The sequence below is a fragment of the Daucus carota genome, chromosome 7 (assembly GCF_001625215.2).
Source record: "Daucus carota subsp. sativus chromosome 7, DH1 v3.0, whole genome shotgun sequence".
Lineage (NCBI taxonomy): Eukaryota > Viridiplantae > Streptophyta > Magnoliopsida > Apiales > Apiaceae > Daucus > Daucus carota.
Window position 1 is genome coordinate 3,157,004 of NC_030387.2, and position 278,889 is coordinate 3,435,892.

The following is a 278,889-nucleotide window of genomic DNA, read 5'->3' on the forward strand; positions in this document are numbered from 1 at the left end:
GGTAAAAATAAGTTTTAAGAGTATATTTAGGACGGGTTAAATATCAATTAGGTGGCTGACTGTGTTCAAAAAATTTCAAGTATATCACTCATTACAAATTTTACTCAAATCGATCATCAATTAATTTAATTTTATCATTCTGTTAAAGTTAAACATTGAAATTACCCAAAATTGAAATATGATAACATAGAAAGATAGAGCTCGTTTTGGGATTCAATATAGTTACTAAAACTTACTATTTGGCTCACGGAATCATGATATAATATGCCTTTGATTCTCTTATTTTTGAAGTTTCGAAGAATCAAAACCAAATTAACCATGATACCGTGAGCCATATAATAAGTTTTAGTCACCATATTGAAGCCCAAAACGAGCTTTATCCTACTATGTTACTATTTTTCAATTTCGGGTAATTTCAATTTTTGATTTTAACAGAATGATCAAATTAAGTTAATTGATGATCAGTTTGAGTCAAATTTGCAATGAGTGACCTACTTGAGTTTTTTGGACGCAGTCAGTCACCTACTTGATATTTAACTCTATTTAGGACTAATTCTCCCCCATACCCTACTTTTCCCTCCACCGCTCCTCTTTCTTTTCCTTTTGCTTAGAAGTCGTCGGGGCTTCCACCGGATCTCTACCGATGGAAAGCCTCAAAACCTTTTATTTTTCTTTGTGTTTTCTTTCTTCTTTCAATAAATCTTGTTTTAAAGTTTGATTCCCCTGAAAATCTTCATTGTTGGGGTGGGTAAGATTAAAGTTTTTTTCTTAAAATTTGGCATGAGTTTGTTTTTTCGTATCTAAGGATTCAAAACCTTTTTCGATTTGCCCTTCTTTTCTCAAATCCCAATTCCACGGAGTTACAGATTTCTCGTTCTTCCCAGTAATTTGTTCTCGAAAGTGGTCCGAGTTATCTTATTTTTGTGGGTTTGTTCCCCAGATCTAAGGATTACATTGGCTTAAGGTTGCTAGTTTGTCACGTTTGGCTTTGGTCTTTTCTTATCTCACCGTTTGTGTGAGTTTTGTTATTTTTTCACCGTTTGTATGAGTATGATGTTTGATTTAGTAATAAAAATTGTTAGGCAATTGCAATCTCAGTCGATAGCTCAAACTGGTTATCGCAGAAGCGAAAGTGGCGAAGCATGTGTATATATCATCTTCAACAAATCACGTGATTTTATCTCCAAGAAGAACGGATTAATCAATGATTGTTTGTGTGTTTTGTTTGTTTGACGCGACTATTTATGTAGATGTCGTATGGCTTTTTATTATTGAATTAACTCATTTATTAAAAAAAAGAGTATATTTAGGACTGTTTGATTTAATTTTAAAGAAATGACTTAATTCTTAAAATAAAGAAGGTGGTTATAAGTTAGAAGTGAAACTTGATTATTAGAGCATCTTCAATGGCGTTGGCTATAATTGTTGGCTAAATTGGACCTTTAAGACATTATGGAAAATTTGCTGAACCTATAAGACATTGTGCTTTGGTTGACTATAATTTAAAAATAGTATATTATTAATATTTGGATTGTTATAAATAAAATATATCACTTTAATATGGTAATGAATAATATATAATCAGCGGGACGGAGGAAAATAAATTGCGGGATATGACGTGGAATTCACTACAAATCTATAGTGATTCGACAAATATAGTCATCGAGAGGGGATGGTTATAATTATAGACAAGAACTTGCTATGATTGGAATGCTTAATTTTTTTGTGGGCATTGGCTATAATTTTTAATATTGATAAGTCACCTAGACTTTTAGCTAAGGGTTTCTCATGGTTGGAGATTCTCAATTAAAAGTTTTTCGATAACTGTTATTTATAAATCAATTAAGTGTTTGGTAATTTAAATTTATATATTAGAAAAAAACTAAAATTATTAAAATGAAAGAAACTTTATTAATAAATAAAGTTTATTATATATTAAAATTTTAAAAACTTAATGACAAAATGCAATTCACTAAAAAAAGTCCAAAAAAAATACTAGCCATTCTAACATGTAGCTTCTGGCATAAAAATTCAAAAAATCATAAGTGCTTCTTTTGTCAAACATTATGTTAAAAATAGAAATTTAAAGTGTTAAAAGAAGTCTGAAAATATTTATTTTAAATGTTGCCAAAATTTATTAACATAAACCGCGCGATTAGATAACTCGAGTAGTGAATTTATCTTCGGTTATCCACGATAGTCAGGTTCGACTCTAATCACTTCTGCCATTCGTAAGATGCGGAAGCCTAATTCAAGTGCATTTTAAAAGTATTTGTTTGTTGATTTTTATTTCAATTTATGACTTAAAATTAGTTAAAACTTATTTAGAAATTAGTATCGGGTATATTTTAGAATATTTTATTTTGTTTTTATAATTTGTTTAAAATAAAAGTCAATTTCATTACTCAACAAATAATCTATTAAACTTATTTTTATTACTAAACTTTTAATAAATCATAAATTACCAATAATATAAAATTACTCAAATGAACCATTTAAGTTATTCTTATACTCGCTATAAACCATAAGTCTAAGGTGTTAATTTGCATTTTGAATTACAAATAACATATCTGTACAGTACCATTTTAATTCAACATTTACTTAATTATAAAAAAATTGGTTCAATAATTATAAATTTAAATTTTGACTTGATTTAATCTTCAAGATCATGATTTTAAAAATCCTCGATTCAACCGATTAATCTCTTTCAAGGTGCATTCGTGGTTTGATTTTTAGAATCTGATCAATCGCTTTAATTTTCTTAAATGATTCATATATCATTATAATGTTTTAAAAATTTTGATTTTTAATCTGATTAATCATTTTGATTAATCCGATCATCCGATTAATTTCTAATCAGCATCTCCATCATATAGAGATTGTTTGAGTGAGTTTAAAATAAGTGCTTCTAGCTTAAAGCAAATAAGTGAAGTAAAAATTAGAAGCAAGTTAAGACTTATAAGTGATTAAAATATTTGAGAAAGAAATAAAAATCATGAAATAATAACTTGTATTTTCAACTTATTATAAACATTTTTTGACTTTTTACACAAATTATACTATACGAATAAGTGTTTCTAACTTGTAAGCGCGATCAAACCCCATCTTAATATCGAATTCTGACTTTTACAACTATGTTTATTTTCAACCTTTTCGAGTCTTTATTATCTTCCTTTTTGGAAAAAAATGACTCCCTCCGTCTCTTATTACTTTTCTCATTTGCCTTAGACACATTTGCCAACACAAACTTTCTATCATTAATATCTTTTATTTCATATTAATATTAAATATAAAAATTTTATCGTATTAAAATACTCTATAAATATGAATTTCAACAAAATCACTCATGACTATATGTAGTCTTATAGATTTGGCGTAAATTAATTATTTGTATTATGTTATACTCCCTCCGTCCCAATCAATTGTATACAGTTTCCTTTTTGGGACGTCCCATCAATTGTATACATTCCAAAAGTACTAAATTTTTATAGTATTAAACATCATTACACCAACTACTTTCCTCCACTATCTCCATTATATAATAATATAAACACTATTACACCCACTACTTTCCTCCACTATCTCAAATCTATTATTAAATATAAATGGGTCCCACCACTATACCCACTTTTCATCTAACTTTTCATCTAACTTTACTCATTTCTTATATAATTTTTTGGTCTCCGTGTCCCTATACCCACTTTTCATCTAACTTTTCATCTAACTTTACTCATTTCTTATATAATTTTTTGGTCTCCGTGTCCCAGCCATTTGTATACAAATGAATGAGACGGAGGTAGTAAGCGGTCCGACATTTCAAACCAGTTTAAAGAAAGGAGGGAGTAATCAAACTAGTTCTGAGTAATTTGGATTATTCATAATTAAGTTGTGTGTTGTCATATCGTTTGTCAATTCAACTTTTCCCTTAAATAAACTGTTGCAATATTCTCCTTACATTGTTTTTGTTGCAGACTTCTTTTCTATAATATCTCAGTTTTTTGTAGATGATTCCTGATACTACCTAGCTACTCTGCCTTTGGTTGCCTTCCAAATCATCACACAGCTGGCTAGTTTGATCTATATGGTCTGTTGCCAATTGAAACTTTACACTGTGCACGTACTAAACTGATATCAACCTCTGGAGTCTGGAAGCACAATCCCAAAACATTGTTAAAGGCCTTGTTTCAAAATTGATTCAACTATATTAATGAAATAATATGGTAAAAGAAAAAAAAAACTATGGACAGATGATTATGTGCTCTTTAATAGTAGGATTAGAGGAAAGCCATGTATAAAGTGCTAAAAAAATAAAAAAATCTCATATCTTCATATTCTAAGTACAATTATTGGTAAGAAATATTTAGGACCACAAGGTATTGTCATATCACTACTAATATACAAACAAGGACCAGGAGATCACTTTTGTTGCTTCTTCAGTAACAGTAGACATTCTTTTGCTTATTCTTCCTTTTGCGCGAAGTTATCATTAAAACAATGTTTGCACAGATGGACTTGGAATAGGTTTGTAAACTACGAGCGTGTTTGTCTAGACTTAAAATCGAGTTTTAAATCATTTTTGATTTTAAATTTAAAAATGATTTTTTAATAAGTCAGAAGTCGACTTAAAATCAGAAATAAGCTGACCCAAAACCAGAAGTTAGTTTGAGATAAGTTTTTCAGTGACTAATTTTTTTTGATAAAAATTACTCTTAAGTCATAAATTACTCATAAATCACTTTAATTATTATTATTATATTTATAATAACTCATAAATCATTAATAAGTTAAAATTATACAAACAAACATTTTAAACTCTCAACTTATCAAACAAGTCACGTTGAATCATGAGTCATAAACTCAGCGAAACGGGCTTTGGATCCTGAACTCCACCATTTCCGAACATTTCTTTTTTCCTCCTTTCCCGATCATTTTTCTTTTATATGGGATGCTCATCCAATTTTTTTATATTTTAAAATTTATAACATATATTAATATTATTTAATATAAAATCAATTAATTTTATTATTTTTCCCCACTATTCTTATTTTCAATGGATCCTGTTACTATCCACATATTTCTCACCTTTTCATTATTACATTATGACTTTGTTTGGCAATTCACGTGCGAAACATGAAGACTTACCAGAATCATATTATATTCTAGCATTCTCCTCACTCAAAAGCCTATTTTTGGGTTGAGAGTGGATCACGCGACCATCGTTCGCGCATAAACTTCCCTTCATGTCCTTAATAAATTATGAGAATATTAGGAGTCACTAACTTCTGACACCATGTTAAGTGCCTTACTGATCAGGATCCTATCATATTATAACACTATTCGAAGAACGCGTCACACAAATTATAATTTTCACATAATCTGAACTAAAAGAAAATCACACAAAAGGAATTCGTACACCGATAGTGGTGTTGTTTATTTTATGGATTCCCGTGCATTGATTATCCAGAAATCCTGTTGGCAAGTTCGTTGCATTATTGCAAAGGCTTATTGTAACTATATAAGTTGGATATCGTTTTGTGTCGCATTCACAAGTGGCTGCAGATTTACAGGTATCAAGCATAAGATTAACATATTCATCCTAATCTGCTTTTGTAATTCTGCCTAACTAAGTATTTAAAGTGATAATGAAGCTTAACTTAGAGGTACACTTGTTCATAATCATGCTTTAATAATGCCAAAAAAGGTTTAATTACGTGGGTACTAGATCAATCCTCGGCCACCTTTGTAATAAGTAACTAACATCTGTGCAAGTGATAGCTTTGAGTTCCCTTATTATAATTACGATGATGGCACTGCATGCATTATGGCTGGATAATCAGTTTTCATGCGGCTACACAAGTCCAAAATTATTGGACCCTTTCGTCTCATTTTTACCCACTTCAAGTTCCCTTAACTTAAAATATTTCAGCCACTCATGTGTGTACAACAGTCCTCCAATTTCATTGCACTTAGATTTTGGGGGGTGATTTTAAAATAATTATTTATAATTCACTATGTTTTTATATGATAATTAGTAAGCTGTTTCAATTATTTAGATAGTATTATATTATAAATGATTTATGAGTTATTCAAATTATATGATTAAAATAAATTGCTAGTTCATTTATTTAGATGATGAAATTAATTTTATTAAAGAATTATGAGATTAAAATTATTTTTTCAAAATAAACAGACATATTTTCATTTAAAGTCAATAACAAATTTTGAATTTAAAATTCAGGCAAACACTCGACATCACTGGAAAAGTCAATGGATTAAGAAGAAGACTACGAGTCCGTTTGAGGACAATTAAAATTATGGTTGATAAGACTGATAAATATTAAGCTTAAGTTATTCCTTTGATTAATTTTTATATTATAAATCACTTATGATTTATTAAAAATTTAATTTGATAGTTTACTTATTTTAGTGTTAGAAATTGATTTTTATTAAAAAACATACAAATAAATAAAATTATTACAAAAAATTCATTCGATTAACTCATGGCCTTAAATCAATTGTTTACTTATTTCTAATTTTAAACCAACTTTCAGGATAAATATTCTTTTCAACCTCTTAAAATTGCAAATGACTTAAAATCTTGCATAAAAGCCACAAAAACACTCTATATTTGAATTAAATTCTAATTTTAAACTAATTAATCTTTAATTATGAGTAATAACAATATCACATGTTTAATAATAAATGTGGATAAAAATAAGAAGATTCTATGTAAAGTTAATGATGCAAAATATATACTATACGATTTTATTCTGAATTTTGTCCTTGATTTTATCAGAATTTTATAATATCTCATTTTAACTATTAGGATGAGCTTGAACGTTAGATATTTAATTGGTGTTTATCTATATAATTATTATCTTAACAAATATTTTCTATGACAAATAAAATGTTATGGTACTGTTTTATGTTTTGTAAAAATGTCCTGCACAGAGTGTAAATATATATACGTGCCCCCCCCCCCCCCCCCCCCAACCCCAATTTTCGTGTCGTGTTTCACTATGTTTTATGATAAACGTCATATGACGATAATTGGTCGACCAATGATACATACAAAAATATATTGCAAGTTTATTTTAGTATAAACATTTTGGCCAAAATTTCTTGCTCAAAATATCTGCATTTCAAAGGAGGCCAACCATAACATATATTTCCCAAACCATACAGCGTGTACCACCGTGACACTCTCTAATCAACTTAGAACTCCTACAAGTATGATTTCTTCTCTGTCTTCTTTCTCCTGCATAATCAAACCATTCGGGAGCCACCGAGTGAGAAAATATCCCGTTCTAATGATCGTTTCTCAACGCTTTGATGACGAAGGTAGTACTCCTCTAGCTAGCTTTCACATTCTTTTGAAGTTACCAACTTACGAGTTACAAATATATATTTAATCATTCGTTTTAGATACAATTTACGTGTCTTCTAAAATTTATCTCCATATGCATAACCCTAAAACTTCTTCTCCATGAATAACCTAACCAAAAAAAACTAGAAAAATCATAGGGTTAAGTTCATTATAAGATACACTAGTGTGGCCAACAATGTGTTGGTGCGGTGGTTGAGCTCTTGTACCCTCTGGCGGAAGGTCAGGAGTTGGAGTCCGGTGTGCGTGCGTATTAATTAGCAAAAAAAGAAGATACACTAGTGTCATTAACATTATTTTATCTTGCAATCACAGGGAACTCCCACAAGAACTTTGTGGATGCTAACCTAAGAGTCTTGACCAAAAGAATAGAAGCTTTGCGAAGAAAGGAAAAAGCTCACGATGAAGGATGGAGCTATATCAAACGTGGTTATGATCACCAAAAACACAAGCACGGGAAGATCAACGACATGTTATCAGCTTCGACTGAGGTGGTAAAATTATTCGTTTCTGGAATCGTACTTGCGTTGATCACATGCTCTCTTTCCCTCTTTCTTGTTTCGCTTGTTATTCGTGTGTTTACTCTTTGAGAAGAACAAGTGATTAGAATTTGTTATGTTCGGTAAAGTGGTTTAGGTGTACATGTAATGACGAAGCGTGAAACTGATCACTTCTCCACTTGTCATTCATTGGCTTACTATGAAGCCACATGTATCATATATGCTACAATCGTATTAACAGCTGGCAGAGAATTCCGTGTGTTCCCCTGAATATATTGATGCTAGCGAAGACCTTGCCAACTGAAGAAGTTCATAATTTTAACTGATGGAGTTTAAAATAAGTGTCTTGTTTAAAATAAAAAACTGAAGTAGAAGTTAGAAACAAACTGAGACTTATACGTGATTAAAGTGTTTGAGAAAGAAGGTAGAAGTTATGAAACAAAAGTTAGGATTCTTAATTTTTTATAATTCCTTCTTGGAGTTTTACACAGACGGTACAAATACTTGCTTCTAACTTATAATTACTACGCCGGATTTAAAAGCCCAGGCCAAACACCCCCTAATATGAGTTTGTGTAGGGTGTGCCTATCAAACATCCTAATCACTAAATTGTACTACCTCCATCTCAATTTAGACGAGTTTTTTGCTCATTTCGCACATATTTTGAAGTATTAAATGATTGTTACTTCTTTCATCTCTGCCCATATTTATTGTGTTGATTTTTAATAAATGTTCATTAAAATAGAAAGGCTCAACTATTTTAGATAAATTTATTTTAAATCCGATTAATCCTTATATATATTTCTTAATGAAAGTATATATGATAAATTATTAAAATTAAAATACTATATTACTTTAAATATGAATAATTACAGAGTTTATGAATATAGTAAATATATTAGTTACTAAATAGCTAATATAATAATAACTAAATATTAAATAGTATTTTAATATTAAAATAAATCCGATTTTCACTCCGATTAATCCCCGATTTCCGATTAATCCCTGAATCGGTAAAACCGATTAGGTCCGATTCCTGATTTCTATAACACTGATTAAGACATAGGAGACAATCAAAATAAGTTCAATTTATAATTTTTATTCTTTTTTTTGAAATTTTAAATTTATAATTTTTAGTTTTTAACATGTGTTGATGACCCATACTAGAAAAACCATATTGATATTGATATATAAAAGTGCGAAGACATCGGCTTTTATACGAGTCTTCGGAAAGGAGGACCGATAATTTTAAATTTGAGATTCATTCACGAATTCGAGTTAAAAATTTTATCTAATATAAATCTGATCCGAGAGATTGATAGGTTTCAACATTCTAGTTCCAGGCCCAATTCTTATGTTTTTGGAATCCCCAAAATAAAAAGTTAGGGCCCTTTTTAGAAAAACATGATAATAATTCATTTAATAAATATTTCATTTGATCTATCTTATTAAGAAGTGTTAACGGGAGAAACTGGTTAACAACAGATGTGGGTACCTGAGTGATTTCCGGAAGGAACAGCGAAGAACACGGGACGGGAAATGATGGATGATGTAGCTCGTATAGAGGTAGATGAGCCCACCTTGGTGATACATAACCGAATATGGGCATGCCTAGGCCCATATGGCCAGAGGCTGTCATGGAGCGGGTCAGAGAATGGATATTGATCCAATAAGTCCTCGTTATGGGGCGAGGGAGCCCAATCATCCTCTATGGGGCGAGGGAGCCCGTTCATCCTCTATGGGGCGAGGGAGCCCAATCATCCTCTCTGGGGCGAGGGAGCCCGTTCATTCTCTATGGGGCGAGGGAGCCCAATCATCCTCTGTGGGGCGAGGGAGCCCGTTCATCCTCGTATGGGGCGAGGGAGCCCGATCATCCTCGTATGGGGCGAGGGAGCCCGTTCATCCTCTATGGGGTGAGGGAACCCGATGTTGAAGGCGTAGCCTTAATGACGAGAGCCCAAAGGACTTAGTAGAATAAAGCATGTGACCCTTCTGATGAGGCCACCTTGTAGTCGAGAGGATGAGGCCTAGAGGCCTAGCTGGAGAATGAGCCCTAGGGTGATGACCCCCGAGAGGCATGAGGCCATAAAGCAATGAGGCCCTAGGCTCATTGGTATATCTTCATGATGACCCCTAAGGGTGATGGCCCCCTGGGGGCTCTTCTTCAAGTCTTCATCAATATTCCAAGTCATGGGGCCTCATTGATGAGGCACCTTGTAAGAATGATGAGCCCAAAAGACTTGGTCCAAACAGGCTGTTGAGCCCAGTATCTGTGGCCCAGCCTCCTCTCTCTCTGATAAACTGGATAAATCTTCATAAATATAGGTGGAGAAGCCCACCTTGGTGATCCATGCATGATTATGAGCCTGCCGAGGCCCATGCCGATTTTTGGGCATAACAACAAGCATTATTTTATATTGATTTAACTAAAAATATATTTTATTATTTAGGGAATTTACCAAGTATACTAACTTTTAAATATTTATTTGTAAATACACTATCATCTCTAAATTTTTACAAATATATCTTTCATACCTTGTAATCACCTAAATTGCCAAAATACTACCTTCATCTTCTCATTTATTTCTTTATTCTCTCCCCATACTCTATTCACACACTCTCTCTCCTCCTCGTTATCTTCTCGCACAGTCACATGTTATAGTTCTGTCCTCTCACTACAAGAAAAAACAGTAAAAGCCACCAAATAAAAGCGATCAAGTATAAAAGTCACCGGAAATGGTCGATGATTTCAATTGATTTCTTCTACTGATCTTGCTCTCCTCTACTCAAATAAGGTAAAATCCTTTGATTTTCGTTCTTCGCAGTCACAGAGAAAGTAAGCAGTTCACAGAGAAGAGAAAATATATATAGCATATGGAGCGGCGGGTGTGGATGGTGGTGTGGTGTTTTTTAGTTGATTTGTTGGTTTTGTTTTTTGATATTAGTAGTTAGCACGCAGGGACATTCATTTTCGTCATTTGTAACCAGTTGCAACTTATTGAGCAAATAAATATGATTTTCAAAAGATTTTTTCAAAGTTGCATTTCTAGTTGTATATATGGTTGCTAGCAGTTGCATATATGGTTGCATATGCAACCTCCGTATTTTTGCAAGTATTTTTAAGTACATAGTATTTTTGCAATTTGTTTTAAAAAGTAACAGTTTTTTTGTAAAAAAATTTTTTAAACTTGATTATTAATGAAAAACGCCCTAACTTATAACATTAAAGATTAAACCTATAAAAACCCAATTAACTTATTGAATCTATAAAAATCTATAAAAAAAAAAAATTAAAAATCTCCGCGTCTAGTGTTAATTTATTGGTTCATACTTGTTTTTAAGAAAAAGTCGTCTGATTTTGATTAGGTGGGGCCTTAGACGTCCGATCGATTAATTTCAATTTAATATTATAGACATACGCATGTTCTAGATTTTTGTCCATTTAAAGTCCATAGATTTTAACTTTCCAAGAAGACGAGCTGTATTGTTACTAGTATAATCGAATTAATCACAAATAAAGATTCATTTACAATATGATGTGTGTTTGTAACAAATCATCGCGTTATCACGTGGTAGCTATAACTAAATTAAAGTCACGTAACAAAGCGGAACACTTTTCCCATTTAATAATAATATCATACAATATCACAAAAATGATCAATTTAATCAAATTTCCTATCCTACCCCTGATAAACAATAAAATTTCCAAACTACCTTACAAGAGGCTCTTCTGTAATGGTCTCTAACAAGGGCTTTTTCGACCTACAAACTGCTAATCTATATCTAATCTCCACCGTTGAAAACCCTTCTACTTCATCCAAATTTAATCTCGACCCTTCATCATTTTCCGGCGACCGGTCAACGCTTTCCGCCGTCTCCGGCAAGACCCTCCCTTTATTATTATTAACACCGGCGAGCCGCTTAGGCGCCGAGCTCGCCGCCATGAAGACCACCGCCATGTCGCCGCCAGTGACCATAGAATTCACTCTCTTCATAGAAAATAAAATATAAATATTACCGAACTCCAAGTCTTCATCGGCCGAGAGCGGAGAAAATCTTTTTCCGACGTTCAAAGACTTGGAATTCACGACGAAGAAGCTCGGACACTCGAGCATGAGCTCGGCGGCCTTGAGCGGCTCCCGAAACTGTCGGATTTCGCCGCTGGGGAATATAACCCTAGCCGCCTTTGGGCTCTTCATGGTTGAAGAAATAGGCGTGCATGAAGATACATAGTTTCCCATAACGTGTATTATATTTTACGAGCAGAGTTCGAGTAAACGAGAAAGAATATTATGTGAGTTGTGATGATGGGAATGGAATGGAAGTATGGAATGATGAGTTGAAAAAAAAGGTACGAGTTTGGTGATTTATATAGGAGAGGCTTGTGAAAATAGAATACGTGTGACATATCAAGAAACACGCAAAAGAGTGATAACTAAGAATGCGGTTATAAGAGACTTTGGATTATGATGAGTAGTTAATAATAAATATTAGCTTGACTTTGGATTTATGTGTGTTTTTAGAGAGTTTTGACAATTGAAAATTATACGCGAACGCGTGATGGTGAGAGGAGAAAAGTAGGGGAAAAGTGAGGGAAATTAGTAGGTAAGGTCGCGTTTGTTTTTATCTTCTAGTAAATTGCTGTCTATACTCTATATATTAATACTATTGTGTTTTTACATTTTTATTTCACGGGAAAGGGAAGGACTTTTTATAATACGCGTGGGGTATGTATATTTGTAGCATATAATAAAAGACCGGAGAAAAGCCGTGGGAAGAAGAATAGACGAGGTGACTCGCTGTGTGAAGTTAATTGACCTCGTGCATGTTTGACATGGTTAATTATTTCACCGAATCGGAGACTCGGAGGCATGATAATTTGATAATTCTAACTTCATAAAATTGTGAACAGTTTTAAAATCACACTTTAGTTGGAGCTCTTTCAAACAGACGTTAATGAAAATAAATTAAATTGACAAATATTTTTTTTTTCCTATAAAGATTCCTCACAAGGTTTAGTGTATCACGCTTGTACATGTATCTGTTATATCTACCTTCATTATGTACTAATACAGTAGCATACACAGTACTAGACTGCCTTTTCTTCAAAGATTATTCAGATTAAATAATCTTTAATTATTGTTTACACAAGTTTTAAGTGAATAATTAAGCATTATCCCCAAATCATAGCACGCCACTGGGTTTGTGTGATTGGATGCTGGGGCATGGTGTTTTGTTTTTATATACTCCCTCCATCCCATTTTAAGTGTCCTGTTTGACTTTTGAATGGTCAAATTGATCAAATTTTGACTGAGATTTACAAACATAATATAAATTTTAAAAGTAAAAAAAATTATGTCATTATAAAGTACATACAATATACTATTAAATGTAATTTTTAGTTTTTTAAAATAATAACGGATTTGTTCTTTACGCTTGGTCAAAAATTGGTCAATTTGACCGTTGAAAGTCAAAACAGGACACTTAAAATGGGATGGAGGGAGTATTATTTAATAAACTAAATGACAAAAATGAGTGTTAAAAACACATGTGTGTAACAACCAGATATACAAGAAATCCACGGGAACAAGTATACATTTCTCATCAAATATTCCCAACACTATCTTCCAGATTGTATAAACTATATACTCTACGCGTCCGTGTTGTTCATCACGGGTAGTTGCTGTGTAATTTTACGCACCAAATCGTTATCTTTTAAATAAAAATAATTTTCTTAATATATGAATTTAAGTATAGATATTTTGACATCATTTATAACAATTTCTTACATATATATAGGTATAAAGTTTCTAGAAAATAATATATTTTTATAAGTTCTTTGAATTTAGTAACTATAAATACGCTACTTATAATCTTTGTTCTAAAAGTCGGTAATTAATCACCAATTAATACATGTTCCGTAACTCGCTTCATCGATTAATCCGATTAGTCCCCGATCAATTGAATGAATCTCCGATTAATCCTAGTTCCGTAACTTCATCAATTAAAATCTATTCCCATTTTTTACAACACTGCTTATAATATTAAATGAAATGTATAGTAAATCATATTTCTTTTCAATCAAATATTATATAAAGGATCTGTCAAAATATATATATATATATATATATATATATATATATATATATATTATATATATAAGGAAACTGTTCACCAACCACAGTTGGATAAATTAACTTATCCAACCAACTCATCTCTGACCGTCCAAAAACACAACCGATGTCTAAGATGAACTAGACTTACGTTATATAATAGTGCGTATACGCTCACAGAGTCACAGTTGCATCATCAAATCCCTCCATTCGCTTGCACCACGTCTAAATAGTATAAATTTTAGTGTAATGTGTGCATGCATGTACATGTAAATTTATTTTTCTTTGTTTCGAAAATAGAAAGTATAAATATGTTACTGATCATTTAAGTAATGGAAAATCTTATATTAAAAATTTTGAAAGTTGAAGTGAAAATAATATTAATTTAAAAAAGTTGATATATAAATTAAAATAGATGAAATAGTTACAAGAATCTAATATTATTTTGTTTTCTAATATGAAAAGAGCAAAATATTATGAATTATTGTACTTTAAAAAAATAATATGTATATAACATGAAATATAATAAATATAAATAAGATTAACTTTAAAAAAATGAGAATTAAATGAATCAATTGATTTTATAATTTTTAGTGATATATGTATTAAGTACTTACTATATATAATAAAATTTATTATTTAAATATATAATATTTAATTTATTTTTCATTAGCTTACAATATTATATATAAATTATGTGATTTCTATTTTTTGTGTTATAGTACTTTTTTAATGTTTAATTAGTTTAAATGTTAAATTTATATACAAATAAACCTAATAATAAACAAAAAGAACAACATATAAAATGGTATATAAATTTTGTGTAAAATGAAAATATAATTAATTATCATCTTATCATAAATAATTTTTGTGCATAATTTTATAATAATTTAAAATATACACTATTTTAAATGAAAAAATATTTTATATATATAAAAAAGGCCTGGTGAGGATTTAGCAAGCAAGATGTGCTGGACTCTTTGTGTTTATACTGGAACACTTGGGACGACTTTTTTGCTGTTTAAATCGTATTAAGTTACGAGCAATAGAAATGATTTGAAGCTCGCTTTTCAGATTGTCAAGGCTTGTGACGCTGCTTCTCGAAGGATACTTAAGACTGACTCTGCTTCTCCCCACGCTACTCACTCATGTTTTACTGTTCTTACGCTGTATCATATAGCGTAAACGCTATATTATGTAGCTTAGTACTTTTTAATCTTAACCATTGCTTACTTAATAGACGGTTACGGATCCGTTGGACAAAATTAACTAGTTATCCACCTTTGGTTGTGGAACATGGCCCTATATATAAAGGTCAATTATTTGAACATCACCGAACCCAATCCACGCTCCCAATTTCGGAATCCAAAATGTGAACAATTGGGATTCAGTTTCATCTTGAATCCTAAATTTGCACAGATGTTGATCTCGTATTAGTGTTTAGGGCCTTTAGGCGGTAAGGGAAGTCCATCACTTCCCACCGGCGGTCCCAGTGACGGCATGGGAAATCCAGCTGGAAGGTTAAATGCTCCAGGAGGAAGCTGGGTAAGTTTACTACTACCAAAACCACCAGCTGCAGAAGGAACATCGGCGCTGCTCGGGGAAGGTGCACCAGCAGGACTTCCCAGAGGCTCCTCATCACCGTCACCACCCGGGGAAGGTGCACTGGCACTCCCACTAGGGAAATCCTTCCTACCAACGGGTACACTAACTAAGTCACCGCCACCGCCACTAGGAGCATCCGTTGCACCTGCACCAGGATCTGGTGTAGCACATACCGCATGCAGTAGCAAGGTGATATACAAAGCTATTGGGAAAAAGACGTGCAATTTTGCCATGATTGTGCTTCAATTATAAGCAATGTAGGCAAATTTATCCGGTTTCCACCTATCTTATTTATACAATGCGTTTCTTGTTTGCATTGAGAAACCTTTATTTGCGGACACATCTTTATTTTAAATGTAAACAACTGATGGTCTGCATTTTCATCCAAATTTTTTTGGTGCAGCAGACTCAGAGGTCCTTATTATCGGTTTTTTAGATGGATAAGCTAAGCCATTCACTCATTCATGGTTTATATATATATTCAACAATTATAACTATTACAAATTTGAATCATATACATGTACATGAATAACAGGTCGCGCTCAGAAGATAACCGCTTCTCAAAATAATTTTAAACCATAACCCTAAATTTTTACATAGATTTCTAAGATCTAAATTTTAATATATATTTTTTGCATAGTTATGTGTGTTCAAAAATAATTTTAAAAATTTAATACATAAACACGATATTTTTTTGCATTTGCAGTTCTGTTGTAGATGCCTTATTAATACTAAATGGGTTCTAAGGGTTCTTAGGTTAATGGTTCTAATAAAAAATAAAGATCCCTAAGGAATTTGCGAAAATCCTAAATATTTTAGAATTAATAAATATGTATTTGAATATATTATAAAATTAATTAATTAATTATTCGATATGAATCAATATTTAATTATGATTTAAATAAAAATTAAACATAAAATTAATACTAATAAACTGTATTATAATATGATAAAATAAAATCTAAAAACAGAATAATAAAAATAGATTTAAAATTATAATATATTTCATAATTAATGTAATATTTATGTCTATATTCTTTTATAGTATATATGATGATTGGGGAGCCGAATAAAGAATGGAAAGGGGAGCTGGGCGAGTAATTTTAGGGTCATGTATTCTTCCAATTTCTCGTCTTGAATAAAGCAGCATGAGATTAAGATGGTTCGATGGATGCATCTCCTTATATTAGTCACTAATATTTTGTTATAATTATATAATTTAATTAATCTATATACATAAATTCATTTGTATCTACATGATTAGTTTTCGTAACCATATTTTATAGAATTTATACGCACTTAACTTATTTACGAAATAATATAAATTATTGCATTTAATATATGAATTCATAAAATTCACTTATGTAAGTTAAAATATAATGAAACTAAAGAGATAGATATATCTGTCTAAAATCATGAAAAATATGCCTTTGTAGATTATGGATAGACATGGTGAGATTTCTAAAAATCAGTCGTTCTTGATACTGACTGTGTTGATTTTATTTTATTTTTTTATTTTTTTTACGTAGAAATCCGTAGAAATCCACAGCAGCTACTTTTTAGGTGTGTACTGGATACTGTACCAAACCATGTATTTTATTATTTATATTTGATTCAGGGGTGGTTTGTCTTTGAGCTTTCTTAATTTGTATTTTATTTCATATTTTAATGATTTTTATTTCACCAATTACTCCCCTCTGTACATATCCAACTTATCTCAAATCAACTATGAGAAAGGATTGGACACTCCTTATTTCACTGAAATAACATTTATTTTCAGAAAAAAAATACATATCTATATAGTTTTGTATAAATGAGTAACTGTTCCTGGAAAATTACGGACCCAATAACTTCTTCCCTAATAATATAATGATCAAGCATTTAGTCCAAGAGGGACTCAATGCAGTAACTGTAATATTTCTGTTACTTGAAATATAAAATACAGATATATAAATATATTCAAAAAGTTAACAAATGTCACTCAAAATGTAAGGGTGTAAAAAACTTTGCGTAGTTACTTGCAACTTATCACAGCCGTACTTAATCGCAGGACAGCTACCTACACTGTACTGTAGAGATTTACCTGATTATAATAAATTCAACTGAAGAAATGACGGATCAAGATACAAATCTGTAACATTTTTATGAACATGAACTTGGTGATACTATTGTCTATAGTAGCCACCCTGATTCGGAGGAGGGTATGGAGCTGGAACAGTATAAGGAGGCCTTGGCATCGAACCCGGTTGCTGGCCGGGAGCATTATAGTATGGACCCTGCCACCCCGGGTAAGCAGGTTGTCCGTATTCATGAGGTACCCCTGGCTGTTGCTGGTTCTGTGGAGATGTGTATGGGGGACGTGCAGCTGGCAAATGGTAAGGAGGTTGCTGCTGTTGTGAGCCATAAGGGGGTGGAGGCTGACCATACCCAGGTGCGTTAGGTTGCTGAGGTGGTTGCTGCTGAGGGGGTGAATAGTAAGGTTGTGACTGAGGATGAGACTGCTGCGGAATGTTACTGGTGTTAGGCTGCTGAGGTGCTGAATAGTAAGGCTGTGATTGAGGATGAGACTGTTGCGGAATATTGCCGGCTTTTGTTTGTTGTGAGGAAGTTCTTTGAGGTTGATTCGCCTGTCCAACTGCAGGGTAATTGTAATTGCCAGTATTTTTACTGTCCTGAAAACTGAGACCTGCCATCTGTCTTTGAACTTCTTCAATCATTTCACGGCATTGTATGCTTCTTGTCATCACAAAATCACTGCATTGTTGTTTCATATTTGTGATGGCATCCTGTAATAAAGCAATTAGGTTCCAATTTCATGAGGTAAAATTAATCACACAACCCAACAACATGATATCTCAGTATCTCATGCACCACCGATAAAGACCTAAGATTTTTATGTTCTGTTTGGTTTAAACGAATGATATTAGGTGGGTATGTCATAAAGATGCCAACATCTTGTAAACATATATTCACAATTTTTGTTCCTCACTCCATTCCCTTGAACATACCAATTTACTACAATTCTAGAACCCAAAACCACAGATTTGAGGATGAAAGCCTTATTTCTACTTCTACTCTCTTTTTTAAATCTCATAACAGAAAATTTTGCATGTTCAACTTCTTCATTCCTCCCTCTCACATTTCTTAATCTATGGTTTGTTCAAAAGTATTCAAATCCCTTCATTCCATGACTTCCAACCAAACACTGCATTAAGGTTTCCACAAACTAAACACTAGAAAACAAAAAAGCCAATCATAAGAAATAGCAATCATTCTTGGCAATTACGAAGCAAAATCAAGTAGAAACGATAACAATTATAGGAACATTGTAACTGCATCCTTCACACTCCTTGCTCTCCAAATTCTTCCGTTTCAAAAAATAGTTTTCAATTGCTATAATGCTATTAATTCATATTACTCTTCATTACACATGAGCTAAAAACAACATTATCTGATGATATCTTTGGTATCTAATTATGCAATTAAAAATGTCTAAATTACTGCAATGTGCTTGTAATTAAGGTCTTTTAAGGTGTCGTTCATACCTGAAGAGTAACATAAAACTTTAGTCCTTCATTGATATTCTCTTTAATTTCCTGATATTTTGCAATAGCAGCTTCGATCTGCTTAAAGCACTTCTCACGAGATGCTGCAAAATTGTTGATGAAAGAAATGAAAAAATGTTATAAAGGTGAAGCACTTGTGTAGGTTGAAGGCTACATTACGTCAGATGTTATATATTTAAATTCAAAAAAACAAACAGAAATTTATCAGAAAGACAAATAGTACATTATCTAATTAAAACTGAATTAACAACTAGCATGGTAAGTATGTAACTTTTTCAAATAGAAAATAAAAAAAGTGATCATTATAAAATCCAAGATGAGCTGGCACATTGTATAGCTGCATATATCAGCTAATACAACCTGTACACTCAACGCGGCTTATGGTTAGAGTCAGCATATGAATAAGTTGACTATTCACTGTTTATCACTCTTAGGAGTTTTTGTCAATTAGAGAGAATTACGAGAGAGTTTTGTTCCTATGACAAAATGATATATAAAACTGTTCTGACATAGTGTATCAAAAATTGTTTCTAATCTAAATAAACAGTAATATTAACTTCAAATACTATGAGAAGTAATATAAGATAGATCACGGAAAATATTAGCACCAGTTGCCACCATAACACCTAATGAGAGAGAACCAGGTCTGGCCTGCAGAGCTTCATTCAGATTGCATAAACTGTGAGCTGTTTATGAAGTACCATCTTAACTAGAAGAAAGAAACACTAACTGACAGGTTTGTCTTGATGCTTAACTCCATACCCAGTGTCCCAAGCAAGGTGGTTTAAAAGCTTGGCAGTAGCCAATGTCAACGAGAAATTTAATTTAGTAAAATAATTAAGAAGCTCCATAAGTTGCATTTGAATTAAAGATCAAAGATAATTAGGTATTTCAATAGTTTTAGTTTAGGAGTATTCACCTAGGCAATTTTAAACAGAAGGAAGGAAATTTTATAAAGAAGCAAGGAACCATAACCAGAGCATCTAAGTCCAATATTGCCTACCTTTATAATCTTCAATGTTGAAGACGGCAGCAAACTCATTGCTTTGAGCCTGTAATGAGAAGATCAAGAAGGAAAAAGAAGTATAACTTTGTCACGACAAAGAACTTGCAATCAAATCAAAGAGGAACTTATTGCGAGCAGAAAATAGTTGCTTAATACTTTTACATAATTATATGCATTCGCTGATTCCTATTAATCCCATTTCTTATAGTTTTGACTATACTGCAGTTTGTTGCTAAATTTTGAGATTGTCAAAGAAGGCATAACTTTTACTTATTAAGGAAGCTAACATGACAATACATTTAAAGACCTAGAGCTTGATTGCAATATCAACTGAAGCCATTGAGACCTTTCTACCTCCCCTTCTTCGTCTCCAATATATTGCTTAAAAATTTAGAACACAACAAAGACAATAATTTAAGGTGACACCACAACAACACTACAGATTGACAATGAACTAAAATCCTAAACAAATTCATCTCAAGATTTATTAACCTTCTAAAAAACAATGACAGTACAACCTGAAAACTAATGACATTACAGCTAAATTAACATACATTATTTGCAAAGCCACACAATTGAAGAGATACAAATCAGGAACTGATAAATTTAAAATGCGAACCTGAATTTGCAGCAATAAATGTTCCTGTGCCTCAACATTTTTTCCAATTTCCTGACATATTTGATCGTATTTTGATATCTCCTTTCTGAAAAGATCATCATAGGAGCCAGTGGATGTCATTAACTTTGGCAGTATATCATCCTGCAAAAACAACCAACTATAGTTACACCATGTACAAGAAGCACCAAATAAAAGTAAAAAAATAATTGGGATATAAATTATAGCAGTGACAGATGCCCTTTACCAACTTGACCCGTAAGAGAAGTCTAGACTGTAGTGAGCATCTGAAAAGGATTTTGTACCCAAAACAGTTATATTGTCTAAGAGGTTTTGTGTGCAAGTATCTGGACCTTTTATATAGTTATTATCATACAAATTCCAGGTTTATACCTTCAATTATACAAAAGGTTTACGTAGTAGCAAGACATGCGAATCTTCCTAGCTATAACTTAATAGATATGCAGATAGTAAATTGCATGTTCTCATAAAAATACAAATTATATACTCCCTCCGTCCTATTTTATGTGAGCTTGTTTGACATTCACGGAGATTAAAAAATAGGTAGTACAATATAATAAAAGTGGATATAATGGTGGGACCTATCAAAATTTAATAACAGATTTGAGATAGTGGAAGGAAGCAGTAGGTGTAATAGTATTTATTAAAAAAAAGAAAAATATAAAATAGAGAAGTAGTAGGTGTAAAAGTGAAAAGTAGTGTTCAAAACTTAGTAAGTATGATAGGTCCATTTTTTTTGGGACGTCCCAAAAAGGAATAATAGTCATATAAACTAGGACGGAGGGAGTAATTTAGAATGACACCTACATTAAGATGACCAAATGGAGGGAATCGCCACTTTTTTTAAAGGACTTTTTAATACAAATTTAGATGGAACATAAGCATTGTAAGATGTCGCTTAAACAACTTTAATCAGTAGTACAATGATTTTGATCCTTATCTAGTGTGTACTTTATTCAGAAACAACATTAGAACTGGCATCAGAGTTAGTTGTATGACAAAGCTATATAAAATCCAAAACTTGTAAGAACCTTTATAGAGATATCTTATAAATGCTTTTCTTATGTAGTATCAGATCTGCAACTATTACGGTCTTTGCTCCCAGGAATATATGCTATCATCTAGTAGAATTTAGAAACATACTGGGCATGTTTATGATAATAGACATGTCTAGTGAACACATTACTTCTATAGTTCCATACAAGTTAAAGACATTTATGCTTATTGATCATTGCAACCTGCTCAGTCAGAGTTGATGTGATATAGTACTCATCAATTTTCCTTTAAACTGAATAGGTAAACAAAAGTTGGCTCACAAGTATAAATTTATTGGCACTAACAGTGTTATTAAAAGCGCGCACATGCGCTCGCATATGCGAGATGCGATGCGATGCGAGGTAAATGCGCATTGTTCTGATTATGCGATGCGAGGTTAGAGATGCGCGCGCTTTTCTGCGCATGAAGAGCATAAGCGAGATGCGAAAAGCGCTGGAAAAGCGCGCTTTTTTATTTTTTTGACTAGACTGTTGACGGGACCATTGACTGGGCTGTTGACTGGGTCTTTTTAAAAGAAAAGGGTCATAAAACCCTAAAATAGACAGACACGCATCTTTGATACCATACAACACGTACATACACATACATAGGCGATAGATTGAACAAGATCTGTGCAGGATAATCTTCTTTCTGGTAATTATCTTCTTTCTTGTATACACGCACACATATATATACACATATACACACACATATCTACACACATATACACACACATACACACACATATACAGAAATATATATACATATATACTGATTATGATAATGATTATTTACTACAGACATATATTATATATGTGTATATATATGAACATATTATTTATTTTTTACTAATAATATATATATATAAACACACAAATATATGATATATACCGAAGGGAGTAAGCATCTTGAATATGAAGATTTCGAAAATCTTCAAGAAGAGCTTGACGATGATGATGATGATTTTTAGTTTATGTCAAATTATCAACTACTAGGATTTTAGATTATCTATTTGTACCCTAACTTTGAACCTGATTATCATCAACATGTTCTATGACAATCTAATATGCTTATTACTTGTTAAATTTAATTGTTATGCATTTTTTTATAATTTTTTACGCTTTGTTTCAAAAAGCGCGCATCTCGCATTGCGCATTGCGCTTATGCGCCAGGAGGCCCTTTGCGCTTCAGTGCGCATATCGCATTTAATAACACTGGGCACTAATTATTTTGGACTCTTAATCTGAAAGATACATGACATCCCAACTTATGACATCACCAGAAAACAGTAAGAAGCTACAGGGATATTCCAGTACCCACCTTTCGTTTCATTTCTTTAAGCATGTCTTCAAGACCTGCCCTTTGAGCTCCCAGAGTTTCCAATTGCCTCTGAAAGGAAAATCAATTTACAGAATGTCAAAGAAGCATTATGTAACACATACACACGTCAGTCAAAAACTTGGTAGTCACCGGCATCTGGTGACCAGTATTTGGTGGAATTAATTTGTTTTATTTCCATATCTTATATTTTATGCACGAGCTTCTTGGAATTGAAAATTACAATTAACATAAATGGTGGTATTTTAATGATCAATTAAATTAGTGCAAGTAAATAAGAAAGAGAGAAAATAGAGGGTACAGCTTTATCCTCATTTTGACCCATCTGCAAGATTATATAATTACACCATGTTAAAAGTCGAACTACCACAATTCCACAAATGCTGATATATATTTTCACTCATTTGCCTAACAATGATTAAGCTTTGCAAAAGTTTAACCATCAATATTAAATTTTCACTGCCACCGACATCATATACTCCCTCAATTTCTTTTTGCTGATCGTTGTAAACTTCTCCTGCAGTTCCTTTTTCTTAGACGCTTTATGCATCCAAAGTACATTTAATAACCTACTTTCCACCAAATGCCTCTATTTAATATACTTCTCTTTCTTTATACTATTTTAGAGATGAGGGCAGGAAAGTAAAAAAGGAGACAATATAGAATTTATTGTAGTGTGTTTATGACAACTTTGTATGTCGAATTTTTTCTGAAACATCTATCAAATAGGAATGATGTATAAAACTTATTTTATGCAATTATGTTACGCTGAAATTAGTAGCATTCATGTGGAAACTTATACATTTACTTGTAAACTTATCATAGAAAATAAGTTAATTTCCTTTCCGAGAAAAGTAAAATTATTATTCCGACAAGATGAAATTCTACTCTCTAATGTGGCTGATATGAAGAGTTTAATAACTTCAAGTATTCTAAAGCAACAATACATTCATACAAATATACAATAAACATTAAATTACCAAGCTCTGTTTCAAAGCCCCCAATATTGCATCTTCATTGGCGTCTAAAGACATGATTGGCCTCCCTAAGGTTGGAAGGACAGACTCTATCTGGCACAGTTGAAAAATTAAATTTGTTCAGAAATGACATATATAAACATCGCAATAAATTATTGAATCAAGCTATACTTGGACAACAGGCTTCATTGGCAATGGCATAGTTTAAGATCTTATTAGACTATTCAGAGTACTTGGTTAATATTACTTGCAATATGGCTGCACATGTCTAAAACAAAAAATGCAACTCAGTTGGGAATAACAAAACTTATCTCCTGATGATACAACTCTCAAAATCTTCCTCAACTTATTTTCTTCCTTAAAGTCTTTAACTTGATGATGTATTGATATTATAAGACTATACATTTATGAGCAACAGATATATTTTACGTAATGACAATACAGGAACATACTGGATGTCGATCAAGTATTGACATGAGAGATGAATGTTCCCTCACTGATCGCTCAATACGGGTATCACTCTCTGCAGCTTGCTTTAAATTTGCTGCAAACCTGTTCAACCTATCCTGCAAATTTTTTGTCAATGTGCTTGATTGGGGTCTGGTCCATCGAGTACCAAATTGGCTTCTAAATTGTGCATCTTCTGTTGCTTCTTTTTGTAAAAGCTCCTCTGTTTGAACTAGCAATTCTTGGTTTACCCTTCTCAGATCTCTAAGCTGCTGGAGCTCAGCTTCTAAACCAGCAGGGCCACCACAAATTTTGTCAGGAAACTGCACTGCAACTGCAGTAGCATTAGTAGAATATATAGTAGTAGTAATAGAAGTGAGGGTACTATAGTCATTCTGTGCTGTATGAGTATGCAAGTCTGTTATGTTAGTAGCTATAAGTACTGGTGTAATGTTCATTTGCAGATATGATATGAAAATTGGCTTTTGCCTCCAAAACCTCTCTCTCTCTGCTTCTCTCTCTATAACTGCTTTCTCTCTCTAGAATTCTCTTCTCTTCTCATCTAAACTCTGCTTCTCACCTCTATTTCTCTCTATTCTCCTCTCAATTCTCTGCTGTTACTCTATTTCTGCATTTATATACACAGAAAACACCAAACAAAGTCTCAAACTAGGTCAGGAAAGTACCAGATCCTGACAAATTGGTATCAGAGCTGTAAATTTCGATCAACTACTGCTTCCATATCACTGTGCTGTTAAAGGCGAGCTGTGCGGTTGTAGAATCACAGGAATCGCAGGTGTAGTTTGGAAGTTGAGATCAGACAGGTCAGGTACTCTGTTTTCTTAACTGTTCTCATCAGATCTGTGATTGTGAGGTTGTTTCTGTGAATTTGGAGTGAAGTTCAGTTGATTGTGGATAGATTACAGTAATAGATAGTTGCTATAGCTTATTACAACAGAAAAGTACAAAAGAATTGTTGTGAGAGGTTTGACTATTGATTCTGGTGTGTGCTGTAGTTTAGTGCTAGTAATCAGGTGTTTGAGTAATTGTCTGAGTGAACTACAGGTAGTTGTAGTACTGATATTGAAGGAATAAGAAAGTATGACTATTAGCACTAGAAGTAGTAGCAAACAAGTTGAGACTTCTGATCAAGGCACAAGGAGAATGAATCAACAACAATTTCATGGATTTCTGGAAGGATCTGACCAGAAGTTTGAAAAAATGCAAGAACAGATTGGATTGTTGATGCAGCAACTGACTGGAGCTATGAGTATTCAAGGAGATGAGGATGAAAATGTTGTGGTAATTGAAGAAGAAATGGATGAGGAAGCTGATCTAACCTTGCAGTCAAAAGGAATGTTTAGAGATCCTGATCATGCTGCTAAGCTGAGGCAGAAACAGATGAAGGCAAAGCCTTCAAGGAAGAATGATGACTTAAATAATGGAGGAGTAGGAGTCAATCATGAAGGGACAGTTGATTCTCATAGTTTGAAGCATCTAAAGTTAACATTTCCATCTCTCAAAGAGGGAGGAGATGCTGTGGAGTGGTTAAGGGATTGTGAGGAATATTTTACTATTTTTGAAGTCAGTGACTACAGAAGATCAGCCATTGCAGCAATGCACATGAGTGGAACTCCAAGGTACTGGTACAAGTCCTTTATGGTGGGAAGAGACAAAGTCACTTGGCAGCAGTTTACACAGGCCTTCCTTGCCAGATTTGGAGAGCTAGAGACAGAGTTGGTGTTTGACAAATTTAAGAAATTGCAACAGACCACTACTGTGGAGGATTACTTTGATGAGTTTGAGAAAAGCAGAGGACAGTTGCTAAGCAAAATACCTAGCTTAACTCCAGAATATTTCCTGGAAAATTTTATTGGAGGACTTCAGGCTGAGGTGAGAGGGATGATAAGACTGTTGGAGCCCTCAACATTGGAGCAGGCTTTGAGATTAGCCAGGTCTTATGAGCATAATCAGGCCAACCAAGTTAAGAAGGGAAACACTTACAAGGGCAACTTCAGCTCCCAAGTAGTAACTAGACAGGTTCCTGAATCAACTAATGTTAACACCAACAGGTCTACATTAGCTGTCCCAGTTAAAGGAACAGAGGTTGTGAGTGCCAAACCCAGGCCTCTGACTTATAGTCAAAGAGAGGAAAGGAGAAAAAAAGGCTTGTGTTTCTACTGTGATGAGAAATTTGTGAAGGGACATGAATGCAAAAAACCACAAAATTTCTTAATGATTGCAGAAGTTAAAGAGGTAGAAGTTTATGAAGAAGCACCTGTTTTTGATGAAGATCCTAATGAAGACAAATGTGACTGGCAAGAGCAGAAGGTAGTGCTAGCTGCTCTGGGCATTCAAGAGGTGCAAAAAGGAGGACCAATGCAGTTCTCATGTAATTGGTGTGAAAGGAATTATCAGGTTCTAATAGATGGGGGAAGTTCTTTGAATCTGATTTCTTTGGATTTTTGTAAAGAATTGGGCTTACAGGTTCAGGCACATAAGCCTGTAGTCATGATTTTGCCAAATGGGGCAGAATTCACTAGTACAGCTGTGTGTCCTACATTTAAGCTGAAATGGCAGGAGGTTGAGATGGAGATTCAGGCTTTTGTAGCTGAATTGAAGGATTGGCACCTTATTCTGGGAATTGAATGGCTTTACCAGTTGGGGAATATAAGGTGCAATTATCAGGACAGCACTATGCATTTCAGCTGGAAAGGAAAAGAAGTGATGATCTCTCCAAAAGATCACTTTGAGATAGTGGCCTACTGTCACCAGCTATCTGAGGTGGTACCTAAGTGGATGAGTCAGATTGAGAATAGCTATGAAGGGGATAGTGAAATTCAAGAAATTGTGGCTGCAATTACTGTGGATAAAGGAGGTCCCCAAGAATACTATTTCAGACAAGGATTGTTGATGTTCAGGGGCAAATGGGTATTGGGAAGTAAAGGAGACCTAAGACATCAAATTTTTGAAGAATTGCATTGTCACAGTCAAGGGGGACATTCTGGTGTGAGGGCTACTATTAAGAAGGTGATGGAATACTTCTATTGGCCCTCAATCAGACAGAACATAGGGCACTGGGTTAGGGAATGTGCTATCTGCCAGCAGAATAAAGGGGAGAATGTTAAGTATCCTGGCCTGTTGCAACCACTGAGGATTCCACAGGAGCCCTGGAGAGACATTGCCATGGACTTTATCACTGGCTTACCTAAGTCCAAAGGAAATGAAGTAATTTGGGTGGTAGTGGACAGGTTTAGCAGGTACAGTCACTTCATTGCTCTAGCTCATCCTGTTTCTGCTAAAAGCTTAGCTTTGATATTCTTTGAGCAAATCTACAAACTTCATGGGCTGCCTGAAACTATTGTAAGTGATAGAGACAGTTTGTTTCTTAGTGAGTTTTGGCAAAACTTGTTCAAACTATCTGGAACCAGGCTGAACTTCAGTACAGCCTATCATCCTCAATCTGATGGGAGTACAGAAAGGGTGAACCAATGCCTGGAGCAATACTTGAGGAATATGACAAGTGAGGTGCCCAAGAATTGGTCAGCTTGGCTTGCTGCAGCAGAATGGTGGTACAATACCACATTCCATACTACTTTGAACTCAACTCCTTTCCAAGTTGTATATGGAATGAAGCCTAGACACCTAGCTTGGCAAGAAAGGTCACATACCAACATAAGTAGTTTAGAGGAATTGTTGGAGACTAAGCAGCAACAATGGTGTAGATTGAAGGAATTGTTGGAGAGTGCTCAAGCTAAAATGAAAGCTTATTCTGATGCAAAGAGGTCTGCTAGGGAATTTCAAAAGGGGGATCTGGTGTATTTGAAACTACAGCCCTATAGACAAGTAACTGTTGCAATCAGGAAGAATCTGAAATTAGCTGCTAAATTCTATGGTCCATATGAGGTGATTGAGAAAATTGGATCTGTGGCTTATAGGTTGGCTCTTCCAGAAAGATCTAGAGTTCATCCTGTCTTTCATGTTTCTCAACTGAAAAAAGCTATTGGTCAAGCTAAAGTTCAGAAGCAGCTGCCACAAGTCAATGAGCAGGGGTCATTTGATTTGGTACCTCTACGGCAGCTGGAGACTAGGAGCATTTTAAGAGACCATAAGATGGTATACCAAAGGCTGGTGCAGTGGAAAGGCTGTAGTGTGGATGAAGCCACCTGGGAAGATGAAGATTTACTGAAGTGTAACTTTCCTGAATTTTGTGGCCATGAGGACATGGGCTGATTGAAGGAGGGGGGAATGTCAGGAAACTGCACTGCAACTGCAGTAGCATTAGTAGAATATATAGTAGTAGTAATAGAAGTGAGGGTACTATAGTCATTCTGTGCTGTATGAGTATGCAAGTCTGTTATGTTAGTAGCTATAAGTACTGGTGTAATGTTCATTTGCAGATATGATATGAAAATTGGCTTTTGCCTCCAAAACCTCTCTCTCTCTGCTTCTCTCTCTATAACTGCTTTCTCTCTCTAGAATTCTCTTCTCTTCTCATCTAAACTCTGCTTCTCACCTCTATTTCTCTCTATTCTCCTCTCAATTCTCTGCTGTTACTCTATTTCTGCATTTATATACACAGAAAACACCAAACAAAGTCTCAAACTAGGTCAGGAAAGTACCAGATCCTGACAAATTTGCACTGCATCCACATCTTCTTTAAGAGCAGTTGGCAGAGCAGAATGCCCTTCTAATGCCAAAATCGACTCAGGTAAGTCCATTTCCTTAAGTCTAACACGAGTAAGCTCACTGCCCTGCTGTAGAATTTCAGCTTGTGTTCGGATGACATCATCAACCATTTCTGTGTACCTGGAAAGAGCTTTTGCACTGCTGTCAGGAACAAGACTAGCAAACATCTTTTCCTTGCTTGCATCAAACACCTCAGTCATTGGCATGGACTTAACCATTTGAAATGCAGGTAGTGGTTGTAAAGAACTAGCTGGTGGAACCCTCATAAGGTAGACTCTGTCATTCTCCTTCACAGCCCTTTCAAGATTGCGATTTAGATTGCCTTCTAAAATAGTATATGCATCTATTAGCTGCTGAGCAGCCCCCTTTGGAGATGATTTTCTTGCCTCAGACAAAGCATTGAGCCCACTCTTCAACCGGGCAATTTCCTCGCCGATCTCTTCTTTCTCATGAAGCTCCAAACCATACCTATAGCAAGCCTCAGCATAAAACAAAGCTGCCTTTAACTGGACATGTGAATGCCAAGCTTTTTCAAAATGCTGGCTAAGAGGTGCAACTTTTAATGCAGCCAATGCTTCCTCATAGAAGATCCCAACCTACAATCGCATTGATTTTAATGAGTATATATTCTGACATCGACAGCAAATAAAATTTGTATAGGGTTCACAGTAAGGTGGACTGATGGCAACATCATTATCTTGAATTCTTGATATCTTTTGAACTACACCTATATAATTCTATACTTGTACTAGACATTAATCCAAAATGCAGACCCTTCTTCTCAAATAAGTAGCAAATATAATTTCTGGGAATGACTTGGTGTAGTAGCACCGAATAACAAAAAAAGAATATATCTTAATGAGGTTGGTGCATTTCATAGCATGAACATGATCTCAAAAATGTAACATACCTAGCCAATATAAACAAGTTCAAATTAGTAATTTTACTTCCAACTAGACAAACAAGACATTGGACATCAACTAGCCCCCCCCCCCCCCCCAAATAGTTGTCGCCATTACTGTAGTGACACATTGCACTAGACTTACTTCCATCATCACATTTAGCATATGAGGTAACTGTATGACTCTGACTTTTAACTCTTAATTCCATCAATCTATGTGATCATCAAATCCAATACAGCCCACAACGATGACAACACTATAATTTAACCAATACAAGAACTCACCTGTCTCGAAATCTTAGAACAAACACTAGCACTGCTCCCTTTCGCAATCGTATTCTCAAACACACACTCCTGAGCTTGGGCAAGCATAAGCCTCTCCAACATCCCCACACACTCCACCGACACATCAAGCGTAGTCGAATTCCCCATACAAGCCTTCATCGCCACATTATCCCTCAAAAATGCGAAAACCCCAGCCGCCTTCATAAACGAATGCGACGCGTTCTTCCTCCCCTCAACTTCCCCTCTATCAAACCCTAACCCTAACTGACTATGCACAGCTCCCAAATTAAACAACACCGCCGCCTTCTCCAAGTGAATGTTCTGCTGCGACGCCTTCAATTTGTTCTTAAACGCGTCGTGCCACACGAACGTGAGCGTGTTGATGTGATCGGTCTCGGGAGAGATAGGGAAGCGTGATTCGATTGCGGTGAGGGCGCGGAAGTAGTTGATGAGGAGATCTCGGCGAGATGAGAGAGAATCAGAGGGAGATGAGCGCTCGATGTCTGTGCGGTACTGTTTTAGGGTTTGGAGATCGTCTTCGAGGTTTTGAGCTTCGCGTTCGGAGTAATTGTAGACGATGTAGTTGCGGAGTGGACGGTAAAGATCGACTGCAGTTGTTTTCTTCTCGTAAATTGCCAGCATAATTTGTGTCGCCGGCGATGATGACGACGACGGCGTTGCCATGACTGAGAGAGAGAGACTGAAGGAAAGAGAGATCGGAGAGATCGAAGAAGAGAGATGATATTATGATAAACAAGTCAAATTGATCATAAATTTTTTGACTTGTTCTTTTTCTTGTAAAATCCTACAGATTTTTATTTTATTTTCCTTAGCTGGGAAGAAAATTGTTGTTTCGTTTAATGACAACAAAACCCCTCGGCATCGATTTGACATTTTTTTTTTTTTGACAAATCGATTTGACAATTTTAATTTACTGTAAATTTGTAAGAAATTGCCCAAGCAAAACACTATCAACAGGATCACTCACGGGTTCGCTAACGGATCTGGTAAGAACTACATAAAAGGACACGTATCATTCTAAAATTTTATTTAATTTTTTTTCATTATTCTAAATTTACAGAACTATAGAAGTGTTCAAGAGAATTTAAAATATATAAGTGTTTTTCTGAAAATTTAATTCGTGTCTTTTAAAAAATTACTTCCAGATTTGTCTGTCCAGAACTCACTTTTAGGGGAAGGTTTGGCACCTCGACAAGCAGAAACTGAAACGACACACAAAATCAAAAATTGTACGAAACTGCACCAAATGGAAATCGATCGAAATATAAATTGCACTGATATTTTTGATATTTGAATTTGTATCCAAAAATTTTAAAATCGACACACTGAACCGAGCCATAATAACATTTATTTTTATTTATTTATTATTTTATATATTTACATATAATATATAAATTATATATATTATAAAACATATAATTATGTATAATCTAAAATACAAAAATTATTTTACATCTATTTTGAAAAATAAAAATATTATCAAGTCAATTCAAGTTTGTTATTCTATTAGAAGCAAACTAGCATTGTATCTCGTGCGAGGTACGGGCTTATGATGATTGTCGGTGTTCTTGTCACCGCCCGACAATGAAGAGAACATATAGCTTCTTGTTGTGTTATGTTTTGGTCATTGTTGTTGTATGATTTGAACAGGTCTTTTAATGTTTGACTGGTACACCAATCTTGTAATGTGAGTTAGAAAAGTTGTGTTTAAAACAGTGCAAACCATGATCAGGATGTGGTAATTATAGGAAGCAACAACATGAAATATGCATGTAAATCCCCAATATCTGCAACTGTAAGTAGGTGGCAGAAATCTTGCTGTTAATTTCATTCAATCGATGCAGTTGTCTTATAAAAAAAAAAAAAATTCAGTCCCGAATGGAGGTGCAACTTTGTTATTCGAAGGATATCTAAGTTTACATCTTATTGGACAAAATCTTAAGTCCTATGAAGGTGTAGCTGAGAGTAAGGTAGAAGGCATGTTATTAGCATCTAGGTACTGAGATGCCGGTGAATATTATAACGCTGACATGAAGTACAATATTTTTCTAGTTATATCCCTAAACAGGGCGATGCCTTGCACAACACTGTTTATCACAGGTTAGTGATTATAAATGACCATTTTTATATGAACGAACCGGTCCACAAGTCACTACCAAAAAATGCAATTTTAAGAATAGAGGAGTGGGAATACTATATGAACATATGAATTTCGTGAAAATCTTTGATAGTACAGCCCAAAGTTTAGCCGGTATTTTAATGAACGACATAATTATTTAAGTGTTTGCATAAAATATTGTGAATGATAGGCACATCGAAGAATGCATGTGACAAGGATTCAGACTAAATAAAGATCTTAGTCCAGCCACAAGATATTTCACAGATGATTAACTCAATAAACACAAACCAGACAACGCCTATTGTGTTGTGAATTCTCATTCTTATGATACATTTTTAAGTGAAAAGATTTTTTTTTTTTTTGGGGGGGGGGGGGGGTTGCAAGCCTTGAAATAATTAATATATGTTTCAAAACCTTAGAAGATTTCCTAGCTCATAGTTGTCTAAACCTAGAAGGCTTTAAAATCAATAAATCAATTAAGAATGCTTTAAACTTTTCTTCTGGTATATTAACACAGAATCTACACGAAGACCGTTTCTGGTATGCATGCAATCAATCTTAGTCATTGAAAACTTGACCTTTATTGTTATAGTAGGACTTTCTGTGACAAATCTCCTCCACTGTACAAAATCCAATAGTCAGGCTCCCGTAGATAGCATTGGGATGTATTATGTTGACCATCTGATGTTACTAGTTGGAACTTTACATATTTGATATCCCAATCATGTACATGCTCCGCGTTGTAAACTTGTCGACAAAATCTTTTAGTAATATTAATGAATTGTTTTATTTTCTAAAATAATGATAAATTCAGTGTATGAGCGTGTAATATGTGTAATTGCACATATAAATGATAAATCGGTAATGATGATTATTTTTAGATGCGGCCGTTTACCTCTGATATGCAAGTACGCATTTAAGGACTCTTAAATTCAATGCATTTGTATTTCAGTATCCAAATGTCACTAACCCAAAATTATCAGGGATCATCAGTTTACTACTGTCATATTAGAGCACTCCCATTGGGAGCTCTATCTTCAATTATTTGGGGATATATATGACATTCGATCCAAGATACCCTTACATCCGGACCCCCAAAATACAATATAAATTGGGGATTAAAATTAAACCCGCATATATGAGCCTGCACTGTTGACCTCCATCTCAGCAACTACACATACACCCGCCGGACTGCATATATGGGGTTGCACTATTGATCTCCATCTCAGCAACAACACATACAACCGTCAATCATCATATTCACAGCTATATGTATTCAAATTTTGTAAAGACGGATAGAGAAAAAATATTAAAAAATAATATAGAGATGAAGATAAGGATCGGATTGTGGGAACCTTTGAACTGCAAACTAAAATTTTGGGATAATTACGGGGAATTACTATATAGTAAGTTCTTGGGGGTTAAGAAAAAGGTTTTCAATGGGAATGCTCTGGAGAGGAAAAAAAAGCCAATAGCTATTACATCATTGGGAAAAAATGAACAGGCTGCGTGGTCCTTAGATTAGGTCATCTCTACCTAGGAGCATATTTTTCCAGATGGCTAGAGATATTGAGAGATCTTGATAAGGCAGACCCCGATCAGTGGCCATTTGTCTGTCTTGCACCTCAACTGATCAAGCTTTCCATCTCTACATGGCAATCTACATCTTCATGAAAAGTCCATGACAAGTCCGTTTGTCTGTCTTGCACCTCAACTGATCAAATTTTCCATCTCTACATGGCAATCTACATCTTCATGACAAGTTGACAATTTAACAACCTGACAATGTACTACTTCCAGCTGCACATTCTCCAGGAAGCTGCTAGTTTTAATTAATATCAACATTTTTTGGATAATTAAGTACATCTTTATAATGGAGCGGTTCAAATGTAACATGGTAGGCTAAGCAAGTGATGGTAGCTAAACAGAACAGCTACATAGGAGACAGGTTCCAGCATGATAACTAGGTATGAGTATGCCAACACCAAACCTGCTTCTCAACACATGTGATAGAATTGATCAACTTAGTAACATAGAGAATATCATTATGATGACCATTTTATATTCATTTACAGAGTAATTCTTCAAAAGGTCAAAGCAACATCTGCAGACTACGGCCCTGTTTGGAGATTAGCGGTTAGCCGTTAGCGGATTGAATTAAATTAGATGTTTTGACTAGCTGATTAAAAGAAATGTATTTACTATCTGATTAAATTAAAGGTTTCTCGTATAACTGTTTTTTCTGACACAAACCAAAACCTCCAACTCAAAAAACTCCTCAAAATAGCTTTTTGGATCCAAACCTCTATTTCAATCCGCTAACTACCAAACACAAATATTAGCTTATTCTAGTGGTCTAATCTCTAAAACACCTCAAACTTCTAATTTTGTCCAAAACATCTAACTTCCAAACATGGCCTATATGAGTGGTAGTCTGGTACCATCTTTAACTCAACTGCACTAGGCTAATATCAAAGGGAAGATGATATCAAAGCAGTAAATCAAAAGTCTATGACGGTGGGGCTTGATACATATATTTTCCTCCTCTACGAGGAAATTTAGACAAAACTAGAGCAGTTGTGTGGTTGACAAGTACTAAAAAAATGGAAATGGGTAGCATCATCCACAATTTTCGTTGATGCTGTAGCAAACCCAAAATCCACCAAAGGAACGAAAACTATGGAAAGTAAACAGAACTGCAGAAGATCTAGAATCCTGACAAATATTCTATACCAAAATTGATTATATTTTCTAATATTTGATCAGCCTATAGACAGTGAGGTATTCAATGAATGAATCTGTTGCAAATGTCTTAAGATTAATAATACAACACTATAATGCCCATTTGAATGCTATCAGAAGTTCATTAAAATCTTCTCCTTGGATACTCCATCAGATACAAGGGCTGAAGTAATCTCCTGAAAAGGACGCATCCATAGTTAATGTTACCATAACAATCACAAGAACATGTAAAAAATTATAGAGAGAGTTCCATAGCATACCATTACAAATATATATAGTATGTACATATACATATAATACATATATTCATCATATTTTTTATGAAATATATTTACAAATTTTGATTAGTGAATCAAAAAGGAAACTGTACAATTTTTTCTTCCAAAAATGATTGAAAATTATGCAATGTTTCAATACTATTCTACAATAGAATCATAATTATCCAAAATTATTCTACTATACAACCAGTTTCGAAAATCAACTTTTTTGTTCAAATTTAGGTGTTAAATTAATTATAATATATACATATATCGTACTATTAATTAGAGTCACTTTTTATGTGTATTCTATATTAAAATCAATGATTTGTGATAGGATGTTACGTAACTCTATATAAGAGGGTTCTCTCTAGAATGTTGACCTATATGTATTTTAAGTGGAATAGAGAAATCTATGAGTCAGCAGCATTTATCAAACCCAAGTGTTACCGGAGAGATGTCTTAGTCCAAAAGTACACTAAAAAAAAACTAACTAGCAGGTATCATTAGAGTTTGTTTGGTTCTTAGTGGATCCATATGCAAAGAAATAAAATTCCATTGAAGTGAAGACGTTATTTGGCTAGTAAGAAGTGACCACCAACTACCTTGTGTATACATAGAACTGCATAATCGATTTTTATAATGCAATTAAGCAGCATCTTTAACTACTAAAATACACACTAACTGCCATTTAATCTTCTAAAAGAAAAAGAAATTAAGCATATGAAACTCCTTATTGCAGTGATGTGACCCAATGGTCTAAAGGTAAATGAGAAACTCAAGGAGAACGAATCTGGAAACATATGTCATTCCACCAGAAATGATAAAAGAAAAGTCAAAATCCAGGTTATCAAAGAACAAATATGATAACAGCAATTACAAACCTCGGCCATCTGTTTCTGACCACAGAGCACTGCACCAGTGGATTCTGGGTTGTAATTTTTTTCAGCTCTAGAGAAGGCAGCCTACAAGAACTCAATAATATCAAACATCATTTTAAATCAAACTATAAAGTCAGCAATACCAAAGGTTAAAAAGTAGAAATAGTTAAAACCACACACTATAATTACCTGTACGTAGCCACTTTCACCATTCCAATTATCATCCGGTAGAGATAATACAGGTACAATTTTAACGCCAGATGATTCCCAATCTTTGAATCTATCCTATGAGGTTGAATGATTGACATTCAGAATCAGTTCTTTCTTGAAATTAAAATTGGTTGTTTCACTTTTCACACGCATAAACATGTATAGGTTTTCACATTACAGGGAAATCTTAATTACCTGATATGCCATCCTCTTGAGGTTTCTCGCACCGTAGTAGAGCCTCACATCAGATCTCTTATCAGCACCAAACCCTGTCTCGATCAAAGACCGGATTGGGCTGCATGACATTAAGTATATGAGATTTAGTGAAAAAACACACAAAGAATTAAGTAGTTAAGCTAAAAAACTCTAAATAAAGTTTTTAAATTTTACATATATCTTCCATTCCATACAGCTCAGCAATCAGTAAAAACGAAGTATAATACTTGTGACGATAAAATTTCAAAAGATATAAATAATGATCAGTAAAGCTATAGAGGTGGCAACTCCCAAGTATGGCTAGTAACAGTATGTATGATGGTTTTAAAGTTGCAGAAAGATAGAACGTTGATTAAAAGAATACAATGTCCATTCATTTTATAAAAAGATTTGTTATAATTTTCGTGTGTGTGTGTGTGTAAATCGAGTTGCAAAACTGTAAACATAACAAATTTTTGGCATCAATATGCTTTCCATGTAAAAAAAGCAGGCAAACTCGACCATATCAGAGTATCTATAAGAGCATTAAAAGTTAGAAGATACTAGTAACAACACTCCTACATTACATAAACTCTTTATTTCATCTCAAGTATATGGGTCAGATACTCTACACCAGTGCATGGTTGTGGACACTCAATAATTCCCTTTAAGCTAAAATATGCAACACAACCTCATTTCACGCCAAAATTCTCAGTTCCATGTTCTATGCACCGTTATATTTTAGGCCTACAAATGCAAAATTTAATCATATCGTTTGGTTCGACACTTCCTTTTATGCCCAAAAACTACAGGATTTTCATTACATTGCCCTAGTCCCACACTCCAACAAGTATAAATGTTACACGTCTAGCTAGCAAGGTCAACGCAAAACATAACTACAATTCACATATTCAAGCATATGTTTCTGCCATTTTAAAGTTTAGCTACGATCCTAACATTTAGCAGTACTCCACAATTCGACATTTGATATTTCCCTTTCGTAAAACATTTCAAAATTAAATTGAACCGATCAACTGAACAAAGTCAATTAGCAACAAATTCAGCAAGTGTCTCACTAACCTAATTCCAGAGCCCGTGGCGAAAATAAAAACAGACTGATACTCCTCCGGAGGCGATATCGAACCAATCGGAAACCCCTTCCCCATCACCGACGTCAATTCAACAACATCTCCGCCACTAAGTCCACACAAAATCTCCGCCGTGGAACCAGCCACACTCTTGATCAAAAACTCAAACACGCCTCTCTCCGCCGCCAGCGACGGCGGCGACGCAATCGCGAGGAACGCCGGCTTTTCCACCTCCGGCAGCCGGAGCTGGAGGTACTGGCCGGGAGACTTGTAGGACGCGGCAACCTCCGGCGACTCGGACACGTCGACGGTGACGTGGAAGAGTGACTCGGCGGCCGGTTTGATGGAGACGAGTGGTGTCTGGGTCCAGACGGTGGTGTCTTGTTTGACGGAGGCGGTGATTGAGAGGGCGCGGCGGCGAGTGTGGTGGTTTAGGTGGCGGAGGAGTGTGGGGCCCATGGAGAGGGGGAGGGATTTGGTGTGGAGAGGTGCATGGGAACTCAGGTGGGGGTGAATTGCTAGTGACATGTTTGGGTGGAGTTGAGAGGAGTTGTGTTGGTAGAGAGATGGCCGGCGTGGAACTAGAAGGGTCGAATAGTAAGTGAAGATGGCAAAATTTAAAAAAATAAAACAAAAGAAAAGAAAAGAAAAAAAGATGCTGAACGTTAAGTTGAATAGGCGAATCAGGTGTTTACACGTTGGACATATCGGATAAGTAAACTAAAGCAAACAAAATTTTACATTTGGCAGAATTTAAATTTGTGACTATTTATCCAATATGATTTAGATGTGCTAATCTCTGAATTTAAAATATTTTTAAAACCATTTTGATTTATTAATAATTTATAAATTAAAAATATAATTATAAAAATAAAAATGATTTATGAAATTATAAAATTTTAAAAATTAAGTCAAAAAAGGTGATTTAAATTAATTTCTGATTTTAAATCAGTGTATAGCTCATTTCTGATTTTAAGCAGAATTCTAACCTATTAGACATTTTTCGGTTTAAATTTGACAATAATTCAAACCCGTATTTTAACCTATCTTAGGTTCTTGGACATATTTATAAGATTTTCGAAGTTTCTTTGATATAATAATTTTTGTACTAAAATCTATCTATCATGTGTTTAATATTATTTTTTATACAAAATTTATAGATAAATATTATAGATAAAAAAATATGAGATTAGTTACCGAAAATCGAACCGAAATTTTTCCGATTTATAACCGAAACCGAAATTATTATTTTTGTAATTATCGAAAATCGAAACTAATAACCAAAATTTGAATCCGTCTAGTATCTACTGCAACTGATATTTGATATGAATAATACAAATTCAAGGTCCACATTTATAAAATTAATCATTCACTTGTTCAAAACTAAGCAAAACTAAGCAAGTACCAAGTAATATCTTATGTTGTGAACACATAGATTCAAGCTGTCAGCCACAGGACTACTCTTAAGTTTCTCATGCATTGTTTTGTCTACTGGTAGAAATCTGAGCAGAGTGAATTACGAATAAACACTACTAAAGAGTAATTTGCAAATGAAGCTACCGAAACTACTTGATTACCTCTTCATTATATTATACACATATAGGTAACAACTATAAAAGGTAAAACACTACCTATAACTATAGATAATTAACCGTATATATTATTAATACTAATAATATATTATTAAATATTGAAAATTCGGTTAACCGTTCGAGTTTTTGGTTAACTGCGGTTAAAAACCAAAAATTCGAATTTCAAAATTTTTTCTGCCGAAAACCGAACCCAAATATATAATTTGGTTAACAGAACCGAAAAATTTCGGTTATTCGGTTCGGTTCCGAATGCTCACCCCTGCTTCTAGATCATAATGACTCACTCAAAATCATATTAATTGTTGGTCGTTGAATGTATTGTAGAAAGATGGTTGAATGCAATACTGATAAATTCGAATGTTAATTTCAACAACAAATCTAAGATTAAAGTTTATCAGCAGTATGAAATGTAAGCTTGCAAGAACACAAGAGATTACTTCACAAAATAAATATTTTATTTATTTCTCTGTGTTGCTACAACCTCAAGAAAGTGTTTCTTGAGCTTCAGTTCTCTCAAAATTTACAATGTGTTTTCTCTCAACAGATACAATAGAATAAAGGATGTTTTCCTATATGACTAGCATGGTCAAAACATCACTATCATTACGGGTCCTGATACAAATCAAGCTCTACTTTGCAAGCAACCCGAGAACATTCTATTTTGAGCTTGTCAAATCCCAGTAGACGGGTGACCTCACATTTTCTTGAATTAGCGATTCTTGTATTGTTAACTCTTGAGCTTCTGTCGTAGTCTTTGCAGGTGTGCTACAAAACAAACTTTTATAGCATTGACTTTTGAACATCTTTATCTGCCACAAGATTTGACTTGATGAAGATTCAAATTCAAACCGTATCTCTGAAAACAATATCTTTGAGACACTAAGACTTGCTATCAGACAATGGCCTTTAAATGATAGTATGATTCTGTGTCGATGTTGCTGTCAAGAAATCCAAACTTTGCTCTCATATAGAATGAACTTGCTGTCTCCGAAACTTCCGCCAATGTTGCTGTTAGATGTAAACTATCTGTCATGACCTACAACTAATTGTCTTCTATAGTTTTACTATCGAACAGTTGATAGTAACTTCCCTTTATTCTTGCTCTCATTTCCTTGTACAATTTGAGGCTTGAACAATTAAATGAACTTCTTCCAAATGTAAATTTATTACATGACAGTTATTATAAGACTACGTGGACATACTATGGTTATAACAGTATATTCTACATGACAGTTACTATAAGGCTACGTAGACATACTATGGCTATGACAGGCTATGATAGTATATTCTGCTGAGAATGATCTGAGTGAAAAAATTCAAGTTAAGATACCTATCACCTATAAATTTTAACATTAATAAGAATATATTTAAAGGAAAATGCTAAGTACCCAAAATATTGTCCTAGATATTTTTCCTCAATGATGTGTCGAAATTTGATTGGCTGTATTCACTCTAACACTAATGAGATCCCCTTGTATATGCATCAATCATCTAATCACTATGTTCCACTTATTTGTCACATCATTCAGTAAAAAAATTTGAAATTTTTTTTGGGATATGTAGCATTACCCCTTAAAAGTCTAACTTGACTCAGATATATTACCCCGCAATGATTCATGCATATTTAGCTAAAGCACAATCTAATTTATAATGTTTATAATTCTAAGCACTATGATTATTTAATATTTTCAACTGAAATTAAAGTCAATCACATCATATTTTCAACTATGGAAAGCAATTACAATGGAGAATAACACCTTACATATTTAGTAAAAAAATTAGTTGGTTATTATTTTATTATATTTAACTTTCTTTAAAAAAATTTATTTTAATTAACTTTGGTCAAGATGAAATAACATTTATAATTAGTGAACTCATTCACAAACATTTATAATTAGATGGTCTAATATATAATTAGCAAACTCATGGATATGTATTTTTAAGTATAAAACATATTAATTACTTTTAAATTAATTCAATCTTTTTAAATAAATATGATCAAAATTGTGGCAAAATCAAATTTAATATTCTCTCTATTGGGAGACCAGTAGTATATACTAGGAGACGGAACACGAAACAAACTTTAATATTCATGTAAAGTATAATTTTATAATTTATTTTTAAAATTTTATTCAACCGAACAAAATTTTAATCTTTTAATTTTTATTTAATTTTTTTTAAAAAATAAGTTATAAAACTATATGTTATAGGAGTATTTCCAAAACAATGAAAAAAGAACGTATAGAATTGAATGAGAGTCAAAATGTAAACAAGTGATAAAAAGCTAAGTCTTTTAAGTATTTTAAAGTATAAAAGATTTTAATATTTTAAATTAACTAAAAATCTTTCTATTTTCTAAATAAGTACGATCAAAATGGTTGCAAAATTTTGAATTTGTTGAAATATAAAACCGATTACAAGAAGGATAAAAATAAAAATAAAAAGAAAAATCCGAAAGGGGAAGAGCGTTTTGGGGGCAAGGCAATATTAGAAAACAAAACATCCCGCCAAATCCAGTTTTCCAAAATCGCCGTCAGGTCTCCAAATCTCGATCAATAATTTCACTATTTAAGATCTTCAAAGCGTCTCGCTCTCGCCACTCGCTCAGTTCCAATTATTTTAGCTTCCGCGTAATTAGGGTTTCGCAATGAGTGCTGTGAACATCACAAACGTCACCGTTTTGGACAATCCATCCCCCTTTCCAAACCCTTTCCGCTTCGAAATCTCCTACGAGTGTCTCCTCCCCCTCCAAGATGGTAATTAACTCATTTTCAACTCATTTCATCAATTTATTGGTGTATATGTATGTGCTTTTTGGTGTGATTTTTTTGAAGTTAGTGATTGTGTGTTGCGGATTATTATGAATTAGTTTCATTGAAAAGAGCTGTTTATTGTGTGCTTGAGTGTGTTAATTATCGATAAAATGAAATGAAAGAAATAGCTGTTTATTTTATTGGTTTGGATTTAGATGATGGTTAATTCAAAGATCTGTTAGCTTACGAGAATTTGGGACTGTAAGTAAATGGAATTGTTGTTGAATTGCGGTATCTGAGAAAGTTAGATACTGATACTGTTTAATTAGGTGTATGCTTGTTGTTCTGCTGGCTATTAGTTTTGGGGACAACAGATAGTTTGTGATGGAGGGGAACTCGATAACAGTAAGACATGTGCGCTGCAGCGTAGAGGATGGATTTAAGATTCGTTTATTATGTTGTGTTTTGTTTTTGTTTGGATGAACTAGATTATTGTTTTATGTATTATAATTATGGATGTTATAACTTGCTAGGGTTTAGTGGAGAATATATTTGCTCAGTGTAAGTCTAGTAATATGTTGTTATGTCTGCTTGACTAACTTGTCATTTATGAAGGTGTCCTGTATTGTTTTTGCAATATATTCAAGAGTTGCGTGATGCAATCCTATAGTGTCTGCTTGAGTTATCTGTAACAGATGAATGGCATAAACCTTATATTTTTTATGTTTTAATGATCTGTGCGGTATTTGAAATGGTTTGTTGCCTCGTTAATTTCTCTAAAAAATCCCATAGATTTGACTAATACCCTTACAGTTTTCCTACGATCCAGATTTTAAGCATTAATCACGGCTGAAATAAGTTGTCTATGTACAATGAGAAACATAGTGATTCTTTTTGAAAGTGATTGCTTTTTAGTTTCCTTACAGTAGTATCTTATCAAATGAAGTGTATCCCTTCCTTTTGTTGTTTAGTTGATTTGTTTCTGTTTCCATCATTGTAAAATGTACTGTATTTTTTTTTTAGGATGCATTTTAACTAATATTTTATATAAGCATTTGCGCGCTCAATTTTATAAATAATCTTTTATTGGTTACTTGTAAGGACTTGTGCTCTCACTTTTGTTTCCGGGGATTATATTGATCACCACAGTTAGGCGTCTTTTATCATCGATTTTTCACCAACATAATCTTTACGTTCTTATACTTTGTCTTTTGGAATTATTAGATCTAGGATTTGTTTATTATTTTGCGTTTTGTTTTTCTTTTGATGGAACTGAATTATTGTTTTAGATACTATATTGTTGTTATAATTGGTGAGGGTTTACGGAGAATTTATTTGCTTATTCTAAGTCTAATAATATATTGTAGTAATGTCTGCTTGACTAACTTGTGATTTGTAATGGGGAATTGTATTGTCTTTGCAATTTATTGAAAGAGTTGAGTGATGTATTACTGCAGTGTCTGCTTGAGTAAGCTTTAACAGAGGAATGGAATAAACCTGATTATTTTTTATGTTTTAATGATATGTGCACAATTGGAATATGGTGTTGCCTCGTCCACTTTAGTAAAAAATCCCATAGATTTTACTTACAACTTCACATTTATTCACCAGATCTTGAGCATTAAACACTATAAACATATGTTAGGTCTATTGCCAATGAGAAACATAGTAATTCAATTCCTTTTTTTTTTTTTTTTTTTTTTTAATTTTCTTTAGTTTCCTTTATACATTTTTTGGTTGATTTGTTCCTGTTTCCATCTTTGTAAAATTTGTGCCATCTTTTTTTTGAATGAATCGATACTAAAATTTTAAATAAGCATTTGTGGGCTCAATTGTATGAATAATCTTTAACTGTTACTTGAGAATTTGTGCTCTAACTTTAGTTTCTGTGTGATTGATTACCACTATTTGAGGGTTCTTTTATCATCTACTTTTCTGACAACAAAATTCACAAGTTTCACCAACATAGTCTATGTGGTTTTATACTTTGTCGTTCTAAATTATTAGATGAAACAGATGTAATTGCTTTCCCATTGTATTGCAACACGTTCTAGGCTCACAAGTCATGTGATCCCGAGGTTTAAAATGTCAATTCTAGCCTTCTACGTCTCTGGTTTTTTTATGTTAAAATAATTTTGTCTTGGCACTGCATCTAATGAGTAAGCTTTTCAATAAATCCGTGCATACACTGTTTTAACCCTCTATGTGAACATGGTATCTTGGCCAAAAGGAGCTTATAGAGTGGCACTCTTGACTTGCCTCTTAGCTCACAAGAGAGTAATTAGATGCAGACAGTACAAAGTTACCAATCACTGACAATTAATGATCAGTGAAATTGGATATATTTGTTTCTTCATTCGGTTTGTGCTACTTGTTGGAGGAAGTGTTTGCATGGCTGAAGTCGGTCTTGCTGTCAAATAATTTACCAGAGTTTTACTTCTTGCTGTCAAATTCTTTTACTGGAGTTTCTTCTTCTTTACTTTAATGAGTCTAACTGGGATACCTTTGAATTTATACAGATTTGGAGTGGAAATTAATATATGTGGGATCTGCTGAGGATGAGACTTATGATCAAGTCCTGGAAAGTGTCCTTGTTGGACCAGTTAATGTTGGCAGCTACCGCTTTGTGTTTGAGGTAATCATGGAATGCACGGTCACTTTCAAAATTACGTGTCAGTGTAACATTGAATATGAATTGGTAATATCTGTTATCTTGATGTGTACAGGCAGATCCTCCAGATCCAGTAAAAATCCGTGAAGAGGATATCATTGGTGTGACAGTACTCCTCTTGACCTGCTCTTATCTGGGGCAGGAGTTCATCCGAGTGGGTTACTACATTAACAATGACTATGATGATGAACAACTAAAAGAAGAGCCTCCCCAAAAGGTTTTGATAGACAGGGTTCAAAAAAACATTTTGGCCGACAAACCCAGGGTGACAAAGTTCCCAATCAATTTCCAGCCAGAGAACAATGAAAATGAACTGCAGCAACCTCCTCTTTCACCTGGCCATGCCACCGAAATCAATGAAAACGGCGAACAACCATCTACATCAGCCTGTAACAATGCGCTCTCCCTGGAACCAGCTAGCCAGACAGTTAACTAGTATATTGTAATAGCTCTACCTATGTCTGGGGTGAAATTTGCAGACTATTCTTTGTGTTAGCCGCCAAATATAAAAGCTCGTCATTATGCATGCTTTTAAATTTACAAAGTCAAAGTCAAGGGATGTGGTAGTGTTAAATTTGTTATGAAAAGCATTTGTCATGGATGATGCATCATGAAGGACTGGTGATTTACGGCTCTTGTTAAAATTTATATAAAATATTCGACTATTGGGACAGGTGCAGCGTATGGTCGACCTCGTTTTTACTTGTTTGCACTCGAATCAGTGATGAGTTACAGCAATCATTGATGAAAAACAATATACTAGTACTCCCTCCGTCCCTCTGAGTTGTATACAATGGGGGACGGGGACGCGGCACGGACTTTAATGCTCCTTTAAAGTGTAGTTGTGTAATTTATTTTTTAAATTTTCTTTTTCTGAATTAAAGTTTGGATGTTATATTTTTATTCAGAAAAAGAAAATCTCAAAAATAAGTTACGGAACTATATTTTATAAGAGCATTGAAATGCGTGTCGAGCAGTTGAAAAGAAACGTATACAATTAAATGGGACAGAGGGAGTATTACGTAAGAAACAAATTTGGATCTATTGTCGTAATTTCATCAACAAAATGAACAGCATAATTTATTTATTTTTGCAGAGAAAAAGCATGGGGAAGAGCTCCTCCTTAACATTGGCAACTAGGCAAGTTTTAAAATATTGAAGTTCAATCTACCTATTTCTGCTCTGCTAGCCTCCGAGAAATTTCTCAAGTAAACTAAAGGTAAGCAATTTATTGTTTGTCATTTGCATTTAGCTTTAGCATAATGTGCTTTGCTGAAACGGCTGTTCATTATTTATGTTGAAAACTAAAATCAAGTTGAATTGCCTAAGCAAGTTTGAAATATATATACGTTAATGATTTGCGATAGCAAATTAGCCATGTCCAAATTTTAGGGATGTATTTAACCAGATTGTTAGTGGAAAAATAATAATTGTATGAATTTCATAAAATTATAATTATTTTAATTTTACATGAAATTTATTCAATTTGAGGTCAAATATCATAAAATCGTTGTAGAATTTTTGAAATCTAACCATATTTCTTCAAAATTTCATAGATTATTGAGAGATTTCTCAAAATATAAATATAAATTTTTTATGAAACTAAAAAATTTATTGTATTTGAATCTATCAGATTCCATTACCAGATTTCGAATACCACATATTCTTATTAAATATTAACAGAATTTTTTTTAACATAACTTAATATCTTAATTAAGTATCACATGATTTTCTACATTTTTTAGGGTCAAAATTTAATAATTCACAATAACCATAATCATGAGATGCATGAAAATACATAAATCACTCAATTAAAATCAATTACTTAAATTTATATCATTTGAAAACTATATTTAAAAAATAATTTGGGATAAAAAATATTTTGAAACAAATTTGAGATGCGTAGTAGGAAAGAAAATAACTAATTCCTTTTTAACGGATATTACTTGTGCTGTCATACAAAAATTTATGATTCTTTTTTCTTATTTCAAGAAAGATAAAAAGAACAAAGGGAAACTCATGCACACACCACACGGACTTATTATAGACCCCCTAGTCTACACTCCACAGTCCATACATCACACTTTTCATTATTTCCATATATTGCGATATATATAAAGCGGCGGTGTACAACTCTATCTCCTTCATCTCCGCCGTGAAATCGCAACCAGGGGCCGCCGGAGCTAGCAGTACCTTGAGCTACACGGCAAGATGGAAGATGGTCTGTTGATCAAAAGAGCTAACGATGAAGATACCAAAGAAATGAAACAACAAGGTTTAAGAGTGATAACATGGGTTGTGTTTTATGAAGAGTTGAAGAGGTTGAGTTATATAGCGGGACCCATGGTGGCGGTTACTTTATCAGTTTACTTGCTTCAAGTTGTGTCCGTAATGATGGTGGGCCATCTTGATGAACTGGCTCTTTCGAGTACTTCTATTGCCTTTTCTCTGGCGGGTGTCACTGGCTTTAGTGTCATGGTATGTTTTCTTTTTTGTTTTCGAGAATCTGATTTAAGCGGGATATACTGGGTATTTGATTCGGGATATATTGGATAGTTAATTTGGTTGGTGTGATGGCTTTTTATTTCTTTGGATTTTCTTGTTATTTTGTGCTGATTAATTATTGAACTTTGTTTGTATTCGATTTTTGGGTATTATGGCCCTCTTAATTCGTAATGGTTTGTACTTGATATATTGATATTTATCGCTAAAAATATTCTCATTAAGAAGTTTTGATCTTTGTATACTTCATATAGGGGATAATTTGATATCATTATGTCGCTAGGAGCAATTAGGTACTATAAATCGACAGTCATGAACTAAAAGATTGATAGAAATGTAGTCCATGGAAAGCTTGATGTTGAGATATGATTGAAATAGGAGCGAATAAGCTGGTAGTTAGTGGATTTTAATTTTATGGAACAAACATAGGTTTGGTGTGTTCATGTGGCTGCAAAGAAAGAAGTATTAAGTTTTAACGTCATATTATCATCTCAAATTGGTTGTTGAAGTGTTTGGTGCTCGTTAAGAAGTCTGTGCTAGTTTTTTTTTCTTCACTTTTTGCAAAATAAGTCTGTGCTAGTTTTTGGGGTTTAGTTGCAGTTATAATCATTTCCAGTTTGCTATCTATACTTAAGAACACTAACTGTTCATCTTTCTTAGTATACTTATTTGGGAATTTGTAGGAATCGGTTAATTCATTTGAACTTTTGTAGAAGATGAAATAAGTTTTACTGTCCAACACATTATGCCTAGTATAATAGCCATCAGTCAACACGAACTCACAATATTCAAAGAGGCACTAAGTGCTTCTCGGTGTCAGGAGTGGATCTTGTGTGGTAATTAGTTTACATCTTATTCCTTCTGTGGTCTTTAAGCTGACAATTACAAATATAACTACCTGAATTTACAATACCATACATTTCATAATATTTCAGTCAAATGAGATAGACTATTGAAGATAATCTCTCTGTTAGATTTTAGAATCTGCATTTCTAGTAACACTAAATTTTGGATTATACTGGAGTGCCTCCAACTCGCAAGGGGTATGGAAATCTCGCAAGTGGAACACATTATTTAAAAGCATAGATGATAACAGTTATATACTGGGTTGAGTTTAATGTTATGATAATTATTGTTTATATATATATCTTACTGTTGTAGATGACAACAACTTTACTCTTGAAACAGCAAGGAATGTCCAGTGCTTTAGAAACTTTATGTGGGCAGGCTTATGGAGCCGGGCAATACCAAAAGCTTGGAATTCAAACGTACACTGCTATCCTATGCCTCATAATAGTTTGTATCCCTCTCACTGTGTTATGGATAAACATGGGCCATATACTAATTTTTATAGGACAAGACCCTATGATTTCACGCGAAGCTGGAAAATTCATAATATGGCTTATTCCTTCGCTATTTGCTTATGCAACTCTTCAACCACTTGTCCGGTACTTCCAAATGCAAAGCTATATCTTTCCTTTGCTTGTTAGCACAGGTCTCACTTTTTGTGTACACGTACCTCTATGCTGGGTGCTGGTATTCAAGTCTGGACTATATAATGTTGGAGCAGCATTGTCGATAGGTATATCCATGTGGCTAAATGTGATGATCCTTGGTTTATTCATAAGATACTCTAGTATTTGTGCAAAAACGCGTGCTCCTATCTCCATGGAAATATTTAATGGGATTAAAGAATTCTTTCTATTTGCCATCCCTTCTGCTTTCATGCTCTGGTAACCTCTCCCTTGCACTATTTTGTTATGGGTAAAGCTCTTGATATATATCTTATCAATGCCTGAATCACATACAAGTTCTTATGAGTTTCTAATTGTTCGCAATTGTAGCCTTGAGTGGTGGTCCTTTGAGCTACTTGTCTTGCTCTCCGGGCTTTTACCAAATCCACAGCTTGAAACATCTGTACTGGCTATATGGTATGTCTTGTATCAGCACATGATAACGATGTGTATCTCTCCAGTTTGATGACTTTCTTTATTGTGCATTTTATGTAACAGTCTGAACACAATTGCAACACTCTATGCAATACCGTACGGATTTGGTGCTGGTGTGAGGTTGGTTCTAAACCTTGTCTGATGTTTTTTTATTTATTTTTTATTTTTTTGAAGTACTTGTCTGATCTTAGTTTATCGATTTAATGTGGCTAGTTAGTGATCTCAATTAGCCGTCTTTGTTATAGACTGCTGTCACTACTTGGCAACTGAGGGGTTGGATATATGTCTTAGTTATGGAACTCTAATGTGATAGACCTTTCGTGATTGTTAGACTAAACTGCTACTCGCAGTAATATCAAGATAGTTTATATATTCCTTTTTTTCAGCACTAGAGTCTCCAACGAATTAGGGGCTGGAAATCCACAAGGAGCTCGTGTAGCTGTCTTTGTTGTGGTGATTATGGCTCTATCAGAGGCAATTATTATAAGCGGGACTATCTTTGCTTGTCGAAATGTGTTCGGTTACACTTTTAGCAACGAAAAAGAAGTAATTGTTTATGTCACTGACATGGCTCCTCTACTTTGTCTATCTATTATAATGGATAGTATACAAGGAGTGCTTTCAGGTTTGATCTTCCTAATGTAGTGACTGAATAACTATTTGTATTTACATACTGTCTATTCTCTCTCCTTCCCCTTCTTTCCTTCTTTCTTCACTTTTGTGCAAAAGATGATGTTGTCGTGCATATTGAATATGATGGTATACTTCATATTAGGTGTTGCTAGGGGATGTGGATGGCAGCATCTAGGGGCTTATGTCAATCTTGCTGCATTCTACCTTTTTGGAATTCCCATCGCTGCTGCACTGGGATTTTGGGTACATCTGCAAGGAAAAGGACTATGGATCGGCATACAGGCAGGCGCTGCTCTACAATCATTTTTGCTCTTCATCATTACAGTTTGCACAAATTGGGAAAAGCAGGTTGGACCTATATCCTACTTATAGCAAGTATAGCGACATACATAAATGGTAGATTATATGAAGTCGTGAGGAAGTACAGAAATCACTTCGACCCAAAATATTAGTGACAGTCAGGAGGGCGTCTTAGCATTAGTAAGCTGAAGGGTAAGTAAATATTAGCAATGATGTAACAAAAGACATGGCAAAATGACCCAAAATATCTTAACCTTGGATTGATCTTTTGAAGAAAATGGTTTAATATTATTGTCTCTGCCATGTTGATGAAATCTTATAAGTTAAATTTTATGTGTTTTAACTTCTAAATAATGATAACTAGAATCTGTGATTTGTCAGAATTTGAAAATAGTTTGTAATATTAACTTTTAATTTAGTAAAGGTTCTAATCTAAATCTATTTCAAATATAAGTACAAACTGAAAAGACTTGCCATATTATAACTTCCTTTCCGATTTGCTCTTGCTTTGCCAGGAGTACTAATTCTTAACGGAGCACTTGTAATACTCTTGTCGGTCATATTTTTGCCGTTTTCAGTTCTTTTACTTTCATTGTGCAGGCTATTATGGCAAGAGAGAGGTTGCATTAGCAAGAATATTGAACGGATCTTAAACTAATCATTCCATGTTGTCATAGAAGAAATGTAAGACGTGAAATTAAATGAGAATGTTTTTGCTTGAAGATTTTGTTTCAGAATTATATGTTAGTTGTATAGTGACCTTGTACGAGAATACTTAATTCTGATACGGTCCGTTCATTTTAACATCGGCTATCAATTGCTTACAAACAATAAATGTCACCATCTTGCTCGCTAGCAATCCGTTTTCTTCTTAATGATGTACAAGAAGAGGGGGGGTTCTGGCACAGGAGGCATGCAAATCCCCCTCTTAGATTCTGGACTGAGCTTTAAAATATACAAAATGTGGGGGTTCATTGTGCATTCCTGTTCATCATGCCTTTTGTACTGATATGTTATTGTTATTTAATTTTTTTGCTAAGTTGATGTGTTATGTTCTGTTTAGTGGTACAGAGTCTAATACTCTTTCAATTAGTATCTTTCTTCAGTCATCAGCATGAATAATCCTCTGCCTAAATTGTTGAAACAGAGAACATTGTTTTTCTGAGAAACTCTGAAATATGGTTCTCATTCCTATGACCACTTAAACCTTGACATTTTCTTTTGTTTTGCTAAGTTAAACTTTGACATTTAATCTATACTATACTCTAATAATAAGCCAAGCCAACATGAGTATAATTTGTAGTCCAACTTTATAGTAATATTTTTTGGTTTGGTACTCTCCCTCTAAAACTACAAGTCTAAATGTAGGTCTATCACTCTTACATTGTTAAATAGTTTTTAATACTAAAAACACTCATGATAATACATTATCATATAATATCTTATAAAAAAATTATAATGATGTTAAAAGTAAAATTATAACTATTCAATTTTGAATATCTTTTTTTAACAAAACCTTCATATAACCTTTTTCAAATCTAACGTAAATATCTTTTTTCATACATATGAAGATATACAAATATGAAAAATCTGATTTGAAATTAATTGAATAATAGTCATCACATATTAATAACAGAAAAAAATTTATAAATAGATAATGAATTGTAAAAGCTAAATTTTCTTGAGAATGTACAACTCATCAATACTAAAATATTAAGAAAATGATGTTAAAATTTAAATAATAAATTACGAATTATATACTCGCCCGCTTCCAGCATGTTATAGGCCAGTTATAATAAAAGTAAAACTATGTAATGCAATGAAAAGAAGGGTAATTATAATTTAAATTAGTTTTATTTTTATTTTTTATCCTGAAATAATAACATTTATATTTCTATGCAACTCCTTTAAAACATTAGTTATACCTATTAGTCTAAAAAAAATATTAAAATATAACTGGAATTTTGAAGGGAAGCTCTTTTTTTTAAGGGGAGAAAACTATGTCTTTAAAACAAAAAACGATGAAAAGAAATAAATAAATCACATAAATAGAAAATTAGAAGCAGCCTCTAATCTTGATTCTTGACGGAGCTGCTGTCACATAAACCCCAAAGCAAACCCTTATTTACATCATCAATCGAGAGAGAGAGGGAGAGATCGAGAGAGAGATGGGAAAAGCCAGGGAGAGAGAGCAGCTGAACCGGATTCTTGGTGAGCATCTCAACATCATTCACGAAACTCATCAGGTACTTCTACTTATATACACTAGTACATACTCTGTCTATTTATGAATTTTACTTGTCTGAACCTGGGTCTGGCTCCCTTACCAAACTAACCAGTTTGAACACAAAGTTTTCAAAACTAACCGGCCTCCGTTCGACTTTTCAAAACTAACCAGCGTAATTCCTTTAAACTCGGGCGACCCGAGCTTGAGCTTCTCCACAGTTGAGGTCGCCACAACCCCGGGCGACCCTCATTGTTTTCGAGCCGTGTACAGGTCGCCCTATACACGGGCGACCCCTGCATCCCAGCTGTGACGTGGTCGACCCTATCACGGGCGACCACGTGTGTATCCCCTCCCCAATTTTAACTCGCCTCAGCCCTTGAATCACACACAATCACACACACAAATCACACACAAACACAGCAGCAGCAAAGGGAGAAAACGAAGGGAGAAAAGAGGGAGAAGGTCGCGTTAGCCTCAAATTTGAAGGTACTACCTTTATTTTCCCTAAATATTAGTGTATACATATATGTATAAGGCCTTGATTTGTAATTTGTTGTTTGATTAGTTTGAGTTGCATGTTATAATTTCCGGTTATCTTCATGATTATGGCTAGAGATTTGCATTACATTTTGATTTTTGAAATAGTTAAGCATTTGTAAGATTTTTGATTGAACTTAATATTATTTTTTAGGATTTTTTAAGTTGGATATGTAGATTTAGACTATGATTTGAGAATAAATATTGGATTTTTAGATTTCGTGTTTTTTAGATTTCGAAACATGATTAGTAGCAATAATCGAAATTTACCAAAACATAATTTAATTTAAACTTAATTTATATTCGTAGGAAAGAAAGAATTTCGAATTTAAAAAAATTGACGTTGAAAATTTGAGAACAAAAAAATATAAAATTCGGGATAAAATAAAAATATTAATACCATAAAATAAAATATTAATAAAATAATATATAATTACATTATATTAAAAAATATAATATATTATTATATTGTATTAGTAAAAGAAAATAATATTAGTAATAATTGAGAAATTAATTCGAATTCTAAATATATATGAAATTAAGAGAATTAAAATATTTATGAAATTTAGAGAATTAAAATAAATAGGATATTCGAATTATAAATAAATAGCTTATTATTCGAATTATAAATAAATTTGAATTATATTTAATATTGGATATTAAGAAAAATAAAATTAAGAATTAATATATATTTAATATTGGATATTAAATAATTTGAAATGAAAAATTGAGTATTATTCGAATTATATTTACAAATAAAATGAATAAAATCAAAATAATATAAACAACACATCTAAAATGAGAGTGTAAGAAATATTTGACACTAAATAGAGTTGTATTAGAAATGTAAGTTACTAATATTTGTAATTGAAAATGTTAATATTTTTAAATTGAAATTGTAAATGATATTTTGAAATTTGTTGGCGCAGATGGATCCCGCAGCTTATGGTCCCGGCCCGGTCAACGGCAATTTGTTGACATTGCAGGAGTCGCATAGGTCCGAGGTGGTGTGGAACAGTATAGAGGTAATGACCTGACTTACTGCTATTTATTAAAAAAAATCATTTGCTTCACTATAAATTGTTGTCACGTTATGCATTTTAATTGTGGTAGGCACCTCCTGATTTCAGAGTCAGGACCAACTTCGGTGAATATTGGAAGACAGTTGCTGAAATCAGGCTACATCAGTCGATAATGGATGCTATCAAGGACGCGGGTTTTCAATGGGTGTTCACGTTAGGGCAGGTCAGGCATGACAGGGGCTTGATCACAGCCTTTATCGAGAGGTGGCGTCCAGAGACGCACACTTTCCACCTACCTTTTGGGGAGGCCACCATCACATTCGAGGATGTCCATCACATTCTCGGGTTACCGACCACTGGCCGGCCACTTATTGTACATGGCTTCACCACCACTATAGACCAGAGGAAGGAGATGGTACGGGATCTTCTTGGAGTGAATCCCTATGAGCGTGGTGATGTGAGGAGAACTGCTTGAAGATCACAATTGTCAAAGTTACTGATCAACCACGTGATCTTCAAGCAGTTTTTCCTCACATCACCACGTTCAGCGGGAGTCACTCCAAGAAGATCTCGTACCATGTCTTTCCTATGGTCTATAGTGGTGGTGAAGCCATGTAGAATAAGTGGTCGGCCAGTGGTCGGTAACCCGAGAATGTGATGGACATCCTCGAGTGTGATGGTGGCCTCCCCAAAAGGTAAGTGGAAAGTGTGCGTCTCTGGACGCCACCTCTCGATAAAGGCTGTGATCAAGCCCCTGTCATGCCTGACCTGCCCCAACTTGAAAACCCGCATCCTTGATAGCATCCATTATCCACTGATGCGGCCTGGTTTCAGCAATTGTCTTCCAATATTCACCGAAGTTGGTCCTGACTCTGAAATCAGGAGGTGCGTGCCACAATTAAAATGCATAACGTGTCAGCAGTTTATAGTGAAGCAAACGAATTTTTTTAATAAATAGCAGTAAGTCAGGTCATTAACTCTCTACTGTTTCACACCACCTCGGACCTATGCGACTCCTGCAATGTCAACAAATTGCCGTTGACCGGGCCGGGACCATAAGCTGCAGGATCCATCTGCGCCAAAAATTTCAAAATATCATTTACAATTTCAATTTAAAAATATTAACATTTTGAATTACAAATATTAGTAACTTACATTTCTAATACAGCTCTATTTAGTTTCAAATATTTTTCACACTCTCATTTTAGATGTGTTGTTTATATTATTTTGATTTTATTCATTTTATTTGTAAATATAATTCGAATAATACTCAATTTTTCATTTCAAATTATTTAATATCCAATATTAAATATTTATCAATTCCTAATTTTATTTTTCTTAATATCCAATATTAAATAAAATTTGAATATATTTTAATTCAAATAATAAGCTTTTTTTTATAATTCGAATATCCTATTTATTTTAATTCTCTTAATTTCATAAATATTTTAATTCTCTTAATTTCAAATATATTTATAATTCGAATTAATTTCTTAATTATTACTAATATTATTTTCTTTTACTAATACAATATAATAATATATTATTTTTGTTAATATAATGTAATTATATATTATTTTATTAATATTTTATTTTATGTTATTAATATTTTTATTTTATTCCGAATTTTATTTTTTTTGTTCTCAAATTTTTAACGTCAATTTTTTTAAATTCGAAATTCTTTCTTTCCTACGAATATAAATTAAGTTTAAATTAAATTATGTTTTGGTAAATTTCGATTATTGCTACTAATCATATTTCGAAATCTAAAAAACACGAAATCTAAAAATCCAATATTTATTCTCAAATCATAGTCTAAATCTACACAACCAACTTAAAAAATCCTAAAAAATAATATCAATTTCAATCATAAATCTTACAAATGCTTAACTATTTCAAAAATCAAAATGTAATGCCAAATCTCTAGCCATAATCATGAAGATAACTGGAAATTATAACATGCAACTCAAACTAATCAAACAACAAATTACAAATCAAGGCCTTATACATACACACACACACACACACTAATATCTTTAGGGAAAATAAAGGTAGTACCTTCAAATTTAATGCTAACTAGGGCGACCTTCTCCCTCTTTTCTCCCTTCGTTTTCTCCCTTTGCTGCTGCTGTGTTTGTGTGTGTAATTGTGTGTGATTCATGGGCTGAGGCGAGTTAAAATTGGGGAGGGGATACACACGTGGTCGCCCGTGATAGGGTCGACCACGTCACAGCTGGGATGCAGGGGTCGCCCGCGTATAGGGCGACATGTACATGGCTCGAAAACAATGAGGGTCGCCCGGGGTTGTGGCGACCTTAAGTGTGGGGAAGCTCAAGCTCGGGTCACCCGAGTTTAAAAGAATTAGGCTGGTTAGTTTTGAAAAGTCGAACGGAGGTTGGTTAGGTTTGAAAACTTTGTGTTCAAACTAGTTAGTTTGGTATGGGAGCCCCTGGGGTCTGTTTGGTTTGTTGTATTCGGGCTTTGGATCAAACAGCTGATTTATCTCTTAATAAAGTGAGCTGGGATGAAGTCATCAAGATGGGTGAACAAGTTTCGAAACAGGCCACTTTGGGTATTCTATTTTTTACTCTGCTTTACTTTTTCAATGTGAATTGTATCGCCTGCAAGTTTTTTATTATCGTAATTTTGTGTGGTAGTCTTATTAGTTTTTTTCCGTGAATCTGTTTTTTGGGGCTTTGTGTTAGTTGGAGTCTTGCTTTCGTGATTAATTTGGATATATGAGTGGAAACTCTTTCGGGGTTTTCTTGATAACAATGGTTAAGCTGAAAATGATGCCTTTTTATCTGATTATAATTCAAGTGGGTTGTGGTATTAAGAATTTTGATTTTTTTTAGTACCTTTTATAAATTTATAAGATTTGTTAAGCAGCTTTCCCAATACCTTACTGTATTTAAAAGATGTCAATCCAACACATTATCGAATATTAGTTTAAGAGATGCTGTCCGCAGATCATAGTGTAATCAAAGTTGCACGGATCGCGGGTCGATCGGGAACGTGGTACGAGTACGGGTACGTGAGACGTTACCTTGAGTGAATCGGGTACAATGAGGAGTGAATCGGGTTCGTGGATCGGTAGGGGGATCCCTTTTTAATCATAAATATTTTGTAAAAATTATATATATTTCAGCAATCATTTAGATTCATAGTTTAATACAACAATTATGTCTATGCTAGTATTTAGTTTATTAATGCATTACATGAAATGTAAAACTTCTGAGGAATATTAATACTACAAGTTGCAGGTCTAAGTTTCAGCTTCAGCATGTGCTCTTAGTCTTGTTCTCTTGTTACTACTTACTAATGTACTAAAATATACATACTGGCAAAGGCAAACATATGGAAAAGGCAAAGGCAAACAAAATTTTAACACCAGAATGAGCCGATGATATAATAAAGGGTACTGAGTCCAAACTAAAATACTTAAAAATTCAGAGTTGACAACATTATCAATCAATTAAACGATCCAAACAAAAACAAAGATAATAAGAAAGATGTCCCAGAAACATTGAATTTGAAATAAACTTCAATTTACTCCCAGTTTTGATCTTCAAGTCGGATGGCAGACTCTTCCAAGTAGGTGTTCTCTGGATTGACATCCCATTTCCTTGATGGCCCCTTTTTATAGCTTTCGGAACAACGAGATAGAAGACGGACATTGGAATGAATAAATACCAGTTTATTAGCCCTTGTAGCATTGAGCTGATTCCGTTTTGCATTGTGAATATATGAATACGTACTCCATGCTCTTTCCGCTGATGAACTACTGATTTGTTGTGCCAAAACCTTGAGTGCAATATCAGCCAATTCCGGAGTTTCTAAACCATATGTTGACCACCACGAAATTGGACTCATGGACATTGCATCAACTCTCGCAGCCGGTGATCTAAAAATTCCTTCTTTCACTTGGAATCTCGAGAGTTGTCTACGCAAAAGTGTTGTTTCAGTAGCATCTTCACCAATTCTTTCTAAGGCTGCCATTACCCCGTTAACAACTTCTAAATCATGATTTGGAGGACGCCTAGGCATACCACCCGGAGCTTCCATTCTCAAGTAATTTGCATCATTATAATGGGGATTAAGTGAAAAACCCAAGCAATGCATATGAATATTCATTTTCTCCCTACGATTAACTAAAATTCTTGCATTTGAATATGATCATTGGCATGCTCTCCATTTTTCATGGCATCACTTATTGCTCCTAAAATGCAATCCATCCTCTCATAAATCTCTCCATTTTTGGTCCTTCACCATCTAGAAAATTTAACCATTAAATATATTGGCTTTGTTATGGCTAGTATATTATTTACCTCTTCCCAAAAATGTTCATCTCTAATTGTTGCAACAATCTCTTCGGCAAGCATCCTTACTCCTACTTCACTTTTTTTAACCCACTCCTTCCAAACAGTTAACACCACAGTAGTAGCAAGAGCCTCCCTATTCTTGTTTACTCTTCTTAGTAAAGTAATAAATAGTACTTTCTACTTAAGTAAATGATTTTTTTTTTAAATTAAAGAAGGTGAAATAACAAAAAATACGGATATTTTTTAGCATTGACCACAAATCGCGAAATTCTCGTTTCTCAATAATTATCCAAGCCCTAGCTACTTCCGCCCCGAAAATAATACACACACATCTGTCTCTATTTATTCATCTTCTTCTTCACTCATCTCTCTCGCACTTTGGAAGAGCAGGACCTCCCGATATCAAGGACACCTACTCTCTCCTTGTGCTCAATATCACTTTCTGTACGTCTCTCTGTAGGAGCCCTAATTGTTTGCCCAATTGTGTGTTTTCACGCGATTGAATTTGATTGGTTGTGTTTTGGTTTGTTTTTTTAGGTACTAGTGCTGATGATTTGTTCCCTTTGTTTGATAAGTATGGGAAGGTTGTTGATGTTTTCATTCCTCGTGACCGGAGGTCCCCTCCCCCTCCCTCCCTCCCTCCCTCCCTTTATTCTCCTTGTATGGTTATCTATGTAAGATTAATTGCTTGTTGTTGTGTGTAATTGCATATAGATTAAACTTTTTAGGACTGGTTATTTTGTATACATGTGTGTGAATTGCTTGTTATGTGTGTTTTATGTTAATTGAACTTTAGGACTGGGGATTCACGTGGATTTGCATTTTGTACATTATAAGTATGCTGATGAGGCACATAAGGCTGTCGAAAGGCTTGATGGTAAGTTTCACGGGGATTTGCATTTTGTTTCTTTGCTTTGGTGATTACATGTTATTGTTGTCTGGATGTGGTTTCTTATGATGGTCCAGTTTGCTAAGTATGGGCCTAATGCTGAAAGAATGTAGATTGATTTTTTGTAATTGTTAGTATAGATATGTGCAATATATTGTTTATAATGAGAAGTTGTGTCCATTTTTTTGGGAGTTCACACACAGAAAAAGCTGTTCTTTATGTTATAGAAAGGCTGTGTAGAAGGTACTGAAATGTATATGTTATCTAGCTTAGCTCTATATCTTTTGCTATCGCGTTCTCGAAAAACAAAAAATTGTTATATAAGAAGTATGCTTATTAGGTTTGTTTAGCAGTTATCAAGAGAATTGGCCTTTTTGGGACATATTGGAGGTACCCTAAAACAATGGCCTTTTTAGCGCTAATAAATGTTATATATACATATATTAAACGTGTGGTATGAAAACACATTATATTAATGCGTCTTAAGTGCCATAAAGGGCCCTTTTAAAGGCCCATTTTCTGGGCTATTTTTTGGGCAATTTCATCTCAATTTGTGCTAAAAAGAGCTAGCACCCGGTTATTAACCTGTCATGTCGATACTTTCACTTTCATGAACCGTAAAGAAACATGACATGTATGCAAAGGGTAGGGCACTACTTTTTTTATTGTGTCAATATTTTTTAGATGCTACTGTGAGCATTAATCTTTAAGCATCCATTATGTTGTTCATAAATTGAAAATTGCACATTTTGAGGCTAAATTGCAGGGTATGAGTAAGTTATAAATATGTATCAGACTGTCTATGTTCTTTTGTCTTTTCCATTAAGCTATTAAGGGTCTTTGTTAATTTGCATTCTGTGAAAGGATCTACAAGAGTAATTTAAATAAATCATGGATCGAATATAATCGATAAGTTAATAAAATATTTTTTAAAAATTAATTGAAAATTAACAAAATCAAAGATATTTAGAGTAGAGCCTAAATTAATTAAATTTGATCACAAATATTTTAATTATAAAGCTTCATATTTAATCATGTTAGACATGGATACTTTTAATTATAAATAAAACACGTATAAACATTATTATTCAAACTCTAAAAAGGTATTATCATTAAAACAAATTTCTCGTATTCGTTCTTTATAAATATTTCGATTACTTGATTTTTAAAAATTTATTTAACATGTCTGGTAAAAAAAACTATTAACACGAACATATATATTAATCAGTAAATTATGTTTTGATCAATTTTCAAATTAAATTAATATTAAAATACAGCAGGAAAATAAATATCATTAGTAAATATTAGCCCACGTCATCCGGGTTTATCGGACCCGTATTAAGTATTAAAACTGCCCTGCACAAAACCCATCTTTCTTTCTTCTCTAAAACCCTAATTAATAATTACACTTCCAAAGTTCCAAGCTTTACAAAAATGGGAAAAACTAGCACACTGTAAGATCCACATTACAAAGCTTCTATTACATACTCGTATCATTTATATGTGTTAATGTGTATTCTACATGCTCAATTTGCTGTTAATTTTATAAATTTATTAACTTTTTTTTGTGTTGAATTTCAGAGGAAAAGAATCAAGTCGTGCTGACCAGAAGTTTGAAAAGAAGCTCCAATTCTACGCTAGTAAGTTATTTTCTGTGTTTATTATAATGGGTTTATGTTTTTTGTGTATAGCTATGATGGTTTTAATCAAGTTTTGTTTTTGGTGCTTATTGGTAGTGATGGTAGATGTAATGTGCTTAGAGTTTGGTTATAAGTTTGAAAATTTGTTCGTAAATGAATCGAAGTGCTAATGTATTTATATTGTTTGTTCCAATGTATTCTTGCAGAGATTAGGGATAAAGTTTCTTCGTTAGGTGCTCAGAAGGCCATCGTCAAGGTATGATTTTTCATTCGTGTTTCTTTTTTAGGCTGATTAAAGATATTTAGGTTGCTTTTGATAATGTGTTGAGTGTTTGCTGGAAGTGTACTTTGTGAGACTAATTTGTTGTACTAAAAAAATTCAGGATGACACACGTTTTGTTTGTTTTTTGCAACGTTCTAAGTTGTGAGTGGTATTTATTGGGTTTGTTGATGATTTTTATGTTATATTTAAAAATATTTTAAATGGATACCAGGAGGATGATGTGGAAAATATTATTAGTGGACTAAATGCTGCTTGATCAGTGTAACTTGAAGGATGAATCATTTCTTACAACTTATGAGTTATGTCAGTTTGCTGCTGCGTCCTTTTTTGTTTTATAAGATTAAAAATTTGAACTCATATAAGAATTTGAGAACTTTAATTAAGCAGTAGTGCTTTGAAAATCTTGGGCCTTGCTGTGCAGCTTCTTGTTTTCATCTACGACTGCATAATAGGCTTTTACTGCATTCTCTAATACTTCAATATTTGCCCTTAATCATTATTTAAAATAATTATTGAGTGGATATATGTAAGTTTGTTACATTCAGAAATTATTGACCAACTCTCTAGTATAGTTCGTTTGAGAAGAAGATTTCAGCTCTTAAAGATTCTGTGACTACATTTAGCATACAACATAGTAACCGACATGCTCTGCTGAAATTCGATAATTGTTATGCATATGTTTTCTTGCTAGTTAACTGCTCGCTTCTGTATTCAGTGCAGGCTTCTAGATCTTTAAGTCTCTTTTTGAATATGCCAACTTCCATACAACCTCTTTCTATAGACTCCCTTGGCTTTAGTTTTCATTTGTAAGCTGTAAAGCACTAAAGCTAATAAATTTATTTTTTAATTATTTAAAAATCTTGCTTCAAAGGCATATTATTTGTATTCTTGACTTGTGATCCACATAATTTTTCTGGAGTGCTCTGTTAGTTTCTGTTCTTATTTATAAGCAAACCTGCTCATTATTTTTTGGAGCTGTTCCCAGTTCCCGCGTCAGATAAGCAATTTCATGGTGGCTGATATACTTTTGTTTTGTTCACCTCTCCATATCCTTCTCCCGACCTTCCTTCTTTCGTCCACCTAATATATCAGTGATAAAAAAGTATCAGGGTGACAGGGAATCTTAGAAACATATAAAAACAAAAATGACAGTAGTTTATAAAGCGTACAACATCAGGAAAATTGCAATTGTACTTTGTAAATGCACTTTCTAATCCGTTCAAAACCAAACAACTAAAGGAACTTAGAAGAACAATAATAATAGGTTTGTTGCCTTTATGAACTAGAGCTTGTTCATTACAAACTGTAAAAAGACTATAATATTTGGTTGATGGCCTGTCAACAGTTAGAGATATATTGTTTAAGAGTAAGTAAGAGCCCATGTTCTAGTTAAGTTTACCTGTGCCTCGTGGCTGTTACTTCTTACTAGGGATTTAAGAACTCAGGTTCATGACTGGTAATTTTCCTCACAGGCCCTGAGTAGGTTATTTCACTGCTGGCTGAAAATATAATAAAGTATTTAAACCTCTTTAGATAAGAATTATGATTGACAAAAATAATAGCATTACAACTCTTAAGTGCTCTGCTTGAGTGGAGGTACACAGCTGTATCTTTGGATGGCTTTGCTTTATCGGCATGCCACATGCTGAGGGAAAAAACTGATTTTAGAATGTAGTACAGACAGTTTAGAAATTAATATGAAGGAAAACATGATTCAGGTGTCATGATTAGGTTCACAAAAATCATACCCTAGGCGTTTCAGTGTTCTTCCTTTGATGCTTTCATCTAAAATTCCATTCACAGGGTGTAATACTTACTGCGCTGGGGAATTCTGTAAAGGTACTACCAGAACAATCATATTAGAATAAATCTGGAAACCATAAAATATAAATAAATATACAACAGATTTTACATGTTAGGTGAATTGCCAAAAACAAGAAATTTCTTAGTTAACATACATCCAATGTACTTGATTTAATCATTTCTAAAAGATTTCCAGGAAGAAGAAAGTACTCATGTCTGTGTTTAAACACTTCATGAAACTCAGTATGATGTGGTAATGTGGTTGAGGGCACTAAATGATAGGGGAATAGCACGAATGAGAAATACGAAGACTTTCTAAGACTTCCAAGTATTGTTTAAATTACTAATAGAACAAGATATAACAAACCATTAGGTTACAATGGCTTTCTGTGATAAATGATATTTTTCGATATAAATTGTATGATTTCATATACAAATCAACCAGCCTGGTGTTTATAAAAGTCACACAGAAATTGCTGGTAATTTGCTAGCATTACTTCCATGTTCTATATAATGTTATGTTAAAACACAGTATTGTGCGATCACAGTAAGAGAGTTTTTTCATTACTTTGGCTGAATAAATGGTTAAATTTCAAGATAACCACACTTTTATTGGTAGAAACGATGTCACAGACATATATACATGTGTTTGTACATATGGGGGGAGAGAGAGAGATCGCGTGGCATGTTAAATTAAGCTCAGCATGTTAAAATTATGAGTTGTATGCACCTTTCAGTTTCTGTTCTCCCAGTATTTTACATGTGAGAGAGTTTTTGCTTCACCAAAGAGACCGTTGCAATAAAAGGAACGGTACTGCTGAATCTTTCTGCAGTAAGACCATAGGACATACATATAAAAAGGAAAAATATAACTCTTAATAAAATAGTGTTTTAGCAGTCTTACTTTGTGTTTTTGTTGGGGAAGGGACAAAGTGATGTTACTTATGTTTCATCCCACTGTGCTTAAAAAATCATAATATTCCCCACAACAGCAAAAATAATCTAAGATAGAAGTATGATTCATTTCTAGAGTTGGTAGTTATAGTATCGTTTATATTTGCTAGCACTGTTGGATATTAATCAACTACTGATTGCTCTTGGTTCAGGTTTCTGTGAATGTAATGGCGCTTTTTTCTCCTGTCAGTTGACCTTTATGTTGGTCAACTGACTAATGGTCAACTGACAAGAGAAAAAGGAAAAGGAAAAGTACTCGTGAAAAAAATTGGTTCTATCTTTTTATTAAACTATGTTGCAGATACAGTTTAGTAATTTGCAGATACAGTTTAGTAATTTATGCTCAGTGAGTATGTTCAAAGCATTCATGAGAAGGATATTAAAGTGATTTATATTCTAAAGATACACATCTTATTCTTTCAGAAAAAGAAACTTCGAAGTCGACAGAGGAAGCTCAAAGCTTATGATCTCTCTGCTCTCTCTGAGTTCCTTCCTGACGAAAAGAAGGAAACAAAGCTACAAACTGCTGTCGATTTTAAGCTAACGTGTAAATCCAGGCAAACCCTAGTGTAAGCGAGACAATGTCTGAATATTATTCTGGTCAAGTCTTTTTAGATTATTTCCACAGTTCATATCATTCTTTTCCAATTTGAAATGTAATGTCGGGTCAATTTTATCAGACTGAAGGAGGGGAAACAACTGAACAATGTTCTAAATCATCCTGCTGTCAAAGCGGATCCATTAGGTGCTATCCATCAACATTTGCAGAACACACAGCCTCTTACAGATGTGAAACAAATTAAGAAGCCCAAGAAAGTTGGAAAGAAGAAAGCGAAAGGGAAAAAGTCTAAAGCTTCATCTGCACCTCAATCGATGGACATGTAATGTAGGTTTCTATACGTGATATATATAAGCCTCTTTTGTGTCTTGTTTTGCTAAGCTCTATCTCTTACCATTCTATTGTGGTATTCGGCTCATTTTTGTCTAGCAGTTATATTTATGGATGTGAATTATTGTAAATGGCCACCACTTTTGGTGGATTTGCATCTTGCAATGAATCAATGTGTTTGTTTTGCTTCGTCGAGTATCTTGTAGTCTATTTGGTCAGAAAGAAAATCCAATAAATAAATAATACTTTGATTTTCGGTTTTTCGATTTTCGACAGTAGAAAACGACTGTTGTGAAAATACAGGCCACCATTCATCGAACTTCGGAGGACCATGGGGAGTCCCACGAGGATCTGTTTGAAAACTTTCTTACTGTGATCGCACAATACTGTGTTTTAACATAATTGTGATTTTGTTTCAGAATTTAGAATTATATGTTACTAGTTGTATAGTGACCTTGTACGAGAATACTTAACGCTCTTTCCATTTGTATCTTTCTTCAGTAATCAGCATAAATAATGATCTGCCTAAATTGTTGAATCAGATAACATTGTTTTTCTGAAAAACTTTGAAACATGGTTCTCATTCCGATCCCTCTGTTTTTTACTATTATTTAACGTTTTGATTTTTGACACACATTTTTAGGTAAGTTGACCGGATAGTAAAATTATTATTTTTGATTGATTTTTTTTTTTGAATTAAAATTTTGATTACGTATTTTTATTCGAAAAAAAAATTTTAAAAATAATATTTTAAACTACTCGGTCAAAGACCTTAAAAGTACGTGCCTAAAGAGTAAAGGTAAAACGTCAAATATTAAAAAACAGAGGGAGTAATAAAATAATCTAATGTAATGCAATGAAAAGAAGGGTCATTATAATTTAAATTAGTTTCATTTTTTATTTTTTATTCTGAACTAATAATATTTATATTTCTATGCAACTCCCTGAAATTAGTTATACTATTAGTGTCAAGCAAATATCAAAATATAATTGGAATTTTGAAGGGAAGCTCTTTTTTTTTTTTTAAGGGAGAAAACTATGTTCTTAAAACAAAAAAACGATAAAAAGAAATAATAAATCATATAAATAGAAACATTAGAAGCTGCTGTCTCATAAACCCCAAAAGCAAACCCTTATTTACATCATCAATCGAGAGAGAGAGAGAGAGAGATCGAGAGAGAGAGATGGGAAAAGCCAGGGAGAGAGAGCAGCTGAACCGGATTCTTGGTGAGCATCTCAATATCATTCACGAAACTCTTCAGGTGCTTCTATTTATATTACACTAGTACATACTCTGTCTATGTATAATCATACCTTTGTATTTATGAATTTTACCTGTCTGAACCTGGGGTCTGTTTGGTTTGTTGTATTCAGGCTCTGGATCAAACAGCTGATTCATCTCTTAATAAAGTGAGCTGGGATGAAGTCGTTAAGATGGGTGAACAAGTTTCCAAACAGGCCACTTTGGGTATTCTATTTTTTTCTCTGCTTTAGTTTTTCAATGTGAATTTTATTAGTTTCCAAACAGGCCACTTTGGGTATTCTATTTTGTGTGGTAGTCTTATTAGTTTTTTCCCGTGAATCTGTTTTTTGGTGCTTTTGTGTTAGTTGTAGTCTTTTGGTTAAGCTAAAAATGATGCCTTTTTATCTGATTATAATTCAAGTTGGTTGTGGTATTAAGAATTTTGATTTGTTTAGTACCTTTTTTTAATTTGTAAGATTTATTAAGGGGCTTTCCCAATACCTTAATGTATTTAAAAGATGTCAATCCAACACATTATTGAATATCGGTTTAAGAGATGCTGTCCGCAGCATCATAGAATGTAATATGCAGGAGTACAATATGGACCATAGATGCCTTTATTGTTGCTACCTTTGAGTTTGTTGGGACCCTCAGTGGGTTTCTATAGTGATCCACTCTTAACCATGATAGGCTTTTTACTTTTTAGTGCCCGGTTGGGGTGGGGGGTGAGGGGGAGTTAAATGTATGATATCTCTTTAGTGGTTTGGACTTGATTTTACGATACTGGTTAATAGTTTTATTAATGCACAGATTGCACTCTGATCAATATCCTTGTGTGCCACACAGATTGGCACTATTCTCTTCAATAATTTTGCTCCGTACTTTCTCTTTATCTTCTTTGTCATATACAAGTCAGGGAAATTAGGTGTTTCTCTTTGATTTCTATACAGTTGGAATGCTTTGGACTGGAGTAGCTCCTGAAGTTAAAGCTCTTGAAGAGAACATGGCATCTTACTTTAATATCCTACAGGGTTTCCTCTTGCTTTCTCATGGTAGTACAGTGGGTGCAGGTCCTACCCTTTCTTCATACGTGAATACATCCATGAAGCAGGTCATAGACTCCAGTTTTGTGCTGTGGAAGGAATCTGTTTCATCCTATGGTATTCTTTTTTATTTACTCATGCATACCACACACAAAATGTATTTTGTTTCGTATGTGCTTCTCTTGAAGGCTCGCACATTCATATGCCGGGTGAATAGACTTGTAGATATCTACATGACAGGAAAAAAAACTTATTAGAGTGTTCTGGTAAATGTCTCTACTTCACTAGTTTGTTGTATATGATTAATACCACAACATCCACTTCGTTTAGTTATCAGTTACTAATCATGTTCAACTTTCAAGATTGTAGTATCTCCTTCACACTATGTGCACATACACTAATGTATGATTAGCACGCACCCCTGATTTTTAGTAAATTGTTAATATTGGCGTGAACAGGATCACATAGTAAAGAGCAGCAAAAGCGCACAATCCCCCAGTTGGTGGGCGCTGTCTGGGATGCATGTAGTGCTCTTAAAAAGACTCCTGCAACAAATATCATGGCAATTGGGAGAGCAGTTACACAAGTTGCGGTTCCCATGAAAGATGTTCTTCGTGAGATGAAGGAGCTCAAGCCTAGTTCCTCTGATTCTGCGGAAGCTTCTGACGAGGTTTCAGTTAATGAAGAATGTGAACCCCATGTTGGTGATAACTCAGACGATGGTGATATGGGAAATGATCTGACACCAGAAGAGATGAAAGTTGCTCAATGTGCTATAGATGTCGTGTCTGACATGCTTGTAGTTCTGAAGGAGCTTATTCGCACAGTTACATTATTCAAAAAAGAAGATCCAGATGGCAGCAGCAAGTATGTGGATTCTTTAGAGAAACTTTTAAAGCTGTGTCAAGGAATTGGTATTCAAATTGATGAGCTGGGAGCTTGTCTTTACCCCCCACAAGAACATCCTGCCATTGGGACTGCCTCGGAAAAAATTTCTGGCATGATTGATGAAATGCTGGTAGAACTCGACAAACTTGACGTCCCTCGGGGAAGCTTTGTTCAGGCTTGTGCCGATTCAAAAAGATCATTGGGACAACTGGGGTCTGAACTTGGTAACTCCACTGATACTGAAGTGCTTGCTAAAATTGAGAGGCTTGATCTCACCAGTTAAGAGACAGATTATACTCCCTCCATCCCTCTCATTTCCTCACAGTTTTTTTTCACTGCTCAACACGCATTCTAAGGCTCTTAAAAAACATAGTTCCGTAACATATTTTTGAGATTTTCATTTTGTGTATAAAAATTCAAACATCAAATTTTTATTCAAAAGAAAAAAAATAAAAAATAAGTTACGGAACTATGTTTTTTAGGAGCATTAGAATGTGTGCCAAACTCTCGCCCCTCGAGGTAAACTACTAGGGGATACAGGGAGTATGATTCTAGTACAGGTTTTTAGCTCCTGCAAGTGTAAACTAGTTCCATAATCATTACACAGTTTTCTTGATGAGGCCTTGTGCAAACTATTTGTTTTAGTTTCTGTCTAAATTCCTAGTAGTTCTGCCTTAGTTCATTTTCTTTTTGTTCAATATAACTGATTTCTAAATGAATAATTTATTTATTTTTATCTTAAATACTAATGCATACTTAAGCGGAATAGAAGTTTCAAAAATAGTCCAGTGACACCCTACAAGTGATTTTTACTCGCGGGAGAAGGTGAATTCTTACCCCACTCCTTTTATATATCAAAATACTTGGTAATCGACAAAAAAAAAAAATAACAATTGGTGATTTCTATATAAAAATACTAAACAAAAAAAGAGATGCATCATATTAGTTAATGATTAGTTTGGTCCATAAGAATGATACGATATAGCATTATGTAATAAAAAAACAGGTTTTCCAATTAACGGAATTATCAATCATTATCAGTGTTGTAAAAAACGGGAATCGAACTTAGTCGGTGAAGTCACACAACAAAGATTAATTGAATTGATCGGGGATTAATCGGATTGTTCGGTGATTAATCAGAGATTTAATCAGTTCGGCGAGCTATGGAACAAGGTTTAATCGATGACTAATCGTGATTAATCACCGATTTTTAGAACAGAGATCATTATCAACGACAGAATACTTCTAAATCAACATTTGATAATCATCTTTTCATAATTTATAGTCCATCCTTTCGTAAATTATAGTTCGGGAAATCCCTAACTATTCAGTATTCTCTATTGTCAGCTAAGTTTACTGTATTTAGCCTGCAAAACCAGCTTGACAATGGTGGGTTGAATAATCAGGAAGATCCCAGCTCATTCTAAGTTCTAATTATCACTGAGTAACACATGATTCAATGACAATCGGAACTTCGAATTAATATGTAACATTAAAACTTTTTGAATATTAAAGATTAGAAAGGATGGATCAGAATACTTGCACTAGTCAGAACAATTGCAACAGATATCAAAGAATGGATCAGAATATTTGTAATATAACCAAGAGAATGGTTCAAGATACTTGCCTTAAATCTGACTCAAGTCTCACAGCTCAATTTCATCTTTTATATCTCACAATCTATGCATATCATAACCTATAGACAATCTCTGGCTATGCTCTATTCGCAAGACAGCTTCGCTTCCTTGGTTTATTCCATTACTCGCTTTGCAATACCGTCTGATCTTCTGTCGTCTTCGAGCGTAGACGTCTCGTCCAAATCCCGTGAAATCTGCACTGATATGGACGATTATACTAGATTCTACGCGTAGAAATCTTCGATTTGACTATTCATACGTCTCCATCGGATTCCAATAATATCCTCAAATCCTTGTTTGATTGCTTAAAACACGAAGAACACAACTAGGGCTGTAAATGAGTTGATATGCTCGATAACCGCCTTGTGTTCGGTTCGAAAAAAGCTCGGTTCGAGCTTGGTTCGATTTATAAACCAATCAACCTTAAGCACAATTTTAAGGTTCGTTTTATAAACGAGCTGAACTTGAGTACGGTAGAGTTCGACTCGATAGTTCGCGAACAAGTTCGAATTATGAGTTCGTGAACTTGGCTCTTGAGCGTAGTTCGTGAACATGGCCCGTGAACATGGTTCGTGAACTTGTCGAACTTTGTTTTTTTTGTTTATTGTGGATTAAGAATGTGGGAGTTTTATTAATGGATGATTTATTATGAATTTATGATTCTTTAGAGCATAAATTAAAATATTGTTAGAATTTTAATTTATTTTTTAAATTAAATTAAATAACAAACAAGTTCGTAAATAAATTTATGAGCATAAGCTAGCTCATTAGCAAAGTTTATTAAACAAGCTCGTGAACAAAATTAATGAGCGGTTGGTGAGCAAAAATTCGTAAGACATGTTCGTAACTGTAAGTTAATGAGCGGTTCGTGAGCAAAAGCTCGTGAGACATGTTCATGAGCGGTTCGCGAGCCGTTCGTGAATAGAGTTATTCCTTAATTACTTGATCCTCAAATAATATTTTTGGCTCGATCCAAACTCGAGCTCGAGTTCGAGTTCACTAAATTTTTAACAAACGATACACGAGCACTCTAGAGTTCGGCTCGGCTCGGCTCATTTACATCCCTAAACACAACTCGTTTTCTCTCGATAATCGTGAAACTGGTGAAAATGATTTTACGAGCGAAATAAAGCTATAGAAAGGTCTATTTATATTTACGAATAATTGGTACCCTTTGGATCGTATACGATACGAAAATACGATATCTAATAGCTGAATATTAATAAAGCGGGTCCAATTGGTATCGTTTTTGAGAATTATCAAAACGGGGTATTCTAAATCAATGATTGGTCTGCGGGTTCTATTTGCACGTATTTCGATAAAAAGTAATATAATAATCAAAATATCTGGCTTTTACGTATATCGAGACAACCAGATAATTACCGGTAATTAAAATACCCGCAAAACTCCGCCGGACCGACTCCGGATCGAAAATGTCAACAAAATGAAAAATGTCCGGAATATTCAAATTAGGCTAAATGTGAGTTTTCTCGTAACTTCCGGAAAGTTAAATCATTACACCGTTACGAGCGGACGGTTTACGAATAATCAAATAATTAATAATTAAATATCAAAATACGCAATTAAATCCATAAATCAATTATAAAATCATATAGCAATCCATAAATCAATATGAAAGTATCCAAACAAACTATATTTTATCCTGAGCATATAGAAATTGAAATATCTCAAATACAAACACATATAAATAGTCAATTCAATAAACCATATAACACAAAATTCACGCCCGCAAGGGTTGGTTCAGCTGGTTAAAAGAGGGGACTTGTATCCTCTTGGTCACAGGTTTGATTCCCGAAAGGAGGAGAATTTGTGATTATGCCTCTTGGGTCAGAGTCTGTCGCTTAAGTGCGGTTTACCTTGGTTCACGTAGTTTGCAGGCTATTACGTGAGCTCGTGGCTTTACCTAGTGCGCACCCAAAGGGTAGCGGCTGCGGGTTCCTACATTAAAAAAAAATCACAAAAATTCATATATGATCACATAATTTTCATAATTTTTTTTTTTGCCGAAACATAATTTTCATAATTAATCATAACTAATCAACGAACAATTCCAACAATACCACTTAATCACATAATACATATATCCATATTTATAGCCTCCGGGTGATATTGATTATGTATATTGAGTATACGAAAGTAAGAAGTAGAGAAGGGGAGGAGGCCGCGGATGAGGAGAGAAGTGAAAGAGAGAGGGGTCGACTTTCGTTGGGACACACAATTTTAATAACTTTTAATAACTAAAAAAATTAAAATCAATTTATTAAAAGTTGGCAAAAAAAAATCAATTTATTAGAAAAAATATCTTGTCAAATATAAATGAAAAAAATACCCTACCCAAGTTAATCTAATAGAAGCAAAAAATATTGTGCGCAAAATTAGGGTGACGGCCCCGACAGTCACTTTAACTCGAAGAATGGTCCAGAATGGCACGCTAATAAAAATTGGCCCTGAATGGCACATCAAAACGCCGTTTCGGTTGGCGTTTACATGTTTTTCTTATACAAAAGGGCAAGACGCAACTTCGTCTTGCGTTTCAATCATGGCTTTCAACTTTTAATACATAAAACGTGACTTACAGTGACGTTTTAGTCATTTTTTTAATTTTTTTGTATAACTAAAAGTTGGAAACGTAACTTGTGGTTACGTTTTGAGCCATGTTTAGTGTCTGTGTTTCCTCTTAATCCTAGATTAAAGTTACATTTTGAATAATGTTTTTTTTAAAAATTAATTTAATTTCAAGATAAATAAATCATTCGAAAACCCAAATATGAACCCTAAAATATTAAAAATTATTAATCTATGTTTTTAAGATTAATCTTTTTAATTTAGTATACAGTACAAATTAATCATTCTGCAACCCAAACCTAAACCCTAAATGTTAACGATTGTAAATTTATTTATTCCGCCGTATTCTCGGCTTCAGGGCCTTCGACCCTTCAGCCTCGCATTAATTAGGGTTTAGGATTGAGGTTGTAGGTTTAATTTAAAGTATAAATTAATCATTCTAAAATCCAAATATAAACCCTAAATGTTAATTATTAATTAATATTTTTTTTCCGGTTCTTCGGATTTAGGGTCTCACGCCTAAAGTCTCGAGTTAATTAGGGTTTAGGCTCAAGCGTTTTGGGGTGGCCAAAAATGTAATTTAATAATAATACACATGTTTTTTAGACCCAGACAATACAAGTTCCTTTATAAACGTAACTTAGAGTTACGTCTCTAGCTTTTCAAAAATGCAGAACGTCACTGCGTGTGACGTTTTCTGTATTATTACTAAACGTGAGTTGAAGTCGCGTTCTAGAGTGACAGAGAGGGCCTTCTTTTTAGATCGTGACAATTGGGTCATTTAGTGTCAAAATCGTGACACCGAGGGCCATTTCTCGCAAAATTATAGGTTTTGAAATTGACGTGGTTTTGTTTCGGCCGTAGCCGGGTTGGGTTTTTGAGCTCACCAGAACGCCCACGCCTCTCACCAGCAGCCATTTTCACCCCTCTCTTACAACAACATAAACCCAACCCAGCCAAACCAAACATGCTACAACAAAAGATCTATACTTACATCACATGTATCCATCTCTTTTCAGACAATCTAGTACCCAAACCCCATCTCATCTAAATTCACATCTCTTCATGTATTTTGTTTCATTATACATGACCCTTCAATGTCCCTCCTTTATGTGAGAGTATTGAAATCCATAGCCTTCACTGTAATCAAGCACAACAAGAAGTGTGATAAGTCCTTAAAGGTACGATTTTTATTGCCCCTTTTCTATCATTGTCAATGTAGTAAGGAAGCTAGCTCATTTTCAGTGTCACCCAGTTACTTTCAGAAGCTAATTTATCAAGAAATTCAGGAAAAGCCGTGGGCTTTTTCGAATATTTTTTGGGCTGAGTCTAGTCAGTTTGATGATTTGATTATGGACCCTGATTTATTTGTTAGGGTGTTGAAATTGATTAAGATTAGGCCCCGGGTTGCGCTTAGGTTCTTTAGGTGGGCAGAGAGGCAGCCCGGGTTTAAGCATTCTGAGGAAGTTTTTTGTACTATTCTTGAGATTCTTGTTAGGAATGATTTGTTGCCTTCTGCTTATTATGTTATGGAGAGGGCTGTTAGTGTAAATTTGAATGGGATTGGTGATGTCTTGGTTGATGGGTTTTTGAATTCGAAGGTGTCCAGGGAGTTGCTTGATCTTTTGTTATTGATATATATTAGGAAAGCGATGGTTGAAGAGGGTTTGTCGTTGTTCGATAAGATGGTGAAAAATGGGTTTTTGCCGGATAAGAAGAATTGTAATAGGCTTCTTAGGATACTTAGGGATAGCAGATTGATTTCATTAGCATGGCATGTGTATAATTTGATGGAAGAGTATGGGATTGAGCGGACTAGTTATACGTATAATATTATGTTGGATGCCTTTTGTAAAGAAGGTGAAGTGGAGCTAGCTTTGGACCTCTTGTCGGATATGCAGGTGAGAGGTTGTTATCCAGATGATTATACTTATAATGCATTGGTTAATGGATTGTCAAAAGGAGGTGCATTTGACGATGCTAAGAGTATGATTGGGACGATGTTGAGGACGGGTTTGAAGGTGTCAGAGTACACATACAATCCTCTGATATGGGGGTATTGTGAGAAAGGGATGCTGGTTGAGGCACAGGCTCTTGCGGAAGAGATGGTAGTGAATGGAGCTTCTCCTACTGTGGCAACTTATAATATGTTCATGTATGCCCATTGCAAGCAGGGAAGAATCAGAGATGCTAGACAACGGTTTTACAGCATGTTGAATGACAATTTGACGCCTGACATATACTCATATAACATTTTGATCTATGGGTACTGTCAGTTGGGGATCTTAGAGGAAGCTTTTCTCTTGTTAAATGACTTGAGATGTAGGAGACTTGTTCCTACTGTCGTAACTTATAATACTATTATGCAGGGTCTCTGCAAAATAGGCAAATTAGAGGATGCTAGGAAACTCAAAGATGAGATGATCTGCCATGGGATTGCTCCTGATGTTTTCACTTATACTACTCTGGTGAATGCTTCTTGGAAGAGTGGAGATCTGCCAATGGCTAAAGAATATTTTGATGAGATGTTGCATGAAGGGGTGAAGCCAGATCAGTTTGCATATACATCTCGAATAGTAGGTGAACTGAAAATTGATGGTAAATACAGTGTATTTAGTCTGCAAGAAGAATTGCTAGAAAAGGGTTTTCCGCCAGATTTGATCATTTATAATGTTTTTGTTGCTGGTCTCTGTAAATTGGAAAATTTGGAAGAAGCTAGTGAGCTCTTGCAGAAAATGGTTGCCAATGGGTTGACCCCCGATACTGTGACCTACACTAGCATCATTCAGGCTCACTTGAAAATCGGCCATCTGAGCAAGGCTAAGGAATTGTTTCATGAAATGGTGAGCAGAGGATTGAAGCCCACTGTTATCACATACACTATTTTAATCTATGAACTTGTTGGTAAAGGCAGGCTAGATCTGGCATTTATGTATTTTTCAGATATGCTGGAGAAGGGTATTCTTCCAAACGTAGTAACCTACAATGTGCTAATAAATGGACTTTGCAGATTTGGAAGAATTGATCAGGCCTACAGATATTTTGCTGAGATGAATGAAGAAGGTGTACCTCCGAATAAGTACACATACACTATTTTGATAAGTGAGAACTGCAATATGGGTAAATTATATGAGGCTTTACAGCTGTACGAAGAAATGGTAGATAAAGGGATTCAGCCTGATTCTTGTACGTATAGTGCATTGCTAAAGCATCTGGGCAATGAATACAAGTGGCATGCAGTCAGATACCTCGAATACATACTTCTCAGTAACGATGTCGAAGCTAAGGCTAATAAAAATGCTTGAAATGTTGTTAAACCCTCTGCTGTTCTGGGTTTTCGATTTTTTTGGTAGAGCAGTATGTTAGGTAGTTGAGAAATTTGGTCAGCCAGCGGAAAGCCAGACCTGAAGCTGCTCTTTAGATTCCATTCGATAAGTCATGGAGGCAGACTTGCTTCCTTGCTTTACGGTAATATTTCCCATCTTCTCAGCTTCCATTCCCCCAAATATACAATTTTGACTGCTTGTCTTCTATAATCTGAAGTTGTTGATGTGTTTTTTGCAGCTCAATTTTTAAAGGAGGTAAGAACTAATTCCATTCACAACTAACCTCCAAGGAATGAACTTGGAAATTATAGCTGTCAGGGTGGTACGAGTAATTTCTAGTTGTGGGAAGGACACTGCTTAGGCATATGGGCAATAATCCATGGAAGAACTGCTAATGTCCTAGCCATCATCGACTTGACACAATGACAACGATGATGGGGAGAGCTCTTTTGATATTCATTAGATTAGTTATACCTGAGTCAGATACACAATGGAAATAATATAATGACAGGTATACACATGCAATCCACACATGTAAAAATTATTTCAAATAATTATCTGAAAACTATACGGAATTCTTTTATCATTTCTGTCGTCCCACTCCCTCATATGTTTGTGTTTTTAGTGATCTTATACATGTAATCTGGATGAGGATTTGGCTTGTTCTGTGAGGAGGCTATATCTATGGTCCTTTTGCACTTATTAATGGATCATTCATGCACTTCAGTAATTTGATAATGATTAGTCATTTTTCAGGAATTCATTCCCACACAAATTTGGTGTATCAGGACACTATTCAATTACAGTATATATATATATATACCCACACACATGTGCGTTCATTATTGGCTGAAGCCTCATCCTCTTATTACCAAAATGGGAGGAAAGTAACTCTTTTTTTCCCTTTTACTAATTAATGGGTGAATAGTAATATGATAAAGAAGAAAAAGTTGGAGGACTAATAATAATTAATCATTCTTATTTCCGTATCGTTACTTTTTCGAGCAGTGGTCTGTTTTGCAATATGTTTATCCAACTTTTCTCTACAGCTCGACACAATATATTAAAGTTAAGGATGAAGGGTTCTTAGGTTAGGTGAAACAAGTTGATCTGGGTGCAGGTTGTTTCGGGTTGGAAACAACCTGTTGATTTATGAAATTAAACGATAGGGTCCTGTTAGCAGTGGCTTAAACAGGTTAGTTTGGTTGATGATTTTAAGTTTTATAAATTTATAGGTAGGGTCTGACCAGTTGACACAATATTTGTACATTTTCATGCAAGTTGAAGCTAACCTGACACATGACACATGGCTTTTATACACGCTTGACTGATATCTCACTGGATCAACTAGTTAACTCATGATAATTTGGAAAGAATCTTACTGAACTGTGCATTGTTTTTAATAATTTATTAAATATATCAAACTAGTTTGTTGTCATCCAGAATTCTAGATAGTTTTTTTTTTTTTTTAAAAGAAGAGAAGCTTTATATTTGATGAGAAAAGAAAAGAAGAGAAGAATAACTCACCTTGCAGCATTTTTTACCTAATGTGGAACAGATCAGTAGCCAGAATTTGGATATTTCTGGATTTGTGGTATTGAATAACGGTAATGTTCTTGCTCCTTGAAAGGTCTTTGTGCCTCTGCTATGCTGGTTTTTAATGCTTTCTTGGTATCTATTGCCCAGTACACTTATTACTCTGGTTCAAGTTCAGAATATCTAGAGGGGTATCTTGGCTTTTACCCCCCCCCCCCCCCCCCCCAGGTTTGTTTCTCAGTGGTTCACTTTCTATAATTTGGTGAATATATCAAGTCTTCATCGGGTACTTGCCAGAGGGATGTTCTAGTGGGGGTAAGTTGGATCTTCCATATCAATATTCCTTCTAAATGTGTGGTTTACGTCTGAATCTGTTTGATGTTTCTGATTTCATCCTCTACTGCTCTTTCAATGTGCTAAGAGCATCTCCAAACCTCTAAAGTCCTTGGCTAAAATTGGATAAATGATGCCATAATTAATAATCATAGAGAATATGTAAAACATTCTTCACTTCGACCACACATACCCCTTGTCTAAAGATTTAGCCAACCCCATATGATGTTGGCTATATTTGTCGAACCTCTAGAGACTTGTAGAAAGATTCCACATCATCTATTACCATAATAAAATAATATATTCTATTTATAACAACTTGAAATTATAATAACATACTGTTTTAAAAATATATTCAACCATTATAACTTTTAGTTTTAGAAATTAATTTTCTTTTTCCCCACAATACCCTCTCCACTCATCCCCGTCCCCCTCCCCCCTACCCCACCCAAAAGATAATCAAAAAACAATTCATGGGGTCGTTTAAAATATTAAAGAACGTGCAATATAACACACACACATATATGATCTCTTTAACTAATGTGTTTAAAGAAGTGGCATACCTTTTTAGGGCGTTCTGCAACTAATCAAATATGATAACTACATATAAATTGGAAGCTAGTTAACAAGGCCACTTAGTTGTAACTAGTTGAGTGAGTTGCTTGATGCGTCTTGTTTCTTAAGGTGCTTTGTTGATATTCTTAGAGTTGGCTTAGATCCGGAATCGGAAGGAAATCATTTAAACTGTTTGTCTTCACATAATGCTTTATGCTGGCACTATTGACATAATATATCCCAAGTGGTGTAGTACCCCGACAAGAATGTGATGCATACCAGACGTCAAGACCCTAATTCTCAAGTTATGCAGTCATGCATGATGCAAAACATCCAGTGGCTGTTAAGTATAAGATGTCTGGCATGTCATCATTAGCAGAGGAAATTGGTCAGAGATGTATTATCTTCTCAGGCAGCTTCATTTGTTTTTGGAATATAGTATTCTCTATGGATGCCTGAATTGTTTTCATACCTTGGGAAAGAGCTGGAGGGAGTTTGTCCTGTAAGTGTATCCACCCGACCTGTAAAGTTATCAGGGTAAAGTTTTATCTTTTTATATGCTGTACTGCTTTGTTTCAGGAACAAACTATTTTGTTTCTTCATTCTCTCTTTCCCCCCCTTTTCTTCCAGGCACATTCCAAGCTCTGGGGACTCGTTAACTTGATGTATATAATTGACTGTTTTGAAATATAATAGCGAGCTGAAGATTATTGTATGGATTTCTTCTCCGCACTACAGGCAATACCAAGGTATCTCTTATGGTATCAAGTGCATGAAATAAGATCAAAGTAGTGATATTTTTTGTTATTTTCATCGGGGATTCTTTTCACATTCTTATGATACATAGGATAAATAGTTGAATACTATTCCAACAACTCATATATCAGAAGCTCTCTTATTTTCCTGGTTCTTTTGTATTCTTCGTATATGATCCTTTCATTTAGATGCTTCAATTATATAACAATCATTAAACAAATTTACTTTGTTGATTTTCCAGAAAAAGTATACATTAAATAGTCTCCTGTTGAATTCTTTTATATGTAATGTAGCTAATCAAATATGTGCAACTTCTCATGCACTATTCTAAAAGATTCTGTTATTGTTAAATAATACTGGGAGTGTCGTTTTGTTTTGCATAGGTATCTTCATTTTGGAAGTTGAAGATGGCATATGTGTGTATTCAGTGTATTAGATTTCTGTTTACCAATTTTCACACAAAAATCAATAATAATACATTACTAATTAAATAATCTGAACAGGTACTTTTTGTTGATGGAAGTAACTTGTTCATCAAAAAAGTTTATTTCCATTGAACTGAAATTATTATTTAGCAAACAAACTCTATAAGAGCATCTCCAGTAGCCTCTTTAAACAATGTCCTAAGTTCGAAGTTAAAGATGTCTAAATTTCGTGCTCCAGTAGGCTCCTTAAAAATTTAAGAGCCACTTCTCTCTCCTCTTTTTTAAAGAATATCTAGGTGCTCTTAACTCATTATTCATGAATATGAGATTCACTTCCCTCCAATTCTATTCGATTTTCCTCCAATTTTATCTCCAACTTTTCCCTCAAATAAGAACAAAATATAAACAGGAAGCAAGTAAGAAAGAGTGGTGTTGGACTTGTGACGTTATTCAATGTATTAATTTACTAGGAGCCACATTTTATTATTTTGTAAAGAATGATTGTGGAGCCTATTAAAGATGCTCTAAGAAAGTACATGCTACCTGTTACACCAGTATAAGTTACATGCAGTGGCACTCTGAATTACCATCCTGGTGCATGTTTTGAATATTTCTATTAAATGGAATTTTGTCAGATCTATATCATCAGGTACTGTGCTAAAAGGATGTTCCTTCTGGAGTGAATTGGATCTTCGCTTTCAATATTCCTGCTAAATGTGTGAATCCTATATAAGTTTTCTGATTTCTTTCCCTATGGCTCTTTCTCATGTGGTACCTTGAAGAAGATTTTAGAAGCCCCTTCTCAATTTTTTTAAAAAAAATTGTTACCACTTCCGAGTTCATCTAGTTTTTTCGCAACTCTGGAGAAATAGAAAACGCTGTTTCAATAGCTAATTTTTTTCCTCAGTCAATGTGGGTTAATTAAGAGCACTGGAAGTTTATACTTTCCACTTTATTTGTCATATGAAGGATAAGTAGCCATTACTTCTGTGGTGACACTCCCTATTCCTAAATCAGAATAACCTTTAGTTTCAGAATCTCTTTTTCCCCAAAAGCACCCCTCCCTCAATTAAAAAAAATAGAAAAAAAGAAATTTCATAGGGCTGTTTAAATTATACTGTATCAGACACTCAGTTATAGATGTATTCAGAACTTTGTAATGGATGTTTTGATTAACTGGCATACTTTTTTGGGGTGTTATGCAACTAAATAAGGTGACATAATTGCTTAAAAAATAAAAGATTAAATGAAGAGACCCGTAACCGTAACTAATTGAGTTATTTGCTCGATGCATATTTGTTTCCTGAGGTGCTATTTTGACATTTTTAGAACGCCTATGACCAAAATCCAAAGGAAGCATGTTTCTGTATCCACACAGTGCTTCAAACTGGCACCTATAGACAGTATAATACTAAATGGCGTAATCTTTCGAACAAGAATGTGATATCATTGGCAAAGAAAATTGGTCAGATGTATTAGCTTCTCATGCATCAGTTTTGAAAGAAGTGAAGCTTGTTTCAGTTTGCAGCTTCATTTGATTTCAGGAATATAGAGTTCAGTATGAATGTTTTGTATACCTTAAAAAAGATCAGCTGTGAGTTTGTTTCCTAACTTGTATCAATCTGGCCTGTGAAGTTATCTGGAGTTAGCTTCTTGTTCTCAAATATTCTATTGGCTACTTCAGGAACTCATTATTTCGTTTCTTTGTTCTCTTTTTTCCCTTTCTTTTAACAGGCAAGTTTCAAGCTCTGTGTCCGGGGACTCATATAGAATGTCCTGTTTTGACAATATAGTAGCAAGTCGAAGATTCTTTTGGATGTCTTCTCCAAACTACTGGCTATACCAAGGTATATCTTATGGTATCTAGTGCATGTCATAAGATTCAAGGCAGTGATTTGCTTTGTTATGTTCATCGAAGATTCTTTTCCCATTCTTTTAATACATTAGAAAATTACTATTCTCACTCAACTTATTTATCACAAGTTTTCTTATTTTTCTGTTTCTTTCGTGTTCTTCTCATATAATATTTTTTATTTAGATGCTTCAATCATATCGCAGTCATTGAAAACATATTAAACCTTTTTGATCCCTCAGTATATTATACATTTCCCAAGGTTTCTTAGTAAAACTCTGGTATATTCTTGAATATCTAATGGAGCTAATCAAGTATGTGTAACACTTGATTCACAATTATGCAAGATTCTGTTAATATTAGAATAACACTGAAAGTGTCATTTTCTTTTTCCGAGGTACTATTTTGGAAGTTGAGGGCAGCAATATTTGTGTGTGCATACATACAGGTCATCTCCATCACAAAGTATTTTAGAAGTTAGATTTGTACAAGGTAACTATTTTAGCCAACGGACTCTATGATAAAGTGCATATTACCTGTTACAATACAGATTACGTGTTGGTATGCTTATTTAGTTTGTATACATAAAAATAGGCAAATATAATAAATATTATGTATACTTAGTCAGTCATATATTTGTGAATTACGATAATGTTTTTTTTATTTGAATTAGTAAACTGAGTATACTGTACAGTAAGTAAAGTAGTACCGAGGTATAAAAAAATTAACCTTCACATCAGAAGAGCATTCTCTTTTGTCACGCCGAGGGGAAGTACTAGAAGTTTGTACAAAGAATCCTGTTTCAGAATTTTCTTGTTCTATCCTAACATTGGTTGGTAGCATATTTCTTGGATGATCTTGGGCTGTCTTGTACCTTAAAACTATGCTTTTTGTACCTCAAATTTCTTGCCATTACTCCCGAGGCGTTTGAAGATACTTCCGTTTTTGTGACCAGCAAGAAAACTAATGCATTTTCTTAAGAAAAGTCGACACCCAAGTCTTAGTTTAGTGATTTTTTAAGGTCACTCATGTATGGTAAATAGTACATTGCCCATCTGCAATATTATTATATAAAAATTATAGAAATTATGTCAAAATTATGTTGATTTCACATAATCTAAAATAATAAAATAGCATATATTATTTTTAAATATAACCGATTTGAAACCATAATATTCTGCAGGTTTTTTCTAGTTTAATTGGGTTTTAACAATATCATGTAATGAGTGTTTTCTTATCAATTTAGTCAATATCATTAAAGATCGCTCTTATATTCGATATATTTCCATTACGGTAAGATTTATTAGCTTATCGAGATTCTAATCTATAATCACAAAGGAGAAGGAAACGTGCATCGTGTAGATGGGTTAATAAAACAACCACAGGTAAACATGAGCTACCACTCCCTTTCCAGTGGTAGTTAAAAATAGTTTAAAATGTTCTCAAACTAGTTATTTTGTATTAACTTTAATACGGCATAATTGGTCCAATTATGATTAAATCTAAAATGCTCTTGTAGAATATTTAAAACTTGAGAATTATAATTTAAAACGGAATATATAAAATTTATATAGAAGCAATTTTATAAAAAAATTTAATAATATATGTAAATTCTAGTAAAAATTGTGTAGATAAGTAATTTAAAATAAAGGAGATTAAAGTTTAATAGTTATTTTTATAGTTGTGGAAATTGGAAATCGGAAGCAAATTAATCGAATGACCTACTGATCTAGGATTTATCGGATGTTTTTTTTAATAAATCGGAAATTTTTAGTCATTCAAAGTGTAATCGGTAAATCAGTAAAATATTTTTAAAATTAATGTGGAATTTTTAATAATCGATGAACTCTGGAACAATGGTTATATACTCGGCCACTTGACGAAGATAACCGTAACGTTATAATCTGAGTATCACTCAGGACTTGAGATAATAAACCTTTAATCACTGGGTTATTCACTCGTACTCACGAAGTACGAAGTTAACCGTTGCAGTTTAAACAATGCAGCACTTCTCTCAAATTACACACCCACAAGGACTCCTCATCACTTCACCTTCCAATATAAGCTTACAAGCTGATCGGCAAATATTAATGGTTTTGCTAGCAAATTAGACCAAAAGCAATCACAAAATCAATAGTTTCAATAGCTAAAAAGACCAAAATAAGGAATTTATGTCATGCAAGTTCTCAGCTGTGTACCAAAATTACAAACAAGCACCAACCAACTACCATGTCTTTCTTACAATGCCTTTCTTGATCGGACCAACCCAACTGACACATATTCTCAACAAGACATTGTAATGCCTCAATGACTTTCACTTCTACCACAATGATCTCTCCCTTGTCTTCTTCGACAAAATGTCGATTACAACTAAACCAGCATCTGAATTCATCAAACACAAACTTCCAATGTTTTCTCCTTGTGCAGATCATTATTATTTACGTATAAAAACGACGACACCAAGCTCATTTCCTCACTCTTTCCTCAAAAGTGAGACAAATATGGCTGCTTCTTTTGTCTCCTATCACGCTTGCTACAGTATCAGTTACTCTTTAGCTAAGCAGAGTCAGTATCTGAGCAAGTCCAAACTGCCAAAACCCGAGAGCAGCAGAAATGGATGCGGATCAACTGGTGCAAAGATTAATGCTGTGGCTGTCACAGAGACTCTGGACACGAAAGTAATGCAGACACGACAGAATATCCCGACGTTTAAGCAGTTTGCTGATCCTCATCGTCAGGCACTTATCATTGATAATGGTGTTACGTATAGACAGACGGTGGTTATTCGTTCTTATGAAGTTGGGCCAGACAAAACAGCGACTCTGGAGAGCATCCTTAACCTTCTTCAGGTTAAATTGGAACTTGTTTACTATCTACTACTCCCTCCATCCCATTCATTTCTATACAGTTTCCTTTTTGGGACGTCCCATTCAATTATTTATTCACACAGGCTGATTGGTAATTGATTAATATGCAGGAAACAGCATTGAATCACGTATGGATGTCGGGTCTTCTTGGAGATGGATTTGGTGCTACACATGGAATGGCAAGAAACAATCTTATGTGGGTCGTCTCAAGAATGAAGTTACAAGTGGACCATTATCCAATATGGTATGTTTAAGTTCGAATCTTGACCTTTTTATTTTTGCAAAATTTCATTAAAGTTGTTAATGAGTCCTTTTGTGCATCTGTTGTGCAGGGGAGAAGTGTTGACACTTGACACCTGGGTTGGAGCATCAGGGAAACATGGGATGCGAAGAGACTGGGAACTTAGATCACAGGCCACGGGTGTTGTATTTGCTCGCGCAACAAGGTAAATGAGTATGTGAGATCAAGGTCTTCAATTGCTTTACTATTGTCTTGAGAAATATCCTGTCATTTCCAGTTAACTAATGGTTTGGAGATGAAACAGTACATGGGTAATGATGAACCAGAAGACTAGACACCTCTCAAAAATGCCGGATGAAGTGAGGGCGGAGATTTCACCATGGTTTATTGAGAAGCGAACAATTATTGAAGATACTCCCGAGAAGATTAAGAAGTTGGATGACACTGCAAAACATGCCACCTCAAGCTTGAAGGTAAACTATTTTAAAGTGCTTGTACAAGTGCAGCTACAAGAAAATTATGCTGATATTTTTAACTTTTCGATGACTACAGCCCAAGAGGAGTGACTTGGACATGAACCACCATGTAAACAACGTCAAGTATGTAGGATGGTTGCTAGAGGTAAGACGACATAAAATGCTTTCTGTCGTAAAATAATTATTTCATGAAAGAACAGAAGCTGAGAAAGTTACGTTATACCTTCGTTTTCAGGCAATGCCAGACAAGTTTATGGATGAGCACCAGCTGTGTGACATTACATTGGAATACAGGAGAGAATGCGGAAGTTCTGATATCATTCAGTCCCTTTCTGAACCTGATGAAGATAACAGTATCAATGGCACTTTGAAATATACACATATTCTGCAAACAAAAGGAGAACTCAGGAACGAGGAGATTGTTAGAGGAAGAACTACATGGAAAAAAAAACATTCCAATACGCAATTTCCTAAGTATTAAACCGTATATACTTATGCATAAAATTTTAACTTAGTTGATTCATAAACACTTGAACAGCTTCTTTTTTTCTGGCCATCTTGGTTTTTTCTGTTCTTGATATATTGTATAAATTATGCGCTATTTTATGCAAACAAGTTTGTTGAAGTCTGCTATTTAGGGCTCTTGTCTTTTAGCTACAGCATTCAGTCATGATCAACTTACAATGTGTTTATATTTATTTTGAGTTGTATAGATAATAACGATGAGAAGTTGATGCTCACAAACAAAATAGAATACCAGAGAAATAAGAATTTGGAGGTGTTCAATTGTCGATGATAGTAGGAGCTTAAAATATAAAGATTCTTTAGGATGACGAATTCGGTTCGTTGGTATAACCGCAGAAAATGGTAACTTTTGCTGGTTTTTGCTTCATTTTTTCATCCATGTGCTCTCCTTATCTAACATGCACGAGATGGTCACGGCTAAGGGTGTGCATTCTGTTAACCAAGACCGAATTTTTTTTTTAACCAAAACCTTATTTTATCAAAATCCTCTACCAAATACCGATCCGAATTTATTTCGGTTTTATAACCGAACCGAAATTTAAATTTCAGTTATTAACGAAAACCGAAAATTTTAAAATATATTTGAAAATATGAAAGTGTTCTTCACAAATCTGAAATCGGCAATTTTACATTATCACAGATTGAAGTAGATCAAGTATCAACAAAACTATTTACGTCTTTAGACCAGAGCTAGTCAGACCCGAGCTGCCTGCTGCATTCAGAGCTCCGTATTCACAACGATTTTATTACTGCTCTAAAATGTGAAAACAGTAACAGAAGTGTGGGCAGGGTGGTGTCTCCCCGCATTCACATCAAAATTTCCGTTGAAGACTATCAAGTTTCAACGATAAAAAATCTGTCAATAGATGGTTGCATCAATCACTTGCTAACGAACCGGACTCCTGTATTATATGCATCCTGCATTTGTAACTTTTCCGCTTTTTAACAAATGCAGTTGTACCTGGTATGACCATTTGTGTTATACTCCAATTCAACTATACCAAACTACTGGATTCAAACAGTGGCATTGAGTATAATCTTCAAGTTTTCATTTTCCCTGTGCCAATCTAAAGTTTTTGATTTTTCTTCATACATATCATAAGTCATGATTTGTAGGCTGCAAGACTGCAATTAGAGGAAGATCCTGTAAGAATAAAATTCCAAAACATCCCATGTTTCATGTCATTTAAAGAAAGACAGATAGCAATACATATTTTCATTTCACAGGAATATAATCAAATCAGATTTAAGGGAAACTGGCATTATACAAATGTCCGCGCACTTTGCCAAGAGATTAATCTAATGCAAGGTCGTAACCAATCTCCTGCATACTGTATATACAATTTGCGAGTAAGAGGACTAACATTTAAAACTCTTTTAAATCCCATGTAAATAGAACAATTCAGTCTTATTACCTATTGAATTGGCTTCCTTTTTCTCCCAAGAACAGAAGCTTTCTGAAATCTGGGGCCACCCTTTCGCCACTTCTTAAATGCAATGGCAGAGGACTGAGCTGCCTTGTATACTTCAGGGTAAATAGTATTAGATGAATGACATTGCTTCTGGTACATAGGTCATATACAAGAACTACTAAACGAACAAGTTTAAAGGTCTCACATTTAACTTCTTCTTCTGTTAAAAGGCTCAAGAATTTTGCTGTTGCTTCGAATGCTGCAGTATGAGCTTTGATCAGTACTTCCTTGTACCTGGTTCTAAATGCAATCAAAAGAACACGTCCTATAGTTTTATCACCAACCCTATCCATCGCAAGAAGAAAACCTCACTCAGAAACCAAGGCATGGCGGACAAAAAATCAGAGCTAATAATGTGAACAAACCACAGTTATCACCATCTTCATTATTAAGAAGAAAAAAAAGAATTTATGATAAAATGCTTCAAAAAAATTGTGCTCCTTCAATAGTGAATTTTGAAAATAAAGTTGATGGCTTTAATTAGCTCACATCGAAGTAAATTTGCCAAGAAACCCTCTAAATTTCATTAAGTTCGACAGTATCTGATGTTCAAAATTAGCAAATGTCATGCCTTATATACCTGTAGTTCAAACAATCTCTGATACTTTATTAAGGAAAACTTACAGAGGTGCTATCTTGTAGCCTAATTCATAGAAAAATGGACACCGATTCCTAAGATCCACATGTGCAGCATCAGCATCAATTTCCTCACGTGTTCTGGGAAAGAATAAACTTGTAATTCACATCAGTAGACTATAGTTACATCTTCGCATCATCTAGACCAGTAAAAATAACTTCTGAAAATTATAATAGCGCATAATTAAAACGATAAAAGAGTTGAAAACGCCATAGACATACATATTGCAAGGGCAAGTCATAGCAAAAACAGATTCTTACTCTTCCAGGATGGGTCTATTTTGATATGATATTATCAATATACCAAAACAAAAGTCACAGCATCAATGAATTTACCGTTTATTGAAACAAGGAGGGACATTCACTGTTACTGCTTGTCTCAAGTGCAGTTCTTGAGCAAGCCAGAACGGTAGCTCAACTTTAGAACCCGGTTCTACCTGAGATGAAGAAAGTGAGAAACATTACCATCAAACAGCAGTAAATAAAACATCCTTCCACTAAAAGAGCCACAAAAGTAGTACCTTGTTCGTGTCATCGGTAGAATCAAAGAGCCCAACTCCATTAGTAGCTTCTCGGAAAGTAGCTGGTACAAGCTGTATGCAAATACAAACACTTCATAAAACTGAATCCCAAAACCATAATGGAATTGATAACTAAAAGTACAAACAGAATTCTCCAACCTCATCTTCGGCTAAAATATCATCAATGTCAAAATAGTTAGTCATCCTCCAATAACTTGCGTCCTCTTATAGTCTACCCCTGCAGCGTAAAGAGCCAAAATCATTAATTAAACATCAACAGGAAACCACCATCAAATTTACTTGCCATAATCATAAACATCACGCCTCACGTCGCAAGCTATATATTAAATTCATGGTACTATAAAAAACATAAAGATCATAGCACCAACAAAGGGCTCTTACAAATTCAACATCAAATTCTTCCATCATGTTTGTTAGCATCAGTTTCAACTTCCATCATTATCTATTTACATCGAAACTTCAAGATAAACGAGTCATCCACGTATATAAACTGACCCCCAAATTAGCAATAAAACCCCCCAATAATTTTCAGTTCACATTAATGATAATCTGTAACAACAAAATCCTGGAGGCTATAACAAAACAATTGTGGGCTAAAAAATTGAGAAATCACTAATAACAACTGCATTATTACGTACTAAACAATTTAAACGCTAGAGATAATACATTTAAGAAATCAACCGCAGAATCACAAAATGAAAAATAAAAAAAATTCAGTGCAATTACAGAATCAGGGTCTCGTATCAGCTTGTGAAAATTTACGAGAGAGTTACAGATTGTAATGAGAAATTGAGATTACCTGTTGGCAAAGCTGAGAGAGGGGAAGATTTATAAGCCCTAATTGTGTGTGTATAAGCTAGCTCTGTCTTTGGATACAGTCAAAAATTTGAATTGTTTTCTCTCTTTTGGGAGGGGCCAAAATTATATACTCCCGCCTAGCATCATTATAAATGCTTTATACGAATTTCCGAAAATTTTAACGTGAGTAACATTTTTGATAAAAATTCTTCTTAGCTTAATATTATAATATTATTAATTTTTTTAATGAGCGAGAGTCTATAGAGATTTTTAAGAGTTTATATCCTTTTTATTGTAAAAATATGAAATGATTCATTTTTTTTCATACATGAAAATTGTAACCCTCACTATACTAAACTGTTGTTATATATGCTGTTATTGCTGGTAGCCAGTGTCTAAAAGTCGCCGATCACTGTTCGGACGGGTTTCGTCTTGATTAAGCGTTAATCGTTTCAAAAATTGTTTTTTGAAAAAATCGATCAAAAATCGGATTAATTGGTCAAAAAGAGGTATGATCGGTCAATTCGGTAAAAATTATTATTTTTATCTTTTTCAAAATTAAAAATTTTATATATAATTTAACTAAAATTAAAAATAAAAAAGATGTAATAGTTTCTGTAATAGCTTAAAAATTCATATATAATTTTGCTAATGATATTTGCTATACATGTAATAGTATTACTTTTGTGATATATAATTTTATGCTATTTTGACTTTTAAGACAATAAATCTATAATATATGCATGAATACATTGAGTTGTACGAGTCGAAGTCTTCTTGATTCTTTTTTGCCACTTTGCTTGCAAGTGCATTGTCATATTGTTCTACAAACTGTTTTAAAGTTGTTTTGAGTTGATATACCCATCAAAAAATGAGTTCATATTTTCACTTCTCTGTGTAGTAGACACATCAGCCCAAAAACTATCCTTCACATAAATCGGCACCCGACGACTCATCTCACCGTATAATCCATTTAACCACTCGTTATTTTGGAGCTCAAACTTTTCAATGATGAGTCATGAGTCTCACATTAATGGAATTGTCCCGTTTCAATTTTTCACTTCTTTCCCAAACAGTTTAATCACTTGTAAATCTTAACTTGCTTCTGACTTCTATTTCATTTTTTATTTTAAGCAAAAAGTACTTATTTTAAGTTTTAATTCTGTTCTAAAATTGAAAGAAACTGAACTCTACACGATAATCAATTCTTTTCAAATTGTGATGTGACCGCTTTTCAAAATTTAATTACTGTATTATTTATTAGTTTATTATAAATATAACTATAATATAGTATTTATTTAAATTTAATTATTATATAAGAAGTATATTGTGAAAGAATTTAAAATAAAATTAAATAATGAAAATGGTTTTGTCTTTTGAAAGAGAATGATCATTTTTTTTAAAGACCACTTTGGCGCTTAGTTATGAGAAAAATAACTCCACACATAAGTGGGTATAAAGATGTTTACTTCCCTGTCACGTTCTTTACGCTATTTTGTGGCGCATATTTTGGAACTCTTATAAAGTATAGTTTTATAATATTTTTTTATAAAAAATTTGACGTTTAAACTTTTATTTAGAAAAAAATAAATTAAAAAAAACGTTATTAAACTATACTCCCTCCGTTCCCCTCATTTGTTTACATTGGGGACGAGGGCTCAGCACGCATTCTAATGCTCTCGTAAAAGGTAGTTTGATAAATTATTTTGAATTTTTTTTTCTTCTGAACAAAAATTTGGTGTTTAAATTTTTATAAAAAAAGAAAAAATTTAAAAATAAATGATAGAATTATGTTTTATATGTGCTTTAAAATACGTGTCGGGCATATGAAAAAACTGTAAAAAAATGAAAGTAACAGAAGAAGTATTTTATAGAAGATTCAAAATGTATACAAATAGTGAACGTAAACATCATGATGATGGAATGGAGTAGTAGTATATACTCAGCCATTTTAATCTCTACCAAGGAGTATTAACCAACAACGATTATGGCGTTAGTGAATAGTTACAGTCTTCCAGATGGTAAAATAAAGTGATGGGAGGCCGTAAAGAGCCGTGGCAGCATGAATACAGTACCTGGAGGTGTAAAATCAAATCACATCACATCAGTTAACCAATACACACACTAGTATCACATGGGCAGATGGGCTCAACAAGCCTGAACTGGATTCTGGTTTTGAGATGTGGCGCAGGAGATTTGCGCGCAGCCACCTAGCTACATTAGCTACCTACTGATTTAACTAGTGCAGTACTTCCCTTGTTTGTTCAGGGCAGACAAAACCAGTGATTTATCCAAATTTATAAACTCCCCAGTCTCAAACATGTAAAAGAAGCACTGCCACCACTGTCTTTATGGGATTTGGTACGTATCTTCTGTCATCCGTACTCTATTTTTATGTGACAGTGCTCTGCAAAACAAGCCCTTGGCTAGTTGCAGTGAAAAGATTTTAGTCGGGCCACTTGGTCACTCTTGACTGTTTCACATCACTCAACTTTAATTTTTACGCTACATCTAAGCTCCCGGCGACTAGTTGATGACTTCTAATTTGTGCGTAGATAAAATTTAGTGGGTGTTTGCCTTAGTTTTAAATAATTAATTCCGGACAATTGTTTCTACTTTTTACGTAATGTTATGTTTAGTAAAAAAACAGAAGTATTTATTTTGATTTTTTAAGTAAGAAGCTGGAAGGCAAAAATGCTATCTTTGTTTTTTTGGCTTTTTTTTATTATGAAATTTTTTGTATGTAATAATGTTTCTTTTACTTTAATAATTTCACTTTTTTCGTTTATAAATTTAAATTACCAAACGTTAATTTGGCTTATAAATAAAAATTATCCAAACACTTTTAAGGGTGAGTTTAAAATAAATGTTTCTTGCTTAAAGTAAAAAAAAATGAAATAGAAGTTAGTTAAGACTTATAAGTGATTAAAGTGTTTGAGAAAAAGGCAGAAAACATGAAACAAAAGTCAGGAATCCTAACTTTTTATAAGTGCTTGTCGACTTTTTACACAAACGGTACAAATAAGTGTTTTTAACTTAAAATTTCAGAAGCGGGACTTAAAAACCCCACCCAAACACCCACAATAACTTATAAGTCAAGTTCACTTATTACTTATAATCCATTTATTTATTTCAAACAACGAGTCATTTCTTTTAACGGTTAATTATCAAATAGGACACTGACTTCACCCCGATTAATCATATGTAACACCCGCGAATTTTAGGTATTAAAACATTGATTTCACTATTCTACCCATCCGTTGATGCCTCTTAAGATAAATCATATGACATTTACTAGGGGTGAGCAAAAAAAACCGAAAAACCGAAACCGAGCCGAAAAACCGAAAAACCAAACCGACAAAAACCGTAACCGACAAAAACCGAAAAAAACCGTAACCGAACCGAACCGACATAACGGTTTGGTTACGGTTACGGTTTTACCCCTAAAACCGAACCGAAAAACCGAACCGTTTATATAATATATAAAAATATATAATATTTATTATATATTATTATATATAACATATTATATATATGTGTGTGATACAATATATTATTTATATAGTTTAATAAGAGAAATTGATATTATAAGTATATAAATATTTTTCTAAAATTAAATGTAGTATTAAATTTGTATATACTAGTTTCCAATCAAATAAAAACCGGAAAAAACCGTAACCGACCGACGGTTAACCGAACCGAAAAAAACCGTTTCAAACGGTTCGGTTACGGTTTCTACCTAAAAACCGAACCGAACCGAAATACACGGTTCGGTAACGGTTTTAGATAGAAACCGAACCGACCCGTGCACACCCCTAACATTTACAACTGACAAAATGATAAAGATTCCAATTGAACATGTTACAAAGTGTTATATTATCAAAACTTATTGATTTCTAACCGTGTTTGAAAAAAAAAAGTAGAAGTCATGAAACAAAAGTTAGCATTCTCAACTTCTTATAAGTATTTCTTGACTTTTTATTTAAACGGTACGAATAAGCGCTTCGACTTATAAACCCAGAAGCCGTACTTTTAAGCCATCGCCAAAAAATTACTCATATGTTAATACAAATTTATATATTTATATATTTACATATGTTGTGCACTCGTGTCGTTTTGTGTACTCGAGTGAAAAATGTAAATTCGACATGAAATCGAAATACTCCCTCCGCCGCATTGAGATGTATACGTTCATTGTTTGCACGAATTTCGAGACTCTTATAAATTATTGTTCCACGATGGTTTTTTAAAAATTTATTTTTTTGAATAAAAGTTTAAATATCAAATTTTTTTTGAGAAAAAATAGAAATTAAAACAATATTATGAAACTATATTTTAAAAACGTCTTGAAAAATGTGGTAAAAAATAATGTATACAATTGAATGGGATGGAGGGAACAGTAATCTTGTGTTGTCGAATTTTTGATATCGCATACTTAAAATTTAAAACTCAAATTTTTGGGTCGTGTTCTTTCGAAAATTAATGAACAGATATGATCACAGATAATATGAGAAGTATATTCTGAAACTTACCAACTGCATGACATTTTTCTTGTATTAATTGCATGACGAACTAGCATAAAATTATGCTATTTTATACCGGCAACAACAGTTTCTAAATTTTGATACACAAGAAAATATGGTAATTATATAAGAATGAGACTCAACATTCTCAGCTATGCACTTCTGTTAGACAAAACGTTAGCCAATCTGTTAGTGGCCTCCTCTAAAGCCACGCCAACTGAATTTTGACGCTCTTTCCAGCAATTTTAACTGTACTAACACAAGTTCCTTCAAAAACAAAGTACAAACCAAATAATTGTTCAAATAATATTCAACATAGCTTAAACCAAGACTAAAATAGTTTACGAAATCACCAACATAGCTTGTTTTTTTATTTAAAACTTAAAATCTTTATTTTATAGTTAATTTTTTGAAAAACCGATCCACTAACATTTTTCTAACGTTTCGACTAACGGGAGAGTGCACTACTACGACATTTATTACCATGATGGTATTACTCGTAGAAGTTAAGGAGAAAAATCAAATCTACGAGTGTACCATAAAAAATTTCCCAAAATCTAACTATTGGAGATATCGAATATCTTAAACCATAATCTAAAAACTTTAGTTTACTCTTAGGTCTCGTTTTTATATAATTACCATATTTTCTTGATAGGAATCTGAGTTAACGTTTGTACAAATTTATCAAATTGATGAAAAAAATATTTTCTCATTCATTTCACCACACTCATATATCATTATGAAATTTGTGATTTCAATCACTATAATCTAATTGGTGACTATATCATTTTTTTTATTTTTGTTTCCTATTGGTGACTATACTATTTTTTTTTATTTTTGTCTCCTAAATCTGGTGACTATACTACTCCCTCTGTCCCTCTCATTTCTTTACAATTACTATTTTGGGATGTCCCTCTCATTTTTTTACGTTACTATAAATAGTAAGTTTTTCCAATCATTACACCCACTATCTTCTTCTCCTATCTCATATTTAACAATAAAAACTACTATTATTACTATCTCATATTTAACAATAAAAATTACTATTACACCCACTACTTTCCTCCACTATCTCAAATCTATTATTAAATATTGGTACGTCCCACCACTTTACTCTTACTCATTTTTCATACATTGTCTTGGTCTCCGTGTCCTCTTCCAATGTAAACAATTGAGGGGGACGGACGGAGTACTACATATACCAAACCGTCCCTAAAATTAATCAAAATATTAAATATATTACTTCCCAAAATAAATGTAAATTTGACGTTTTGTCAGTAATTGAAGGTGTAAAAAAAACGTATTTTTAGATATTATTTTCCAATTTTTTTAAAACAAAAATATAGATGTTAAAATTTTATTCAGAAAAAAATTAAAAAATAATATGTAAAAATATATTTTTTTCCAACTCAAATTATCTGAAAAAGATCAACTAACATTTATTTTAAGACGAAGAGAATATTGTTTAATTTAATAACCAGTACAAGCCTGCTGGTTTTACTACGGCAGACGGAAGCAGAAATGTAGGCCTGAAGGGTGATGGTGCGTATCTTGGCATATATTAATGATCGGTACTTTATTTTTATGATCCTACTACTAGTCTATTATACCACCGGAAATGTCAAATCTTGCAAACTAGGCTGATGTAAAAATTTATGCTATCTGGGCCAATTGGTAACCGCTGACTGCTTCACACCACACAGCCTTTCACTATACATCTACTCACTGCCACTGGCCCTGCATCCATACTCGATCTCTTGTGTGTGAACATCTTTACATCAAGTTAAAGATTTCATTGCATTACAGTCCGATGCTCTCTGTCCCTGAATTGTATGCACAGGAGAAGTGGAACGTAATTTAATATTTATTTAAAATATAATTTTATAGGCCCTGTTTCAGGATTAGTCGTTAGCGGATTGAATTGGATGTTTTAACTACCGGATTGAAATAGATGTTTTGACTAGTGGATTGAATTAGCCGTTTCTCGTAAAACTGTTTGGTTAATAGCTGATTGATTAGCTTTTTCAGACACAAACCAAAACGTCCAACCCAAAAAGCTCCCAAAAGTAGCTTTTTCAAAATTAGTTTTTTGGGTCCAAACTTCTATTTCAATCCGCTAACTACCAAACACTTATATTAGCGGATTCTAATGGTCAAACCTCTAAACCACCTCAAACCTCTAATTTTGCCCCAAAACTCTAATTTCCAAACATAGCCATAATTTTTTTTTAATTTTTTGAAAACTCAATTATTAAATTTTTATTCTAGAGAAAAAATCCTAAACATAAATAATAGAATCATACTTTATAAAAAAAATTAAAATACATGTAAAATAGTGAAACTATAGAATTGATCAATGACACGAGAGAATACCTCATATCCGATATGTTTCCTATATCGCAGACTCGAAACTCGAAAGGTATCACAAAGCATGAACGGAAAAAATCTCCGTTGCGAAGCAAGGAGAAGTTGATAAATTCAGAAAAAGCAAAACATATATAATTAAACATGATATATTGATATGTGTAAGCGATGCATGCCCAGCAGCTCCACCAACAAAACCAAGCTACCTGGTATGCAACTCTTACATATATCCCTCATAAATCCAAATTTCTATATCTTCATTTCGCTACATTTCTCGTAAACAACACGAACATAATAACACAACATTAAAACTTAAAAAAACTAAAGGTGAAGTCGGACCGCTACCCTCAATTCCCCACAATGCAACATTATCCATCTCCCGGACTTGTCTCAACATTGATGTTGAGACACTTGGGAGAGTGAAATGTGTATTGCACTGCTTTGTCATTGTTTGCTTTTGTGATGCAGTTTACGTGGGCCGCCGTTTCTTGGACCGCCGGCCGCTGTGTCGACGCGAGTCCGGTGAGATTTGGGGGTTACCGCCGGCCATGGATTAGTGAAAAATGGGTGCTGTGTGAAATGAGAAAGAGTGTTTTATTTGGGGGGCTGGCAGGGTAGAGTGAGGAGAAGAGAGAGAGAGGGAGAAAGTGAGAGTAGGCGTGGGAGTAAGGAGGGGACATGATGGGTCGTATATAAAGGCGAGAATAGCTACTTTTCTGGATCATTTGATTTTGTAATAAATTTTAGAGGGATATATTTCATGCAAAATTGGGAAACATATTACTCCCTCCGTCGCCTTTGTTTACGTTGAAGACGAGTCTCGGCACGCATTCTAATACTCTTATAAAATATTTGTTGATAAATTATTTTGAATTTTTTTTTCTTCTGAATAAAAGTTTAGTGTTTATATTTTTATACAAATAAATAATTTTTTAAAAATAAGTTATATAATTATGTTTTATATGCGTTTTAAAATGCGTGTCAAGCAGTGTAAAAAAACTGTAAAGAACTCAGACGGATAGAGGGAGTACATGGATTGGATGTGTCAATATAATCAGTAGAACATCTTCCATGATATCGTAAAATGATAGATTATACGGATTATATAAAATTAATTGAATTTGTAAGATATATATTTATTACATTGATTATTATAAAAATAATACATAATTATAATTCAATATTATAATATATATAATATATCACATAAATGAATATAATAATATATGATATGAAATCTTTTTATATGTCTCTAGAAGTTTGACAAAAATAATCAATAATATTAGAAAGTGGGCTAAACTAGAGATAAGAAGAATGTCTCGCTGGTTTACGTAAGTTGTATATTTTATATTTATAACATGTGTGTAACCAAGTTGGAGAAACTAAAATAAAATTTTAAACTAATTTTTTCATATTGGTTAGCTTTAAATAATTTTTTATACTAAATTTTAGAAAAGAGTAAAAGATTTTAGAAAAGAGTAAAAGCTTTAAATAATTTGATATGCTGACTATTTATTCGAATAAATTTTTTATTTTTTTATTTAATTTAAATTCAATTATTCGAATTTGCCGATCGTCAGTGCAAAGACGAGGAAATGCAAAAATGGAGAGAACTACTCTACTTGTGAGTTGGGTAGGGGTTGAAGATGGGTAAAAGAAAGGCATGTTTGTGGGAGAAAGAAAACAAGTCCACTAACTCGTTTTCCCAGGCTCTCGGAGTTTTCATACTACTAGTCGTCTATTGCTAGTTTGCTACTACTAAAAATTATTCCCATGAACGAGAAGAAAAGTGGCACTTGATTGATGGGGTTTGTTTGTCTTTCTATGCCAACTTATGGCTTAATTATAACTATATAATTATGCATTGTATCGCTAATAGTTGGTTTTTTGAGGAGATTTCTAAATCTTTTCAACCAGCTCAAGACAGAAGTCTTGATGACTCGCTTTATAGTTTTATTATTAGTAGTACCTTATTATCTTATGGTTTCGACTAAAATTGAACTAGTCCTCCTATCGAGGGTATAGCTGCTTCATCAGATACGGATGTGCTAAAAGGTGACAAGTCGTAATTAAAGGCTCATTACGAGCTTCATATAATTTCTTTCAACATTTGTAGCTTTTATTAGAGCTGTTCACGAACCGAGTTCTTCGCGAACAAACTTGAGCTCGACTCGATAAAAGCTAAAATATTTTAAGAATTTGAGCTCGAGCTCATACACATAAATGTGTTCGTTAAAAAAACAAGACCGAGACGAGTTTTTAGTGTGTTCGGCTTGAACTCGGCTCGAACTCGTTCGGCTTGAGTTCGGCTCGTTAAAACTCGAAAGAATGCAATATTTTAAATATTTTTATAGTAAATACATATTATTGAACTAAAATTCAACATAAAACCCACCTATAGATTCCATTGATGTAACCAAATTTTTGGGAAAAAATAATTTTATTTAATTTACTATTCTATTAGTCAAACATCAGTTTGACTAGTACCACCACCCAATGTCCAGTCTTGAATTGATGTTTTGATTTAAAAAAAAATATTTTTAATCGATGCAACCGTATGAATGTCAACATTTATATATTGTTGTGATGTTATTAAAATTTAAAAAAGAATAATTTTATTTGATTTACTATTTTACCAGTCAAGCATCAGTTTGATTAATACTACTAACCAGTGTTTAGTCATGAACTGGTGTTTCGATTTTTTTTTTAAATATTTTTTTTTCCGATCCAACCATATGGATGTTAACATATATACATTTTAGTGAAATAACCAAAGTTTCAAACAAAAATAATTTTATTTGGTTAACTATTTTAAGAGTCAACTAACGGTTTGATCATATCTTTTTCTGGCTCGGCTAGGCTCAGTTCGTATTTTTTCGCGAACAAACTCGTATTCGGCTCGTTAGTTAACGAGTTCGAGCTCGAACACATTTTTTGTTCTATAAAAAAGCTCGGTTCGGCTCGTCAGGAAAAAAATTAAAATTTGGCTCGAATTGATTAAAACTCGACTCGGTTTTGTTCGTCGACGGCCTAGCTTTTATCACCTCTTTAGACTTTCATGCATTCATTTTTTTTTTAAATATCTACGCTTAGGCGAATTTAGCTTTCACCGAAAATCTTGCGGCCCAGCTGGATGTGTCCAACCTCAATCTGTATGAACCCGGCAAATAAAATATAGTCGATTTAAGAATATATTAGCTGTTAGGTATGCATGCTTAAAAAGTTTGATTAGAGCATCTCCAACCATAGAGTACCCTTAGCTAAAATGTGAGTTGTCATACCATAATTAAAAATTATAGCCAACATTGTCAAAAAAGTACACTCCAACCACGCCCACCTGTTGTCTATAATTTTAGCCAACCTCCTATGGATGGCTAAATTTGTCGAACCTCTACAGGTCTGTAAGAAAATCTGTAGCGATATATTCTATTTTAACAATTTGAAATATTAATAACATACTACTTTTAAATTATAGCCAACCAAGATACCCAATACCATTGAAGCAAAATGTGTTACAGGTTCAGAAATTTTACATAAAGTCTTACAGGTCCAATTTAGCCAACGATTATAGCCAACGCCGTTGGAGATGCTCTTAGATTAGTCTAAAGTTTTTGTATACATGCACTAGGACAATCACACATCACTTAATAGTAAACTATCTTAGTGTACTTCATTATCAATGTAATAGTTCTTTCTACAAACTGATGAACTTAAATTAACTTCATTGAAACAAGTCGAATCAGCTCATAGATAGAATCTTGATTAAGATATTCAAGATCTTCGGAGCAGCAGCGCTGTGCCCCCGCAACAAATTTAAAGTTTCAAATGAATCATAATTTTATACTCGAATAACTATAACGTTAAAGTAATCTTCTTTTAGATCTAGCTGGAGGTCATTTGTAGGAGTGTCAAACAAATAATTCGGATACAGACCAGATATGTCTGTAATTGTATCTGATTCGTACCTTTAATTATCAAGTTCATATACGGATAATATTGGCTTTATTTTGTAAATGAATAATATTTGCTTTTTCTCGGATATGAATGTGGATGTCCGATTTTTTGATTGCCCTACTGTATTGCCCATGATTTTAGAACAATTTTTTTACGACTAAACTATGATATTTTTATACATGCATGTACAAAGTATTTGTGTTTTGTACAACTATATAAAACCTATGTTAATATATTATTTAATACACACACTACAAGTTAATAGAATAATTTTTTTAATTATATATTATATAATTTAAATATCATATACGTATTTAATTTTGGATTAGAATATCACGAATTCAGATATGGATAATATCTGCTTAGTTTTCAGATATAGATAATATCCGGTTTTTTTTTGCTAAATGATAATATTATAATATCCGTTTTTTCGGATACGAATACGGATTTTTTAGACGGATATCAGATTTTTCAAATTTTTTGATAGCGCTAGTCGTTTGGTTGATGAGATCTGAAAAAAGGTATGAGATTTTGTTTATTACAAACCTAAATTTGGCGTTTGTTGTAAAAAAAAAAAAAATAAATTAAACTCATACTTCAAACCGCCATGATTTGCGTGAGCTCGTGGGTTTACCCAGTGCGCACCCGAATGGTAGCGGCTGCGGGTTCCTACGTTAAAAAATAAAAATAAAATAAAAAAGATTAAGATATAAGCAGCTGTGACGGAACAAGAGGAGGGTTAGGGGATGCTAGAGCCCTCTGAACTCGAAAAAATAGTTTATATTTTTTGAACCCCCGCTGAATTATTGATGTCAATATAATTTTTTTTAGCCCTCGCTTAATTATAAGTGTCATAGAGAGGCACTTGCTTTCTAAATTTCAAGATATGATATTTTGATTGATTCTGGGATAAATTGTTAATTCTTTAATCTTTTTAAATCTGATGCGATTTTGTATAAAGAGATTGTTAATTGAGGGTTCCATATTTCTAAAGAATTAGAGTTTGAACTTTAAACAATTGAGTGGTACATAATTTGATTAATCGATGTTTGATTAACATAATTTGGGGCTTCTGAATTTTAATGAACATAATTTAATGTTGGAGTTTGTGATGGTTAAATTCAGCACATTGGTTCATTATTCTTCAAGAAAACGAATGATGTATTGTTGTTTAAAATTTACATTTATTTTTGTGAATTGTGATGGTCGCTTACTTGTTTTCAATTTTTTTGCACATAATTACATTACTCTTATGATATATTAAAATATGCACGTATCATCTTCTACTATTTTGTATAATTTTAATAAATGCTCTGGCACTCTATTGCATCAATCTGAAATGCCGAATAACAAACACATGTCACATGTAATTTGACAATTCTATCTTATGAGCATAATAGGATGAGATATACGTGATGGAATAATATTTAAACTTGGCCGGAAAATGTTCTTGCCTCTAAACCTCAGTCTGGTTACGTCACCGGATATAAGAATCAAATTCATATGTATTTTTTGTCTCTGTTGCCAAATAGAGCATGCATACTTGTAAGACGGGCTTATTTTTCTAATATACTCTGAAATGGACTCCGTGTATCGTAAAAGATCACGTTCATATCATCTATATATAAGCCATGGGCTTATTTTTCTAATATACTCTGAAAGACGGGCTTATTTTTCTAATATACTCTGAAATGAAGATATGATATGAGTATGATTTTCTCGTTATTATGAAATGATGAAACACGTGTACACGTGAGTCGTTGAAAATCAAGAAGTATGTCATGGGAAGAGGTGCTAGATTTGGTATGAAGATTGAAGAAGATAACAGACCAGCGTAACCGTTATGGAAACTCAATCTTGGTATCGTACTTCACCAAATGTGAAATTAAAAACATTCCCCATTTAATTCATTGTTCGAGGTGGTTAAAATTCTGTTTTGAAAAATGCTATCCGGCCAAAAAGTTTTAAATTTTTCTTTTCTAATTTTTAATTGATAATTTTTGATTTTTTTTAACTCACATCAACAATAATGAGAAACCTTATATGCATATAAAATACACAATTAAAATTAGTCATTTATTTATCACGTTATCCGGGAAGAATGTCGGGAAAGATTTGGGGTACATAATATTATTGTTCGGTTTTGTCTGTTTCCATGGCTTAAGCATGCATGACATAACAGTGATGTATGTAATATTAATTATTAATTAATCATAAGTGGGAAGTGGGATTATTGAACTTTTCATAAAAGTAATTAGTGTAATTTGTGGATATGATACGGTGATTAAACTTTAAACATGTTGGTTCGGTGGAGAACGGGAGAAGTTGGATAGTGCGTGCAAGAAAAGGAGAGAAATGTGATGCTACATCACTTTTATCGTGTACAGACAGATTTTTTGTATAATAAAGAAAAGGAGAAGAAAGCTGAGGAGGGCTGTAAGTCAGCGACTAGATTTTCCTCTTTAAGCACTTTAGTTGGCTCAGGAAAAAAGTGAAGAGAAGATATCAAGATAAATCTCGGGTGGTCTTTGAGTTGTGATGTTATTTGATCGAGAGTGTTTGGATTTGTTGCTGTACCAATCAACTTGACCATGAGATGTATAAATTATTTTTTTACCAGCCGGCCTGTTTTGGGGTTCAAACGTCAAAATGCATCCCAACTCTCTGCTCAGCAGGTGTATAAACTGAATTTATTGTAGTTTTAAGATAAACCATTTTTTTCGAGCACGATGGGATAGTCCAATGATGGGTTTATCTCCGGTTGTCATAAGACACCCGGGTTCAACTATGATTCAGCTTGAAAAATATTAAAATAGACATTCATTGTAAGGCGCTAAATTGTCAAAGAAGAAGAAGATAAACCATTTTATTTACAGATTTTCAAGTACGTTGATCTAGAAAAATCCTAAAACAAATTCTTTCAGACTTTTTTTTCCTAACCGTCGTCAGGTCTTTCTTCGATTTTCACCGAGCGAAAGGTTCAAATCAATTATTTTTTTTACTTTATTCTTATTTTTCAATAATACTCCTTTCCTTGTAAAAAATATATAATATATATAATATTTTATATACAATATATTTTTTTTAATTGACTAGATTACGACTACTCGATTAATCCAGAATTTATCGACCAACCTCGATTTACCGCAGTGACAACCATGCGAAAAACAATCCACGGTGAAGGATATTAGCGACGTAAAGATGATTATTTGGTGAGTGTGAAATCATAGTTGAAGTTGTTGGAGTGGCTGAGTCGCTGAGATACGTGTAGTGCAAAATAAGAGTAAGAGTAGTGTCTATTCAGTGCCCCGTAAGTAGTGGACACATTGCGGCCCCTCGAGAATCCCCTCTATACACACACTGCCACACCTTAGCCTTAGTGTGCTACTTGAAGTTTTGTTTCGCAACACCGTGTGCTACTTGAAGTTTTGTTTCGCAACACCAAATATTGTTTCCCAGCTGTTACTTTGCCAACAACCTACCGGTTCTTTTACCCTGGTGTTCAGTGTTCACAGCATCTGCCGGAGTAAGGACATCTCCAACAGTGATCTGAAAATCTAAATTTTTGAGATAAATTTGTCCCAAATCACTTCAATCGTGTACTAGATAGTGATCTAAATTTGGATCAGTGAATAGTATTGGTCCAAATTTGGATCACTACTGTTCAGTATTTACTCGTCCAAATCTTTTTAAGATTAAAATATGATACATTTATTATTTGATAATTTTGTTGATGTCATTAAAGATAACTTAATTAAGATTAGAATATAACTAAAGATGAGTGATTATAAATTAAAATTCAATATACATAAAATTTCAGAACATGTGAAAATTAAAAACATGAAATAATATAAACAATTAAAAACTTTAAATAACAATTAAATTATCAATTTAGTCGTCAGCTAATTAGTTCTTGTTCCTGCGAGACAATCCATCTTGAACTTCGAAATGCACTAATTGAGTATTTGCGGAAAAAATATACTAATTCTAAAAAATTGGTATTTTTATGTAATATTTTAATGCTTTTAAATTATTTTAATATACCATTTTATCTTTTTCGAATTATTTTTTAATATTTTATCTTTATCTAGTTGTTGGTTATATTATATAATTAATGATGACTTAGTTAATCGTTTTAAAAATATCTAAAAATCAAAATATACGAATATAATAATGATGAATGAATTTGGATCTGTATTTAGATTATATGATTAGAATGGATCATTTGATTATCCAAATTTGGATCTATGATTCTATGATTGGAGTTGGGCTAGGTGTCCTAACTCCCGAGAACATCCTCTGAATATATACTCTTCCGTGCCGGGCAATTCCTTACATTTAGTCTGAATATATACTCCTCCGTCCCGGACAATTCTTTACATTTGGTTTGGGCACGGTATAAAGTAATAGAATAGAGAAAAAAAAGGAGGGTGAAGTGAAAGGTAGTATTTAATGTATAAATAATATATTTATGTGAATGTCTTTGACTTTTTACTAACGAGACTTTTGGCTTTTCACTAGTTAGACCAACTTTCGGTTTACTTAAAACTGATATTTGTAATCCTATATAAAAACCATTTGTATAATCATATGATCAATATACAATGATATCTACTACTTTCTCTCTTGTCTCTCTCAACTTTCTTATATATTATTACATAACACAATAATTCTTTTAGTTCACCTTACTTGGATTTTTTAGCTAACTTTATTTGGTCTTTTATATTTGTTCATCCATTCTCATTATTTATAAATGTCAACTCATCTCCTCCAACTTTATATTAATATTTTCCGCTTATTGCATGTTCAACTCATCTCCTTCCAATAATTATAATAAAAGATATTCTTTTTGAGATATAGCTCACAAGTAGAAGAGCAAGTCCAATGTAATGATATAAAATGCTATTCTTTAATATATCATCACTTATAAAACTTAGCACTCCACAGTCCACCGCAATGTTATATCTGATGTTAAAATTGAAAAAAAGCTATACTTAGTTTCTAAATATACCAAGTATAGATGTGTATATAATTGCCACAAGGCAACACAAGTGAGAATTTAAAGGAAAATGAATATAAAAACAATTTCGATTTAATTGTTTGTACTTATTTTCATATTTTACGTTTCTTTGATTTCATATTATATCCATAGCTAAATCATTTTAGCTTTAGCATTGGACTTGCTCTAACTAAATACCATTCAAGAAAAATCACTTTTCCATCATTTATAATATCGCTAATCATTATAATATAATATTTTATTTAACCAATTTAGCTAATAACATTGGAGATATTATTTTCTCCGTGTAGCCTCTATTTATCTGCCGTAAAAAAATACAATAGTAAACGGAGAGTGACTTTTACTTTCTTGAGAAGAGCAGGCTGGCAGGCTTCTCCATTGGATCCTGTAATTTTGGAAAACTTGCTCCATTTTACAGTGTGGGTGTCTAAGTTGGTGGAGGTTGGATTTAGTGGAGAGCATTCGAGGCAAATTGATAACGATCTGTCCTTTTGTTTTTTGTTAGTGTTTTCAGCCAAAGTTACAATGAAAATCAAACGGTTTTACTTGGATTTCAATTCAAAATTTACAGTTTTTTTTTTCAAGAGTGTAACTTACGGTATCATTCATTTAATAAAAATTGTTCCTGTCATTCAAAAATATTACAGTTGCAATGACTCGAGCAAGAGAACCCGCTGTCGGTCACAGGTTAGCTAAGCTGGACCGATGACAGGCCCACGATGTGTATATAGGTCCATCATGGTTAGACCTGGCAATCGTGTCGTGTCGTGTACTTTCGTGTCGTGTATTTTCACGTTTCGTGTACTTGAAGGTGAAACCCGTACCCGATCCGTTTCGGATTCGTGTACCTAATCTCAAACCCGTACCCGTTTCGAAACGTGTCGTGTACTTTTCGTGTAGTTTTCGTGTACATTTAATATAAATATAATAATTAAATTTAACTAAAATATATTTAAAAAAATACATTTTTTATGTATTATTTAATGAAATATATGCATTTTTATGTATTATATAGTGAAATATATATTAAATCTTTATATATGTATACAATTGTGTACAAATTTGTACATGTATATATATTATATATATAAATATATATATTTTTACACGAACATATACTTATTTTTTTAAAAATATATATATATCGTGTACATTCGTGTACTTTCATGTATATAAAATAAAAACCCGAACTCGACACTAAATTCAACGTGTATTTTCGTGTTCGTGTACTTTCGTATTCGTGTACCAAATATTGAAAACCAAACCCGAACTTTTCGTGTCGTGTTCGTGTCGTGTACCAAATTGCCAGGTCTAATCATGGTATCAGTTTTCGGTGTTTGTCAAGATTTTTTTAGACGAAAGAAGGTCGAGAGTTCAAATCTTGTTAAATATTAAAGTCTGTTCATTTGTTTGATTCATAGATAAAATGTCATTTCTCAATGTATCTTGACCTTTCTTGAATCTTTTTCTTGTTTCTGCCAGTCTGCATGTAATATTAGAGCAAAAAATTAATGCTACAATCACTCAACATGAAGAATGGATAATCAGGCCTAATATAAATTCATGTTACAAAGAGTACATTTAGCATCAACATCTCTGCGAGTATCTAAATTTCTCCGATCGAGAGTGATTCGATCGATGTTATGTGTTATTATAGTTAACAAGGATCCAAGACTAAGTTGCACGCACCGGAGTGCGCACCTAATTCTTTCTAATAAGTAGTGGCGGATATTGATGGGGTGCTCAAAAGCACCCCCGACTTCTCTTAGTATTTTTTTTTCATGAATTCCCCGACTTAATGAATTTCTGGAACCGCCACTGCTGGTAAGTATTCAGACTAACAAACGAGCTACTTCACCAGTCGAAACCAGCCTCTTGTAAATCTCCAAAACCAACCTCGCATCAACAACTTCATTGTTCGGACCCGAAACCACAGGCACTGCTCGACTCTTTCTCGAAAAACCAATATCATCTTGCAAAAGCTTCTTATCTATGTTCCTCGACAAGCGAACAATTCTACAATTCTGAAACCTGGAGAACAACTTAATTGGTGATATGAACTTTAACATAACCTTGGAAGTTTCGTTCACATTCGCTCCTTGTTGTCTTCGATTCCCAAGCCTTGCTATTTTAAGCTTCCGTTTCCTGTTAGATTTATCGTCGAGTCGCTGGTATTGTTTCCTCTTCCAGTACCTCCTCACGCTCTCAAGGCTTGCCATTTGTAAATTGTAAATGTCTGAGAAAATGTGAAGATGACTTGGTTAAGTAGATGATGAGCTAAATTCTTTTTCATGTACATTACAAGAAGGAAGAGGCTCGCGGGCCGGCTAAAATTGAATCCCAAGCGGCCTAAGATTCTGTAAGCCTGAAGATAATTTTAGCAACCAATTCTAGTGTCCAAGACAACATCAAGACTTCTGCAGTCTGCAGAACATTGACTGGTTCATAAATTTCAATTATATGGTAGTGAATAGATTAACAATGAAATGGATGATAATTACTACAGTAGCTTAGTGTAGATATTAGTATTTTAGTTGTGATCTAGAAAGCAGGGATACTCCACTCACCCGCTCTGCGCACTCGATTCTTTGGGATTCTTCGACACTTAGAGGATTCTTCTCGTTAATGATTAATTATGTGATTAGTTTATTATTTTATCACTTAACTATCTTATAGTGTAATAATTTGTGTTATTAGATAATTATATTGTAAATTATTAAGGATATTGAGCTGATTTATTTGATTATTTAGTTTAAATATATATGTAACTCTTGAAATATAGCCTAATATATTTTTAACATATTAATATTTGCCGAATCCCTACCGAATCCTCATATTTTTATATTTGTCGAATTCTCGTACCGTGCACCCCGCACTCATGCTTCCTAGATTGTGATGCATGGTATCCTAACATCTATCTACCTGATTGTTTCCTCTCAAGACTAATATTCCCTATGTTTCTATTTACTTTTCTCATTTGAAATGTCGGGACTGTTCATAACATGAGATAAATTACTAATTTACGTTTAATCTATAAGACTAAGTCATGAGTGATCTTGTTGGATTCGTATTCATGAGTATTTTAATATTGTGAAATTTTTATGTTTGATACTAAAACGAAATTAAAGACATTAACAATCAAAAGTGTGTATTGACAAACGTGATAAAAACAAACTGAAAAAATATTAAGAAACGGAGTAGTATCTTCTTGGATATATACATTCTCAAGCTCCGCCGGATGTATATACCACGAGTCCATGACAATTGATATAGAGTACATAACTTTTTTGCTGAGTTAACAACTAGAATGAACGATGATCAGATAAACGCTCACATTTGAATTGTTTAGCAAGGAGTCGAGTTTTTTCCCGGGTCAAGTATCAATTTGAAATCTATTTCGTCAAAAAAAAAAGAAAAAACCCTTTGTTGCCGAGTTAATAATCAAAATAAATGATGATTAGAGGTGATTTTGTTACCGAGTCAACAATTAAACTAAATGATATTTAAAGACATAAACTAATCGAATTGAAGATTATCTTACTTGAGTTTGAGTTCAATAAAATAAGTTGGGATCGAGTTTGAACTCGATCGATTCATAATTTTAAATTTTCAAATTTGACTCGACAAAGCTAGAAATGTCAAATCGAGTTGACTAGCTTAAATTTATATATAGTTATATTTAAATATAAAATTGCTGACCTTTATTCTTTTTACAACCGAAGCTATGCTTACTGAGAAGATTTCTGTTATTAGCCTGGACAAGCCCACAAAGTCTAAAAGTGGTCCATCCTTAAAACAACGTCCACTATCTAGATTGATCTTCATATTTCTCCCGATAATGTTTTTGATGTGTATAAATTCAAAAATTATAATACCTCTAACAAGAATTATTATATATTCATATTATAAAGCATGAATTCAGCATTTATCAGTGTTTTATTTCTCTTTCTCGACGTGAAATGATATATTTCTGAAAATAAAATTTATACAGAAAGAATGCAGGGAAAAATATCGAACAAATTCAAAATTTACGATGTAGATTGCCCGAAAAATGAGACATAAGGGGAAAGGCATAGAGTTTAGTTCAAATTATTTTCTCAAAACTTGCAGAGAAATGAAAATTATAATGGGACCGTTTGGACTATCTTAAAAAATAGTGATATCTTACTTAAATAAGTGGAGTAGAAATGAGAAATAAATAAGTTAATAAAGTGTTTGGAAAAGAATGAGAAATTCTGAGACAAAACTATCATTATCAGCTTCTTAAAAGTGCTTATATTTTTTCACACAAACGGGTCAAGAAAAGCAGAAGTCGGAAGCAGCATCCGCTTCCGAGACTAAATTCCTTAATTATGATACTAAACAAACATGATCAATAAATTTGATTTCATTGATAGAATATTTGATATCATGCACTATTACTTGTTCAAACAAAAATGGCAAGTGATGAACAAGCTAATAAACGAGCTCCTTCAGCGCTCGAAACCAAGCTATTGAAAATCTCCAAAACCGACCTTGCATCAACAACTTCATTGCTATGAACTTCATTTCTTGGTTTATCACTTATATTTTGCGAAATCTTCTTATCATCGTTGTTCGACAAACTAACAATCTTCCCTTTCAGAAACCTACACAAAAACTTAACAGTTGATATCAACTTCAACATAACCTTTGATGCTTCATTTACAATTTCAACTTGCTGTCTTCGACTCCCAGCCCTTGCTAGTTTAAGCTCCCGTTTTTTGTCAGCTGTGTCGTCGAGTCTCTGGTACTGTTTCTTCTTCCAGTACCTCCTCAGGCTGTCAAGACTTGTCATTTGGACTCTGGTCGAGTAGATGGATGAAACAAGGCCTTATATAGCAACATTTGGACTCTGAGGAATCCATTGCACATACGGTGATACAAAGTAGCACGACAAAACTTTTTTGAAAAAACAAAAGAAGAAATTTGACTGAGAAATGAACCAAAAACATAATGTCTTTTACTAATAAATCCAGATCTGATATCAACTTCTTTAGTATATACATTAGAATAAGGAATCAGCTCAGAGGACGGCTAATCTGATCCCTTGCTGGCTAAATCTGTAAAAAGCTGGATACAATTTTACTGACCGACTCTAGTATCTAACAGAACATAGAGGACTTGTGCAGAGCATTGAATTGTTCATAACTAGGAATTTGTCATTTGGAATCTATCCTGACATCTGTCTCTGACTGTTCCTCTTAAGACTAATATCTTCTTCCACTCTCGACTCCATTTAGCATAGGACTTACCACGCCATTGTGAGATTGGATATATACATTCTCAAGCTCTGCAGGACGTATACCAAGACAATTGATGTTGCTGGATGAGGTCTGGCCACCATTTTCGGATGCTAAGTCTGCCAATGTCTGGAAATACACATGAGGTCCCCAGCCTGAAGTAAGGTCATTGGCGATCTATGTAAGTTACCAATCTCAAATATAATACTGAAATGGAAAATATATTACAAACAACTGGTGTGGTTTCTAGTGAGTCTTTATCGATATATGATGAGCTTATTCTGAGTTCGTATAAATGTGATGATACAACTAAAATATGTATAAGAAATGGGAGCTACCTTAAACAGAGCCATTACCTTAAGACTGGTTAAGCATTATATATCTCAAGCGAGGTTAAAACATACAAAAATAGTTATTATCAATAAAATCAGATCAATATTTCAATTATTACTTGAGAATCTGACTTCAAGATCTTTAGGAGATCACAGGCAAGGAGTTAAATTGATGTGTCGATAAGGCCTCAATCTATTAGAGAGTATAGAAAAACATTGAAAGACTAGTAGATCACTGATAGTTTAAGACGACCTTGATCATTGTGCTTGGGTGTAAGTTTAAGTTCATTTTTCCTATTGCGAGATAAGCTCACAATAAATTGTTGGATCCATAGATTGATTGGGAAAGCTGGTAAAAAGGAATCAACAATTGTGGCACACTATTGCTATCAACAAAATAGACATATTTATTTACGGATATTTGTAACATAACCAATTTTCTAACCAGACAATAAACTGTTGCAAGAAACTGCTAACTGTAAATCAGGAAGAAAATACCATCCATATCATAGGGTGGTGGAAAGAACTGCAAATAACAAAACGAAGCTACTGTCAACCCTGTATAGAGAAAGAAGAATAAGAATAGATGAGTAATATTATAAACAAAACTCAAGCCTGTAAAAATTTCTACATGTTAACAACATATAACAACCTAGAAGACCTCCAGCAAATACATCTTGCCAATGGTGCCAATAGTCATCAACTCGAGATACTCCTACTAGAGATGCAACAAGCAGGGGAAGGAAGACTATGCAAAGCTTTGCAACATGGCCTCTGCGGTCGAATACTCTGACCTTCCCTGATAAGTACCAGGACAAGAAACCAAGGCCAGCAAAGGACCCTACATAATAGTTGCACAAGAAATCAAGGCCAGCAAAGAAATATTTTTACACAAAGATATAGAAGCATGGACTCCTAAGCATGCTCATAATAATCTAGCCACTTCAAAAATAATGTTTTAAAAAAAAAACAGCTTCGGGATTCACTAACTTGCTAACAATTCTCAGTGGTGATGTCAACTGCTATATTACACTGGAATGATATGGTGAACCAAATGCTAATACAGAATTCTAGTGCTAGCAAAGGCTTATTATGATTGAAGTCCAGTAGAAACAGCTCATTCGTTACACAAAGCGAATAATTTGATAACACTGGGAATTGTAAACAAATGTTTTAACTAAGGTGTTCGACACCAAGAATCATTCCCTGAGGATAATTCATTCGAACTCCGATAGAACTTTATGTAGTTCACAGATCCCATATATGATCAAGGAACTTGGGGCACAATTTGGTATTTCTTCCTTTAAATTTTTATAGGAAGCAGTAATTTCAAAAATGTATTGGAGTGATGTCTTGTAAGATAGCTATGTTATTTACGTACATCACTTTGCTACAAGCTTATACAGTATAATAGAAATGTTATTGCATATCGTCATACAGGACTAAAACAGATTAATTCAGCCGCTTAAATACTGCTGACTTACAAGAAGTATGTCCGCTAGGGAAGCTTTTATGCCCTTCTTTGATGACACTCTTCAGTCCCGTACACATAACATTCTTTGTGATAGGATCAAACACCTGCTCACACAATGCAACTAAAATGTTTACTGGTTACAAGAGTAGCTGAAGGTTAAGTAAAAGCCAACTGACAAGGACTCACTCCTTTGCCATTAGGGAAGCACCGCCAAAAGAAGTCCGGACGAGGTCGACCAACAGCATCTTTAATTGAATCAGTTAAAACTCCAGTTACAAGTACAGCAAACAGAAGACCTGCACATAGGGTAAATAAAATATATCACTAAATACAAATAGGTAATGAATTGCAGAAGCATTGAGATTGTTTAGATAGGCAAAACATGCCTAAAGCCGCTTGATGCAAGTCAAAGACATCCTTCCTGATAAAGTAGTATACAATAATGACAGCAAGAGGCAGTGCTATTGCAATGATCTGTCAGAAAGCAGTTAAGAAACATAATCATTCATACTAATTTTTACTGTAGCAGAACTTGAAAATGGTGGCATTATGAGATTTTTTGAATGTTATTCTGAAAGTTACCGGAACAGCCCAAATGGGAATTGTGTTGTCCTGCAATGGATACTTGAGATCTTCCATCATCCCCTCTCCAACAAATCGGTGAAACGGTTCAATTACATTCAACCCGACCTCTATGACCACGAGAAGCATTAGTATAAGCCAATCATGCATGTGCAACTTTGCCACATGAGTTCCATGTGTTCTAATAGTGTGGGTACCCAGCTGATTACCTGGCATCCTCACCAACTAAAATAGATGAACGATCAGTAATCATATATGAATTGGTACAATAACACAAATCAATGATCACAGCGAAGAATGATATGGCATAACCAATTATCAATAACCAGGTCAGATGATTATCCAAGAAAAGTATTGTTTCTGCAAGTATGATACTATTAATCCCTACAGTATGAACTAACAGGTGATAAATTATCTGACTACTAGTACTGAAAAATGATTCTTCAAGCCTTATATCACTCCCTTTATCCCCTTTTACATGTCATTTTTGGAAAAATAATAAATTTGTCCCTCAGTACTTGTCACTCTCTCCGTTCAATACAATTCTTTAAAGAATTTCCCAAACAATGCCCTCATGCTACAATTCAATGTTTGACGACTTCAAATATACAAACAATTAAACTCAATTTAATGAAAATATAGTGGTAAACAAGTAAACAAATCATCCAACCAAGCTTTCTTGAAGATGCACAATTTTTTCAAAAGTGACATGTAAAATGGACGGAGGGAGTAATTTATAAGTTAAAATTTATAATTACCTGTTGCTCCTCAGTGATTAGCAATTTTATGTTTAGTGTACGTATAGAACCATAAAACCATGCCAAAACACATAACAACTATGCCAAAACCTTGTGATGTTAGGAGAAGAGCAAACTATCTCATTTAGGTCTCAAGATAAAGGCTTATTATTAGGGATGCCATGGAATAAAAACTAAATTGACCATTCTGGTAAAAGAAAATACCAAGTCTGGTTTTGAGGTCTCGACAGAAAGACTGTATATGGTTGTAATGAGTGAAAATGCGCTTAAACTCTTAGATATCAAATTGAGCAACCATTTTTCCAATTTACTATATTCTGAAACAAATTAATCTAGTTATGGAGAACTGAGATTATATATATCGATGAAAGAAAAAAAAAAGACAATAAAATTGATCCACCTTGAAAAAAAGAAAAGAAGTGTTACAATTAGTTCTCATTACATGCGCAGTCTAAACTTGTCTAAATCCAAACTTACCAAATATGGTCCTGGTAAGCTCTTCTTGTAACATTTTGACATTTTGGGAGAACTAATAAATTAATGTAGTATCTAAGCTTCCCAGATAAGTTTAAAATAACCCGTAAACATGTAAGTACTCTGTATAACTACAATACCAATGACCTTTGCTCCGATGGTATCTTCTCCGCAAACTGATGGTTCCAATCTTGTCAAAATTGGTGCCCGAGTATATTTAAATATAAGAAAAAACTACTCTTTCCGTTACACTTATTTTGTCCATCAATCAAATTCTACTTATTTGTTGAACCATTCAGCAAAACGAAAAAAAAATGTGGAACCTTATTCGTTTCTCAGTTTTCACGTTTATCGGTTCTCCACCAAACCCGACTCTATATTTCGCATATTTATGATATGGAACAAAAAGAAACCAAGCTACAACATACATGACTGATGAAATGAAATAGATGCGGAGAAATTTACCTGAACAATGAGGGAGGTGACTTTACCGGGAAGTGCAGATGTAGCAAGGAGCTTTGCTTTAAAGGGTCGAGGAGAACAACTCAAAGTGCATGAGCAAATGCTTTAAGTCACTATATCCCATGCTTACAGCTTGGGTAACAATTTTCGAGAAAATTCAAAAAGATGGATTACCCGATAAGGACAGGAGAATAAGTCACGCTGTACTTTCATATACAATGACCAAGACCAACTAGATTCTCCAAGGGTATATGTGACAAAGACTGTTTCTTACGTGGCACTACTTTATGGGCCGACATGATTCACGGTTTACTGAACTTGAATATGCTGAGCCATTAACATATATTCTTTCCATCTCAAATTAGATGACCTTTTTGAGAAAAAAATTTATTTCAAAATAGTTGAGCCTTTCTCTTTTCAATGCACATTTGTCAACAATCTTCCATTGTTGCCCTTGCTAATTTATTATTTTCAATGTATCATCTACCTAATACCAGTGTTGTAAAAAGCGGGAATCGGACTTAATCGGTGAATTTACGGAACAAGGATTAATCAGGGATTAATTGAACTGATCGGGGATTAATCGGAGTGATCGGTGATTAATCGGAGATTTAATCAGTTCGGCGAGCTACGAAACAGGGATTAATCGGTGATTATAGAACAGAACCCAATACTATAGAAAGTCAGCACAATATGGGTAGGGAACTCATCTAAATTGGGATGGAGGGAGTATTACTTTCCACGAATCAAAAGATAATATTCTCAAGTTAGTGACTATTGTGTGCCCATGACACACCATTAAAAATTCGTTCAAATTTTCTAACACATATTTTACATAAAATTATCATTTCAAAAGCGATATATAAAAATTGTTGAGAACTCGAATAATTGCCACTACAGTCCGGAGAAATTAAGTAAACAAGTCTCTAAACAGATCACCCGTTAAACCCTCCACCGGTTAAATTATAGTCTTTGTTTGATAGGAAGACCCTGCACCGGTTAGCTACTACTGCACTGGGCAGGCTGAACTGATTGATCGACTAACAATATTGTTGCCGACATCCTCGTAGCACCCATTAATCCCGTGTGGAGCACGTAGAAAATTGTCAGTAAGAATGATTCTGCATGTTCAATATATTTCGATTTTATTTCCCTCCAACAAGTGGCAATAAAGTAAAAAAAATAAAATAATAAGTATCCCACAGTTCTTTACTTGCTTATGCTTTCTCCTGATGTTACCTTTTATTCTCATCATATATACCCTCTTATACTCTAACCTTCATCTCCTTTAAAGAAAAATGTGGACCTCGGAAATTCAATTGGACAAAATATAACATACAAAATGATAATCCAAGTTTTAGTACACTCCAATGTGAAAGCACCAATATTATGAAGGCTGAAACCCATTCTAATGTGATTAACTAATATCTCATCCGGTATATACCGCGTTTCCAAAACTACCAGGTGATTTGTACACAAGGAAAGAGCCTATAGACAGAGCTAAATATGACTAGACTAGGAACAAATCAGCGTTCCAGCTCTACATTCTGCCAGCTTCCATGTCATTCAGCTGCAAGCTTGAGTTGTGGCCTAAAGGCACTGTCACAAAATCTGGCTGAAACTGTGTTTCATGCACAATGAATCCATTTGCAGGAGCTGAATTTGGATTTGAACGTGACTCCTCTATAGCATCAAAATGTGCGTATGGACCCCAGCCTAAAACAAAATTAAAATACTCTAAAGCATAAGCACTTTGAACAAAATTTAGGAGATCACCCTAAGAAATTACTCCTTTACGCTGCGGTGTAGAAATCTGATTGTTGTAGCAGTAGCACTAACTAACATAAATAATCCTGCTAATTGTGTGCAAGTATCAGCTATATAACATTTAGACATAATATTTAACTTTAGCACTTGAACTGTTAATTTAGTAAAACTCAGCTACCGACCGATAGCGATAAATGACTAACTAGTTGATTTAAAACTTTGCATGCCAAAAGCAACACCTCAAAACAAATGCTCAAAATCCCTTGGAGGGAGGGGTAAAAATGTTGTAGAAAATCAATTGCCAGAAAGTAAGCTTATGAACAACAAAGTAAGGAATTAAAGGGCCTACCATCAGTGTGATATGGTGGTGGGAAGAATTGAAGATAGCACATTGTTGCCACGAAGAGCCCTGGAGTTTAATAACAAAAAGTTTGAGTAATAGCCACTACCTAACAATAAAATGCAAGTATAATAGTTTAATAGTATGGCAAGCAAAAATGGTGAACATACCCAGTAGACCCCCTGCAAACACATCCTGCCAATGGTGCCAATAATCATCCACTCGGGATACACCAACAAGGGCAGCAGCAAGGAGAGGAAGAAAGACAATGCAAAGTTTTGCCACATGTCCCCTGCGATCAAATACTCTTATCTTTCCGGCCAAGTACAGAGATAGAAACCCCAAACCTGCAAAGGACCCTGCAATAGCATCATGCTAATTTGTCATATTTATGTTTTAATAGAAACCCACAGTAGAATCAGTCTACTAGTAATTAAACAAGTATACAAAAATACAAGCATGACGATACTGTGTGCTTTAGTGGCCGCATATATTAGGACATATATAAGGCATTTTGGCAGATTAATGTAGTACTTGCTAATTAAAATTTAAACTAGAGAAACTTTTAAACATAAGGGAGTGCCTAATACACTAAACTGGAAAACGTAAGCAATGTGTTTCTGCCATATGTCTTTATTCTTGACAAAATTATACTACAATTTTTATATGAACCATTATACAGTTTTTGTATTGTAGAGTAAAAAGCATGCTTACATGAAGTATGGCCACTTGGGAAGCTCTTGTGTCCTTCCCTAATCTCATGTGTTTTACCATGACATATAACATTGCCCCATTGGTCATAGAACTGAAACAATAGTAGCACAAGATTTGAAAGTGAGCAATCATGTATATATAACTTGGTTGTGTATATATGTATACATAACTTGGTTGTGTATACAATTGCAATTAAAATAGTAATATATTCTTCATATATTATTTACATATGAAAAAGGGGCAAATAATCAAAAGCACAACCACTGGATTGAGAATTTTGCAGCACTACAAGTCCAAGGATCACAAAGTTGTCAACTTCTAATACATTAATCAACAATTGCAGTAATTCTACTTAAGTTGAAGTCATAAATTCAGAAACGGAAAAAAAATAGAGAAATGCTATAACAGCCTGTGATTCTGCTAATTTTGTAATTCAACAACTATAGCTAAAGCTTAAATTTCCAGATTTATGCATGTGATTCTATTCTAGTTGCATTTTACCTTGACTTAACAGAAATGTACTACACCCCTAAAGGCTAAAAGAGAGTAAAATGATGTCTTATAATTGTCACCTTCACATAAATCACATAATAATGCTACCAATTTCCCAAAATATAAGAGTCAGTGATCTCATTTCAAGTTTCGAATTATAGAGAAAAACTGAGTTAGCAATGTCATTTGTCTTCTAGGTGAACAGGATAATAATTTAAATAGTTAATAGATTATGAAGAAATTTGACTTTCATACATCTTTGCCATCAGGAAAGCATCTCCAGAAGAAATCAGGCCGAGGACGACCAACTGCATCCTTTATTGAATCCGTAAGGACACCAGTTATCAGTACAGCAAATAAGAGGCCTGCACATTAAGTATGTAGCTCAAGTCATTATTCAGTACAAGCATTCATCTATAGGAAATAGTTACAACATGAAGATAAGAGCCTCAATCAGTGATTCCTATACAAATTAGGAGGTAGTCACCTAAAACACTGTGATGCAGGTCATAAACACTTCTCCTCCAGAGATAAAAGAGGTTGAAAATAACAATAGGCAACAAAACTGCATATATCTGTGTTATAACCAAAAAATGGTGATCAGCGATGCTTATCCAGACAAATTGAAAAGGTGAAACACGATAGCATCAGTGAATCAAACTTTTGTTCACTAGACAGCTTCCAATAAAAATATATATTAACCTATACCACTGTACAAATTAACTCACCGGAACAGCCCATATAGGCACAGTGTTGTCCTTCATTGGATATTTCAGGTCCTCCATCATATCCTTCCCAACGAAGCGATAGAAAGGATGTATGATATTCAGGATGATCTCTATGACGACGAGTAATAGCAAGATAACCCAGTCATGCTTATGACTCCTTGCAACTGTGGCTCCATGTGACCTGATGGTATGCATTCCAAGCTCAACCTCCCTTGTCCTGCCCTGTTGAAGGTGAAAAAATAAATGCAAATCAAGATCAGTGAAATTTATAAATATTTACCACTAAGGTCATATACTCAAATCCAATTGAGGATTTAATTCCACATGACATACAGCAACTTCAGAGAGTAACAAGTACTCTTAGTGCAGAAACCAAATAATCTAATAATCTGGACAATTTATAATATCAGCCATGTGCTTCATATAGCAAAATTAAGGTATCCAGTGTTACCGATCATTTTATCTGTTCATAGTATTATATTGTTGCTAACAATACAGTCATGGTATGCAGTGATATTACATGCTGACAGGTACATGCCAAGTGAAAAGGAAAAGTATCTCATTGTTTTACACATTAATTGTTAATTAATTATTTAATTTTACAGTAACCATGTGTTCTTATTCTTCACTATTTGTAATTTGCATAAATTGTTAAAATGCAGAAGCTCCTTTTGTAGTCCGAAAACATACAAAAGCATGACGGATATACTTAAGATTAAGATTTATGGTTTAGGATTCCAAAAACAACTTAAGTTCAAACATTTATAACTCATTACAAGAACATAACTAATATTATAAAGGAAAAAAATTTGGGATGTTGCATGAACAAAGGTTACTGAATGATCGATATGTCACATTAACATAATCAAGTCAATGCCATCACATATAATACTATATATAGCACTTAAAACATAAAGAAATGCTACATTGACATAGTCAAGTCATTGTGATCATTTCTGGTAACACCTAAAATAATACTCCCTCCGTCCCCCTGAGTAGTATACATTGGGGGACGGGGACGCGGCACGGACTTTAATGCTCCTGTAAAGTGTAGTTGTGTAATTTATTTTTAAATTTTTTTTTTCTGAATTAAAGTTTGGATGTTATATTTTTATTCAGAAAAAGAAAATCTCAAAAATAAGTTACGGAACTATGTTTTATAAGAGCATTGAAATGCGTGTCGAGCAGTTGAAAAGAAACGTATACAATTAAATGGGACAGAGGGAGTAGAGAATTGCAAGAACGAACACAAATTCAAAAGTCCCAAATCTCTTCAAATAAGAAGTTATATAGAGCAATGTTTTAACTTTTACCCCTATCATGCTTGAAATCGCAGTATATGTACTATTAGTTATCGCAAGTACAGAATATACTAACAGATTATACAATTGCTAATTCTTTGTTCACTAGTTCACCTAGAGGTTCATTAAACACAAACATTCCTAAAACTTTAAAAGGAAACTAAAATCACATACAAATAGACGCGCACACTCGCCCAAACTCCAAATGAAAAACTAAAATGAAATCAAAATTAAGTGCGCACACACAGATACACACAAAAACCATTGGCAAAAACTTAAGAAATAAACTGATTTTAATAAATGAAATTGAAATTATACACTAACATCGCACAAACTGGTGATGAAAACCAATTTTTAGTAGATGTCGTAACTGATACATATATAACCTAAACTTCAGATGGAAACTAATTATAATATACAAGTCAAATCACACACACACAGAGAGAGGGTGAGAGAGAGAGAGAGAGAGAGAGTAATCTACTACCTACACTTCTAAATCATACACAGAAATCGCCAGAACTTCAAGTAAATACACACACTATAAGCATAAACGAAATCGAGAGCAAAAAGATCAGAAACCGACCTGAAACGCCTCTCTGAACTTCGGCATAAACGCCATATCCTTCCACGCCATCTCCACGACCTAAACCACACCAAAAAACTTACAAATCACTCCACAAAATCACAAAACTCGCAACACAAATCACAATTATAAAAAAAAAACTCACCAACACGGCAGATATTTTCCGGCAAAACCGATCGGAAAATTATTAGAACCGGGGCCCAATGTGTTCAAATGACAACAACTCCTCCCACGCCGGACACGAATTTCAATATAACTACTCCTCTCGTAAATGGTGTAAGTATATGTGTGTGTATATACGCACTTTTTTATAACGATGTGTGTGTAAAGTGGGAATTTGAAATGAATAATGTCGGGGATACTTATAGTCGTTAGCCGTCTGCTTGGTTGACTCCGTTAGACGTTTTACAGCGTCCCGTTGTTTGTTTTCTCCGCTTCCGTCAACAATCCGTGTGGGGTCCACTAACGGCGTGCTTTGGCTGCTTGTCTACTTTTCCTTGAATTTCAGATTAGATGCTTCTTTTTGATTTGTTAATACCATTGCTCAATTATGTGTTCATTACCTCATCTCATTGTTCTAATAGTCTTCTTTCCAAATTTCAAACTATCTATTAAGAAATGTTAATTATATCTTTAAAAAAAAGAAATATTAATTATTTTTACCAAAGAGATATATTAAGTATTTTATTATCACTATCATCATTAAAATGATATTAATTACACATGAATATAAACAAACTTTCATTCATTTTATTAAAATATTCATAATTATTTACTTCAAAGTTTTGAAAGTCATATTTGTATCCCTCCATAAATTGCAGAAACAATGGCCGTGAAAAGAAATATTGAACTAGATAAAGCACGTGACATGAAAGCAGTGTTGTAAAAAGCGCATTAAGCGGCCGATTTATCGGCCCCAAAGCGCTTCGATTTTGTACTAAACGAGAAATTAAGCGTTTTTGAAAATTAAGCGGACAATTACGCGGATTAAGCGGTCGTTAAGCGGATTAAGCGGTCAAAATGATGTTGACTTGCTAATTATTAAAAAAAAATTGAAATATTAATGTTTTAATAATATAACTATAGTTATATTATAAAATTAAAAAAATATATTTTATCAAAAATATTGAAAATGCATATTCTTAAGTCTTAACACAACTTAATATTATTTTTAAATATATCAATATTATAACTAAATATTTAATTTTTCCGCTTATTGACCCGCTTAAAATTCAGCTTAAGCGTCCGTTTTACCGCTTAAGCGCCAGAAGGTCCTCTTGCCGCTAAGAACCGATTTGCGCTTTTCACAGGACTCCACGAAAGTGAGTGAATATCATATTTGTATCCGGGTCGAGTTTTTGATATCACTTTTGTTCCGAGTGATATTACACATCATATTGAAGAAGAATTATGTTATCAATAAAATCATCCTCTCCATAAAAACAAAAACTAAATAGATAAAACAATTCAGCTCATGTTTCTCTTTCAAGATTCCATTATGTCTTCCCTAAACGAACCAAACAGCTCACTAATATAAGAACTCGTTCATAATGTTTATATCAAAGTTCATTTTTCTTTCATTATTATTATCTCATATATTAATTTTATTAATATTTTTGTAATGATTTAAACTCTCCACATTCTCAAATCTCACCAATGATTTTAACAATGTATTTATCAACTGCATGATGGCGACTTATATTTGGGTAGCTCAACTATACTTGCAAACCATATTGAGTACATTTTTTCTGAGGGTTAAATCTCAAAGTGCTCATTGAAGTGAACGGCTGATATCAGTATCAAACATAACGAGTATCACTTGAATTACTAAAGTCAAAGTAAATATCAAACATTTATCTCATATATATGCTCGAGAACTAAATATTATATATATAAAATTCTATATATTTTTCTTAAATGCTACCACAACTAAATGAAAAGTTATGAATTCTAGTATTTTAGATAATATAGTGAGATTTTTAATATTTTGATATGCTAATTGTTTTCATTTAAATTTAAAACTAACTAAAAAAACAAAATTAAATAGTAGATAAAATTTAAAAAATATCATTGTATTATCCAAAATACTAGAATTCATAGTTTTTCATTTTGTTGTAATAGCATTCAAGAAAAATGTATAGAACTCCGTAGATATAATTTTTAGTTCTCGAGTACATATTTGAGATATCTATTTGATATTTATTTTGACTTTAGTGATTCAAGTGATACGCCGTTAAGTTTGATGACTAATTTGATACCAGCCCTTCACTTCGGTGAGCATTTTGAGAATATTTAACCCTTTTTTCCTAAATAAGCTATGACACTTAAAGCTGTTTCTAACTTTAAACTGAAAAAAGTTCGTTTGTGTAATAAGTCAGAAGCCGGCTTAAATTTAGAAATAAGTCAGAAATTGACTTAAAGTGGGTGTTTGGGTGGAGCTTTTAAGTCCTGCTGCTGGAGTTATAAGTTAAAAGCACTTATTCGTCTCGTTTGTGTAAAAAGTCGAGAAACACTTATTTTAAGTTCACCCAAACGGCCCGAAAGTCAGAAGTTAGTTTGAGTTACTTTTTTCAGTGACTTATTTTTTTTGATAAAAATTACCCATAAGTCATAAGTTACTCATAAAACATTTTTATTTTTTTTTATTATATCTTTAATAACCCATAAGTCGTTAATACGTCAAACTTTACCCAAACAGACATTTTAAACTCCCAGTTTATCAGATAAGTCACATTAAATCATAAGTCATAAACTCAGCCAAACAGACTCCTATTTCTTCACTTATAACAAAATTTAACTAATTTAATTAACTTAAAAATGAAAAATATGTCTTTGTAAAAAGGTAATCATTGATATATGGTAATTACTTATGAAGTGGGCTAAGAAAACACTTGAGCCCATTTGAATATAATTTTAGATATTTTTGAATTATGTTCACATATATATGAGTTGAAGTATTAATATTTAACTCGGAAATGGAGGAGGGATAGAATGTTGTATATTACATACAAATTTTATTCTGAATAAAGCTGATTCACCATCTAAAAATTCTTGACTATTTTATTCGGTGATTTCTTGACTATCTTATTCGGTTTTTCTATGTGGTGCTCATGTGCATATGCTAAGCATCAAAATTTATAATTTTGATTGATTTTAGTTCGCTTCTACTTCTTAATAACGATGCACCTGCTGCATATACATTGTCCGCATCAATCAAAATTAATCAAATATATAAAATTTAGTATTTACAAACCAGAAAAACAGTTAACTTAGTTTGGGTGCACGGTCAAAGGATCAATCTAAAAGTGAATTTGATGAGAGAAAAGGGAAAATGTTAGGCATCAAAAATAATATTCATTTATTTTCTGTTTAACGATATGTCAAAATCTAATTGGCTGATATTTATAGTGACAGAAAAGTTATTTTTAATGCTGCTTATATGACTGTGAAGTAATTTTTAATTAATACAAATAGTTTATTTGTGGTAAAAATTGTTAATATAATAATAAATATTACAATATTCATATACATTTTTGCAAATTTATATATGAGCAAAACAATTCTCTAAAATAGACCAGTTTTCTCTTCAGAAAATGGCTAAGAAAAGCTTAGGCAGGCGTTAATATTTAATTGCTTGCTCCTTTAGTCAAATTATTAAATATAACATGATTGCCAGCAACAACATTATTCTTCTTATCCTGAAAATATTAAAATGTAATAAATCAACCACAAAAGTACCCTTTATTCTATCTATCAAACGCTCTGTACAAATATATGCCCACAAAATAAAATAAGAACAATAAATAAATAAAGTAATTTTCTAAAAGTAGATGAATAATCATGATTAATCACCAACTAATCCTTATTTCATAATTTGCCGAACTGATTAAGTATCCGGTTAATTTCTAATTAATTTAATTAATATCCAATCAATATAAAAGGAACTAGATAAATATAAAAGCAACTGGCTTAACTATAAACATTAAACACAACAGAACATCTCTAACTTCCTGTTCCCATCTTCCCCTGTCTTTCCTCAACACCCTGTAATGAACCCACCGTCACCCACTCCCTCCACCACCACCACCACCCCCGACTCGGTTAACTCATCATCGCGCACCAAAGCCGCCACCGAGTCATTCGATGACTCATGCCAACTTGTCTCAGCCAAAACACCAACTAAACTAAGACTAATGTGTAGCTTCAACGGCCATATCATCCCACGGCCGCATGACAAATCGTTATGTTACATAGGAGGAGATACCCGTATAGTTGTCGTTGATCGACACTCTTCGCTGTCGGAACTCACAAATTATTTGTCCAAAATTTTGTTAAATTCGAAGAAGCAAGGTTGCTTTACTCTCAAGTATCAGCTCCCGAGTGAGGATCTTGACTCTTTGATTTCTGTTACTACTGATGAAGATCTTGAGAATATGGTAGAAGAATATGATCGGCTTAGTGATAATTCAGCTGGGAAATCGTCGCGGCTTAGGTTGTTTTTGTTTCCGGTGAAGCCTGAATCAGGTTCTTCCATAGGGTCTTTACTTGAGAATTCGGAGGAGTGGTTCTTGAATGCTTTGAATGGGACTAATGGTGGTGAATTGTCGAATTCGGACTCGGGAAATTGCTTGTTGAGTCTTGATGATGACTTTTTGATAGGAAACAATTCGAAAGGTAACAAAAATCAGGATGTTCAATCGATGCCTAATTCTCCTATGTTGGACAGAGCTTCGTCGTTTGGTTCGGCTTCTTCTACCCCGAAAGCCTTGCCTCGGATTAAGGTTAAAGTGGCGGATGATCAGCAACACAAGGTGGGAATTGAGGAGCGGTTTGCTCAGATGGGGGTGGATAGAAATGTTGATCAGAAGTTGGAAGATGGAGGTTTGAAGGTGGAGGTCGAAGTTGTTACAGTGAGTTCTGGACAGGTTGTTGGCGATTATTTGGCTCGGGACTTATCTGATGATGATTACAGGAGACAAATTCAGCAACAACAGGCACAATTAATGGCTTCACAATTGTACAAGAATCATGATTTGGCTTCCCCTCATGATTCAGTTTCGAGGTACCTAAAGTTTTTGTGTTTTATTTTGTTCATGTCTTAAGTAGGTTAGTAGTAGTATGTGCAGCCTTAAGGCGGTCTACTGTCTTGTATTCGTTATGGTTTGTAGGTTAAAAAAATACACCGAAAATGCTTCAGGCACAAAATTGAGTACAAAATCTTTCACAAAATGACATGGGTTAAGTTTTGATTAGAATGTACCCCGTAATATTGCAACTTGAGATGTCTTCAGAGATTTAAATCACTTACTGCATCAACTATATCTTGAAAGTTAAAACGGTTCTGAGTTAGGTAATTGGCATCTTTTGTATGTGCAGTGATGGTAGCATAACAAACCCACTGCCTCGTCAAAAGCCTATGATGTATCAAGACCCAAACATTCAGTATACGACGCTCCAGAGTAGGGTTTCTGTTGAGCAAAATACCACTGATCCAAGAATTCATCAAATGCAACAAAGATATCAAGATTTTGGGTATTTGTTGCCTACCCATTCTGATCCACAACATCATCAAATATTGCATCAGCAGCAGCCGCAGTTCATAACTGCCGGTTCACAATATATCCAACAACTTCCTGCAGGAGCAGTGACAATGCCATCTTACTACCCTGTATATCCTTCTCAGCATCCACAACGTCCTCACAATCCTGCACTTGAGCAGCAATACCCGGTGTACTACGTGCCTGCTAGACAGACTCAAGCATACAACATGCCCGTGCACACGGATTACAATGAAACGACTCCCTCTGTTACAATGGTTTCCCCTTCTTCTGGTCAATATAACATTGTCAGAAACGCTACTGCCCCTGGACCTTACGCGCCCTCTAGTTTGCACATAACAACAAATGCTGCAGTTGTTCAGGTTCCTACTGGTCAACCTCAGCCACAATACTTGGGCTTGTCACAATCTCATCAGCCTCAGTCAATTGCTCCAACATTATCTCCCACTACAAGTTACGCAAATAAATTTGCTGATCCTACACAAGCAAGTGCATACTATGGTCAGTCCCTGGCATGCCAGATGGCTGCTCCATACCAAACTACGACCTCGGCTTCACCCGAAGCTGCTGCTCAACTTCCAGTAGACAGCACCAAGTTGCAAGACAGAACTTTGTAACTTAACAGGTAAGGTGAACCTGTGGATTCTCTGTCCAGGGAAGTGTTTGGTCTGTCTTTCAATACTCTGCTACTTTCAATCTCCAACCATTTGGTTTTGTTGTTCATGTATGTAATATTGATAGGTAATAAAACTTTGTTTTCTTTTACATCAGTTGTATAATTGTTTCTCATATTCTTCAGTCTTGCAGATTCATTATAATGTGACTAATGCAGCAAATGCTTTGAATCACTTGTTGCATGTTTGTATTTCATGGTTACTGAATACCGAGATATGTACTGAGGTCTTTTTGTTCATCAAAGTTAAAAATTGTGAGCTTACATTATCTATATTTTGTCACTAACCCAAATTTAGATTATTTGGAACAATTTGTGTTAAATTTAAATTTTAGATCGCTCTTGATTTTCGTAAACAATCTCATTATATTCTAAATTGTTATCATTTTATTTATATTTATAATATTCTGGTTGAAATTGAAATCATAGATCAATCGAAAAATAATTGAAATTTCCCTCAAAAGAAAACCGAATAACTAGTTCGAATATTCAACTTTCAATTTTCAAAACCGAAAATATATAATTCTAACTTTATCCGAAAAGGTGCTCTGCCAAGACAGTATTATTATGTAAATCTTTTAATTATATTTTTCAGAACCTTGAAAAAATAAATTTAAATATTCAACCGATTTATAATAAAATTTTGTCGGAATCGAAATTTCGCCAAACTCAGCACCTTTAGAGACGACGTCTTCCCCGATTCTTCAGCACCGCCTGAAATTTCAAACCAAATAAAAACAAAAAATCTAAAAAACTCCGCATTGCTCGACACGCCAGCTCCAAGACACAAAAACACATTCCCCCGAAACAATCGCTGCAAAAATGCCGCCGATAATTCAATCCGATTTCCGCTCCGCTTTCCAATTAGCAACCGCCTTTTGCAATCTCAACCGCCGGTTCTCATTCTCACGCGCCGCCTCCCTCCGCCGTCCTCCGACGTCGTTTCGCTCCTCGCCTTTGCGTATCAGAGCGAGAGCGTTTTCAACAAACGGGAGAGATAAAGAGTATAAAGTGTCGAATAAGCCGTCTATTTGTACGGCCGATGAGCTTCATTATATTTCTGTTAACGCTTCCGATTGGCGACTCGCTCTCTGGCGCTATCTTCCATCTCCTCAGGTACGCCGGAGAATTTTATTCATTTATCCAGATTATTCGTATGTTATATTTTAATAATTTATCGAGATTATTCATATTTACATTTATCGAGTTTAAAAATACACCGGTTGTATGTTCTATTTATCGAGTTTAAAAATACACCGTTTGTATTTCGAAAATTTATGTATCAAGAGCACTCTTATGTTCTGTTCATCAAGTTAAAAAATAAGGTGTTCATATTTCATTCATCGAGATCTTTAGTTTGTTCTATTTATCGAGTTTAAAAATACACCGTTTGGAAGTTCTACTCATCGAGTTTAATATACACTGTTTGTACTTCATTTATCGAGATCATTAGTATGTTCTGTTTAAACGGTTTAAAAATATAGTGTTTATATTCAGTTAACGATGTTATTTATTTATTCTAACAATTATTGATGTACTGTGGTTCATTTATGTATATATTTGTTGTGGAGGATTGTGTTTTAATATTAATGATTCAGTAAAATATAGAGTAGCTTATTTTTGCTGATTTGCCTTTAGTGTATGTTTGTGATTTTTTTGACGGTTTTTATTATGTTTGTGAGGTGTGTGCGTTTATATTTATTATGTGTGTACACAAGTTGCTAAATATTGTATTGGAAAATTTTGTTTGAATATAGGCTCCGAAGAGAAATCATCCTTTGTTGCTTTTATCAGGAGTTGGAACTAATGCCATTGGTTATGATCTATCACCCGAGGTCTGTTCATTTTGTTTGTATTCGATTATTATGTCATCCAGCTTACATGATTAGGTTTATAGAAATTTGAAGGAATCATGGTTGAATTATATAAACCTAATTTTTAGCCATTAAAAATATAATGATCTAATAAGTTTATAAGTATACGTTAAACTAAACAGATGATGTTGTGGGCTTGTTTGGTTGACATGTGAATACCAATAAATTGGAACTTTCTAGGAAGTGATTATTACCAATTTTGTTAGTTGACAAAAGGCAGGGAAGTGCAATTCCTTGTAACCGTGAATACTAAAATAGTATATGAATTTGCTTACCCACTCCCCTCTTGGTTAGTTAGACTTCCTAGGAACTCGGTGCTTGTTTGGTTACATATAGATATTAACTTCCTACAGGAAGCTGTACTCCTTGGTACATATACCTACATGTTAACGAAACAATGTCATCTATTTTCTAGGTATTTCAAAATTCCAAGTAATTAGAAATTCCGTTCCTGTTTTCAACCAAAAAGCACTGCATGTTATTGCAATGTTACTTTTTCCAATGGGACTTTTTCTATGTAGGAGAGCTCCGAAATTGAGCCAAGTCAAAAATAATTAAATTTGTCCTTGCATCAAATATGCAGGCTTCATTTGCCCGCCACATGTCGGGGCAAGGATATGACACATGGATTCTAGAAGTTCGGGGTGCTGGACTGAGCATGGAAGCATCAGAGGTGCAAGAGATTGAAAAAACTGCTCATGAAAAATCTGAGCAGATGGAAGATGTTGCCGAAACGGCAACTGCCGGCGCTTCTGTATCACAGTTGGAAGATGTTGCCAAAACTGCAATGGCCGGGGCTTCTTCTGCATCATCTGAACCAACTAATGCTCAGGGTGACTCAACAATGGTCAGGATACCTGGCACTAAAGAAGAACACCCAATGGGAGTACCTACTGTATTTGATGAATCAAAACTGGTGACTAAGTTGACGGAATTTTTTATGAACCTATCAGGAAGAGTTTCTGGGTTTTTAAGTGAAGGTCATTCACAAATTATAGTGGCTAAATTTTTTGATCAGATATCTCAACTCTATAAGGAGTCTTTTCTTTCAGAAGCATTTAACGAAACAAGGGAAAAACTTTTAAGATTGTTGGAAACAAAGCAAGACTCGGCTGTTGCCAGCCAAATAAAGGATCTGAGTCAAAAACTCATAACCATTATTGAAGAAAGTGAGCGCACTGTTTCACCTCCATTGAATAATTTGCAAGAGAGGTTCATTAGCACTGTAGAAGAAATCCAAAGACAATTGGAGTTGATTGTGAAGTATGACTGGGACTTTGATCATTACCTGGAAGAAGATGTTCCTGCTGCGGTGAGGTGAATTTTACCCTTGTTGGGTGTTATACATGATGATGATTTATTGCTTCTATATTAAATCTTATTCTGCTCAGAATGAGTTCTATTCATTTTTAAAAAGTAGCAAGTTGCATAACAGGCTATATAGAGAATTCAAACAACCTTTTGTTGGACTATCATCTTCTTTTTTTTTTAGAAAAAATAATAATTACTTCTATCCATAAAAAGGTAAAATAGTAGTGATTGGTTCTTAATTTTAAATTAAGGTATCAATTTGAACAAGGGATTTTGTTATTTTCTTTTCTTTTTAAAATGGAGAATATTTTAATTTTCTTTATACGGCTGTATGAGCAGTATGCAACACTTGTTGATTGCGATTATTTTGGATATTGTAGATGGAATATATAAAGGCATTGACTAAACCACAGGACGGTAAATTACTTGCTGTTGGGCACTCCATGGGTGGCATCTTGCTTTATGCTCTGCTGTCACGATATGGTAAGGTGGCACTAGTGAACTTAAATTTAAAACTCTGTAGGTGACTTCCCTTGTGATACTGTGACAATTATGGTGTAATAGGCAGCATCTATATAGAACTTGCTTTACAATGTAATAACTACATATATAATCTTTTGTGAAGGTCATGAAGAAAGAGAATCTGATTTGGCAGCTATAGTGACATTGGCATCCTCACTCGACTACAGATCTTCTAAATCATCGCTGAAATTACTTGTACCACTTGTAAGAGGATTAAATATATAAATATATTCTATGTTTGCTTTAATTATAATTATGTATTTGCTTTTGTGGTAACACTTGCCAAACTATACTTTTCATTCAGGCTGAGCCCGCACAGGCCCTAAATGTGCCAGCTGTTCCTTTGGGGGCATTATTGACAATGGCATTTCCACTGTCTTCGCGACCTCCTTATGTGTTGTCTTGGCTCAATCATATGATATCGGCTGAGGATATGATGCACCCAAAGTTGTTAAAAAAGCTGATTTTAAATAATTTTTGTAAGTACAGACGACTTCCTCCAATATAACATACGTGTGTTTTAGCCTGCTGCCTGTAGATAACTAGTCATATGTTGTGCAAATGCTACTGCCTTTTCTCCTGATGGAAACATATATGTAATTGACATATTTTTAGATGCTAAACAGTAGAGGAAGGCCTGTGGAGTTAAGAGAGAAATGAATCATAGACATGATCATTGTTTGAGAGATGCAAACTTGTTCGATACTTTGCACCAGTAACGAGTTTCACTTTTACTATTTACTTGATTATAGGAGGCAGCAATTGGCTTTAGCATTGCCTTCTTTTACTAAACTGTGATTGATAATTTGACAGATAAATAATCTCTATTACTTTGTGGGAGTATCCATTGGATTTGCATGCAAGTGAATTTTTTTTCCATGATTACAAGAAATAGAATTAAATTTTGAAACAGTTGCAGTGGACCTATAAAATCATCTACGACTGGTTGTCACTTCAACTGTCTATGCTCTCTAGAGTATGGTCTATAGTTTGCAAAAGCAGCAACTTGTAGCTATAAAATCTTAAGGCTCCGGGTGACTTTCTGTTTGAATAGTAATGCGGAGTTTTTTGCTTTCATGCTAGCCTTATAAACTCTTAAGCCTCCTTGAAACGGATCAATTTGTTGACCCTTCACCACTACTTTATATTGTTTTATCGGTATGGGTGAATACTAGAATGCTCCGTGTCAACAATTTTCTATATTATATAACGTTCAATCAGCAGCTTCCTATGATTATCAGATGTCAAAAGGCCCAAACTAGCATTTGGGTACTGGCATCTTTCTACATTAAGGAAATTATTTTTACAGTTAGGAATTGAAAAGGAAAGAAGCAGAAAATTGATTATACCCTAGTCATTAATTCAGGCCACTACTCATAATATACTAGTCCCACCTGAGGAATTTTTGTTTAGACTGTGTATAGGTATATTCAGGAAATGGGGAGACATATTGAGAATACCATTTCACATACTGGTTCCTAGTTTTGCATTCTATATATGTGAGTATAGAGAAGCTATAATGATTGTAATATACAAAGTGTTTGACTTCAGCGAAACCTTTGTCGATGTCACATTTTATATAGACAAAAATAACGAGGGCACAGAATGTTCTAGGTTGTGCTTGATAAGGGTCTAATAAAGTAGTATATAATTAGGTTTATGGTGATGAAATATACTGCGTCACCTCAGGGTTTGCAATAATATTTGTCCTACATGGTATACCATTTCCATATGAATAGACTACTTTGTATACCATTTCCTTTCCTACATGAATAGACTGTAACATTGGTTAAATAAAAATTGACAGGTACTATACCAGCCAAACTTCTATTGCAACTGGCTTCAGCTTTTCGAGATGGTGGGCTTTGTGACAGAAGTGGTAAATTCTTCTACAAAGACCATCTCCATAAAAGCAATGTCCCTGTCTTGGCTATAGCAGGAGATAAAGACATAATATGCCCAATTGAAGCCGTACATGGTATCTTATCTACTAACGAACGTCAGTTTGTACATTAGAAATGATAGCAATATTTAATATATTTGTGGTTAACTTAATTGTTGCTCTTTGGAAAATAGACACTGTGAAGCTCATACCCAAGAACTTGGTTACTTACAAAGTCTTTGGAGAGCCAGAAGGACCACATTATGCTCATTATGATTTGGTGGGAGGTCGGCAGGTAGTTTATATTTGTTACTTCCTGTTGATATTGGTTCCTACTAGTATTTGCTTGCTATGTCTTAACTTCAGTGTATATTGTTTAATTGCAGGCAGTTGATCAAGTATACCCCTGTATAGCCAATTTTCTTAACCAAAATGATGGTTGAGTTTCACTGTTTTTTGTTTGGCAAGCAAAACAGAAATTCTACTTTTCTCTTGGGTAGATGAGAAGATATTTGATTAGATAATCCCAGATATAGAAACAGCCTTCCCCCACCCTACCCCAAGCAAGGGGCTTTCTTGTTTCTGTGCTCTTACATTCAGAAGCAAGGTGTTCTGCTTCGATTTTTATTTAGTTGGTTTTTTACATCTTGTCTGGGTCTGGACTTGAGGGTTTGATCATGTATCAGTGAGCAATGAGGTATTGAGAAAAATCATGACCTTGACTCCTTAATTCTGCTCAAGCTGTAAGAGAAATCAATCAAGTAATCTACTTAATGTACCATAACACTTATTGGTGTATCTTAATGCGGGAAGTTATGCATTTATTCGGACAGTGTGTACATGGTAACATAGCAGTTGTATCATGTAGCAAACATCTTTGAGATCTCGCCTAAATGTCCACTCATAATGTCTTCAAAAATGATGGGCCTTGGTGGATCGGAGCTTTTAGTTGCATAATTTCCTATCACTTGCATAAAATTGTATCTCTGATGAAATTTTGGTGAAGATAACCCACTCCTACGAAAGATATTGTGATATTTTAGAAGATGGGAAATGCTTCAAATATGACAATAAAATGTAAAATGTATCTCTGTCTTTTACTCTAAGAACGGGCCACACGATGAGAACTTGATTATCTTCCTGTGCTAGTAAATTGCAATGTGGTAGGCATTTGCAAATGTTTTCACAGCAGTAATACACATGTCAGTCAAAAACTTCACTATCATGATGATGGCCTGTCTTCTTGCTTTGATCAGTCATGTGTCAGAACTCAGAACACAATCTGTTTAGAAACATCTCTGTAGCTCTGTCGGGTAGCAGCATCCAAACCAAGTTTTCCCTTGGATCGCGACGCCCATTCCTTGTTTCTTCTTCTCTGCAGATCCTTTCTTCCTCTGGGAGGTTCTGCATGTTAATTTTGTCAGACTGCATTAACTTCTAACTAGCTCAGCGATGATCGATAATGTGGTAAGAAGTGTTCTTGTTTTTCCATGTCTCCTGTCCGCTCTACTTTGCTTGTCATGGCATTCATGTTCCTCGTCTTTCATGTCACTGATGTTTTATGTATAAATATATGTGCAGGAAAATTCACTTCAAACATATTTCTGATTCACGGTAGTTTATCGATGAATCCAATGGACACCAACCACTTAGGGTATTTTGCAAGTCATGGAAATCTATCTTCTGTGTATTATCAAGGGAAAGAAGATGGTAATATGATTGACTTGGGTCTTAGTCTTAGAACTTTGCAGCCACAGGCTTATCATCCATCTGAAAATGGTATGTTTAATCCTAGATTTTTGTTTTTTTTTTTTACTAAAACAGTGTTCTTGGTCTCAGATGGTTAGGCTGTTTCAGTTAACTAATGAATGTTTGTGATCTCAGAAGATTACGGAGACCTGATAGACTGGCAGGAGCTGCATCCACAGCTGAGAACAGACTTTGAGTTCACTAGAAATTTAATATATGATTCTGCTGACTCCACTGATGGAGCTCAGAGCAAATCACGGTGTGCTTATGTCAAGGTTAATATGGATGGTGTAGTTGTTGGTCGCAAAATATGTGTGCTTGATCTCTCTGATTACTCCAGTCTCGCAATGCAACTTGAAGACATGTTTGGTATGTCCTTGCTTTAAACATGTTTTTAATCTGTTTCAATTTGCTAATTACTTTAAAAATTTGTGCTGAAATTGTGTTGTATAGGTCCACAGTCTCTATCAGGATTACATCTTTTTGATACAACATCAGAGTTTTGCTTGTTTTATAAAGATAGAGATGAACAATGGAGGATTGCTGGTGATGTCCCTTGGAGGTAAATTCTGAATTTGTTACAACTTGCAAGATTTCTTTTCTTTAATATGTTCCTGCGGAATATGGTTCATGCTTTGAACATTCTGAACAGGGAATTTGTAGATAGCGTGAAGCGGCTAAGGATTGTTCATAAGAATGAAGTTGGAATGTCTGCTTCTGCATCATTTTCGTAGAGCTCTCTTGCATTTACCTCTGAGTTCAGATGATGAAAGAGATACAAGGATTATAAAGAATATCTCCACAAACTAGCCAAATAAAAATCTGCAAGAGTTATGTTTTAGCTTTATACCTTAGAAGAGTTAACAAATCTGAGTTTACTGCCAAAACTTCTGAGGGCTTTAAAAGTTTCTCAGAGGGGGCATTTTATCAATGTTTGCAAGCCTTCTCAAGCTATATATCAGATACGAAGCACATTGTTTGAAGTGATGTTCTGAATAAAATGTAGATAAAGATTTCAAGGTTCAGCTCTAATGCTGAAGTTTTTGGAGCATTTGGTTCCTAGATTAGTACTATTTGCTTTCCTATAATTTGTTGTACTGTCACTCAGAATCAGCAAGAGAGCCTGTCGTGTATGCGTGAATATTTAAATTTCTGCAACCGAACATTACAGAAAAAACATGTCTACTATTATTTCTCACCAACATGTTTTCTTATCCTAATCTCTATCATGATAATACAACAGCAGCAGAGTTTCTGCTACAGATAGACTCTAAATTGTGCTTAAAAATCTCAACAAATTCGCGAAGACCACGTAGGCCTAAGCAGCTTCAACCACCGCAGCCTCCTCCACAGCCCGCGCCACAGCCAGCAGCATACGTCTCATTGCTGGCATCCTTCTCCCTCGATGCACCGTCTGCACACGACAGAATCACTGCTGAGATGAAACAAATGGACACCACAAGTGCCCACAGAAGGAGCAATAAGCTGCCTAAGCCTTGGAAATTTGTGTTGCTACTGGCTCTGCCACCTTGTAAGTTGGCTACATGGATCCAGGCTCTCACCATCTACTATCTGGTGCGTCTGAAATTATGTTGCAGCTGCTTATTGGTTTAAATGAGCAAAGCCCACAGGTTTCTTATCTTTTATATGTAACTACTAGTCTAGGACGTAACGAAATGTCACTTATATAGTTGTAAATTGACAAGCAATAGAATACGCATCTTTGAATGTGTGGAGACGTGATAATAAGGTCAACGGAAAACACAATCTTTTGTCGGCAAAATACTTCTCTTTTTTTTATAGTGGCTGTGGTAGTTATCATGTGAATTAGTGTGATATGAACACGTTTTTGGTGAGTTTAAAATTGTGACTTAACGTATAAATGGAAGTTTAAAATATAAATCAGTATGTAATATATTTTTAATTTTAAACCGTTTTTAAACTTATTACATAGATAAAAAATATCAATTTAAAATTAAAATTGACTTATATCCTAGATTTTAAGTCTCGACAAACATGCTCGAGATTAAAAAAAAAGTGTTAGAGTGTTTATATCCCGATCTCGAGATAAAAAAAATTGAGAAAATATATATGGAAACATTATATTGGAAGTGTGCTTGCTTGGACTTTTATGTTTGGGTTTCAAATAATTTTCAGCTTGAAACAAATAAATGTTTATTTATGTAATAAGTTATAAGTTGGTTTAAAATTAGAAAGAAGGTACAACTTGATTTAAAACAAGTAATCAGTATGATGTATTTTTTTAATCATTTTGTTTTATTTTTATGAACTTTTAGTTAAAAATCAATCGCAACACTAAAATAAAATTTATTATTATTATTATTATCTAATAAATCATAAATCATTTATAGTATAAAACAATCTAAATAATAATTTAAATTGAGCACTTATCAAATTATATTATTATAAGTAATAAGTCATAGTTTTAATGCTCCGACAGACTCATACTCTCTCCGTCTATTCCATTTCTTTACACTTTTCTTTTTTGGATGTCACCTCCAATTCTTTATATTTCAAAACTTACCAAAAATAGTCAATGAGTTCCACTACTTCTCCACCTTTCTTTCTTTTTCACAATACTTTTATTCCACTATCTTTTTTTTATACATTAAAAATAAATTGATCTCACCACTTCACCCACTTTTCTTCCTCTTTTCTAATATTTTATACATATTTTTTAACTTCCATGTCTAACTCATTTGATAAGAAATGGGAGGGACAGATGGAGTATTTCGGTAGAAAAAGTCATGAGATGCTATTCTTGTGATTCCTTTGTACATATGCAATTATGCATGTGTATCGTCAGTTTACTTTGACTGCCTTGTTAAAGTGTTGCTTGGAAAGTTGACTATGACTTTTTTACTTTACTAAAAAACTGGATGATAATGAACTAATTGCATTAGATTTGAAATCCACTTAACTTTATCTAAAAACGTAATACTCCACTTGTAAAATAGGATGCATACTGCAATTACAAAGTTGGGTCATTTACGGAAACTGGGCTTTAGACTAATTGTTCATCTCACAATGGAATACATACCATATATTCTTCCTACAGATTGGCCCGTTGATCTTATCCCGAGGGCTCAAAGAAAGAAGATGAGCCACTGCAGAGAGGCTTTCTCTTCCATTACTATTGGGCTTCAAAATAAAACAATATAGGATAAGGGTCATGAAAAACCGCCCAAACCGTATAAACCGCTCGTACCGCAAAATATGATTTTTAATTTTCGTGGAGTAGTTGCAGTTTGAATTTTTCACAAACCGCGCGATGCGATGCGAATTGCGGTTTGACATATTACTAGTGTGGTTCAAACCGCACCGCATCACAATATTATAATATATATAAATATATTACTAATTATCTAATAAAATTATAGTATATACGTATATATTATTTATAATTATGTTATATATATATTTGTTAAATCTATTCAAATAATGGTTGATTATTATTTTATCAATCTCGCATTACTATTATACCAAATTTGTATGAAATGATTATATTTTTTATAAATTTTTTATTAGTCCTCATATTTTATTATTATATTTACACTTTTGTTTGCATTAGTTTAGTAGTTGTTGTAGTTCCGAAATGATAAATATTATATAAATTCATTACAAGAAAAGATTTAGTTTTTGTATATTTAATTTTACTTCTTATTTCAACTAAAAATATTTATTCTTAAGCACACACTGTACAAACCGCACCGCACCACTCCGCATTTTTGTGGTGTGATTTACGCGGTTTTTATGTTAGCGCGGTGCGGTTGCGGTTTGAGATTTCAACCAAACCGCATACGAGGTTTGGTTTGCGGTTTTAAAGAAAAATTGCACCGCCCATACCGCGATCACCCCTAATATATGATGAGTCTCACACGCTAGGGTCCTCTTTGGGGGAGTCATTAATGGATTACGCTTAACAATTTCACTCTTATGTGTTACTTGAAGACGGGGTTGTGAGAGAACTAAATTTTAGGTGATGAGAGTCCAGTAGCCGAAAACATCATTAGTTTATGCTATGATCTGAGTATTATGTGGTACGTGGAATCCCGTGCGAATCAGTTAGTACCATCTTGCAAGTTTAAATACTCCTAGGTGACGAACAAGAAGGGTGAACAAAAACTCATCAAGGACACGATACTGTAAGCTCCCAAGTAATGGGAGGAGCCCGAGGCTCTGACCGCGTGCCTGTTGAATAATGAGCCGACGACTCATAAACATGGCTTCACAAGATAATTGTTATTGTCAATAGACTTGAACATGGGTGATCAATCCATGACGATGATGAGCTTTGGTTAACTAAATGGAGATTTGAACCGACTAATGTAGAAGAATCACCGGATGAGTTGTGGTTAGAAATGTTACTCAAACCCACAATTAGCTAGTTCTCCCCAGAATACATTGAGGCGTAGTAGTTGACTTGACTTTCACGATCAAAGCACTATTTCAGTGTGGGTCACGAGACCACCAGTACCAAATTGACGCAAACTCTGAAAATTATATACGACCTCAAAATAAGGTCAAGGTTGACCTGCGAGATAATGGGGTATAAACTTCATCACCAACACAAAAACAACCCAGATCAATAGTAAGACTTCTAAATTATCGTTCAGTGGTAAAAGAGGCGGGGTGTAAAGACAACAAGATCTAATTAATTTTTTATATTATTATAAACTAATAATAATTTTGTTAAACAAGAGTACATTGGTCATCTCACATTCATTTATTTTAGTTTCCGGTCTATTTTTAATATATAGAAATAGATAGATATAAATTATATTTTGATTAATTTATAATTTATATATACGTACATTTTTCTTTATTCCAAATTTTGAGTATACACATGACTTGGTAAACTGCCCAACCTGTGCTACTTTGACACGCTCCTTGTTCTTTGTCCACCAAATGCAACTGTTCTGACTCAACCCTACAAAACTGTTGGATCGACCATTTATTAAAATTTACTAGTATCTATTTAGCCACTACACTTATCTTAAAAAATTATGCAAATAGAATCCCGCTGTGCAAGTGCTTAACTAAGCTTAAATTATTAAGCAACTGCACTTATTTTTAAATAAAGATAAAGATGCAAGGATGTCTACGGCAAGTGTTCAGTTCAATATAATTTAAACTAATACTAAAAATAATAATATATTTCTTTGTTAGTTCACTAAATCTTCTGCAAGATATTTTCAATACGACTGATTAAATTAGACATTTTAAACACTGTGTAAAATTTATTGAATTTGTCAGATATTATAATTCGATAGTTTATCAATAAGTTGTTATATATAAAATATATCACTTCAATATTACAATAAAAGACGTGGAATCTTCTTGCGGTGTAATGTCGCGTATCTCAAATCCGTTCTAATTTTTTTCTATCAAGTAACATGACAAACAGATGAACGATTTTAATTGGGTGGTTTATATGCATACATGGATCTTATTATTATTATTATTAGTATGAGTGGAATCAATCATATATATTGTCAAAAAAATTGGGAACAAATTTTGAGTTATTTGGCATTTTTCTTTTCTTACGAGTTGTAGAGTTTGAATAAATATAGCTAATATCATGGATTTGCTATATTTACATAGAAGGAGAATTTACCGTTAAAGCTAGTTTTTTTTAAACATAATTTGTGTATTTTTTATATACAATATGTATTAATAACTTTTTTAGTTAAGGATTTCATTGAAATTCTCTAAACACAGAATTGACTGGATGATCGATAGAAATGTGGTAAAATTAACTTTTCGATATTTATTGTTAAGGTTGCCAGAATACCAAATGTAAAAAATATTATCTCCTTCATTGGTTTTTACATGTTTATTTTGATTTTTGACTAATTTTAATTATATTTTGAGTGAAATTTATATGTATTATATAATTAAAAATAGTAAAAAATATATTGTTAGAAAATATATCTAGTCTAATTTAATATGTAATTTTCAGATTTTAAAAATATTGAACAGATAATTTATACTGTATAGTAAGAAATTGATCAATTTGACTTCTGAAAAATCAAAATGGACATATTAAACAGTTAATAATATTATTTTTCTTTATAATTTTGATGTAACTGGGCGTGCATGCTAATTTTGTGTAATTGGTCAATGATAAAATTAAAATTTTGTAATTAACATTAATCAAGGTAGAAAAGTCAACGTCCTGGGAGGCATCTTTAAAGTCAGTCACGGATAAAGTACAGCAGAAATGTAGAATCACTTAAAATAATGGTCTTAACATATTTAGCTGGTCATAATCAAAGTTGCAACAAAAGTTTTTGGTCAACGATTATAACTTGAAGCATGCGAGTACTACGTATCTGATACATATATTACAAGGACAGGACTTAAATATATCTAGTTTAGATTCCATTTCTGATCTATGCATTCTTCCATATTCTGTAAAATTGTCCCATAAACAAACTCGACATCCCGTAAAAAAAACGAGAAATATACCAGAATGAGGCGTGGACTACTCTGTTGCATGTTCTTCGGTATTTGTATCATTTCTTTACCGTTCACAACATTTTGCAAAGAAGATGAGCAGTTCGAAAAATGCAAGAAGGCCGGCTACTGCGGAAACCAGACGATACGATTTCCGTTTTATACAGAAGATATTCCAGAATTTTGTGGGTTTCGAGGATTCAACCTCACTTGCCTAAACAATCAAGTTCTGTTGCTCAACATATCTGAAGACCAGTACAGAATTACTCAAATATTCTACAGCAACAATTCTTTTCGGGTGTCCAATGTTTTGAGCTCTAGAAGCGGTTTCTGCAGCCTTGGCAAAATCCGCAACTTATCATTACCTAGTGATCATCGGTTTGAGCTAGATAGCACTTCAAATTTAACTTTGTTATCTAATTGTACTTCAGATTTTGCTCGGATATTTTCCAGGTCAAAGGTTGGCTGTGACGTAGGGAAAAATGATACAGATTCGGTTCTAGCAATGAAAACCAATGATCCAGGCTTAAATTACGCGAATAAAGAGTGTAAAACTGTAGCCGTGGCACCAGTACTTGATTATACTGAGGAAAGTACTAATTATCTGAAGTTGATTAGAGATGGATTTGATTTGAAGTGGGTGGCCACGGATTGCAGGGATTGTCAGGATAGCGGTGGGTATTGTGGATTCGAGGGCGGGTCTGTCAATAAATTCAAGTGTTTCTGCAAAGATCGACCCCATTCGCGGAGCTGCAAGAACAGTAAGCAACCTCATTGTTCTTGATTTGTTTTTCTCCAGTTTTTTTTTTTTGCCACAGTTTGATTTTCTTGTCACTATCTTCATGATATTCAAACATCAGATTTAGGTCTACGTCTAGTTTCTGTCATCTCCTAAATTACCGGAGTCACTATTGAATTATCTGTCAGCAATCAGAACTTATCTATACGAATACTAATAATAAAGTAAAAATGTTAAAGATTGAGACAGCAAATTTTTTTGATAAAAAGTCAGACATAGAAGGTTTTAAGTTTGAACTGGCTGCGTTTGAGAATTTTCAGTTGGTCAATGTTATAAACTACTCTATGATAGCAACTAGGCAGGGTCTTCGCTGAGTGGAGTTTACTAACATTGCTTCCTCCCCAGATACTAACAGTGCTATGTTATACGGGTCTCAGGTCCCTGACAAACGACTGTTACAACATACTTTCCGTGATTGTGAAAATCCTAAAAGTTTGTTGTCTTCAGCACATAAAGGGTCAAAATTGGCCTCTTGTGTTCACATAGTAAATCATTTGTTAAGAATTGGACGCTTATTGTACATTACTAGTAGTTTCCATGAAGCTACACATTGCATATGGTCTATGTATCTTTCGTAGAACATTAACAAACAAGGTCAAATCTTGACCTTATATCATATAGTTATACTGCAATCAACTGACCAAATAGAATTACAGTAACTTTATTTTGAACTGCATTGACTGATATTATTGAAAAGTGATAGAATTCTACAAGTAAATTTAAAAGTCATACTTTGTTCTACAAAAACGGAAAAGCAATCTGCAGAAGGTAGGTTCCAAGGATTCTTCAAACACTGAAATTCAACCCTCTGTCTATGACTATGACTATAATTTCACAGGACTCTTCGTCAAATCTTGAACCAAAGTCTTTTCCTGAAAGATGACTATTTACAAAATATGAAAAGACTTTAATTCAAAAATTAAATATCACTAACTGTTCCATTAAACTTTAGACCCATTCTCAGACTTGCACTGAGTTTCCTCCACAAATTTCTTGGCAGTCTCATAAGTTTAGAAGACTATGATGGTTGTCGAATCTTTCACCGACCAATGTCGAGATGAGGTTCACATTTAACAGGACCACAAAGATACAGTTGGTGACTAGTCAAGCAAATGCAGAGCTGAGATAATATTAGTATCATATATTCCAGTTTCCAGTTAGTTGCATTTTTATTCTGCAGCTACACATTCTTGATGGATACTACTTTCATTTTTGCTTTCGTTTTGTCCATCAATCTCACTATCTTTAGCTCAGCTAAACCAACAAACAATTCCAGGCCTGTCTGTCCAAACTCTTTCAGCTGCCAAAGTTTTAGCAACTTATCTTTCCCTTTTTACATCGAATCCACGGGTCGAAGATGTGGATTATTGAAGTTGAAATGCAATCAAACAGTTCCAAAATTACAACTAGCAGGTCAATTGTATGATGTTAAAGGCCTGAATCAGACTACTCAGGAGATTCTAGTTCATGGCCAAGCACTTCAGAATCTCCTTGATCAAGAAGACTGTGCTTCCTTTAGTAGCATATATCTTCCAAATTCTCCTTCAATATACTTTGAATCAAACAACATCACTTTATTTAAATGCCCTGAAAATTCAAAGTATACTTTCCACAATTACAGCGTTCAGAAGTGCAATGGTTCCAATATCTACTATAAAAATCCTTTTCTTCACGGTACTAAAATCCCAGATGATCTTCAATATAGCTGCTCAGTTATTAAACTTCCGGTATCAAGATTGGGGAACACTAGGACTACTCAGTTGTTTAAGCTGTTAACTGCTGACTTCACTCTTAAGTTTCGAGTCTCTCCTGAATGTTTAAATTGTCACTCCAGGGGTGGCCAATGTGTAACTTATGGAAACTATTGTATAAACGCCAAAGGTAAGCTATATCATACATGATAGTCTTTGTGCAAAATTAAACAAAATCTTCCTATCATTTTACGCAAGTTTGAGCTGACATCATTTTATATGTGTTAAACTGCAGAAAGGGACACAGATAACAGTACTAGGAAGGCGGTGCTACTTGGAACAGGTACCATGCTTCCTATGAACCCGAATAACAAACATAAAATATGTCATATATAACAAAATAGGATAAACATTTTGACAAGTTTTGCCTTTTGCTAGCTGTACCTGGAGCCTGCATAATAGTAATCTTGGGCGCCTTCTTTATCTTCTGGAGGTGTAAGCAATTGAAGCGTCGTAAAGTTGAGAGGGACACTTCTGATGACATTGAAGATGGCACTTCTTTTTTTGGGGTCCCTTTCTTCTCCTACAAAGAGCTAGAGGAGGCAACACATCATTTTGATCCGGCCAAAGAACTCGGGGATGGAGGCTTTGGAACCGTCTACTATGGTACAAACCTCAAAATCTTCACAATTCATCACTCAGCCTTGCATTTTTTTTCCTGGGTGTCCCGGGACAACAGAGGATAAACCCACCACCGGGCTATCCAATCGTGCTCACTTAGCCTTGCATTTTTAATTTGCTTATTCATGTCAGAGCTTAATAATTAGTTCATTTCTTTTGTCAACTAGGAAAACTGAGGGATGGCAGAGAAGTAGCCGTGAAGCGATGCTACGAGAACAATTACAGGCGTGTGGAGCAGTTCATGAATGAAATCCACATCCTCACCCTCCTACGCCACCGCAACCTGGTCTTACTATACGGAAGCACTTCACACCAAAGCCGTGATCTCCTACTTGTATACGAATACATTTCCAATGGCACGCTTGCTGATCACATCCACGGAGACAAATCAAAGACTGAGCCTCTGACATGGCCTGTTCGAATGAAAATAGCCATTGAAATTGCTAGCGCATTGTCCTACCTCCACAAATCAGACATCATCCACCGCGATGTCAAGACAAACAACATCCTCCTCGACACCAATTTCTGTGTCAAAGTAGCCGATTTTGGGCTCTCCAGGCTGTTCCCTACTGATGTCACTCACGTCTCAACGGCTCCCCAAGGCACCCCTGGCTACGTCGATCCAGAGTACCATCAATGCTACCAGCTAACCGACAAGAGTGATGTTTATAGCTTCGGAGTAGTCCTCGTGGAGCTGATCTCATCACTGCCTGCAGTGGACATAAACAGGCAGAGAAACGAGATCAACCTGGCTAATTTAGCCATTGACAGGATTCAGAAATGTGCGGTCCACGAGCTGATCGATCCGTCCCTAGGCCAGGATGATAGCACTGAAAATATGACCACCTCAGTAGCGGAATTGGCATTCAGGTGTCTGCAGCTTGACAAGGACTTGAGGCCAACAATGGATGAAGTCTTGAAATGTTTGGAGCTGATTCAGGATATGCATTCGTCGAAAACGGCATTGCCCCCTCCTTCTCCTGAAATGGAAGATGTGGTATTGTTAAAGAAAAATTTTAAGCTTATGGATTCTCCAGTAAGTGTTGCTGAGAAATGGATCAGTACATCAACCACACCTAGTAGCAGCAAGTGAGAAATACATTTTTTTTCCTGTTAGTTTGGTTGTAATGGCTCTGAGATTCATGTATATACATAATGCATTATATAGTGACAAGTACAGAGGGCAACAAAATAGTTGGCCTGAGATGAACAGCACAGAAATTGAGTAGATTCTTGAGAATGGAGGTGAATATATGTTGTGTTTGGTTAGATAAAATGAAAATAGAGGGAATGCAATGAGATTTGAACCATAATTTAATTGAATGTGTAATATTATCATTTTTTCTGGCTTCCACCATTTCATTGCTACCACCTTAACTAAAGCTCAAACATTTCATTTTGTGAAGGAAAACTTCATTCCTTATCATACCTATTTTCTACCTAAATTTTATCACACAAAATCTGCACGCAATTATTTTATTTCGAAATTCTCCCTCCTACACTCTATTATTCTATTTTATTTTTGCTCATTTCATTCCATTCAACCCAATCAAAACAACACAAGGGGTCGTTTGGTTCATGGGTTCCTGGAATCAGGTATGGGGTTTGTCCATTCCAAACCCATACCTGATGTTTGGTCGGAAAAAACAGAATCTGAAACCCATACCTTAAACCCCCAGGGTATCCGCATACTAGTACCTCGGTACCCGCATACTAGTACCTCGGTGGTTTAAGGGTCTCTTTGGGAGTCCTGTTAAAAATTGCTGTGCTGTCAGAAAAAGTGCTGCTAAATTAAGTGCTGTTGTAGAAATCAGATAACTGTTTGGTAATTTTTTGATATTTACTTATTTTGAATTATAATATAAAAAAATAATGATTTTGGTGATGTTTTATAATGAAAGTCGTTTGGTTGGAGAGGGGTTATGGGGTTGGAATGAGGAATCGGGTTAAGCTGGTATGGGTTTGAGGTATCATATCTGATATCAGGTGTTTGGTTGAGTGGTGGAATGAATATGGTTGAATTATAATATTTATGAGTTATTAATTGTAATTAATTTAAAATATTATTAAATTAATATTTATATATATATATTTGAGTCATTAATTTCATTTTGTATTAATAATCTACATGAAATGATAAAAATAGTAATGAAAATAAAAGGAAAAGAGTTTGATTCCTGAAACCCATGTTTCATACCCACCTCCCCCTTGGGTATGAAAATCTCATACTTTGTGGGTTTGAGGAATGGGTTTGAGGGAAGAAAATTTTCAACCAAACACCAAGTATGAGTTTGGAATGAACAAAACCCATACCTGATAACAGGAAAGCGTGAACCAAACGACCCCTAAGAGCATTCTGCAAAAGCTAAAAAGCAAGTTTTTCTAAAAGCATGGGAAGACCTGCTTTTTCTAACAGCAGCTTTTCAGCTAAGAGCTGCTGTTCGGAAAAACTGCTTTTAGATTTACCAAACAGTTTTTCACCTGCTTTTCAGCAAAAAGTTGCTGTTGCTGTCTGCAACAGCAACCCCAAACAGTACCTAAGGCAGCTATGCGTTTCAATATTTAACTTTTAACTCAGATATGAATAATCGAACGAAAACATAAAACACCCATGCCCCTAACCAAACGACAAATAATAAAGTGAAAAGACAGAAAGTTTTACGAGGGTGTATCTAGCCTGGATTGTAATGAATTGTTTTTGGAACATGGATTTTAATGGATTAGAGCATCTCCAATAAGCTCTTTAAACAAGCTTTTAAATGAAAAAATAGAGAGCATTAACAAAATGGAAGCTCCAATAGACTCTTAGAGGCTCTTCAAAACCTTAAGAGTCTATTCTCTCTCCTCTCTTTTGAGAGTCTCTCACTCACTCTTAAGTTATATTTTATTATAAAGTAATACAAGCATCCATTTTCTCTTTCCACTCTAGTATTGTAGTCCTATTCATTTAATAATAAAATATTGTTTAAGAGTGGATGTAAAGAGTGTTGTTGGAGATGAATATACATTAAATTGTTAAAAGTGAATATTTTATATTATATTTGAGGAATGACTTAAGAAATTATATTATATTAGATTTTGTGCGAATAAAATGTCGTAGAGTTTATGAGAGTCTTTAAAATTTAAACATAATACTTCAAAATCTCATAAATTTTGGCGGGATTTCAAATAATTTAAAATACACTAAACAATCCCACAAAGGAAAATGCTAGAGACCCCAAAAAATTGTCCCAAAAAATTTTCCCAAATGATGTGTCTAAATCTGATTGGCTGAATTCACTCCCATAATAATGAGACCCCCCTGCAGATTCATCAATCACCCAATCAGAACTAGCCACTTGTTTGCCACATCATTTGGTAAAGATTTTTGGGAATTTTTTTTGGGGTCTCTAGCATTGCCCATCCCACAAAATCCATCATTTCATGAAATTCAAAAAAATCCATCAGCATTTGAATACCATCAGATTTTAATGAATTTTAAACAATTTCAACTGAATATAATCATATTTTAAAATTCTTTTTTTTTTTTTTGACAGAATCATATTTTAAAATTCTGATTATATATCACCAGTATCTATAGCATAATATAAATCTTAATTGAATATCCAAAATTCTATTACATTATTTAAAATCCTAGTTGAATATTGAATAATATCCTAGTTGAATCCTCGAATTATCATGAATAAAAAAAAATTTTAAAATCCCAACTGAATACACTCGTAGATCGAGATAAAGGGGGTTGTTTCAAAGTTCGTAAGCAAAAACAAGACACAAATGTGAGAAATTGTGAATACTTTATTCATCATCACTGTCGCATGTAAAAAAATTCCTCATTACAATCAGTAAAAATGGGAAAAAAAAAAAGGGAAATTGGCAATTAACGTTCAGCTGTTCTTTGATCTGTGTTTCTCAAAGGTATTAAAGGAGTTTGCTCGTTAGATGTAATTTCTGATCTACTCAATTTGAAATTATTTCCTTCCCCCATTCCTTTCGATTGCTTGCTAGGATTGATATTATCATCGGGCTTGGGGTGGGCTTTTGAATGCTTATCATCCGGAGGTAGTGCGCGGTCTAGAAATTGATGTATCATCTCATATGCCGTGAATGTAATAACAGCAGATGGAGTTGTTCTCAGCAAGTTGGTACCGCAGCCACGATATAAACCAGAAAATCCTTCCTTCTGGAGCAACTGCTTCAGGCAATCGATGCCACCAGCATATTGCGGTTTTGAATTCCTGACCTGCCCTTGTTCTTGAAGTCTAGACCGTATGACCTGGAGCATAACAAATGCAATTCATATCAATTACATAATAAAGCAACGCCTTTAATACTGGTGACATAGAAGCAGTATACAAAATACCTCATGCGGGTAAGTCACAACAGAAGCACCTATTTTGGCGAGTGAAGAGGCAATTGCAACTTTACCAGCACTTAGCTCACTGACGTTAGTATTATCTGAAAAATGAACATTCTCACAGCTAACTTAATTGTATATAGCTTTATTATTGTCAACCAATGTAATCAAATGAGATTAAAACTCGTACCCTTTTTCGCCAAATAGCACTTTATATTTTCATATGCAGGAAACTGGATGGCCACATGGCTTATCCCCACAAGAGAAGGCAAAAGACCACTGCATATTGCACAAATGTAAAACAATGATGAGAGTGTTAACAATGATGGAATGGGACTATAAATATAAAAGTAGATCGATATGCACATAAATACATTAAGAACATATAAATCATGACACTAAATGGACCAATAATATGGCATCAATTCTAGAAGCATATGCAGATGGCAAAGACAGAATATTCACATTCAAATGTATAGTCACTAACAGACACCAACCTGTACCATCCCCGAATCCCTTCCTCAAGCAAAATTTGTCTCAAGGCAGAAAGTGTGCTTTTGTAAGGAACCACGCCAGGTCTCATGCCCTGTGTCTGGTGAGAAGATATTCTATTTAAGTATACATGGAAAATAGTAACTCGGATAACTTAAGACCAAAAGTGAATCAGTTAACTAGTCTTAGACTGGCAACATCTTATAGAGTGATCACTAAAAAATCATTAATATCTTTTTCCGATAGCTACACCGCAGGCAGAGCTCAACAGTTTATAAAGATGTCATATTTTGCTATTGGTTTGAGATTCCACCTCACGTGGCAGATATTTTCAGAAAAGATATTTATTGCTAATATTGTTTGAAACAAAAGAAATGACACTGGTTCTGGAACAAAAACAAAAACACTCTGATGCCAACTGAGGAACAGTTAGATATGAAATGTTAAGAATTTAAATACACTTATTGCTAATATTGTCTGAAACAAAAGAAATGACACTGGTTCTGGAACAAAAACAAGATAACTATATTCTTGTAGTTCAAAAGCAATCCAATAAAATTGATGCCAATCAAGGGACAAGCAATATATTTTAGTATTCAAATCATTAAAAGCTACCTGGAGCCTAGTCTTGACAACCCAAAGAGGATTTGTTGCGATCGCTGTTGCTGCACCAGCTCCTGCAGCAGCTATAATATTTGCACCGAATGTAAGCTGGCCATTGCTGTCTGCTTCAATTATGAAAAAAAAAAACTACATTTGTTCAGTTAACCAGTCCATTAACTATAAATTCCAGAAGTCCATAAAAAGAATCATCGTGTGTTCTTTTCACAGCCAATAGAATTCAAAAACATTAATAGCTAAACACCAACAAATTTACCAACCATGTGAATGGAGTAGGCTTTTGAGGTTCCCGTACACTGCAAAGTACACCTACATGTAAAGGTACATATCCTGTTACTTAAGAACAGAGATATTTATATATATTGACGAGAAGCCACTGGTTTCAGGTCTACATGATAAAAAATACTTAAACCAGTGAAAATTAATTTCAAAAGTTGCAGCTTTCTCATATGGAGTGTTAAATATATAAAAAATTTGTCTCATTTCCAGTAATGAAAATTATATATGCAATATAAGATTCCATCTTTTAATCAAGGTGGCAAATCAGTTGCTAAAAAAACAATCATGTTAAATAAATTGTAGATTTTTGTCTGAAACAGTTGAGACAATCAGGGCGAGTGGAGTGGCTAACATATGGTTCCTTTGACTGGCTTTTCAAGGTCTGTAATAACAGAAATGATTTCAATCATAAAACTCGGTATAGAAGAAAGGAGCAGTTGTCAGTGACCCTTGCAAACTTTCCTTCTGGGTTATATGATATTTTGCTAAGATACTAATCTTCAGAGCATAAGAAAATATTTTTAAAAAAAAGAACCAAATCTCAAAAAAAAACCAAAAGCCAAAACAAGTGTCAAATTCTTTTATTAGGATTAAAAATATTTCACTAAATTTTAATAAATACTGAATTATAGGAGAAGGTATCAAGCCTCTGCATCCTTGTGTTCAAAGCATGAAACTAAACACATCTCTCCAATAAGCATATCAAGAGAAGCAAGTCACTCACTGCCCAATTTGGAAGAAGAGCAACTAATGTTGGTGATAGCCCACGATATAATCCCTTCACACCCTCAGCTCGTATTATGTTTTGGAAGACGGTGACAATAATACCTCCTGGTCACCAAAAAAATGTAAGGCAAAACCCTGAAAATTGAAGTACAGATATACAGGAGATGAAGAGAGGCATAGTGAACATTTTGAAAAGAGGAGCTGACTCTTGATCCAGTCAAATATCGCGCATTCAACAAATGATGGGATATTATACTGATCAGAGGTTTTTCTTCTGTTTTAAATTTTATCTAATGCTTTAAAAAAATATTACTAATAAAAACAAATATAGAAACTTTTCCATAAATCTAATATGCAGCAATAAACATATCAAATTTGTTCGTATAGCTATACATGCACCTCTAGGTCCATGCATGCATAATGAACTCCTCTGATTATGCACATACCTTTACGACCAGTATGGGCCAATTCAGTTAGGCCATGGACTTGCAATCTTGTCTTAATCACATCTAATGGGCACATAATAGTGGCAGCTATAGCACCTGTAAAACGTTAAAAATAAGCAAGTGTACAATCAATCCGACATCCTAATACAACAGCTTATCTTAGTAATAGAAATTCAACTAGGGACCAGTGAGCTTTAGTAATATATTATTTTACTAAATAATAAAGAGAATATTACATTGTACATATTATAATTTGAACAGACAAAATGTATTATTTAATCTAGGCTATTAATCAATCAGGTATTAAGAGCATCTCCAAATGGAGCGAACCTTAAGTAAAATATCTAGGTGGCAAAAGTCTTGGGAAGTGCGTCAAAACTTTAGCAACTCCAACCCTATATTCCCCTTGAAGCAAACCCCATAGTATCATAACTTGTTCCGTACAAATAAAAAATTTTGATAGGAGTAACTTATGACATAGGTTGGTTGGTGATTTAATCTCTGACAATGTTCCTTATTCTCATTCCATAAGTGAGAGCCTTACAAATATATAATGAAGAGGATGTCCTAGTAAATTAAGGAACCACTAGGCCATTGTTGGAACACTATTTTTACTTTTCATTCCTTGAATTCTAATTTAGGAGCATGAATAGCTAATCTATTGGACTTGCTCTTGCCTACATATAATTTAGAGGAAATCACTAGGCCATTGTTGGAACACTATTTTTACTTTCATTCCTTGAATATTTAACTTGAGAGCATGAATAGCTAATCTATTGGACTTGCTCTTGCCTCTCAGCATAAAAATAAATAACCACACTTTATTGGCTAACCAATATTCCCTATGGGTATAATTTTATCTAATCATTATTGGCTACTACTGTTGGAGATGCTAACTGATTCCAACACTCTGATACATAAATGTGTACCTTAATTAAGTACTTCTATAGAAACAACTCATTCTGATCTAAACTTTATTATATGCTAACACTTGTAATATCCCTCATTAAAGTAACTGGTTGCACATAGTTACTTCCAGCTAGCACCTAAATATCATAGCATAGCCTCGATCACATAATATTTCCCGTCACTTTCAACTTCTACACTACTACTACTATTTATCAATAATAAACCTCCCCGGTCCTAATCCTGGCCCCAGAAGCTATTAATTGCTATAGGATTTAGTGTAGTCTACATATAAGTAACGATCACCGGGAGAAAATCCGTAATGTACATCACCATCAAATATCTATATACACAATTACACAAATGCAGGTCAATACAACATAAAGCATAACAAAATCACACATTCAAAACCAAACTCTAGCTAAAACATATTCTAGAAAAAACAATAATTAAGAATAAATGGGTGAAATTACCAGCAGCAGCGCCGGCGCCAGCGTCACAAATGATGTCCCTAGCGCTTCGATCACCCCCAGTCATCTCAATTAAGCTACAAACTATGAAACAATTCTAAACCCTAACCCTAATTATAGCGAATTGATTTCTTGATTTTAACCCGATTGGATGTGAATTCGGGTCAGGGATACAACAATCAATTACTTACATTGCGAGAAATACGTAGATGATGTGTATGTATATATGTGTGTGCGGATTATGCATTGGGATGTGTGAATTGGGGGAAGACAGAGCTGGGGACGTGTTTGACGCTGTCTAAAATAGAGAAACACGGCGGTTTGGCTGACTGACCCGGCCGAATTCTATTTGGGTTCGGACAAAAGAAGAAAACTTCTCGCTTGCAAATACACCATAGCATAAATTATCTTTTTTTAGCACGACTAGATAAATTCATTCAAAGTTTTTTGTAGGTGGAAATCCTAAATTTTTATATTTTGTTTGGGTTGTGGAAACTTTTAAGTTGACAACAAGGGATTTGAAATGTGTTTTAGACAAAGAGTAATTGAAATACTAAATGAAATAATGTAAAAAATTATATATAATTTTATACATTTTATACTTGTGTTCTTCTAATTTAAAGGTTGTACAGATTTTTTAGGTGTTTCAAATCATGGATTTTGTATCCGGTTTGTTAATTTTGTTTGGATTAATTTGTAGATCTAGTTGAGACTTTTTCTGACATGTTTTTGTTTTAGCCGGATTCGTTATGGTCGGCCGGATTATTATTTTGAAATCAAGTTTATTATAATTTTCGATACATGTTCTTGATTGTGTGGGTATGTAACTGTGTGCTTTGATCTTTTAAATCACAAATCTTAATTTTTTAACATGTTTTAGGTGCATGTTATCAATTTATTTTTTATTTATGTCATTGTTTTTGAATTTTATATATGTTTGTATATCAATGTGCGATTTTTTTAAATTGGTAAGATCCTAATTTGATATGTTTAGGCATTAGATTTTGCTAATATATCGTTTATTTTGATGTTTTATATCTCTTGTGCTAATATTATGGGTAATTGTGATGGTTCAAATCTTTTGCAGGTTTAATATTCTTTATGAATATTTAATACCATTTATGAGGGTCATTATTGTGTCTTTATGGCATTTAATTCCTGATTGGTTGCCATTTTTTATGGCATTTAGATTTCTTTATTTAGATTAAATATTATTTTTTATTATTTTCCGTTCTCTCTATTTTATTATATTCGCTCCATTCATTCTTGCTTTTATTAGATTTATTATTAAATTAAATTTCTTTGCATATTTTATATACACATATATATTAATATATATGATTTTCTTGTATTAATTTATGTTTCGTTTTTGTTTTGTTTCGTTTTCCAGGATATTTTGGAAACGGGTTTCGGAGCGAGGATTTTTTAGAAGACGGGTTTTATTTTGTCATTCATTAAAGTCTTATTTTCTGAATTTCTGGGGACATCTTGCATGGCCTTTAGTTAGAAAATAAACTTTCTTGAATGAAAGAATTCCCTTGATACAGCTGTTGTATTTGATACAATTCATCTACGTGTATATAGACCCTGACAAAAAAAATGATGATGTTTTAAAATTTTGCACATATCAAAATATGATTTTCTTGTATTAATTTATGTTTCGTTTTTGTTTTGTTTCGTTTTCCAGGATATTTTGGAAACGGGTTTCGGAGCGAGGATTTTTTAGAAGAAGGGTTTTATTTTGTCATTCATTAAAGTCTTATTTTCTGAATTTCTGGGGACATCTTGCATGACCTTTAGTTAGGAAATAAACTTTCTTGAATGAAAGAATTCCCTTGATACAGCTGTTGTATTTGATACAATTCATCTACGTGTATATAGACCCTGACAAAAAAAATGATGATGTTTTAAAATTTTGCACATATCAAAATTATAATTTCATTAAATATATTAAGAAATGAAATTTATTCATTGATTGTCCTATAAACATAATATGTGTAACACAATATATTGGGCGTGTAAATCACAAGTTTTGATGATCACACTTCAGCAAGCTGCTTTATTATAATAGCCTACTCTTTTGATATTGCTTGCTTTAGCCTGCCGTTTTGTATCTGCTAATTCAGTTTTGCAGGAATTGAAAACAGCGAGCTGTTATGTGATAACAGCAAGCTGAACAGAGTCTGGACAGAAGCAGTGTTCTACTCGGATTTTGAACTCAAGATTTATACATGGGTTAGGACTTATATATTGTACATTCTCTGTTTAGTATATGATTTTAGTGAACGTTTTAAGCTCATTTAAAATCAATAAAACGTTTTCTAAATATGGGAAGAAGTTGAGAAGAATTCAAAATCTTTTCTCTTAACAACTTCTATCATATCCCTAAATTATAGGAGCTGATTTGTAATCGTTTTTCAAACTCTAAACTCCTATAGTTTTGCATCTGATTTATCTCCAATGTTCAGAGCAACGTTCACAAGATCGTTGATGGAGATATTCAGATCTCTAGCCGTTATATTATTTCAATATATATATGGCTCTTGTGTTTTTCAGAAAAGCAATCAACTCACTTTGAAAAACATCAATCTTTCTCTAAACTTCGAGCTTGAATTGTTCACTGCTATTATATATTATTTAGAGAATACTTTTGAGTTGTAATCATTCTTCTTGTAATTGATTATTGTGGTTAGTCACCAAAGCCAGCGGGGTTCTTGGTATAGAACAAAGGGGGAGTTAGATAGAATTAGTCTTCACAAGGTCTGAGGTGCTAAGGTTCGAGGAACAAGGTGAATTCAAGGAGGGAAGCTCAAGGAATTCAGAGGTTCAAGAACAGGTGCACAGGGGACTAAAGTGTCGAGCTGTTTTCTGTCTGCTCAAGGTTTCAGCAAGCTGCTTTAGGTGACTGGGTAAAGGGGAGATATATTATTATTCTGTAATTGTTTGATTTTCAGTAATAATATATTCTCTTACCGAGTTGGTAAGGGACCAGGACGTAGACCATTAGATATAGGGGTCGAACCTGGCTAAAATCGCTTGTGTCTGATTTACTTTTCTGCTCTTTACTGTTTTGATATCTGCTCTCATAACAGCCTGCTATAATTGCAAAACAGTAAGCTGAAATATCTAGTAAAAGTTTAAAATTGACATTGGTAGCTAATTACACCTATTCACCCCCCCTCTAGGTGTTATTTCATTTGGTATCAGAGCTGCGTTTACTAACATTTCTGTAACAGGAAAGTATAGATCCTATGGCTGACCAATTTCAGGGAAAATCAGACTTTAGAGCTCCTCTCCTCACCGGTTCGGATAATTACAATTGGTGGAAAGGACAAATGGAAGCTCATCTCTCCAGAGACCCTCTCATTCAAAGAGTTGTTGAAAGAGGTCCCTATCAATTCCTTGATAAAGATGGCAAAGTCAAAGATGTTGATGAACTCACTACCGATGAGCTAACAAAGATGGGTGCAAATGGAAAAGCAAGGAGTACTCTCATCAATGGTCTTAATCAATCTGAATATGACAAGGTGTCATCTCTCAAATCTGCAAAGGAGATATGGGATGCGTTGGAAGCCTATCATGAAGGTTCAAAGGGTCTAAGGAAAGTAAAGTTGGGACAATTAATGAAGGAACTTGGTGCTTTCGGTTTGCAAAAGGGAGAAACAATCAAAGAAGCTCAAGCTAGGTTTCAACTCATTGTCAATAACCTAGGGAGACTTGGAAAGATAATTCCTCAATCAGAACTCAACATGAACATTCTCGCCTCTGTTCCATTCGACTTTCAAGCCAAAGTTACTGCCTTGGAAGCTGCTCACAATATTGATACAATGGATCATCTAGCTCTTTTTGCTGAATTGGAACAATTTGAGAGAAAGATGCATGCCAAGAAGCATGATGCTCTCCAGTTGAGAAAATGAAGAATTTAGCTCTTACTGCTGAAAAGAGCAAGCCAGAATCAGATGAGGAATCAGACGAAGATCTTGCTCTCTTTTCCAAAAAGATTCAACGGATGATTAGCAAACATAATCAGCTGAAAAGGGAAAAAGGCAAGGATAAGGCTAAGTACTCAAGTAGCAGAAAGCCCTCCAAGGAATCAAAGGATCAGAACTGCTTCGAATGTGGAAAGCCTGGTCACTTCAAGAAGGACTGCTACAAGCTGAAGTCAAAACAGCCTGCTGTTTCCAGAGACAAGAGGAAGAAATCCAAAGCACTTCTGACTTGGAGTGATGATGAAGAAGAATCTGCCTCTAGTGATGACTCTGGTGAGGAAATGATCAATCTTGCACTTGTTGGCATGGAGGATGACAATGTTCAAGGACTCACCGAAGATGGGTTTGTCGAAACTGATTCCGAGGATGACAACAGTGAGGTTAGTTCATTCAAATTTGATCTCTCCAATGATAATTCTGTACTAGAAGAACTAACCATGCAGGAACAAGATCGTATTCCAAGTGAGGAATATAATTCTCTTAAGGCAGAAAACAGCAAGCTGATTGAAAAGAATAACTATCTCAAGAACATGGTTCAAGAGCTTATGCGGAAGATAGATACACTCTTTGACTCCAAAGAGCCTACTCAATCCATAATCAAGGAACTTCAAGGAAAACTAGATCAATCTGAAGGTTTTCATAAAGTCTTGATGAGAAGAAATGAGGCTCAGAAAGAAGAAATCTCCCAGCTGAAACAAGAGATAGAAGCCAGAGATGCATGCCTAGAGACGTTCAAAATTAAGGAATCCACAAAGCTGCATTCATCTCAGCCTGCTGCCAGTACATCTCAGCCTGCTGCAAGTACATCACAGCCCACTGCCATAACAAGACAGCAAGCTGAAAAGATCCAAACTCTTGAAACAGAAGTCTCAAAGCTCAGAAAAGGAATGGGAACTTTTGTTCAAGGAGAAGAAGGTCTAAAATTCATGATGAAGAGCATCAAGGTTCCATTGGATAAAGAAGGAGTTGGTCTCAACTTCAACAAGAAGGGAAATGCACTTAAGTATGAAGGAAGGCGTGGAAAACCATACAAATATGCTATGCCTTGGAAGGAATGTGTAAAATGTGGAGGAAAAGGACATCTAGCCCAGAATTGCAGAGTCAGACCTCAAAGACAATATTTCCAAAAAAGATCAGAAGGGAAAACAGCCTACTGGAACAAGAAAACAGCTTACCAGAATGGTCCAAACAGAAGCTATAGAACTCAACAGCATACATATCCTACTGTGGTCCAACAATGGATCAAGAAAACTGATTTAAATGCTTTATATGTTCTTGCTTCTAACCAGGGTGGACCCAAACCAATTTGGGTACCAAAGGGTTGAGTTTTGTTTTCTTTGTTTTGCAGATGTGTCTTGCTGCTAAGATCAAGTCTACACAATGGATCATTGATAGTGGCTGTACAAGGCATATGTGTGGAGACAAAACTCAGTTTAAGAGTCTAAAGATGAAAAGAGGAGGAGGTGTAACTATTGGTGATAGTAAGACCCTCCCTATTCTAGGTAAAGGTAAAGTTGGTAATGACACTACCTCTATCTCTAATGTTAGATTTGTTAAAGGCTTGAAATACAATTTGCTTAGTGTAAGTCAATTGCATGATGATGGTCATAAAGTTGAATTTTCTAAGGATAAATGTGTTATTACTGTTGGTACTAACCAGATTCCTCTAGTTGCTAGAAGGGAAGGAAATATATATATCTTAGATTTTGAGTTGCAGAAAACAGCCTGCTGTTTAGCTGCTGTGGATGCTGATCCAACCATTTGGCATAGAAGATTGGGTCATGCTCACATGGACTTGCTTAAGAAGTTGTCAAGCAAGGGTCTAGTGAGGGGTCTGCCCAAGTTAAAGTATGTCAAGACCGAGGTGTGTTCAGCATGTCAGCTAGGCAAGCAAATCCGAAGCACTCATAAGGCTAAGAATATGGTATCAACTTCTCAACCTCTAGAACTCTTACACTTAGACTTATTTGGTCCTGAGGCTTATAAAAGCATTGGAGGTAAGCAATATTGTTTGGTTGTTGTTGATGATTATTCTCGATATTCATGGACTTTATTTCTTCGTACTAAAGATTGTGCATTTGAAGAATTTGAAATTCTAATCAAACTTCTTGAGAATAAGTTGAAAACCAAGCTTATAGGTATAAGGAGTGATCATGGAGGTGAATTCCAAAAGGACTTCATTACATACTGTGAGGAAAGAGGAATCACTCACCAATTCTCAGCTCCAAGGACACCTCAACAAAATGGAGTCGTAGAGCGCAAAAACAGGTCACTTCAGGAAACAGCAAGGACGTTATTGCAAGAAAGCAAGCTGCCAAGAAGTTTCTGGGCAGAAGCAGTCAATACAGCCTGCTATGTTCTGAACAGGGTGATCATCAGGCCTATCTTGAATAAAACTCCATATGAGCTGCTGAGAAATAAGACTCCTAATATCGGGTACTTTAAAGTTTTTGGTTCTAAATGCTTTGTTCTTAAAAAGATTGATAGAGATGGTAAATTTGATGCTAAATCTTTTGAAGCTATTTTTCTTGGATATTCTTCAACTAGTCGTGCATATAGATATTATAATTTAGATAAACATACTGTTGAAGAATCTATTGATATTGTCTTCAAAGAACCTAACAATGATCTGCCAAGAGATGAGGAAGATGATGCAGGTATTGATCCAAATGCTCAACCTCCTCCTGGTGAGAAGAAGTCAGATGAAGCTACTACTCCAGCATCTAAGCAAGCTGAAACTCCATCTTCACAAACTGTCACTCCATCACAGCAAGCTGGAACATCATCTCAGCCTACTGGAATGACATCTCAACAATCTGGATCTTCATCTCAGCAAGGTGGAACAGAATCTCAGCAAGCTGGACTATCCTCTGAAGTGCAAAATCTCTCTGACATTCTATTTAAAATGAATCTTGATGGATCAAATGTTCCAAAAGAAAGGAAGAAAGCTTCAGCCTCTCATGAAGAAATATCTCAACAAAATCTGCCAAAGGCTACAAGGACCGTCAAGAACCATCCTCCCGAGTTGGTGATTGGTGATATTACTGAAGGAATAAGGACAAGAAAAGGAAAGGCAAACTTTTGTGCTTATGCTGCCTTTCTAGCTCAAGAAGAACCAAAATCCGTCCAAGAAGCTCTCAAAGATGAAAATTGGATCATGGCTATGCAAGAAGAACTCAACCAATTCGAAAGATGTGATGTATGGGAATTGGTTAAGCGTCCAGAGAATGCATCAGTTGTTGGCACTAGATGGGTATTCAAAAACAAGCTAGATGAAGAAGGTACTGTTACTCGCAACAAGGCAAGGCTTGTGGCTCAAGGATATAACCAGCAAGAAGGCATCGACTATGATCAAACATATGCTCCGGTTGCTCGCTTGGAATCAATCAGAATGCTCTTAGCTTATGCATGTTACAAAAAGATCAAGCTGTTTCAGATGGATGTCAAAAGCGCTTTCCTAAACGGCCTGCTGGAAGAAGAAGTTTATGTAAAACAGCCTCCCGGCTTTGAACATGAACAGTATCCAGACTACGTCTACAAGTTGAAGAAAGCTCTTTATGGATTGAAACAAGCTCCTAGATCATGGTACAAAAGACTCAGTAAGTTCTTGATTAAGAATGGTTTTGTACGAGGTAAAATTGATCCTACTCTCTTTACAAAATCTCTTAATGGTGAAATCTTAGTAGTTCAAATTTATGTTGATGATATTATCTTTGGATCTACTAATGATGAACTTTGTGAGTGGTTTTCTAAGTGCATGCATAGTGAATTTGACATGAGCATGATGGGTGAGCTCAACTATTTCTTGGGTCTTCAAATCAAGCAAACTCCTGATGGTATCTATGTGCACCAAACAAAATATGTGAAAGAGTTGCTGAAGAGATTTGGATTTGAAACTGTCAAGCCAAAATCAACTCCAATGCCTCAAAACAGCAAGCTGTTTTCAGATGAATCAGGTAAAAGTGTTGATATAAGACGATATCGAGGTATGATTGGATCTCTATTATATCTAACAGCCTCTAGACCTGATATCATGTATAGTGTTTGTGTTTGTGCACGTTTTCAAGCTAATCCCAAGGAGTCCCACTTAAATGCTATTAAAAGAATTTTTCGTTACTTAAGTGGTACTATTAATCTTGGCTTATTCTATCCTATTTCGAATACATTTGATCTTGTTGGGTATAGTGATGCAGACTATGCAGGATCACAAACGGATAGAAAAAGTACAAGTGGTGTTTGCAACTTTCTTGGTTCTAGCTTGGTGTGTTGGCAAAGTAAGAAGCAAACATCGGTGGCTCTCTCTACAACTGAAGGCGAATATCTCGCTGCAGGGAGCTGTTGTTCTCAAATTCTATGGATGATGCAAACTCTCAAGGATTTTGGCATCAGATGTGAAAAAGTTCCAATTTATTGTGACAACACTAGCACAATAAATATCTCAGAAAATCCGGTTCTTCACTCTCGCACAAAGCATATCGACGTCCGACATCATTTCTTGCGAGACAATGTGGCTAAAGGTAAAATTAATCTTGTTTATGTCCCTACAGAATATCAACTTGCTGATATATTCACCAAGCCTCTTCCTGAAGAAAGATTTCTAATCATTCGAAGAGAATTGGGCATGTGCACTGTTTAAAACAGCAAGCTGCTACTGGTATGTAGCTTACCCTTTATGCTGATTAAGGGGGAGAATATTTCAGGAGTAAGTGGAATGTATTTTTGTTGTTGGACTAACAAGATTGCAGGAATTATAAAATTCAGGGGGAGTTCAGGTATTATAAAATTCAGGGGGAGAATCTCCTGAAATAAGTGTAATCATCAAAAAGGGGGAGATTGTAAATCACAAGTTTTGATGATCACACTTCAGCAAGCTGCTTTATTATAATAGCCTACTCTTTTGATATTGCTTGCTTTAGCCTGCCGTTTTGTATCTGCTAATTCAGTTTTGCAGGAATTGAAAACAGCGAGCTGTTATGTGATAACAGCAAGCTGAACAGAGTCTGGACAGAAGCAGTGTTCTACTCGGATTTTGAACTCAAGATTTATACATGGGTTAGGACTTATATATTGTACATTCTCTGTTTAGTATATGATTTTAGTGAACGTTTTAAGCTCATTTAAAATCAATAAAACGTTTTCTAAATATGGGAAGAAGTTGAGAAGAATTCAAAATCTTTTCTCTTAACAACTTCTATCATATCCCTAAATTATAGGAGCTGATTTGTAATCGTTTTTCAAACTCTAAACTCCTATAGTTTTGCATCTGATTTATCTCCAATGTTCAGAGCAACGTTCACAAGATCGTTGATGGAGATATTCAGATCTCTAGCCGTTATATTATTTCAATATATATATGGCTCTTGTGTTTTTCAGAAAAGCAATCAACTCACTTTGAAAAACATCAATCTTTCTCTAAACTTCGAGCTTGAATTGTTCACTGCTATTATATATTATTTAGAGAATACTTTTGAGTTGTAATCATTCTTCTTGTAATTGATTATTGTGGTTAGTCACCAAAGCCAGCGGGGTTCTTGGTATAGAACAAAGGGGGAGTTAGATAGAATTAGTCTTCACAAGGTCTGAGGTGCTAAGGTTCGAGGAACAAGGTGAATTCAAGGAGGGAAGCTCAAGGAATTCAGAGGTTCAAGAACAGGTGCACAGGGGACTAAAGTGTCGAGCTGTTTTCTGTCTGCTCAAGGTTTCAGCAAGCTGCTTTAGGTGACTGGGTAAAGGGGAGATATATTATTATTCTGTAATTGTTTGATTTTCAGTAATAATATATTCTCTTACCGAGTTGGTAAGGGACCAGGACGTAGACCATTAGATATAGGGGTCGAACCTGGCTAAAATCGCTTGTGTCTGATTTACTTTTCTGCTCTTTACTGTTTTGATATCTGCTCTCATAACAGCCTGCTATAATTGCAAAACAGTAAGCTGAAATATCTAGTAAAAGTTTAAAATTGACATTGGTAGCTAATTACACCTATTCACCCCCCCCCCCTCTAGGTGTTATTTCAGGGCGGAACTTAGCATTTGATTTCTTCATGTCAAAAAGACAAGATTTATAAATAATCACATTTGATAGAACAGCCTCTAGATATAAATAAATAGAATATAATAGAACTTAGCATTTGATTTCTTCATACGCAGAGGCTGTTTTATCAAATGTGATTATCTACTTGCCCTTTGGTGGAGTGAGCCGTGGATTGGTTAGCTCACTCCTGTAATTCAAGTCTAAATGGTATATTCAGAGGTGATCCCGTCTTGTTGATCTTCATTTGATATTAGAACTTATTTTGATAGAACTTAGCATTTGATTTCTTCGTATGCAGAGGCTGTTCATTTGATAGATCATGTCTTGTTGATCTTCATTTGATAGAACTTAGCATTTGATTTCTTCGTATGCAGAGGCTGTTCTATCAAATGTGATTATCTACTTGCCCTTTGGTGGAGTGAGCCGTGGATTGGTTAGCTCACTCCTGTAATTCAAGTCTAAATGGTATATTCATAGGGGATCCTGTCTTGTTGATCTTCATTTGATATTAGAAGAAGTCTTACTTTAATAGAACCTCTGCACTTTTTTAAAAGTATTACCTGTAATTTATTCCTTTTGTCTATTTTTGATTGAAATTTATTAAATTTGTATGAAATTAATATTTGATAATCTAAAAACCCCTCGTGTTCCCCTGTTCGCTCCACCTTGTTTTCCACTGAATCACGGTTACAGTTGTCCTAAATCACAAATCAGTGAATGGAGATATCCTAGAAATCCTCCCCCCGGCCTCCCCCCCCTCTCTCTACTTTTATTCTTTTGTTATATCGTTGTAACATCAAATATGGAGCTGTACTAATGACATATCTATATTGCTACGGGTTCTAAACTCAAGAAAGCTCTCGGCGATCACTTTCCCGAAGGCAAACGTTATTTTAATCTTGAGAATTTTAGTAATACTTGCCATTGCAACTCTGTTTTTCAGGTATCTCTTCGTTTTTTTGTTTGTTACTTTCATTTTCTGATTTATTTTGAGTGGAATTGCGAAAAGGTGTTGACTTTAATCTTGTTTGTTTGTGGGTATTTGTTTGTTTGTTTAATCCTTGTGTTTTGTTTGTTTTTTTGGTGCTTTTGGCGATTTTTCGTGTTACAAATGAGACACATCATTTTTCGCTTCGCATACGACGAGGCAACTTGACCGATAGCATAGCGGTGGTGGCCGATGGTAGCGGTGGCGGCCGATGGTGGCGGTGACGGCGGTTTCAGGACGGAATCCGGTTTCAGAAATGAAAGCGTTAATTGCGCCATAATTGAGGGCGTTAATTGTGCCTCTTTATTGAGGGCGTAAATTGTGCCTCTTTATTGGGGGCGTAAATTGTGCCTTATTTGAGGGCATTAATTGTGTCTTAATTAAGGACATTAACATTTTATTATTATGCCTTAATTAAGAGTTTAATTGTCTCAATCATGAGTTATCATGATTGTGAGAATATTTTGATATAATCTGTTAAATATATCGACTTATATTCTTCTTGTTTCTCTTGTTTTATTTTCAGGATTCTTGGAAGAAGACCGATTTTGCTTTTCGGACATTAAAGTTTTATTGTCTAAATTTCCCCAGTCATCTTGTATGTCCGACGGTTAGATAATAAGTTTTCTTGAATGAAAGAATCATCACGGTGAATTGCCGATTCTCGTTGAGATTTATTCTCATTTTCCAAAAAAATAAAAATATTTGATAATCTTGCAAGACATTCCGTAAGAGCCCACAATGTTAATGCGGAAAGAGATAATTAGAATGACCAGAAGCAAAATGAGTTAAACATGACAATCATGTCGATAATAACATCAACTAGGCTCAACTATTCCGGAAAATTAAAGCAATTCATATATGTTAGAAATTAAATGTTAGAATTTCACTTTTTGTTTGTCTAAATTTTTCAGCCCAATTTTTCAGTTGAGTTCAATAAGTTACTCTTATTTTTGATTTTTGATTTAATGTTTTTTTTCGAAAAACTTTATCTATGTTTGATAAAATAAATTTGACAGAATAGGTTAAAAATTGCCAATCTAAATTTACTACAGTTATAAATAGATCTATATATAATGCAATATCTCAACATGATTTTATAACTGAATAATAATCATCCAGAATTATTCTATTGTTGAATCAGTTTCGAAAATAAACATTTTTCTTCTAATTTTAAATGTTAAGTTACTTATAATAGATATATGTTATAGTATTATATTAGTATCACATTTTATATGTATTCTATAATAAAAATCCATATAAAAAGTACCTTTTGGAATGTGTCCTATATATAACTATTACACCATCATATGTTCAAAAAATAAAATAACAACATTTAATATATTCATGGATCTAATATATAAAATAAAAGGAAAATTACCAAAACTCTCATGTTTTCTAAGATTTTTTGCGATTTTACCTTCTTTTGAAAATATGAAAAAATTACTAATTTCTTAGAAATAGTTAATGGGTTCCGCAGGAGTTTTGCATACGGTAGTTTTGTAAATATTTCTAAAGTTGATATTTCTGTGAAATATTTGAGAATGATGTACTATTATTGCTAAAAATATTTTGGATTTGGATATTTATGAGAAAATTCTTAAAATAAATATAAAAGTTATGAATCTTAAATATTATAAGTTTCACCAATCTCAGAATTATTTATGTGAGAAAATAACTATATTCCGTGTGCACGGTCAAGTAGGTACTGATTATTATATAAACTTAAATGTATGATAATCACGAAAGAATAAAAAACACAATTGTGTTAATTGAAATATAATTATATTTAATTTTCTCAAAAAAAAATAAAATAAAATCACCCGAAGTACGGGCCAAATTGCTAGTTTACAAAAAGGGTATAAAAGTGTACCTTGTGTGAAGAAGAACGAAATCGCCGGTTCAAGCTTTAAACTATGGTTTAAAATAAATAATATTCATTCAAATAAATCAATAATATGGATCTCTTTACGCTTTCCTTTCGGGAACAATAGCAATATGATTGGGGGAATCATTATTATTTTTAACTAACTCGACGGATTCAGACCTTCTCTTTGGGATAATGTTGCGAGATTGAGACTTATTATTCATCAACTATCCAGTTGCAAATACATCTAATCAATGAATAGATCTTGACTCGTAAGGGTATGTATGCTCAATTTTTTCTAAGCTCCTCTGAGAAAAAATGAATTCAGAACTTGTGGCAATAGAATTCTAAAGGCTAAAGTTATAAGGCCAGAAGCCCAATTGTTTAAAATTCTGAACCATTCATTTGCTGTAGGTTGAGTACCGTAATTTTTAAGTGATTGTAAACATATAATTTCTTTTTGTATTACTTCCCTAAGATTAGAACATAAGTTCAATTTTTCAGAGAACTCCAATGGGCATGATGTTCATTCCATGCCTTTGGCTCTTTTGTTTTTCCTGCCCAAAATAGTACAGAAGTTCAACTTGTTGCAGAATATATCAAATTCGACTGATTTTCATTCCATGCTACAAAGTTGGAAGGTACTGTCTTCATTCCCCTTTTATGTCAGCCAGAAGCATCCTTCTGACATGGTAACTGTATTATTAACCTAAAACCGATGAAGATATACTATCTCTGATTGAGTCGAATTGAGATTGATTTGGATACAATTACTACACACTAGCAGTAGCTTGAACATATACTACAAACACATCAATACAAGGGAAAACTTGAAACTAAATCATTATAAAATATATATATATCTATATGAAACTATAAAGTAGCACTCCAATTTTAGAAAGAACAATGGTCATCTGTAGGCTTAAGGTATAACTAATAGTATCCTGGAATAGTTGGAGTAAACAGCCTGCAAAACTTAGGTCCTGCATCATCCTCTGGGTCAAATTCGTCGATGCTGTTATTTTCCAAGTTAACCACACCATAACTGCAAAGTTCATCACCATATTCATCGAAAAAATAGATGCAATTGGGTTTGTAGGTGTTAAGGTGGTTACTGTCAGAAACATTAACAGATATAGAGACAGAGTCGTTGCATCCAATGTATAGGGCTTCGTTTTCTTCGAGTGTACTCACCTCTTTCCAATAGTAATAGCAGTTGTTCTTGTCACTCCCCCAGTTCTTCTTCTTGTAGCTACCCCGGATGGTCAACCTGTAAACATTAAAAGATATCCTCATATTGTGTTCATCGCCAAATATCCTTTCGACCATCAGCAATTCTCCGTTTTTAGATTCCACCAGTTGGATGAAGCAGTCATCGTTAATTGCATTATACTTGTAAGTACTTAATGCAACCTTGTTTTCTATCACTGGCCAGGGCCAAGTCCTACTCATGTCGCCGCTGCCATTGCCATTCAAAAAAAAGTCAGTAATGCCAGGATGGACATAAAGAGCACGATCATCGTCCATGGTGTAAAAGTTTTCCTTGTGGAAAATCATGGATACGACATAAAATTTAGAAGAGCTGGGTTGCACTGATAACACCCATGATGATGGCAACACCGTGGAAGGTTTACAAAAGGCAAGGACTCCCCAATTTATCTTGATGCAAAGGATGCACTTCGGATCACCAGGAGAAGATTCTGACATGACAAATTGTGTATTGTCATAAAGCCTTAGATGTGAAGGCAGTGGTGGAAGTTTGATGACCACTCTTAACAAGGGATTATAAAGAAATAGGGGATGTTCTGATTCGGATGATTCAGAAGGTAACCATTTAAATACAGGCCCTAAAAGCAGCCATCCGCCATGAGAAGCATACACGATTATTTTCTGATCAGTAGAAGAAATAGGCATGCCAAGTGACAATATGCTACTGCTGCTATTATCAAAAACAATGCTAGTTTTGTTATGGGAATCGTATAAACCAGTATCGAATACTAGTCTATCTGGCTGTTCCCGCGGGATCAACAGCCATGGAGCAGTCCTGACAACGCTGCATTGGCATAACTCCTTAGCCACATGACGCCACGAGCTACAAACATAGACACATTGGTAAAGATCAGGCAAGTAGCAAACATCGTTAGTCAGGTAGCGAAAGATGGCGGATAGCAGATCTATCGGGAGGTCACCCCAAGACATGTTTGTGTAAGAGGTGCTTTAAGATGATGGACAAAGGAGAATAGCTCTTTCTGATATCAGGGTGTCTAAATTACGTAACCAGAAACAACTCTATATTAGACTAGAATTATGATCTGGACCAATGACTTCCTGTTCCTTGCCTTATTTGACTACAACTGTAATCAAAAGTCGTATTACCGTATTTAAGTATTAGGGTCGCAAAAAGCTGAAATCCGAACTAACTGGTGGAGGTAACGATCATCAACTAATCGAAAAATCGGCGATTAATCAGAAGGATTATTTGAACCATTAATCAGCGCTAATTTAATATTATTTATAATTATTATATATGGGTCGACTTAAAGAATACTCCCTCCGTCCCACCAGGTTCTTTACGTTACTTTTTGACATGCATTTTAAGGCTCCTATAAAGTATAATTACATCATTAATTTATTTTTAAAAAAAATCCTGAAAAAAAGTTTGACGTTTAAACTTTTATTCAAAAAAAGAAAATTTTAAAAAAACATTATTGAACTATACTTTATAAGAGCCTCAAAATGCGCGCAAACAGTGAACGTAAACATCATGGTGGGACGGAGGGAGTATGTAAATGGTATTGTTGTAGTACAATTCGTCCGATTCATTTATATTCTACGGTCCCTTCACGAATTATCAGTTGGCGAATATATGTGAATACAGCCCGAGCCCGACTTCTTAACAAGCCGATACCTTGACCGCCCAAGCCCGGTCGTGAACTGACCCAGCTCAGCCCGTGACCGACACAGCTCGACCAACCACCTCTCCGGGCTAATTTTTGCACAGTAAGGGTGAACATTATACCAGGAAGCAGGAACAGCAAGGCAGCCACTAGGAAAGGCTGTAATGAGGACAACAGCCAATAAACTAATAAAAAATACTGCCCAATTCTTAAACCCATGGCAAAGTACAAAATGCCGATAATCGGAGAGCCACTACTTGTCTAAATATTTACAACGCATCTGTTATCATTAAGTAGAAAAAAACAGGAAGTGATACAACACAACTACACAAGGACTAATATATTGATATAAACGGAGGGAAAAAAAAACGGTTTTTCTAGCATGTGTCAATGGGCACATGCTAAGCGCGGAGTTTTATAAATTTGGGAGGTTTTGATTGGCTTTTGCATGTTAATAATGGTGGACCCACCTGCAAATGCAACAACCACACCAATCAAAACCTCTCAAACTTATAAAACTCCGCGCTTAGAATGTGCCCATGGGCACACACTAGACAAACCTAAAAAAAAAAAATATTGATATAAACATGAAAAGCAAGTTTTACCAGAACAAAATTGTCACGACTGAATGACAACATTTTGGCATAATATAGCGGTTGGTCTTCCCCAATCCCATCTACTTGTATATATAATAGCCCAACACGTTCGTGTCAAACCTCCATACTGGGACTCAAACTCAAGCTCTCTTTATTCCAATTACACAACTCAATATATAATAGCCCAACACGTTCGTATCAAGCCTCCGTACTGGGACTCAAACTCAAGCCCTCTTTATTCCAATTACACAACTCAAATCACTTTAGCTACACAAGCAATTAATTTTTTTACTCAAAAGCATTAAACTCATACATTAAAACTGTTGTATTTATATTCTTTTCAATATCTTATTTATTTGAGATAAGTTTTTGAGAAACATTTATTTGAGATAAGTTATTATTTCAGGTAAGTCTCATATGTTTTTTACATGATAGATTAATATCTATAAATTAATTACTTACGTAATAAATTTAAATTTGAAAAAGAATTTGAACAATTGGGCTCGAGGCATGTTTCAGACTTCAAAAAATGAATATAATTCATATTTGATTAAAATTGGACGAATTCAAAACTAACTTAATACTTTAAACGAGTATCGATACAATATTAGAGAAATTTAAGTCATGAATATGAGAAATAAGTACAAAAATTAAGATTTCGATGAGCATCTTTGAAATGAAAAATTGATGGACTTTCAACAAGGACTATGTCATATTATTTTTCTTTAATTATAAAAGGTGACTTATCAATAGATTACAATATTTTCAAGAACATGAAATAAGATAACTGAAAGAATATTTTTATTTAGATTACTTTTTATTTTAAACTTATGAATTTAGAATTCGACGTGTAACCAAATCTTTTCAAAAAAAAAATTATAGATATAAGAATAGTGACAAAGACATCAAATTTGGTGTTAGAAAATATGTCTAAATGATGTGATTTTGGTATTTGAAATATTATAACTTGTGATACAAAGGTGAATTTAGGGAAATTCTATGTTAATCAAAAGTCAACCAAATAATAATAAAACGTGTTTACGAGACGTACTAAAAAGAATTGAGTTATAAATTTTACTTGCTTAAAATAAAATAACACAAAGAAATAAGTTATATATATTGAAATCTTAAAACTATAATTTTAATATGCCATCCATCAATGTATAACATACGAGTTAAATAAAATGATTCAAACTATAATTAAATTAATTAATCATTTACAAATTAAACTAATAAAATATAATTAATTCTGAAATGGATAATCCGACGCGATAAGGTGAAAACTAATATCTGATTAAACGAGATTAGAATAAGAATAGTTTTTCATAATCCAGAATAGCAAACACCTGATTTGATCTTTAACAATTGAACATGCTCTATTGCTCACCCCTAAGAAATAAGAGTATCATAATATTTAAAAATGTGAGTTTTTGCACAAAGCTAAAAAAGTAACTATACGACTAATTAAATTAAATATTTCTTATTTTCATGAACTTCATGGTGCCTAACTGACATCTAATCTATTTTTGCTATTTGAGATCTGGTTTATAACAATTACATGAAAAATCATTAAAAGTTTTAATCAACAAGCTCAGAAAACTAATGATTAAAAATTAATATTTTATAACAAGACAATATTATAACACGCGGTATCAAAGTAATAATCATCTAATATTTTAAATTAACAAAAAAAAATATAAGACATTGAAGTACTATATAATTGATATGAAAATTAAAAGGATAAGCCACATCAAACATGTAGAAATTTTTCGGCTACAACTATAAGGTTAGTAGTTCAATTGATGCTTTTATAAATAAATTAAGGTGGGGTCTTTTACATACAATATATGTTTCAATTATTATTTATACAAGGTGTGTGCAATATATGCTAAAAAATAATGTGTTGATGGTCTGTCCATCATATATCACTTGACTATTAAACTAAACGTACGCTCAAAAAAAGAGAAATAAATATAAAACAACGCGGACCACACATCTTCATCTAATCATGATTTAGGATATCGTAATTCACATATCAAGAACAAGTTTTGATATTGGATGAAATAATTTAATAATTTTCAACAATAAATTACAGATCTTTTTAATGAGGTATAATATATTTAAATTCTAAAAGTTTCAGTATTAATTTTGAATATAATTTTGAACATGTAGATAATATGGTAGTGACCTCTATATCTTAACGAATTTGAATATAGAAAAATCAGTTCAAATGTTGTTTTTGATCCATAATTTTTTTTTGAATATAGTAAATATTATTACTATCAATGCTATTAGATTGCAAATGTTACATTTCATATTTACATATTCTGTTAAAAAATAAGACGTAATAGTTATGCTCGGAATAATATGATGACACACGAATATTATTTAAAACACAACAAAAACTAGAGTCCCGTGCCTCGCACGGGCTTTTATGCTAGTTATTCTTATAAACCCTCAACTGAATCATACTCTGAGTCTGAGATGTATATATGGCTAAGAAATATGCTAGCAATAATGGCACAAATACGATAAACATGCAAGACACAGAACTCCCAGCTCTATAAACAAGTTGAACATAAAGAACATGCCTAACAGTTCCGAGAATAATTAAATTATTCTTAAACTTGCCAAGAGTTCAATTTTAAAAGAATATCACATATTTAGTCTCAGGTCATCCCAAAAGTGTGGATCCATTTAAGGTTCCCGAATAACAAACTTTAGGGCTCTAAGAAAATGTTGAACTAATATGGAACCAGATAGATATAATGTGCCGGCCTTTAGGGCAAGTTACCTTGGAATCTTTGTGCAATAACTAGACTTTCATGCATATTCTAAAAGTTTATAATATAATTGTACTCTATTCTGTAAGAAAATTCTAGGTGAGATACTAGATACCAGAGAAAGAGTCCTCTCCTGCAACAGCTACTAAACAATAACTCTTCAACAATGACCTAAACAAGAGATTTGGAGCTAAAGATGCAGCAACACAAAAATCAAGCAGCAACTTTTTGTGCAAGCCATCATAAACTTAACAGCAGCGCAATAGAGTCTACCCAAAACTGGACCCGAACAACAGCTACACATCCCTTGCTATGACTAACAGCATATTATCTTTGTCGATCAGCATTACAGGTTCATATAGGTCAGCTTTCATATGTTAACTGATGCATCAGATAACTGCTGCAACCACAGATGTCAAATTTCAGTATAATTGCAAATCATCTCAAAGCCTCACAGCTACTACCACTCCCTCTCGACCCAATCTACTATGAAAGTAATTATAATAAGCCAATATTTCAGAATATCAAGGCGACGTCAGTTAATACGGGGTTTTTTTAGTTCTTACCAAATAGACAACATCAGTAATAAACTGTATAACTTGTAGTTTGGCAACCAGCAAGTTGTAACATTGACGTATGGCAACCGGCATAAAAATGATGTTAACAAACAGCAAAGTAATTGCATCAGCAACAGCTGCTACATCATCTCACCAGTCAGCCACATTTAATCTTCCCGAACAAAATCAGTACATGGTTCATCATAAGCTCGAATTTAGCCTTTCAGAAATATAACGAACCACAAGCATGCTCAAGTTGAATCAAAATGCTTAAAAACTAAACAGAATAAATTAATCATGAGGAAAGAAATTAAACAATCTTAGATGGACAATCTGAAGACACCACAAACAATATCAGAGTACCAAGACTACCAAAAAAGTAAAATAGCAAAAGCATCCAGTACAAGAACGGAACAGATAACCTTATAAGTCAACTCCGCCATTGGTTTCTACAAATCCTCTTACATAGCATAACATGCAAATTCTGAAAAGCTTGCCAGAGCAATTTGTGCATGCAGAGTAAAACAAACAAATCAACCCTCATTTATTCCTGAAAGAAAAAGAAAAGCATATACACAATCATCCATCTAGCATAAAACATCATGTTCTACTGTTTTTACTTGATTTATATTTTCGGTCTTTCTAATGTGTGCCCAAGGGCACACAATAAGCACAAACTTTCATGAAAATGGCCTATTTTGATTGGTGGAAGTGGTGTGAATGCAGGGGGGCTATTAACATTTATTACATATCCACCAATCAAAAGCTAGTATTCACATGGAAGTTAGTGACTATTGTGTGCCCTTGGGCACACCATAGAAAATTCGTTATATTTTTTCACAGAATGAGCATTTTTCGATTTACCTCAGCATCAGAATTGCTCGAGACCAAACCAACCGAAGTAACATTAGAAACTATAGTACAGTTAAAAAAAATTCACAAAACTGAGTAGAATATGACTACCTTCCTCGAGACCTGCTCCTACTACGTCTTGCATCATCATATCTGCTTCTTTCACGGTCTTTACGATAATCTGGACTTAAGCTACGATTCCTGCTTCTGTGATGATAATCCCTGTCCCTTCCACGGTATTCATGGGATGATCTGTCCCTGCTTCGACTACGACTCCTCCTCCTACCCTTATCTCTATATTCATCTCTGTATCTGAGAATGTTCTCAAGAGAAGTGAGCAGTGCAATATTAAGTATCAAGCACTAATATATCTAATGTCAAAGCATGCTGCGAATTAAATTTACTAGAAGTAATACCCACACATAACTTGTCAAATCTATAAGATATTTTGGGTAAGTCAGAGTCCTTACCACATAGACGAGACCAACGTATCAATCACTGGTTATCTATCCTTGATTCAATTCAACTAAGCAAGTAACACAATAAAAATTGAAGATATTATTAAACTAATATTATACTAAAATAAAAAATACTAATTAAACAATTAACAAAAATATTTAGAATCTAAGTATCCCCACACTTAAAGAATTTATTTCTTCAATGAATAAAACAACAACAAAATAATAATAATAATAATAATAATAATAATAATAATAATAATAATAATAATAATAATTCTAAAAAGTAACAAAAAGAATAAAAAGTATTATACAAATAAAAGCTAAGAATATCCCCATATTACATACGCACCAAGTGGCACTCAGAAAAATAATTGAAATGGGCCTCCATTTAATAATTATCCCGCTCCAGAAATAGTTCAACTGTTATTTTTGAAACACAACATCAGTATTGAGCTGCCCAAGTGGTTGATAAGTTGGTTCAGGGTACCATATGTAACATTTTTCATCTTTTTTTTGAAAGAGCTTGGGCTTGAACAGATCACAAAACATATGGGTTGGGCTGACTCAGGTGGACTAGACCTAGGAAACTTGGGTCGGGCTCTGCCTTTAGAACTTGGCCGGGAGTAGAAGGCCCAGCAATAAGTTAACAGCCCTAAAAATCTTGAGCTCCAGATTCTATTGCATCGCCAATAGATGAAGGTGTACAGCAGTACCAGAAGTCTGCAACAGTATCTAGAAATACTGAAAGCTTCCTCATTTAAAAAACACAATGCTTCTCCTTATTTTTTTTTTTTTCCTTTTTGCACTTTCATTGCATTAAATATTAGTTAATTATTCCTTGTTTTTCACCTGCAAAACTCATCTCTCGAACACTTCACACAAAATTTATCAATGCACCTTATAGGAGTTAAAAAAAAATCTAAAAAGAATACAAAAAAATAATTTTTTTTATAACTATACAAAACCCCCAATAAACGCTTTTTTATTATCATTAGCTTGACTTAATTAAATAACTATTATCAATGATGTGAAAAAGCAAACAAATGTAAATATCTTTAAATTATAATTAATTAAATTATGTGAGCACTAATTAAATTATCAAGAATATATAAAAATTGACACGTGAGAGCTAGGTGATGTTCAAGAGATTTGGGCTTGTGAAAGTATTTAGAAAAATCATCACTTACCCGTTTATAGTTAGTTTTTATAAAATCCTCCAACATCGGATCAATAAAAAACATGCGTATATTCTCAATCCTAACATCATTAGAATCAATTTCATCTAAATTTGGTTATATCGCATCTACCCCAACTCAATTCATAATATCTTATTTGAATCAATTTCTACCACAAATTTATCATCACCTTCATCAAATAGCATGCAAAAAGTGTCATCTAAAAAATTAACCTCATTACTATCGAAAGATTTTTCACACAAGTTAATTTCTTGAGAGGTGTAAGGATCAACAAGAGTAAAATTTCATCTTCATCATCAAAGTCATCAAAAATTATTTTACCTTTACTTGCCTCATCTGTCGACTCTTCGAACTCCTCTTACCACTCCACGAAGTTGCACCATCAATTTAACTCGTATAAAAGTTCACCGTTTAATTGCGCATCTCTACGAATTGAGTTACTTGTTCAGTTATCTAAGCCAATGTGTATTCTATCAACTTGTTATGAGCTTGCATCTCACTAAGACTAGTTTCAAATTCTTCATTTTTATCCTATTTGTGTAGAAATAAATTTTTTTAAAAGAATTTCCAAGTTGGACCTTTGTAGTGGTTGAGCTTGGCTTGGACTAACTTGCATCTCTTCCAACTGAGAATTAAATTGTTGATCTTGAGCATATGAGGAGATAAAATTTTCCAAGGCAGTTTCCAAGCTAGACTTTTGTGGTTGATATAAATTGTTTTGGTAGGGAAAATCAGGATAATTTTCCCAACTAGCATTGTGTGTCTCAGAATATAGATAATATTGTGGTATTTGGTTAGGGTTGTAGTTTCTTTGGTTTGGATAATAGGGGGTATTAAATAGGAAAAAATTTGGAGTGTGTCCCTGCATACCACAAACTTCACAAGTAGCAACCAAATATGAAAATCTAGACTCAAGTTTCTCGATTGTTTGAGAAGACTTCTACATAGCCTTAACCAATGCTTTCATGCTTTCTTCTTCTTCCTCCATTCACTTGCTTACTTTCTCGTTTTAGCAACCTGAAACTCAAATACTACAAGAATAAGAGGAAATCACAAGCAGATATAAATTTTAGAAACAGGACATCTAAAGATTCAATGAAAATTTCTTATGTTAGTGTGGTTTAAATTCATAATATATTTAAATTTAATTAAAAATTCAATCATATTGATGTAAATATCTATAAAAAACTCATAATTATTCATATATTTAAATAATTTTGAAATTTTGGATTATATATTTTTAAATTAAACATAATCATTCATATTCAATAACAATAAATAAAAAATCATATTATTATGAAACCAATACTATGTCCATTAAATATGATTGAAACCCAAGTAATAGAAAATATTAATGATCTTGTAACAATAAGTAGATGTGTGTAATCCAATAATCAAAATCATAAATTTTTTCTTAATTGAATTGGACAAATATACTTACTCAATATCAAAACAAACTTCCTTAAATTAACAAAATTGATAAAATTTGAAATTGTACAACACTACATTTATGTGATAGACAAATTAGTTAAGGAGATGAACAAAGAAGAAATTAACTAGAGTAATTATTTATTTAAAAAATTAATGTGTCGTGGTCTATCTAGCAAGCAAAAAGCATGAGATAACAATGTGACATTCAATTGAATCAGATTTGCGAAATTTAACGACTACTATATTTTTCATTACAAAGAATTGACCTTGACATGACACTAACACAAATATTGGAAACCATACATTTCACTCATCCAGCAACAGAATATTGAAAACTGAAAAACTTTAAACAAAAAACTTCTATTGACTCAATGAAGATAAAAACAACTGGACTGACATATAGGATAGAGGAATATATGAGTTTCAGTTTGCCTTCATCGCTTCCATCATGCATGCGTGGTGTTTCAAATGATTCGTGGATCTGAAAAAGTGGATGGTGCACAAGTGCTTCAACTAACGGTCTTTGCTCTGCAAGAGTTTGGGTGCATTGCACAATTAAATCCACATATTGGGGCAAAAAAGTGACTCAGAACATTTACCTAAAGAATTCTTGTGATTTGTCTGCTAGTTAAACCCTTGTTTGAATTTCTAAAAAAATTTCAAGTGTGTTTATGTTCAATGGTCTATGGTGGGCCTGTCGAAAATAACTAAACAATTTATCAGCGTCACTTTGATTGAGATGATTAACCAGTCCCAGAGCCAACTCAATGCCACCCACGCCTAACCTCCAAATATCACCCACTGTAGTGTCAGCCCCAACTTGACCCCTCTCGGGAGGATTAACATTTTTTGATCGGGTGATCTTGGTACCGGTTTTATTAAGTACCCCTTTTGAAAGTCATAAACCAATGCACAAATCTTAATCGTCAGAGATTACGGTGCTACAAAAAATCAACCAAGAGTCGAGAATCCCAAGAGTCTAGTCAATCACCGTGGATAAATTGAAGACCTTCAATGACTTGTCTCAAAATGAAAGTAAGGGTCTTCTCCGGAATAAAGAGATTCTTCTTTCGGATTAAATTATGAAGATTACTACACATTTCTTCCATATATATGATAAAGTACGAACCCCATGTTCTTAATGGATGATCATTCTTACAACGTTAAGAATTTTGAGACGTGCAAATTCAAGATTTCTGTGAACCTGCAACAATGCATTAAATTTCTCTCTGTTGAGCCTACAAGGAAGAGTTTTCAAGATTTTACTGTTTCACAATATTTCTTTACCGTTTCACAACATTATATATAATACTAGTAGTATTATGTTTTTCTTCAAATATAGTACTCTACTTTACTCAAAAAACTATTACAAGACTAGTTATCATATACTATTCTTTCACTTAAAAAACTAGTGCAATTAGACCTATCAATATAGGCCCACAATCATATATCCAGTCCAAACCAAACCAATTTTTAAAATTTGGCCCTACAAAAAGTCACATATTTTATTTGGATTTGGTTGGTTTTGAAATCACCTTTTTATCCAAAATATGGACCAAATATATGATATCCATATTTCAAAGAAAAAGACTTCAACCTAGAGTCCGATTGGAGATTCAGTACTGTAACTTTCGGCGCACTTAAAGCTCAGCTGTCAACTCCCGACTAATTTCCGTAAGGTTCCGGCTGATTTTCTCCCTCTGTAGCTTCCCTGGTATATATCTCTACAAACATCTATACATACATAAACACACACATACCTATATATATGTTTATGTATGTATGATTATTTACGTATGTTTGATATATGTATGTATGTTTAGGTATGTTTATCAAATTTAGTATCGATTGTGATAACTTATGTATATGTGTTTACATTTTATCACGTGTTTATGTATTTTTCTTATTTGGGTAGTCTAAATCTAAAGTGTATATCTATATTTTCGTGTTTCCTGTTGATTTAATGTAGATTTAAAGTTGTAATGGAAGAAGAACAAAGTTCGACCTCTAGTAGACCTACAAAAACATTTAAGAAATCTACATCAATAATTTGGAAATTACTTGATAAGTTTGTGGAGAATGGAATACAAAAGTCTAGATATAAAAAATTTGATCAAGTTTATATAAGTGAACATTGTACCTCAAATATGCGAAAACATATGATGTAAGAATATGGAGAAGTTGTACCCGGTGATGAGCTCGAAATTGTTCCATTTGAGCAAAGTGTTTACCTGAATCCAGTGGGAAAATCAATAGTACAACATAACTTGCCTTCTAATTTTGTTGAATATGATGGAATTTGCTGAATGCATAGGTATTCAAATCACAAAGTACAAGATGTTTCAAGAAACACTATAAAAGATGATATCTTGGATATATATTGGATGTAAAAGAGAAAAATGAAACAAGAGTTAGAGTCTTTATCTGGGAGAATATGTCTTACATCTGATTTGTGATCTTCATCAATTATGGATGGGTACTTATCTCTTACTACACATTATGTGGATGAAAATTGGAATTTATACCTCCACAACATACAGGACAACTGTTGACAAAAAAATTTATTAGTTTACTTAAAGAGTGGTGAATTGAGAGAAATGTGTTTTCATTAACTCTTGACAATGCTTCTGCAAATAATTCTTTCGTAGAAATTTTGAAAAGTCACTTGAATATGATTGGTGTCTTGCTTTGTGATGGAGATTATTTTCATGTGCGTTGTGGTGCACACATCTTGAATTTGATTGTTCAAAGTGGCCTTAAAGTGGTAGATAATTATGTAATTAAAGTTAGAGAAATGGTAAAATATGTTAGAAGAGTAAAAACAAGGATGATAAAATTGGCAAAGTTCGTTAGTCAACTTTCAGTCAATTGCAAGAAGAAGCATTGTCAAGATGTTCTAAAAAGATGGAACTCTACTTCTGTCATGCTTGAGAGTGCGTTGCCATACAAGGTTGCTTTATCTCAGTATGGATTACTAGAAAAAAATGTGAGTTTTTTTTAACAGATGAAGAATAGGCCAAACTTCATAAAATTTGTCAATATTTAAAGCCTTTCTATGATATCACAATTCTCGGGAAGTCAATATCCAACTTCTAATCTTTATTTTCACGGGGTGTCCAAGACACAGTCACTTGTTAGCACGGAATTGCAAGATGAGAGTAGCTAGTATTCTATATGAAACGGCGTTTGAAATGCATGAAAAGTTTGTGAAGTATTTGGAGAATTATAGCTTGATTTTTTCATTTGCTGTAGCTACTGAGTGGTGCTTGGTACAATTCAAATATGAACATTGTAACGACCCAGATTTTTAAAATCTAATTATTATTATAAAAATGATTTTCTTCAAAGAAGGGAATAGATTTTATTCCAGTTTAATGAGTTTTCAAAATTTTATATTAAGCCCCGGGTTATTGTAAATTTTGGTATTTAATGGTTTCTACAAAACTGAGTTTTATATATTGTTTTTCAAAATATAGATAATTGTTTATGTGAATATAATCATTATGTTATTAAGTGTTATGTGTATAAGGGTTCGTGCAATTTATTATGGTTAATTATAAATATTGTGAGATTATTATATGAATTTTTGTGAATTTTGTGTTAATTGCTTTATTGAGTTGACTGCTCTAAGGTGTTCGTATTTGGGAGATTTCAATTTCTATATGCTCGGGATAAAATATAGTGTATTCAGATATTTTCATATTGATTTACGGATTGCTATATGATTTTATAATCGATTTGTGGATTTAATCGCATATTTTATATTTAATTATTAATTATTTGATTTCCTGAAAACTGTCCACTCTTAACGGTGTATCGTTTTTACTTCCCAAAAGTTTCGGCAAAACTTGCCTTTAGCTTAATTTGAATATTCCGAACATTTTTCATGTTTTGACTTTTTCGATCCGGAGTACGGTTATCCCCGGAGTCGGTCCGGCGGAGTTTTGCGGGTATTTTAATTATCGATAATTATCTGGTTGTCTTGATATACGTGAAAGTCAGATATTTTGATTATTATATTATTTCATTTATCGAAATACGTGCAAGTGGGACCCGCATACTAATTATTGATTTAAAATGCCCCGTTTTGATGATTATCCCGAAAACCTGTACCGATTGAACCCGGTTTATTAATATTTAGCTACTAAACATCGTATTTTCATATCATAAACGATCCAATGGGGTAGAAATTATTCATAAATATAAATACACCCTTCTATTGCTTTTTCTCACATGTACAATCATTTTGCAAGTTTCAATTCACGAATATCGAGAGAAACTAGCGGCGTTCTTCGTAATCAAACGAGGATTTGAAGGTGTTATTTGGATCCGATAGAGGCGTAAGAATAGTCAAATCGAAACTCTCGACGAGTAGAATCTAGTAGAATCAGTCGTTTATGTGCATATTCAACAGGTGATTTTATATTATTTTTACGAAATTCGAATTATTTGCTTTTAAATGATGAATTTTTGTAGATTGTATTGTTTGATTGTTTTAACAATTCCATGTTGTAGAGCATCGCATGCCATTCGTTTTCATATATCATATGTTGATTTTTGAGCTCAATAACATATAGAAACAAGGGTTTGATTCCTGAGGTTGTGTTCTTGAATTAATGTTCTTGAAACTTTTCAATTGAAATTTGTGTATTTTTTTCTGGTTAATCCGGGTTAAAACTAAGGTTACTAGTGTCTTTATATGATTGTGAGGAGCATGTGTATGTGATTACTGAGGGTGGAGGACGCCGGGAAATGGTTTTCCGGCGAGTTAATGGTGTGCTGACGACAAATTGCAGTTTGGTCTCCAATGTTATGAAGATGGTGAAGTTATTTTATTTGGGTTTCTGTTTTGACTTATCAGCTCCCGTAACTTTTACACGTTAGAGTTTTAACCTTGCGAGTGAATTTCGAAAACTGTACACTTTAAACCTTTTCAATTTGTTTTTTTAAAATTGTTTTAGTCAATTATTTTAATTCCAAAAATAGTTTTTAATTATTTCTTTATTGGGAAATAAATCTAAATTAGTTTATTAATTAATTTTGATTAGTAATTAATTATTTTAACTGATCAATTAATTTAAATATTAATTGATTAACTAATTTAATTAATTATTAATTGATTAATTAATAGGATTTAATTATTCTTTTTGATTTAAAAATTCCGAAAAATAGTTTCGAGTTTTGAAAATATTTTTCCAAATTATGTTTAGGGCTCGATAATTGTTTATGAATGATTTCAAGTCCAATTCCAAGTAGCCGGACTTGATTATTTATTCGCAAATTGATTCTTGTATCCGTTTTAATTCCGAAAAATGTTTGAAAATCCCGGAAAATTTCAGAAAAATCATTTTCAACTTGAGACTTAATTTGGTAATGGATGGGAGGGGAAACCATATGTGCTAAGTGATGTATGCTACATGTTTGATGTGTTATGTGTTGATAGGAGTGTTAGAAAATGATTTTGATCATATCTTTTAATTTGTAATTCAGAATTATATGAAACGAAAAAGAGATTAAAACTTGTGGAGTCTATTGTAACATAATGTGATAATATGATAGAGTATAGGTTGTGACCGTATGTTGTCTAATATGCAAAATGTGATAAAATGTGATTTGATTGTTATAAATTGATAATTACGTGAAATACGTGTTTTGTTCTGGGATTAAAAACACGATAAATGATTTGTATTACATAGTGTCGTGTCTTAATTGATGTCGGATAAAAGCATATGGATTATAGAATTTAGGGTTGATTGATTGATTGTTGGTTGGAATATGTTAATATGTGGAATATGACTTGACTATATGGTAGAGTCAAAGCATGATTATGTGTTAAGTGATATATATCTGATAGGTTTAAAAAAGATATACAAGTGGGTATCAATATACGTGATATGTATATTCAATAGATGGTTTAGTGATTATAGTATTATCTTATTTTCGTAAAGGATTTGGACGAGACAAGTACGTTCGAAGACGTCAGAAAGTCAAAGGGCGTTGCAAAGTGAATAAGGAACGAATCGAGGAAGCGAAGCAGTTGCGAGTAGAGTATAGCCAGGGATGGTCTAGAGATTATGATATGCATAGATTGTGAAAGTTGAAAGATGAGATTGAGATGTGAGATTGAAGTCAGATTTAAGGCAAGTATCCTGCACCCTACTCTTGGATATATTGCAAAAAAAATTCTGATCCATACTTTTGATATATGTTGCAAGTATTCCTACCTCTCTTTTCTACATTTGAAAGTGCAAGTATTCGGATCCATTCTTTTGAAACCTCAAGATTCAGAAATTTTCAGTTTTATATATTAATTTGAAGTTCAGATTGTCATTGAAGCATGTGTTTCTCAGTGATAATTAGAGCTTTGAATGAATTGGGATATTCTTGATTATTCAACCCACCATTGTCATGCTGGTTTAGCAGGCTAAATATAGTAAACTTAGCCGATAATGGAGGATACTGAATAGTTAGGGATTTCCTGAACTATGATTTATGAAAGGATGGATTATGATTTATGAAAAGTTAATTATCAAAGTTTGATTTAGAATAATTTTGTTATCGATGATTATTGTGATTCTGTTCGGTTGATTTACATTGGTTTATTGAATTGAATTATAAAATTGGATTATTGTTTTTATAAAAGTATGTGGACCAGATTCGTGGTCAGACCAGATGAGTGGTCATATTAGGCCAATGTGTGACTTGGATACTGTGATAGAGCATGGCGGGGCCTGCTCGAGGTTAGTGCATGACTGATCAGCTGCCTAACCTTGGTTTTGATAAAAAATATAATAGTCCAATTCAATAATTCTTTTGGAAAGATTGAATTCCTCAGTATTCCATTACTTCAATGTATTGTGAATCCTTCTAAACAATACCGTGGTCCCGTGAATTCATGTTGAATCTTTTGATAAGTATTTTGAACTCGTGAGCTTATGTTATATCATTTCAGAATCATCATTGTTTATTACTACTTGCTGAGCATTGTTGCTCACTCTTGCTATTCCTTTCTCAACCATTTCAGAAAGGTTAAAGATGAGTTGCCGGATTGTGATTGTAAGTAAGGCTAAGGCTAGGAGAGGAATCAGAGGTGTTAAAGATCCAGTGGTCGAGGAATGTTTAGGAAGATTGGTAAGGTTGGTGCTAGCTAGAGTTGTGCTATTGAGATTCAGTTGTAAGTCATAGCTGGAATAGATTGATAGTGATTCCTCTTATTGAAGATGAGATGATGTTGTAAGATATTGTTTATTGATAGTGGTTGATTCTAATTTCAATACTGTAACCTGGATGCGATCCTGTTGTTTTTAGAGGGTTAAAGTGTTCCCTCTTTTAAATTTTTTACTAAGCTTTCATGTTTTAAATTCTTTGATTCTCATTATCTTTTCAAAATAAAAAATTACAGGTTTTCAAAAGTATTTTAAAAAGGTTTTTGTGTGGTGATGTCGGAATCCAGGCCCCCGGATTCGTGGACCTTCACAAACATGTTCCAACCTTATGCTTTATTTGTGGATTAATCGGCCACAGTGATAATTTCTGTGCCAAACTATTCGACGGTCAAGGAGAGAATATTGAGCGTCCATATGGTTCATGGATGCGTGATGATCCGAAGAGTCGATCTTATACGATGGGAAACAAGTGGTTGCGTTCAAACGGAGCAACTCTGATGACCAGTTTAGGAAACAAGAAGTGTAACATGGCCACCTCAGCAAATTTAGCAACGGTGAATACATCCCAGATTCTGGGAAGGTGGAGGTCTTAATACATCCCAGATTCTGTTATCGGATAATCATGAGTCTCACTATATTCACGAAGAGGATTCAATTGATACTATTGAAATTGTGCTCACAGTTCCAAAAAGAAGGAAATTAGGGGATTATTATAATTCACCAGATGATAATATGGATAACAACTCTCCAGGAGATGACATAGATGTTAACGTATAGGAGAACCAACAGAACCAAAAAAATGAATATTTGGCCGGTACAGCTTCGCTGGCCCGCCGCTCATTATTGAGTATTTAAGTTGGAATTGCCAAGGTATGGGTGCACCTTGGAAATTACAGTTCCTTCAGGACGAAGTTCGTCAACAACGACCCTTGTTTATATTTTTGTGTGAGACGTTAAGTTCAAAAGCAAAGATGGAATGGGTAAGAAGTCGGGTGGGTTTTCAAGGAATGGTAGTTGTGGAAGCTGCAGGCCGTAGTGGAGGTTTTGCGTTATTATTGAAAAATCAGGATCAAATCAATCTATGTAGCCTGTCAAAAAATCACATTGATGTGGAGATAATGCATCATGACAGTCCTGCATGGTGCTTGACAAGTTTTTATGGCGAACCTAACAGAAGTCAGAGGAAGAGAACGTGGGGTCTTTTAAGCTATCGAGTGACTCCAACCTCCCATGGTGCATTATTGGGGACATGAAAAATATTGTCTCACCAGCAGAGAAGGAGGATCTCTGTACCCTCAGTTGTTGTTGGATGGGTTTAACGATACCTTGGAGGAGATAGGGCTTACAGACCTAGAATTGAATGGTCATCCGTTCACTTGGTAAAGAGGTAAGGATACAGTTTCGTGGTTGGAAATTCAATTAGATCGAGCGATGATCACAAGAGAATGGACTCATTTATTTCCTATTGCTAAGTTGTATAATTCGGAAGGGCCATCGTCAGATCATAGTGCCATATTTCTCGAGCCATCTTGTAGAAATGCATTCAGGAAGAGCAAACGATTCCGCTTTGAAAATGCATGGCTCACAAAGCCTTCATGCTCAGGCATTGTTAGGGACAAACTGGGATGCTTAGGCTCATTCGAGTATTTAACAGAAAATCAAATTTTACGTAGAAAATCTCACAAGCTGGGGCAAGAAAATAATTGGTAGTTTTAATAGTCGAAATAAACAGTGCCATTTGAGGCTCAAGTTCCTTCGGCGAAAACATGATGCTCAGTCGATAAAAGAATATAAGGATACCAAGCATCAGCTGTTTTTAATTTTGAATCAAAAGGAAATATTCTGGCGCCAAATACTGAAACAACTCTGGCTCAAGGTTGGAGATAAGAATACGAAGTACTTCCATGCAGCTTGCAATAAAATGGGAAGTACGAAGCGCATTATTAAATTGTAAAACAGCTCAATGGTTTGGTTAGAGTTGCAAAGCGGTCGGCAACAACTCATCATTACATTTTTCTATATGGAATTATTCACTGCAGCTCCAGTGGAGTATGATGAAGTCCTTGATTGTGTTCCGCAAACAATATCCAATGAGCAGAATTCAGATTTAAACAAAGAGCTAACCAGGGAGGAAGTGAAAACCGCATTATTCCAGATGCATCCTGATAAGGCCCAGGCCCGGATGGAATGACCCCTGCTTTCTTCCAGAAGTATTGGCATATTGTTGGGGAAGATGTTTATTAGGTAATGAAACAATTCTTTGCTACATATGAAATTGATCAGGGTCTTAATGATACAAATATTGTTTTGATTTCGAAAAAGAAAAACCCAACGACGGTAGGGGACCTACGTCCGATTGCTTAATGTAATGTACTCATAAAAATCATAACCAAGGTAATGGAAAATAGAATGAAAGGTCTGCTTGAAGATGTTGCCTCACACACGCAAAGTGCGTTCATCACGAAACGTCTCATTTCAAACAATGTTATGATTTCCTAGGAAGTTATGCCCTACCTGAAAGGTAAGAAGACAAGAAAAGACGGATACATGGTCCTCAAACTAGATACGAGTAAGGCTTATGATCGTATAAAGTTGAATTTTCTCAAAACCATTCTCCTAAAGATGGGCTTCTCACAATGGTGGGTTCATTTAGTTTTGAAATGTGTTACCACGGTTGTCTATTCCACCAATCATGAAGAATATGACATGGGGCCTATTCAACCAACTCGTGGAATCCGTCAAGGTGACCCACTCTCCCCTTATTTATGATCTGTGCTGAGGGTTTGTCCACTTTATTGAGGACACGTGAGGTTCAGAGTCTCATTCATGGTATTATAATATGTAGACAAAGCTCCATTAATTACTCACACGCTATTTACCGATGATTCTTTTTTTATTTTGTAAAGCTGATATTCTTGAAGCTACGAGGATATTAGAATTCTTGGAGCTTCTGAGAGAGCCTCAGGCCAGCAAGTAAATAGATCTAAGTCATCGATCTCTTATAGTGCTAATGTGTTAGACTACAACCGATAGCCAATAGGACAACTTTTGCAAATGTAGGAAGTAAATGCTCATTCTACGTATTTAGGCATGCCAAATGTGTTTGGCAAAAACAAAGGAATCAACGTTGCTGGGTTACTTAAAAGATAATACTAATATGAGAATTCGCAGCTGGAGTGCTAACGATGTATCGAGGGTGGGCAAAGAAAGTTTAGTAAAGCAAGTGGAACAAACTCTTCCTTTTTATGCTATGAGTGTGTTTCTTCTGCCCCTAGACATCACAAGAAACATTGGGAAAGCTTTAACCCGTTTCTGGTGGAATTCTTCTCAGGCTCAGGCTTCAAAAATTAACTGGATGTCATGGGAAAGATTGTTGAAACATAAACATGCAGGGGGATGGGATTTAGGCACTTTTGAGACTTTAATATCGCGATGCTTGGTAAGCAAATTGGCGGTTGATTTCAAACCCAAATAGCCTGGTATCGAGGTTATTCAAAGCCAGATACTTCCCTCACTCAGACATCTTGCATGCACATATAGGGCATAACCCTGACTTTATCTAAAGAAGTCTTCTCGAAGCGAAGCAATTACTTAGAGCTGGAACTCATTGGAGTGTTGTAAATGATTCGAGCTTTATGATATTAGATCAACCTTGGTTGTTATCGAAGGAGCACCCCCATATAACTTCGAACTCAGAACCCTAATAGAATAAAATAGTGTCATCTCTCTTATGCATGAACGTAAAAGAATGGGATATGGAGGTTCTGTCAGACCTTAACAAAAAGGACCAAGCTTCTGTTCTGGATATCCCTCTTACAAATTCGAATCATGTGGACACTTTGTTCATGCACCTTGAAGTTTCGGATATTTACTCGATTAAGTCGCATATAAATTTCTACAAGCTCATAAGGGAAGTTAGAATACAAGAGAGAACGATAATATTTGGCAGATGCTCTGGAGTATAAGGGTTTCTCCAAAAGCTTTGAATTTAGTTTGGAGAGCACTTTCAGATTGTCTTCCAACCTTAACCCAATTATAACTGAAATGTGTTCTGGTTCATACATTATGTCCCCGGTGCCAAGGAGAGCAAAAATCAGTATCTGATATCCTGGTGTCTTGTCTGTTTGCTTACCAGTGTTGGTCGACTCTTCCTCAAGGTACCCAACCAAATGGTGTTTCATGTTTCAAATCCTGGTTGGTTTATGTGTTATCCCCAGCTAGTGCTAAAATGCAAGCATTAATCGTTACCTTATGTTGGTCCATTTAGAGAGCAAGATATGACCGCGTTTGGAATCAAAAAACTTCAACGATTCACAAAACAGTTGTAGTAGCAAGGCAGTATCTTACTCATAACCCAATGCAGGTCGTATGTCCCTCCACTTCAGCCTCATGTATAAGGAGAAACAACAACTAGATGGGTTAGGCCTCAACCAAAACAAAGTTAAGGTATTAGTTAACGCAAATGTGTTCGAAGATCGGGGAGGTGTTGGTTTCGGAATGGTAGCCAGGAACTCTGAATGGGATCTGATTGAAGCAAGATCCTCACTTGGTGTCGCTGCTGATAGCTGAATCAATGGCTTTCCTTGAGTTGGATGGATGATAAAGGGTAGAATGATGCTAGTGTGGAATCTGACTGCTATACCATGGTGCAAGCAATTCGAAGTACTGTGCCCATGAAATCATACTATGGTCTGATTATCGAGGATTGCCGTTGTATGCTTCAGCGGCTAAACAACGTAGATTTTTTTGTTAAACGATCAGCTAATAGTTGTTTTTTCACCGAATTTTAATGAATTGGTCAAGCAATATTGAAATAAGCATATGAGTGGATAGTTCTAATTTTTATGTTTTAGGAAAATGTTGTTAATTTTTTTCAAAAAGATAGGCAAATTTGGTTCCCATATTTTAAAATAATAGTTATGTTTACGTTATAAGTTAGAGTGAGTCATCTTATGAAATCCAAATAAAATCTGACTATTAATTTGTGAATCTGAATTTTAAATCAGTTACTAAGATATAAGGCCACCCTTATGTAATTGCTCTAAAAAAAATTATAACAGCTCCTTCAGTAAAAAAATTAATTAAGTAAATATTTAGTTAAGTGACTGCAAAGAAAATAATTAAGATAAAATTACCATATTGGAAATAAGCATCAAGTTCAGTGACCATTTATGCTTCTCAATTTTATGATTAGATGGACCTATAGCAACCCTTAAAATAGAAGCCTGTACGAGTTGTTGAGACAAGCAGCTTTGATAAAATGATGGGCGTGTATATTTGGACTAAGCTAGTAAGTAGCCTGTCTTTAATGGAGACGATGGGTTTTAGCATGGAGATGAGAAGTTAGTTGGAAATTCTTTTATGTTTTATGGTTTAATTATTTTTTTCTCCCACTGTCTCAAGATAAGAGTCATTTTGACCATTTACACGTAATTTAAGATGTTAAAAAAATATGTTTCTATACATTACTTTTAAAAGTTTCTTTTTCTGAATAAAAATATAGATATTAAATTTCTATTTAAAAAAATTGAGATATAATATGTAGAAGAATATTTTTATTATACCTTAAATTATATGTAAAAAATATAAACCAATCTTATGTTGGGAAAGTGAAAATAACAACCAACCACGCTTTCTACAAATTTTGAACTCGCAACCTTTGTTCAAAATACACATCTGATCCAGAGGTCTCTCGAATCCTTGACTTTTTACATTTTGAAACCAAGACTGAGTTCAAGTTTTACTCAAACTAATATGTCTGTCCTATGTGCATAGGTATAATATACATTTGTTGGCTATTATAAATTAAAGTAAAATTTATATCTACATTTGTGAGTAGAAATTTGAGTTTTAAAGAACTTGTTTGTTTATAGCGGCCTCCCCTATTCTTATTCGGACGGGACTGGTTTTCCGGTGGAAAGCCCCAAATCCTTCCGTTTAATTGCTTGTTCTTTGATTTTTCTTGATTGATTTATTGCTTTTCTTAATAAATATCCCTCTGTGGGCAAAGTTTTCTTAGGTCTATATCAACGAAACTTTCGGTTTTCGTTCTTATTCGCTTCTAGAGGGCTTTTTGGATTTGTGAGTGGATCGATTATCTCCTAGTGTTGGTTCGCGGTGCAGATCTAATCGTGTTAGTTTGCCTCCCTGGTGAGAGTGTTTGATTTTTCTCTCCTTTTTTGTGAGAGTTGGTTCTTTCATGAATTATATTTGTTTCATCTTGGATATAAAGACAGGCATGTTAATCTATGTTATGTTTGTTCATCATTCTTGTAGATGTCGTATGACTGTTATTTATTGAATTATCTCCTTCTCTATGAACTTCTTTTGGTAATATTACTATCTAGTTATAAAATTTTCACCACCCTAGTGAAGCATTTTTTCATATAGTGATAAAGGTGTTCTTGCTTTACTATGAGTCAATTGTTATAATGATTCAGTAAGCTGTTTGCAGCTATGTGTTAGTCTGCTTTTTAAATCAGTATACTTGATTGATATATATTGTTTATAACTAAAAAGTAGACATCTATTCACCCCCTCTAGGTATACAATTTCAAGTTTTAGTTTTTATTTTTGTTCACAAAGATTTATTTTTCAAAGAAATTCTACAAACAAAAAATAAATATATTAGAGTCTCGATAGAATTTGTTTTTTGATGGTGATGAACAACTGATGGTAAGATACGATTTTAAGTGTTTTGGAGTAATTTTATTGTCTAGGGTAGAAAATTATTTTAGTCACAAATAAAAATTGTGGGAAAGAAGTTTCGAGTAACCTTTTTAAGTGATGAGGACTTCTAATTAACAAGCAATAAACACATTAATCTTGATGTTCGACCGGGACTTCTAATTAATAAGCAATACAGATATAATTATTAAAAATACCAAGGACCGTCTTAAAGGATGTCTCTTCAAGTGAAACTCGGTGAATTTCTAAGAAAGATACCGCAAATAACAAATGTAATATATCAATGAAAACAGAAAAGTTGATGAAGTATGGTAATTTGTGATGATTTTTTTATATTTAAAATATAATGTTCGAAAAAAAATGATATATTGTACATAGTAATTTTGTTTAGAATTATCTAACAACTCCATTTGTTAAATAATTTTAAAAAAATAATTATATTTGTATGATAAAACAAAATCATCATTTCTAGTCAAACTTGCAAAATTGATCATGTTGTAACTATAAGGTTGCTTACGAGTTAGGCCCATATATAAGTATAAATTTATTTGTTATAGTGTGGCTATTGGGCTCATTGGGTTTTGGTTTTGGGCTTATTGGTCATAGATGTTAAATTATGCTTATAAGTATCATTATAAACCCTTGTAGCTATAATCATAAACCTATAGTAATACTTATGCACACCGCCGCCTAGCACACCACCGCCTCACACACATAAAATCTTCTTCTCATATACCCCATTCCGAATTCGTTTTATCATTTGTATATCACCTGTCTTGCGTACGAGTTGTAATACCATAGCCCAGGATGCTGAATTAGAGAATTTTTCAACAAAATAACTTCGAGCCCAGGTATGTAATTTAGATTTGTATCAAATATGATTCGTAGATCTATTTACATTTAGCGCAATCATAATAAACAATTCAATGTCATTGTTAGAGATTAATGATGTATCCTAGCATGTATAAAATTTGTAAAGTAATGTACATCATTTACCATGATTGATGATAACAGGTACTGGAATTGGTATTATTTTCAATTTATTTTCGTATTTTCAAATCAAGATGTTGGATCCGACTTGTTGTCTCCGATCAGTAAGTAATGATCAATTGATTGTTCAAATTCAATATACATAATATAAGTTTGTATTTGCTTACATATATAAATTTCATATTACTTACTTAAATAAACAAATACAGAAGGATCAATTCTCCAAGCAATGAAGATGATGCTCCAAAATTACAAAATCTCAAATCATTGCTCAATGGTTGGTAAGTGAAGTTTCTTTTCTTTCAAATTTCTATATGAGGTTGACTTAATAAAATAAATATTTCAAATCATACTATTCCATATTGAATTCTTATATAATATGTTCAAAAATAGAAGACAAAAGGTATCACATGGTATAAATAAATAACAATGAATCAAGATGTAGCTTAACAATCATGTGACACAACTCAAAGAAATATGCGATTTTGATTATAGTAATACTAATAGTTAGTTCTTGATCACTAGAAAATTTACTTTGACATAAATTTGACCCCATTTTTCAATGATTAAATAGGAGTTTTTTCACTCTCATGTGTCAAAAAATTGACCAATCAAAAAAATAAAATATAATGTTGATTCATAGGTGAATTGGTTTTGAGAAATATTAATTTTGTATGTCACATCAATAGGACATTAACTCTGAGCAATCAATTGATGTTGGGCCGGCGCATGCCAAAAATAACTTCTTTGATGGAAACAACTTTTATTGCATCAGGTAACTCAAGTTCAATCCTTTTTTTCACTTGACATACACACTAGTTTTTATATAAGTTTAATTTTCACCATCCTAGTGCTGGTTACCTATATATATATTCTGAAATGGTCTACACCTATTTTTTTTTATGGAAAATGCTTGGTGCACATAATTGTGTACATAATTTTGTACAATGACATGTGGTAGATTTTAATTGGAATGCCCCCCTGTATCTACATCAACAACCCCAATTAAAACCCACCACATCAATTGTCACATCATTATGTATAAATCTTCTTTATACAATATTGTGTACCTAGCACTACTCTTTTTATATTATCACTAACATGCAGTGTTATATTATTATAGGAAAATCATGTTGCGATGGTGGAAGGGAATCAAGCTACCACCGAAGATGACAATGCAATCGATGATGTGGACGATGATGTGGATGCTTTTGTATCCTCTATCTTAGACAACAACACATTTTGATATAGTTTGCAGCTCAACATTCTGTGTTTTGGGATCTTATTGGTAATTTTATGCAAAACTATTAAGTAGTATGACGAAGTGATGCAAAATTATTTGGTTTGTATGTTTGACTTGGATTTTCTTCTTATATATGGTGGCTATATTCTGCGCAAATCTATTTGTTTATTTTTTTTTTCCAGAAAATATTTGAACGACTAGGAACATGTTTTGGTACGAACATATATGGTGAAAGATTACTAAATATATATTGTGGCATGGTGTTTTAATTCGACTAGATTATGGTCAAATTTTAAGCATCATTAAAAATTTAGGTAGAATAAAATCAATCACAAGTATCTTGTCAGAATTAATAAAAACAATCAATCTCCTCAAATTTCTGAGAAAGGGTCAGAGTAAAATTTGAATTGAAAGTAGTGAAATTTTAAAATTTGTCGTATTTCTAAATTTTTTAGTATGAAAATATTGAATTTTAAAATTTTGAGCAATATAACATGCCTATGGTCACAAATTAACAAATTTGACCCGGTTTGGTAAATTTGACCTCCTCGCCTAAATCTGGTCGTAAATGATTATATTCCACTAGATACGATAGAGTTTAATTAGGTAATACTATATTTGATGTGGTGATTTTTAATCAATTTCTTAATTAGAAAATAATTATATAATTAATAAAAATATACAATATATTTATATATACAAATATATATATATATATATATATATATATATATATATATATATAGAGTCATGCTGATCAAAGTATAATCTGGAAGAATTGGTGAACAAGGTGCAGAACTAGAAGCCTCCCCAATATTATTTAACCAATCCAAGAAGTGATATGAATTTTCGAGAGTAAATGATGTAGATGAAACAATATTATCGAGCATATGATGGTAAGGAAATATATGTTCAAGAAATCTGACATGTTTGCTAACTAAGATAGAATGGTTGTCTAATCTTAGCAGTTTGAAGCCCTTTTGAAGGTAAGGATATCCCAAAAAAATACATTGAATTGCCTTGGAATCAGACTTTTCACTAGAATGAATAGAAGCATAACATAGACACCCAACACATTTGAGTAAGGAGTAATCAAGATCCTTCTTATGTAAGATTACATAAGGACTTTTATTGCTCAAGACAAGAGTTGGCAAAAGATTCACAATATGAGTGGATGTCAAAATATAATCTCCCCAATACCTAGAAGGTAAACCTGATTGAAATCTGAGTGACCTAGAAATTTCTAAAAGATGTTTGTACTTTATTTCAACTCTAGAATTTTGTTGTGGGGTATATGTACAAGAAGTTTGGTGAGCAATACCAAACTGTTCTAGAAAAGCATGAAAGGTGTGATTGAGGAACTCAATTCCATGATCAGTCCTGATAGACTTTATAGTAGTGTTGAAGTGTGTATGCACGTACATGATTGCAAAAGGCCTTAAAAATATCCTCTTTTGTAGACAACAAGAAGGTCCAAGTGCCTCTACTATAATCATCATCCACAGTTAAAAAATACCTACAACCTTCAGTGGTTGTGACCTTATAAGATCCCCACACATCCATATGAACCAAAATAAAAGGAGAATTAGCATGACTTGAACTGTGTTTGGGAAAAGGTAACATGGACTGTTTTGCTGTAGGACACACTAGACAGTCTTTGGAACAAGGAGCTGAGATGTCTAGACTAGTGATGTGTTTCAAAATATCATGAGGTGCATGAACTAGTCTAAGGTGCCACAACTTGGAAGGAAGATTGTTGACAGATGGTCCCACATTATTGATATGTGGAATAACAGTGTTAACAAACAGATAATACAGTCCACCCTTCTGTGTACCAGAAGTCAAAACAATGCCCTTATGTTTTACCAAGAACTGGGATGAGTTAAATTCTATAGCATGTGTAGAATCGTCTGTAAGTTTGCCAATGGACAACATGCAATGAAAAGTTGGTATTGATAACACATGATGCAAGGTAAATGTTGATGTAAGAGAGACAGAACCAGTGTAATTGACTGTTATTAACTGACGAGTAGGCAACGTAACTCGAAAAGGATGTCGGAGTTTTTTTCAAATTAAAGATAAGGTTCATATCATAACACATATGGTTAGAATCACCTGTATCCATAATCCAAGTATGTAAAGAATCATGAGGTGAGTATGATAGCATAGAATAGGCCAAACCTGCTACATGATCCTCAGGAGTTCCCATAACCTTATTATTGATCATTGCAGTCATGAGTTGAGACATCTGAGCCACTTGCTGCTCCAACTGCTCCAAAGAATGTTGCTGAGTAGTTGCAACAGTAGAATTAGGATAATGAGCATATATCGTGTTCCTCTGCCTCTTGGAGGATATCCAATCAATTTATAACAATTGTCTTTCACATGACCTTCCTTGTGACAGTAAACACACTTCAACGTTGCACGTTTAGTTAAGGAATCATTGGTGTTGTTAGGAACAGAGGACTGCATCTTTGAGGTTTGAGAATTGTTCTTGACATTTGCAGTAAATGACTGAGTGGTATTGTGTCCCATCCTCTGTCTTTCTTCCTCTTTCACAAAAGAATAAGCTTGTGGTACACTAGGTAATGGATTGATCATGAGAGTCTGTCCTCTAGCAGCTGTAAAGCTTTCATTGAGGCCCATAAAAAATTGTAACAGTTTCTTTCTCTGATCCCTTTCCTCCTGCATCTTGTGCATCTTGTGAGAATATCAGTATATATTATTATGTTCATTAAATCCTTATCATGTTTATTTCTCAGCATATATTGATGAAGCCTTATCATGTTAATCTCCAAACATACTAAAACCGTCACTACTACATGTAGTCATGTACAACTAGTTATAGCAGTATTTAACCCAACATATAGTCATAAATGTATAAGAGAATATTTTGATGAAAGTGAGTATGGGGTTGGAAGGAGGAATGTGGTTAAGGTGATATGGAGTTGAGGTATTATTTGCCATATCTATGTGTTCTTGAGTGGTGGAGTGAATATGGTTGATTTAAAATATTATTGAATGACTAATTAAAATTAATTTAAAAATATTAAATAATATTTTCTACATTTCTTAGGCATTCATTTCGTTTTCTATTAACAATTTACTTATAATAGTATAAATTGACACTGATGAAATGTAATGAAATATGTCATAAATACCAGTATAATTAAAAAATTAATTTGTGATAAAATTACTAAATCAAAGCCCCAAATGAAAGAATAGATTTAATTAAGATCACAAATGAAAAACTAATGTGATGCCTAATAACCTATAAGAAACCTGTTAGTAGCCAAAAAACACACAGTATACAGGTACAACACAAAATCAAAAGCAAATTAAATTAGGTTTTGGATATATAAACACTGGTTATACCCAAACCCCAATTTTTGACTTACAAATCAGAACTAATTATTTGAATTTGTAGAGGGAGGGTGACTTACTTGTGAGAATATCTTGAATTTGAATTTGTAGAGGGAAGATCCATAGGGTGAGACCAATACCGTAAGAGAGAAGAGATGATTGTGTTTGTTTCAATGAGATGAGGGTAATATATTAAAGAGAGAAAGGACTAAGTCGTATGGGACGGGTTCACCAATGCACTAACAAATTAAATACTTTTGGGCTAAGTGGGCTAGTGAAACCCCGACACATTTGTTTGAAATTATATATGTTGGGCTTTTTATTATTAATTTAAAAAGTTATATTTATATGTAATGTATTTAAAATTTATAATATATAATATATTTTATATTACGAATTATAGTGAAATATAAGTAAAAAAACATTACATAAATATTAAATATTTTATACATTCCTTCTAAATTAAAATAATTTTAACTAACAAACGATAAGTTAAAAGATAACCAAATTAAAAAAAAAAATTAATAAATTACTTATGACATAAATTTTTTTTTGGTATATTTATATAATTCTAATATAAATATAGCTACAGATATAGATATTAATGGTAATCATTGATTATAAATATATATTATGTTTAGGATATTCTAACCCCTTTTGGCTGTTCAGAAACGTAATTTTTCTGTGAAAGATTATTAAACTGTATTTTAATGATCTTTGTCTAGAAATTTTTGACGGTCTAGAAAAAGTTATTTCTTTTTGTTAGTTTGCAATTTTATTCTAGATTTAAGAAAATATTATTTATTTTTTTAATGGGATGTAATGGCTCTTTCATATTTTTTCACAACTTTATTCTGGTTAAATATTAAATTTTATTACATGGAAAAAAAATTGCACCACAGTGCAAGTCCTTTAAGATTATGATCTTGGTCTTTTTTTCTTGGGGTTGTTTGTGATTGTGTTGATGATGATGAATAAATTCACTTTGTAACTATCACCATATTGAGTGTAGTACCTGATAATATTGCTTTGATTTTTCAAGTAGTATTTATGATTACATGTATTTTCTAAAATTATATACAAAGCATGCTTTACCAAGAATGTAGGCAATATGAGGGTAGCAAAAAATACTGTAATTATTTTATGTAATTATTCTTTGTCTCATACATTATTTGACTGCACACAAACAATTTTGTTGATATGTAAAATATAAATCAGTGGATTGTATAAGAGAGTTAGACAAAGATACCCATGTAGAACACAATACAAATTTTTGTTATGATCCTGATTGTGTAGATCAATAGAATACTTAGATGTACATATACAAAATTATATTTTCTATTATACATATGCATATGTTACAAAATTATATTTTTGTTATAGTTGTGTATAAGAATAATAAAGAATGAATATGGCGTTCTACTTAATAAGCCAAATAAAATATAATATAACTTTATATAATATATTGATTAAGTGAGAAGATGAATATTAGTATATAATTATTTAATGTTTAGAAGTTCAACAAGTTTTCTCATTGTACATGAATAAAAGATTGCTATATAACATTGGGATGTGAAGTTATTTTAGATTCATAGTTTCTAGACAGTTTTTTATCACTATTTTTAACTACAGAAACATCTTCACCCAAATCGTAATAATGGACCTCTTACTACCATTACCAAATATTTCTATGACTTGCCACACCAATAGTCACATACACTTTCCATCATAACTTACAAAACTAACGACTACTTACCATCATCATACAACTTCTCTTGCGGCTTCCTACCACCAAGAACTTTCCTACTGATGAAATTAGTCATCTATAATCAATTATCAATAATTTAGATAAGTAGATTTTCTCAATTTTGATGATAAAAATCGCTGTTTACATACTGTATAAAAATAGTGATTAGTGCCGTATGAATTAGTGATACCCGTAGTTATAAATAGTGGTAGGGAAACTGGTTTCTAGTTTTTATTTTAAGAGTGGTTTCTATTTGATTATGAGCCTATATATATATATATATATATATATATATATATATATATATATATATATATACACACATATATATAAGAGTTAAGTTCTATGGAGTAAAAATTTTTTTTGGAGTATTAGAGTACAAAGTTTGATAAAATGTAATCTAGACATCTAAATTTCAATTTTTTTGTTCAATAATATTTGTAAATATTTGAAAACCTGCACATTATGTTCTGCAACATAAACATCGTGATCAAATGGTAGAATAATTACTTTTATAAATCATACAACTCTATGTTCTGCAATATAACTAATAAGCAGAACAATAATCTTAATACTTGTTAAAGTTGAAAGATATTAATGATTAATTCACAATTATGTGCAAGACAACTTATAAATGATAGATTATATCAAAATTTGAATAATCAAAGATATTATATTGGATCAAACTAAAAAATTATGATTTGTACTCCAATACTCCCATGTTTTTATTATGTACTCCATAGAACCTAACTATATATATATAACAGTACGGGAAGGATGGAGAGTTGTTTAATATCATGAGATGATATTTAGTTATAAGCATTTATGTAGTGTATATAAATTATATACACATCTCAAACAGTGTGCATCCTTGATTGTATTTTCACAATTTATAAGATTAAAATAGTTCTGGATGGAATTAATGATTATATTTAAGTGAATTCAAGTATATATTAAATCTTATGAACTCCTCTTAAAAAAATTTATGCTCCACATAAGCAATATCCCTCCGAGCTTATATTTTATTGATTCTGAATTCCGGTTGATTCTGAATTCCGGGAAAGCAGTCACACCTCTTTGGTGTTTCACCTTATAATAACATTCATGTACATTTATTCAAAAAAAAAAAAAACAATCCAGTACATATATAAGAATCCTTTGTTACAACATTCTTTGATGTTAGTTCCACCATTTAGTTAATTCATTAACAAATTCCAATTTAAATTATATGTAAACATTAAGACATTTTGAAAATTGGTACAATATTCCAACCAAGTTGGAATAAAAATTAATATAATTAGGGTTCATAATTACTCTATAGTTCATTATTGATCACAGCCTCCACATCCTCTAGATTGTTAAAAGAATCTATACAATGGAGACCTAATTATCATCCATGTTGTCCACCCTCGGTCTCAAAATTGTTCGAATTAATTTTGTATTGATCTAAACTTGTGTTGGAGTTGGCTCGGCTCGGGCACTCGAGATTGGGTCATGAGAATTTTCAAGCATTACACATGATGTCACAGAAGGTTATGGGTAGATTCATAAAAGATATATATAAAACATAGTACGGGAAGGATGGAGAGTTGTTTAATCTCACGAGATGATATTTTCATAAAAATATAATTATTGAAATTTTAAATTTCTCATTTACTCCTCAAGTGCCCATCTCATATATTGTTTTAAAATAAAACTTTAGTTATAAGTAATTATGTAGTGTATATAAATTATATATACATCTCAAACAGTGTGCATCCTTGATTGTATTTTCACAATTTATAAGATTAAAAGTGTTCTGGGTGGAATGGTTATATTTAAGTGAATTCAAGTGTATATTAAATCTTATGAACTCCTCTTAAAAAAATTTATGCTCCACATAAGCATTATCTCGGCCTTTTATTGACTTTGAATATTCGGGAAAAGCAGTCACACACCTCTTTAGTCTTTCACCAGCTTATAATAACATTCTTGTATATTTATTCAAAATAAAACATTCCTGTACATATATAAGAATCCTTTGTTACAACATTATTTTGATGTTAGTTCCACCATTTAGTTAATTCATTAACAATATTCCTATTTAAATTAGGTTTAAGTTCCTTGGAGACCGTTTATATTTGGAGTATTGGAGTCCTCCATCTAGATCGTCCATCTTTTTCTGATCTAACGGCTGAGGAATGAATAGATCATTAAAACTATTACTCACTTGCAAGCAATGTTCGTGCAGGGCGGTTTATCTATAAGGAGCCAGGCTTTCAACATGGATTTTGGTCCCTTGTTCGGTGCGCGTAATTGTCCTTCAATGTATTTCAAAATTGTTTCATTATTTTTATCTCCCAAACTCAGATGTTCTATTGTTCTGCAAATAATGAATTAAGAGGAACCCTAAACCAAAATCAAGATAAGTCAATATCAGTCTTGTATATGCAAACACATGTGGGTGACAAGACTTTACCACGAAACCAATTTTATCTTCACTTTGCTGCTTTAATGATGGCGTCCCCAAGATAATTTTAATTTGTAACTGCCCAGATTGGTCGAGTGATGTGCAGGACAATATTGCTCTTGCTCTTCTTTTTACGGGTACATTACACTGTCTCCCAAATTCTAAGCCGTTTAATAAATATTGTAATTATTCATAATTTTTAATCTTAATTGTCCTTTGTGTTGTAGATCTAACGGTCTAGATTTGGGTCTCCAAGGACTCCAATTATGTGGGTCTCCAAGAAACCCAACTCATTTAAATTATATATAACCATTGAGACATTTTGAAAATTGGTACAATATTCCAACCAAGTTGCAATAAATTTTAATATAAATAGAGTTCATAATTACTCTATAGTTCAATGTTGATCACAGCCTCCATATCCTCTAGATTGTTGAAAGAAACTATACACTGGAGACCTAATTATCTTCCATGTTGTCCACCCTCGGCCTCAAATCTATTGGAACTAATTTTGTATTAATCCAAACTTGTGTTGGAGTTGGCTTGGCTCTGGCAGTCGAGATTGGGTCATGGGAATTTTCAAGCCTTACACATGATGTGAGAGAAGGTTATGGCTCGAGGTTTGCCTAGGATCACTGGTCAGCCAAAGGCAGTCTATAATGGGTGTCTCTTGTGTTGGGATTTTAATCTAAATTTTTGTTTACAATATGTTTTGTTTATTTGAATAAGTCAGCCTGGTTCACAGCTTATTAGTAGCAGTAGGATTAGTACGTGGAAGTAGTAGTCAGTTAGGTTTAGAAGTGGAGAAATAATAGGAAGTAGTTGCTGTTTTTACGCTACCACCTTGTTTGTTTAGATATATTTAAACTCTTGTAATCTTTCTATTACGCAGAAGATATACAATGTAGTCTCAGGAGTTTATTGGCTCTTGTACATATATATTTTCATCTTGTTATATATGAAGTTATCATTTTAGTAGTTTAATTTTAACATCTTGTTGAAGCAATTGTGCGACGAAGATGATGGAATAATGCCTCGACTATATATATGCTTTAATGGGGAAATCATCAAAGCGGTCATCCAAGCTGCAAGTCAGCCGCCTCAACTCTGAAAGCAACATGGAGTCGGAATCAGTGAAATGGATAGATTCTGGATTTCACAAAACGTGCGGAGAAGATGAGTATTGAAATTAACGCATTCAATAATCGAATCTTCCCCAAGAAATGGTGTAGGGTGTAGGGTGTAGGAAAGCACCAAATGTATTTCGAATCTTCCCCAAGAAAGGCGATGAACTGAATGGAATAGGCACAAATATGAGATGGTGTAAGTAGTTGCAGATTATGATGAAGATAAAGGAGTCACAGTTGTTCCTCTTATGAAAGTTGCTGGGTTTAAGGCTGTGTTTTGCCAGCATTCTCTCATGAGGTACCAAAAGAAGAGATATTTCGATTCTCTGATCAGGTAAGTTCTTACCTTCTCAGGGAACAAGAAGCTCGCAATGTTCCAAAGAGTTCCAAGGAGCTTGATCCTGCAGCTTTGCCATTAGAGCTTCTCCAAGTTATACATTAACTATGTGAAGATGTTTCCTAGTGTGGGGTCCTAGTTTTAATCTTCGAGAATGTAGGTAACAATAAGATGAACCAAGTCGTGTCTCGACAAACCAAGCGGCTGACCAACATGTTAATGATGTTGTATGATCAAGTCTTCAAATAGATGGTTTTCTAAATAAAAATTAATTATATTTCTTTTTGTTTGTGTTTATTTATGTTACTAAAGTTGTTGCAATATATTTTTCTGGTTTTGCTGCCTAATGTTTCACATGAACCAATGACTTTCGAGTCTCGTGACATTGTTATCCAGATGATAAAAGATAGGTTGAAAAAAAAAAAATCCCTTTTAGTCTTGGGGTTTGTAGCGGAACCCGAGTCCTTCAGATCTTACAAGACACTCCTCCCACGAGAAGTGAATTTTTAGCATAAGAATTGATCACATCGCCAATCTTTAGGGTAGTAATTTTGAGAATAAATTAAGAAAACACACACACACACACACATAATTTCATACAAAGTAATATCATATGTATTTTTCGTTCCTTTAAATATTACATTGATAAATTATATATTTAATTTTATTACTTGTTAGAACCGTCAAAATTTTTTTTTTTTCTGTAAGTCTAAAACATTAACATTCTACATCAAAGTTATGTATTTGTTTAAATGATGTTTTTCTTGGTGATGTATTCTAACTTTCATGTGTAATGTGTGATGAAATTTTGTGATATGATCGGGTTCCAAATCATATGTCTTCGGGTATTGTAATATGAAGTTGTTGTTTGCATGGTGGGTTGAATAGAAATGTTGGGGTACTTTATCTAAAATTTAAGAACATAATCAAATTGAGATATAAATATTAGGCTACAATGACTTTGAGGAGATAGTGAAGCATTATTCTCACAAAGTCCTGTAAAAATTGTATAATTATTATGAAGATATAAGAAAATTTTACTTATTTTGAATAATTAAGGGACCAGTTAATTATGTATTCATCTATTATATCTATTATACGAGAATTGTTTTTGCAATCTTGAGCAAATTTATTTACGTGCGGAGACTCAAAGCCTATTTCCAAACCTCCCCTCCTAAAAAAATAGTGCCTCTGTTTCCATTGTTAGGCCCAACCTAAAACCACATATCGAACCGACGAACAGCATGGAACACTAATCCCACCACGGGCTCCATTTATCATTTACGCTCGAACTACATGAAGTCAATTTTAGTGACTGATTCAGGTGACCTCAGTATAACACCGAGATACTTCACTCAGATAAATCATAAGAAGTTGAGAAATCTTTCAGTGTCGTGTATATTTGTCCTCACATTAAAATAATAGCAAATTACCTTATAGTGCATTGATGAAGGTTTGGAATTTCTGAGCCAGAAGAAATTGACATTTTTTCTTAGGATTTACAAAATTTAATTGAATTGATAGTTTGGTAAGGTTGTTAATTTTTTTTTTTTTGCACTACTTTCAATATATAAGTGTCCATGTATGAAATATTAGGATTGTATGTGTTCTTTGGATATTAACAAACAAGGCTGTCGGGTGCCTATCAAATAATAAAATATCTAACAAGACCTCATCACTATGTTGTAGGGTAAGTCAGAGTCGTTATCACAAGACAAACATATCAAACACTAGTTATTTTTAATTCAATCCAACTAAACAAGTAACACAATAAAAATTTGAGATAATATTAAACTAATATTAATAAAATCTAGAAAACAATTAACTAAAAATATCTAGAATAAAGTATCACCACTAGCATAAATGAATGGAATATGGAATTATGATTTTCTATCCCAATTAATTAGATATATTACTCACGAGGAAATATGCGCCTAATAAAATATCAATAACCTCTTCTGAGTATTAATGGCTTCTCTAACATACAATCAAGCCTATTTCCATGGTATGATGCAGTTTAGAGACATTAAATACAACATCCTGACTTTCTAGCAATCCGTTTTACTTATTTCCATGTTCTTATTGGATAAATCACAACCATCTATGTCCAGCTTCCTCTAATAATTAAATAGATATTAGTTCAGACAATACAAATAATCACACGTCTGACCTTTTATTGTTAATTAGCACAACTCAATAAGCAAGGGAAAATAATAAATTAGTGTTCAATGAAGTCTTCTATGTCGAAGTCTTCAATGTCGAAGTATTGAAGAAGAAAAATTTGCAGCTCTGTGTTCTCCATAGTTTTGTGAGCTATTCGAGCCGGATTTTGGATATCGGATCATCTATTCTCTAAGCATCGTGTGGTCATTTGAATAACCCAATTCTGACTTCTAGAACGCCCAAACAGTTGAGTCATGAGCAAACAATCCAATAAACTGAATTTCCTTCTAATTCTTCTTCAAATTAAACTTTTATTCCAAATCCTTCCAACTTTAGGAACTCCACTTCCTACAATAAAACATTAAAATCTATTCAATAAATATCTAGCTAATTCAATTAAAAATGTAATAAATATGAGGAATAAAATCATATAAAATATATGTAAATATATACTTATCATTTACTTATAGAAATTCACATAAAAGTAACAAAGCACATATACATTTGTAAATCATATAATATTAGTAAATCAGATCATAATTTACGCATTACTCTCTCTGCTTGGAAACAAATGCTAAAAATTGCCATTATTACAAACACAAATTAATCTATATATGTTAAAGCATGTGTACATATTTTTTAGAAGAAACATATGCAAGTACTAATCAAATATAATAGCTTTCTATGATAAAAAATAGTTTGATACAAAAATAAATAAACATTAAAATATATAAAATGAGATAACGATATAGAAAATAACAAATGCGTAGGACATTTAATCCACTTAGAAAGTTACAATATTCATGTAGTCCTCCAATTAGAAAGCTGCAATATTTAATCCGATTTGACATGTCAACTAGTTTGAGACATTTTATGTACTTAACTACTTATGCAGCAGATAGTTATAATGGGTGTGTTGGATTTTACTTATCACATATATTGATTTATTCCTGTATACAGTTATCATTAAATAAAAATCTCTAGAGAAAATAGATATATCCATGGAACAACTACCAGACTAAAGCTTAAGATTGTCAGCAGGGGATACACATTGAGTCATGAGCAAGCAATCCAATAAATACGAATTTTTCCTCCTTCATATTTGGAAAAAATATAATCTAACGAATTCAAATTTAATTTGTTTTTTGTTTTACATTATTTTGAAACATTAGATACAAGTAGATTATGTTCTACAATGTAATCAACAAGTATAATAATTATTGTATAAATGGTAGGATATTATGTTATATAATAACTAATTAACATATATAACAATGATCTTAATTATTATTAAAACCGGAGTTTAGCACCTGAAACAGTATTTTGGGTTCTTGGTCAACAAGAAAGCAAGGTTATCTCAGAGGTGCAGACCCCATAACAAAAATAATTAAAAAGCATTGCATCAAAAGAAGAATCCTTGACAGAGTTGTTATTACTGGAATTTCACCTCTTTATCAAATCATGCGATATTCTGACAAATTGCAGGACTACATCTACTAGAGTCTTTTTCCTTTGGATGCATCCCGTCCTTAATTAGTGTCAATCACTTGGAACACTGAATTTTCTTTGCAACCACTTGCCACAGCAAAAAAAAAGCTGGCTGCAACAGAATAAACTAATCGAAAAAACTTATTTGAAGACTAATATATGGCTATGAAGCTCCCATAGATAGAATTATTCACGTAGTCCTCCAATCACAAAGCTACAATATAATCTTTAATACGATTTGACATGTCAGCTAGTTTGAGACATATTATGTACTTAACTACTTATGCAGCAAAATACTTTTAAGTTATAATGGCCGTGTTGGCTTTTACTTATCCGATATCTTGATCTATTCTTATATTCAGTTATCATTAAATAAAAATCTATTGAGAAAATAGATATATCCATCGAACAATCACCAGACTAAAGCTTAAAATGGTTTTCAGTGATCTACAAGTTGTTTTCTAACTTACAAGTGTAACTGAGGGATCAAGCACACCTTATACTCTTATAGAAATATTGAGCCAATAAAATTTAGAGTTCATGTGTAAACAATTGTTTAATTTCCATTAAGAAAAAAAAGATGCATATATAAATATTAATCAGCGCTACGAACACATAATTACACCAAACCATAATTTTTTGAAGTTAAATTCATAATCACATAAATCAAAGAAACACGCTAAAAAGCATTCCAGTAAATGGAATGTTCAAGTAGTCCTCCCTGATAATTCGTCGCAGATCTGAGCATCTTGATTGCAGCGATGAGATCTTCATAGTCACTACACAGTGATTGCTCACAGAGAACGGTATCAATTCCAGTTCAGAAACCAATGATATGTATATAATTGTGTGTGTGTGTGTCTATATATAATTGAAAATGATCTCTGCAACAAAGACTAGCATAAACAATGTAGCAGTCCCAACTTGAATCACCTGAATAATTTAGAATCTATACTCTATAGTCATGGTAATAAAAAAATTATATTTACAACAAGAAATCATTTATGCATGCGCTATTGCAATGAGCACAACTGCACAAGCGCACAAACTCATGTTATTAGTGGATCTATTACAGTAGACAGCATGCCACATAGCACATACTTGAATAAGAGAAGGTTGTTTATTTATCTGAGGAGGGGTGCACATACTTTTAGATAGTCTCATAGTACTAGTAACATACAGTTGAATTATGAGTACACGTCCCTTTTCTCCACATCATGTCAATGAAAGAACTAAGACCTTTGCCTTGCACTTAAAGCATGCTTTGGAGAAGCTCTCAAGGCTCTATTGGAATTTGACTTGATTAGACCCAAAGTTCTCCATCAATGTCAAAATCTCAGATGCCCTTCCGAATTTCTGGGATGGCATAAGCAAAGATGCGGGCAACACCTGTGTAACAGAGGCCCATCTTATACCTTCATCATAAATTAAAACGATAAAGATGATAAGACATGTTTGCTGCATTTATGAAATCAAACCGTGGCAGAAAAGAGAACAAGTCATAATATACAAATCAAATAGCCTCCTAGAAAACTTTTAAGGGAGCATCTGAATTTATTAATGTGGCATGTGTGAAGCTATCTGTCAATACAAGAACATGGAAGTTAGAAGATAGAGTTAAAGTACACTGTCGCATTAGATTGGGAATTACACGCCAGGATAAGTTCGAACAAAATTGAGCTATTCATGGACTAGTTAAGAAGTTAAATGCGCCACTAACCTGTCTTGAACAAATTTCAGGATAAAAGTATCTGATCAAGGGGTCCAATGCATCACAGTTAAATAGATAACACTGTCCACCAATTTTATTTTATTTTAAATGCTGAACTCTCAAAATTATGAAAAATACTGGTTTCAGGAGTCTAAAATACCATCTTCATTAATGTTTCTTAGATCGTGTTATTCTGTACTTGATTGCTTTGTGTTATATATAAGACACAATAGAAAAAGGTATTGTGAACATCTGTATCCTTTATTCTGTATCCTTAAAGCTTGGAGTCCTAGCGAGGGTTTTTCTTCAAGTTGGGTTGGCATACCCTGTTCTGTATAGTCTGTCTTCATATGCACCCTCTCCTACTAAGCACAGTTTAACAAACGATTTGATTTCATGTATGTCCTCTTTTAGTCTATTCTCATGTGCCCTTAATCAACCACACGTGTGTAACTCCTTTTTATGATAATGCAGTTGATCAATGTCCGCTTCCTCGACTTATCTGGAAAATGCAAAAAAACTAAATATTTTGACAGAACATAAATCTGATTTGAAACTTATTATCTCCATGTGACTAACTAGCTTCACTTTTATCTTTCTCTCAAGTACGAAGTTGTTAACTACTTCTCTCCATATTCTGCCTTTGGGCTCCTGCCATTTTACAGTATATGTTTGGCATTGCCTTTTGTGCTCTAGGCTCCATATGTGCTGGTGGTGGTGACTAGTTAATCAAAGATGTGATAGCCCCATAACATCAAAAACTTGGTTGTTATTTATTCTATATGATGTTTTGATGCTTTATTTTTATCTACTGATTTTTCTTTATGATAATAGTTTGATTGAATAATTGTTCTAACCAAGTCGAGGGATGCAGAAATTTAGGGGGAAATTTTCACTCCCTAGATCAACATCAGTAATCATCAAAGAGGGGGAAACTGAAACTCTTTTCATTCCAATAATTACAATTTGTTTTGTTATATGTATATTTCTCTATTATTAGCTTGCTAAATTATAAAGAACAAGGAATCAACAGGAAGTTGTTTCACGAAAATTTCAGCTGACCTTGTAGTCTTAAATATCGTTTCAAATTAGTTCCTTAATTATAGGAGATTGATTATATCTTTAAAAATGGTTTTCGTCTTAAACAAAAACATCTTTATTTCCAATAATTTATCTTAAACGTCTATGTTTTATCAAAAGAAAAATCAGTGCAGATAACAATCTTTTTGCCATAACAGCTTGAACGGGAGATGTGCGATTCAAGATCATTGCAAGTGTGTGTCCGTAAAAACTACTGTTGTATGTGTAATATTTATAATTTGCTTGTGTCCTTCAAACACAGGGTGATATAAATCAAAAAAGCTTTTAATTCTTATATACAAACTCTTTGAAGCTCTGTGATTTAGTTATACTATATATATATATATATATATATATATATATATATATATTGTTAGGAGTTGTCCCACATCGGTTGTGAGAGGGACATAAAGCTAGAATATAAGCAGCCAGAACAACTCCAATTAGTACGAGGCCTTTTGGGAGGTGCCCAAAAACAATACCGTGCGGGCTAGGAACAAAGCGGACAATATCGTACTGATTGTGGAGTTAGGCTCGCTTAGCTGGCCCAAGAAGTGGTATCAGAGCCAGGTTGGAACGGTCCGTAACAATCTCAAGTGGGCTCCAGAACGAGCCTAGGAAGAGGCAGATGGGCTACCCAGAATGGGTTAAGGATAAAGGCAGGTGGGCCTTCCAGTTTGGGCCTAGGGGGAGCCGCCTGACAGACTTCCAGTATGGGCTTAAGGGGAGCTCGATCACACGTTAGGAGGCAGAATTCGACAGGTGTCGAGCCTGATGTTTCCAGTATGGGCTTAAGGGGAGCTCGATCACACGTTAGGAGATAGAATTCGACAGGTGTCGAGCCCGATGTGTGAAGGGGGAGATTGTTAGGAGTTGTCCCACATCGGTTATGGGAGGGGCATAAAGCTAGAATATAAGCAGCCAGAACATTTCCAATTAGTACGAGGCCTTTTGGGAGGTACCCAAAAACAAAGCCGTGCGGGCTACGCCCAAAGCAGACAATATCGTACTATTGTGGGAGATACCGCAAATAACAAATGTAATATATCAATGAAAACAGAAAAGTTAATTAAGTATGGTAATTTGTGATGATTTTCTTATATTTAAAATATAATTTTTGAAAAAAATGATATATTGTACATAGTAATTTTGATTATAATTATCTAACAACTCCTTTTGTTAAATAATTTTAAAAAAATAATTATATTTGTATGATAAAAGAAATAATCATTTCTAGTCAAACTTGCAAAATTGATCACCTTGTAACTACAAGGTTGCTTAGGAGTTAGGCCCATATATAAGAATAAATTTATTTGTTATGGTGTGGTTATTGGGCTGATTGGGTTTTGGTTTTGGGCTTATTGATCATATATGTTAAATTATGCTTATAAATATCATTATAAACCCTTGTAGCTATATATGATCATAAACCTATAGTAATACTTATGCATATCGCCGCCTCGCACACCGCCGCCTCACACACATAAAATCTTCATCTCATATATACCTCATTCCGAAATCGTTTCATCATTTGTGTATCACCTGTCTTGCGTACCAGTTGTAATACCATAGCCCAGGATGACAAATTAGAGAATTTTTCAACAAAATGACTTCGAGCCCAGGTATGTAATTTAGATTTGTATCGAACACGATTTGTAGATCTATTTACATTTAGCGCAATCATATTAAGCAATTCAATATCATTGTTAGAGATTAATGATGTATCCTAGCATGTGTAAAATTTGTAAAGTAATGTACATCATTTACCATAATTGATGATATGATATTTTTTTATTAAAATATTATAACAGGTTCTGGAATTGATATTATTTTCAATTTATTTTCGTATATTCAAATCAGGATGTTGGATCTGACTTGTTGTCTTCGATCGGTAAGTAATGATCAATGGATTGTTCAAATTCAATATACATAATATAAGTTTGTATTTCCTTACATATATAAATTTCATATTACTTACTTAAATAAACAAATACAGAAGGATCAATTCTCCAAGCAATGAAGATGATGCTCCAAAATTACAAAATCGATCTCAAATCATTGCTCAATGGTTGGTAAGTGAAGTTTCTTTTCTTTCAAATTTCTATATGAGATTGACTTAATAAAATAAATATTTCAAATCATACTATTCCATATTGAATTCTTATATAATATGTTCAAAAACAGAAGACAAAAGGTATCACATGTTATAAATAAATAAAAATGAATCAAGATGTAGCTTAACAATCATGTGACACAACTCAAAGAAAAATGCGATTTTGATTGTAGTAATACTAATAGTTAGTTCTTGATCACTAGAAAATTTACTTTGACATACATTTGACCCCATTTTTCAGTGATTAAATAGGAGTTTTTTTTACTCTCATGTGTCAAAAAATTGACCAATCAAAAAATAATGTTGATTCATAGGTGAATTGGTTTTGAAAAATATTAATTTTGGTATGTCACAACCTTGATGCCAAATAACCGCGCATCTTCTTTTGTGAATGCAGCTTCAATAGGTTTGAGCAATGCTACTTCATGGAATCATGATAGTGCACACATAGGGGGCACTTTTGGAAGGAGTAGAGCCTCTCTTCATAATGCCAATCAAATGGGCGATTATCGTCAAAACACTATGGCTGAAAAATAGAATTATTCAAGCATGGGGGATACTGTTGGAAGCAACACATCTTCTGTCTATAATTCCTGTTACAATATGACAACTCAAATAGGCTATCACTGTCATACCGGTTTTGCCCAAAACCCGAATTACTCGTACAATATTATTGGAGGCAGTTTATGGAAAACTGATAATGTTGGAGTAATCAAATGAGCTATTATAGTCAAAACACCGTGGCTCAAGAAAGAAACGTTTTTTCAACTGGAGGGCTAGTTGGAGTAGTGAACAACAATATATTTACTCCAACAAATATTGTTGCTTTGAACTTCTGTACTATAATATCTGTAACTAAGTAGCCTTAACTATTGGAAATGAAGACATGAGAGAGAGAAATGGAAAGAAAATGTATAGAATGTATATTACAAGCGTTAAGAGCACAGAGTGGTGGTCTTCAAGTATTTATACACCTCAATCTTAACACAAAACACTTACAAATAGTAAGGCACTGTTTGGATAAATGTTATAGCCATCTTATGACTTAATTGTGGTGTTATTAATATCTCATGTGTAGTTGACTGCATAGTCCTTGTATCCTCATTAGCCTTGCAACTGACATAGCTTGAGAAGTTTGTTCCTCAGAAATTTCTTTATTGACAGAAGTTGTAACACAAGCAAAGGTAAGGCCGAGCTTAGCTGAGCAACTCCAGTGCGGAACCTTGCCCAAACCTTTAGTTAAAATGTCTACAGCATTGTCTTTAGAAGGGACCTATAACACAGAAATAAGTCCAGAAGTAATTTTCTCTCTTATGAAATGGAAAACTATCTCAATATGGTTAGTCCTATCATGATAAACTGGATTAGCAGATAGATCAATAGCAACTTTGTTATCACTGAATAAAGTAATTGTAGTGTCACAATTAATACCAAGCTCTTTCAATTAACTAGTCAACCAAATTGCTTCACAAGAAGCATCAGCCAATGCTCTATATTCTGCCTCAGTACTCTCTGACACCACTTCAAGAAACTACCACAGATCGTAGCATGAAAGCATATCCACCCACTGATCTCCTACTGAGCTAACATCCACCCCAATCATTATCACTGTATTTAGTGAGAGTGAGGTTATTCTATGATGGGAAAATAACCCATGATATCTGGTAAAGCTCAGGTATCTAAGAACCCTGTGAACTGCCTCCAGATTCTTGCCTCTTGGGGCATGCAGAAATTGACTCAAATGTTGGACAGAGAAGGCTATATCAGGCCCGGAAGAAGTCAAATATAACATCCTTTCAATGAGTGTCCTATAAAGTTTAAAATCAAGCAACAAATCTCCAGATTCAGGACTATCATGCAGCTTGATATGTGGGTCAATTAGACTGACAAAGACTTGCAATCCAACAAACCAGCAGTCTTAAGCATATCATGAAAAAAAATTTGTTGTCCAAGAGAAATCCCTTTAGATGTCCTGGGAATTTCAAGACCTAAATAGTATTTGGCTGGACCTAGATCTTTAATGCTAAAAGTGCCATCCAAAAGCTTTTTGAGTGCATTAGTGGTAGTCATATCATTTCCACAGAGGAGAATATCATCCACACACACAACAATTTCCCACAAAACATTACCGAAGGTAAAAAAAATAATAGTCTGTCATATATTGTGTGTAACCTGCTACCAGCAAACATGAGGTCAACTTAGAAAACCATCTTCTTGATGCCTGCCGAAGACCATAAATTGATTTGATCAACTTACAAACCAAAGGTACTTTAGAAGAAGGTAAAACATAACCCGGTGGTGGAGTCATATAAACTTCCTCCTCTAAATCCTCATGGAGGAAGGCATTATTCACATCCAACTGTTCAACAAACCAATTATTGGCAGCAGCAAGGGCTAAAACACTCCTCACAGTCACCATCTTAACCACAAGTGCAAAGGTTTCAAGAAAATCTACATCAACAAATTGATTATAACCTTGGCAACTAACCTAGCATTATATCTTTCAACCTCTCCATTTGCCTTATACTTAATCTTGTATACCCATTTAGAATCAACACAAGACTAGAGGGTGATGGGACTAGAGTCCAAGTATTGTTAGCTTCTAAAGCCTTAAACTCAAGCTGCATAGCTTGGATCCATTTTGGATCCTTGACTGCCTGATGAAAAAAGTTATGCTCTACCAAAGTTGTAGAAAATGCTTGAAAGGTCTGAGAATCTAGATCAAATTGATCAAACTCAAGAACATTATAAGGGTGTTCCTGTAACTGAGCTGATTGGTCGTGATAATCAGCCCATCATTTAGGTTTAGTTTTGGCCCTCATAGACTTTCTAATGGAAACAGGTGAGGGAGAATTTTCAGAATTCTCAGAAATTTCAGAGGTGCAGAACTATGATAACTGCCACCATCTCTTAAACATAGCAAAAAGGTTCCTCCTTAATGTACAAATCTGGCAGTTAACACGTGGGGTTGCTGTATATTTGGAATGTAATATAATAAATCTGGCAGTTAACACGTAGGGTTGCTGTATATTTGGAATGTAATATAATAGATATATAAATATGTACGACACCATGGTTTCTTCACTTATCATACAAAGACTCTTGAAGTTCCCAACTCTAATAAGGAAATACTCGCTTTTGGGTTTGCAGCGAGCAACAAAGTACATGCTCATCACATTCAATATTTATATCAGGTAAACTATATTAACAATAATAAATAAATACAATATACCAAACCGCTCCAATCACGTTCCTCATCCTTATAAGCAACAACACCGACGACACGAAATCAAATCTCTATCCCGTCACAACTACGAACTATCACATTTTCCAAAACCTCACTTGCAATTCACTCACTCATAGAAACAAAACCTAATATGTGAACTAACCAACTCTTCTTTATTGCAATATTCCGATAAATTCAAGAATATCATTTCACATAACAAAAAATACACATTCCGCATTTGGAAAAACATATGATGAGAGTCAATACTACCTTTTCCCTCTAGTTGTACGAGAGGCGCGGTCCAAAAATACCAGCTGCTCTGCTTTGTCCATCTACTTGAATTCAACAATTACAACCTCATTAGAAATTAATTATATCAACATATATCAATCAATTATTAAAAAAAAACTAATTAGCTAATATCAATACTCATTCCGCAATCAAGTTATGATAAAACAGCATTATATAAAATAAATATCATTAGTACATAATAGATGAGAATCTCGTACCTTTGTTTAGCTCGTATATGCAAGTAATTGTGTGTACGTATGAGTTGTGCGTTGTCGTCACCCGCGCCTGTTGTCGCCGGCGGATAGTTACATTACTAATTCAGTGAGTAATTTTATGTTATTATATGAGTCTTTCATAGTGAGTTGATGTTTCAAACAACTCTCGGATCAAACAGTTTAGCTGCATCATTCATTCTCAGTTTTTTCATGGTTTTGAGGCAATTAGACACTACCAGGAACCAAAAAGAGCACAACAGTGTTGTGGCCTGTACATATAAAAAGTGAATTACTTGAACATCAGCACAACAAAGATCAAATTAACCAATCCTCATGAGCAACTAAATTAGTGAATTTAAGATAAATAAACAATGAATAACAAAAAAAGCCAGTCAGAACAAATGAATACATACAGAACACATATCATATACATGTATACAGAACATACCTGGAATTAAGGAGTGTTCTTGAGAGATGGAATGAAAAGTAGAATATGAAGCCTGTACTGTCTAAAATTAAATTACGTTAAGCGATGAAACTCGCCGAGATGGAGAGAGACATAGAGAGCGAAGGTAAGTGTCTGTTACGAAGTTTTTAGTATTTGTTTTCGTATGCAAAACCAATATCTATGAGGAGACTGAATTTTAATAGGAGAAATTTTTTTGGTATTAGTTTAGCAAGTGCAACCTAAAAAAAATGACCAAACCAAAAAACATGAATAAAAACAACGACGGCAAATTATATCAATGTTGGCTTATTATAGATAGTATAGATATGTTAAAGCATGTGTACGTATTTTTTAGAAGAAACATATGTAAGTACTAATCAAATATAATAGCTTTCTATGATAAAAAATAGTTTGATACAATAATAAATAAACATTAAAATACATAAAATAAGATAACAATATGGAAAATAACAAATGTGTGGGACATTTAATCCGATTCGAAAGTTACAATATTCATGTAGTCCTCCAATTAGAAAGCTACAATATTTAATCCCATAGGTAGAATTATTCATGTAATCCTCCAATTAGAAAGCTGCAATATTTAATCGGATTTGACATGTCAGCTAGTTTGAGACATTTAATGTACTTAACTAGCAGATACTTTTATGTTATAATGGCCGTGTTGGCTTTTACTTATCACATATATTGATTTATTCCTGTATTCAGTTATCATTAAATAAAAATCTCTAGAGAAAATAGATATATCAATCGAACAACTACCAGACTAAAGCTTAAGGTTGTCAGCATGGGAGGATACACACAGGCTACCCAATTCTGACTTCTAGAACGCACAAACAGTTGAGTCATGAGCAAGCAAACCTATAAATCCAAATTTCCCCTCCTTCATATTTGGTAAAAATATAATCTAACGAATTCAAAATTTTTTTTTTGGTTTTACGTTATTTTAAAACATTAGATACAAGTAGATTATGTTCTACAATGTAATCAACAAGTATAATAATTATTGTATAAATTGTAGGATATTATGTTATATAATAACTAATTAGCATAACAATGATCTTAATAATTATTAAAACCAAAGTCTACACTACAAGAAAAGCGGTTATTTTCGACCGACAATTTCGACCGACGGCTATTTTCGACCGTAAACGAAAATAGAAAATAAAAATAAATTCGACCGTTTTTTTGCTGGCCGAAAATTTTTAGGGAAAAATAAAGGGAGGGAAAATTCCCGCCGAAAAAATTCCAACTAATTTCGACCATCTCTGGTCGAAGTTATTAATTTCGACCATATCTGGTCGAAGTTAATAATTTCTACCGTTTATGGTCGAAAATATTTTGAGGGCAAAATGAAGGAAGGAAAATTACCGCCCAATTCTTGTCAAATAAAATTTGAATTAATTTCGATCATTTTTGGTTAAAATCTCAAATCATATAAATTTAATACACTTTTAAGAATATGATTAAAATATATTGATATTAACATCTATAAAGTTGAATCATCAATAATTATTTTTTAAAAATTAAAACCACCAAACTAGAAGTAAACACCATTCAGATGTACTAGTCAGATTATCAGTTGATTGTTAAAATCTCATATCATATAAACTTAATATTTATCAAAAAATTTAGATATATGACTAAAATATATTAATTTTTTCAGCTATAAAATTTGATTATCGATAATTATTTTTAAAAATGAATGCTAAAATGAAGGAATTTAAACCGATTATTGTAGTTATCAACATTTTACAATAACAATGTTCGAAACTTCCATAGTAATAAGCAAAAATAGATATACTCAAAATGAAGAAAATGAAAGATTCTTGGACTTGAAATATTTTTTACCGAACATAATGGATGAAAAAAATTAAATTTCAATGATCACTAAAGCGCAAGAGTTATAAATTAATATATGATTATTATTTTTGTGATTAATTTTAATTTGTAAAAAATATAATATATAATCATTTTAAACTCGAACCTTAAATTATTTTTGATATATTAATATATTTCTTTCATATTACATCCTCTGTTCTTTTACATTCATTTTTAATATCAAATTTAATTTACAATTAAAAAAGAAAAACGAGAGCAAAAGAATAAAAGATAACATATTCTCCATGTGGACCACAGTGTGTGAACTGAGCTTCCTCCGATTCTATAAATAACAAAGCACACCACAAACAATCCAGAGTTTAATATTTTTGTTCTTCTTCATTCTCGTTTGTCTCATCAACCACTCGTTGGTCTCAACAAGCATGCCGTTTTCTTATCTCTCTGTGTGCAAGGTTGCTAAAGAGAAATGCGGAGGGTCCAAGTCTCTACTCTGATATTGGCAAGAAAAGTAGAGGTATTTTCATATATATTTATGTTTACTTCCCAATCTCATCTTCATAGTATTAGATGCATATATATCATGTATATTGCTCTATATGAAAATGAAATTAAGTCTACAAATCTTTCGTACAGGGACTACCAGTGCCATCATAAATTCATTGTCTCTACCGTTGTTGGAAATGGACTGGTCTCTCCCTCCCTCTCTACCTCGCCGGACTCCGACGCCTATCTCTCTCGGCCCATCTCGCCGGACTCCACCGCCTCTCCTCCGAAGCCGCCGCGTCTACACCTTCCACTCCACATCCCCCCAGAACAGCCTCCTAACCAAATCCGTTATTGTGAAATAGATGAAAGTTGCAGAAAATGGGGTGGAAAATCAGGCAGCAATCTGCTGCTATTTTTTTTTTAAATTCTGGTATGTTAAATTCGACCGGATTGGGTCGAATTTAGAATTTCGACCGTTTTCGGTCGATATTATAAACTCGACCAATTTCAGTCGAATTTAATTTTTTGCACCAAAACGAATTTTTTTGAAATTTTTTGACAAAATTTTGAAATTTTCAAATTTCGGTCGAATTTATAATGGTCGAAATTAATTTCGACCGTATTCGGTCGAACTAGCTTATATTCGACCAACTTTTTCGACTAGCTTATATTCGACCAACTTTTTCCGGTCGAAAATAATTATTTCCGACCGAATACGGTCGAAAATAGCTATTTTCGACCAGATTTTGACGGTCGAAAAGAGCCGCTTTTCTTGTATTAGCACGTGAAATAGTATTTTGGGTTCTTGGTCGACAAGAAAACAAGGTTATCTCTCAGAGGTGCAGACCCCATAACTAAACAATTAAAAAGCATTGTATCAAAAGAAGAAGAATCCCTCACAGCGTTGTTATAACTGGAAGTTCACATCTTTATCTAATCATGCGATATTCCGACAAATTCCAGGACTACATCTACTAGAGTCTTTTTTCCTTTGGATGCCTCCCGTCCTTAATTAGTGTCAATCACTTGGAACACTGAATTTTCTTTGCAAGCACTTGCCACAGCAAAAAAAAGTTGGCTGCAACAGATTAAACTAATCCGAAAAACTTATTTGAAGACTAATAAGATGAATGGCTATGAAGCTCCCATAGATAGAATTATTCACCTAGTCCTCCAATCACAAAGCTACAATATAATCTTTAATACGATTTGACATGTCAGCTAGTTTGAGACATTTTATGTACTTAACTACTTATGCAGCAGAATACTTCTAAGTATTCTTTTATGTTATAATGGCTGTGTTGGCTTTTACTTATCCGATATCTTGATCTATTCCTGTATTCAGTTATCATTAAATAAAAATCTATTGAGAAAATAGATATATCCAACGAACAATCACCAGACTAAAGCTTAAAATGGTTTTCAGCGATCTACAATGTTGTTTTATAACTTACAAGTGTAACTGAGGGAACGAGCACACCTTATACTCTTATAGAAATATTGAGGCAATGAAATTTGGAGTTCATGTGTAAACAGTTGTTTTCCATTAAATAAGCACATCCCAAGGCTTTCAGATAGTCACATAGCACATATTTGAATAAGAGAAGGTTGTTTATTTATCTGAGGAGGGGTGCACATACTTTCAGATAGTCTCATAGTACTAGTAATACACAGTTGAATTATGAGTACACGTCCCTTTTCGCCACATCATGTCAATGAAAGAAAGAAATGTAAGAACTAAGACCTTTGCCTTGCACTTAAAGCATACTTTGGAGAAGCTCCCAAGGCTCTATTGGAATTTGTCTTAATTAGACCTAAAGTTCTCCATCAATGTCAAAATCTCAGATGCCCTTCCGAATTTCAGGTTTGGCATAAGCAAAGATGCGGGCAACACCTGTGTAACAGAGGCCCATCTTATACCTTCATCATAAATTAAAAACACGGTGATAAGATAAAGATGATAAGACATGTTTGCTGCATTTATGAAATCCAACCGTGGCAGAAAAGAGAACAAGTCATAATATATAAATCAAATAGCTTGCTAGAAAACTTTTAAGGGAGCATCTGAATATATTAATGTGGCATGTGTGAAGCTATCTGTCAACACAAGAACATGAAGTTAAAAGATAGAGTTAAAGTACACTGTCGCATTAGATTGGGAACACATCAGGATACAAAATTGAGCTATTGATTGACTAGTTAAGAATTTAAATGCGCCACTAACCTGTCTTGAACAAATTTCAGGATAAAAGTATCTGATCAAGGGTCCAATGCATCACAGTTAAATAGATATAACTTTCCACAAATTTTATTTAATTTATTTTAAATGTTGAACTCTCAAAATTATGAAAAGTACTGGTTTTAGTGGTCCAAAATAACTAATAAATAGTAGTAGAGTTGTATTAGGACGTTGCTTAAAGTAGTTAGGAGTTTTGTGCTCTTATAATTACTGCCAGTAGTTTGTTAGAATTTCAAACTCTCCAGCTAGCAATATATTAATGGGTTGGTTTATTGTGCATGCATAAATTAAGGTTGGCAGTAGAAAAATATAATGTGAAAGAATGACTGCAGGTATGTAAATTCTGGACAACATTAAATGAAGTCAAAGATGATGGCTCCAGATTTATTAGTTGTAGCAGCAGAAATACAAAGCTGGAGTATTAGATAAGAATAGCTGGGTGAAACATCTGATTGATGAGAAGGTGATGCAGCTGCTTAAAAGATTATGGCTGATATTGAATGCTTAATACATAAGTAATAACTAACAGCTGCAACATAACCTTGGAGTAAATGTGGTACGAGTAAAAATTGGTGGGCGTACATGAGAATTTGAGAAACAAAGGCGGCCAAAGTATTCTGTCTAATATTCACACCAGGAGGAGTAAATACTACAGGTCATGGTCCAAATTGCAGGCTGTAAAATTAAATATTCTGTGATGTATGCAGTGATGTTATATTGTATGTGTCTGCCCTATAAATTAGGACTTGTAGCTGCATGCAAATATAGATAGTATCGAGTTAACTTAGAACTCAGCAGAGTAGAGAGAAAGAGAGAAAAAATACACAGAAGTGAGAAAAAGAGCTGAAGCTCTTATTGCATGCTGTAGCCTGAGTTTGTTATAAAAAGAAGCCGTAGCTTTATTTACTAAAACAGTGTGTTAGAGTTTATTTTTCTGTTAAATCATTAGTATATTATTTTATATATTTAGTGTGTGAAGCTCACCACGTTTCCAACAAGTGGCATCAGAGCTAGGTTATTTCGGAGAAAAAAAAAATGTCAAATATGATGGTGCAACCACAAATCCCGAGGTTGACGGCAACAAATTACGGGAACTGGAGTATCCAAATGAAGGTGTTACTCGGTTCATACGATAATTGGGATATTGTCGAAAGTGGGTTTGACGAGCCCGAGGATGAAGCTGTTCTTTCTGATGCGGAGAAAACGGCGTTTAAAGATTCCAAGAAAAAAGACCAAAGGGCGTTATATACAATTATTCAAGGAGTTGATGAATCAACCTTTGAAAAAATTTCAAATGCAAAAACGGCGAAAGACGCGTGGGAGATTCTGCAGAAATCATTCCAGGGTGTCGAGAAAGTCAAAAAGGTTCGGCTCCAAGTTCTACGTGGGGAGTTCGAAAATTTAAAGATGAAGAGTTCCGAAAATATTGGTGAATTTGTTACGCGTTTGAAAACGGTGACAAATGAGATGAAAAGAAATGGAGAAAGTCTTGATGATGTTCGGGTCATGGAAAAGTTGCTCCGTTCATTAACAAGGAAATTTGATTATGTTGTGACATCCATCGAGGAGTCAAAAGACTTGTCCACAATTTCTATTGATGAGCTCGTAGGTTCCCTTCAAGCCCACGAGCAGCGAATGAACCAGTATGATGATGCAAGCCATTTGGAAAAGGCGTTGCAAAGTAAGGTGTCCATTGGTGACAGTTCTGGCAGTAGCAATTCTGCACGTGGCAGAGGTGGCTTTAGAGGTGGCTACGGTGGTGGACGAGGACGTGGAAGGCAGTCCTTTAATAGAGGCCAGAATTCTGAAGGCTATCAACCATCTGGTCGTGGTCAAAATTTCAGAGGCCGAGGACGAGGCGGATATCAACAACGAGGTGATAAGTCTCAATATCAGTGCTATAACTGTAATAAATATGGTCATTTCAGTTATGAGTGTAGAGCCCCAAAGGTGGAAGAAAGAAGTCATTTTGCTGAAGCAAAAGAAGATAAAGATGTTGGCTCTGCTATGTTTCTCACTTACAAAGGAGATGAAGGAGGCAAGAAAAATACATGGTATCTTGACTCGGGAGCCAGCAATCACATGACTGGCCATAAAGAATTATTCACGGAGATAGACGACACCATCAGCGGAGAAGTTACTTTTGGTGACTCGTCAAAGATTCCGGTCAAAGGAAAAGGTACGGTCACGATTATGACAAAGAAAGGTGAAAAGAAATATATAAATGATGTTTATTATATTCCTGCATTGAAAAATAATATTATCAGTCTTGGCCAACTGGTGGAGAAAGGATATAATATACAGATGCAGGACAATTCCCTCATTATCAGAAATCAAGCTCAGGAATTGATTGCAAATGTGGAGATGTCGAAGAATCGTTTGTTTACGCTTGATATGCAAACGAAGGTGCAAAAGTGCTTAAAGTCGGTCATTAAAAATGACTCATGGTTGTGGCATTTGAGATATGGTCATCTTGGATTTTCTGGCCTGAAATTATTGTCAAAGACAAAAATGGTGGACGGTTTGCCAGAAATCAAAGAACCAGAAAATCTGTGTGAAGCGTGTGTAAAGGGGAAGCAACATCGACAAAGTTTTCCCGTTGGAAAATCATGGAGAGCCAGGAGGCCATTGGAGATTGTTCACACAGATATTGCTGGTCCATTTGATATCTCATCACTTGGAGGTAATAGATATTACCTAACATTTATTGATGATTTTAGCAGGAAAAGTTGGGTGTATATCATCAAAGAAAAGTCGGAGGCTCTTGATAAATTCAAGGAGTTCAAAGCACTGGCGGAAAAGCAAAGTGGTCATTATTTGAAGGTACTCAGATCAGACAGAGGAGGCGAGTATACTTCTAATCTGTTCAGAAGTTTTTGCAGAGCACATGGAATCAATCATCAGTTGACAGCGGCCTATACTCCTCAACAAAATGGCGTTGCAGAAAGAAAGAATCGCACTATTCTTGACATGGCAAGAAGCATGGTGAAAGCAAAGCACTTGCCGAGAACCTTTTGGGCCGAAGCCGTTCTATGTGCAGTTTATTTGTTGAATCGCTGTCCAACAAAAAGCGTCAGAAACAAAACTCCAAATGAAGCATGGAGTGGTAGCAAACCATCAGTTAGACATCTCAGAATTTTTGGGTGTATTGCATATGCCCATGTTCCAGATCAGAAAAGAAATAAATTGGATGATAAAGGCGAAAAGTGCATCTTTACCGGATATGATAAAAGGAGCAAGGCGTATAGACTCTATAATCCCCTCACGAAGAAATTAATTATTTCTCGAGATGTTGAGTTCGATGAATCAGATTACTGGAGATGGAGCGAGGAGGAAAGAAAAGTTGCTGGGTTATTTTTCAATGATGATGATGATGACAATGATGACCCCAACATAGAAGGTGACGAGGATGATAATCAAACTCCTCCACAAAGTCCGAATCAACAAACTCCCGCATCAACACCATCGGATTCAAGTGGAAGCAGAAGTTCAGGGGGAGCACCAAGAAAAATGCGGAGTCTGGATAATATCTATGAAGCTACAAGTCCGGTACAAACAACATTTGATTATTCATTATTTTGTTTAATGGCTGAATGTGATCCAGTTACATTTGAAGATGCTTCTGAAGAAAGCAAATGGAACAAAGCCATGGATGAGGAAATTGGTGCAATTAAAAAGAATGATACATGGGAGCTCACAGATCTTCCAGAAGGACACAAAGCAATCGGTGTCAAATGGGTCTATAAGACCAAGACGAATCAGGATGGAGAAGTGGAGAAATACAAGGCGAGATTGGTGGCTAAAGGCTACAAGCAGAGATTCGGGATTGACTATGATGAGGTATTCGCTCCAGTTGCAAGAGTTGATACCATCAGACTTCTTACAGCAATTGCCGCTCAGAATCAATGGAAGATTTATCAGATGGACGTGAAGTCAGCATTTCTAAATGGTTATCTCGAAGAAGAAGTCTACATCGAGCAACCTCCAGGATATGTTCAGAAAGGCCAGGAAGATAAAGTCTACCGGCTAAAGAAAGCATTGTACGGTCTAAAACAAGCTCCGAGAGCGTGGAACACAAGGGTTGATGAGTATTTTCAGAAAAATGGTTTTGTGAAGAGTCCATACGAGCATGCACTCTACACGAAAACAAATTCAGGGGGAGATATTATGATCGTTTGCTTATATGTGGACGACATGATATTTACCGGAAACAATCCTGGTATGTTTGATGATTTTAAGAGAGTTATGACTAACGAATTTGAGATGACAGATATCGGTCAAATGTCGTACTTTCTTGGAGTCGAGGTGAAGCAAAGCAAAGACGGAATTTTTATATCTCAGAAAAAGTATGCCGAGCAGATTTTGAAGAAGTTCAGAATGGAAGAGTGTAAGCCAGTGAGCACGCCAGCAGAAGCAAGCATAAAGCTCAGAATTGATTCAACGAGGGAGTCGGTAAATCCGACATTGTTCAAGAGTTTGGTTGGAAGTTTAAGGTACCTAACTTTCACTCGTCCGGATATTATGTATGCAGTCGGATTAGTTAGTAGGTACATGGAGAAGCCGAAGCAAGATCATTTCATGGCGGCTAAAAGAATTTTGAGATATATTAAAGGTACACTTAATAATGGTTTGTTTTACACGCATTCTCAAGATTCAAAATTAGTTGGCTACTCAGACAGTGATTATGGTGGAGACTTGGATGACGGGAAAAGCACATCGGGATATGCTTTTCATATTGGCTCGGCGATATTCTCATGGTCATCAAAGAAGCAACAGACAGTCGCTCTCTCAACATGTGAGGCGGAATATATTGCAGCAGCAGGAGCAGCATGTCAAGCTATTTGGTTAAGCTATATTTTGGGCGAGTTAAATCTTGTCAAGGAAGAACCGGTTACAATTTACGTGGATAACAAATCCTCAATTTCACTTGCGAAAAATCCGGTGTCACACAGTCGCAGCAAGCACATCAATATTAAATATCATTTTCTTCGAGAACAAGTGAATGATAAAATTGTAGAGTTGGTACACTGCAGGACGGAAGAAAATCTAGCGGATATCTTCACGAAGTCATTGAAGCCGGAAGTGTTTCAGAAAATGAAAGAAAAGCTCGGAATGCAAAGTCGAGTTTGAGGGGGAGTGTTAGAATTTCAAACTCTCCAGCTAGCAATATATTAATGGGTTGGTTTATTGTGCATGCATAAATTAAGGTTGGCAGTAGAAAAATATAATGTGAAAGAATGACTGCAGGTATGTAAATTCTGGACAACATTAAATGAAGTCAAAGATGATGGCTCCAGATTTATTAGTTGTAGCAGCAGAAATACAAAGCTGGAGTATTAGATAAGAATAGCTGGGTGAAACATCTGATTGATGAGAAGGTGATGCAGCTGCTTAAAAGATTATGGCTGATATTGAATGCTTAATACATAAGTAATAACTAACAGCTGCAACATAACCTTGGAGTAAATGTGGTACGAGTAAAAATTGGTGGGCGTACATGAGAATTTGAGAAACAAAGGCGGCCAAAGTATTCTGTCTAATATTCACACCAGGAGGAGTAAATACTACAGGTCATGGTCCAAATTGCAGGCTGTAAAATTAAATATTCTGTGATGTATGCAGTGATGTTATATTGTATGTGTCTGCCCTATAAATTAGGACTTGTAGCTGCATGCAAATATAGATAGTATCGAGTTAACTTAGAACTCAGCAGAGTAGAGAGAAAGAGAGAAAAAATACACAGAAGTGAGAAAAAGAGCTGAAGCTCTTATTGCATGCTGTAGCCTGAGTTTGTTATAAAAAGAAGCCGTAGCTTTATTTACTAAAACAGTGTGTTAGAGTTTATTTTTCTGTTAAATCATTAGTATATTATTTTATATATTTAGTGTGTGAAGCTCACCACGTTTCGAACATAGTTATCACAGCAGTCTGTTGCTTATCACAACAGTCTGTTAGGATGTAGGCTGATTAGTTGAATGAATAAGACAAGTTAAGCTCTTTCTCATTTTATATACATACAAGTGCGTGCGCGTGTAGTGTGGTTTTTTTTCTTATACTTGGTATCAGAGCGTAGGAGGCTGCTGTTACACTCAGACTCGTGCCAGGATGTAATCAAGCAGAACAAAGGAGAACTCGATCGGCCTAAGCTACCCGATGCTGACTAAGACGAATTATACAGCGTGGGCTCTCAAGATGAGAGTGTTCATGCAGGCACACGGCATTTGGGAGGCCATTGAACGCAAAGACCCCAAAACTGTGACTGACGAGAAGATGGACAAGAAAGCTCTAGCTGTCATTTACCAAGGAGTCCCCGGAGACATCTTACTGTCCATCGCTGAAAAGAAAACATCAAAGGAAGCTTGGAATGCCGTTAAAACAATGTCGTTGGGAGCTGATAAAGTGAAGGTGGCGAAAGCATAGACTCTCAAATGCGAGTTCAAAGCAATGTATATGAAGGAGAATGAACAGCTGGACGAGTTCTACTTGAAACTGAATAGCCTGGTGACCAATATTAGAGCACTAGAAGACAAAGTGGAAGAGGTATATGTCGTGAAAAAACTGCTCAGAGCTGTCCCCTCCAAGTTTCTGCCAATAGCCTCCGCAATCGAACAGTTCGACAAGTGGAGGCAATGTCAGTTAAAGAAGTCACTGGTTCGCTCAAGGCACGCGTGGAAAGGTTAAAAGGAGTGACTGGAACAAGCCAAGGACAACTGTTATTGACAGAGGAAGAATGGAGGAAACATGAAAGCAATGAGGGACAACTACTCCTGACTCGAGAGGAATGGTTGAAGAGGACCAACAAAGAAGGGACTCGAAGTGGTGGAGAGAACCGTACGAGAGATGGAGTACGTGGAATAAGGGACAAGAGCAGAGTGAGATGCTTTAATTGTCAAACATACGGACATTTTGCTGTGGAATGTCGCAAGCCGCGCAGAGAGAGAGGTGCAAAAGGAGGCAAACCTTTCAAAAATCCTTGAGAGGATGGGCCAGCCCTGTTAATTGTTGAGGTGGGAAAAACAGAGGCTAAGTTGATGTTGTTGAAAGAAGAGTCAATCATTCCGGAACTTTGCTAAAATGTCGAGAAACAAAGAGAATCTCAGGTGTGGTATCTCGACAATGGGGCAAGTAATCATATGACCGGACAACGCGGAAAGTTCAAGGAGCTGGATGAACGTGTGACCGGGAAGGTGAAGTTTGGAGATGGATCCACTGTAACTATCGAAGGAAAGGGGTCAGTTGCATTTCAGTGCAAGAATGGCGAGGAAAGAATTCTTCATGAGGTATACTTTTTTCCAAATTTGTGTAACAACATTATAAGCCTTGTGGGTCTATGAAAGTAGTGGCAAGCTGCTAATGAAAGTAAAGAGGATTGAAAATTGTCTATACGAAATCAGCCTTGAAGAAAGTAAGGCATCATGTTTATTGTCAAGGATGGAAGAGAACACCCGGCTGTGGCATGCTCGACTTGGACACGTCAATTTTCAAGCTCTAGAACTCATGTCAAAAGAGAAAATGGCAAGTGGAATTCCGAAGATGGGTCAACCACTGAAGAAGTGCGAGGGATGCTTAATGTCAACGCAATCCAGGAAACCATTCCCATCACAAACAAAGTTTAACTCAAGCAAAATATTGGAAACAATACATGCCGATATTTGTGGACCCATCTCGCCGACAACACCAGGAGGTAATCGTTATTTTCTGTTATTTGTTGATGACTATAGCAGGAAAATGTGGGTATATTTACTGAACGAGAAGAGCAGTGCATTCGAGGCTTTCAAAAAATTTAAGGCTCTGGTTGAAAACAGAACTGATAAAAGCATTAAAATATTGAAGACGGATTGAGGCGGGGAGTTTTGTTCGAAAAAATTCACGTTATATTGTGAAAAGGCGGGGATTTAAAGACACCATACACCCCTCAACAGATCGGGGTTGTCGAACGCAGAAATCGGACTGTTGCAGCTATGAAAAGAAGCTTCTTAAAAGAATCAGGCCTTCCAGCGTTCATGTGGGGAGAGGCGGTGCGACACTCAATTTATGTGTTGAATCGTCTACCAACACGGGCACTGAAAGGGAGAACCCCATACGAAGCTTGGAATGGTGAAAAACCAGACTTATCACATCTAAGAATTTTCGGGTGTATAGCAGTCATGGAAATTCCGGAAAAACATACAAGGGAACTAGATGACCGTGGCAAGTTAGTGGTGTACCTTGGTAAAGAACCAGGAACAAAGGGGAATAGGCTGTATGATCCAAAAACAGGGACGGTACATGTAAGCAGGGATGTGGTGTTTCAAGAGGAAAAATTCTAGTCTTGGGAACAGTTGGAGATGAGCGAAGTGAATTTCCCTAGCCAGTACATTGAGATTAGTAGCTCTATAGAGGTTGAGGACGTTGCTGAAATGGAGAATGAAATAAGGACGCCTCTGCAGTCACCTCTACAGTCCCCACAATCACGGACTCATTCCCTGCAAACACCAGATGTGACCATCGACTCAACAGGAGAATCAACAAGGACGCCTCTTGTAAGGACGTCTCCTGCAGAAACTAGCGAAGGGGTGCCCTCTACAGTGTCTTCTAAAACCAGCGATTCGGGACGATATATACAAACGTCTGGCTGAACTTTATAACGAGACTGAGATCATTGATATGATCGATGATCTAATGCTATTAAAGGTGGAAGGGCCAGTATCATTGAGAGAAGCAACTGAGGAGAAGGAGTGGCAGAATGTAATGAAACAAGAGCTTGACACAATCGAAAAAAATAATACTTCGACCCTTACAGACTTGCCGCTTCACAAACCGATTAGACTAAAATGGGTTTTTAAGTTGAAAAAGGACCCGGAAGGGAATGTAGTGAAGCATAAAGCACGTCTCGTCGCAACGGGTTATGTACAACGAAAGGGAATTGATTACGACAAGGTGTTGGCACCGCTGGCTCATCTTGATACGGTTCGTTTATTGTTGGCTTTGTTAGCAAAGGAGGGTTGGGAGGTGCATCATCTCGATGTCAAGTAAGCCTTTCTGAACGGTGAACTCCAGGAAGAAGTTTATGTAACTCAGCCCGAGGGATTTGCGAAGAAAGGACAAGAACGAAAGGTGTACAAGTTAGTGAATGCTCTATATGGACTACGTCAAGCACCGAGAGCTTGGAATGCTTGATTGGACAAGTGCCTGAAGAAGTTGGGGTTTAAAGGTGCTTACATGAACAAGCTGTGTAGACTAAACTTGATAAAGGAAATGTACTGGTAGTGGGTGTTTATGTCGACGACCTACTAGTAACTAGCTCAAACAAGAAGGAGATCAAGGATCAGTTCAAATTACAGATGAACAAACAGTTTGAAAGGAGCAATCTGGGGCTGTTGTCATTTTATTTGGGTATAGAGGTCAGGCAGATAGAACACTACACCACACTGAAGCAATTAACTTACGCCAAGAAGCTGCTTGATAAATTTGATATGATGAACTGTGATCCTTGTGAATGTCCCATGGATACAGAAATATAGTCGGCAGCCTGCGATACTTGACACACACCCGGCCGGATATCTCGTATGTAGTGGGTGTAGTGAGTAGATTTATGGAGTTGCCCACTGTCAAGCATCAGCATGCGGTAAAACATATACTAAGGTACGTAAGAGGTACAATTGATCATGGTCTAATATATAAGAAGGAAAGGAATGCGAAATTTCTGCTTGGGTTTTCAGATAGTGATCTAGCTGGTGACGTTATAGATAGGAGGAGCACATGTGGAATGTGTTTCTACCTAAATAAAAGTTTGATTTTGTGGTCATCGCAAAACCAGAGAATAGTCTCATTATCATCCTGTGGGGCAGAGTACATGGCAGCTACGATAGCAGCATGTCAAAGCATATGGCTCCAGAGTCTGTTGGAGGAGATTACAGGGCAAAGAGTCGGACCAGTCACACTTGATGTGGACAACAAATCTGCGATAGAGTTAATGAAGAATCCAGTTCAACATGGGAGAAGCAAGCATATCGGCGTCCGGTTACATTTTATCCATGAGTGCATTGAGCGGGGGAAACTGCTAGTTGAGTATGTGGCCACACATGAGCAACAAGCGGATATTTTAACCAAAGCATTGGGAAGAGTCAAGTTCAAAGAAATGAGGAAAGTAATTGGCGTTAAAGATACTGCTGGAACAATCTGAAAGTGAGTTTAGATTAGGGGGGAATTGCTGGAGATTAAAGAGAAGAAACTTGTTCTCAATAATCCACACAACTTCTCACACAAAATATATAAAACTCACAAATGTATTTCACTCAAAAGAACTTAATATTTTTTTTTGATGATTACAAAACCTGAAGATGCTCCTATTTATAGGACTATATGGAACCTACTAGAATATTTGCATAATACTTTATACTAGGTACATGACCCATCTTGAATTGCAAAAAGACATCAACTCAAAAGACTACCAACTCAAAAGTCCATAAACTCAAAGGTCCGTTCTAGAAGCTTTTAGGAATATTCTAAATAATAAAAATATTAATAAAGTTTAGCTTATTATTTTAACAGCCCCCCATAAGCTAAACTTTTTCTCATGCCAAGTTTATTCTTCAACTCCTTGAAAATGTTCGGCCTCAAAGGTTTCGTAAAGATATCTCCAATATGCTCTTGTGACTTGCAATGTTTATTCTATATGATGTCTTGATGCTTTATTTTTATCTACTGATTTTTCTTTATGATAATAGTTTGATTGAATAATTGTTCTAACCAAGTCGAGGGATGCAGAAATTTAGGGGGAATTTTACACTCCCTAGATCAACATCGGTAATCATCAAAGAGGGGGAGACTGAAACTCTTTTGATTCCCATGATTTCAATTTTATTGTTATATGTATATTTCTCTATTATTAGCTTGCTAAATTATTAAGAACAAGAAATCAACATGAAGTTGTTTCACGCGAATTTTAGCAGACCTTGTAGTCTTAAATATCTTTCCAAATTAGTTCCTTAATTATAAGAGATTGAATATATCTTTAAAAACAGTTTTCATCTCAAACAAAAACATTATTTCCAATAATTTATCTTAAACGTCTCAGTTTTATCAAAAAAAAATTCAGTGCGCATAACAATCTTTTTGCCATAACAGCTTGAACGGGAGATGTGCGATTCAAGATATTGCAAGTGCGTGTCTGTAAAAACTACTGTTGTATGTGTAATATTTATAATTTGCTTGTGTCCTTCAAACACACGGTGATATAACTCAGAAAAGCTTTTAATTCTTATATACAAACTCTTGGAAGCTCTTTGATTTAGTTATATTATATATATATATATATATATATATATATATATATATATATATATATATATATATATATATATATATATATATATATATATATAGGGGAGGGTTCTGGTACAAACTTACAAACTTACAAACTTTTTTTGTTCAACACATATATAACTTGAGTTCAACATTTTTTTAACATATTTTGTTGAACATCGATTAAAATAGTGGTGGAGAAATACATAAACCAATTTTTAAAGGTGAGAACTAAGGTAAACATGTTAAATTACTAATATTTATGTTTCTAGACCCTACCCAAACCCCAGAGGTAAAGTTTAAACATGTTTTTAGATATGTTCAACACAATGATAATTAGTGTTCAACACTCGATGTTGAACCCCAGTTATAAATGTGTTGAAAACGCGATTTATTTATGCGTTATTTTTAAAAATTGTAATGTTTTTTGAAAAAATTTCAACAAGAATACTTTATATAACTAAGGATTAACACGATGGGAGAATAAAAAAAAGTTTGTAAGTTTGTAACTTAAAAAAGTTTTTATTTGATCCTATCCCTATATATATATATATATTCCATAATTGTAATCTTTTTGTATATCTTTCTATCCTTCTAAGTCTAAATTGAGTTGCTGATAGTTGGCTATAACAACAAGGTTCGGGGGTTCAACGCTAGAGAAGAAAGTAAGAACCTAGAATAGTAGTTCGGCAAACCATTGTCAAGCAACCAGGTCAAGGGAGATATATTATTGTATCATGTAATTGCGGTTTATTTAAATATTAATAATATATTATCTTGTCGTGTGGGTAAGGGACTAGGACGTAGATCATTGGGCTTTAGGGATCAAACCTGGCTAAAATTCATGATTATTCTTTACTATGAGTCAATTGTTATAATAATTCAGTAAGCTATTTGCATCTATCTGTTAGTCTGTTTTTTAAATCAATATATATTGTTTGTAACTAAAAAATAGACATCCATTCACCACCTCTAGGTATATAATTTCAAGTTTTAGTTTTTATTTTTGTTCACAAAGATTTATTTTTCAAAGAAATTCTACAAACAAAAATAAATATATTAGAGTCTCGAGAGAATTTGTTTTGTTGATGGTGGTGAACAACTGATGGTAAGATACGATTTTAAGTGTTTTGGAGTAATTTTATTATCTGGGGTAGAAAATAATTTTAGTCACAAAAATTGTGGGAAAGAAGTTTCGAGTAACCTTTTTAAGTGATGACGACTTCTAATTAACAAGCAATAAGCACATGAATCTTGATGTTCGACCAGGATTTCTAACTAATAAACAATACATATATAATTATTAAAAATACCAAGGACCGTCTTAAAGGATGTCTCTTCAAGTGAAACTCGGTGAATTTCTAAGAAAGACACGGCAAATAACAAATGTAATATATCAATGAAAACTGAAAAAATGATTAAGTATGGTAATTTGTGATGATTTTTTTATATTTAAAATATAATGTTCGAAAAAAATGATATATTGGACATAGTAATTTTGATTAGAATTATCTAACAACTCCTTTTGTTAAATAATTTTAAAAAAATAATTATATTTGTATGATAAAAGAAATCATCATTTCTAGTCAAACTTGCAAAATTGATCATGTTGTAACTGAAAGGTTGCTTAGGAGTTAGGCCCATATATAAGTATAAATTTATTGGTTATAGTGTGGTTATTGGGCTGATTGGGTTTTTGGTTTGGGCTTATTGATCATAGATGTTAAATTATGCTTATAAATATCATTATAAACCCTTGTAGCTATGATCATAAACCTATAGTAATACTTATGCACAGCGCCGCCTCGCACACTGCCGCCTCACACACATAAAATCTTCTTCTCATATACCCCATTCCGAAATTCTTTCATCATTTGTATATCACCTGTCTTGTGTACTAGTTGTAATACCTTAGCCCAGGATGTCGAATTAGAGAATTTTTCAACAAAATGACTTCGAGCCCAGGTATGTAATTTAAATTTGTATCAAACACAATTCGTAGATCTATTTACATTTAGCGCAATCATATTAAACAATTCAATGTCATTGTTAGAGATTAATGATGTATCCTAGCATGTATAAAATTTGAAAAGTAATTATGTACATCATTTACCATAATTGATGATATGATATTTTTTATTCAATATTATAACAGGTACTGGAATTGATATTATTTTCAATTTATTTTCAAACCAAGATGTTGGATCTGACTTGTTGTCTCCGATCGGTAAGTAATGATCAATGGATTGTTCAAATTCAATATACATTACAAGCAATGAAGTTTCTTTTCTTACATATATAAATTTCATATTACTTACTTAAATAAACAAATACAGAAGGATCAATTCTCCAAGCAATGAAGATGATGCTCCAAAATTACAAAATCGATCTCAAATCATTGCTCAATGGTTGGTAAGTGAAGTTTCTTTTCTTTCAAATTTGTATATGAGGTTGACTTAATAAAATAAATATTTCATATCATACTATTTCATATTGAATTCATATATAATATGTTCAAAAATAGAAGACAAAAGGTATCACATCCTATAAATAAATAACAATGAATTAAGATGTAGCTTAACAATCATGTGACACAACTCAAAGAAAATGCCATTTTGATTGTAGTAATACTAATAGTTAGTTCTTGATCAATAGAAAATTTAGTTCAACATACATTTGACCCTATTTTTCAATGATTAAATAGGAGTTTTTCACTCTCATGTGTCAAAAAATTGACCAATCAAAAAAAATATAATGTTGATTCATAGGTGAATTGGTGATGGGAAATATTAATTTTTTATGTCACATCAATAGGACATTAATGTTTTTATTAATGAGAAAGTATTAATTAAAAGATTAAAATGAAATATTAAACTTTTAACAATTTGCAAACTAATATTATATCCAAATAGTAATCACAAGAATAATCAAAAAACAATGTTGCAAATAATTATGAGAATTAAATCTCCACAGTGAATTTAAAATTAAAATTTAGACTATAATTTTAATAAAATAATGCTTTGTAACATATTTAAGTATTATATATACAAACGGTAAGGATGGAAAAGAGTAGGCACCTATTTTACGGATAAGCACGGGGACACTTCGGGGGTCGGCGAGTGTTATCCCCGACCCCGATCTCCGAATTAAATATACATCCCCAACCCCGCCACGAACCCCGAACGAGGATTATTTTCCTCCCCGATCCTTGCCCCGAACGGGGAACGGGGATCCCCGAGGGGATTCGGGGAATTTTAATTTTTATTAAAACAATAATAACTTTATAATATATAATATACTTTTTAATATAAAAACAAACTACTAACTCCTAATATACTAATATCAAATCATATTAATTAAAATTGGTTTATAATATAAATAAACGATAATTTAAAATATATTATATTACAATATATTTATATTCTCAATCAATAAAAATAAAGATCATTTTTTAAATTTAATTACATTATAAAAGTATTCTATTTTTCATAATATATTTAGTATGATAAATATATTATTATTTATATATATACACAATCGGGGTCGGGGATCGAAGCGGGGAGACACCAATCCCCGACCCCGACCCGATCCCCGATTTTTTATAAAAATTTCCCCGATTCCCGCCCGTCCTCGAAAAATTCCTCGAATCCACGACCCAAACCGGGCGGGGATCGGATCGGGGTCGAGCGAGGCGGGGTGAATGCCCATCCCTAAAGTTTAAACTTATTGTATAGATCATGTTGCTAATCTATGAAGAGTAGTGCTAAATTGTGTACAGAAAATGTGGAAATTGATGTGATGAGTTTTAATTGGGGTTGTTGATGTAAATACAGGAGGCTCATTCCAATTAAAACCCACCAAATGGCATTATGTACAAAATTTATAATAAAAAAAGACATATTTATAATATACTAATTTCATTTGGCCAAAGTAAAGACCGGGCAAGTAAAAGTCTACCATTTGGTACCCCGCGTCTGTCTATGATGGATTCTTTGAATATTTCTATCTAGACCAAGAAATCATTTGCGGAGAACCAAGTTCACTGAAATCATTTGCTGAGAACCAAGTTCCCTGAAATCATTTGCTCATAATTTCAGTGACAACAGCAACCCATGCAGAGGAAGCTCTAAGCATGCTTAGCAACAACTCTTATGACCTGGTTCGAGCTGAGGTGCATATGCGGCACATGAATGGTTTGCAACTGCTAGAACACATAAACAGAGATTTTAGCTTGTCTGTCATTTGTAAGTCCCTATATTACTAAATATATGTAGTACACATTTAGGGGTGCATTTTATATCTATTGGATTAAGTTGGTAAGCAGTAGAGTATTAACATATATAGAACTTGTGGGAAGCAGTAATGTCAGCCGATGAAACAGATATGTACATGGCATTGAAGAACAGGGCACAATACTTCTTGTTGAAGCCAATACTCGCTGATGACTTGAGCTCTGTATGGCAGTATTGTGAGTTGTGGAGAAGCAAAAGAAACAATATTGTCCCTCGTGTAACACAAATCACTGGAACCTCTCAAGCAATGGTGCGTAGTAGGAACCGTAATGATAATAGTAATAATAATGTCGGAGGGATGTCAATTTGTGATGCGGAAAACAATGCTGGTGATCATAGAAATGGTAAGAATATATGTAGGATGATACTTGTAGTTACGATACAATATTGTTAATATTGGATAACCGTTTCCTGGAAGCTATATTACTTATTGGTTATCAAAGTAATATTTCATATGAAGGGCATTTTCTAGGATTACATTATTAACAGGAACACATAAATATATGTGTGTGTGATGTTTAAACAATTTCTATGCAGGAGCCGTGGAGCCGTTCCTAGAAATATTTTGGAAGTAATGAACGTCGAGGGACTAACCGAAGGCCATGTCATGAGTCATCTCCAGGTTTTCAAATAAAGTTGTTTTGTTATGTGACCTTGCCAGTATGTATATAAAGTCCCAAGCCTAGAGCACTTCTATAGCTACTAAAATATATACTATAATATATATATATATGATTTGCTATAGCATGATCATTCTTTTATTCTTGCAAGTAATTACTTTAGATGTATATTTTTTGTGATTGTTAGTTATATAATGTAATTGCAGAAATTTCAGATGTTCCTGCAACATGTATCGAATGACGTTCCGGATGTTGAAATTTCCCATTGGGGAGATCTCAACTATTACTCAAGTATTGTGGCAGAAAATCCAACCCTAATGTTGATTAATCAGCTTAGAGAGGATAAGAGAAAGGGGTAGTTGAACCCCCATAATCCTTTACTACCGTCAAGGCCAGAAAACAGTAGGAGGACACACGTTCGAGCTCCTAATGGATCAAATTCATCACGCCCCCAACGGTTGCCACCATTAACTCTACCTGGTAAGCTAATTGTTCTCATAGACAAAAACTAAATTAAAGTTGTTTATTCTTATTTAGAATTTATTTTTTTTGTCATCTGTCCTGAGGTGTCTTCAAACACGAGCATGTATACAACCTTGATGCCAAATAACCGCGCATCTTCTTTTGTGAATGCAGCTTCAACAGGGTTGGGCAATGCTACTTCATGGAATCCTCATAGTGCACACATAGGGGGGTACTTTTGGAAGGAGTAGAGCCTCTTTTCATAATGCCAATCATATGGGCGATTATCGTCAAAACACTATGGCTGAAAAATACAATTATTCAAGCATGGGGGATACTGTTGGAAGCAACACATCTTCTGTCTATAATTCTTGTTATAATATGACAACTCAAATGGGCTATCACTGTCAAACCAATTTTGCCCAAAACCCGAATTACTCGTACAATATTGGAGGCAGTTTACGGAAAGCTGATAATGTTGGAGTAATCAAATGGGCTATTATAGTCAAAACACCGTGGCCCAAGAAGGAAACATTTTTACAACTGGAGGGCTAGTTGGAGCAGTGAACAACAGTATATTTACTCTAACATGTATTGTTGCACCTTCAAGCATCCGCTTTAATTTTGAGCAATCAATTGATGTTGGGCCGGCGCAGGCCAAAAATAACTTCTTTGATGAAAACAACTTTTATTTGCATCACGTAACTCAAGTTCAATCCTTATTTTTCACTTGACATACGTACTAGTTTTCATGTAAGTTCAATTTTCACCATCCTAGTACTGATTACCTATATATATTCTAAAATGTCCACACCTATTTTTAGATGGAAAATGCTTGGTGCACATAATTGTATACAAAATTTTGTACAATGACATGTGGTGGGTTTTAATTGAAATGGCCCCCTGTATTTACATCAGCAACCCCAATTAAAACCCACCACATCAATTGTCACATCATCATGTACAAATTTTCTTTACACAATATTATGTACCTAGCACTACTCTTTTTATATTATCACTAACATGCAGTGTTATATTATTATATATAGGAAAATCATGTTGCGATGGTGGAAGGGAATCAAGCTGCCACCGGAGATGAAAATGCAATCGATGATGTGGATGCTTTTGTATCCACTATCTTAAATAACAACACATTTTGATATCTGTGTTTTGTGATCTTATTGGTAATTTTATGCAAAACTGTTAAGTCGTATGAAGAAGTTATGCAAAATTATTCGGTTTGTGTGTTTGACTTGGATTTTCTTCTTATATATGGTGGCTATATTCTGCACAAATCTATATGATTATTTTTTTCCAGAAAATATTTGAACGACTAGGAACATGTTTTGGTACGAACATATATGGTGACACATTACCGAATATATATTGGGGCATGGTGTTTTAATTCGACTTGATTATGGTCGAATTTTAAGTATCATTAAAAATTTAGGTAGAATAAAATCTATTACAAGCATCTTGTCAGAATTAATAAAAACAATCAATCTCCTCAAATTTCTGACAAAGGGGCAAAGTAAAATTTGAATCGAAAGTACTGAAATTTTAAAATTTGTTGAATTTCTAAATTTTTTAGTATGAAAATATTGAATTTTAAAATTTTGAGCAAAATAACTTGCCTATGGTCACAAATTAACAAATTTGACCCGGTTTGGTAAATTTGACCTTCTCGCCTAGATTTGGTCACAAATGATTATATTCCATCAGATATGATAGAGTTTAATTAGGTAATACTATATTCGATGTGGTGCTTTTTAATCAATTTCTTATTTAGAAAATAATTATATAATTAATAAAAATATACAATATATTTATATATATATATATATGTGTGTGTGTGTATATATATACATATATATATATATATACATATATATATATATATATATATATCATACCTTTCATAATGCAACTCCCAAAATATATATATATAGTAATGCTCTTGTGAGAACCAATATTAATGTGAGATGTGAGATCTCATCCCTGCCACTCATTCAAAAATCTGATCTACGTCTATCACCAATCATTAATTTTATCCATGTCATCACCCCCAAACCATCATCTTCTACAAATTCAGTCCAGTGCCTTCAACACCGTCAATACCGTCTCCGGCCACCGTCTCCGGCCACCAGCAATGGAAAATCATCATTGTCGGCAGAAAATCATAAAAAATAAAACCAATATAGCAGATCGGTTTCGGTTTCACCCATTTAAATGAACCAAAAATCCAAACCACAAAATTAAACAGAAAATATAATACTTTATTATATATATATACACACACATATATATATAATGTTATATTTTATATCCGAGTAAGCCTAATCATTCTCTTCAGGCTTTCACAAGCTTGTTTTCACTCTACTCTTTCTCTCTCTAAAAACCAAATATTATTTTCGATTAACGTTCAGATTGTTAGGATATTGAGGTGTCTGTGTATTGCTTCTAGTATCAAACTATTTTTTACACAGAAAGCTATTGTATTTGATTAGGACTAACATATGTTTTTTCTAAAAAAATACGTACACATGATTTAACATATATAGATTAATTTCTGTTTGCAAGAAATGTAATTTTTAGCATTTGTTTCCAAACAGAGAGAGTAATGCGTAAACTATGATGTGATTTACCAATATTATATGATTTACATCATATAATAGTATTTATTATATGATTTATTAGGAAATACATTAGATAGGACTTCTACTATTTATAATAATATATTTAGATTTTTTAAATTTTATTTATTATTTATTTTTTATTATATTAATACATTTTTTTTGTTTTAATTAAAAATAAATACTAAATAAAATTGATAAAATCTGAATATATTGTCATAAATGCTAGAAGTCATAACCTTGTAATTGGTTGTGGTAGTATTAAAAAATAATGTGTCAAACTCTTTAAATAATATTTTTACTCCTTGAACTGAAATTTGGAGGTACTTGATTGATATTTATTGTGACTTTAATGATTGAAATGAGACCCCGATAAGATTAGTAAGCAAAGTGATATATGACCTGCACTTCAGTGACCACTTTGATATTTAACCCTATATTGTTGTATAACTTGGTTAGGTTAAAAACACTTTGTTTTTTCTTCTTCAAGATTTCGACATTAAAGACTTCATTGTATAATCCATCTTTATTTTTCTTTTATATAGACTAGATTTTATTCTAGGATTAAGTTGAAACCTAATTATGGTTGATGAATGATGATGTATTACATTTCTCTTGCTTATTGAGTTGTGCTAATTAACAATAACGGGTCAGATGTGATTATATGTATTGTTTGGACCGATATCTATTTAATTATCGGAAGAAGTTGGACTTAGATGGTTGTGATTTATTCAATAAGAACATGAACTTTCCATGGAAATAGGTAAACCGGATTGTTAGGATGTCAGCATGTTGTGTTTAATGTCTCTAAACTGCATGATACCATGGAAATAGGTATTTTAGAGAAGTCATTAATACTCAGAAGAGGTTATTGGTATTTTATTAGGCGCATATTTTCTCGTGAGTAATATATTTAATTAATTTGGATAGAAAATCAATATTACGTTTATTCATGCTAGTGGGGATACTTGTTCTAGATATTTTTAGTTAATTGTTTTCTAGATTTTATTAATATTAGTTTAATAATATCTTAATCTTTTATTGTGTTACTTGTTTAGTTGGATTGAATTGAAAATAACCAGTGTTTGATATGTTTGTATCCCTGATAATGACTCTGACTTCCCCTAGCTACAACATAGTTAGGAGGTCTTGTTAGATATTTTATTATTTGATAGGGACGCCACAACCTTGTCTGTAAATATCCAAAGAACACATGCAATACTAATATTTCATACATGGACACTTGTATATTGAAAGTAGCACAAAAAAAAAAGAAAAATAACAATCTTACCAAACTATCAATTCAATTCAAGTTTGTAAATCCTAAGAAAAAATATCAATTTCTTCTAGCTCAGAAATTCCAACCCTTCATCATGCACTATGAGGTAATTTTCTATTATTTTAATGTGAGGACAAACATACATCAGACTGAAAGATTCCCCAACTTTTTATGATTTATCTGAGTGAAGTATCTCGGTGTTATACTGAGGTCACCTGAATCAATCACTAAAATCGACTTCATGTAGTTCGAGCGTAAATGATGAATGGAGCCCGTGGTGGGATTTAGTGTTCAATGGTGTTTGTCGGTTCGATATGGTGATTTTAGGTTGGGCCCAAGAATGGGAATAGAGGCACCATTTTTTTTAGGAGGGGAGGTTTGAAAATAGGCTTCAAGTCTCCTTACGTGGATAAATTTGCTCATGATTGCAAAAAACATTCTCATATAATAGATATAGTAGATGAATACATAATTAATTACTAGTCCTTTAATAATTCAAAATAAGTAAAATTTTCTTATATTTTCAAAATAATTATACAATTTTTAAGGGAATTTGTGAGAATAATGCTTTACTATCTACTCAAAATCATTGTAGCCTAATAGTTATATTTCAATTTCATTACGGCCTTAAATTGTATATAAGGTAACAAGACATTTCTATTTTGATCCCACTATGCAAACAACAACTTCCTATTACAAGACATTTCTATTTTGTTTCAATGATGTTATATGTAAAGTTATGGGTCACATTTAACCTTCCCCTGATTTCTTAGATTAGAAACATGTTCACTAAGTCTAAACAGGTGCCAACTCTTTTCGTTCCTTACGGTTTGTACAATACCTATATATGTTACAAAGTATTATTTTATTAAAATATTAGTCTAAATTTCTAATTTCAATTCATGCAGAGATTTAATTCTCATAATTATTTGCAACATTTTTTTTAAAATATCGTTGTGATTACTATCTAGATATAACATTAGTTTGCACATTGTTCAAAATTTAATATTTTATTTTAATCTTTTAATGAATATTTTCTGATTATGAAAAAAACATTAATGTCCTATTGATGTGACAAACAAAATTAATATTTCTCAAAACCAATTCACCTATGAATCATGATATGCATTATATTTTTTTTGATTGCTCAATTTTGTGACACATGAGAGTGAAAAGATTGCTATCTAATTATTAAAAATGGGGTCAAATGTATGTGGAAGTAAATTTTCTAGTGTAATTATTACCGATCAAGTACTAACTATTAGTATTAATGCAATCAAAATCGCATTTTTCTTTGAGATGCGTCATATGATTTGTAAGCTACATCTTTGTTCGTTGTTACTTATTTATACAATGTGATACCTTTTGTCTTCTATTTCTGAACAGATTATTTTAGAACAAATATATAAAAATTCAATATGGAATATTATGATTTGAAATACTTATTTTATTAAGTAAACCTCATATAGAAATTTGAAAGAAAAGAATATTTACTTACCAACCATTGAGCAACAATTTGAGATTTTGTAATTTTGGAGCATCATCTTCATTGCTTGGAGAATTGATCCTTCTGTATTTGTTTATTTGATTAAGTAATATCAAATTTATATATGTAAGGAAATAAAAATTTATATTATGTATATTAAATTTGAACAATCCATTGATCATTACTTACCGATCGGAGACAACAAGTCGGATACAACATCTTGATTTGAAAATAAGAAAATAAATTAAAAATAATATCAATTCCAGTACCTGTTATAATATTTTAATAAAAGAATATCATATCATAAATGATGGTAATTGATATACATTACTTTATAAATTTTATACATGCTAGGATACATCATTAATCTCTGACCACCATATTGAATTGTTTAATATGATTGCGCCAAATGTAAATAGATCTAGGACTCGTGTTCGATATAAATCTAAATTAGATATCTGGGCTAGAAGTCATTTTGTTGAAAAATCCTCTAATTCGGTATCATGGGCTAAGGTATTACAACTAGTACGCAAGACACCTGATATACAAATGATGAAACAATATCGGAATGGGGTATTATGAGAAGAAGATTTTATGCTTGCGAGGCGGCGGTATGCGTAAGTATTAGTACTATAGGTTTATGATCATAGCTAAAAGGGTTTATAATCATATTTATAAGCCTAATTTAACATCTATGATCAATAAGCCCAAAATTAAAACCCAATTAGCCCAAAAACCACACTATAACAAATAAATTTATGCTTATATATGAGCCAAACTCCTAAGCAACCTTATAGTTATAACATGATCAATTTTGAAAGTTAGGCTTAATAACCTCATTTTGTAACTATAAGGTTGCTTAGGAGTTAGGCCCATATATAAGTATAAATTTATTTGTTATAGTGTGGTTATTAGGCTGATTGGGTTTTGTTTTGGGCTTATTAATCATAGATGTTAAATTATGCTTATAAATATGATTATAAACCCTTTTAGCTATGATCATAAACCTATAGTAATACTTATGCATACCGCCGCCTCGCACGCATAAAATCTTCTTCTCATAATACCCCATTCTGATATCGTTTCATCATTTGTATATCACCTGTCTTGCGTACTAGTTGTAATACCTTAGCCGATGATGCCGAATTAGAGAATTTTTCAACAAAATGACTTCTAGCCCAGGTATGTAATTTAGATTTGTATCGAACACGATTCGTAGATCTATTTACATTCAGCGCAATCATATTAAAAAATTCAATATCATTGTTGGAGATTAATGATGTATCCTAGCACCTGTAAAATTTGTAAAGTAATGTATATCATTTACCATAATTTATGATATGATATCCTTTTATTAAAATATTATAACAGGTACTGGAATTGATATTATTTTCAATTTTTTCGTATTTTCAAATCAAGATGTTGGATCCGACTTGTTGTCTCCGATCGGTAGGTAATGATTAATGGATTGTTCAAATTCAATATACACAATATAAGTTTGTATTTCCTTACATATATAAATTTCATATTACTTATTCAAATAAACATATACAGAAAGATCAATTCTCCAAGTAATGAAGATGATGCTCCAAAATTACAAAATCTCAAATCATTGCTCAATGGCTGGTAAGTGAAGTTTCTTTTCTTTCAAATTTCTATAGGAGGTTGACTTAATAAAATAAATATTTCAAATCGTACTATTCCTTGAATTCTTATATAATATGTTCAAAAATAGAAGACAAAAGGTATCACATCGTATAAAATAATAACAATGAATCAAGATGTATCTTACAAATCATGTGACACATTTGAAAGAAAATAGCGATTTTGATTGGAGTAATACTAATAGTTAGTTCTTGATCACTAGAAAATTTACTTCCACATACATTTGACCCCATTTTTCAGTAATCAAATAGGATTTTTTTTCATTCTCAAGTGTCAAAAAATTGACCAATAAACAAAAATATAAGGTTGATTTATAGGTGAATTGGTTTTGAGAAATATTAATTTTGTATGTCACATCAATAGAACGTTAAAGTTTTTTAATGAGAAAGCACTTTTCATTTTAAATTTTGAACAGTGTGCAAACTAATATTATATCTAAATAGTAATCACAAGAATATTCTTTCATTCTTGAAAGTAATTACTTTAGATGTGTATTTTTTATGATCGTTAATTATATAATGTAATTGGAAAATTTTTTGGGGAGATCTCAACTATTGCTCAAGTACAAGTATTGTGGCAGGAAATCCAACCCCAATGTTGATTAATCAACTTAGAGAGGATAAGAGAAAGGGGAAGTTGGACCCGTAATCCTTTATGAAAGGCCATAAAACAGTACGAGGACACACGTTCGAGCTCCTAATGGATCAAATTCATCATACCCCAACGGTTTCCACCATTAACTCTACCTAGTAAGCTAATTGTTCTCATACCCAAAAACTAAATTAAAGTTTTATTCTTATTTAGAATTTGTTTTTATTTGTCCTCTGTCCTCAGGTGTCTTCAAACATGAGCATGTATACAACCTAGATGCCAAATAACCACACATCTTCTTTTTTGAATTCAGCTTCAGAAGGGTTGAGCAATGCTACTGCATAGAATCCTGATAGTGCACACATGGAGGGTACTTTTGGAAGGAGTAGAGCCTTTCTTCATAATGCCAATCAAATGGGCGATTATCGTCAAAACACTGTGGCTGAAAAACAAATTATTCAAGCATGGGGGATACTGTTGGAAGCAACAATTCTTCTGTCTATAATGCCTGTTACAATATCTGTTACAATATGAAAACTCAAATGGGCTATGACTGGCAAACCAGTTTTGCCCAAAACCCGAATTACTCGGACAATATTGGAGGCAGTCTACGGAAAGCTGATAATGTAAACTCAGGGAGTATTCCTTGGTCCATAATCTGAGTTACCGGAGTAATCAAATGGGCTATTATAGTCACAACACCGTGGCTCAAGAAATAAAAAAATTTCAACTGGAGGGCTAGTTGGAGCATTGAACAACAATATATTTACTCCAACAAATATTGTTGCTGTGAACTTCTGTACTATAATATCTGTAACTAACTACGTAGCCTTAACTAATGGAGATGAAGACATGAGAGAGAGCAATGGAAAGAAAATGTATAGAAAGTATATTCCAAGCGTTAACAGCATAGAGTGGTGGTCTTCAAGTATTTATACAACTCAATCATAACACAAAACGGTTACAAACAGTAAGGCACTGTTTGGATAAATGTTATAGCCAGCTTATGACTCAATTGTGGTGTTATTAATATCACATGTGAAGTTGACTGCATAGTCCTTTTATCCTCATTAGCCCCCCTTGCAACTGACATAGCTTGAGAAGTTTGTTCCTCAGAAATCTCTTTATTGACAGAAGTTGTAACACAAGCAAAGGTAAGGCCGAGCTTAGCTGCGTAACTCCAGTGCAGAATCTTGCCCAAACCTTTAGTTAAATGTCTACAACATTGTCTTTAGAAAGGACCTGTAATAAGGAAATAAGTCCAGAAGTAATTTTCTCCCTTCTGAAATGGCAGTCTATCTCTATATGCTTAGTCCTAGCATGATAAACTGGATTAGCGGATAGATCAATAGCAGCTTTGTTATCACAGAATAAAGGAATTGTAGTTTCACATTTAATACTAACCTCTTTCAATAAACTAGTCAACCAAATTGCTTCACAAAAAGCATCAGCCAATGCTCTATATTCTGCCTCAGTACTCTGTGACACCACTTGTTGTTTCTTAGACCTTCAAGAAACTACCACATATCGTAGCATGATAGCATATCCACCCACTGATCTCCTACTGAGCTAACATCCACCCCAATCACTATCACTGTATCCAGTGAGAGTGAGATTATTCTATGATGGGAAAAATAACCCATGATTTTTGGTAAAGCTCATGTATCTAAGAACCCTGTGAACTGCCTCCAGATTTTTGCCTCTTGGGGCATGCAGAAATTGACACTAATGTTGGACACAGAAGGCTATATCAGGCCCGGAAGAAGTCAAATATAACATCTCTCCAATGAGTATCCTGTAAAGTGTAAAATCAAGCAACAAATCTCCAGATTCAGGACCATCATGCAGCTTGATATGTGGTTTAATTGGGACTGACAAAGACTTTCAATCCAACAAACCAACAGTCTTAAGCATATCATGTATGAATTTCTGTTGTCCTGGAGAAATCCCTTTAGATATCCTGTGAATTTCAAGACCTAAATAGTATTTGGCTGGACTTAGATCTTTAATGCTAAAAGTGTCATCCAAAAGCACTTTTTGAGTGCATTTATGGTAGTCATATCATTTCCACAGAGGAGAATATCATCCACATACACAACAATTTTCCAAAAAACAATTCCCTGACTGAAGGTAAACAAATAATACTCTGTCATATATTGTGTGTAACCTGCTGCCAGCAAACATGAGGTCAGCTTAGCAAACCATCTTCTTGATGCCTGCCTAAGACCATAAATTGATTTGATCAACTTACAAACCAAAGGTACTTTAGAAGGAGGTAAAACCTAACGGAGTGGTGGAGTCATATAAACTTCCTCCTCTAAATCCTCATGGAGGAAGGCATTATTCACATCTAACTGTTCAACAAACCAATTATTAGCAGCAGCAAAGGCTAAAAGACTCCTCACTGTCACCATCGTAACCACAAGTGCAGAGGTTTCATGAAAATCTACATCAGCAAATTGAGTATAACCCTTGGCAACTAACCTAGCATTATATCTTTCAACCTCCCCATTTGCCTTATACTTAATCTTGTATACCCATTTAGAACCAACACAAGACTAGAGGGTAATGGGACTAGAGTCCAAGTATTGTTAGCTTCCAAATTCTTAAGCTCAAGCTGCATAGCTTGGATCCATTTCGGATCCTTGACTGCCTGATTAAAAAAGTTAGGCTCTACCAAAGCTGTAGAAAATGCTTGAAAGGTCTGAGAATCTAGATCAAATTGATCAGACTCAAGAACATTAGAAGGGTGTTCCTGTAACTGAGCTGATTGGCAGTGATAATCAGCCCACCATTTAGGTTTAGCTTCGGCCCTGATAGGCTTTCTAATGGAAACAGGTGAGGGAGAATTCTTAGAATTCTCAGAAATTTCAGAATGCTCAAGAGCATGTTCAGACAGAGATGGAGAATTGATTGCTCAACTGTCTAGAGAACTAAATGGAAAGGTACTGTACCATTCCCTTTAGAAATCAAAGTATAATCTAGAAGAATTGGTGAACAAGGTGCAGAACCAGAAGTCTCCCCAATATTAATTAACCAATCCAAGAAGTGATATGAATTTTCAGGAGTAAATGATGTAGATGAAACAATATTAACCAGCATATGATGGTAAGGAAATATATGTTCAAGAAATCTGACATATTTGCTAACTAAGATAGAATGGTTGTCTAATCTTAACAGTTTGAAGCCCTTTTGAAGGTAAGGATATCCCAAAAAAATACATTGAATTGCCTTGGAAACAAACTTTTCACTAGAATGAATAGAAGCATAACACACACCCAAAGCATTTGAGTAAGGAATAATCAAGATCCTTCTTATGTAAGACTGCATAAGGACTTTTATTGCTCAAGACAAGAGTTGGCAAAAGATTCACAATATGAGTAGATGTCAAAATACAATTTCCCCAATACCTAGAAGGTAAACCTGATTGAAATCTGAGTGACCTAGCAATTTCTAAAAGATGTTTGTGCTTTCTTCCAACTCTAGAATTTTGTTGTGGGGTATATGTACAAGAATATTGGTGAGCAATACCAAATTGTTCTAGAAAAGCATGAAAGGTGTGATTGAGGAACTCACTTCCATGATAAGTCCTGATAGACTTTATAGTGGTGTTGAAGTGTGTATGCATATGATTGTAAAAGGCCTTAAAATTCTGAAAAACATCATGTTTTGTAGACAACAAGAAGGACCAAGTGGCTTTACTATAATCATCAACCACAGTTAAAAAATACCTACAACCTTTAGTGGTTGTGACCTTTTAAGGTCCCCACACATCCATATGAACAAAAATAAAAGGAGAATTAGCATGACTTGAACTGTGTTGGGAAAAGGTAACATGGACTGTTTTGCTGCAAGACACACTAGACAGTCTTTGGAACAAGGAGCTGAGATGTCTAGACTAGTGTTGTGTTTCAAAACATCATGAGGTGCATGAACTAGTCTAAGGTGCCACAACTTGGAAGGAAGATTGTTGACAGATGGTCCCACATTATTGATATGTGGAATAACAGTGTCAACAAACAGATAACACAGTCCACCCTTCTGTGTACCAGAAGTCAAAACAGTGCCCTTATGTTTTACCAAAACAGTGCATTAGAGAAATCTGCCACATTGCTAGCTCCAACCACATTCATTGCCTGAGGCTTAAATCCTTGATTACCAGAACCAAATTTACCCATTCCTCTGCCTCTTGGAGGATATCCAATCAATTTATAACATTTGTCTTTCACATGACCTTCCCTGTGACAGTAAACACACTTCAAAGTTGCACGTTTAGTTAAGGAATCATTGGTTGTGTTAGGAACAGAGGACTACATCTTTGAGGTTTGAGAATTGTTCTTGACATTTGCAGTAAATGACTGAGTGGTATTGTGTCCCATCCTTTGTCTTTCTTCCTGTTTCACAAGAGAATAAGCTTGTGGTACACTAGGTAATGGATTCATCATGAGAATCTATCGTCTAGCAGCGGTAAAACTTTCATTTAGGCCTATCAAAAATTGTAACAGCTTTTTTCTCTGATCCTTTTCCTCCTGCATCTTGTGAGAATCATTATATATTATTATGTTCATTAAAGCCTTATCATGTTTATTTCTCAACATTATACTGATGAAGTCTTATCATGTTAATCTCCAAACATACTAACACCGTCACTACTACATGTAGTCATGTACAACACGTTATAGCAGTATTTAACCCAACATATAGTCATAAATGTATAAGAGAATATTTTGATGAAAGATGGGTATGGGGTTGGAATGAGAAATGTGGTTAAGGTGATATGGAGTTGAGGTATTATTTGAGATATCATGTTTTGGGTTGAGTGGTGGACTGAATATGGTTGATTTAAAATATTATTGAATGATTAATTAAAATTTAATTTAAAATATTAAATAATATTTTCTACATTTCTGAGGCATTCATTTCGTTTTGTATTAAAAATTTACTTATAATAGTATCAAATTGATACCGATGAAATGTAATGAAATATGTCGTAAATACCAATATGATTAAAAACTTAGTTTTCGATAAAATTCCTAAATCAAAGCCCCAAATGAAAGAATAGATTTAATTAAGATCACAAATGAAAAACTAATCTGATGCCTAATAACCTATAAGAAACCTGCCAGTTGCCAAAAAACACAAAGTATAAACAGGTACAACACAAAATCAAAATCAAATCACATTAGGTTTTGGATATATGAACACTGGTTATACCCAAACCCCAATTTTTGACTTACAAATTAGAACTAACTATTTGAATTTGCAGAGGGAGGGTGACTTACTTGTTAGAATATCTTGAATGTGTAGAGGGAGGATCCAAAGAGTGAGACCAATACAGTAAGAGAGAAGAGACGATTGAAAGACGATTGTTTGTTTCAATGAGAAGAGGGTAATATATTAAAGAGAGAAAGGACTAGGTCGTCTGGGATGGGCTGACCAATGCACAACAAATTAAATACTTTTGGGCTAAGTGGGCTAGTGAAACCCCAACACATTTGTTTGAAATTATGCTGGGTTTTTTATTATTAATTTAAAAAGTTATATTTATATGTAATGTATCTAAAATTTATAATATATCATATATTTTATATTACGAATTATAGTGAAATATAAGTAAAAAACATTGCATAAAAATTAAATATTTTATACATTACTTCTAAATTAAAGTAATTTTAACTAACAAACGGTAAGTTAAAAGATAACCAAATTAAAAAAAATAATAAACTATTTATGACATGAATTTTTTTTAGTATATTTATATAATTCTAATATAAATGTAGCTACATATATATATATATATATATATATATTAATGGTAATCTTTGAGTATAAATATATATTATGTTTAGGATATTCTAACCTCTTTTGGTGGTTCAGAAACGTATTTTTTATGTGAAAGATTAGTGAACTGTATTTTAAATTTTTGACGGTCTAGAAAAAGTTATTTCTTTTTATTAGTTTGTAATTATATTCTAGATTTAAAATAATATTATTTATTTTTTTAATGGGATGTGATGGCTCTTCATATTTTTTCACAACTTTATTCTGGTTAAATATTAAATTTTATTACATGAAAAAAAAAATTGCACCACAGTAAGATTATGATCGTGGTCTGTTTTAACTAAAAGCCCATCTTATCTTCTTTCTCGGGTTTGTTTGTGATTGTGTTGATGATGATGAATAAATTTAGTTTGTAACTAACACCACCATATTGAGTGTTGTACCGGATAATAATGTAGGCAATATGAGGGTAGCAAAAAATACAGTAATTTTTTTATGTAATTATTATTTATCTCATACATTATTTGACTCCACACAAACAATTGTGTTGATATGTAATATATAAATTATTAGATTGTATAAGAGAGTTAGACAAAGATACGGATTCAAGAAGGCTGGAACCTTCTCGATAACTGGAGACTTTCCCTCCTTCCGCGGTCGCTTTTCGCGGGGGACCTTGGTCACCACTGCCTTGGACGCGGCGGCCTCCCGTTTCTTGAAGAAGCTTCCAAGTGCGGCTTGGGATGTAAGACAAATACGAAAAAAATAACATAAGTACAATAATCCACGTAGACAATAAAAGACAAGTAAAAGTTAGGGGCTGCAATGGGCTTACCCTCAGGGCCCAAATCACTGAGCCCATGCTCTTGGAGTGAGGCCTCAGAAATTAGCAACGAACTGTGGTGTGGAGGCAGTCTTCGGTCAAGATTTTGATGGCCGCCCTTTCTTCGACCCCCAATTTAAGGGATCGCATGGCCCCATCCTCGGCCCGACTAAAGTTGGAATAAAAGTAATCGGCCCAATCGGCCCCCTCCATATACAAATAAAACCATTGACCCTTCCAACGAGGGAAGGAGTCAGGGGCCGAGTCCGAAATGAAGATGCTACGGCCCAAAGTCCTATATTGGATCTTGACCCAGCCTTCATCGTTTGGCGCGTTTACAAATTTAAACAAGTATCTAAAAACAGTTACATTGGGCTCTAAGTTATGTTTTTTACATTGGACTAAAAAACAGTATATGAACCTCCAGCCATTGGGCTGAAGTTGGGTTGGACATACCCGGGCCTCAGCCAGCAACCTATAAACGAACATAGGAGGTGGGAGCCTAAAGCCCGCGTAGAACATCTCCTTGTAAACCCTAATGGCCCCAGGCTTAGGGTAACAAGCCCTATCATTTGGGCCTAGAGCCACGGCCCTATAAGGGTGCTCTATTCCAAAATGTTTGGCCATTATGTCGACATCCTTTTGCTTATACTTAGAAGGGTGGTTATATGCATCAAGATGGTGAAGATTGGGAAAAGCTTGACCAAATTCGCTAAGTAAATCACCTAAAGAAGTAACGCTAGCATGGACGAGGAATTTTTTACCTCGACTAGCGCGAGAACGAGCCGCAGGTCGCTGAGATAGCTGAGATTTCTGGGATTGCTGCGATGAAGAAGAGTCCGCCATTGATATTCTTCGAATGAAGGTTTGAAACCCAGAGACTGATGAAGAAAAGATGAAGATTGCTCGGAAACTGGGGAAACGCTTGAAGATCGGCCGGAATCTGGAAAATCTTTGAAGATTGCCGGATTTTCGCCTAGATGCTCGCCGTAAAACTAGAGTGTTTGAGAGAGGTTGGGCTCTTGCTCTAACGAGTGTTTGTGAAATGAGAAATGAGAAATGAACTCTCAGCCCCTCAATATATAGGAAGTAGGTTCCGGTTGCCCTTCCGGTAAACCCTAGCTTTCACAGCCTGCAGCCGGTAAAATGGGCTTTGGGCCAGTTGAAAGGCCTTGTCACAGGCGGGAAGCCCACGAATCTGAAAAGACGGAACCATTCTAGAATGATCTCGAGAATTCTGGGAGACATCTGAAAAATAAAGGAAAAAGAAAGTAATAGGCCTGACAAGTTATAGACTAAGGCCCACAACCTATAACACTATGTGGCTCCTAAGTATGATATTATGTCTCCTTGGCGTCTCAAAGAACCCCAAAGGAACATCACTCAATTGAAGCCTTAGTTGGGCTTATAATTGAACCACGCCTAGGAAGCACATCTTGTGGGCGTGGTTAAGGGCAATGTCTCCTTGGCGTTTTTAGGCACGCCAAGGAGACACCATTGCAACAAAGCCTAAAGAAGGCCCTTACCCAAACACGCCCAGGAAGCAATCTCCTGTAGGCGTGTGAGAAACATGTCTCCTTGGCGCCTGTAGCCACGCCAAGGACACATGCACAATTAACAGTTATAATAGGGACACGCCTAGGAGACATGTCTCCTAGGCGTTGAACGAAATATGTCTCCTGGGCGTTGATAAGCACGCCCAGGACACATCTCAACCAGGAAAGGTTAGGCACGCCTAGGAAGCATGTCTCCTAGGTGTTGCACATATTAATGTCTCCTTGGCGTTTGTTGCAAAACGCCAAGGAAGACAAGCGTTAATTGAAGCTCTCAACAATGCCCAAGCATGACTCCTGGGCATGGCTACCTAAATGGTCTCGTTGGCGTTGCAATGTACACCAAGGGAGCATTTCCTCTTGAAGGGTAATGTTCAATTAAAAATTATTTCTATTCTTTAAAAGAAAATACCAAAATCCTGAAAATTCTGGAAAATCATGGAAATTGAGATTTATTTTCAAAAGGTATTTTGAAAATTACGTAAAGGCATGGAAAATTCTAGAAAATGGGAATTGAATCACAAAAATTTCAATAAAATAGAATGAAGCCTCAGAAAATACGAAGATACTATCGTAATGAAAAATTCGACAAAATACACGACGTATAATACGGAAGCCGCGAAAAATATTCGGTAAAGCTCGAATAGCTGTACGAAAGTCTCTATAAACTTTCGACAAATTACCATGAAATTTGTCGGAAGTTGGGGGGCAAATGATAGGGGTCGAATTAATTAGATATCACGGCCCGATCCGGCAAAGGCCCGAGATGTCGGTTTAAGCATGTGTGATCCTGCTTTGGCCCAATAACAGTCCGAACCAGATATGTATGGATCGTGATGTAGACTCTGATGGGCCTAAGGCCAATGTGAAGGTCCAGTTACGAAGTTAAGTCCTACGATACAACTGACTCTCGTGGATGAACGTCCAAGAGTTCAAGATCAACATTAACCCTCAAAAATATGAGTTCAGTCATATCTATTGCTCCGAAGCGTACTTCGATAAGAAGTTTGGTACGTGGAATCATACTTCCACCCGATTTCTGACTCCGAAGCGCCTATATAAAGGGCTCTACCCCTCACAACTAGAACTACGTTTTGGACTTGATTCTTCTCCTAGCAGAAGATATGTAGGCATCTCGCACCGAGACCAGTCCAAATTACGAATCGCTCACACCCCTCGTTTTCTATTCCATAACACCAATTTTTACCATTTAGCAGATTCATGTCTCCGGAGTACCTCTTTGATGGACAGTTCCCAGTTAAGTCTGTTGTCTATAGTTTTGTCATAGTACTTCTAGAGATAATAGCCGGGGAGAAAAATAGAGGTTTTTACCATCCAGTTCACATCCTTAATCTTATTGGACATGTAAGTAAACTATATATCTATGGTATAAGTTCTTAATCTGCTGGTCTTGCAATATTTAAAATTTTAACCTTGACTAATTTTCAGGTATGGAAGAGTATCCAGAAGATAGGCCAAACATGTCATCGATGATAAGGATGCTGACTAGGGATGATGCGTTGCCTATTCCTAAACAGCCTGGAATTTTCTTGGAGAGAAAAAACCGTCCTGAAACAGACAGTGCCACAAGAAGCCTTTACCTTGAACACAATTAGCATGTCATCTTGATTTGCCTGATAGGTTAGAAAACATGAAGTTGGAAGATTTGAGTCTGAGATGTAATATAAGCTTATGGATGCCTATAATTCAAAGTTTCTCTTCCCTAAAGTACTTATACATTGTTGATGATGGCCGGAGAGTCTCTCTAACAGACACTTAAGTCTTTCTAAGCTTCACAACCTCCAATATCTTACATTGGCCAACGGTAAAAGTCTCAGGTCCTCCTTCCCAAAACTTCCTGTGAATCTAATGCTCTTAAATATATTTGGCCATGCAGCATTAAAACAGCTCCCTTGAATGAGCTGAAAATTTTCTATATACATAGATGTATCAACCTTGATTCACTTCCTCCACTTCCTCATCTTAAACTAATTGAAGTTAGTAAATGCAAAAGCCTGAAAGAACTTCCAAATCTGTCAATGTTGAAGGAACTGGAAACTCTGGAAAGTTTGAGTTTTAGCAGGTGCAACAATTTGAAAGTTATTGATTTGAAAGAGACTTCCATTATAATGGTATGTCAATATTTTTCTTCCCTAATGCTTTTCTCTCTCAGCTTACATAAAATCCGCCTTTATTTATTTTGCAGGTAGAACAACACAACTCCCTCTCATTTATGGCTATTCTACCAAACAGCGAGTTTGCAGAATGATTATGCTCTAAAAACAGTAACATTGGGCGTTTTTTGTATACTCTCTGTGATATTTATATTTTTTTCTTTATAAACTTAAATTTGTTTACTTTTTATAGAGGAATTAGAGTGGAAATGGATATATTTGCAATCCTAACTTGATAATAATGCAAATTAGCCGAGCAGTATATCGTGATCATGGATTATCAATAGATAATAGGTATATGCAGTTTCCATGTTAAGACACTTGGAAATGGTACAATGTGGGCAAATTTGGTGGAGCTGTCAAAGGCAGTACTATATTCATACGAGGGCCAGCCCTGAGAGAAGTTTCATTTGCATTTCCAGGCCAAAAGTAGATAAAGTAGTAGAAATTAGTGCTGACTGACTTTATTTCCACTTTGATTTGGAATCAGCAGAAAGCGAAAGCGGCACCTGGTGTCCCCTCATCACACTCTGCACCTCTTTCTCTAATTCCTTCTTCGTAAATTTACTGTTACAAAATATTAACAAAAAGTACTAATATCCTCTCGCAGCTAGAGGATTGTTGTTGGTAAACTCAGCCTTAACTCTTTGTATTTTTCGCAGACCTCTGAGAAGTTTCGTGGAGACTTTCAAGACCGAAACTAGAGAAAATTCAGTGTAGGTTCCATGCAGCAACCGGGAAGACCTTTGAGAAGTTTCGAAGTGAATTTCCAACCTGAAAGTAATGAAATTCTTGATAGATCCTGTTAACTGTCATTTCTTGAATTTCTTACTATCAGTTTCACATGGCAACCACAAGTAATCAATTGACAGCCACTTCTTTTTCATCTCCTCCTAGTTGGGATGTCTTTTTGAGCTTTTATGGTAAAGATACTCGCAGAAACTTTATTGCCAATCTTTACTTTTCCCTGGATCAAGCTGAAATTTTAACCTTCAAAGATGATCCTGAACTAGAGAAAGGAGAAGAAATTTCATGCGGACTACTCAAAGCAATCCATGGTACAAAGATGTTTGTCGTCGTTCTGTCTGAGAACTATGCTCGTTCACCATGGTGCCTTAATGAGCTTGTGGAGATCCTGAATTGCAAGAGGAACCGGAATCGGATTGTTCCTGTTTTCTACTACGTTGATCCATCAGATCTTCGGCACCAGAAAGGGGGTTTTGGAGAAGCTCTTAGTTATCATATGAAGCGGTACTCTGTTGATTTTATAGAGAAATGGAAATCCGCTCTTGCTGAAATCGGCCAGCTATCAGGGTACCATCTCAAAAAAGATTCAGATGAGTATGTCCAATTAATGTTAAACACATGATAGATTTCAATTTTATATTTTTAGGAGACATGAATTAAAATTACGTATGATTAAAATTGACAGGAATGAATCGAATATCATTCAAGAGATTGTGGAGAATGTCTTAAAGGCCACATGTAGGGAGGAATTACATCTTGAGGAATATCTAGTTAGGATAAATCCAGTTACAGAAGAGATATATCAAAAGCTAAACATGGAGTTAAATGATGTCCGTGCCATTGGGATTTGTGGGATGGGCGGAATTGGAAAAACTACAACCGCCATTGCTTTCTACAACAAATATTCCCACGAATTTGATGTTAGTTGCTTCATTGAAAATGAAAAACCACATTCACAAGGAGATATTTCTCTGCTTCCTGTACTTAATCAGCTCTTGATTAAACTTCTCAGAAGGAAGGACTATATAGTCCGGAATGCTGAAAGTGGAATAAAAAAATTAGAACAAATCCTTTGTTCCAAGAAAGCTCTTATTGTCTTGGATGATCTGCACCAATCAATCTATTCAGAGTTGCTTGCTAGGCTTCACAGCTTGCTTTCTGCCGGAAGTAGAATTATTTTTACGACGAGAGATGTAAACCTGCTAAATCAATCCAAAGTGGACATATCAGAAGTAGATATATACATGGTGATGGAATTGGATGAAATGTGTTCATTGGAGCTATTTAGCTATCATGCCTTCCGAATACCAAAGCCGCCTGAGAGTTTTAGAGAGCTTGCAATAAGATTTGTAACTTATGCCGGAGGTGTTCCATTAGCTCTCAAGGTTTTGGGTTCATCTTTGCGCGGTAGGACTGATGTGTCATTCTGGAAAGGTAAACTTGAAAAGCTTAGAAAAATTCCCGAAAAAGAGATACAAGAAATCCTTCAACTGAGCTACGATGACTTAGATGATGACACGGAGAAGCCAATGTTCCTTGATATTGCCTTCTTTTTTGTAGGGAAGGACAAAGATGAGGCTGTTTGTATATTCAATTCTTGTGATTTTTTTCCAGACGTTGGAATACCAATATTAATAGAAAGATGTTTACTTTCTATTGATATAGGTAATAAGTTTCGGATGCATAATCTTATCCGACGCATGGGACTTGACCTTGGAAAGAACACACGCTTGTTATTGGGAGGGAATGCAGGGAAGGATTTGCAAAATCTGGAGGTAATTATATGGCTTGTTTATGCTTCATAATAAAAATTAATATTACGAAATATATATCTTATTAGTTTTCTTTTCTAATATATCATATCAGGGAGTAAACAAAATCGAAGGACTTATATTAGACTTAACCATGTCCACGAAAAGGCAAATTACTGCTGAGATACTCGGAAAGCTATCCAACCTGAGATTACTTGAAATTGATGCACATTACGTCCAACATGACATAACGGAAAATTTCAAAAATGTATTTCATCAGCTAAGGTGTATGCGGTGGCATGGTTTTCCATGGAAGTATATGTCTTTCAATTTTTGCCCAGAAAAACTCGTCTCACTTGAAATGTCATCCAGAAAACTGAGGATACTGTGGAAGAACCCCAAGGTATGATACGAAGAAAATGTTCATACTAAATACTAAATAATTTATATGATTATTTGTTCTAGTTCATAAATTGTAGAAAATATGAAGTTTTTTTTTCAGAGAATTGTAGAAAATAAGAAGTTATCCGCTGAAAATTGTTTGCTGTTTCTTGTTTGGCATAGCGAATCAGTTACCTGATTTATCCAGCTTGAAACAGTTGAAGACATTGTATATACAAAGATGCCACAGCCTTTCAATCAATTCTGCCACTAGTGGTATAGAGGGTGGAATGCATATGTGAAGAGGGCATCAATGAACTGCTTAAATGTGGGGGGAGGATCGATGTTTTATTTCGGGGAGGGGAAACATTCAAGTAGTGAACAAATGCGGTATTCATGTTATACCGAAAACTTCATCAGCTTCCTGCTAATGTAGTTACTATGCTTAATGTTTTGTACTGAAAATTCGTACTACTTTGTGATAATTTCTTCCTGATTCTTTCACCATTTCAAGGCTTCAAACTACTCCTTTGTAAAAGTTATTCTTGAAATATAAGAATCAATGCAACTTTTTTGTCTTAAAAAATGAAATTTTTTTGATTTAGATTTTAAAGGAGTCAATTATCCATTAGGTCATTTGCTTCATTCGAATATATCAACTGAGAAATTTTTGGTCTTATTTTCATCTCTAATTAAATTAAAATAAAGTTGCATTCTATTTATTTTAAAAAAAATTAAATGTAAAAAGTTGATTATTGAAATTTTTATGAATAAGTATATCACATCTTTCTTAATACTTCGCTTTTTCTAATCAAACATGTATTTTTCTTTCTTTTTGAATTGAATTTAACCTCTATTTGTGTAAATTTCTCTGATTTAATTTTGGATTTTTGTTTTTTTGTTACTTATCATCATAGTGTCTTCTGTAACAAACACGTTTATTTTGATCTCACGACGCAATAATTTATCATGATGTATTTTAATTTAAAATTAGAGATGCAAATGAGACCAAAAATTTGTTGGTGATCTACTTAATATATTAAAATAAAACAAGTGGTTCAATTGATAATTAACCGGATTTTAAAGTCTAGAGACCACAATTTAGGACTTAGCTTGTAGATAATGAGGTTTAGAGTTTAATTTTAGGAATTTAGGTTTTAAAATTTGGATTTTAATATATAGTTTTGAAGTTGGAGGACTAACTAGTATATAAATTTTAAATAATAATGCTCTTTTATATCACAAACAAAACTCAACTAATTAAAATCCATAAACTTATAAAAAAAATAGCTTTAGGGTGGGCTTACACCAAAAAACTAGAAATATTCTTTAAATTCTTTATATTTTTTTTAAAATTGTAAAATTGCATTTAAAACTAATCCTCGTTGATTTCAGTTGCAAGAATCGATACAAAATTGCAAATTCATATTTTTCTAAAAAAATCAAAACGATAGTTAGTTTTTGCGATTATTTTAAAAACAAAAATGAATTTTGGCAAAATAATTTTGAAAAACATATATTTCTCAAAAAAAACACCTAAAATTCATGAATCAAACAATTTTTACAATTATGTCTGCAATTAGAGATGCAAAAGAACATAGTCGAGGAGAGTTTGACTTTTTTCTTAAATGATTTGTGTCGATCCCGATTTTTCAACTAAACAAAAAGTTGTTTTCAAGATCGGCACGTTACCAAACAAGCCGAACACGAGTTTACTCATGACCAATTTGAGTTAGAATTAAATTTGTGTTGAGTTCGAACAGAGTCGAGTTGCTCGCAAATAATTTGCATAAAATTATTACTTTAACTAATCCTCACTTGTAAAATATAATTTATAATCTTTTAAGTTTTATCAATATCAACATCACATTGTCGTTATTAATATTCATACCTACATTTACACTTGACTCAAAGACAATTATCATGGATTTTTTACTCGATCGATCCAGATTTGTAAAATATAATATAAAATTTTATAACTCACAAGGAACGTATACATTTGCTCTTATCTCAAGTATCAATCGATCTTTCATGTCAAATTTTTAATAATAGTGGTTTGAATTTTCTTTTTAAAATATTCAAAATTTACATATATTCTGAATTTAAAAATATATAAATTTCATCTAAACTATATAGAGTTAAACAAGTTTGAGCAGAACCTAGCTGATTTGAACTAAACTAGCGAAGCTCGAGTCAAGTAGGCAAAGAGTTCGACTTAGGTTTCCTTCCAAATTGAATGGATTTCATGTTCAAAATTAGGCTTCTTAATAAAAATAAAATCGAGAAATGAGTCTGGTTGGAGTTTTGTTGTGAAGACTTTGTTCATTTTTGATCTTATGTAGAGTTAAATACATGAATTTCAATTTTTTTTAGGAAAATGCTCTATCTGAAAAAGTGTTCTCAAATTTTTTTCCCAAATCCAGTTGGCAACATCACATTAATAATAATGGGACACCCTGTATACAGATTAACCATCCAATTAAAATTAGTCATATGTCTGCCACTTCATCTGAGAAAAATATTTGGGAAGAGAATTTAGGGGGTGTATTCGATAGGGATTTTAAAGAAAATTTTTTTCATTCATGAAATCTAAGGGTATTAAATTAGGATTGTTTAAAATCAATTAAAATCTTGGGGTATTCAATTGGGATTTTAAATTATGCTACAAAATCTAATGTTATTCTTCAATCAGGATTTAAAATTTGCTTAAAAACTTGATGATATTCAATTGAGATTGTTTAAAATCCATTAAAATCTGATTAGATTCAAATGTTGATGAATTGTTTTTGGATTTCATAAGATGATGGATTTTGTGAAATTTTTCGGTGTCTTTTAAGTTTTTTGAAATTTCACCAATGTCTATGAGATTTTGAAGCATTGTTCTTAAATTCTAAAGAATTTATCAAGAATCTGCACAAAATAAAAATCACATACAATCCATTAAAATCCATAAATTAAAAATAATCAATTAAAATCATAATCCAATACACCCCTTTTAGTATTAAGTTTTTAAATGTGCTTATTTTTTTTCTCTGTATCAAAAGGGGTGTATTTCATCCCAATTCGAAGCATTATTTTAAAATATTATAAATTCAAGGTGTATTTAATCAAAATGTAAAGGATAAATTAAAATCATGAATTGGAAATAAATCTTAACAAAAATGTCAGATTTGTAGATTTGTTAATGATTTTTATACTTTTAGAAATCTTTCTTAATTCTAAATGATTTTAAACTATTCGTGCTAAAATTCTAAAAATTATGTATCCGACCTCTACATCAACTCTATTACACCCTATATTAAGTAAAACTAAATTACCGTCAATTAAAGTTCATAAATTATTATTAATTTTCAATAAAGTATTAATATTTGAATTGATAATATGTGTGGATTCCTTACCTAGGTTACGCATCTCTAATCATTCCAGCCCCCCCATTAAAATTCTAGTCGACATATCATAAAGAAAAACATCACGTATATATGTGGTAAAACATAACTTAAACGTAACTCTGATTTTAACTCATTGAAATGGAATAGCTTATAATAGTCTGTAATAAGATTTATCTGAATCCAAGAATCTGGCATTAGAATTATTTTGAATTTAATTATGAATCAGAAGATAAAGATGATATATAAGAGCTTGATTTTGGAGTTGATTTTTCTTGACTTGTTTAAATCTAGGATTTTAGTGTCATGAAAAAAAATATTCTTAAAAAGTCATATGAAATACACACTATTAAAAGTTAACAAATATTGTGCATATACTTTTTCTTAATGAGTTTACTCTTGTTCATATCCATGCATTTGATTTATAAAACCTTCATAAAACCCTCTATATCTTATAGTTACATGGACAATCAATTTAAATTTTGAAATATTTAATAAAAATAAAATTTACTTTTAATATTTTTGTCAATTTCTATTATGATTTTATGGATTGCAAATAATTCATTCAAATATCTTATAATATAAAACACTGTTGATATTTGGATTTTAGCTTTTTGGAAAGCATATCGAACATTCAACGAAAACACAAACGTAACTTATAATTAATTAAAATACATGTTGATAACATGACATATAATGAGATAAAAATTGTATTCTATAATGACTGGATCTGCCCCCGCACTAAGAATTAACTGTTAGTGCAAATGGGTGGTGTAAATTTGGGATGATCAATGCATCCGCAAATATTTTTACGACAAATTTTGTGACCGAATTGACATTGAATCTTGCAATCACAGTCTGAAATACATTCTTCGAGTGTCAAAACTTCTGTCAATGGTGTTGCTGCTACTTGTGCAGTGGGCGGAAAGCAAACACATTTCCCATTGAGGCACGCTGGAAGACCGATCTGGCACATACTTGCGCAATCAGTGTTATTAGTGCATGCTTGTACAGAAATAGTAGAAATGAGAATGAGGGACAAAATTGTAAATGTGAGTGTAATGTGCTTCATGTTTAACTGACTAATATGAGTGCAAAATGGTTGTGAATGTGCTAACTGGTAAGGTTTTTTGGTTATTGCAGAATGAAGATGAACATAGCTGGTTCATATACACACACACACCCTATATGAGCGTATTGAATTCAAATTTTAACTAATCAACAATAAATAGATTTTTGTAGATTATTTCTTCAAAAAAAGATTTTTGTAGATTATGATTGATTTTGGTTAACATTTAAACACAGTCTTTTAAGATTTTCAAATTTGGAAAGATATAAAATCTAATAATGGTGAAGAGATTATTGTGGGCCAGGATACTCCAAACCACCTATATTTTATTTAATCAAACTAAACAAATAATATTTAACTGGTTCGCATAATACAATGTGTTACATCTTTTGAATTTTGTGCTTTAGCTAAATATCGTTGTCTAATCAAATTTTTTCTCATTCTCCAGAAAATGTATCTTTTGAATATTATATTAAATTTAATTTCTTGTTTTGTTTTTTATAATTTAATTGATCAAATTTTATTGTCATAATTATATTTATCTTGGAAATATTATATTTTCGGAAAAACAGCCTAAATACTTATATTTATAAACTTATTTTAAAAACAATTAAACTTAAAATTGATATTCAAAATTTTTGTTTTCTAAATTTTATTTTTTTAAATACGGTAATCAACCTCTACAACCTAACATGCAACTTCACTTCAAATTTTGAAAATTTTGAGTTATGTTATATAATATATTTTTATTTACAACCAAAATCAACTTAAAATCATTCTTCTTTAAAATATGAAAACAAAATTTTCATTTAAGTTGTAGAAGTTGGAACGCGTATTTTTGAAAATTAATCTATATAAACATATTTCTAGTAGAGCACGTTAAACGGAAGGTTTGAACCCCTCCAAATCGATGACGAGCACAGTCAAAGCACGACACGGACCCTGCATGCTAACTCGGCACGAATCGTGAAGAACAAAGTGAGCTGGTTTAAAATCTAACTAATTAAGATTCTATTTTTTTATCATCTCATGTGACGATTTGAATACCGTATAAATCTAAGAAGAAGAAAAAAAACCAGGAGCATTTATCTAACTAACATCTCTTCTTACGAACTAAGTTTCATCGAAAAATGTACAATAACTTCATTTTAGCTAATTAAATGTCAAGTAACTTGTATAAGAACAAAACAATCTCAAATTTGAAGAGAACATCAATTTTACTAATAGATCAACACATTAATATTAATCTTGATTTTAGGAGTGACTATCTATTATTGTATAGCATCTCCATAACAACTTTCTAATTAAGAGGATGAACGACGTATCGACAAAAATGCTCGTAGCGAATATGGGCATTACATCAACACCTAATGTGTCAATCACTAGTTCTATTGCATCGTTGAGGTGTCACATATCTTTTCGATGTTATTGTTACTGCTTATTTTGGTTCAAGACGACTACAGACGCATTTTTCATCAATGCAAGAACCACGTCCTGACAGACAACTATGAACACAATCACTCTACGGAGGCATGCTTGTGCTGATACATAAGTAGACATTATGAGAATGAGGGACAAAACTGTAGTGGTGATTGTAAGCTGCTGCCAGCTTCTTCTACATATTTAGTACTCCCCCAATAGCAATTTAATTGCTCTTTTAGAAAAGAGTTTGTTCCAAAATAATTGACTTTTTCTTCATATTTCCTCATTAATAACATTTGTTATTAATAATTTTTCATAAAAGGACAGTATTGTTATTGTTATTAATGTAGAAAGTATTTGACATTGTATATCTAAGGTTGCTATCAAATGATTAAACTGTGCACCGCCACATGAATTTGGTAAAACATATGAAGGAGACACTACCTTTTGTTTGAAACTCTTAAGTGCTTCTCCCAGACCCCATAACCCAACCATGAGTGAGATTAAGTATTAGAATATAGCTTAAATTTAGAATTGCCATATTCCTAGTGGTTGAGGTAAATGGAACAAAGATTATAACCTCTTCATATGTAATATATTTAATGAAGTGCCTAGACATTTGAAATTCAGTATATTTTAAATCAGATATATTGCCTTCAAATTAATTTCATTACCACTGTAAATGAAGGAAAAGTATGAGCATCCCTCAAAGAAGAAAATTAGGGAAATGAAAGCTTTCAAAAAGTTTAAAGTAAACCCAGGGAAAAAATGAGCTAGCCTATAATCAATCTTACCTGGCCAAGAACTGCCATTGTGATAACTCCGTCTTGTATTCTTTCGACCACATTCTGTCAAGAAAAGCTTTCAAAAAGTTTAAAGTAAACCCCGGGCAAAAAATAAGCTAGCATATAATCTGTAATCTTACCTGGCCAAGAACTGCCATTGTGATAACTCATGTCTTGTATTCTTTCGACCACATCATGTCAAGAGCTTCCACTCTTTTACTTCTTTAGCTGAATAACAGGCCTTTACAGGGACTTCTCCGATCAACTCTGCCCAACATGCTTCTATGAGGTCCATGATTGCATTCGACTTTTCCCGATCTGTTAAGGATGCTAAAATTTCCACATAGTTACCCAAGTTAAACCAACGAAAATCCATTTGGGAAGGACTTGCATTCCCGATGAAGTGACCACCATATTATCGCATAAGATCAAAGATTCATTCTAGAAGAGAATCTGGAATCACATTGAACTTCTTGACAGCAGTATAAGAATATTCTTTTGTTTTATACCTATATATATCATTAAGATGCTTAAATCTAACCGGAAGTAATTTCTCATGTGATATTTTAATGCATCAAGATGCTTCCTTATTATGTCTAGAAATTCCTTCCCCTCGGCATCTTGCTTCAGTAATTCTTGAGCATATCTCAATGCCATAGAAGAAAATGCCTGTATTTCAATTGGATATCCATACACACCCTGCAATACATGTATATAGTTAGATAAAGTGAATAAAGAATATACTGAAAATGAACACTATAGATCCAAAAATTGTTCATGGATCTCATATCAATTACTTTTCAGTTGTGTTTTGTGAAAGATCAAGGTCTTTTAGTACTTTATACAACATAGTGCATGCCCAAAATTAGTTGAAGACTGATTATCCTCAAGTCAAAAAATGTTGAGAGTAGGATTAAGCTAGTTAAGTAAATTTATTAAAACTCATATAGAGCAGACCTAAAGACAAATAATCTACAAACACCAAATAGAAAGTATATTCAAAAGTTATGAAATCATGGACCCATAATCTAAACCCAGGTGGTTGTTCAACGTACACTTCTTCTTCCAATTCTTTATTTAAGAAGTCACTTTTAACATCCATTTGAAATATTTTGAATTTCTTATGTGCAGCATAAGCTAAGAACATCCTGATTGCTTCCAGTCTTGCTACTGGTGCAAATGTCTCATCATAATTGATCCCTTCTTGTTGTGAACAGCCTTTTGCAACAAGTCTGGTCTTGTTTCTAATGATTGTACCATCAGAATTTGTTTTGTACCTGAAAAATTATTTGGTACCTACATTTGATTTGTCTTTTGGTCTAGGCACCAGCCTCCATACTTCATTTCTTTCAAACTCAATAAGCTCCTCTTGCATAGCTATTACCCAGTCAGGATCCTTAAATGCATCTTCGACCTTCTTTAGCTCTTCTTCGGATAGAAAATTGTGAAAGAGACATTCATTTTGTATAGCACGTCTTATTTGCACACCTGATTTAGGATTGCCAATTATAAGATCAAGAGTGTGATCTTTTGTCCATTTTCTGACATGAGGGAGATCACTTCTTGAACTAGATGCCCCCCTATACTTGTAACATCTTCTTGATTATTTTGTTGCACCTGAGCTCCCCCTGTGTTGTTGTTTCCTGATGACTCTTCAGTTGTGTCATGATAGTCAAAAAATTGAGAGATATTCTGATTGATATCTTGGGTGTTTTCTAATTGATCATGTTGCTCCCCCTATGTTAGCTGATTGATCATGCTGCTCCTCCTCATCCAGTTTCAATTAAGGTTCTGTTTTTTCTATCTACACCTCATTTTTGTTGAGGATTTCAGGTGTTGAGAATTGTTGAACTATGCCTTTGTATTTAAAAAATTCAGTCATTGCAGAATTTTTGAATTCTGTTCCATTGTCACTTCTTAGAATCTTGACTTTTTTAGTTTTACCATCTTCTATCATGTTAACATGATTAAGAAGGATTCCTGGAGTTTCATCCATTATGTGAAGAAAGGACACCCATGCAAATCTGGAATATTCATCAACAATGACTAGAGTGTACCTTTTCTTTCCAACAAACATGATGTTCACTGGGCCAAACAGATCAAGGTGTAACATATGATAGGGTTCATTGGTTGAAGTTTTTGTCTTGCACGTGAAAGAAGCACTTTTTTGTTTTGCCATTTGACATGCATCACAGAGACCTTCAGGGAGATACATTGATTTGGGTAGTCCTCTTATTGGATCTTTCTTTACTAACTCATCTATATTATTGAAATTTAAATGAGAGAGTTTCTTGTGTCAGTTTCAACTATCTTCTACTGATGCCTTGCTGATCAGACGGGTTGCAGGACCATCAATATTTATGTAAAGGGTGGCTTCATAGATGTTACCTTGTCCAAGAGTTAACATAAATCGATCGACAACATGCCACTGCTAATAAAACACTATCAAGCTTTTCTACCAAACTGTCTCCACGTACACTCATTCATTTTGTTGCACTTCGCTCCAAACACTCTCTCGTGATCGCACTTCGTCTCTGATCATCTCATCAGTGTGTCGCTTTGATTTAGATTGCCAATGTCACTTCAATGCCGCTCTCCAGCATTCCAAGGTGGAAAGTTCACTTCAATGTCACTGCAACTCTCTCATGATCGCTATAGGTTATGGTACTCCGGCATTCCGAGACGGAAAGGTTCCTATGTCGAATACAACTGAACTAGTGGAAAAGAAGGATTTCAGAGTTAATGTTGAGTAGCATGAAATATCTGAAAACTTACATGATGATATCGTTGTTGACCTCATGTTCATGCAACTTCCTTTTCCCAACAACTCTTTTATACCTTATTTTCATGTTCATTCTATACTTGCTTCAACTGTTGAGAACCAAAAGCTAGTCCATCTTGTCCCAAATAAGAGTGATGATTGGTCTAACATCCTTTAAAAAAGTATTTCTAAGAAATTAATGGAGAATAGAATTATTGAAGATGAAATAAAAGAATACTTGTTTGATAATGTATACGATCACCGTATATTTTGGGCCAAGAGATTCCTCAAACACCATCGCTTGATACCAATTTACTTTCACTTGGCAGATGTACCTATTTGTTCCACCCTAGTAAAAAAATGTAAAAATGAGAGGAAAAAAATCTAATATATACTAGTACTCTTATTCTCCCAATCCAATTTCTTAATTTTTGTTTTTTCACATGTTAGGAGATTGGCTAGGCATTTGAAAACATTAAAAATTTAGAAAAAATATTAGTAGCAGGTTAATAATGATAGTTCTTAATAAATAAAAACATGTAAAAATGAGAGGAAAAAATCTGATATATACTAGTACTCTTATTCTGTCAATCCAACTTCTTAATTTCCATATTTAATTTTTGTTTTTTACTTGTTAGTGGATTGTCTAGGCATTTGAAAACATTAAAAATTTAGACTAAATATGAGTAGTATATTAATAATGATAGTTCTAGATAAAATACCCATGCATATTGAAGAGGAGTAGCATGCTATTGGGAGAGCCTTGTGAGTGCATGATCGGTAACATACACGTCATGAACACGTGTCTCAAGAAATATTTTAATAAGATTTTGGTTAAGTTATATTAACTGTGTCTTGAATATTATAGAATAAAAAATAAACTTTCTCTCCATGACTGCAGGAGATTTTTTCTTCTCTCGGTTTCAACATAAGATTATTTTATTGACATCTATTTTAAGTTCTTTTCTAGAGTACTCATCAATTCTTAATTAAATTGTGGTAGAATAAATTAAACAAATTTTAGCCATATTTAATTTAGCCATTGTAAAACCCGATTATTAGTTTTAAATTGAAAAAAAAATTCAATTGACAAAATAAGTAAAATTAACTAGAGACAACATAATACAAATTTTAAATTCATAAGTTTATAACTAAGACAAAAAAAATCACTGATTCTCGTTTCTTCTTTTTGCATAATTGAATGGCAAACTCGGACATTCCAGAAACACAGCCTGCCAGATAAAAAAATGAAGAATATTATATTTCACCTGCAAGTATAGCATCAACAAGTTGTTTCTTCTCTACATCTGATGCTCCAAAAAATAACATCATTAAATTTTCACTATGAACTATCTTCTTCGCTGCCTTGAACTTTTGTTCAACATCAATGTTAGAGATCTTTGACAAAACGTCCATAAGCTTTTCTTTTTTCTCCAATCTATCAGTCTCTACAGCAATTAACAACTTGGTGGAACTCGCAAACTCGGGTGCCATCACCTTAGTTGAATTTGCAAGCTCAGCCGCTATCATTTTAGAAACATTATAATTTATACATCACCTCAGCCATTTGTTCAACATCAAATTTTTTCCTCTTTGAACTCCTTTTAGGCTTGCATAATCGAATCATCATTCCTTCTTGAGCAACTTATTCAAAATTAATATTTTCTTCCGCCTCCATTGCACTTTCAATATTATGAACACTTCCTCTATCTTTGCCAAAGATGATTGCAAGTCATCAAAAATATGGAAATGGTGTGCTTCTCCATTTCAAAGCCCCAACATGAGACTGTAACCATTAGTTAAAGATACTATAGTAATAAAAAATGGTGAACATCTGCAAATATTCAAATTTCACAGGCAATGTACTAAAAACTAGCAATATAAACATGACTCTTGTAAGAATAGATCAATCAACATGCATTAAGAAAACACATAGAAAAAAGTAGGGTCTCTTTAATTTATTATCCATCAATATTTCCAATTTGACTACTTAAGAGCTTTGAAGTGTAATTAGTTCAAGCCTATAAATTAAAATCTAGCAAAAGTGCCAAGAAGGCACAAGAGATAAAATCTCAAGCAACAAAACACCTAAGTACCCTTTTATCATTACCCAATAAAAGACAATTTTTAATGTAATCAACGTACATTAATCATCGTAAGGAAATATAATGATTTCAAGTCAAAGGACCATTACAACATTATCACTGTGAGATTACTTATATCACAACAAACATGAAGAATCTCACATTGGGTCTATCCAGCACCATATTTATATTTTATACATATGCTTGTGTTCTTTACTTTAGTATCACTATACCTCTGATCAATGAGATGTGATCATCAATCAATAAAACCCACTATAGTCTTAATGTATTATCAGCATCCCATAATAATAATACTCGATTAGGGATATTTAGGAATATCAGTATTGTTCTTATAATCTCATTTCTATGTCACGTACTTAGAGATATAAAAATCATTATATATTACAAGAACATTTATTAATCTAACATTTATATTGCAGTAAATAAAGATATAATAAATTATAAGAAATAATCAATAGAACATTGTTATTAATATCATATGTCTTTAAACAGAAAAAGCTAATCTAGTGTTGTCTCTAGGGTACACACTAACAAAATGATCCCAGGATATAACGATCCTGATCAGATCCCAATATAGCGAGGACTTGGAGCCTTGATAATCTCCCAAGTAATGGAGGCCCACGTGGAATGGCCTAATAATATGACGAGCCCAGAGTTCTTAGTCCAATTCTGATATTGGGATGTAGAGCCGATATCCTTTAGCGACTAAGGTGGATGAACCCATCTTGACGATCCAAATCTGGATATAATTCTGCTAAGGCCCATTGCCGATTTTGGGCTTAACAATATCATTGATCAGATCATGAGAGAAATGTGTTCAACTATAGGTTCAAAACTGATTTTTGAATGAATAGAGTGATAGAATATTAGAGCAAACTCCAATTATGAAAAACCCCTAAGCTAAAAAATGAGTTGACATATCAAAAATAAAAAAACATAGATAATCTCATGAAAATATCATGCTCCAACCATACTATCACTCTATAATTTTAGCGAAACTCCTACGGATGTCAATATTTGTCGAACCAATAGATTTGAAGCCAATGACATGTCATCAATTACCATCTTAACACAATATATTCTAATAAAAACAACTTAAAATAATAATAATATATTATATTTGAAATATAGCCAATCAATACCATCGAAACAAAATGTCTCACGGGTTTAACAAATTCTATATAATATTTTAGGGTTAATTATCTAGTTGGTCACTGAAGTGGGCTTAATGTATCAAATTGGTCACTGAACTCAATACGGCATCAAGATGGTCACTGAAGTGGCCATAAATATCAAACAGGTACCTTGAAATATAAGTACAAGCAGTAAAAATATTATTTATAAAGTTTTACACATTATTTTTGAATGTTACCTAAACCAAGTAAAAGGTAATGACTTCTAATATTTATGATAATATATTTAGATTTTATCAAATTTATTTATTATTTATTTTTAATTAAAACAAAGAAAATAGCTTTATAATAAAATATAAATAATAAATAAATTTGATAAAATATAAATATATTATTTTAAATACTAGAAGTCATAACCTTTAAGTTGTTTGTGGTAACATTTAAAAATAATGTGTAAAATTTTATAAATAATATTTTTACTGCTTGTACTTATATTTCATGGTACTTGTTTGATATTTATGGCCACTCCAGTGACCGTCTTGATACCGTTTTGAGTTCAGTGACCAATTTGATACATTAAACCCACTTCAGTGACCAAGTAGATAATTAACCCTAATATTTTATATGTCCAATTTAGCCAACCATTATAGCTAATATTGAAAATGCTCTTATAATATGTTTATGATAAGTTCTTCATTTATGAACTTAGAGATTTCATGAGAACCAACAAATTAACAACATCCTCTGCTATATATATTCTAGGTTATCTGTTTTTTTTGTTATGATGTGGTTTAAAGAAACAATACATTTTTTCTTAGGGAATTATCTTGTATATTGTTTTTTCAATCTTATTTTCAAAAATACTACCTTATCCAATCTTATTTTCAAATCTCTAAAATATTTTCAAAAATACTACCTTTTTGAAAATATTGTCCAAAAATACGGTGGTTGAATATGCAACCATATATGCAACTACAAATCCTGATTTCAAATTTCGGTTTTCAAATGTCATTTTCGACCTCATATATACAATGACTCCAAAGATGAGGTCGAAAATGACATTTGAAAACTGGAACTCGAAATCAGGAATTCAGTTGCATATATAGTTGCATATGGTTGTATTCAGTTGCATATGGTTGCATTCAGTTGATTCTATTGCAATCTAATGGCCCCGCCAGGGGCACACCATACTTCCGTTGCAACTTACAGTTTTCAGTTGCATTTAGTTGCATATGAGGTTGCATTTAGTTGCCTATGAGGTTGCATTCAGTTGATTCTATTGCAATCTAATGGCCCCGCCAGGGGCACCCATACTTCAGTTGGAACTTACAGTTTTCAGTTGCATTTAGTTGCATATGAGGTTGCATTTAGTTGCATATGAGGTTGCATTCAGTTGATTCTATTGCAATCTAATGGCCCCGCCAGGGGCACCCATACATCATTTGGAACTTACAGTTTTCAGTTGCATTTAGTTGCATATGAGGTTGCATGCAACCTCATATGCAACCGAAACTGTAAGTTGCAACTGATGTATAGGTGCCCCTGCGGGGTCATTAGATTACAATAGAATCAACTGAATACAACCTCATATGCAACCATATATGCAACTGAATCCCTGATTTCAAGTTTCAGATTTCAAATGTCATTTTCGACCTCATCGTTGGAATCGATATATATATATATATATATATATATATATATATATATATATATATATATATATATATATATATATATATATATATATTTATGGTTGCAATGAGGATTTGTAGTTGCATATATGGTTGCATATGCAACCACAGTATTTTTGAAAATATTTTAGAGAAGGTAGTATTTTTGAAAATAAGATTGGATAAGGTAGTATTTTTAGAAATAAGATTGAAATTGTGGTTATGAATATAAAAAGCCCTTTTTTCTTTTATGCTAAATTCTCCCGAAACTATACATGGCTCAGTAGTCTATCATCTATATGCATATGCAGGTCTTCATTCCCCAAACAGCATTGCCCCCTTAATGGCATCAAAGAGACATATTTAAAAACATCCTACTGGACTTGCACTGATATAGGCATGATCGCAAATCACATTACACGGATAAACAGATATAATGATGTGATTTCACTAAACTAATGGATCATACATGTTTTCTGGTCCTTAATGATTATGATGAGCAAATAATGATGATTAGTGTTACAATAATTAACTATCTATAATTATTAATGCGGAGACTAAAGGTAATCCCTTATCCCTCTTTGTGATGTGTCACGGAGATGCTAAAATGTACGCAGATCTTATCTTTACGCTTTTAACCGAATAGTAAATGTGGTGTGCGTGGACAGCATTTGGAGGCAGCTTAAATCTAAGAGTTTCAAGTTTGGTGGAGAAAGCCTTTTTTTTTTTTCTGACCTCCCCTAGTTGATATTAACTACTTGCAGCTGGTTGCAGAATCTCCTCTGTACACAAGATCTCTATATCTCAATATGTACAATAGCTTATTTGATACAGGCCACACCTTATTCAACATTCGATGCTGCAAGAATATCCTTTATCAACAAAGTTGCATTGTGTAATTAATTAAGAGTAATTATCTGAAGAGTGGAGTTTTTAAGTGAGCACCACTTCATAAAATATGTAATGGCGGATCCATTGATCTTTGTCGTGGGGTTTAAAGTGCTGATTATTATAATTGATGAATGCGTGGAAAACATAAGCTCCCCACACGCCACTCATTATAACTAATGTGGACTTCACTGTACCCATTAATTTGTTAATCATAGTATTAGTGCGTTAACCATCCATATGAGGAGCTACTTTGCTGGCCAATTGCATGTTCTCTTTTCTGTTAGTAGTAATTAATTAAGCTCCTCAACTATTTTCTTGTTTCTCAGGTACCACGCTAGTGTGCTTTAACTTATTAATTTCCATTTATGTAAGAGCAAGTCCAATAGGTTACCTATCTCATTACTTATTAATAATATAAAATAATGAATCCTAGTGAGTCTTAGTGATTTAGGTAATCTACTTTTAGTGTCAACTCCAATAGCAAATCCTATGTTTGTTCTCCTAAGATTATTTTAATAATAAATTTGGGAGAGAGAATGAGAAAGGGAGGGAAAAGATAAAGAAAGAATGAGAGAAGTGATTTTTTTATTCATAAATAATATATAGGTAATGGCCAGGGTTACTTAAAAATAGGTAATGGCTAGCATATTGGAGCATGTGCTAGTGATCTAGGATCTTACTAGGAGAGTGTTGGAGTGGTTTTTTTGTTTCATTACCTAAATGTGAGTTTAGGAGCTCATATAAGTAACCTATTAGACTTGCTCTGACTGATTTTTCACCAACATTCTTTGGCCTTCGATTATAGTATAAGCTATAAACTTGTATTCTTCTTGAATTTATAATATTTGTAGAGAGGTTGGTTAAACCAATTTTCATATCAAATAAAAGATTATCGTCACCGTAAAGCAAATAAATAGATCTACTTATATCAAGGCTTAAGTTATTTTTGCTAAACTCGAATATGTAACTGTTAGAAAATGGAAATTTTGAGCCATATTATTAATAGGTTAATGATGCTTCCAGAAACTAATGATTTAAATTTGTTTCTTACCATGAGGACTTAAATTTTAATGTTTGGATTGAAGACAATTTTTTAGTGTAATTTATAAATTTTTTCTCAATCTCCAGAAAAATTTATCTTTGGAATATCATATTAAATTTAATTTCTCATTTTTTATTTAATAATCTAATTGATCAAATTTTATTATCATGATTATATTTATGTTAGAAATATTATATTTTCGGAAAAACATCCCAAATACTTATATTTATAAACTTATTTTAAAAATAATTAAACTTAATATTAATATTCAAAATTTTTGTTTTCTAAATTGTATTTCTTTAAATACGGTATACAACCTAACATGCAACTTCGCTTCAAAATTTGAAAAAATAAATTTATGTTATGTAATATATTTTTATTTACCACCAAAATCAACTTAAAATCATTTTTATTTAAAATATGATACTAGATCCCGTTAAACGGGAGGTTTGAACCCGTCCACATCGTTGACGAGCACACTCAAAGCACGGCCCGGACTGTGCATGCTAAACCGTGCGCTTTTCAAAAAAATGTTTTATCATGTGTGTGACATTTTTTTTATCTGTGATATTTTTGACATTATCACTTCAAATTAGGATAAAAAGACCAAACGCTTTATGTTAATCATTGAAAATAACATACCTCTTTTTCTTGGTTATAATAATAAACTATTAAATTTGAGAACTGTGAAGTAGATTAGTTGTGATTGTTTTCCATGTATAAAAACATATTTGTAATCAAGGATTTTGAATAATATATCGAAGCAGTAGTGCTAAAGTAAGATACTAAAACAATTTACAACATTTTTTATCACGCACTAAATTTGATACGAACATAAATTTGATTATAAAATTCAATCATTTAAGGCAACAACTAATGGCCAAGAGTGATTGGATTGAGCTCAATTCGACTGGTGACTTATTTTCGATTGATCAAATTTAGCTATTGTTTTTGTGACGTTAATTTTACCTATATTTTTTGTAATGTTAGTATCTTAAATGATAATGATATATACAAGATAATATTAGTTCCGTGAAAGTCATTCTCGATATATACAAGATAATGATATTTGTAGTATATGGTAAAATTGTGTAGCAACCCCGCCTTTTCTTTATTAGGCTTTAAAATAAATAATCAACAAAATAATTACGATGTATGAATGCATGTTATGAGATCTTAACTCTCTTGACAAGATTGGATATAGAATAAGCCTCATGATTATCTACAACACTGGAGCATGAGTTTAAAATAAATTCAGGCAATATGAATATCTAAATGCAAGTAAAAGTTGAGTACTTTTACGACACGAATACATAAATGCATAAGCGAATTCATTTGCATATTTTCAGTAAATTATTGTCGAATGATATTCAGATAAATTTATGACGGGATCAAAAAATTTGACTTGTTATTTTTTGAAGTTTGTTTTTAAGTCATCAATAGTGCTTAGCGAATAAAATGAATGGTTACAAATTCGAAAACATATTGAAAATGTAATAGGAATAGGAAACTGATTTATAGATAATCAAAATACATGTAGATATAATAAAGAAGAGTGCCTTGTTATGATTCAAACTGACCGGATATGCAAAAATAAAATATTTAATGTATTATAAGATACTTATATCTATTGTTATTAACTAATTCTATTCTGATAACTTTTGTCGAAGAGCAAAACTTTGATTAAACCATTTAAGCGAGTGGGATTTAAAGCATTGTCAAAAAAAGATATCATTAAAACATCACGTATATATGTCGTAAAACATAACTTAAACGTAACTCTGATTTTAACTCATTGAAATGGAATAGCTTATAATAGTTTGTAATGAGATTTATCTGAATCGAAGAATCTGGCATTAGAAATATTTTGAATTTAATTATGAATCAGAAGATAAAGATGATAAGAGCTTGATTTTGGAATTGATTTTTCTTGACTTGTTAAGCCGATCTGGATTAAAAAATCTAGATTTTAGTTGCATGAATAAAATATTCTAAAAAAGTCATATTGGAATACACACACTATTTAGAGTTAACAAATATTGTGCATATACTTTTTTTAATGAGTTTACTCTTGTTCATTTTCATGCATTTGATTTATAAAACCTTTATTAAATCCTCTATATCTTATAGTTACATGGACATTCAATTTAAGTTTTGGAATATTTAATAAAAATAAAATTTACTTTTAATATGTTTGTCAAGTTCTATCATGATTTTATGGATTGCAAATAATTCATTCCAATATTTTATAATATAAAACACGGTTGAAATTTCGATTTTTGTTTTATGGGAAGCATATCAACATTCAATTGAAACACAAACGTAAATTATAATTAATTAAAAAACATGTTGATAACATGACATAATGAGACAAAAATTGTATTCTATAACGACTGGATATGCCCCCGCACTAAGAATTAATTGTTAGTGCAAATGGGTGGTGTATATTTGGGATGATCAATGCATCCGCAAATATTTTTACGACAAATTTTGTGACCGAATTGACATTGAATCTTGCAATCACAGTCTGAAATACATTTTTCGGGTGTTAAAACTTTTGTCAATGGTGTTGCTGCTACTTTTGCAGTGGGCGAGAAGCAAACGCATTTCCCATCGAGGCAAGTTGGAAGACCGATCTCGCACTTACTTGCGCAATCAGTGTTAGTAGTGCATGCTTGTACAGAAATAGTAGAAATGACAATGAGAGACAAAATTGTAAATGTAACTGCAATCTGCTTCATGTTTAATTGACTATATGAGTGCAAAATTGTTCTAAATGACTACTTATTTCATAATGAAGATGAACATAGGTGGTTCACCTATATATACACACACACATACACACGCTATATGAGCGTATTGAATTCAGATTTTAACTAATCAACAATAAATTATAGAATTTAATTTGTAGATTATTTCTTCGAAGAAAGATTTTTGTAGATTATGATCGATTTTGATTGACATTTAAACACAATCCTTTAAGATTTTTAAATTTGGAAAGATATAAAATCTAATAACGGGATTGTTGTGGGCCAGGGTACTCCAAACCACCTATATTTTATTTCATCAAACTAAACAAATAATATTTTCTAGTTCACATAGATTTATATACAATGTGTTACATCTTATGAATTTTGTCTTTAGCTAAATATCATTGTTTAATTAAATTTTTTCTCAATCTCCAGAAAAATTTATCTTTGGAATATCATATTAAATTTAATTTCTCATTTTTTATTTAATAATCTAATTGATCAAATTTTATTATCATGATTATATCTATGTTAGAAATATTATATTTTCGAAAAAACATCCCAAATACTTATATTTATAAACTTATTTTAAAAATAATTAAACTTAATATTAATATTCAAAATTTTTGTTTTCTAAATTGTATTTCTTTAAATACGGTATACAACCTCTACAACCTAACATGCGACTTCGCTTCAAAATTTGAAAAAACAAATTTATATTATGTAATATATTTTTATTTACCACGAAAATCAACTTAATATCATTTTTATTTAAAATATGATAAGAAAATATTCTTTTAAGCTGTAGAAGCTGTAACCCGAATTTTTGAAAATTAATATATATACATATATTGCTACTAGATCCCGTTAAACGGGAGGTTTGAACCCGTCCAAATCGTTGACGAGCACACTCAAAGCACGGCCCGGACTGTGCATGCTAAACCGTGCGCTTTTCAAAAAAATGTTTTATCATGTGTGTGACAATTTTTTTTTTATCTGTGATATTTTTGACATTATCACTTCAAATTAGGATAAAAAGACCAAACGCTTTATGTTAATCATTGAAAATAACATACCTCTTTTTCTTGGTTATAATAATAAACTATTAAATTTGAAAACTGTGAAGTAGATTAGTTGTGATTGTTTTCCATGTATAAAAACATATTTGTAATCACGGATTTTGAATAATATATCGAAGCAGTAGTGCTAAAGTAAGATACTAAAACAATTTACAACATTTTTTATCACGCACTAAATTTGATACGAACAAAAATTTGATTATAAAATTCAGTCATTTAAGGCAACAACTAATGGCCAAGAGTGATTGGATTGAGCTCAATTCGACTGGTGACTTATTTTCGATTGATCAAATTTAGCTATTGTTTTTGTGACGTTAATTTTACCTATATTTTTTGTAATGTTAGTATCTTAAATGATAATGATATATACAAGATAATATTAGTTCCGTGAAAGTCATTCTCGATATATACAAGATAATGATATTTATAGTATATGGTAAAATTGTGTAGCAACCCCGCCTTTTCTTTATTAGGCTTTAAAATAAATAATCAACAAAATAATTACGATGTATGAATGCATGTTATGAGATCTTAACTCTCTTGACAAGATTAGATATAGAATAAGCCTCATGATTATCTACAACACTGGAGCATGAGTTTAAAATAAATTCAGGCAATATGAATATCTAAATGCAAGTAAAAGTTGAGTACTTTTACGACACGAATACATAAATGCATAAGCGAATTCATTTGCATATTTTCAGTAAATTATTGTCGAATGATATTCAGATAAATTTATGACGGGATCAAAAAATTTGACTTGTTATTTTTTGAAGTTTGTTTTTAAGTCATCAATAGTGCTTAGCGAATAAAATGAATGGTTACAAATTCGAAAACATATTGAAAATGTAATAGGAATAGGAAACTGATTTATAGATAATCAAAATACATGTAGATATAATAAAGAAGAGTGCCTTGTTATGATTCAAACTGACCGGATATGCAAAAATAAAATATTTAATGTATTATAAGATACTTATATCTATTGTTATTAACTAATTCTATTCTGATAACTTTTGTCGAAGAGCAAAACTTTGACTAAACCATTTAAGCGAGTGGGATTTAAAGCATTGTCAAGAAAAGATATCATTAAAACATCACGTATATATGTCGTAAAACATAACTTAAACGTAACTCTAATTTTAACTCATTGAAATGGAATAGCTTATAATAGTCTGTAATGAGATTTATCTGAATCGAAGAATCTGGCATTAGAAATATTTTGAATTTAATTATGAATCAGAAGATAAAGATGATAAGAGCTTGATTTTGGAATTGATTTTTCTTGACTTGTTAAGCCGATCTGGATTAAAAAATCTAGATTTTAGTTGCATGAATAAAATATTCTAAAAAAGTCATATTGGAATACACACACTATTTAGAGTTAACAAATATTGTGCATATACTTTTTTTAATGAGTTTACTCTTGTTCATTTTCATGCATTTGATTTATAAAACCTTTATTAAATCCTCTATATCTTATAGTTACATGGACATTCAATTTAAGTTTTGGAATATTTAATAAAAATAAAATTTACTTTTAATATGTTTGTCAAGTTCTATCATGATTTTATGGATTGCAAATAATTCATTCCAATATTTTATAATATAAAACACGGTTGAAATTTCGATTTTTGTTTTATGGGAAGCATATCAACATTCAATTGAAACACAAAAGTAAATTATAATTAATTAAAATACATGTTGATAACATGACATAATGAGACAAAAATTGTATTCTATAACGACTGGATATGCCCCCGCACTAAGAATTAATTATTGGTGCAAATGGGTGGTATATATTTGGGATGATCAATGCATCCGTAAATATTTTTACGACAAATTTTGTGACCGAATTGACATTGAATCTTGCAATCACAGTCTGAAATACATTTTTCGGGTGTTAAAACTTTTGTCAATGGTGTTGCTGCTACTTTTGCAGTGGGCGAGAAGCAAACGCTTTTCCCATCGAGGCAAGTTGGAAGACCGATCTCGCACTTACTTGCGCAATCAGTGTTAGTAGTGCATGCTTAATTGTACAGAAATAGTAGAAATGACAATGAGAGACAAAATTGTAAATGTAACTGCAATCTGCTTCATGTTTAATTGACTATATGAGTGCAAAATTGTTCTAAATGACTACTTATTTCAGAATGAAGATGAACATAGGTGGTTCACCTATATATACACACACACATACACACGCTATATGAGCGTATTGAATTCAGATTTTAACTAATCAACAATAAATTATAGAATTTAATTTGTAGATTATTTCTTCGAAGAAAGATTTTTGTAGATTATGATCGATTTTGATTGACATTTAAACACAATCCTTTAAGATTTTTAAATTTGGAAAGATATAAAATCTAATAACGGTGAACAGATTGTTGTGGGCCAGGGTACTCCAAACCACCTATATTTTATTTCATCAAACTAAACAAATAATATTTTCTAGTTCACATAGATTTATATACAATGTGTTACATCTTATGAATTTTGTCTTTAGCTAAATATCGTTGTTTAATTAAATTTTTTCTCAATCTCCAGAAAAATTTATCTTTGGAATATCATATTAAATTTAATTTCTCGTTTTTTATTTAATAATCTAATTGATCAAATTTTATTATCATGATTATATTTATGTTAGAAATATTATATTTTCGGAAAAACATCCCAAATACTTATATTTATAAACTTATTTTAAAAATAATTAAACTTAATATTAATATTCAAAATTTTGTTTTCTAAATTGTATTTCTTTAAATACGGTATACAACCTCTACAACCTAACATGCGACTTCGCTTCAAAATTTGAAAAAATAAATTTATATTATGTAATATATTTTTATTTACCACCAAAATCAACTTAATATCATTTTTATTTAAAATATGATAAGAAAATATTCTTTTAAGCTGTAGAAGCTGTAACCCGAATTTTTGAAAATTAATATATATACATATATTGCTACTAGATCCCGTTAAACGGGAGGTTTGAACCCGTCCACATCGTTGACGAGCACACTCAAAGCACGGCCCGGACTGTGCATGCTAAACCGTGCGCTTTTCAAAAAAATGTTTTATCATGTGTGTGACATTTTTTTTATCTGTGATATTTTTGACATTATCACTTCAAATTAGGATAAAAAGACCAAACGCTTTATGTTAATCATTGAAAATAACATACCTCTTTTTCTTGGTTATAATAATAAACTATTAAATTTGAGAACTGTGAAGTAGATTAGTTGTGATTGTTTTCCATGTATAAAAACATATTTGTAATCAAGGATTTTGAATAATATATCGAAGCAGTAGTGCTAAAGTAAGATACTAAAACAATTTACAACATTTTTTATCACGCACTAAATTTGATACGAACATAAATTTGATTATAAAATTCAATCATTTAAGGCAACAACTAATGGCCAAGAGTGATTGGATTGAGCTCAATTCGACTGGTGACTTATTTTCGATTGATCAAATTTAGCTATTGTTTTTGTGACGTTAATTTTACCTATATTTTTTGTAATGTTAGTATCTTAAATGATAATGATATATACAAGATAATATTAGTTCCGTGAAAGTCATTCTCGATATATACAAGATAATGATATTTATAGTATATGGTAAAATTGTGTAGCAACCCCGCCTTTTCTTTATTAGGCTTTAAAATAAATAATCAACAAAATAATTACGATGTATGAATGCATGTTATGAGATCTTAACTCTCTTGACAAGATTAGATATAGAATAAGCCTCATGATTATCTACAACACTGGAGCATGAGTTTAAAATAAATTCAGGCAATATGAATATCTAAATGCAAGTAAAAGTTGAGTACTTTTACAAC

The 278,889-nt window shown here is 33.6% G+C and overlaps 19 protein-coding genes and 1 pseudogene across 35 annotated transcripts; 11 read left to right on the top strand and 9 right to left on the bottom strand.

The window, feature by feature from the left end:
- Positions 1-11,482: 11,482 nt before the first annotated feature.
- LOC108194436 (uncharacterized) lies at positions 11,483-12,370 on the bottom strand. The gene has a single exon (XM_017361379.2). It carries the CDS (start codon positions 12,123-12,125, stop codon positions 11,595-11,597), a length of 531 nt encoding a protein of 176 aa, XP_017216868.1. The 5' UTR covers positions 12,126-12,370; the 3' UTR covers positions 11,483-11,594.
- Positions 12,371-17,529: 5,159 nt separating this feature from the next.
- LOC108195908 (vacuolar-sorting protein BRO1) lies at positions 17,530-31,336 on the bottom strand. Its single transcript, XM_017362923.2, has 9 exons — positions 30,484-31,336; positions 29,231-29,893; positions 24,614-24,931; positions 24,165-24,254; positions 23,167-23,235; positions 20,794-20,934; positions 20,172-20,220; positions 19,148-19,251; positions 17,530-18,388 (listed from the first exon to the last, which is right to left on the bottom strand). The coding sequence occupies exons 1-9, from the start codon at positions 31,165-31,167 to the stop codon at positions 17,768-17,770; spliced, it is 2,739 nt and encodes a 912-aa protein (XP_017218412.2). The 5' UTR covers positions 31,168-31,336; the 3' UTR covers positions 17,530-17,767.
- Positions 31,337-35,331: 3,995 nt separating this feature from the next.
- On the bottom strand, positions 35,332-38,603 carry LOC108193720 (fruit protein pKIWI502). The gene is made up of 5 exons (XM_017360509.2): positions 37,989-38,603; positions 36,909-37,008; positions 36,693-36,788; positions 36,507-36,587; positions 35,332-35,541 (listed from the first exon to the last, which is right to left on the bottom strand). Exons 1-5 carry the CDS (start codon positions 38,522-38,524, stop codon positions 35,479-35,481), a joined length of 876 nt encoding a protein of 291 aa, XP_017215998.1. The 5' UTR covers positions 38,525-38,603; the 3' UTR covers positions 35,332-35,478.
- A 3,445-nt stretch (positions 38,604-42,048) lies between these two features.
- On the top strand, positions 42,049-45,613 carry LOC108195278 (probable histone chaperone ASF1A). Its single transcript, XM_017362235.2, has 3 exons — positions 42,049-42,344; positions 44,861-44,976; positions 45,068-45,613. Exons 1-3 carry the CDS (start codon positions 42,236-42,238, stop codon positions 45,446-45,448), a joined length of 606 nt encoding a protein of 201 aa, XP_017217724.1. The 5' UTR covers positions 42,049-42,235; the 3' UTR covers positions 45,449-45,613.
- A 1,418-nt stretch (positions 45,614-47,031) lies between these two features.
- On the top strand, positions 47,032-51,251 carry LOC108193216 (protein DETOXIFICATION 12). Its single transcript, XM_017359787.2, has 7 exons — positions 47,032-47,490; positions 48,703-49,247; positions 49,359-49,445; positions 49,527-49,583; positions 49,850-50,088; positions 50,239-50,444; positions 50,997-51,251. Exons 1-7 carry the CDS (start codon positions 47,224-47,226, stop codon positions 51,024-51,026), a joined length of 1,431 nt encoding a protein of 476 aa, XP_017215276.1. The 5' UTR covers positions 47,032-47,223; the 3' UTR covers positions 51,027-51,251.
- A 1,194-nt stretch (positions 51,252-52,445) lies between these two features.
- On the top strand, positions 52,446-68,822 carry LOC108196375 (uncharacterized). 8 transcript variants are annotated; one of them, XM_064081118.1, is made up of 8 exons: positions 52,446-52,641; positions 56,660-56,754; positions 58,895-58,948; positions 59,042-59,120; positions 60,975-61,033; positions 61,240-61,289; positions 64,497-64,642; positions 64,754-65,152. In XM_064081118.1, exons 1-8 carry the CDS (start codon positions 52,565-52,567, stop codon positions 64,956-64,958), a joined length of 765 nt encoding a protein of 254 aa, XP_063937188.1. In that variant the 5' UTR covers positions 52,446-52,564; the 3' UTR covers positions 64,959-65,152. The 8 variants fall into 8 exon arrangements, with proteins under 8 accessions (XP_063937188.1, XP_063937189.1, XP_063937186.1 ...); XM_017363636.2 differs by having other exon boundaries at positions 52,486-52,642; positions 56,698-56,754; XM_064081119.1 differs by lacking the exon at positions 58,895-58,948 and having other exon boundaries at positions 52,448-52,641.
- LOC135147758 (protein MAIN-LIKE 2-like) lies at positions 52,640-56,611 on the top strand. Its single transcript, XM_064081120.1, has 3 exons — positions 52,640-53,109; positions 54,090-54,185; positions 54,274-56,611. The coding sequence occupies exons 2-3, from the start codon at positions 54,090-54,092 to the stop codon at positions 54,655-54,657; spliced, it is 480 nt and encodes a 159-aa protein (XP_063937190.1). The 5' UTR covers positions 52,640-53,109; the 3' UTR covers positions 54,658-56,611.
- Positions 68,823-73,096: 4,274 nt separating the features above from the next.
- LOC108193408 (pentatricopeptide repeat-containing protein At1g22960, mitochondrial) lies at positions 73,097-80,100 on the top strand. Of its 2 annotated transcripts, none has more exons than XM_017360042.2 (4): positions 73,097-75,827; positions 75,924-76,196; positions 77,244-77,292; positions 77,450-80,100. In XM_017360042.2, the coding sequence occupies exon 1, from the start codon at positions 73,457-73,459 to the stop codon at positions 75,662-75,664; it is 2,208 nt and encodes a 735-aa protein (XP_017215531.1). In that variant the 5' UTR covers positions 73,097-73,456; the 3' UTR covers positions 75,665-75,827; positions 75,924-76,196; positions 77,244-77,292; positions 77,450-80,100. The 2 variants fall into 2 exon arrangements, with proteins under 2 accessions (XP_017215531.1, XP_063937403.1); XM_064081333.1 differs by lacking the exon at positions 77,450-80,100 and adding an exon at positions 77,372-77,386.
- Positions 80,101-81,429: 1,329 nt separating this feature from the next.
- LOC108194460 (palmitoyl-acyl carrier protein thioesterase, chloroplastic) lies at positions 81,430-85,368 on the top strand. The gene is made up of 7 exons (XM_017361403.2): positions 81,430-81,634; positions 83,570-83,991; positions 84,120-84,253; positions 84,342-84,455; positions 84,555-84,723; positions 84,803-84,871; positions 84,962-85,368. Exons 2-7 carry the CDS (start codon positions 83,644-83,646, stop codon positions 85,205-85,207), a joined length of 1,080 nt encoding a protein of 359 aa, XP_017216892.1. The 5' UTR covers positions 81,430-81,634; positions 83,570-83,643; the 3' UTR covers positions 85,208-85,368.
- A 441-nt stretch (positions 85,369-85,809) lies between these two features.
- Positions 85,810-88,802, bottom strand: LOC108195547 (DNA replication complex GINS protein PSF3). Of its 4 annotated transcripts, none has more exons than XM_017362519.2 (8): positions 88,701-88,802; positions 88,040-88,118; positions 87,881-87,952; positions 87,696-87,796; positions 87,348-87,440; positions 86,869-87,008; positions 86,667-86,776; positions 85,810-86,376 (listed from the first exon to the last, which is right to left on the bottom strand). In XM_017362519.2, exons 2-7 carry the CDS (start codon positions 88,082-88,084, stop codon positions 86,667-86,669), a joined length of 561 nt encoding a protein of 186 aa, XP_017218008.1. In that variant the 5' UTR covers positions 88,085-88,118; positions 88,701-88,802; the 3' UTR covers positions 85,810-86,376. The 4 variants fall into 4 exon arrangements, with proteins under 4 accessions (XP_017218008.1, XP_017218007.1, XP_063937404.1 ...); XM_017362518.2 differs by lacking the exon at positions 85,810-86,376 and adding an exon at positions 86,407-86,582; XM_064081334.1 differs by lacking the exon at positions 85,810-86,376 and adding an exon at positions 86,407-86,582 and having other exon boundaries at positions 88,040-88,112; positions 88,701-88,775.
- A 20,127-nt stretch (positions 88,803-108,929) lies between these two features.
- Positions 108,930-114,094, bottom strand: LOC108194254 (lipid phosphate phosphatase 2). The gene is made up of 8 exons (XM_017361194.2): positions 113,907-114,094; positions 112,210-112,434; positions 112,014-112,101; positions 111,814-111,923; positions 111,638-111,731; positions 110,806-110,994; positions 110,652-110,711; positions 108,930-109,976 (listed from the first exon to the last, which is right to left on the bottom strand). Exons 2-8 carry the CDS (start codon positions 112,423-112,425, stop codon positions 109,789-109,791), a joined length of 945 nt encoding a protein of 314 aa, XP_017216683.1. The 5' UTR covers positions 112,426-112,434; positions 113,907-114,094; the 3' UTR covers positions 108,930-109,788.
- Positions 114,095-115,217: 1,123 nt separating this feature from the next.
- LOC108193543 (lipid phosphate phosphatase 1-like) lies at positions 115,218-120,196 on the bottom strand. The gene is made up of 9 exons (XM_017360249.2): positions 119,974-120,196; positions 119,829-119,888; positions 117,945-118,166; positions 117,704-117,791; positions 117,472-117,581; positions 116,725-116,815; positions 116,181-116,369; positions 116,020-116,079; positions 115,218-115,619 (listed from the first exon to the last, which is right to left on the bottom strand). The coding sequence occupies exons 2-9, from the start codon at positions 119,877-119,879 to the stop codon at positions 115,444-115,446; spliced, it is 987 nt and encodes a 328-aa protein (XP_017215738.1). The 5' UTR covers positions 119,880-119,888; positions 119,974-120,196; the 3' UTR covers positions 115,218-115,443.
- A 3,607-nt stretch (positions 120,197-123,803) lies between these two features.
- LOC108194010 (protein PAL OF QUIRKY) lies at positions 123,804-126,332 on the top strand. Its single transcript, XM_017360892.2, has 2 exons — positions 123,804-124,890; positions 125,205-126,332. The coding sequence occupies exons 1-2, from the start codon at positions 123,878-123,880 to the stop codon at positions 126,001-126,003; spliced, it is 1,812 nt and encodes a 603-aa protein (XP_017216381.1). The 5' UTR covers positions 123,804-123,877; the 3' UTR covers positions 126,004-126,332.
- A 380-nt stretch (positions 126,333-126,712) lies between these two features.
- Positions 126,713-132,472, top strand: LOC108196742 (uncharacterized). Its single transcript, XM_017364166.2, has 9 exons — positions 126,713-127,175; positions 127,817-127,894; positions 128,517-129,245; positions 129,625-129,727; positions 129,870-129,970; positions 130,071-130,245; positions 131,574-131,744; positions 131,843-131,943; positions 132,035-132,472. Exons 1-9 carry the CDS (start codon positions 126,882-126,884, stop codon positions 132,089-132,091), a joined length of 1,809 nt encoding a protein of 602 aa, XP_017219655.1. The 5' UTR covers positions 126,713-126,881; the 3' UTR covers positions 132,092-132,472.
- Positions 132,473-132,594: 122 nt separating this feature from the next.
- On the top strand, positions 132,595-135,086 carry LOC108196744 (auxin-responsive protein IAA32-like). Of its 2 annotated transcripts, none has more exons than XM_017364167.2 (5): positions 132,595-133,115; positions 133,230-133,427; positions 133,533-133,766; positions 133,851-133,959; positions 134,050-135,086. In XM_017364167.2, exons 2-5 carry the CDS (start codon positions 133,274-133,276, stop codon positions 134,129-134,131), a joined length of 579 nt encoding a protein of 192 aa, XP_017219656.1. In that variant the 5' UTR covers positions 132,595-133,115; positions 133,230-133,273; the 3' UTR covers positions 134,132-135,086. The 2 variants fall into 2 exon arrangements, with proteins under 2 accessions (XP_017219656.1, XP_063937953.1); XM_064081883.1 differs by having other exon boundaries at positions 133,536-133,766.
- A 4,615-nt stretch (positions 135,087-139,701) lies between these two features.
- Positions 139,702-144,393, top strand: LOC108196741 (LEAF RUST 10 DISEASE-RESISTANCE LOCUS RECEPTOR-LIKE PROTEIN KINASE-like 1.1). 2 transcript variants are annotated; one of them, XM_017364165.2, is made up of 5 exons: positions 140,528-140,638; positions 141,677-142,557; positions 142,663-142,710; positions 142,806-143,033; positions 143,216-144,393. In XM_017364165.2, exons 2-5 carry the CDS (start codon positions 141,870-141,872, stop codon positions 144,139-144,141), a joined length of 1,890 nt encoding a protein of 629 aa, XP_017219654.1. In that variant the 5' UTR covers positions 140,528-140,638; positions 141,677-141,869; the 3' UTR covers positions 144,142-144,393. The 2 variants fall into 2 exon arrangements, with proteins under 2 accessions (XP_017219653.1, XP_017219654.1); XM_017364164.2 differs by lacking the exon at positions 141,677-142,557 and having other exon boundaries at positions 139,702-140,638.
- A 2,432-nt stretch (positions 144,394-146,825) lies between these two features.
- LOC108193693 (nicotinamide adenine dinucleotide transporter 1, chloroplastic) lies at positions 146,826-151,743 on the bottom strand. Of its 2 annotated transcripts, none has more exons than XM_017360471.2 (9): positions 151,346-151,743; positions 149,967-150,062; positions 149,519-149,625; positions 148,776-148,824; positions 148,510-148,619; positions 147,900-147,994; positions 147,593-147,681; positions 147,409-147,503; positions 146,826-147,321 (listed from the first exon to the last, which is right to left on the bottom strand). In XM_017360471.2, exons 1-9 carry the CDS (start codon positions 151,407-151,409, stop codon positions 146,926-146,928), a joined length of 1,101 nt encoding a protein of 366 aa, XP_017215960.1. In that variant the 5' UTR covers positions 151,410-151,743; the 3' UTR covers positions 146,826-146,925. The 2 variants fall into 2 exon arrangements, with proteins under 2 accessions (XP_017215960.1, XP_017215959.1); XM_017360470.2 differs by having other exon boundaries at positions 148,510-148,622; positions 151,346-151,716.
- A 20,269-nt stretch (positions 151,744-172,012) lies between these two features.
- LOC108194438 (uncharacterized) lies at positions 172,013-193,779 on the bottom strand. The gene is made up of 4 exons (XM_017361382.1): positions 193,465-193,779; positions 193,195-193,366; positions 192,596-192,989; positions 172,013-172,217 (listed from the first exon to the last, which is right to left on the bottom strand). The coding sequence occupies exons 1-4, from the start codon at positions 193,777-193,779 to the stop codon at positions 172,013-172,015; spliced, it is 1,086 nt and encodes a 361-aa protein (XP_017216871.1).
- A 58,722-nt stretch (positions 193,780-252,501) lies between these two features.
- On the top strand, positions 252,502-255,510 carry LOC108194313 (disease resistance protein RUN1-like). 3 transcript variants are annotated; one of them, XM_064080744.1, is made up of 5 exons: positions 252,539-252,579; positions 252,730-253,408; positions 253,500-254,589; positions 254,681-254,968; positions 255,138-255,510. In XM_064080744.1, the coding sequence occupies exons 2-5, from the start codon at positions 252,912-252,914 to the stop codon at positions 255,246-255,248; spliced, it is 1,986 nt and encodes a 661-aa protein (XP_063936814.1). In that variant the 5' UTR covers positions 252,539-252,579; positions 252,730-252,911; the 3' UTR covers positions 255,249-255,510. The 3 variants fall into 3 exon arrangements, with proteins under 3 accessions (XP_063936813.1, XP_017216751.1, XP_063936814.1); XM_064080743.1 differs by having other exon boundaries at positions 252,502-253,408; XM_017361262.2 differs by having other exon boundaries at positions 252,508-253,408; positions 255,130-255,508.
- Positions 255,511-260,236: 4,726 nt separating this feature from the next.
- LOC108194439 (uncharacterized) lies at positions 260,237-265,899 on the bottom strand (annotated as a pseudogene).
- Between the last annotated feature and the right edge of the window lie 12,990 nt (positions 265,900-278,889).

What these genes read in the sequence shown, in the direction of transcription:
- LOC108196375 (XM_064081116.1), top strand. Translation starts at nt 52,565, where the DNA reads ATGGGAAAAGCCAGGGAGAGAGAGCAGCTGAACCGGATTCTTGGTGAG. An exon ending in ATCATTCACGAAACTCATCA is followed by an intron (nt 52,642 to 56,659) that starts GGTACTTCTACT and finishes TTGTTGTATTCG; the next exon opens with GGCTTTGGATCAAACAGCTG. An exon ending in GGAATCTGTTTCATCCTATG is followed by an intron (nt 67,366 to 67,706) that starts GTATTCTTTTTT and finishes TGGCGTGAACAG; the next exon opens with GATCACATAGTAAAGAGCAG.
- LOC108194436 (XM_017361379.2), bottom strand. Translation starts at nt 12,125, where the DNA reads ATGGGAAACTATGTATCTTCATGCACGCCTATTTCTTCAACCATGAAG.
- LOC108194313 (XM_064080743.1), top strand. Translation starts at nt 252,912, where the DNA reads ATGGCAACCACAAGTAATCAATTGACAGCCACTTCTTTTTCATCTCCT. An exon ending in CTCAAAAAAGATTCAGATGA is followed by an intron (nt 253,409 to 253,499) that starts GTATGTCCAATT and finishes TAAAATTGACAG; the next exon opens with GAATGAATCGAATATCATTC. An exon ending in AGGATTTGCAAAATCTGGAG is followed by an intron (nt 254,590 to 254,680) that starts GTAATTATATGG and finishes ATATCATATCAG; the next exon opens with GGAGTAAACAAAATCGAAGG.
- LOC108195908 (XM_017362923.2), bottom strand. Translation starts at nt 31,167, where the DNA reads ATGGCAACGCCGTCGTCGTCATCATCGCCGGCGACACAAATTATGCTG. An exon ending in ATTTATTGCTGCAAATTCAG is followed by an intron (nt 20,221 to 20,793) that starts GTTCGCATTTTA and finishes TTCTCATTACAG; the next exon opens with GCTCAAAGCAATGAGTTTGC. An exon ending in AGTTTTATGTTACTCTTCAG is followed by an intron (nt 18,389 to 19,147) that starts GTATGAACGACA and finishes GCTTTATTACAG; the next exon opens with GATGCCATCACAAATATGAA.
- LOC108194254 (XM_017361194.2), bottom strand. Translation starts at nt 112,425, where the DNA reads ATGCCAGGTAATCAGCTGGGTACCCACACTATTAGAACACATGGAACT. An exon ending in GCTTCCCTAATGGCAAAGGA is followed by an intron (nt 111,732 to 111,813) that starts GTGAGTCCTTGT and finishes TTGTGTGAGCAG; the next exon opens with GTGTTTGATCCTATCACAAA. An exon ending in CCCTAGCGGACATACTTCTT is followed by an intron (nt 110,995 to 111,637) that starts GTAAGTCAGCAG and finishes ACTATTATGTAG; the next exon opens with GGTCCTTTGCTGGCCTTGGT.
- LOC108193216 (XM_017359787.2), top strand. Translation starts at nt 47,224, where the DNA reads ATGGAAGATGGTCTGTTGATCAAAAGAGCTAACGATGAAGATACCAAA. An exon ending in ACATCTGTACTGGCTATATG is followed by an intron (nt 49,446 to 49,526) that starts GTATGTCTTGTA and finishes TTTATGTAACAG; the next exon opens with TCTGAACACAATTGCAACAC. An exon ending in GGATTTGGTGCTGGTGTGAG is followed by an intron (nt 49,584 to 49,849) that starts GTTGGTTCTAAA and finishes CCTTTTTTTCAG; the next exon opens with CACTAGAGTCTCCAACGAAT.
- LOC108196744 (XM_017364167.2), top strand. Translation starts at nt 133,274, where the DNA reads ATGAATCCAATGGACACCAACCACTTAGGGTATTTTGCAAGTCATGGA. An exon ending in TTATCATCCATCTGAAAATG is followed by an intron (nt 133,428 to 133,532) that starts GTATGTTTAATC and finishes TTGTGATCTCAG; the next exon opens with AAGATTACGGAGACCTGATA. An exon ending in GCTGGTGATGTCCCTTGGAG is followed by an intron (nt 133,960 to 134,049) that starts GTAAATTCTGAA and finishes CATTCTGAACAG; the next exon opens with GGAATTTGTAGATAGCGTGA.
- LOC108193693 (XM_017360470.2), bottom strand. Translation starts at nt 151,409, where the DNA reads ATGACTGGGGGTGATCGAAGCGCTAGGGACATCATTTGTGACGCTGGC. An exon ending in GGCCCATACTGGTCGTAAAG is followed by an intron (nt 149,626 to 149,966) that starts GTATGTGCATAA and finishes TTTGGTGACCAG; the next exon opens with GAGGTATTATTGTCACCGTC. An exon ending in GGGATTCGGGGATGGTACAG is followed by an intron (nt 147,682 to 147,899) that starts GTTGGTGTCTGT and finishes TGCAATATGCAG; the next exon opens with TGGTCTTTTGCCTTCTCTTG.
- LOC108193543 (XM_017360249.2), bottom strand. Translation starts at nt 119,879, where the DNA reads ATGGCGTGGAAGGATATGGCGTTTATGCCGAAGTTCAGAGAGGCGTTT. An exon ending in TGCCTATATGGGCTGTTCCG is followed by an intron (nt 117,792 to 117,944) that starts GTGAGTTAATTT and finishes GTTATAACACAG; the next exon opens with ATATATGCAGTTTTGTTGCC. An exon ending in CCTGCATCACAGTGTTTTAG is followed by an intron (nt 117,582 to 117,703) that starts GTGACTACCTCC and finishes CTTAATGTGCAG; the next exon opens with GCCTCTTATTTGCTGTACTG.
- LOC108193408 (XM_017360042.2), top strand. Translation starts at nt 73,457, where the DNA reads ATGTCCCTCCTTTATGTGAGAGTATTGAAATCCATAGCCTTCACTGTA.
- LOC108196741 (XM_017364164.2), top strand. Translation starts at nt 139,894, where the DNA reads ATGAGGCGTGGACTACTCTGTTGCATGTTCTTCGGTATTTGTATCATT. An exon ending in TTCGCGGAGCTGCAAGAACA is followed by an intron (nt 140,639 to 142,662) that starts GTAAGCAACCTC and finishes GTTAAACTGCAG; the next exon opens with AAAGGGACACAGATAACAGT. An exon ending in GGCGGTGCTACTTGGAACAG is followed by an intron (nt 142,711 to 142,805) that starts GTACCATGCTTC and finishes GCCTTTTGCTAG; the next exon opens with CTGTACCTGGAGCCTGCATA.
- LOC108195547 (XM_017362519.2), bottom strand. Translation starts at nt 88,084, where the DNA reads ATGACTAACTATTTTGACATTGATGATATTTTAGCCGAAGATGAG. An exon ending in CTACCGATGACACGAACAAG is followed by an intron (nt 87,797 to 87,880) that starts GTACTACTTTTG and finishes TCTTCATCTCAG; the next exon opens with GTAGAACCGGGTTCTAAAGT. An exon ending in AACAGAAGAAGAAGTTAAAT is followed by an intron (nt 86,777 to 86,868) that starts GTGAGACCTTTA and finishes TTTACCCTGAAG; the next exon opens with TATACAAGGCAGCTCAGTCC.
- LOC135147758 (XM_064081120.1), top strand. Translation starts at nt 54,090, where the DNA reads ATGGATCCCGCAGCTTATGGTCCCGGCCCGGTCAACGGCAATTTGTTG. An exon ending in TGGTGTGGAACAGTATAGAG is followed by an intron (nt 54,186 to 54,273) that starts GTAATGACCTGA and finishes TAATTGTGGTAG; the next exon opens with GCACCTCCTGATTTCAGAGT.
- LOC108194438 (XM_017361382.1), bottom strand. Translation starts at nt 193,779, where the DNA reads ATGCACAAGATGCAGGAGGAAAGGGATCAGAGAAAGAAACTGTTACAA. An exon ending in ACTGTCACAAGGAAGGTCAT is followed by an intron (nt 193,367 to 193,464) that starts GTGAAAGACAAT and finishes GCAACTACTCAG; the next exon opens with CAACATTCTTTGGAGCAGTT. An exon ending in TACTTGGATTATGGATACAG is followed by an intron (nt 192,990 to 193,194) that starts GTGATTCTAACC and finishes GCAAACTTACAG; the next exon opens with ACGATTCTACACATGCTATA.
- LOC108196742 (XM_017364166.2), top strand. Translation starts at nt 126,882, where the DNA reads ATGCCGCCGATAATTCAATCCGATTTCCGCTCCGCTTTCCAATTAGCA. An exon ending in GTTATGATCTATCACCCGAG is followed by an intron (nt 127,895 to 128,516) that starts GTCTGTTCATTT and finishes TCAAATATGCAG; the next exon opens with GCTTCATTTGCCCGCCACAT. An exon ending in AAGAAGATGTTCCTGCTGCG is followed by an intron (nt 129,246 to 129,624) that starts GTGAGGTGAATT and finishes TGGATATTGTAG; the next exon opens with ATGGAATATATAAAGGCATT.
- LOC108195278 (XM_017362235.2), top strand. Translation starts at nt 42,236, where the DNA reads ATGAGTGCTGTGAACATCACAAACGTCACCGTTTTGGACAATCCATCC. An exon ending in TCTCCTCCCCCTCCAAGATG is followed by an intron (nt 42,345 to 44,860) that starts GTAATTAACTCA and finishes GAATTTATACAG; the next exon opens with ATTTGGAGTGGAAATTAATA. An exon ending in GCTACCGCTTTGTGTTTGAG is followed by an intron (nt 44,977 to 45,067) that starts GTAATCATGGAA and finishes TGATGTGTACAG; the next exon opens with GCAGATCCTCCAGATCCAGT.
- LOC108194460 (XM_017361403.2), top strand. Translation starts at nt 83,644, where the DNA reads ATGGCTGCTTCTTTTGTCTCCTATCACGCTTGCTACAGTATCAGTTAC. An exon ending in GCATCCTTAACCTTCTTCAG is followed by an intron (nt 83,992 to 84,119) that starts GTTAAATTGGAA and finishes ATTAATATGCAG; the next exon opens with GAAACAGCATTGAATCACGT. An exon ending in ATGTAGGATGGTTGCTAGAG is followed by an intron (nt 84,872 to 84,961) that starts GTAAGACGACAT and finishes CTTCGTTTTCAG; the next exon opens with GCAATGCCAGACAAGTTTAT.
- LOC108194010 (XM_017360892.2), top strand. Translation starts at nt 123,878, where the DNA reads ATGAACCCACCGTCACCCACTCCCTCCACCACCACCACCACCCCCGAC. An exon ending in CCTCATGATTCAGTTTCGAG is followed by an intron (nt 124,891 to 125,204) that starts GTACCTAAAGTT and finishes TTGTATGTGCAG; the next exon opens with TGATGGTAGCATAACAAACC.
- LOC108193720 (XM_017360509.2), bottom strand. Translation starts at nt 38,524, where the DNA reads ATGTCACTAGCAATTCACCCCCACCTGAGTTCCCATGCACCTCTCCAC. An exon ending in GCCACGGGCTCTGGAATTAG is followed by an intron (nt 37,009 to 37,988) that starts GTTAGTGAGACA and finishes AATGTCATGCAG; the next exon opens with CCCAATCCGGTCTTTGATCG. An exon ending in TCAAGAGGATGGCATATCAG is followed by an intron (nt 36,789 to 36,908) that starts GTAATTAAGATT and finishes TCAACCTCATAG; the next exon opens with GATAGATTCAAAGATTGGGA.